General features: G+C 49.3%; 11 protein-coding genes and 4 long non-coding RNA genes across 91 annotated transcripts in view; 6 read left to right on the forward strand and 9 right to left on the reverse strand.

Moving 5' to 3' along the window:
- Window positions 1-663: 663 nt before the first annotated feature.
- On the reverse strand, window positions 664-20,870 carry SLC26A8 (solute carrier family 26 member 8). 21 transcript variants are annotated; one of them, XM_085527021.1, is made up of 21 exons: window positions 20,472-20,592; window positions 18,818-19,056; window positions 16,033-16,172; window positions 15,565-15,696; window positions 14,214-14,386; window positions 13,551-13,715; window positions 12,752-12,901; window positions 11,665-11,747; window positions 11,144-11,291; window positions 10,205-10,318; window positions 8,882-8,959; window positions 7,642-7,737; window positions 7,144-7,250; window positions 6,841-6,910; window positions 5,856-5,948; window positions 5,647-5,778; window positions 4,781-5,140; window positions 3,691-3,745; window positions 3,382-3,560; window positions 2,068-2,327; window positions 664-929 (listed from the first exon to the last, which is right to left on the reverse strand). In XM_085527021.1, the coding sequence occupies exons 2-20, from the start codon at window positions 18,985-18,987 to the stop codon at window positions 2,112-2,114; spliced, it is 2,661 nt and encodes an 886-aa protein (XP_085383147.1). In that variant the 5' UTR covers window positions 18,988-19,056; window positions 20,472-20,592; the 3' UTR covers window positions 664-929; window positions 2,068-2,111. The 21 variants fall into 21 exon arrangements, 19 of the variants coding, with proteins under 19 accessions (XP_085383147.1, XP_085383146.1, XP_085383145.1 ...); XR_014938710.1 differs by lacking the exon at window positions 664-929 and having other exon boundaries at window positions 1,960-2,327; window positions 6,803-6,910; XM_085527020.1 differs by lacking the exons at window positions 664-929; window positions 20,472-20,592 and adding an exon at window positions 20,781-20,870 and having other exon boundaries at window positions 1,960-2,327.
- A 169-nt stretch (window positions 20,871-21,039) lies between these two features.
- MAPK14 (mitogen-activated protein kinase 14) lies at window positions 21,040-44,896 on the forward strand. Of its 19 annotated transcripts, none has more exons than XM_085527062.1 (13): window positions 21,040-21,285; window positions 27,706-27,835; window positions 30,826-30,884; window positions 31,234-31,345; window positions 31,850-31,879; window positions 32,364-32,411; window positions 32,884-32,998; window positions 34,009-34,080; window positions 38,934-39,013; window positions 40,997-41,095; window positions 41,628-41,706; window positions 41,978-42,151; window positions 42,545-44,896. In XM_085527062.1, the coding sequence occupies exons 1-13, from the start codon at window positions 21,170-21,172 to the stop codon at window positions 42,610-42,612; spliced, it is 1,182 nt and encodes a 393-aa protein (XP_085383188.1). In that variant the 5' UTR covers window positions 21,040-21,169; the 3' UTR covers window positions 42,613-44,896. The 19 variants fall into 19 exon arrangements, 11 of the variants coding, with proteins under 11 accessions (XP_085383188.1, XP_015740278.2, XP_085383194.1 ...); XM_085527061.1 differs by lacking the exon at window positions 21,040-21,285 and adding an exon at window positions 22,090-22,240; XM_085527066.1 differs by lacking the exon at window positions 21,040-21,285 and adding an exon at window positions 27,127-27,170.
- A 1,923-nt stretch (window positions 44,897-46,819) lies between these two features.
- Window positions 46,820-57,745, forward strand: MAPK13 (mitogen-activated protein kinase 13). Of its 5 annotated transcripts, none has more exons than XR_014938725.1 (12): window positions 46,820-47,069; window positions 50,150-50,279; window positions 50,608-50,666; window positions 51,655-51,763; window positions 52,882-52,911; window positions 53,287-53,334; window positions 54,261-54,375; window positions 54,696-54,767; window positions 55,303-55,362; window positions 55,838-55,916; window positions 56,776-56,952; window positions 57,303-57,745. XR_014938725.1 is itself a non-coding variant. In XM_015884782.3 (12 exons), the coding sequence occupies exons 1-12, from the start codon at window positions 46,951-46,953 to the stop codon at window positions 57,380-57,382; spliced, it is 1,098 nt and encodes a 365-aa protein (XP_015740268.1). In that variant the 5' UTR covers window positions 46,820-46,950; the 3' UTR covers window positions 57,383-57,745. The 5 variants fall into 5 exon arrangements, 3 of the variants coding, with proteins under 3 accessions (XP_015740268.1, XP_032305192.1, XP_032305193.1); XR_014938726.1 differs by having other exon boundaries at window positions 56,779-56,952; XM_015884782.3 differs by having other exon boundaries at window positions 55,283-55,362.
- Window positions 57,746-64,869: 7,124 nt separating this feature from the next.
- LOC107324617 (uncharacterized) lies at window positions 64,870-66,937 on the reverse strand. Of its 5 annotated transcripts, none has more exons than XR_001559521.3 (3): window positions 66,831-66,937; window positions 65,581-65,652; window positions 64,870-65,156 (listed from the first exon to the last, which is right to left on the reverse strand). It is a non-coding gene; the product is annotated as an uncharacterized LOC107324617 (long non-coding RNA). The 5 variants fall into 5 exon arrangements; XR_014938727.1 differs by lacking the exon at window positions 66,831-66,937 and adding an exon at window positions 66,200-66,431; XR_014938730.1 differs by lacking the exon at window positions 66,831-66,937 and adding an exon at window positions 66,291-66,429.
- BRPF3 (bromodomain and PHD finger containing 3) lies at window positions 66,338-88,165 on the forward strand. Of its 20 annotated transcripts, none has more exons than XM_085527004.1 (15): window positions 66,461-66,650; window positions 68,993-69,584; window positions 70,522-71,927; window positions 72,942-73,098; window positions 74,424-74,555; window positions 75,616-75,744; window positions 76,117-76,429; window positions 77,397-77,663; window positions 77,818-78,318; window positions 79,619-79,693; window positions 80,326-80,419; window positions 81,493-81,590; window positions 82,822-82,919; window positions 84,397-84,551; window positions 85,855-88,165. In XM_085527004.1, exons 2-15 carry the CDS (start codon window positions 69,543-69,545, stop codon window positions 86,036-86,038), a joined length of 3,651 nt encoding a protein of 1,216 aa, XP_085383130.1. In that variant the 5' UTR covers window positions 66,461-66,650; window positions 68,993-69,542; the 3' UTR covers window positions 86,039-88,165. The 20 variants fall into 20 exon arrangements, 11 of the variants coding, with proteins under 11 accessions (XP_085383131.1, XP_015740232.2, XP_085383130.1 ...); XR_014938701.1 differs by lacking the exons at window positions 66,461-66,650; window positions 68,993-69,584 and adding exons at window positions 83,216-83,376; window positions 84,175-84,289; XM_085527005.1 differs by lacking the exon at window positions 68,993-69,584 and having other exon boundaries at window positions 66,338-66,461.
- Window positions 88,166-89,210: 1,045 nt separating this feature from the next.
- Window positions 89,211-105,387, reverse strand: TBC1D22B (TBC1 domain family member 22B). Of its 7 annotated transcripts, none has more exons than XR_014938714.1 (13): window positions 105,166-105,387; window positions 101,401-101,457; window positions 99,971-100,284; window positions 99,230-99,409; window positions 98,720-98,790; window positions 98,171-98,299; window positions 97,701-97,766; window positions 96,740-96,854; window positions 92,933-93,039; window positions 92,033-92,108; window positions 91,608-91,730; window positions 91,298-91,393; window positions 89,211-90,798 (listed from the first exon to the last, which is right to left on the reverse strand). XR_014938714.1 is itself a non-coding variant. In XM_015884791.3 (13 exons), exons 1-13 carry the CDS (start codon window positions 105,219-105,221, stop codon window positions 90,670-90,672), a joined length of 1,524 nt encoding a protein of 507 aa, XP_015740277.2. In that variant the 5' UTR covers window positions 105,222-105,387; the 3' UTR covers window positions 89,211-90,669. The 7 variants fall into 7 exon arrangements, 5 of the variants coding, with proteins under 5 accessions (XP_015740277.2, XP_085383163.1, XP_085383165.1 ...); XR_014938713.1 differs by having other exon boundaries at window positions 92,033-92,141; XM_015884791.3 differs by having other exon boundaries at window positions 91,608-91,735.
- A 4,423-nt stretch (window positions 105,388-109,810) lies between these two features.
- On the reverse strand, window positions 109,811-113,469 carry PIM1 (Pim-1 proto-oncogene, serine/threonine kinase). 2 transcript variants are annotated; one of them, XM_015884785.3, is made up of 6 exons: window positions 113,166-113,469; window positions 112,977-113,083; window positions 112,843-112,893; window positions 112,009-112,375; window positions 111,226-111,402; window positions 109,811-111,059 (listed from the first exon to the last, which is right to left on the reverse strand). In XM_015884785.3, the coding sequence occupies exons 1-6, from the start codon at window positions 113,245-113,247 to the stop codon at window positions 110,902-110,904; spliced, it is 942 nt and encodes a 313-aa protein (XP_015740271.1). In that variant the 5' UTR covers window positions 113,248-113,469; the 3' UTR covers window positions 109,811-110,901. The 2 variants fall into 2 exon arrangements, with proteins under 2 accessions (XP_015740271.1, XP_085383198.1); XM_085527072.1 differs by lacking the exons at window positions 112,843-112,893; window positions 112,977-113,083.
- An 8,701-nt stretch (window positions 113,470-122,170) lies between these two features.
- LOC107324619 (uncharacterized) lies at window positions 122,171-123,932 on the reverse strand. The gene is made up of 2 exons (XR_001559524.3): window positions 123,647-123,932; window positions 122,171-122,444 (listed from the first exon to the last, which is right to left on the reverse strand). It is a non-coding gene; the product is annotated as an uncharacterized LOC107324619 (long non-coding RNA).
- A 6,479-nt stretch (window positions 123,933-130,411) lies between these two features.
- LOC146754751 (uncharacterized) lies at window positions 130,412-131,644 on the forward strand. Its single transcript, XR_014938807.1, has 2 exons — window positions 130,412-130,560; window positions 131,277-131,644. It is a non-coding gene; the product is annotated as an uncharacterized LOC146754751 (long non-coding RNA).
- Window positions 131,645-132,874: 1,230 nt separating this feature from the next.
- Window positions 132,875-161,613, forward strand: CACNA1S (calcium voltage-gated channel subunit alpha1 S). Of its 2 annotated transcripts, XM_015884788.3 has the most exons (44): window positions 132,875-133,200; window positions 136,081-136,186; window positions 139,464-139,603; window positions 140,096-140,229; window positions 140,753-140,905; window positions 141,128-141,333; window positions 141,876-141,979; window positions 142,483-142,631; window positions 143,142-143,223; window positions 143,429-143,589; window positions 144,193-144,418; window positions 144,776-144,983; window positions 145,251-145,371; window positions 145,666-145,780; window positions 145,902-145,995; window positions 146,147-146,216; window positions 146,370-146,502; window positions 146,649-146,778; window positions 146,922-146,981; window positions 147,528-147,634; window positions 148,011-148,098; window positions 148,357-148,464; window positions 148,939-148,991; window positions 149,215-149,361; window positions 149,617-149,818; window positions 150,714-150,872; window positions 151,145-151,255; window positions 151,506-151,589; window positions 153,389-153,445; window positions 153,846-153,974; window positions 154,260-154,325; window positions 154,600-154,691; window positions 154,997-155,156; window positions 155,510-155,637; window positions 156,066-156,162; window positions 156,657-156,759; window positions 157,687-157,788; window positions 157,900-158,024; window positions 158,366-158,494; window positions 158,905-159,095; window positions 159,749-159,813; window positions 160,261-160,358; window positions 160,843-160,947; window positions 161,138-161,613. In XM_015884788.3, exons 1-44 carry the CDS (start codon window positions 133,040-133,042, stop codon window positions 161,396-161,398), a joined length of 5,520 nt encoding a protein of 1,839 aa, XP_015740274.2. In that variant the 5' UTR covers window positions 132,875-133,039; the 3' UTR covers window positions 161,399-161,613. The 2 variants fall into 2 exon arrangements, with proteins under 2 accessions (XP_015740274.2, XP_085383394.1); XM_085527268.1 differs by lacking the exon at window positions 153,389-153,445.
- Window positions 161,614-162,956: 1,343 nt separating this feature from the next.
- LOC107324594 (kinesin-like protein KIF21B) lies at window positions 162,957-193,967 on the forward strand. Of its 4 annotated transcripts, XR_014938815.1 has the most exons (36): window positions 162,959-163,223; window positions 172,115-172,337; window positions 172,593-172,775; window positions 172,934-173,083; window positions 173,281-173,415; window positions 173,773-173,940; window positions 174,392-174,507; window positions 174,981-175,176; window positions 175,716-175,905; window positions 176,015-176,078; window positions 176,484-176,708; window positions 176,990-177,071; window positions 177,516-177,636; window positions 177,883-178,074; window positions 178,634-178,833; window positions 179,028-179,135; window positions 179,425-179,493; window positions 179,644-179,873; window positions 180,210-180,357; window positions 180,431-180,625; window positions 181,042-181,143; window positions 181,257-181,422; window positions 181,692-181,752; window positions 182,051-182,108; window positions 182,203-182,408; window positions 182,912-182,986; window positions 183,139-183,252; window positions 183,903-183,941; window positions 185,572-185,708; window positions 185,996-186,176; window positions 186,611-186,775; window positions 187,283-187,400; window positions 188,086-188,256; window positions 188,629-188,828; window positions 189,211-189,472; window positions 189,994-193,967. XR_014938815.1 is itself a non-coding variant. In XM_085527272.1 (35 exons), exons 1-35 carry the CDS (start codon window positions 163,186-163,188, stop codon window positions 190,046-190,048), a joined length of 4,881 nt encoding a protein of 1,626 aa, XP_085383398.1. In that variant the 5' UTR covers window positions 162,959-163,185; the 3' UTR covers window positions 190,049-193,967. The 4 variants fall into 4 exon arrangements, 2 of the variants coding, with proteins under 2 accessions (XP_085383399.1, XP_085383398.1); XR_014938816.1 differs by lacking the exon at window positions 183,903-183,941; XM_085527272.1 differs by lacking the exon at window positions 189,211-189,472.
- A 17,070-nt stretch (window positions 193,968-211,037) lies between these two features.
- Window positions 211,038-212,404, reverse strand: LOC146754752 (zinc finger CCCH domain-containing protein 11A-like). Its single transcript, XM_085526871.1, has 4 exons — window positions 212,293-212,404; window positions 211,721-211,801; window positions 211,390-211,500; window positions 211,038-211,178 (listed from the first exon to the last, which is right to left on the reverse strand). The coding sequence occupies exons 1-4, from the start codon at window positions 212,393-212,395 to the stop codon at window positions 211,099-211,101; spliced, it is 375 nt and encodes a 124-aa protein (XP_085382997.1). The 5' UTR covers window positions 212,396-212,404; the 3' UTR covers window positions 211,038-211,098.
- Window positions 212,405-263,548: 51,144 nt separating this feature from the next.
- On the reverse strand, window positions 263,549-266,242 carry LOC146754753 (zinc finger CCCH domain-containing protein 11A-like). Its single transcript, XM_085527435.1, has 3 exons — window positions 266,234-266,242; window positions 263,948-264,223; window positions 263,549-263,776 (listed from the first exon to the last, which is right to left on the reverse strand). The coding sequence occupies exons 1-3, from the start codon at window positions 266,240-266,242 to the stop codon at window positions 263,594-263,596; spliced, it is 468 nt and encodes a 155-aa protein (XP_085383561.1). The 3' UTR covers window positions 263,549-263,593.
- A 1,383-nt stretch (window positions 266,243-267,625) lies between these two features.
- Window positions 267,626-268,313, reverse strand: LOC146754754 (uncharacterized). The gene is made up of 3 exons (XR_014938830.1): window positions 268,231-268,313; window positions 267,900-268,010; window positions 267,626-267,688 (listed from the first exon to the last, which is right to left on the reverse strand). It is a non-coding gene; the product is annotated as an uncharacterized LOC146754754 (long non-coding RNA).
- Window positions 268,314-276,436: 8,123 nt separating this feature from the next.
- The window catches only part of LOC146754755 (zinc finger CCCH domain-containing protein 11A-like), a 1,964-nt gene continuing 1,099 nt past the window's right edge, over window positions 276,437-277,301 (reverse strand). Inside the window, exons 3-5 of the mRNA XM_085526872.1 lie at window positions 277,237-277,301; window positions 276,906-277,016; window positions 276,437-276,694 (exon numbers count right to left, since the gene is read on the reverse strand). The exon at window positions 277,237-277,301 is cut by the window's right edge and continues 16 nt beyond it. Coding sequence (XP_085382998.1) covers window positions 276,615-276,694; window positions 276,906-277,016; window positions 277,237-277,301 — 256 coding nt within the window. The 3' untranslated portion in view covers window positions 276,437-276,614. The remainder of the gene's footprint in view (window positions 276,695-276,905; window positions 277,017-277,236) is intronic.

Genomic DNA, 277,301 nt, shown 5'->3' on the forward strand with positions numbered 1-277,301 from the left:
CACACTTTGCATGGTGATGTTCTGGGATCTGCAGCCTGTAATTCAGCACAGTGGGAAAGCTGCCTGGGATTCTGCAGCATGCCTTTCTAGGAAAACGTCATGGGTTTATACTAGTTCAGAAGGACATTAGAAAGTTGCCGTCTGCACAAAACAGCTGCATTTGTTGCAACTAGGTCAGGTGAAAACATCAAACTGCCTCCAAACACACTACTGCAGGCAGGCCTTTCAACTCTGACTTTAGAGGTACAGGTGGAGTCCTTGGCCATAAAGTACGTGCTCTGTCACTGCACAGCCTGTGTCCAGGGATTTGTGCTTGGTGAATCACAGCAGCATTGTGTATGCATGCAGGAGCTGAGGCACTGTACAGCTCTAGAGGAAAACGACCAGGTTTGTCTGAACTTCCTCCCAGTGAAGTATTTGTTTTGAAACAAGAATACTCATAATTTGAAAACTAACACACTGATGTCCGAGCTGTCCCCCAGTGTTCCACTCTGCAGTCTTGTGGTAGGAAGGAAAGACACTGAGCTCTGCTCAACAAGCTAACAAAAAATTCAAGTCTTTGGTTTGTAGTGGAACCTGTCCATGGTGTAAACAGGTACAAATGCCATTTCACCTTAAATCAAGGCTGCCATTGTAGAGTCAACAGAATCTGGAAATGAGGGCTATGCTTTTCATGGGTTTTGTATTACACTGTTTTGAACAGACTGAGAGGAGCTTGGCATGAAGCCACTGTCCAAAACAATGTAGGGAAGCATATGTGGTTTGAAAATTACTCAATACCATTTGAGCTTTCAGTTTTTCCTATCTTTCAGTCCAAATGGTACGAGGGCTCCAGCACTGTTTCCTCTGCAGTAACTTGGCACAGTTCACCAAAATCCGTTACCATTGTAGATCACACATGCAGAACAGCAGATTCCCTTGGGAAACTCCTTGGAAGCAGAAAGTTAAATTAGAAAGAAAAAAAAAAAAAAAAAGGATGAAAGGAACTCACTGGAACACATTGCAGATAGTCTAATATTAATATTCCCATTAGACATTGTATCATTGCTGAAGTTTAGCAGCCATGAGCAGCAGATTTCAGAGGAACCATCTTGCTTTTATTCCACACCAAGAAACCATATGATGCCCAGCAGCAAAAGTTAAAGCTGTTCATATAGGAAGGAATTTAGCCCAGAACATAGGATCTGTATATAAAAGATCCATCATTTACATCCCAGTTTTGCATTAAAATGGGGTCTGATTGGTATACAAACAAATGTTGTCCACTCATCTAAAATTAATTTTACCTGTGACTCTCTACAATGGGCACTCTGTGCCATGGAACAACTAAGGACATGGCAGAGTTCTGTGACATACATTGCTGGTATAGTTAAACATTGCTGCTGTTAGTACAACCCTAGCTCAGACTGATGCAGAAAATATGAGTAAGCTGAATTTTTATTCCCAAGTGTTACCGGTATCTTATTCTACAACTTTTTCTGTCTCTTCAGAACAAAATAAATACCTTCCTCCATTCTTTACCATTTCAGTAAGAGACTACAAAGAAAATGTAAATAACGTTTCTGTTTACTGGGATTTCATTCTGGTAAAATAAACAGACAAAATATTCATCTTCTGTTAGTGCTGACAATATCAACTTGAGCAATTTGTTGAACAGCAATAAGAAAATGCTTTTCTTTGAAGCTCACATCACTCTACATGCTCTGAAGACAATGAATCTGCCTGCATGTAATCTGGTCAGATACGGCAAATGAGTTTTACTTACTACCAATCAATGAGTACATAAAAGGTGCTCAGCTGCAGCATTTCAACTAACCTCTAAAGAATTTCAGAAAAGGAGCACAAATCATTTGCTAGAATTCACCAAAACTAGAATTAATTTGTGCATTGCTGAGAGTATCCTATTGACTTGAAAATAATTATCTAGATGCTCCTTTTTGATAAGGACCACAAAATTACTGTAGGCGTCAGTCAAGCTGTTTATTTTAAAAACAGAAATAAAAAAATAAAAAATAAAAAGAACATCAAATATGGATAAGAATGACCACAACTGTTGCTTAACTGTACCTTTCTTCCTTCTACCGAAATCCCAATTCCCCAATAGTTGTAACTCAGATGTTGCTGTTATACTTCCATTCCTTGTCCCATGCGGGGTCCTGGAAATTCAATTGAAGGGACAGGGTTTCAAACTGCAGGAGAGAGCTTGACTCTGCTGCATTCTGGGCTGAGCGTGAACTATCTGATATTGGCTCTTCATGCTGGAGTTTGCCATTAGGCTTCCTTGCAGAGAAAAAGCCTTTCTTCTTCTCCATAAGCAAATTTATTTCCTGAAATGTACACAAACATTACTGTAGGCCAGTCTGCTAAGCCAGTCGTTCCCATGCCAAGGCAATATCACATGAGCAGCCAGAGGGGCATGCTGGCATGGGAGCACAGGGCAGGTCAGATACTCAGCAGCCAAGGAAATGAGCTGGCAGGGCTGACATCACCCCACTGCTGCGGGTCCCTTCTGAACACGCAGCCCAGCCTGGTTTCAATGCACTCTCCTGGAGAACCACTGTCACCTCCAGCATGGAAGCAGCTCAGAGTCTGCTCTCCACATGCACGAAAGGGAAGGTGGTGAATATGAACTGTCACCTTCATTCTGTAAAGGCCTTTCAATAGGAGAGAGTAGGAAGGTCAATATCCTTGTGTTAGACTATTCTGTACAGTGCTAAGGTAAGAGAGGTAAACAAAGCAGAACAAAAGAAACCTATTTCCTACAGGTTTGGATAGTTTTTGGTTTTTTTTTTCCTTCATTCTGCTCTTGTTCAGCCCGGCAGCATGCAGAGGACAATTACCTAAGATTGGGCTCCTTCCCAAGGAGGGGCAAATAATGGAGTCTTCTATGCAAGAAGAGCTTTTCCTGGAACTTACAACTGCCTGCCCTGTTCAAACTCGGCAGAGACATCTAGTGAGCTTAAAAGTGATTGCAGAGATGATAGGTGCACAAGCTTCAATCTGTTGGGAAATCAAATCAGTGCTGTCCTTCACTTCTGCAGCCTGCCCCAAGGGGGCTGGTGCCGTAACCTCTAGAAATAAAAAGCTTGGAACTTCGGCTCTGCCCTGGCAGAGTCCCTGCCCTATGGGGAAATGGAAACTGTCTAAAATGCAACAGCAATTCCCTACTGCAAGACTTAAGGTGGATTCCTTTACAGTCTGCACGCAAAGTTGTCTTTCCCCAGGCAGGGACAACAGAACTCTGTCCACTGCAAACAGCCAAACAACTGGAAAATTCAGAAGAACATCTGCTTTGCCTTATTTCCTCAAGCACAAGACCTTTAATTTACTGACAGAATAATTTAACAACAGGAATGCTTACATGTAAGCTAAATACTCTACCGTCTCATCTTCAGCTTGTAGCTTTTCAGTATGCTCTTCTGCAGTAAGTTCTATCTCATCTGGCTTCTGATGCTTCGCCAAAGCAGCCAGCAGAGCATCGTGAAGAGTCAGAAAGAACATTTCTTTGGTGACACAGCTGTCGAAGAACTCGTTCTTCTCAAAGGTTGCTATCACAGAGGCTATAAAATATGGGAGAAAATAAACAAAGCAGCAAAGGTCATACCAAGCAGTACGGCTATAACATTTCACTGCAGTTTAAGACTTATCCCCAAAGATAAGTCAATATTAATAAGCAAATCCTATACTCACAGTGGCAGCCAGCTATAAGGACTGTAATGCCGACATTTAAAAACATATAGAAGATCTGTGGAAAGAATTTCATATCAGCATTAGAACAATTTCGCTTTATACAAGTGCACTAGAAGTTAAAAAATAAATGGGAAAAAAACTCCTTTGTGTGATTTATCTCCAAAGAAAGTCCTTATTCCAGAGTCTCAAACCAAGGTTCTTAGTTCAGAACAAAATAGCCAAACTATCAAAATCTTCATGAATGCTGAGAGTGTTGTCTCTTCACTTAACCAAAAGGTTCTGCTCATAGGTACAGGCTAACTCCAAACACTTCTATGTATAAATTCTTTTAAGCAGTAGAATTCATTATTTCAGAGAATCACAGAACTTCAGAATATGAAGCTGGAAGGAATCTGGAAAGACTTTTATTTCCTTTTCCAATGGGGAAGTTGTTTAATAGATGGTAAATAAATCATTAAGGAGATCAGCTCAGTCCACATAATTCCCAACAGGTTGTAGGTTAAACAGAAATGTTTGAAGATGAGCTACAGACTCAGTTGAGTAAGAATCCATCTGTACCTGTCTGAGAAGCACAGCTACATGAAATTTATTTTTGCTACATATATATCTCTATTGGTTAGGATCCCTGCTTGATGACTCAAAACCTCAAGACATACATCAAAGAAAAGGATATTTAAGCATTCAACAATACAAATAAAATAATTCTAAGAGAAGACAGGAGGCAATTCTAAAACTGACACTTGTAAAAAAAGAGGATTTTTTTTTAAGTGTCCAGCTAGAAGAAAAAATAAACAGCCAAAACTGAAAGAGCAAATAAAAACTTTTTATAAATATGGCTTTAGTTTACATTATTTTAGGACTGGAGATAATGAATGACAGGTTTTACCTTTTCCTTTGTGTTGATAACAAGGCTTTTGCTTTTGCAAAAGTGGCCTTATGGGAAGCTGTTAATTTCTGAAAACAGTGCACTTGTATGGGTCAACTGGAACATATCCAGACGGCCACATAGCAGGGCACCATGGGCTAACAAGAAACATATGACATGGGGTAAACTTCAGGTTTCACATTTACACACAGTTAGGTTGCTTACCTGTCGTAGCAAGTCTGAACCTTGCAAATCCACAAACTGGACCATGCTGAAGTCCAAAATAATGGTGTGAACTGGGCCTGGCAAAAGCACTGGCTGTTCTTCCCCATCTAACTGTGCTGAGGTATTACCTTCTGCAGAGCCTGGTGAAACACCAGCTTGTTGCCCTTCATCCTCATTCTTTTCAGGCTGAAGTTGTGTGGTAATGCCTGAAGATGCAGACTGTGCATTAGCTGCTCCCAGCAAGAGCATCCCACCGCTCTCACTGACTTTGTACTTTGACCAGCGCACCACGTTAACTGAAGATGACGTGGAAGTACTGTCTGCATGACATGACTTCACAAGTTTCTCCGTATATGGTATCTAATATGGAAAATGGAGAGGAGTACATCAGTGGTTAGAAGTAGTAGGCCAAGGGGATGGATTATTTTTTTTTTTCCGTAAATAAGCTCCGTACATTGCATGACATCTCTCACGGGAAAAACACATCAGAAGTAACAGTAAATACAGCAGAAAGCCACAAGCCTGCAAAGTAGTAAGTGACTTAGGCAAACTTTGGGTATGGTTAGCAGATTGCCTTGAGCTGCCAATTGATACCAGTGGCACCTCACTTCCACACTGGGGTTATGTTGAATATTTCTACTGGTTAATTCACCCAATACAGTTAGCTCCTATTGCTCTATAAAGCCTGCATGAAGAAAAACAATGTCTCTATTTGCTAACTTCAATCAGTACATATATATATATACATGTTATATATAAACATTTACAGCTTTATAAGTTCTAGCAAGTTAAGTACACTGTGCATAGTAACAGAAAAATAGGCACCTCAAACAGACAGATTAGATAAATATACTTTTAAAGCTGACCTGAGGTGGTGGTAAAGGTGGATCACAGACACAAGAACATTCAAAATCTTTGCTTTCCACTGAAGTGTCAGACACTGCTGAAATTAGGGCGTTCACTTCATTTGGACTTAGAGGCACTGTTTTCATGCCCATCTGAAAGACAAAAACAGTTTTAATACAGGGATAATGCTAGCTTTTAGAAACTTTATCTAGCTGAAAACTGAATTTACCTTGTGCAACAAGTAACTTTTGAAGTTACTCATATTTGCAAAAGAAATGGAAGAACAGCACTGAAAGATTTTGATGCCATCAATCTCCATTGCCTTCAAAACAAAAGTTGGATCTGTGAGAGCTGTACTTTGTAGGAGCAATTTTTCCTCACCTAACCCTCTATGCAATAGACTGCAAGGTGATATTGTAAGGACAAAGTAACATTGCTGCCCACACTGCATGCTGGTAGAAGCTCTGGCAGCATGGACCCAATAATGCACTAATCTAGAAAAGCAAATCAGTTCTTCCTATTTGAAAGAACTCCAACTGATCTATCACTGATGACAGTTGACTTATATTATACTTAATATAAATATTAATAATATTCTTAACATACTTAATATATTATACTTAATATAAAACCAGCCAAATCATATATATAGCTTTAAATTATATATAATGCTCTTTGCAGAATATATACATTTATATCACCCTTGTATTTCTAACGTTGTCCTCATTTGTCTTCTACCAATCCATCAGCATAGCATTGGGAGTGAACCCAGGTGGCAAAGACAAAGCTCCTTACTATTGTATTACCCAGTTTTGTATGGTTCTATCTTATCAACAGCGTGTCACAGAGGCCTGCACCCTACTTTATATCACATCACTGTAAGAATCAGCACGTCACCCTGGCAGAGGTACTAAACATTTGCTGTGTGGACATAACCAGACTGAGAAGAGCAGGTAAAACACCAAACAGCTCTGGAAATGTCAGCAATGTGGCTTCCACCACAGGGACAGAACTGAATGATACAGGGAGCTCCACGAGGCCCACACAGAGTGAATGGGGTATCTGAATCACTACACAGTACAGATATTTAAGCATTCTTCAGTTTGAAAGTTTTGAACCAACTGAACTGAGTCTGAATGGTCATTCGCAGGCACTAAAGGGAAGAAGCTTGATTACAGAGAGAGATGGAACATTTGTTTTTTGTTTCCTCTTACGGCTCTGCAGGCGGATAAACCTCTATAAATATTCGTGTTTGGAATCTGCCCCAGCTCCACCATCTTCATTCTGAAACAAGATGTTTATTCGATTTTCACATAAGGCAGAGGAAAAAGAACTTACATTCCCAAAAGCTTTATCTCCATTTCTAAACAAGTTACTGGTTTGGGATAATAACAGATTTCTGAAGGACCTGATCAAAGTGTTTACAAGTATGAAATTACTTTCACATTGTTGCATATACAGCTATCTCTAAAACATCAACTCTAATAAGAGTATTTTGCTGTAGGAGTTACAAGTACCTGTGTGACCTGATGCTGATTATGAAGAATGCAATTGCCAGGGCGATCAGTAAACCAACATCAAGACCAAGACGAAGCACTGCAGCAAAAGTTCCAATCCAAATAGCCTTTGATCAAGAGACAGAGAGAAAAAAAGACAGAAAATGACCTCCAACTCAGCCCCAGTATTTGCAAATTGAAGAGATTAAAAAAAAAATAAAAATAGAACTAGAAATGGTAACAGTTGGAAAGCTTATCTGGCAGCTTTCAGGCACCCAGTCCTAAAAACAGTCAAAACGAAAGATCACAGGAAAGAAGAGCAAGACCTCAAAACACATAACTCAGCTGCAGTTATTAACAAGATGGACTTCCCACTTTCCTTTGCCCTGCATTTGCAGACATAGTGGCTGTATAGTGGCTATACACACACCTCCACAACTCTGGCCTGCCCTAAAAGAACAAGGAAAGTATATCTCCCTTTAAAGCACATTCCAGTTACTGGTTTTTTATGCCACTTACTAAATGATACTTATCCTTCCTCCACAGGGTAGGAATGTCCAGAAATTTTTCAAGAAAAGGTAGCATGTTAAATACTACAACAGCAGCCAGCACACTCTGTGCAAATAAGACCAAAAAAAAAGCATGTTATTTATTGCATCTGAGATTTACTGCACCCACAACATGATAAGGAGCAGATATCCAAGACAAAGTGCTTAAAATTTAGATCATGTTTCTGTATTTTTTATAAGTAGGTATAACAGTTCGCAGACCTGCAAACCAACATATCTTATTTGATTTCACAATTCCTTCTGCCAATGCAACTGGACTTCCTCTTGAAATGCTACTGTGTGGTTTCCATTATGGAGCTCTTCAGTGAATCTCTGCCTCCTGCAGCACTACGAGAAATGACAACACTATCTACAGAACTGAGCTGCTGTATCAAAGAATGGTTTCAATCAGCACGGGCAGTTCATTGCCAGATTTGGGAAGCTGCTTGACACCATTTGTTGAAACAGCCTATCTTAGCAACAAAAAAGAAGACCGAAGGGAAGTAGATGGTTAAATTCTGTTTTGTCAGCTAGTTTTGGGAAAGTAATTAATTCTACTAACTTAAGAAGAAGCCGGGAAAATATCAGGAAGTAATGCTAGAAGTTCCCCGTGAAAATTTACAGGGGAAAAAAAAAGTCTAGATAAAATTTTAAGAGCGAAGTGAAATACTGAGTATTAAGAGGAACCTGCAGCAACACAATGCTTACAGTTTGGGAGTGCTTACGATATTAAAATAAACCTCAAAGACCAAGCTAGAATCAGAGATGCTAAACCTAAATTTCAATTTTGAATATTTTATTCACCCCCTCACACTAAAGATTTCGAAACATCCATCCCATAATTACTCACACAGATGCAAGACAGGAACTTACAAATGTGTCATATAGTTGTGTAAAACCTTAAAAATGGGAGACCAAAAGTGAAATACAACATTCAAATCACAGATCATGGCAGTAAAATGTCATTTAAGTTCTAGCCAAGGAATTTTAGTTTGTGCTGAACAGTCAGGGATGGGAGAGAGATGCAGTATTAATTTCCTAATACTTGAACATGCTGAAATTTAGGAGAGTTTCAAGTCATTGTTCTGGTTTAGACTATCCCTTTAAACAATGAAATGTAGAGAAAAATACAACCCCAGCTATTGGGGTAATCTTCATATTATATTTTAAAAGTAAGTAGCTGCTACCATAACAATTACATGTTCACTTACATTAGGTATCACCTGGAAAAAGCGTCCCAGTTTCAATGCAATCACCAGCATTATAGATGCTCCTATCAGTGCTGCTATCTGGACAGAGATACTTTATCTTAGAGAGGCCCTCCAGAACCAATTCCTTGTCTTTTCTAAGCAAACAGGTATATTCCTTGTAACATCATCTAATAGAAAAAGTAACTGGGAGACAAAGTCCACAAGTGTGTTGTAATGGGCAATTTGAATTCTAGAATGCTCTTGTCAAAAAACTTCTGTAGAGACAAATTTGGCCTAAATTGGATTCTTATGCACAATAACACAGCATTTTGATAATTTAATTTGAAAAAGAAGATGACACTCTCGCAAGTCAGACATAGGAATGCCTTCCAAAATCCAGAAACTCTTTAACTCCAATGTAATGTTAGAAAGCAGCATTCCTTTATTCCTCATGATTCATGCTGGGCAACTTGACAAACAAGGGCGCTCTCTCAGAGCTCAGGTTCTACATTTGAACAGTTAAGACATGCTCATGCAGTACACTGGTATAAATATTCGTTCTTTCCCAAGGACTTATTAAGATATGCTAATATCCCTTTGGGCATGCTCAGTTCTGCCATCTGCTTGATCACTGAGACCTTTGACTCACTGTCAGCTGCTTTTTCCGTTGCTTATTGGGCCACAGTAAGCCACTCTTAAAACAATCCATGTGGAATCAGAGGAAAATGTCCCTGCACCTCCTGGGTGCAAAAAATAAAAGTATTCTATTCTGTGCCCAGGGCAAAATTATTGAAGAAAACAAGTCTGTTCTTTAGAACAGTTGAACTGTCACTTATGGATTCCTCTTGATTGACTATTTTGATTCTTAAACTAATGTACTTATAGGTTATTTTGTTTAGCAATATAGATATCAGGCACAAATGTTCTATTAAATCTAATTACTTCTACAATGCAGTGAAGCATGTACAAATTCTCAAATAAGAAGCATTTTAAAACCTTCCTAAAAATAAATAATTTAGGAAAGAAAAAAAAAAAAAAGAAAAAAAAAAAAAAAGATTAAGGTCACAATGTCCAGTACTAAAAAGCGCAAAACAATTTTCAATTCTGAGCAAATTCCCTAAAATACAGTTTATAATTGTATGGACGCATCTTATTCTCTCTACAGAATTTTGGCTTCCTTAAATGCACATAATGACCTACAAATATGCTACAACTACAGCATATAACATAAACAGAGAGAGCACACAAAGCCACATTGTGGGGGAATATAACCTTACTTCTTACAAACGGCTTGGATGAAATGGCAGCCTATACTCAGTCTGGAGTAATTTTAGCCCAGCTCACCTGGGTTCTTCCACCCGTCTTCTCTTGAATGACAGTTCCAGAAACAGCACAGCTGACAGCAAAGCTTCTGAAAAATGCACTGCAAATATTGCAAAGCCCCACAGCTATTAGTTCCTGTATAAAAGAAACAGGAGGAAGTAGAGATAACCCAAAGTTAATGACTTACCTAAATAGAAATGGCTTAAAAAGAAGTACATCTGCTCACATTCTCAAAAGACACAGTTTTCACAGTTGAGGATCTCACTGACCCAAAAGCCAAGTTCACGTTTACAAAGTTTACAAAGTAAACAAAGCTTCCAAGCAAATGCACAGTAAGTCTCAGTACACATTATAGTAGAACTGGGACAAAAGCTCAATGGAAAAGACATCCTCTTCACACTTACCCTCAAAGGCTACGGGAAGTCAGGGCAACTTTCTGACTGGATTAATTCCTTTTTAATGAAGATTCAAAGCCATCACAAGCTAAACAGGGTACTGCAAACCAGTTGGTGCTTACTCAATCTAGTACACTGGAAACTTAACAGCTTTAGCTTAAAAGGCTCTCAGAGCAATCAGTCTAGGCTCAGACCTTATTCGCTGAGTTGACAGACACATATAGAGAAGAACTACAGCTACTCTGGCCATTTACAATTACAGCTATTATATCCTATTATATCAGTGTGCTTTTGTAAGTCTCACAGATTCAGAACAGCAGTGGCCCTCAGTAATCAGTAGCAGTAGTGTGTAGGAGGCAGCAGAAAGACCATCCCAACCCCTGGAGCTACACTAAGGCCTCTTGTCAGCATGGTTATGGGGCATATTTTGGCCTTCACAGTTGCTACAAAACAATCAGCTGACATCATTCATTTTATCCTTGCATTTCTATCTCGACAGGGTAACTAGTTGCATTACTAATGTGAATTCAGCTTGCCTAAGAAGTATGTGTAGCTTTGTTCTCACCTGACAGCTGGAAATGCTGTAGTTATGAAGCAAAGCATACTTCTCTCCAATAAAAACAAGAAGGAAACAGCTTACAACAGCAAGGGAGAAAGCATGCAAGATAATCTTGCTCATGTTTGATAAATCTGGCAACGCAGGAGGTAGATACCTACAAGGTCAGAGAACAGAAAAGTTTAAACTTGCTCTGGGCTCTGTGCAGTTGATACCACACCCAGGACCAACATCAGAGGCATCACCTGCCACCCCACAGGAGATGCCCTGAATGTGTAAGAGTTTGCTTCTACCTCACAAAAAATACAAATTCCTTCCTCTGTGTGCTAACGAAACCTGAACCTAATGAAGAAAACCACAGTAAAATTCTGCATGTGCTCTGAAATGAGAACTTGTAGCTCTCTTGAAATGTTATTCCTATAACTGTGCTTTCCCAGTAGAAATCAGCCTATGGCAGATTTAAAGAACAGACTGAAATATCTCTTTCACGTCTCAAAAGTGTAACCTCATTAACAGCATAGATAACTAACCTCTGAGGAATCATACTGACCACAGTACTACTAGATTCAGCATGAAGATGAGTACAATTAGCAGTAATGGTGGCTGTGATGATCTGGGAAAGAAAACAGGAATAGCACAGATTATACAGCATTTGCATCTGGAATTGCACACAATGAATCTAAGGACAGTTCTGATGCATGAGTATTTGAAGGACTTAAACACAGATTTTATTCAGTGTATAAACATTGCAGCATTCTGTATTTTTGAGGGTTTTTACAAGTATATTACACAGATAATTCCTAGCCCTTTGCTAATGTCTACAGTGTAGTAACACCTGATAAATTCTATGCAAAATGTGGATTTTTTTTTTCTTATTCCAATTTTCTTATTAGCTGTCTGTATTACTGTGCTCTGCCAAAGGTTTTGTCCCACAGGCCGCTGTTAGACAAGTGGCAAATGGCTTCAACTCCAGTGTCAGCAAGGTGGGACTCCAGCCTATTCCTTAGAAAAAGAAGCTATCATCTTTTAGACTCCTAGATTGGCTGCAGAAGTCAAAATTTACATTTCAATAGAAAAAAGTTTTGATTTAAAACAAACAAAAAAAAGTCAGAAAACCTGCTGCCAGAAAAGCAGCAGGAGAAAACAACAGCAACAAATATTACTGAATTTACAGCAAGACCTGCCTTTGAATGTAACAATACTGAATATCTCCTTCCAACAATTCCAGGCCAAAAATAAATATAATTGAATCAGAACTCCAAACATTCAAGTCCACAGTTCTACCACCATCTTAATAAAGATTGAAAAAAAAAAGTCAATCTGGAACGTGGTGGTTTCACCTCTACACACTGCTATTCATTCATGTAGCAGCTCACTGTGATTTGTGCCCATGGCTTTTTATAGGCAGAGATACCTTATTTTCACAGTAGCAGGGGAAAAACTTAGGAAGTCTGCTGGTGAAAGACACCTCAAAACACAGTGACAAAGGCCGCTTATAGTACTCAGAGACAGAACACCACCTCAGACAGGTAATTCCTGAACCTGTCAGGAATTTCTTGTTCACCTGAACCTGAATTTCTTAGTTCAATGATCACCAATAGCATTGAGAACACTTACCAAGAGAAGTTCCATGGGAAATGCAACAGGACTTCGTAGATACGTTATCCTGATAGTTTTACTGATATTTAGTATGCCCACGCTAAGCAAAAATAGCAGTATGCTGGTGGCATTAGACTTTGGGAGAGCCAGGAAAAAATAGAATATATTCTGAAAAGGAATTATCATAGAGAGGATCAAAGGCAGATACTGCAAGTATTTTTACATTCTTGACACCTGCTGCCCTGACGGTTGAACTTATCCTTTACTGTTATGGCAGTATCTTCAGTGGGAAGAAAGATGCTAAGAGCAAAGCAGTATTTTAAATGGTCTGTTGAGAAACACTGCCACAAGTAACTCAGATCTAGCACAATCACTCTTCTCTATAGCACCTTTCTCTCTAGTTGTCTATCTTTTCATAAGAAAACTAGGAAGACTTATTTTTAACTTATCTTTATGTAGGAGTCTGCTGCATATTTGTCAGATACATCAAAGATACCGTGTGCCCAACAGTTTACCCACAATGATCCATAGAGGAAAAATGTACCTCTTTCTCTAACCTTTGTGCCATGCTGAAAATGATAGAGCTACATAAAGTAATTAAAAATACTCCCTTTTCCTCTTGCATGTCACACAAAAATCTCTGCTCGTCATTCAAGGCACCAGAGAGGCAAAGTAAACCACAGCTGAGACTTGCAGAAATACCCCTTAGCAGCTGACATTGAAATTATGTTCAATTTTTGTTACTGTTCTTTTGTTTATCCCACGAGAAGTATGCATTTATTTTTATTTTATTTTAACTAATAATGAATTTACTCACACAGAAAATGTCTCGAGAGCCCTTATGGAAGTCAAGCACAACGTCAAAGATAAAAGTGAACTGTGATACAATGACAAGCAATGCTGCTGCAGAGAGGTAAGCATCAATGAGAGCCTTTGGCAAGTATGCTGTTACAGACTTCAGGCAGAAGCAGCCTAGCAGCAACTGTATGGAACAAATAAGAAGTGAGGTGTGATGTAATTGTCTATGCCTAACCTGCCTTTCTTGTTTCCATATTTGAAGAGCATGACTTTTCACTGCCACACTTGACGGATAGTTATTTGAACAAGCTATATTCATTATGCACAATTAAATAGGATGCTGCCAAACTAAAATAGGAGCACTTCACATCAAGTGTGTGCAGTTACGCAGGACTACCTAAGAGTCTACACATTGGAGAATTGGTTAGTATAAAAGACAAAAGTAATTTACTTTATGCACTGCTATATTCATCATGAACACATCAATCTAACCTACACCATGTTTTTCAGACATCATGGGAGGAAGAGGCAGACCTTCACATTCTATTTTGTACAACATATGTATTCAAATTTGCTGAGCTTAGAACTTGTAAGAAATGAGACTGCTTGCATGTTCTCACATTTGTACAAAGATACACATAAGGATACATAAGTAAGGATTTAACACAGATTCATCTTTTACCTGAATTATGCCAGTCATAAATGTTATTGATGCAGCGAGTGTCAAGGTCTCCATGTAACCTTTCAAAAGTGTAGGGTCTGAAAAATTGACCAGTGAACTGTTAAAGGAGGTTTGGTTGAGAGCAAGGGACGTGAGAATATTTTTCACCACCAGATTTAGGATGCTGAATGAGCCTGAAAGCAATAGAACAGAGTGGAAAGAATGTAAGCACATGAGGTGTTGCAACAAGGATTTATCTTAAAACTACACATCCGTCTCTATGCCCTACCATCAATCCTGCAGTATGAGACGATTTATTTTCATTTAGATATATAATCCATTTTTACTGTTTCTGAATAAGCATCAAAAGCTTCTAAAGTTCCATCTGAAAATTTCAGACTCCTACAATTTTACAAGCAGTCTTTGTTTGGTCAGAGGCTCAAAAGAGAAAAAAGATTTTAATGTAAAGCACAGAAATGAATGGGCTGCAGTGAACTGCCAGAAAGTCCATGAAATAAGGTTTATCTGAGAAAGAACTACCAAGTTATCTAAGAGGCCAGAGCTCCATAGATCCACTTGTATGAAGATGATAAGGGCCTTCTCACATAATAATCTAGTTTCTGAACAAATTAAGAACATAAAGCCATCAACAGCTCAGTCATGGCAAGGAATTGCATGATGCCTGGGGAAAACCAGAAGCTAAATCTTGATTCATGGTCACAGTCTGAGGGCAAGTAAGAAGCAGCTTGCTCTGGCCCCTTATGCAGAAGATGCTTCTGTGATGTGCCAGCTGCCCACTTTGCACTGCTGTCTGTGACAAAGGAGCTGTGGCAGCCCGTACCTTCAGGGGCAGAGGTGGAACAACAAATTTTGAATCTGGAAGTCTGGATTCTCCCCTAAATAACACTTGCACCTGAAATGCTTTTCGAAGCAGCACTGAACACAATCTCTAACTCCTGTAGAAACATTTAGCAATACAGAATAAACCTTGTTGGCACTCAGTCGAGTTAGAGAGATCTCTTAGTTTCTTGTAGCATTAGAATCGTTCTCCTTTCTTGTGTTCAACATACACCTTATATACTGCTCACTTCAAACAAGAAAACCGCATTCCTTTAACAGTTCTACTGATCAGTTAACTGGTCCTATCTTCTCCTAAACAAGTGATAAAGGAAGAAAGGCTTCTTAAAAGTAACAGAATTAACAATGCATATCAAAACAACCTCCTGTCTACCCTTGGATGCAAACAGACACTGCTTGCTCTTTGTCTCACACTCCAGTCTTCCAGGATTTCACAGTAACAGGGTCTATCAAAGAGTCTGATAAACTCTTTGGTGACTCACTCACAGTTACATCTTCCCCCACAAAACCTTACCAATTGAGATGTGATGTGAACTTCCAAATACAACATACAGCATTGAGCAGCAGAATGCAGAAAGGAAGCCATTGATTGCTGGCAGAGGTAACCCGGACAGCCAAATTCCTAACAGCCCTAGAAAGCAAAAAACTGACAGATTTTGCAAGGTGCATTTTAAAGATCGCTATTTTTTTTTGCAACGCAGGAGAACGCTGCTGTTAGTCTATATTTATATGCTTATATTACTTTATGAAACTTTATGAAAAAAGGCAGTGTCTTGTCCTCAAAAATACACCATATAACATTTGATTATAGAATATGTTTTCTTGCAAGTATGGAAATTAATAAGTTAATGATTTAAGGAACTTTAACTCACAAGTTCCCGCATAATCCAATGACACCTGAAGGAACAGGATAACACACACATTATGAAAAGGATGATGTACAAAAGGAAGCAGGAATGTTTTTTCTTTTCTCTCCTCCTACCTTGAGGAACCTGAACCAACCCAACATTTAGGCCTGCATGGAGGTCCTTCAAGATCCATTCTCTGAACTGATAGGAAAAAAGCCAATTCAGGACAGGGAACTTCTTGTATATGATCTTTTTGAAACTTTCCCAGGAGAACCTGAAAAGAATCAGATAAGATAAGAGCTATACGCAAAGTCTTCCATGACCACCACGTCTGCAGCCCTTTTGCATGACCTCATACTCTGCAGGAATAGAAGCCACACTGCTACTCTCAGATCTCTGCAAGCACCATATACTCTGAACCCACATTGCCTTCTGCAGATCCAGCTGGTGCATAACATGAGTCCCATACAGGCAGCCCTGTGCCTTTGCATTCCTTTCAGATGAATAGCAAATACTTTGTGTGCCATTCATATGATACCCCGTCAGCAGCAGAGCACAGAGCACTGAATGCATCAATTACTTGACCTCATTAACACACTGCAGAAAATCGGGAGACAGTATTTTGATACCTCCTATCCTAATCTAGAAGAAAAACATACAGGTGCTACATCTGGAGGGTAAAAAATAAAATAAAAACAAGCCTATTCCATCTCCAAAAAAGCAAAATGTTTCCTGTATTACACTTAACATGGAAGTGCAAGCAGGACCTGACCTACATGATTTTTCTGCCTATATGTCTTTGAATCAGTATTTCCAGCAGGTAAACTCTGAGCGGCCCTAAAGCCCTGTGCTCCCCTTTCCCTGTTTTAATGCCCTGACCATAGTGGTGATCTTCTTACAACCCAAACATACGCAGTGCAGCACCTGCCAGATTCTTCTGGCAACCCTAAACAGTGGCTGAGGAGCCCCGATTAGCATTACAGAGACCAGTCCCTTTCCATCATTTTATTGACAATCAAACCCCCCCAAAGGTCCATCCCATTGGCTGCTAGACAGGCAGGATCTGCTCCAGGGTGGTTTTGGAGGATGGGGGGATCCTGTCAGGGAATTTGACCTCAATTCAATGATGAGATCTCTGTGCTGCTCGGGGCTTTTAGGGTATGGGAGCCCCTCACCAGGGATGCGCTGTTTGACACTGGGTTTCAGAACGTGCCAGGATGACCAGTGGATACAAAATAGAGAACAGAGAAAATACATGAGATAGGGAAGTGGAAAAGAAATAGAGAAAGGAGTATGAGGAAACAAGAAAGACACAAGTCTAAAATGGGAATTAAGGGAGGGCATATTTTCTGATTAAGCAGCAAGTGTAGTGATAAAGATTCCAATAATATTAGCCATGACTTTAAAGCAGAATTCTCCCATTTTTAAAGCAGAATTCTCCCTTTGACCTCTGCATAAGACCTATTTTATTGCACAGGGAATCTGTGAGTGGCAGTCTTAATTCTAGATCACATATCATCATTATGCACAATTCAAGCCTTTCTGTTAAGTAATTTTGTTCCTCTGACTCCAATCTCCTTTTAGCACTAGAAAGAAAAATACCTACTGCACAGTCCAAAGGATCTCACAATTGCAGAAATTAATCAACAATGAGTCTTCAAGGTGAAATGAAAAACTATAAAGCACAGTAGTAACTCAAACTCTAGCTCCACTTGCCTTCCCTTATTACCAGGAAATTCCTTTACAACAGTGCCAGTAAAACAGGATCCATGATTTTAGGCTGCAGTCACACTCACTGCTGAGCTGGTGTAAGAACTAGTTAGACAAAAGAGGGAGGTCTGGCTCTCCTGAGTTGCTTTTCCTCCTGTGTCCTGTCCCATCTGGCAGCTGCAAGCTGTTAGATTAGTTCACCACGCCTTGGGAACCTCACCCATAGCTAGACTCGAGTCTCAAGGCATGTCACTGCCCCAAAATAACAGTTTGAGTTTCAGTATACATTCAGAATACATGCTGAAACAAAGCTTAGAGAAATGATGAATCAGAGATATTTTTTTTTTTACTTTCTTAAGAGGACTCTGTAGTGTAGACACAGCTATAACCACTGACAGCCCACTCCACATCCAAAGAGATTCTTTCAGAAAACCAAAAGCATTCATGGTCAAATAAAACTAAAAGGAAAGCTGATGAAAGGGCTTCCTAGTTTTGATTATATTTGCCTTGCTGAAAGAACACCAGGAATTCTCCTAAGTTGTCAACAAAGACTGCCTTCTACTGAGCCTGCAGGGCTCCTCTGGCAGAAGATACGCTTCTGTCCCAAGGATAATGCCCAAAAGAGAATTTTGGGAATTTTGGCAGATGGAAAAATCAGGCTGTGGAAACATTAACACTGTATAGGCAGTAACATTTGCATCACCCATTCTCTTCAAAGAATTCAGAAACATAGCTCCAAAATAATCCACAAGCAGTTCAGCCAATCTTAGTCATACCATTATGCAACTTTCCACGTCCCCAGCTGAGAAGGAACAGAAAACTGCTCTTGAAATTTGAGAAACAAAACTATCAAAAGGCAGAATTCAGAAAAAATGCAAGTGAAAGCTTGTGTCCGACAGCTGGGCTGAGGGAAGCACTGGAGGGGACTGCAAATATTAACAGCTTCTCCTTACAATGTATATATCCCTCACGCTATCATAGACCTGAAGTGAACACTCCTACAGATTGCTAAACTAGGGGGGAGTGGAGTGCTGTTCTTGCACACTTCACCATTTCTCCAATGGGCTGTTCTGCTTCAGTTATCAATCAACAAAATTCAGCATGTTAATTACAAGCTGCAGGAAGACATTAGCATCTTCCCACATTTGGGCTTGAAGAGCCTCCTCAGTTTTTTTTTTACACCTGTCAAACTCCTAGCACATAACTCACCTGCAACGTAGCTGTGTCTTCTTTTCAGGGATTTGTGGCTCTCCACCATTGGTAGAAAGTAGGTCTCTTTCCAAGAGTTCCTGTAAGTGCCCTTCAGTTTGCACTCTTCTTTGGACTCTGTAAACTGCTGGTTGCTTCCTGGTACTAGCTGTATCATTTTCCAGTTCCATATTTTCTTTTTGATGAGGATTATCAAATACTGGAGACAACAATTAAACCTCTCATTCTTGGCAGTGAGACTGGAAGAAATAGACAAGGTGTCTGAAATACCTATTAAAACCAAAACCAATAAAAAGCACATGACATCTGTCCATCCCAACATAACTCCTGTGAAGCCAACAGCTACAGCAAGGACAAGGCTCTGAAGACTAACATCCTTGGAAGATCTGCTGCTGTTAGGATCAAGCCAACTGGCTGCCAGAACACTGCATCCTTCTGAAATTTGCCTTGATTCTATCTTGTAGGAAAGATCGAAAGATCAGACTGGATCCCCTCCATCATGGGATCCCCAAAGCATGTCTGTGTTAAAGGAAGAAAATACAGCATCCCTCCATAAACCTATCACAGCTGAGAAACAGTTTGAACTCTCCTTGTTTCCAGTGCTGGAAGAAAAAAGGCTTAGATTGAATCGTACAGCTAAACTAGAGGCCATACAATGCCAGTTTGCAGTACAAAATTGCTATCTGACACCATTCAGGTTTTTAAATGCCCCAAACCTTTATTTCACATTCCTTAGCATTTTAACATCAGGAATATCTGAATTCAGTCACTACTGCTCAGATTAGGTAAGATGTAAGTTCCCAAAGTGAATATTGAGTAAGAAGTCCAGTGAAAGAGCAGATCTAATCCAAAGTTCTCATACTGACAGCTGAGGTAGAAAGAAAACTCAAATCCAGAGTTACCAACTGAAAGTACAGAGACAGCATAGGAAAAAGGCCATGCCATGCAGAAAGGCAGTTTTTAGCTATTGACAGAGGAAAAAAAAGGAAAATGAGAAGCATGAAAAGGCAGTAAGTGAGCAGAAAGTCATCAAAACGCAGTATAAGTAACAAAACCTGGAGGGAAATAAATAAATATGTTTCCTGAATGGTCGGGATCCCTTTGTACAAGTCTGGCGTTTCACATCACTGAGATACACCACTTCTAATAGAGGAGCCTGGCAGCCTCCAGGCACAGCCACCAGCACACACAGCCCAGTCATTCTAACAGCAGCAGGCAGCCCGCAGGCACGTTCGATTCCTAGTGAATTGTTTGTTCCTCTTTTTAAAAAGGAGATACACAAAGGCCTTCCAGAGTTTAAGAGAGACGTTTTGTTCATGAGCTCTGCACACCCAGTACAAGCTGCTGTTTGAGCAAAATCACCTTTTTTTCAAGTGAAGGTAACACAACAAACAAAGTTAAAAAGAAACTTGAGTTCCAGCTGTACCAGCTCAGCTCCCCAAACTCTGTGAGACCCCCAGAGGGAACGGGGCTTGGCCTTACTGAGGGCTGTGGCAGTTCAGCCCAGGCCTGCTGCCTTAGGTCATCGTTCTCATCAATGTGCATATTTTGCTTAAAGTACAGCGTCAAGGTGACAAGACAAAGCCTCGCGAAAACGGCACACGGACTGTGGCGCCGTGACATCTCCCTGCGTGAGCACAACCCCCTCACACACCGCACTCGTGGAACACTTGAACGCAGCGAGCCCGCCTCTCGCCTCGGCCCGTTCTCGCGAGAGCCCCTCCGCGCCGCTCCGCATTGCCTCCATATTGGGGCATCTCTGCCCACGGCGCCTCAACTCTCGCGAGAACGTCTGGACTGAACCCTAGGGCCGCAGTGGGGAGCGGGGAGGCGGAGCGGCCGGGTCGGCCCAGCCCGAGCTGCTCCGCTGGGGGCGGGACGGGGCCGGGGCCTCGTCTTTGCCGTCCTACCTGCGGCCGAGTGCCTCCCCCCGGCCTTCCCTATCGGCCGATCCCTCCCTCACCTGACAGGGCAACCCACCCCTCGCCGTGCGGAGGGAGAGAGAAAGGGAGAGCTGTGTGTGCGGGGAGGGGGAGGCGGCGGCTGAGAGGAGGGGACCGGGGAAGGAGCAACCGCCCCGCGCGAGGGCTGGGCCCGGGCAACGTGAGGCGGGGGGGGCGCGGGGCGGCGGCCAACGGTCGGTGTGAGGAGAGGGTGGTGTGAAGGGGCGGCGTGGGAGGAGCGAGGCGGGGAGAAGGGAGGAAGGAAGAAGGGAGGGGAGGAGGAAGGAAGGAAGGAAGGAGGGAGGGAAGGAGGGAGGGAGCTCTGCTGCCGCAGCTGGAGGTGCTGCCGCAGCCGCGGGCACCGCCGCCCCCTCCCGCCGGGCCGGGCGGGGTGGGCTCCGCAGCCGAGATGTCTCAGGAGCGGCCCAAGTTTTACCGCCAGGAGCTCAACAAGACGGTGTGGGAGGTGCCCGAGCGCTACCAAAACCTCTCCCCGGTCGGGTCCGGGGCCTACGGCTCCGTCTGGTGAGTGGCGGCTGGGGGTGACTCCGGGCCGGGTTCTTCCCCGGGCACCGCTCGGCCCCGGGCGCCGCTCCGCGCCGTTCTCCCTCCGCCGCAGCCGGCAGCCCCGAGCATTGCAGCATAGGGCAGGTGGCACCGGGACATTTTTGCAGGGGAAGATAATCGCGTCCCAGCCCCCGGCGTGATCTCATTTGGGCATATTTCGCGGTGCCTTCTCGCAGTTGGGAGGTGGGGGTGGAGAGGATGCGGGCTGGCAAGGCCCCGAGCTCCGCAGAGCTCTGCTGGCTCAGTTTCCTTCTCGACCCGGAGGATGGATTATGAGCCGGGGGCTGCAGGGAGCTGCTGCGTCCCCGACGCCTGGCAGGGGCTGCAAGAGCCATTTTAGCGGCTGTGTGCGGTGAGCGCGGCGTGCGCTGCCTGCAGGAGCAAAGCCTGGGGTCAGCGTGCGGGAATAAGGAGAGCTCGGAGCTGTGCTCGGTTTTTAATGCTTGCCTCGTTGCATCGCGTGCACCGCTTGGGATTTCTCTGCAAAAATGTATTGGATCGTGAAATGTAAATCAGTGGGGCTGATGACATCGCTTAATCGTAAAGATGAGGTTGTGTCTGGATTGACGTTCCGACTTGAGCAGTCGCTTAGAGGTTTATATAGCAGCATAGGCTGCTAAACGATGTTTTTTGCTCTGTCAGTGTGATCCGAGTTCTCATACGGGTGTGTAACAACTGTACATCTGTTCTGCTTCTGTCTCGGAGCAGGCGTGCCTATTTTTTTCGTTAACATAATGTACAAGTTTATACCATGACTGTCATTTATATTTTAAGGAGCAATGCATGCTGACCTCTATCAGAAAAAGGAGTTGCTTTGTGTGTGCTGCAGTTTTAAAGAAGTCAAGTTCTCTCCTGTTCTGCTGTCAGGAACCTCTGCTGAAATAACACGTTTCTTAAAACTGCCGTGTCCCAAGTATGTAAATGCTTGTATGTCATAGAAGACAGAGCCTAACCAGTTACAGTACCACGGGTAGCCAGTATATCTTCTGATTTAGTCAGTTTTTTAATAATTAAAGGGTTTAGTTCTGGTGAAAGAAAGGGCTCAGTGCCCCAGCTGATAAATGCCCCTTTAGCTGCTGTGGTTACATAACTCCCTCGGTGCAATAGGAAGTGGATTTACTCCATATCTGCTGTATTCAGGCCGGCCTTATGCAGTGCATGCAGCCCGTTCCTCTTCTGTTCTCCACCTACCCATGGTCTGTTGTGTACTTAATGCTTCCAATGTTTGTTTTCACAACCAATTACTGAAGACTTTGCATCATGAATTTCCTGTAATGCTGCCTCCGAACTTTCAAAGATTGTGCAACTGTGTTCGGCCTGGATGGATCAGCTCTGCTTTGGAAGCAATTTCAGATGTACGGCATGTGCATCTTAGCATAGCTTTTTTCAGGGTTTTCTTTGTGTCCTACCAAAAACATCTTTCTGAAGAAGTACTGCTCAGACAGACAAGTAATAGTGTGCATGTATAATTAACTTCGTAATGTAAAGCTCCAGACAGTGATGTGTGGCATTGAGGGCATTCCTAGCATGGCTTGTTCCACTCTTTTCCTTTAGAGAGATTCTTCCCTCTTCCTTCTCCTGCTCTGGGAAGATGTTCCTGTCTTTGTTTCAGACTTGGAGTTTGAAGTGCCCTCTGTTTTGGGACAGTGAACTGCAGGGCTTTAATCAGCCTTAAACAGAGTGTATAAATACACTCCTGTATGTCTACAGCACTGTTAGATTAGAACATAATGATACACTTTATTTAGGTGTCCAGATGAGAGATATAAAAAGGGGGACTTTCTAGAAAGTGGAGGAAAAATTAACAAAAGAATTAAGCCTGCAAATGAATCAATTAGACTGTGCAGTGTCTGCTGCAGTCTGCTTTAAATGTCCATCTCAACTTGGAGCACCGTGGTAGAAAGTCCTGACTGAAGTTTTTGCAGTCAGTGGATGGAGAATGTTGTTCTATGCAGGCAGCCAGAGCGTGTCCTTAGTGTTGGAGTAAGTGTTCTTGTGTCTTCTGGTGCACGGTGAGGATGTTCAAACAGCCAGCTCAGGTATTTTTCAGTTTTTTTGTTTTTTTTTTTTTAACTGAAAATATGTGGAAATTAAAGTAGGGCTTTGGTGCTAAAATGCCGAGAAATGTCTATATGGACTCTCAGATCATTCATCACTAAGCCATGTTAACAATTGCAGTGACATCTGTTGTGTGAAGTGATAATGCCTTCTTGCCGGAGTTTTGCGTATTCATCTAAGTCTTCTGCATTACAAGAATTCTGTCTAAATCAGTAACAAGGTCTGCACTAAAACATGCGGGTTACTGAAATGTCAGTCCTGCATACTGTGTGTGAGAGAGGGGTTGGTGCAGCATCTTGCAGTGGGAGCTGCTGGGCTGCCTGGGATGGGTGAGCAGTGAGTTGTGGTTCAGCAGGGGGTTGGCAGCTGCTGGTGTCTGCAGGCAGCATTAGTTCACCCTTTGTAAGCAAATGGGTGCTCTGATGCTTGTTGCAATTAGCTTATAAAATGTGAAGGCAAATTTGGTGTGCTCCAAGCAGTTTATTTTATTGATTTTTATTTTTATTTTATTTTATTTTTTAATTTGTTTCCCCAACAGTTATTTCTGTACAATAACGTTTTAGCTTTGCAGACTCTGCTGTTTCTTTTGGAGAGGAAACTGCTAAGTCTTACGTAATCTTGCATAAGGGTCCTTCAGCTTCTCCTGTTTGCAGGCTGTCAGGCTACAGAGTTGTTAGAAAACTGAGGGATCTGCTCCTCCCCTCCATAGTTGTACCAACACTGACTGAATGTCCTGGGTGTGATGAAGCTACTGAGGTGATTCCCCTGCTTAAAAGCTGACAGAAGAATGCAATGGGTTTCAGACATCTTAAACCATCAACCACGAGGCATTGAAATAAACCTAAATATCACCTTTTTGGCAGCAGTTCCTCTGTGTACCTTTTTTTGTCCAGTGTGTGACCTTAGGCTTAGTAATCAATTATTAAGATGTGCAATGCCTCTGTGCACAGGAGGGGTACCAGCTTCTCCAGCCAGGTGTGCAAAAAGAATTGCCGCATTGTGAGTGGGAGGGAGCAGCCACACAGGTGTCAGAACATGGGAAAGGAAGGAAGGTCAGCCAGCAGCGGGCATGCATAGAAAAGCAGGAAGCAAAGCTTGGAAGGGAAGGCTGCTGGAAACTTGGTGTGTTAAGAAATGAAATGAGGGTGAGCTTGTGTTTCCTACAGGGAGTTTTGTATTGCAAAATTTATGGAAGGAGAATCTAAAACAGCAGAGGGGGATTTATAACTTCATATCATATGAAGTTGAGGGTGAATTACAGAAATACATGTGCAGAGTCATCTCAGAAGTCTCTGGTTTTACTGATAAACTAACAGGTGTGAAGAACTGTGCTTTTCTGTCTGTAATGGGGATGCATGAATGAACTCCAAGGGTACCACTGAAATGGTTCTGTGAGCACATCTTTACACTGACACTAGCCGTGAGCAGCATGCTGCTTAACAAAATAACCTTCACGCTGAAATGATTATTCTGGTTATCGAACATCTTGGTACCTTGGATTCTTAAGTAATTTTGCGTGTACTTACAGTTCTCAGACTATTGCAAATGTTATATCTAAGGTATAAACTGAATCGCTGGTTCTCTAATTCTTATTCTGTCTCTTATTCTCTGGATTTGCTCAGGTTAACTCAGGGTTGCAGTTGTAGGTCATTTAGGGGCTGTTCATGTGCTGTGTAATGAGTTATAAAACATGGAAGCTGTGATTTTGGATTCATGTTGATCTTGTTTTAGAAGAGATTTGGATTTGTGGATCTTGCAGTTTTTTCCCAGTTGGTCTTTTGTAGCTGAAGTACAATGGGTGTAATGCAGCTGTTTTAAAAGCGTGGTACAGCTGTGATGAAAAGCAGCTTCGGGTGTTGTAAAGTGCTTTCCCAGCTGACAGCTGTTGCATAGCTCTGTGTTCTGTACTTGTTAAAACCATGCCTGGATCTGTAGGGAAGCGGGTTTTAGGCCTCAAATATGACCAAGCATAGAATTCTTTTGACTTGAAGAGTAACTCTAGATTGTGAATGTGCACCAATGTGATATTTTCTCTCCTGAGCTTGTGTACAGTGTCACTGTGCTGGCTGAATAGTTTTCAGCTCTGCTGGCTGCAGTTCTTCTTGCAGATTAGAAATCTTCTGCAGCAGACCAGTAACTTGTTATGATCCCCATAACAAGTCCTTATGTCCTTGGAAAATCAGATGAAACAAAATTTCCCTTGGTCTCTCAAGAGTTGGCATTACAACTGGTGGTTCTGAAATATTCTCTAAAAAGAATAAGGTGGAAATTGGGAGGGAAATTTGGCTGTAGAGGTGGTAGCTGTGGGGATGAGCAGGAGATCCCTTCTTTGCGAGATGAAAAAAGGATGGAGCACGTTGCCTTTTGCACCTGAGGCACTTGGCAGCTGGTTGAGATTCGTGACTAATTCACAACAGCCTGGACTGAATGAAGGTGGCTGACCTTACTTTTGTGCTGAACCCAGAAAACACCTTGAGTATTGTCATCCAGTTGGTGTGAATTAGATACAACTGCATATTGCAAAGCAGTGTATGTGGAACTTTATCTAAAAAAAACAGTGTTCTGTATTCTCAAGCTGTAGTATCTGAAGTACTCATTTGTACTGATTTGTGGAAACTTAATGTAGATCATTTGAAAGCAAGATTAGAAGATGAGCATGTAATTGTATTTTCCATATGTGCAGGCTGGGTGAGGTGATTACTAATGGGCATTCTTGTAGACGATATGGAGCAGCTCCAGTAATTCAGCTATGGCAATTTGGTGCTCCTGTGATCTTCCTTCTAGCTCCATCTTCATATCTCTTCCCAAAAATTCCTTGTGCGGTGTGTACAGGTATCTCTTACACAGAAGGAGATGCCCTTTTCTGTCCCACGTGGAGGTTTTCCCATTCCCTTGCAGGATTTTAGGGAGGGGTTGCTGTTGGTAGAAGCAAATTTGTGTTTCATTTTCTATCCTTAGTTCTTGTAATGAGAATACAACAAGTTCCTTGGAAACTGCAACTTTGAGATAAGTTGTATTTCTGCAAGTGAATTGATATTAATTTCTTTTCAGTTAGCTTTTTTTTTTTTTTTTTGTCTGTGCAATTGTGAGTTTGTTCTAGAACTGCTTTTGTGATTGGTTTTGGGCTTGCTAGCTGAACTGCTTTGCATTTTGTGCTTGTAGATTTCCTTTCCTTGTAAGCTTTCCTTGTCCCTCCCTGCTGATCAAAGGCGCTGTGCATTGGGAGCCTGCCCTGTGTCGGGCTGCAGGAGACTCAACAGATGTTGTTCTTCTCCAACTTTCTCACTTCTACCCTTTCCCCACGTTTGTGATCTTGGATCAACATAACCTCAATTTCACATCCTCTTTCTGCTCCTCCTTCCTTTTTGACAAACCAGAGCTAGTTTCAGATAACAGCATTGAAGACAAGAAGAGCAGTTTGATTGCCAGCTAAGTGCCTGCTTTTACTTAGGTCTCTAAATACGCAGCCCTGAGCTCTGGAAGGTTCTGTGCAGCAAATCAGGATTGTCAGCTTTCTTCTAGTGCTTAAAGCTTTCATTGTTTCACAAGTATTGGGCTTTACTTCTGAATTTTGTCAGACGTTGGAGTACAAAGCAATTACGTGGAGGCATAACAAGTTATCACATCATTGGCATTAGGTTTTATGTGTTATAAGGGTTACTATTTTAATGTTTCTGAAAAGTTTAGTAATGTGCAGTGAAGTTTCACTTGTGCATCTGTGTTTTTTTGTAGCAAGCACTCAGGATTGGGTGTGATATGCCTGTGAGGTTTGATTTCACCTTCAGGTGAGATGAACGCCCATCATCAGTGACTGTTCCTAGCAGCAGGCATGGATTTTTGTATGGGCTTAAAGCCATGAAAGATGGCATCTCGAGCACAGCAGATAATGTTGTAATGAAGTGTACTTTTGCAAATAGGTTTAAGAATACGAGTAGCATTTACAAGTATTCTTCCTCTCTCCAGAGTTTCATTGCCTTGTTTACATTTAAAATGGTAACTGTGTTCTAGGCAGAAGAATCATAATCATTTTTAACTTTTCTTTCTGCAAAATTACTTTTTGAAGATACTATTTTCTCCTAAGTAGGTGAACAACATTCATCTTAGAAACGCTATCAGTAAAACCCAGCATTTATATCTGTGTGTGGGAATTTGCAGCCAGGTTGCAGGCCAGGAAGCCTGGATGTTATTGGTGGTGGAGAGGGAGAAATGGAATCGGCTGTGTGACTCAGTGCCTGCGCAGCCTCTATTTGTAGTTGCTAAATGGATTTGAGGGTGTTTATAAGTGATTCATTTTGACTATTTGATTACTCTTTGTTGTAGTTCTGCCTTTGACACAAAAACTGGGTTGCGAGTGGCTGTAAAGAAGCTGTCCCGACCATTTCAGTCTATCATCCATGCCAAAAGGACCTACCGAGAACTACGGCTACTGAAGCACATGAAACATGAAAATGTAAGTAGAAGGAGATTATATGAGAAGCTGGGCTACCTGGTGTGATTGCATTCCAGGCTGATTGCACAGGTTTTTCAGATAGTAAGTACATAGCTTGCAGTAGACAGTGAATCGTGATGGAAGGCTTTCTTTCTTGCTTTGTGTCATCATGTCAGAAAGGGTTGGAGCAGTTGTTCACTAGATTCCTGTAGATGAACAGGAATAAAAAAGGGGAGGGGAAGATATCAGACATCTGTTCTTGTAAGCCATCCATTTCAACAACACAGACCATGAATGCTTATACTAAGCTATGCTATATGCTGTCTAATCATTTTTTTCTGTTTAACTTCCATTTGCTGTAGAAACCACTTGAGCAGTTCTTTGTGTTTGTGGCATTAACACACTGGCATATTTATATCGCATGCTGTTCAGAGAAAATATTGCCTGCAATTGAGCAAAAATTATCTTGCCTTCTTTAGAGCTGTCAGCATCAAGAGAAAAGGAAGGCTCTTAATTTTTGTACAAGTGAACTCCAATGTAGCAGAAGGGAAATACTGATTTAGAAGTGGACTGAGCAAGCCTAGTGTTTTTAACGCAACAAGCAAGCCCAATTTTGATGGGAGCTTCTCCCTGAATGGTCGGATCAGAACTTCTTTTGTGGCAGTGGTGGTTTTGTGCCGTGGCTTCTTACTGCCACAGCAAGCAGATGGTATTGCTTGAATCTTGTTTGTGTTGACAGTGTGGCTGATGTAATTGGACCTTTTAGTGCACGCACAGCCTGAACTCAGCAGTACTTCCTCAGTGCCTCTATGTGATGCTGTTATCTGAGTAACAGAGGCAGCCATCCATCGATCCTGCTTAATATCCATCCCCCTGAGGTTTTTTTTTTTCTCTACCTTTTCTCATACCAGAAATATATTCAAAGCTTTGCTCTGGAACTGTTTGGAGAATGTGTTTAGATGTATCTCTGCATCAGCACATTGATCCATTCTGTCTGAGCTAATTGGGTTAGATTTCTATGATTCTATGGTTCCACAGTGGGAATTAGCCTGGTGCTACAGCAGCTCTGTGTCTGGTGTTCGTTAATACTTTTGAATAGTGTTGTGAAGTGCATGTGTAGCTTTGAGAGTAGGAGATAAGATTATATTGTTAGAATTTTTTTGTATATAGAAGTGTTTACTGTCAGTTCATCATACTGCTGTCTGTGGGATTTTTATCTGGGTGTGGTTTAAAATCTTGCAGATGTGAAGATGCTCAGAGCCAGTTCAGGTAGGCTGGTTAGTTCAAGCGAGCTGTCTATTCAGATCTCAGTTTGGAAGTAAAATACCCTGCTTTACATGACGTAGAACACTTCAGCAAATGTGGTAGGTACAATGTTTCAAGGATCTTGAGCAGGGATGGTTTTCTGTTCTATATCTAGACTGATTGTGTTGATCTTGAACAAATAAATCGGCCTGTGGAGCAGTCAAGCATGGTTCTGTTATATGTTCAGGCTCCAGGAGGCCTCATTAGCTTACATAAGGCAGAGTACTGAGCAGGTGTGAGAGTCAACTTTAGTGTTGTATGAAGAAGTTAACAACCTAAAATTGAAGGGGAGTGCAGAAATTCAGGAACTGATTCTTGGTCTGGGGATGACCAGTATGGTTAGAACTGTCAGTGTTGTGCTACAGAGTAATTGCATTTGTGTGTGAAACTAGTCAGTGAGAAATATATGGATAGTTCAGTAGTGTGCTTTACACTGTAGCAAGATGGAAATGGTAAGGGAGGAAATGGAAATCTTGGTAACAAGGTCAGTTTTTGGTTTTTTTTTACTGCTAAACTGGGAGGATAATGTTGCATAATTTTTGTAAACGTTGGCATGGAGAAGTCCACAGAGCAAAGAAAGCATAGGAGTTATTTTGAAGCATGGATGTTAATGGTAAAAGGTTGATTTTGTCATCCTTAACAATTGCAATTGATGGTATTAATATGTGCTGAAAGGGAATGTTGGCATCCAACACTTTGTTTAATATGTATGTTTGAACCACTGCTGAAGTTACTGAAATGTGTGTGATGTGAATGAATCCAAGGCAGGTGAGATGCAAGCCTAAAATAGGAGGAAGGAGTCTGTATCTTTATTTCATAATCCTAAGTAATGCTGTGCTGTTAAGAGAAGGATAATAAGTTTTAAAAGCAAATCTCAGTGGAAATTCAAACAATTTTATGGACCAGATGGATTGTTTTCCAAATGAAATGTCCATGACCTATTCCTTATTGCCTACAGAGTGATGAGGTATAATTGTGCATTTCCATGAGGTAACACATACGTTCCCTTTTGCTCTCCACTGCTGGAACAGCTTAGCTGTGAAAATGAGGGGTAGAGTGGAGACTCTTAGGGCAGCAGATATAAATGGCAGTGTGAAGCTCTCAGCTCTTAGTGAAATTTGGCTCTGTGATGCAGCATGCTGTTTTTGAGACTCATTTCACTTCTTATTTTCCAGTGTAGACATTATTTGTTGCTTTCAGCAGAGATTATTGGTGGTTTCCTTCCTCTAGCTATTACTCAGTGCGAGTGAAAAAAAGTCTCCTGCTGCTGATCTAGTATATAGTCAACAGCACAACTAAGAACCTAGCAGGAAGCAAACTGATTTCTGCCTCGTGTTTGCTCATCCATTTATTTACTCACCAAACTTCAGCTGGGTTTTAAATAAGGTATTTTTAACCAGTGCTGACACTTGCCTTTTATTGCCTTGGCTTGCTGTGGCTCCTGCTTGATGTTGTAAGTAGATGGTTGGTGTAAAAGACAGCTGTATATTTTGACTATCTTTTTTTTTTTTTTTTTTTTTAACTTAGTATTTGAATGCTTGTTTCTGACCTTGTACAAATACTCATTCGCTTACATCCAAATGATTCATATAGTTGGAAATGAAACATCTGTTGGAAGGAGTAGTTTCTGTTCCACAAAGGACCTTACTGACTGTATCATTCAGATGATTAATGTTTTTCGTGACTTTTTCACTTTGTTTTTCCAGGTGATCGGCTTGCTGGATGTGTTCACCCCTGCCAAGTCTCTGGAAGAATTCAATGATGTGTAGGTAACTTCTCTGGAGATTGCAAGAAAAGTCTTTTGCATCTCCCTTCCTTTCCCAGGCTATTGTAGGAATTTTGCTGCCTTGATTTGTCATTATTTTGAATCAGCTGTGAAATTCAGCACAAATTACTGAGACGCCCCATGCTAATGGACTCTTCCAGCTTGTTTTATTGGCCAGTGCTGTGGGAATTAGCGCACTGATCTGCTACTTTATTTAATGAGCTATGATTTATATTTTATTCAGTAAAATGCTCAGGAGGCTGCTGTGCTACAGGAGCTTTGTAAGAAATTCTTATGCTAATCGTGTTGAAGGGATTGCTTCATAGCCTGTGTTTCCTTTTGTTGATAGGTACTTGGTGACACACCTCATGGGAGCAGATCTAAACAATATTGTGAAATGCCAGAAACTCACAGATGACCACGTGCAGTTCCTCATATACCAGATTCTTCGGGGGCTGAAGGTACCTGCTCCTGTGTTGCCTGAATGCTGATAGCTCCTCAGCAGGAATTGGAGCTTGTCGATGAATGTCACATCCTCACAGTTTCATACGAATACACAGAGGGGCTTCCTTAATGTTCCTAAGTATTGTAGGATAACCTGTTATTGTTTTTTTTCCTTTCATACCTCTTTGGCGTATCCATAAAGCTGTGTACAACTTCAGAAGATACATAGATATGTTCCTGTGGACAAAGTCTAGAAAGTCATGATGTGTGCTTTACTTTAATCTACCTCATCTCTGTCTTCAGTTTGGTTTTCTTACATTGTTCCACTCCTGGCAGTAGCGCTTGTGGGTTTTCCTAAGGGGAGACTGAAGGTGAAACACTGATGTACTTGCAAGCTCTATTGATGCTGTACTTGGTTCCTCCTGCAGACAAGGGTGGGATAGGACAGTGTTGTCTAGTGAGGAAATGAGAAGAAGGCTGTTTGAGCTGTTGTATGTCATATTTGTCATTTTGCTTTACAGTACATCCATTCAGCTGACATAATACACAGAGTAAGTATTTACCCTAAGATTACTTCCTATACTGGACAAAATGTCTTTAAAAAATGTAACATAGAATCTTACAGTGTAGCCTCTGTTGAATTAAGGAGAAATTGTCTGAGAATTATTTCTGTAGAACAGTAGAGGATAGTGATGGTTCTCCTGATCATTAATTTCTTCTCCTACCTCTGTTTGGCTTGTCTCTTTGTGGAATAAGTTCGCTGTTAATTATTACACCACTAACGCAAGTCCTGTAGGTACATAAACATGCATTTTTGCTTGTATTCTGCACCTCTGCAGACAGCACAGGATAGAGCTGGTTCTGGGATAAAATTATTTTTTTGAATATGGAGAATTGATGTTGAAAGCCACAAAGATAATTGATTTTTTTCTACCGGACTTTAAATTTTAATCTAATTCAGACTTTTACAACAGCATATATACAGCCATTAATGCTGATGCTGTTTAATTTTTATTTTTTTATTATTTTTTTTAGGATTTAAAACCTAGTAACTTAGCTGTAAATGAAGACTGTGAGCTAAAGGTAAGACAGTCATGGCATATGACTTGTTTGACTGTGATCCAAGTGAATGCTGTCTGAATCTTCCTTGAAATTAAGGGTGCAAAGTGATTTTTCATGGAAATACTTCAGTGAAACAAGCTAGTTGTGTCCTTCTCAGTCATAAAATGTTGTGAAGATGCTTATATAAAAGCATCTCTCTTCTGTGTGTTCATGTGTTTTGTTTGTTTTTGTTGTTAAATCAATCTGAGAATAAGCAGTTAATAGCTGTGGTTTGGACTTTTTGCTATTTTCAGAGACGAGATATCTGGGTGTGATGCTGATGGAGTGCTGTGCTGTTCTCGCCTTTTAACAAGTCATGAAATTTAGTTTTGTTGTGGTTGCGCCACCTGTCCTCCACTCAGTGCAAGACTTGGAAGCTGTAAGGAGCAAACAGCCGGACGTGGTACCACTGCAGTAATAGGCGGATGTCTTTTTTGTTGTTTTTATTATGTAGATCCTGGATTTTGGCTTGGCTCGACACACGGATGATGAAATGACTGGGTACGTGGCTACCCGGTGGTACAGGGCTCCTGAGATCATGCTGAACTGGATGCATTACAACCAGACAGGTGATCCATTTTACTAATAAAAGGCTTCTTGGTTCCTGAGTTCCTTGTGGGGAGGTTCAGGGAAGGTTCATGTTCTGTTCCATTTGATTGTGTAAATTGACAGTTACACTAATTACACTTCAGTGATTAAAAGAAGTAAGACGCAAATTAGTTTTAAAACCACAATCTCATATCTAAGGTATGAACTATTATGATAGTGTTTACAACGCTTCCTTAAACTTCAACCTTTGAAACTGCACTTGGAGCAATCTTGTCACTACTTACCCCTTTTCCTAGCACAACTACTTTTAAAGTAAGTGAATAGAATGTATCTAGGTGAGAAAGACGGTGCCTTACTAGAAAGCTGCTGGAAATGCATTTTAAAAATGTCTGTGATTATGGAGTACAGAAATGCTAAAGATGCATAGAAGTGTCCCTTTCTTCTTAGCCACTTCTTTTTCATCACGTCCTCCTCTGGTTTGAGTGGCTTCCCAGCAGCGCACCGTTATTCCCTGTGAATAAAAGAATGCTTTCAGATCAAGCACAGTAAGGGAAAGAAAGGGCAGATTTTTTCTAGTACATGAATGCTTACTAGTCAATACAAATAACATGCTGTTCTAATTTCAGACCTCACTGATTCTGTGTTTTGTCTTTTCCTCCTGTGTGTACATGGGCCTGTCTTGTCTGTAATGTAGGAGTTGGTGGTTGTTCAGGTGGCATTTATGTAAGACCAGATTCATTCCTTATAGCTATCTTTAACAGATTTCTTCCTTGATTATGTAGATGCCTCCATAGCTCTTTGGTGTCCAATGCACAATACATTCTGGAAGGAAAAGTTGTCTATCTTGTCAGCATTGGGAAAAGTCTTACTCAAAGTGGTTAATGAGCAGTGCCAGTTTCCTTGCAACCTCAGGTTGTTTCAACACCGTGAGATTACTGAAGTGTAACAGCGGTTGTAATTGTTGGATAGAGTGATTTTATTGAGACTTCATTTTTCTGCCTTACGATTTTATTTATTTTATTTTGTTCAGTTGATATTTGGTCAGTGGGATGCATTATGGCTGAACTGTTGACTGGAAGAACGTTGTTCCCTGGTACAGACCGTATCCTTTACAAGTGACATGATTTCCAAACTGGAATTTAGAGGTTTTCTCTTTGATGTGCTTCCCAAGGAAATGAGTTTTGTGTTGTTTGGTTGGGTGATGGTTATTTATTTATTTATTTTTCCTCTTTGTTTCTAACTAACGTATGGCTTCTTCTACTCACAGTATGATGGAGTTCTCAATTTTGCTGCATGTGGAGTCATTGCAGTGTGCAGGGAGGCAAATCTATTACTGTTTATTTCTGTTAGCATTACTAGAGTTGATCATTTCTGGGAGTGAATTTCTTTTAAATTTGAGTCCATCTCTTTTTGAGTTCATAGGAAAATAACTGCTTGGAGTTGTCTGTGCTGTTAATTCCTCTCATGTTTCATGTTTGTAGGAAATGGGAAGCCCCTCTTCTGTATCCTGTTGGTATGATATGAAAGCAGTGCATTTGCAGACTTCAGTGCCAGGGACCTCATCCCAAACTGCTCTGAAATGTTTAGGTTCTACTGCTGTGCTTGCATGTAAGCAGACTGTAGCTTTCTTTCATCACATGCTTGTACTGACATGAAAACACAAGAAAAAAATCTTTTCAAAATCATTTTCTATGGCATCAGGGGGAACTTGGTGGGACACTGGCACATCTCTGGGGGGTGGTCACTTCATTCCACTGGAGATCAGAACTGAGACTTGATGCCAGTTCTACATAGAACAAACCTACAGAGATAATTTACTTCTGCCATTATTTTTCATTGCATAAAAGGTGGGGTTTCTTTGTGAAAGGTAATACTATTGCCCACCCTTTATTGAACTCAATTCTTATAACCATGGATAGTTTATAAATATCAGAAATTATTAAATAGATTTGATTAAAAAAAAAAACAAACTGGTGTTGGAAGTGCTGGCCTTCTGTGTACCGTGTCACTTCTGAAAAACATCCAGGTTCCAGAACTTTATGGAAGAGGGAACAACTCTCATTCCAGCTTTAACAGTCCCATCTCCCTTTTCAGTATGTTCTGGCTTCATCGTTCTCTTCTTTTTATGCCCATCTTATAAACTTTTTTTTCTTTAATTTGTTGAACTCTCTGTGCTCCTCTGTTTATTTCTCTTTGGTGTCTTTTCCTGTTGTTGAGAGTAGAAGCAGAGCTAACATGGAAGGTGGTAAAGTAGCACAGAAAGAGTTGCCTTATTTCTACCAGCTGACTTAGCATGTCTAATTTGGTATAAGCAGATTTTTCTTTGAGAGGAAAAAGAATAAAAAATTGCTGTACCTGCTAAGACCTTTCAATACTGACGCCATTGCACCCCAGTGACAGTGGCATTTTACATTTAAAAAGGTCTTGATACTTGCAAATAAACCATTTCCTGGTAGGATTGGTAACATGTGAGAAATGCTTCACAGTGTATTCTTGATGAATTGAGAAAAATTCTCATGCTTGGCAGATAACTGTTCTGTTCTCGCGCTGGAATAGATAATAACACTCACAATGCAAGGTAACGGAAAATAAGTTCTGAATGACTTGCTTTGTCAGATTAGAATTGTTGGCTGATTTCTGTCTCCTTGAGGATGTGTGCGATTCTTTACATTGAATGCTGAACTTCTTTTGTAAATGGTAACATTTGTGATAAGAAAAAACAGGCTCAATCCTTTTCCACTGTTGGTGGAATTTTGTAGTATTGTAGTTCTTAGAAGTGGGGAACTATCATGCAAACTCAAGTCATGTGCATGCTGTTTGCTCCTGAGGTTAGAACATCAGGGGAGTCATGTTTGTGCATGTAACACTTAGAAGATCTGGAAAGGCAGCAAGGTATCAGCTTTCACTGCAGATCTGATGTCTAAAAGCAATTAGAGTGACCGAAAATGGATAATCTTGTTGCTTTTTGGTCTCACAGTAGTGATTTTTCTGAACTATATAGCTTCACATTTACAAAATGAAAGAGAAAACAGGCTGTCTTCAGCATGCTTAGGACAATCCTCTTCCTGTTTGAGTGTTTCTGTGTTTGAAATATTGGTTCCTCTCACCAAGGGTTGGGCAGAGGTGATGTGATGTTACTTACAGTCCATTGGGCATTTTTTGCACTGCCTAGCAAAGCACCCAGTGCTTGTAATGGGTTTGTTTTCTCCGGTAAGTACAAAGATGTATTCAGAAATGATCTTCAATGTGCACGTGATGGTTATGCCACTGCAAAATTATTACAATATTTCTAACTTAGCCTTGAATGTAAGCTGAGTCCTTCCTTTGTGGTCTGTGAATGGAAACATTTGTGTGAAAGATAAATTTCTAGTATTGGTAACATCTCAGCAAGGAGGTGAGGGTGGGGAGCAGGGCTGTGGGAAGACTGGAGGCAAAAAACTGAGATAATAAGAATCAGTCCCTTGGGATTTTAATGCCAGGCATAGCTGGAGGCTTCTTTTCTGGTGCTCTTGTATCTGTCTATGTTCTGAATTTATTGTTTTTTTTACAGCTCTTGCAATGTGAATGGTTCATACAGATAAGTAGGCAAGTGGACCTCGACAATTCAACTCGTGTTAAAATGATAACACACAAATAAAAAAAATGTTCTGTTCTGGCTTAGCCAACTTTATTTTTCTGTATATTTTCAGTTGGCTGTGTTCTAACTAACTCTGAAGAATGTAAATATATATACAGATCTGCTCAGTAGTGTGGGAACACCATTATAACCAGCTAGTCTGAAATGACACATTCCTCTGGTGCATCTTGGCTTTGCCTTGTGGTGGCAGCTGCACCAACTTTCGACCGTGGCTTTGCCTGGAAAAGCTCATAGTCTTATTCTGCCTGCTGCTGACAGAGGATGGAAGATGGTTTTCTAAGTTCCAGAGTCACTGAGACTTATCATTTGTGGGTGTACCACAGTGATGGCATTCAGGATTTGCATGCTCTATTTTTCTTCTCCATTCACATGCTTTTTTAATTTGTTTTTTATCTCCTAAGTTGGTTTTCTTGTCTGCAGTTGCTTATGCTTACTGGAATGCTGTAGGCCCTGTAGTTCAGCAGGTTATAGTGGCAGATGTTCAACTAGATGCAGTGGTTTGGTTTTGGCATGCCTGTGGCTGTGTGGATCACACATTCTGTGTTTTCTTGTCTGTCTGAGAAGACACCAATGTGTAATACACCATATCTTCCTATAGCATGCTGTCCTCTGGGAAGAGCCGACAGCAAAATGAGCAACAGTGCTGCTGTCATGCCTGATACATTAAACACCTTTTAAAGAACACAAATACTGAAGCCAAGTATGCAGTGTAACATCGGAGGTGCGTTGGCAGTCCTGTGCTTGCACAACTGTTTCTTGCACAAGAGTCAGTAAAAGCTAATGAGGCTGTTCTAAGTGGCAATAAGGAAAAGCCAATTTAAACAAGCTAATTTTAGTCTGCTCATTCTCCTGCATCAGTAGGTATATTGATTTAATTGTTAATAATGTGTTCAGCAGCTGAGTTAAATCCAGATAGATACATTGGATTTACTAATAGCTTTTTAGGGTTTGAGTAGGTGAGGGCTGGCCATGCTGCTGGGTAGCCGGGAAATTAGTTCAAGTGTTCTGACCAAGCACTTCTCCCAGGGCCTTTAACATTATGTGAACTTTTAGACAGAGATTGCTAAAACCTTTATCTCCTGATGTTGAAGTGTTGGTGATTTCCTTCATGTACAGTTTGCCATTATCGCAGGAACTTCAGTGTGTTTAAAAACACAACAACAAAACAAGCAAACAGAAACCTGCCCCAGCATTTCTAAGTAACAGTCTCTTGGCAGGGTGCTTTTATATAAGTAGAATTCCTTCACCATCAGGCAATTTTGGAAGCAAATGTAGAGCTCTTTCCATATGTGAATTAGATGTTTGAAGAAGGAGTGGCAACTGTATCTGAAAACATCAAGGAGGCTTTCATCCTGGGAACAGATATTGTCTCGTGGATAGATTGTTCCCATTGAAGAAGTATGATGAGTGTAATGTAATTTTGAGGGCAAACATTAAATGTTACGGTCTGGAATCGCAGGTAGCATTTGAAGGGCTGCATGGAGGTTTATTCAGAGAAAAGGGATTATCCTTTTAACGGCTTTTGAAAGATCTTATTTCCTTATTATCTGGAGTTTTAGACCTAGTTTTGTATGTTTTCTTATCAAGTATGTGTTTAGTATTCGGGATATGTGACAGCATTTTCTTGCCTTTATAAGAGAACAGCTCAGAATTGTGCACTGCCTCATGGAGGCTCTGTTCAGGGTCAGTCATTCTTTGCATCTTCAGTGCTATGAGTCAGGAGCCCGCTCCATAGAGGCTTTACACCTGAGCCCCCTCTGCCCGTTGGTGCTGCAGAGCCCTCACCCAGCCAAGGGGTCTGGGGGTGCTGCACCAGAGCTGTCGGTGATGGGCTGAGCCTGGTCTCTTACATAGCTTAGGAAGCAAGAAAGTGGCTGAAATGTCTTGGAAGGTGATCGCAAAAGGCCTTTGCTTTCTTAATGTTAGTGCCTACCCTCTTCAACCTTCTGCTTCACTTTGTTTGTCACTAACGCGGCCTAATCCTGCTAACTGCTGCTGTTGGTGGGGGGCTGCAAAGGCAACTGTGTGAGCTGAGCTGCCAGTGGGGCAGAACACTTTGATGTCTGCTTCACTGTGGGTAGGGGTGCCGTGACCAGCACAGTGCATGCAGTACATTCATTTGTAGTCAAATTGTTCAACCTGTTTGATGCGGACAGAGATGTTATAAGTGGGCACTTGTTTTTATTTTTTCTAGGAGGAATGATAAAATAAAACAGCTTTTCAGTTGAGGTCTTGGCAGACACCAACATTATGAAGCTGATGTTTTGCGCTTTTCATTTTGATTTGTCCCAGCATTTTCCTTTATGGTCCATCATTAGATATTGATCAGTTGAAGCTCATTTTGAGACTCGTTGGAACCCCAGGGCCTGAGCTTTTGAAGAAAATCTCCTCAGAGTCTGTGAGTTGACACTTTGATTGTAATATCTGCCCTTTCGGAAGTCCCAAGTTTCTGTGTTGCCCTCTCGTAGTCTGTCTGTAGTATGTGTTGGGATCTCTCTTCTGTTGTTTTCCTTTATTCTGGATGGCTTTGAGTTCATACGCTGCTTGTATCTGCTCTCTCTCCTCTTAACTCTGCCTGTGGTATAATTTCTTTATTCCTTCTTCTCTTTTTACTGCTTCATGACTTTTTTTTTCCCCCAGTTTGTGGGTTTATGCTCTGTGATCCGTAGTACAATCAGGTGCTGCTGGGGAAGTATTTCTCATGGCAAAGAACTTGAGGCTTCCCTCAGTTGTTATCTCTCCAGATTGCATACCAAGGATCTTTCTGGTGAGGGAGACGGAAAGAGGGCAGTGTGTTATCCTAAACGTGCACAGTCCCTTCTGTAGCACGATTAATGTCTGAAACATTGCTGCAACTGCCTTTGGTTTTGTACCACCAGATCTAAAGTGCCTTTTAGGCATTTCTGTGTGTGTGGGGTCCCTTTGTCAGGAGAATCACAAACTTCCTTGCTGAAGGGTGACCTCTGTGTTCAGCTGTACTGTTATTTCAGTCCTGGGTTGAGAACTGCTGCAAAGACAGAATTAAATCATGTTTAATGTTAAATGTTTCTGAAGGTGACGTGCATAAATGTTAGAGCAGAGACTGGTATAATGGTGCAGGTCAATCTGCAGTGGGCAGTGAGCTTGTTTCCAGGCAGCTGGCAGTGTACTTCAGCAAGTCACTCACTGCTGTGTCTGTGAAGTAGCGGGGGATGAGCAGGATGAGTAGAACAGTAAGATTATTCTGTGCTACGTCTTGTGTTCTCTCATGTAATGCTGACAGTAAACACTGGGTGTGAGGTCAGCCTGGATGTACATTTCTGTGCAAGTCTGAATTAGTTGGAAAATGTCTTGAATGTCCCATTAATTGAAAAAAGCACTGGGGTGTCTCTTAGAAGGGTAGAAATTATTAACCCAGGACTCTGGGGGCCTGCAAACTGGCCCTGAGGACTCTGATGGGGGGTATTGAGGTATTTTAAGTGCAGCAGATTAATCAGAGAGAGCAGCTTTAAAGGCTGACCAGGTTAAGCAGAAGATTAGCTTGTATATGTAAGATTGAAGTGACTTCTTTTAATGCTGTGTAATAAAAATTGCTCTTAGCTAGGTTCAAATAATGAGTTTACTTAATAAATCAATAAAGTACCATTTCAACTACTCTACTGTTTTTTCCACTCTATGGAGATAGAAAAACTATGAAGTATTTGAAGGCCTTTAATGTGTCACTGGAACAAATTCTTTGTTTCTCTGCTGCACTACTTTAGTATCCTCTTACTTTCTCCATCCTGATCACTGACATCAACTAACTCTCATCTTATGCAATGCTACTGTTTTGCTAATTTTGTATTTATTGCCTTCTGTCACATCTTCCACGTATCAAAGTGCATTCAAAGCTGTTAGGAGGTGTCAGTTGTAAGCTGCTTTCACTATGCACCACAAGGAACTTAAATACTTTCTCTGCAGGAAGAAAGAAAAAAAAAAAACAAACTGATAACCAGGTTAACCAGGTGTGTGGGATAAGATTTTTTAAATTTTTTTATTTTTGTTCATTTTTCCTGAGGCTTTTTGTAGCTGCAGCAGCCTAGGAAAGCTTTCTGAGGAATATATTCAGCCAGATGATATGTCTGCTGTGGTGGCTGGGAATTGTGAAAGCAACCTTGTAGTGCAGTGCTGCTTTGGCAGACAGAAATACTTCATTTCTGTACTGATAATGTTACCAACTGATCAGTAACTCTACATTGCCTTAAGTGTTCAGTTGTGCATTTGCTAAGCTTTCACAAGTATTTGGGGAAAAAAGAAGTACTAGACCCTGCCCGTTTAGCTTGTGCCTTGTGGTTTGCAGAAGAGATGCTTTGTATGCAGCTATTTTCTGTTTAAAATGGTTTTTGCACTGTTTTTAACAAAGCCCTTGACGAGGCACTTAGATATTAACCAGCTTCAGCAGATCATGCGTCTGACGGGAACGCCCCCTGCATATCTCATTAACAGGATGCCCAGCCATGAGGTGAGCCCTGAGCTGATGAGGGGGTGGTTTGCAGGGCAAGTCACCACACAGTGTTCTCTGCCTCTGAAAATGATAGGCTTGCATGCAGCATGGGGGGGCCATTAACTACCTGTTCTTCAGCAACATTCTTGTACTAAGTGAAGACTTGAGATTGGACAGTGCATAATCAACCACAGACTTCTGAGACTCAGGAGAACCTGGATGTGAGTTGGTTTTGCAATGTGTGAAATGCGTGGCTTACCAGCAGACACCAACTGCGCGCAGCCTCATCAGCACTCTGAGGCAGGCAGCTCTGCATCTCTTTGCTTCCCAGTCTTGCATGAACCTCAAGTAATGTCAGCTCTTGCTTCACTGTCCTGAGTGGCCTTTAGTTGGGAAGGGATAGCGCCGATGGGCTTAGTAAGAATCAGGATGAGTACAGAGGAGGCAAAGAAGGGAGACAGACCATAATAAGCAGTGCTTCAGGATGATTGAAATGTGCTGTTTTGGTGGCTGGGTGGTATTATACTTAACAGACTATTTATTTCTGCAGGCGAGAAACTACATTCAGTCTTTATCTTACATGCCGAAAATGAACTTTGAAAATGTGTTTATCGGTGCCAATCCATTAGGTAAGGCTTGACTCCTGAATGGGCCCTTCCCAAAGCTGAACTTAGCACTTTTCATGAAGCTGCAGCAGTTGTTCAGAGCAGAGATGCACACATCTTTCAAAGCTGACAAAGTATGTACGGACTGTAATGTGTGAGGGAAGAGGCTGTGTGTCATGGGGGGGCTCCAGAGAAATTAGTTTCCTCACATACCTTGTGGATTTTTTTATAAGCTTGCATTTCAGGACGTCACGCGGCTCGCTATGTAAAATTCTTTCTTTTGGTGATTTTTCAGCTGTGGACTTGCTAGAGAAGATGTTGGTGCTGGATACAGACAAACGAATCACTGCAGCAGAAGCATTGGCTCACGCCTACTTTGCTCAGTATCACGACCCAGATGATGAACCAGTGGCAGACCCCTACGACCAGTCTTTTGAAAGCAGAGAGCTTGAGATTGAGGAATGGAAAAGTGAGTTTGGGGAGCAGGAGAGAGCCAACCTGGTTCCTTTGTGATCCATTCCACGAGCTGCAGTTTGATTAAGCCGTGATAGTTAGGGGCACAAAGGAAACTGATAGAGTAATGCGGGCACTTGTTTTCTCACGTCCTGTACGGAGTGAATCTGACACCTGCTGTGTGTGCATGTAAGTAGCAGAGTCCTTGGTAACTCCTACTGTATGCATACAAGCACATAGGGTGCCATGGTTGCTTACAGGTTTTTCAGTTGTATTGACACATTAGTGCTCTGGAAGTATCTTGTTTTGCCTCTTAGCTTCTGAGATGGTTTATCCATTATGTAAGTTTAAGACTTTCAGCACAAGGGGTGTTTGTACTCTGTTAAGTTTCTGACACTTTTCCCACCAGGCCTGACTTACGATGAAGTAATCAGCTTTGTGCCACCGCCGCTTGACCAAGAGGAGATGGAGTCCTGAGAAACTGCGCTCTTCTCTTTGTCCTGCTTCACTGTGAGGGGAAGGCCTTTCCTAGGGACTCTCCAACTATCGTTCAAGTGCCTCGCCACAACAATATTCTCCTTGGTGGAAGGGATTTGTGTGTGTTGAATTGGGGAGGGTGGGGGGAGGGAGGAAAGCTGAGTCTATGTAAACATGCTGCATGCTCTCTTGTGTTCTGTGTACAGCCTGGGGCAAGCCTCTGAAGACCTGTTGTGACCGCTCTCATCCTTCCACAGGAAGCGTTCAACCAGTTTGTGCTGCTGGGGTGAGGAAGGGAAGGTGACATTCAAAGTTTGGACACAGTTGTTGCCATTTAGCAGTTGTTCTTCAACTAACTAACCTCAAAATAAGGGAAAGCTGGTTCATAGGCTTAGAGAGCCCTCTGTTTTCTTCGGGAGCGAAGGTAGGGTTGGGAGATGTCCTTGCTCCATGATGCTAGGTGGCTGATTTTACATCCAGATCTTCCTGGTACAGGAGAATGTACAGGCTTTCTGACAACTGTCTATTGGAACGTGAGAAGATTTTGTATGAAACTGTAAATATGTTTGTGCCTTAAATGAATGGAGAAGGAGTGGGAAGGAAGTCTGGAGTGGAGGTGTCTGGCCCTGCTGTTTTTCAGGGTGAAGGCTCCCAGACAGCCAGGCGTGAACTCTGTGTATTCAGGAAATAACTTTCCGAGGCAACAGCCTCTCCTTGGATTGGGTATTCTGTATTTTTTCCCTCTTCCCCTCCTCCAGTTGTGTGGTTTCTCAGCATTAGCTCCCAGGAGACGGAGGCTGGAAAAAATTCTTGCTAGCCACATTCGTTTATCTTGTTCCTTAAAAGGTGGGGTGTTCTTGCATGTCATAGCTGTATGCGCATGTAGAGCTGCTTGGTGTTCATTGTTACATTGTAGGGGTAGCACTGGGGCAGTTAAATCATCAGTGAACTGTTCACCCAGTACCTCAGCCAGTGCCACAAAGTCACAGCTTCCTTTCTCTTGTGCTGCAGCTCAGCGTGAAATACCTGACAGTGTGGAGACTGACAAGAAAAGGGTAAAACATGAAGCATAGGAATGCACCTTTCCCTTTGTTCTGGTCTTCTGGCTTCAGATGAGAGATTGGGATGGAGGGCATCTTGTGAGATCAAGCGTAAAAAATGTTCTTTGAAGAAACAACTGTGGCATCTTGTGCCAGAATTTAAGTTATTTCCTGAAATTGTTTTTTTTTTCCTAAAGATGTTGGAATCCAAAGCAAAGAAACAAGCATGCATAAAAACACGTTCTCCCTGTTGCTGTCTATGTAGGTATTTATATAATATAAAACCAACTAGAGGATTCTTTTTTTTACCTTCACAGATAAGAGCTTCTTGGCTGCTTGTTAGCAGGTTGATCTCGTTGTGAGGAAATGGGAGAGGGGAGTGTGTTAGGATACAAACACGACAGAAGTATTGATGTTTTACAGGACTCCATGTGAGTTTAATGCCCAGTTAAGTACTGGCAGGAGGGGCTCTTTCTGTGTTGCTCTGTGCTATTACTGTGCTATGGATCTCAGGATCCTGATTGTAGGCCTTGGGGAGGAGACATTTCTAGACATTTATCAGTTGCAGGTGTCCTGTGCATGCAACACAGCAGCTGTGTATGTGAGGAGAAGGGCTTTGCAGTGTTTTGCATTCTTGTTACTTACGGGATGGAGAGGAACTGTTTGTAGTATTTTTACCACGTGTCTGAAGAGGCAGCACAAAGGGATGGGACACAAGAAAAACGAAGCCATCAATTCTTGCTAGGCTACTTTCCAGTGATCTCTTCAGGTCAAACTGAAGGCTGGGGTGAGGTGAAGAGGGACTTCGTGCTCTGTGATAACGCTCAGTTCAGACCAACAAAATAGCGACAAAACCTCCCTGCTGGACAAGCAGTCCGAGTATTCAAACGGGAAAAAAAAAAAAATGTAGATAGACTCTGTAAACCTACAGCAGGATGATTTTTATCAGCCATTTTATGTGTAGATGCTACAAGTGTGATTCCATGCGGAAATACTGCTCAAGATTTTTATTAATATAGACATTGTGCGTCTGTGTGCGAGTGGGAAGCTTTCATTCACAGCCCTGCTTGAGGGAGCTCCTGCCTGCAGTGCGGTGCTGTTCAGCTGCCTGCAGCCTGAACAGGAGGATGCACTTCAAAGAACAGATCTGCTATTTTCTTTCTATCCGTGAGTTTTGTTGAAGTTGGTTATGCCGGATAAGATGTCACAATACCACTGGTTAAAAATAAAACCTATTTTTCAGATCTGCTGTGCTGATGGTTCTTCTGACCCCTTTGGCTAAAGGTGTGATTTTGATGTGAGATGAATTCCTCTCTCGTCGTACAGAATCCTGCGTGGTGGAGGGGTGGGCAGTGCGGCCCAACTGCAGGCCCATGCCCATTTGCCTCCCCCCCCCCCAGGTACAAACCTGGCCTGGAGTCTGCATGACTGCTGTACAGTGAAAGTACGTGTAGGCTGTGTATATAGTGTACACAATAAATGAGCGTTCTGCTCCTTGCCTTGACCTGGGACTTTTCCCTGGTAGCAGAGATTTGCAGCTGTCTGCTGCTTAGAAATGGGTGGGTTTCTGTCTCCAGCTGCCATCCAGTCGGTGGTAGGAGCAGGCGTTGTGACTTGCCATAATGGTGGTTTTCTGACTGCTGTTTGTCCAGCACTGTTCAGTCAGAAGGGCAATCAGGGGTAACTGAATAGAGCTGCGTTCATCACACCAACAGAAGCTGCAGTGCTGGCTGTGATGGAGCTGCAGCTTGTGCTGCTCCCCCTGCAGCACTGCACGGAGGTTGGTTTGAAGAGGCACACAGGGAAAGAGAAAGGTGTTTGCTGTGGTGCAAATGGAGAGAAAGAATCAAATGGTCAGAAAGAATCCTGGATGGGATTTGTCAGTTTTTCTGGGGAGAAGAATCCCAAACCTTCCACATTCCTGAGTTGTGTTTGGTTGCAGTTTATGTTAGTTAGCAAACGACACTAAAATCGGTGAGAAATTAGGGAAAAGTGACTTAGACTAATTCAAAGAAAACAGGAAATCTTAAATTAACTCCTCTTCCAATAGCTGTGCCCCAGCTACTCACAGCTCCTGGACAGGTGCTGGCAGCCACGTGCGTGCAGTTGAGCAACAATTCTCCGTGCTCACCAGGTGACAGATGAGTTACATTTGTTTCTGCTGCAGCACTTCTGGCTGTAACTCCTCTTGCTCACGGATGTATTTATAGAACCCAGCCCATTCTGCTTTGTTTCCTTACTATGCTGTTGCTAGAGCCAGGGTTGGTTTGTACGTGTGTGCATAAGTAAAACTGAAATGCTGCCAGCACGCAGACCCTGATGTGCTTTATAGAACTGCAGGCCCTACCACTGCTACCTGGAGAACACCTGTGCCAATTTTAAAGCATGGTGTGGTGGTTGCATGTAAGCAGGTAAAAGGAAACCTCCCTAAAACTGCAGTAGTGCATTTCTGTAAGTCCCACCTGTAGGGCAGAGGATGGAGCAAAGCTGAGTGTTGGCAGAGCGTGGCTCCTCAGGCAGAGCTTAGTCACTTCCTCCAGAGGGAGGGTAAACCCTCGGAGCTCCACTGAAGTCAAATCAGAGTGTGAGGTCTGTGCTCAGCAGGGTGGGCTGGGCGCTGCGCGGCAGGACTGACTGCTGCAGAAACGAGGCCGGACCCCTCAGACCCCAACACCTGCAGCTCCCAGGATGATCCCATCTCAGAGCAACTCCTGAGCATCTCGCTGCAGTCTCGTAGATGAAGGGAAGCTCAGACAGCCTTCTCTGCGCCGTGTGCTGGGAAACTGTGGAGGAAATTCTGGCTGCTCTCTTGCTCTTCGGTGAATGTAACACCCCAGTGTCTGTCCTGGAGCTCTCCTCTCCCAGCAGGTCCCTGCAGGGCTGACTCGGCACTGTGGCACGGTGACCAGGTGTGACCTCGGTTTCCTGATGCGCCCTTACTCACCCCATCGGCGATCTCACGAGACCCCCGTCAGCCCCATGTGGCACTTGTGGGGCGTCTCTTCTCGCAGTCCCACATGCAGCTGCAGGTGTGTCTGCGTTGTGGCGTCTATCGGAGCACCCAGAAATACCTGCACACAGCCAAGGCGTGTCTGGAAACCTGATGCCTCATCTCCGCCATGTGGAGGCGGAGGGAGGAGGGCTGTGAGACATGTCCCTTCTTGCTCACAACAGCTGAAAGCAGACAAGGCAGCTCACTGTAGCCCTTCTCAGCAGCGCAGGGCATCCCGGTTGCACCCCAGGGGCGCCGCCAGCCGCCGGGACTCTGGGTGGGTGGCAGTCCCGCAGCCACCGGGCGATGAACATCGCAAGGAGAAGAGGCTTCTACAGACAGGAGCTGAACAGAACCATCTGGGAGCTGCCCAGGAGGTACACGTCCCTGCACCCTGTGGGCTCTGGGGCCTACGGTTCTGTCTGGTGAGTGGGGCCTGGGGGAGCAGCGAGGGCTGGTGGTGAGAGGTGCCTCAGCACCCTCTGGTCTGATGAGGGTCTTTGTGTGTGCGATGAAGGTAGTTTGTATGTTGCTCGGTCACCCTGAAGGGCTGCTTGAAGAATGGCCCTGTGCCTCCTGCGGTCACCCCGACAGGCAGCAGGGAGAGTCGTGTCTGGCTCAGCCCTGAGGGTGTCCTGCAGGTGGGGATGTCCTCGGGTCAGAGCTTGGGGAATGGATGTGGTTGGCAGGAAGAGGGAAATGCCTGAATATCTGAGAGCTGAAGAGTTGGGCTCTGCTGAAACAAACACTGAGCTCTGGGCAGAGCTGTAGCAGCTGATGCTGTCTCGTGGGGGAATGGAGCTGGGTGGTACAGCCAGAGCACTGTGTCCAGCTCTGTGTTGTGAGACAGCAGCCATCTGGGACTTCCCGGGACTTCCCGGAACCAGGGAGCAGCAGAGCTGCTGTTAATCAGTTACTTGGACAAAGGTACCTACAGGGAAAGCGAGCAGAAGAGTCAGATCTCACTTTGTTTACACTGGTGGGTGTGAGGGTGCTGGTGACTCTTAGTGAGGGCAAATCCATTGCAGCCCATTGTCAGTACCCAAGCAGAACCTCACAGCATAACAGGGTGAAAAGAAAAGGGAAGAAGTGTGTCCTCTTTCCTGGATGTTGGGCAAAGCACCTCCTGCTGTCCCAGAGGAATCCCCAAACTCCCTGCCTTTACTGGGGCTCTGTCTGCACTGCAGGATGTGAATGGGGACCAGAGTTTTCCTTCCCCACTTCGCTGAGTGTATGCAGGGTGGGGTCCTGGGATGCTTCTGTGAGCCCCATAATGCTAAACTTGATGTTTTCATATCTACACAGAAAAAAGCAAGAAAAATCCCTCCAAAGTTTTCTCGACTAGCAAAACACCAGTACCCAAACCAGCCCATACTGTGGGAGTCTCAGCTGCTCAGGAAGGGATGGGTTAGAGCGGACTGAGGGGGACGGGGGCTTTGTTATGGGATGGATGGTGCTTGGCAAGGTGGGATTGTGCTGGTTCCTGTACACAGCACAGGAGGAATGCTGTGCAGTTGGGATTTGCTGTCCTCTGCTGGGAACCACTGGGAAGCTTTTCTATCACAGTGTTATTTGGAGCCAACAGCTTTTGCACATCTTTGAACAATCAAGAGGGGCTGAGAAACAAATTGCAGGAGGTCAGCACGGGCCTGTTTCTTTTCCCATTAATTCAGCAGTGACTTGGTAACTGGGGAAGTTTTCTGATGCCCCCAGCCCTGTCCTATGGGTGCGACGTGCCACAATTACCCATAGAACCTTCATGACCTCACCTCGAGGTTGGCCTTGGTGTCATCCTGAGCTTCAGCTGCTCCTTAATCTTTGCTGGGAAGAACACCGTGGGCTCGCCCAGCTGTGTCACATGAGTTACCTCTGGGCTGTGCATTATGGCAAAGGCAAAAGTGGCTCCATCTGTGCTGGGTGGAGTGAAACTCCAGCTCCTAAGTGGAGTGATGGGGTTGGACGTGTGTTCTGCAAGCCCCACGCTGGGAAGGCAGTAAGAGCCAGCGCTTGGAGGCTGGGAAATCTGCCCTGACTTCTGTGTTTGAGTGGTGCCGGATCCTTCCTCTTTGTTCCTTCACAGCTTGGAGAGCTGTGCTGCCCTTCTGCCAGCAGCAGCTAAAGAACGAATGGAACTGAGATAAACCTTTCCATTCCTCTTGAGATATCCTTCAGTGTCACTTCCAGAGCTGATGCAGCCTGGTGTGGCTGTCCCAGTGCTCCCTTTGCTTTTTCCAGCTTGAATATGTTACAGAATTGCAGCCGCACCAAAGCACTCAAAGGATGTCTGCTCTCATCACTCGTAGCTCAGAACAACCAGAACGAACCTTCGTGGCCATGAGGGGGAAGATCAATTGCCTGATGGCATCAGAGATGTCTCTGCTTGCTCAGTCAGAGCTGCTGGTGAGCTGGACCTCTGGCAGCCATATCACAGTGAATTGCTGGTAGCTGGAAATCAGAAAGCTATTAATGGGCTCCTGAGGTTTGCACCAAAGAATAACAACCCTTCCTTGGTGTTACACCAAAGGGGAAGCTGTGCTGAGTGGGATGTTCCCACCTGTCCTACTGCATCTCTGCCCTACATGCAGCAAAATACACCACTTGCCTGCCTTGTTACAGATGGGCATTTTCCTGATGACTGTTCATGAAATCTTGCCTCTGAGTGATGGTCCTGGGGGCTCTGGGAGCAATGCCTCTGCTCTGCAGCTTTGTGGTACAGCCCTTCCTAGACTTGGTGCCCAGAGGAAGAAGCAGCAGATGGAGCCTGGGTCTGCCTTGGTGAAAGGAGAGAATCCTTAAAGAGCCTCAGAGGGAGGGGGTGTCACAGGTTCATTCCACCCAACTGCAAACAGCTGCTGCGACCAGAGGGAATAGCACATCCCCAGCTGTGATGGTTGCACCGTGTTCTCATCAGCTCAGCCATACCTGCCTTTATGCAGAAGTATAAAGAAGACTGTGGGTGAATTAATTCCAGCAGCCTGTGTTGGTTTCAGTGTGACATCCCATCTTTGCTCTGGAATACAGCAAAGAATGCTGTCATACCTTCAACGACAACAACTTGCAAGCAGGTGGCAAAGAGGAAACTGCTTTGTTCCCTTTTCTCCATGTCTTAAAGAAGAAAACAGAATTTAAACTCATCTTGAAATTTAACCATTTGCGTAATGTTGCTCTGTTAGCTCCAGCTTGTTGCTGCAAGTGAAAGCAAGTGTTAAAGGGAGTAAAGACTGGCACTAGTGGTTTGCTGTCTGTCCTGTCTAGTCCTTATAGCCCTCCCGAGATCATGGGCAGTGCTCTGACAGCCCAAGCCTTATAGAGGAAAAATCTGTGTGTGAGCTCCACTGAGTTCCAATATCAATCCAGAAAGAGCAAGAGGCCTTTTCTTGCTGTTTGTTTGTTTGCTTTCAGGGGGAAGTCCAGCTCTTTTCTCAGAGCAATCTTGATCAGGCATTGCAGAGTTTCTTAAAATGCATTTGCAGTGTGGAAACTGGTTTGTATTTGTCTGTCACAGTTCTGCTATAGACAAGAAGACAGGAGAGAAAGTGGCCATCAAGAAGCTGTGCCGTCCATTCCAGTCAGAGATCTTTGCCAAGAGAGCATACAGAGAGCTCATGCTCTTGAAGCAAATGCAGCACGAGAACGTAAGTAGGCATTTCTCTCTGTTCCTGCTCCCTAAGTGCAAGCCAGGTATGGCAGCACCTTACCTTTGAGAGCTTTCAGTATCTGCCATGTGGAGCAGTTTCAGGGTCTGACTGCTGCCCAGCTGGTGCCGGGCTCAGGCAGATGCATAATGGGTATTTCTGTGTCTTAGTAAGGGGAAAAGAAGCTGTGCAACAACACAGCAAGGAGTCCTCACATTCCTCAGAGCTCTCAGCGCTCACAGATGTGCTGATGGAGAGCTGTTACCTGAGTCCCATGTGCAAAGCAAATGCTTTCTTGGTTTACATTTGGGCTTCTCTCATCTGTCAGGTCATTGGACTGCTCGATGTCTTCACCTCTTCCCCTTCCTACCATGGATTCCAAGACTTGTAAGTGTGGAGTTTGCGTTGCTTTGCCTAGGCTCGATTTCTGCACACCACGTGCCCAGACTTGGGAGCAGCACTATGGATAGTACTGAGTGCAGTTCAATGTGCTAATTGGTAAAGGGGCAGACTAAAGCCAGACATCCCCAAATAATGAGGACAATCAGAAGCACAGGGCAGTTCCTACGATGTGCCCTGTTCACAGCTGGGAGAATACAGGACAGACAGAGAAGCATAAGTACCTGGGGCGTTATGTCCCGTGGCGTGTTTTGTGCCGTGCGACCCGTGCTGAGGCATGGTGTAATCTAGAGGCTGTAGCTGGGATGGGCAGAAGCCCATGGGGTAATTAAACTGAGGAGTTCAGAGATCTCATTTTCTTTTCACTTTGATTCTGGCTGTTCGAGCACCTTTGTGGTGATGGTGAAGTCAGACAAGCTCTTGTTGCTTCCTCATCCCTTGCACCTGCCTTTTGGTTTGCAGCTGCTGGATGATACTTGGCATCCTGCACAAAAGCACCAAATGGTTCTGAGACGTTTCTGCTGCTAATTGTGGTCTCGTCAGGGAGGCTGAAGGAACCTGCAGGTTGCTTTCCAAGGCAGGGCCAAGGAATGTTATAAATTGGGGAGCCAGTGCTGCAGTTTTGCAAGACACTGTAAGGCTGCACAAGATACTTCTGCTGCCAGGTGGGTGAGGTCAGCTGGATTTGAAAATCATTATTTAAAATTGAACTAATTGAGGTTGTTAAGATTTGGAAGGTCCTCTTATTTGATTTAATGTATCTGATCTGAAGGGAGGAGGAGGAGCACTTTTCAGAGTAGGCAGAATCCCCATCATCGCTGCAGGCCGTGCCAGTTGGGAACAGCCACAGCCACCTGTCCCAGTTACAGCCATGGGAAAACAAACCACCCAAACAAGGACAGAAAATGAGAACAAGGCCAGCCTGGTTCCTTGTGCTTTTATTCCAGACTCAGGGCCTTGTCTTACTGCCTTTCAGCTACCTGGTGATGCCATACATGCGGACAGATTTACAAAAGATCATGGGACATGAATTCAGTGATGAAAAGATCCAGTACCTGGTCTACCAGATGCTGAAAGGGTTGAAGGTAGGTGGGGCTGGACAAACAGCACGGCTGGACTCAGTGACTCCTCTGCAGCTGATCTTGTTTTGTCATCTCTGGGCTGACCACAGCAACAACCCCTGTCTGGGGAAGATTTGGTTTTGTTTTTTTTTAATGGCACACCCTGAGAAACAGGGATTTGCTCTTGAAGGACTCTTGTTCCAGCACACATTAGTCCAAATGGCTGTCCTTTCATGTTAGTCAATCAGGCATTAAGCTTCCAAAAGTTGTAGAGCTTGGAGTGGTTTCTCTGGGATAGCAGCCTGTCTTGCTGACTTGCCAAAGCCCTGAACAAAACTCTGCAGGACCAGGAGTGAGTGGAGCTCCTGCTTCACTGCCGAGTGAAGAAGACAGAGGGAATGATATTCAGTACAATGAGCAAGAAATGTACTTTTCTGCTGCCTTTGGCAGAACAAAGCAATCACTCCAAACTCTGATATGCAGAGATAATGCCTTAATGTTGCCCTCTGTAACACCCTTCACCTGGAGTCAGAGCTGTGCTTTATGAGTGTTAAATTCACTCTAATAACACCTTTCCCTGCATCACTGCTGCCTCAATTTTAAATAAAGCAAGGGGAGAACAGTGCCATTGGTCTGACTGGTGCAACAAAAGCCACAGTCAGTGTTTGCAACAGTAATCTGATTTCCAGTTTTGGTTTAACGATGAGATCGTTGTTTCAGATGTTAAATGATGGGGGAAAAGGATGAATCAAAGTTTCCACATCATCCAGCTGTGACCACAGCTCTACCTGCAATCTGGAGGTCTCTGCTTTGGTAGTTTTAAGATACCAGTTACCTTCCTCCAGGGCGTTGTTGCCCTGTACCCCATTCTGCTCTATGCTGCTTCTTTAGAGCAGCGGTGTAACTGCAAAAGCTGTCAGAAAGGCAGCTGGAGACATCAGGTTGCTCTCGGGCGGCTTTTCCCCATCAGCCGCTGCTTCTCCTGTGGTTATGTGCTTTGCTGTGGGGTTGTACTCTGGGACACGCAGTGGATGCCAGCACTGTGTTCCCATCCAGTTCCTCTTTGGAACTCTCATTTCTCTGCTGTAGAAGAGAGTCTTATCTGCTAAGTGTCCACATTGTGGCTTCTCTTTTTATTGCAGTACATTCATTCTGCTGGAATCGTCCACAGGGTAAGTTCACATGCACCAATACTCTGATTTTGTCTGTTTAGGAGAAATGCAGCTTGGTCGTAAAATTTTGCTAATGGCCTCATCTGCTCTGAATTCTCTCTGGCTCTGCTGCTCTCCTGTACCCAGTGCTTATTCAGACTTGGCAGAAATGCTCTATATGCTGGCAAGCTGTGAAGCACTTTATGGTTTTTGAGTGAAAACGATTTAAGGGAAAAAAAAAGTCACTGCACTTTAAAGCTGTACAGTATTGCTGTGTGGGCACTGGGCTCAGCATGTTGCAGGGAAGCATCCCAGGTGAGCTGAGGCTTGACTCAGACTTGTGTTGACAAACTGCAAATCCAAACATTCCTTTTATTCTGGTCTCATCTGTTTTAGGACCTGAAGCCAGGGAACCTGGCTGTGAATGAAGACTGCCAGCTGAAGGTAGGCAAAACGCAGGTAGCAGGTCAGGGTGCTTGTGAGATGCTTGGCAAGCAGGAATGCTGGCATGCTGGTGTCATTGTGCTTCCCTTGACGTCCCACAGCTTGATTTGGGGAGCTGCATTACACAGCAGTTGCAGTCAGCAGGAAATATACAGCCGCTTATGCAACTTGCTGAATCAGGGCCCAAGCCTTGGAATGAACATCCTGTCACTGTCATTCTGGCTGCACTGAAGTTTGTCATGACTTCCTAAATTAATGTAATACTACTGAGCCATACTGGTGTTAGGTGTTATCTCTGAAGGATAAGTGGATACGGTCCCAGTTACCCTTTGGTTCTTGTTGGCTAGGCCCTGAGACACAATGGCTGTGATTCTAGACAAAGTTATTTTCAGTACTGTTCTGAGGAGATTGCTTACAGCTCGGTGGAGTGAGAGTCTCCCATGTGTTTTCTGTAATGTATGTTACTGGGAGTGGCTCTGTTGCCCATAAAGGTTGGGACAAGCCATGTTCATCTCCAGTACTGAGGGAGAGGTCGTCTCCTGTCAGCTGCAGGGTGTTGTTATAGGAAGTGGTGAGTCATGGTGGCTTGTGAGCATGCCTTGGCCTCCACCTTCTAGAAGTCCATTAAAAAAAATCTCATAGAGTTTAAACTTAAGTTTCAAGGGAAGTGACCTTCCAGGTAGCAGTGCACGAATCAGATCCTTTCCACAGGGTCTCCACAGGACAACTGGCCCTGCAGCTGGCTTGTGCCTTACAGTGGAATGAAGATAAACTTGTAGGTCTTCAAACCATCCTATGGGTGGCTTTGGTGCAGGCAGAACTTTGCTCCAATCTGCTTCATTTCCTCTTAGAAGCAGATTCTTGCTTGTAGGATTGATTTATTCTTTCCTGCCCTTCCTTCTCCCTCTTCCTTTGGTGAGTTGCAGATCTTGGACTTTGGCCTGGCAAGACACGCTGATGCTGAAATGACAGGCTATGTGGTCACGCGCTGGTATAGAGCTCCAGAAGTCATTCTGAACTGGATGCATTACAACCAGACAGGTGAGTTGCATTGCTTCAGCTATGTGACTGTCTGGTGACAAACCCAAAGATCTCTCTCATGCCTGGGTCAAATCTCACCTCATCTACCAGATGTTTTTGCTCTTTGTAATCAGTGTCCCCTGACATGGAGAAAGTCACAGCTGGTGCCTGTGGAAAGTGATGAAAGCAAAGATTTTAGCAGCCTAGAAAGAACTGGGGAGGGCAGAAAATGGGACTGAAATTGAAATGGGTGCCTGCTGCAGACTGAACAACAGCTCATGTAATCCTTTTCTTCTTAAAGGCCACTCTTCTTAAATTTTTCCTTCTTTCTTCCCTAACAGTGGATATCTGGTCTATTGGCTGCATCATGGCAGAAATGCTGACTGGGAAAACGCTGTTTAAAGGAAAAGATTGTATCCTTTCCAACGAAACCTTTTCCCTCAGAAGGGTAACAGTTCTAGGCATGTGTGAAAGAGCCTTAGGAATGAGGCTGCAGAGGGAAAACAGTGTCAGTCCAGTTTACTGGGAGATAATCACAGGGATCACTGTGGTCTTTTTGGTGAGGAAAACACAGAATATAGAAGGGGGCCAAGGCAGTCTTAGAAACGCACCTTCTCTGTTGACCACATACTCTCCATATCAGCCTAACTTTGTGTTCCCCTAGTTTTATACCCAAGCCCTTCCATACTCTGAAATCCATGGGAATATAATTAAGTAGAATTGTACAAGCAAAACTCACTGTTGATGAGCACTGCATCCTTGGAAGAGAGGATGCAAACAGTGTAATGAGCCTCAGCTTGTGTGGCTTTGCAGGTCTGTTATCATGACCTGCTCCGAGCTGCTGCTGCTCCTGGGGCGCATAGGTTGAGCTGCTGGGTGGAGCCCAGGGCTTGCTCCCAGGTGGATAATCTTTAACACAGCCTGCCAGACCTTGATCAGCTGACTCAGATCCTGAAAGTAACAGGGTATCCGGGAGACGACTTTGTGGAGAAGCTTGAGGACAAGGCGGTAAGGAAGCTCTGTGGCCACTCAGGTCCTGCTGCCAGAAGCATAGTGGGGAGAGATTAACTTGCAGTGAGATGAGCCTTGTGCTGCTGTTACAGCAGCCATGAGCAGAAGGGATGGCAGTCTTTCCCATCTTCAAAGAAGACATTTTTATCAGTGACGCCTCTGATGTATTTGACTTCAACGCTCATCACTGAGAACTGGTGCTGATCATAGGGGCTGCTGGGTGAGGAGTTGATGCCACAGCAAGCACCTCCTGCCTCTGTTCTGCAGCTCAGCTGTTCTTAAAGCATCAGCATTTCTGTATCCCAAGTGATAAAAATAGTTCCTCACAAGCTAGTCACTAAAACGTGACATCCGAGATAATCTGTTGTTCTCGTCTTGTCAATAATGAGACCCAAGAGCTCTATTTTTATGGCCCCCTCACACTTGCCCAGTTGCAGTAAGTGTGTGTGCTCTGCTTTCCTTTCTATTTCAGGCTAAAAGTTATATCAAGTCTCTTCCAAAAATGCCCAAGAAGGATCTGTCTGTGCTTTTCCCCAAAGCCAGTCCTCAGGGTAAGTAACCTTGAGCATTTCTCACAAGTTCTCACAACTAACAGTTGCATGCAGTGGTACAACACCTTCAGCTCCACTTGGTACAGGATTTGGGATGAATTTTGGCTGAGAGCTTGTTGATGTTATGATTCAGAGCACTCAACCTGTTTACCCAGCTCCACATCCAAAGTATCACAGGTTTTGATGGAGTATGAGAAAAGCCTCACAGTCCGCTCAAGTAAACTTTTTCCTGTGGGAAGAGTTCAGCTCAGATGGCAGCCATTTGTTGAACACCTGCACCTTTCAGTAGGTAACAGGCAGTTGAAATGCGCAATTTTCAGGGTAAAAACTGATCTCCAAGCGGCTCTTTCCCCAAGTAGGTTACAGATAAAATTCTTCTAAAAGAGGAGCATTAAGCTATTAAAACCAAGACTGAACCAGGATGATGGACCAGTCAGTATCTGAGTTTCCTGCCTTCCTGTTTACCAGGGATGTAAAGATTTCTATATAGATTACTTAAGCTTTGACTATTCTGAGTTGCAGGAGTCAGAGTGAAAGCAAATGACTGAAACTGCGAAACATCTTAACATAGTTAATAGTTTGCTGGTTACATTCCTGCAGACTATCCGTGCAGCAATGCCTATCTGAGGCCAATTTGTTACCTCTGCACAATGTACACCTACACTTCTCTTAGTAGAAGTTATTTGAGGGACAGATTTTGCAGATTTCCATGCTGCCTTGGCCAGACTGAGGAATTTTTTTTGCTTTGAGGTATGGAAATGTCTTAGTGGAAACACTGGCCCTATCATTTTCAGGGCTCACATACAGGATGGCCGTTCTGCACTGCACCCACTTAGCATGTTCTTGTCTCCTCCCACAGCAGTGGACTTGCTGGACAAGATGCTGCAGCTGGATGTGGAGAAGCGCCTTACGGCCACAGAAGCGTTAGCCCACCCATACTTCGATCAATTCCGAGATGTTGAGGAGGAGACAGAGGCACAACAGTCCTACGATGATTCTCTGGAACACGCAAAGCTTTCAATAGAAGAATGGAAAAGTAAGAAGTTTATTTTATTTGACGTTGTATAGCAGAGACTTTCCTGCCTCTTTCTGTTTCCAAGTAAGGCCAGCTCAGCTGAACCACTCAGTAACACCTTGATGATAGCATACATCTCCACATCTCCCTTTCCTTGCTCTTGCTGTCATGTACTCAGCAGAGATTCTTTTTGTCTCCATCTTTTCAGAATTCTTTTTTTTCCCCCATCTATACTTCGTCTCTTCTTCCCAGCATCTACCTGCTGTAATTCTCTCTGCACATGGTTAATGGTTGAAGTTTCGTTTGTGACCTCTGCAATAGAAGATGCATGCTAGAGATATTCATCATTTGTTTTTCTTCTGTCTTTTAAGAGCATATCTACAAGGAGATCTTATCCTTCAGTCCAATTGCACGGAAGGACTCCAAGAAGCGAAGTGGAATGTCACTGTAGTGACTGGTGCGGCTGTGACCAGGATTTATGTCTCATGCTGGATGACAGATGGGATTTGTTCCACACTGCCTCCTTTGTAGCCATCAATTGGCCTATGGGACTCCTCTGTGTGTGAACAAGATGTCAACATTGTGACTGTGGGCATTGGACTTTCTCCTGCTGATGGGGGAAGTACTCCTAAATAATTTTCAACTCTAAAGATAAATATTCTCTCACTGAAACTTTTGGAGAAATTCCTGGTATTTCTTCCCCTGTCTCCCTCCCCCCTCCCTCCATACTACCTATTTTTTGTTTCTTCTTTCTTTCTAAGCACATGTTTTTGGACTTGAATTATGTGTAAGGTAAATAAAATAGTAAAATTGTCTGGGGACTGATATAATAATATATAATGAAATGGTGAAATTTAGCATAACAAGTCTTCATCCATGTTCCCTTTCCCTGAGTTCTTGAAAAGCACCCAGCACAGCCAGGCTGCTGTGATGATGTCAGCTCCCAGGACATCACAGGAGTTGAGTTTTTCATACACACAGGCTATGATCAGGGCACTTTCTGCCCTGGCTTCTTGCTATGCAAAAAACTCCTTGCTAGGGTGCTGCCTCCTCTGGGCAGCTGCTCATTCCTCCTTTTTGGTCTGCTTTCATCCCTAGGTTTTGATAGGTGCTGGTTCTTCCTCATGGCTAACTGCAACTGCACCTCTGGGAGTTAAAGACCACATTCCTGCATTCATAAACTGGTTATCTTAGGGAGCTGGGTTACCAGTCAGCAGTTCTCCTGCCCTCACAGGGGCCTCTTCCTTTATTCTGAGCCTGGTTCACCCCAATTCCCTTCTCCAGGCTTATCACTTCCTGAGCACCTTCTCCCTGGAGTTGCCCTCCCTATGTAGGCTGCCTTTATCTCTCAGCAAATCTGGTGTTTTGGTACTCAGTCCAGTGACATGACCTGTTACATTCCCATTCCCTCTTCTCTGAGGGATCTGTTTTACCGTTGGTTCTCTGCTGCAGTCCTCTTACAGGGCTGTTTGTTCCTTAATACTTTGAAGTAAGGATCAAAAAGTTTATAGATTGGAGAGAAGGGGGAGGGAAGAAAAAAGAAAAAAAACAACAGGATATTGCATGAACAATTCAGCATCAGCAGAAAGAAGAACACGAAGACTCAATTCAGTGAAAATGGGAAATAAGAAATTCTGGTATCAGATCTGTTTCTTCAGTCATCAATCTTATAAACATCATCTGGGATGATCTTACTAAATTGAATACCTCACAGAAACCAGGCTACAAATCATCCTTGCAAATAAGAGATTCCCATTAGTGCACTTTCTTTGGTGAAGTTTTGTTTCATATTTGTATTTTCAGATCATAATTCACTTTAGTGAGTATTTCTTGGTGGCTGTAAGAAATTGCCACCTCTGAGATGCTCATCATATCTGTGTGTGACAAAGGTTGGGAACATGCAGTGCTCCTGGAGAAAGAACCCTAGAAGGGAAAGTTTCAGGTGCTGTTACAGATGATGAACTTCTGGAGTCTCACTGCAGTTGGAAGGGAAGCGGTTGAGGGCAAAAGGCTCGCAGCTCAGGGACCCTACGTGCACTGTCATGCAGACTCTCTAAGAAAAGCCAACCTTGTGTCACAACCTTGGGACCTGGTGACCTGAAGGAGAGCCTTACTGCACTGCATCCACAGCCAGCTGCGCCCAGCCTTGCCCTTGGATGCTGTTTTTTTAGTAAGTATAGAGCTTTGTGGGAGTTGAAGAAGAATAAAATACTCTCATTTTGCTGTTTATCTCTCAGGATTAAACATTTTCTCACATACAACTTGTCTGGATTTAATTGGTTTGTAGAGGTGTTCAGATAGCACTGTGATAAGAAGAGTGTGAGGCACAGACAGCGGAAGGTGGTTTTATGAGTCTAGCTGCTGTGTACCAGACTAACCAGCCCAGCACCTGCAACCTCCCTCCAGGGAATGTTTGTTCCACCTTCGCTTCTGTAATATGCTAAGTAGCTCATTCAAACATAAAAGTATGTTTTGATCCTTAAGGTAATTAGATGTACTGTAAGCATTACTAATGTAATCTGAAGCCTGGAACTTTTGGAGGTATCTGTTGGGATGTCCCAAGCCAGTACATAAGTAGATAGGTGTTTGCTGTAAATGTTATTACTACTGGAAGAGGAGAGAGATGAAAAACTATTACAAGAACAAAAACAACAAACTGCATTTGAAAGTGACTTCGGTCTTACTACTGCATATGCAGGTTCCTACCTTGGGGCCTTCATTTACCTCTCCTACAAGCACCTAAATATCCATGCTTTAGAAACCAAGTGGGATATCTCAGGGAAGCAAAATAAGTGGGTTTAGAGGAGCAAGGTGACTCCAGGTTAGTTTCAAAGACTGGTATTTTAGTCATTTAAATTCCTGGCTGGCTATGACAGCCCTCTTTCTAATACAACTCAATGACCTTGTGGACATTCTTTAGTCCTTTAGAAACACACCCTTTATTTGCTTGTATAACTGATTGGAAAGCTCTCTCTTGACTGCATGTATGTGAAGTGGTGATCCTTTGACATTTGTAAAATCAGAATACTGGATAGTGGGCTTTCAGAATTTTTCCCTTCCTTTTCTATATTCTTAACTGCTAAGCAGTTAATTGCACAGATTCCATCTGTCTTCGCTTAGGGCCATATCTGGAAGACAAATGTATGTCTACAGGTACCCAGCAGTGCTTTTTCTACGTATCATAGCTGCATCCTGCTGCTTTGCAACCAGAGTGAACTTCAGAAAATTCCAATGTTTTTCTCTTGTGGTCCTCTATAGGAGCTGGGCTTGATCCTTATAGGTCATTTCCAACTCAGAATGTTCTGTGATTCCTAAGTACAGTGGGTCATCAGGGCTACTTGTCCCCTTTCTGCAGTGCTACAGAGTAGATTTTTCTCTGTCAGGCCTTTATTCCTGCTCAAACTATGAGCGGATTTACCCATCCCCACAAGAATCTTCATAGATGTGTATCAAAACATCCTCCCAGCCTGTCACATACTCCCTTAAACACCGCTTTGGTTAATAGCCACAATCCTAGAAATGTTACTTGCTAACCCTAAACTGAGAGAAGTACTTATAAGAAGGCAGAATTTGTTTGTTTTTTTTTTTTCTACTGGATATATGCTTAGCAGATACAAACGTACAGCTGCTTACAAAGAGATTCTCTAGTAAGTCATCTGTCTGTAGCCATGCAGATGGATGATCCAGGTTAAGTATCTTTTTATGGTCTGAAAGACTGCACAGAAGCACAGACTTATGCAACCAGCCTCTTGTGTACAGGTTTTCCTGGCAGCTATCAAGGGCAAGGCTCTAGAGAAGTCTGGCAGCTGTAAAATGATGTACAAATCATGTGGTGGATGTAGATCTGTTTTGGACATACAGTTTTTCCCTGCAGTTGCAGGTACTATCATTAGAACTGTTTGGTCAGTGCTGCGTGGAGTGGTTCTCCTGCTGTCCAGCTCTCAAATCTCCTGCCAGTGTACCCCGCCTGCAGATGACAGCAAAGGCTACAGAAACCTCTAAACTACTGCACTCTCCAAATGCTTTCTTGTACGTTGGTGGTTATGCATAGCTCCACCCTGCAGATCCAGAGGTGTGATACATGCAGGCACATCTGAATTAGCTTTAAGTAAGTTGTTGAGCTTGGTATTATTAGAACAATCTGTAAAGCAGCAAGGAGCTCGTCGTGTTAGCCTGTTCGGTCTCCAGAAAGCTTTGCAGCCTGTGCTGACTCTGGCACACGTGCAGTGTGTACCCCACTGCTGATTGAAAGTCATAATAGTTTAGTACCAGGCAGTGAGCGTAACGACTTTGCACCACAGCACAAACATCCTCTTAGTCGGTGCTTTCTGCCCTGTGAGTCACACATGTTCAGGTTATTCCAAAGTACATCCCAAGGGAATGGTGCAAAGAGACAGCGTTGTCCACGCAGGAGCCCAGCACAGTCCCCAAGGCTACACAACCTATTTGCTGAGAAGGTACATGAGCTCTGTTATACAGTGTTCCTCAACTCTCCGCCCCTTCAGCAGCTGCTGAGTCATTCTGGCTTAGGATGGCCGGACTGTATGTTTTCAGCACCCTTCACTCTGATTTTCTTCTTTGCCTGTGAGTGATTTCTGGTTTTGTTGTACGGGCCTCGAGTTTGGGAAAACAGCAACAGTAACAGAATTTTCTGAGCTCTGGTCTTCACTGCCCATCAGGCAATGTGCCATTCCTATTCTCGGTTCACTTTGTTGCAGTTCACGCTGGGTGCTGCTCAGGAGAGCCCTACAACTATAGCTTTCTGGTATGACTGTGCTGACCTTATCTTTGGTAGCTGCACAGATGCTCTGCACTGATGCAGGTTCTTTTGGCTTGTATCTCTGTGGGCCATGTGACCGCCCCTGTGCCTCGCAGCACCCTGCGTTAAAGGAAAAGAGCACAGCACTGCTGTGACCTCCCTTCAATTCCCTTGAAATTCAATGCTTTTGCTACAGAGTGCTCAAGAAAGCTGGGCTGGACAGCATGCAGTGGGGCATCAGGCAGCAGGCATCTTAAAGAACCACAGTTTGATGTAAGAAACCATCCTCTCCTACTCCATATGATGCAAGCTGTGTATTCCCTGGATGTGGGAAGGGAGGAGTTGATGCTCCATCAAACAGCAGTTGAAATATTATCCCTTTGAACAAGATATCTGACTTGGCTTCCCTGTCCATCATGTAATCTCTAACAGAGGTCAGGGAGAGCTCTCTGCAGCTGCCATTAACATCTCAGAGCTGCATGTCTTTCTACTGAATATACTTCCAGAAAATATTTTATATTGATGTATGGGAACTGTTGATCATGGCCTCAATCTCTGATTGACTGCCTGAGGCAAGCACTGAGTTAGCCCTGGGAGCACAGGTGAAGGCAATTCCACCTTGCTGCTCCTCTCCTAGAGCCCATTTAAAGGTTGGCTGCCACTGGGGAAGGATCTCTTTAAATGGACATTGCTCCTTGGTGGAGTTTACTGCAAGCCTTCAAAATAGGTGAGCATTTTCCATTTATTCTATATAGATCACCTTTCCATCACAATAATCTCTCTTAACGAATCATCTGTTTAAACCTCTTTTTACCCACTGTCTGTACAACCGAGGACTACATTTCTGAGTGCTTTCTCTTTTGAGGGCTTACACTGAATACTCTGAAATAGTGTGAACAATCTCAACAGTTGCAAGTCTGCACACCAATGCTCTGGGAATCATTCATTCACCTGCTGACAATGTGCAGTGCTCCTTCAGCGTGCTGTTCTGCCACATGTCCCCTAAGGAACAAATAATTCAGGTACATTAGGCAGTGCAATGGGCTGCCCAGGGAGGTGGTGGAGTCACTGACCCTGGGGGTGTTCAAGGAACACTTGGATGCTGTGTTAAGGGACGTGGATTAGTGAGAGCTATCGGTGATGGGTGGACCAGGTGACCCTGCGGTTTTCCAACCCTGGTGATTCTATGATTCTGATTCATTTTGTTAGTTTATTTTCCTCCTTGTGTAATTCACGTTAACTTTAAAATACAAAATCCAGTGATAAAAATCACTCGATCATTTAGTGATCATCCAAAATCCCATAAATCAGGCCAGACAAATATGCTCGCTATCTGCAGTGAAGTACAGTCAAAATGATGCGTTATTTGTGCCCACCTCACATAATAAGCAGATGCCTATCTTGAAATACTTCTTAATAAAATCTTAGTCCTGCGTTTGTTTCTGAATGTAGGAGGTGCTGCCATTTAATTGTCATCCTTATTTGGAAAGTGAAGCTTTCATCACAGTCTTTCTGGTTTTTGGCAGCCAGTGAGATCTGTGAGTTACAGCTTCACAAGAGAGGCCCTATTTATTGGGTACTCACAGCGGAGAGTGGGTGAGGAGGAGGGGACGGAGCAATGACTTTTCTCAGGCACACGATATTCACCATGTTTTGGACATCACCTTGAAACTTTTCCGTGCAATGCTTCGAGAATGTCTACAGCTCCTTAGAAAGCCCCACACTGATTTGATCCCATAGGACAAAAACCTGTTTTTGTATTTAACCTTTTTGCACTCTAAATAATATTCTAAACAGGCTAATTTTCAGTCTGTTCAGCCTAAGTAACAAGGGAAAGTTCCTAATCCTCTGCAGTTTCCCATGTCATAGTGGAGTGTGGGCTTGTAACACGATCATGGCTTAGTTATTTGTTTTTTTGCTTTTAAACCCAACTAAGAGAAACAAAACATGAAAGACCAGAAAATTGCCAGGATCAATTCATTTTCACCCCACAAAGAAAGAACATTTACTTCACTAATTGCAGCTGTGTTCAACGTCATCAGCATCACTCTGCTGTGACAGCAGCAGTGCTTCCAAGCAATCATGGCATACGGGATGTTTTGTCTAATTTCTCTCATGCTGTCATTTTCTGACCACGTGAATTTATACAGCCTTTCATACAATGAAGTCAGTGGGCCTGATCAGGGCTATAAATACTCCCCACAAAACTAGGATCTCAGGAAATGCTCGCAATGCACACAGTGAATCCATCTGAACTGCACTGCAGCCAAGGCTAATCACTGAATCAGGCTTTTAACCTTCAGTGCACACAGGTCCTGTGAGCAATGACAACGGTTCCAGTAGCTCTGAAGAGCCACAGAACAGACAACCAAAACACAGATATCAAAGTGCTCATTTTGAGGCTTAATGAACCAACAAACAAAGAAAAGGTTATTTTTCAGTTCTCAATTACAAATGATAATTTTCTCCCTCTTTAAATATGTTTAAATTCTTGAATAAAGATGAAAATTATGATCCAATGTGCCTCGCTGTGTTTGAACTGTCTCAGCTGCTGTTTTCATTTGAAGTGCCATCTCTGGTTTTGAACTTGTACCACTTAAAAGCTGTGAGAGCCATGAAATTGAATTAAGTTGCGCCTCTGGGACTTCAGATAAGTCTAGAACGTTTTTTTTTCAAATAACACATTAGCTCCACAGCTCCATTTTGAAATTAAATGATGGATAACTTGTTTTAATGCTCTAACGCATGGTCCTCAGTCTTCCAAGATGTCTTTGCACACTTTGTGCTATGCAAGAGTCACCCTACTGAACTTAACAGGACTATTTACACAGTTGACATTAAACCTGTATGCAAATCTTTGCAAGACTGGAACCTATCACAATTGTAAGAAGCCAGTTTCAGCACAAATCTAAGTATAAAGAGCTTCAAAACTGAAGTCAAATAATTTGCACAAGCCTGTTGTACTAAAAGAATACTGAAATACTGGGGGGAAAATGTACACTAAAACCTTCTGATAAAATCCAAACCATGTTCTCACATGAAGAGGAGAAATTAGGCAAAGTGCAGTAATTGTCTTTCCTCAACAGCCAGCTCATTCACTGAAATGTCTACCATATAGATTTTTTCTTTATGGATAGAATTGTGCTTCTGCACAGATGTACTCTGGGGATGAAATGGGATTTTATGTAAAATGATGTGCTTTATTTATCTCTGATTCCACGCTGAAAAAAGTATATCTAATATCCTCAAGTTCTGATGTGTGAACAGTAGTTTCTTACAGTAGACACAGAAATGAGTACTGAGAGGTTTTGAAATGTAAAATCCATCATAACTGTACTGTTCTGCATTAAGTGAAATGCTTTCCCATGCTCTTTAAAGCTTCACATTCTGGTCCAATTTGAGTACTTCACAAAACATAGTTGACACTGACTGCTTGGCTGCTCTGGTATTCCACACTTAACATACACTGAAAGACAAAAGATCCTATAGTTGTAACTGAGGGAAGATTTTTTTGTACATTTTTATCTTTTAAAACAATTCTATATTCTATTTGTATTTCTATACATTCAGATGCCAATATTATGCAATATTCTGTATGATTGTGAGTGGGAGGTGCATATGCACAAGTACATACTATGCTCTGTAAGCATAGGAGGCTCTGGAGCTCCTCTCTCATCACTTATCTCAGTTGCGAGCACAACTCCTTCCTCATTCATTTCTCTCTGACCTCCCACCCTGTCACAACTCTGCATATCAGGAGGCCATCTGGACCCAAAGAACTACACTAGGAAATAAAAAGAACTACACCAGGAAACAACGCAGAATCTCATTAATCCTGTCATTTGTCTGACAGTGTTTTCTGGGTACAGAGCAGTGAGGATGAGGCTTACATGCTCTCTGGGAGAGCCGTGCTAAGTGGTGCCAGGTGATGCTGTCACGTGGCTTTCAAGTTCCCATGCTTCCTGCAAAAAGAAATACTGGGTGTAAGATGAAGCACTCTCATAAATTTAGGGCAAGTATCTAGCCAGTCCCAGGGGAAACGCAGGGGCCTAAGACAGATCCCTCAGAGCTGCACCTAAGCCCCCAAGCAAATCCCAAACCCGGGGACGGTCACAGAATCCTTTACTAGAGGGCCTACGAAACCCCCAACCCAATCCCACCCCACCGCAACCCACTGACCGCGTCTCTCAGCCCATTTCCGAGCTTCCGAACTCCTCCAGGGACGGTGACTCCCCCACCGCCCCGAGCAGCCTGTCCCGGTACCCGACCACTCTCCGACAAGAAACTCGCGTCCCATCATTCCCCCCCCTCCTCCTCCCACGGCCGCTCGGAGCCAGCAGCGGAGGTGGGAGGTGGACACCTCCCCCAGCTAGGAGCCCCCGGGGCCCTCCCGCTCCTCTCGGCCCGGGGGTGGGAAGGCACCGGGAGGGGCGGGCGGTCCGTGCCCGCGGGCTGTGGGGAGCGCAGCACGGCAGCACAGCAGCCCCCTCCCCCGCCGCCTTCCCTCACCGCTCGGCCGAGGCTGCACCGCCGCCACCGGCGCTGCCGCCTCCATTTTGTGCGTGTGTCCCTGTGCCCCCCCCCCTCCGCCACTCCTCACACAGCGCGGGAGCGGCGCTGGAAGGAGCGGGGCCCCGGGAAGGGGGAGTCGGGGGTGGTGGGGGGCGAAGCGGCGGCGGAGCGGCATGAGGAGGAGGCGGCGCTGAGAAGGCGGCGGCGGACGGAGCTGCCGGACCGACATCTTGTGCCCTCCCCTCCCGCCGCCGGCTGGGTGAGCCCCAGGGGGGAGGGGAGGGGGAAGCGGATTTAGAAAAAAAAAAAAAAAAAAAAAAAAAAAGGAAAAAAAAAATCACCCTCCCCCCCCACCACGAAAAAAAAAAAGCAAAAAAAAAAAAAAAAAAAAGCACAAAACGATAAGGAGGCGGCGGTGACGGCGGAGACCGCGCGTGGAGACGCTGAGGTAACGCGCTGCGCGGGCCGCGGCTCCCTGCCCTCAGGGGTCTCTGCTGCCTCACACAGCGCGGCGCTGCGCCGGGGTCGCGGGAAGGTGACCGTGCAGGCGGCGGGGAAGCCGCTGTGCCGCGGTTAGAGGAGCTTCCCGCTCGCTCGCCGCACGGGGGAGGCGGCCCGCGGCTCTCACCCAGTGGGGGGTGGCGGCGTTGAACGCGGAAACGGGAACCGGGCAGCACCGCATCCACCGGCCCCCCCACGGCCGCCATCTTGGCCGCCCCTCACCGCGGAGCTGACGGAGGCCCCGCCCGCCTTCTCCCACGCTATTGGCCGAACGCGCCCCGTTTTAGCCCCGCGGCGTTATGCGTTGCTATTGGTGGCGGGGCTGGGACGGACGTTGGCGGTAGCCAATAGCGTCCTGCCTTTGGTGTACGCGCTCTGTCGGTTTTTCCGGCCGCGTCCCTGACCCGGTGTCGGCTCCGTGTAGTGGCACCGCCACGGGCCCGTGTAAAACTGAGCTTCCCTTCCCCCTGTGAATCGCTGAGATGTTCATCCAGGAGGGACCTCGCTTTCTTTCTGACATCCACCTAGAATCATTAAGGCTGGAAAAGACTCTGAGATTCCCAAGTCCAACCCCAACCCATCCCCACCATGCCCCCTAAGCGCGTCCCTCAGTGCCACATCTCCACAGGCTGCAATGGAAGCTCCCCCAGCATGGCTGTGCTCAGCTGCAGCCCTGTAACCTGCAGGGGCTGGCAAAGTCCTGGAGCTGGAGAGAAGATCCTGGTCTGCCGGCATAGGAAGGAGAGAGAATTAGAAGGAGGCTGAGGTCTTCTGAGGTGTGACTGAGCCCTTCTGGTCAGCAGTGCAGCGTTGCATGAGTGTGGATCACAGCAGTGTTTTAGAAGACCCACTTGTGTTGGATTTTTCCTGTGTTGCGGTGATATTTGCTGTGTGGATCTCTCACATTTTTATTTTCTGTGAAGCTATCTGTAGTAAATTTAAGCCTTCTGGTGGGGCTTGTTTTTCTTAGTTCCCTTTTGCAGACCCCAGGCATTACTGGGCCACAGACAGTAAAGCTGCTGCTCAGAAGAGCTGAACCATTTCAGAGCAAACTCGTGGGATAGAATTAAATGTAGCTCCAGCAGCTTTGTGCATTACAGCCCCATTTTTTGTTCAGTTGTGCTCTTTAGGAACCTGTCCCTCTGTTCCTGGCATAAAACCCAGTGAAACTGGATTATAGGGTGTTTCTGGAAAGCCTTGAGCGCACTGGTGACAGCAAGATGACAACTCTTTTAACTTTCTGCTTTTATATCAACAACATTTGTCCATGGTAGGACAAAAGCAGCATAGGCCGAAGGAATATTTAACCCTGCTGAAGTCAAGGCAGTTTAGCATTTCAGCATGCACAGATGCTGTTCACACAGGGATAATGTTTTATATGTGGCTGGTGAAGTGTTGTCAAGTGTACTGAGAAGATGGTAACATTCCTAGATTACTTAGAAGTTGTTGTGTTGCAGGCAAGGTCACAGTGTTCCATCTTGGCATGGCTGAGTTTGTTTCATTTCTGCTTTCAAAGCTTTTCGGAGGTGGGTGATTGTATCTCTCCTATTATCCAGATGCCTTTTAGAAATGAGCTGGAATTCTTATCCCAGGCGCTGAGTGTTGGCTGGCAGCAATTTCAGTGCCGTTTTAGATGCTTCTATGTAGTGTTAAGTAATTGTGTGTTTTACAAATGGGTTGGTTTATAGCAGCCAGTTGCTGTGGTAAAAAGCCCACTTGGGGTAATTTCTCCAGACAGTAAACCGACTGTTTCTCAAAAGCTACTACAATAACATCCTGTTCTTGTTTGTCATGTCGGCAGGTAAAATAACCCTTCCTTGGAGTGCTTGCTTGGCTGAAATTTTCTCATCATTCAGCACTGCCAGCCATCAGCTAAAGTCTTGTTTTTCTTGAACACAATATTAATAATGGCTGTGGTCAGGTCATTCTGATTGCTTTATCCTCCACAATAATTATGTTCATTTAACATCTTGCATCCAGTGTCTTCTTCAGTTAAACCAGTCTGCCTTAGGTTGTACCTGAGCCATATGTCAGCAGGGTTTCCTTGGTTTTCCATTGGTTGACCAAGCTGACCAGGCAGACTCCTGGTTAACAGGGCAGTGCTTTCAGGAGAAGAGTGTTTTTCCAGAAATCTGTTACTCCGTTCTGGAATAACTTCATGAATTCTTGCAGGCACTGATCCACGAGGTGCTGCTTGCTTTGATTCACTTGAGGTTTTGTGAAGTTAAGTCCGTCATGGAGCAAAAAAATAACGTGACAGCTAAATTCAAATGCTTTGTTTGTCTGCAGGTCCTACAGAAAGGGGCTGAAAGTGCTGTACTCTAACTTAGGGTGAGATGCTGGTTCAGGCCCCTGCATAGCAACAGATAAGCTCCAGGCTGACTTATCTTCTTGGGGAGATTTTACATTTGCTTTTCTTTTTCTCGTCTCCCTCTTTCTTTGGCCTGTTTTGTTCCTCTGCCTGGGCTCTGCACTCTTATCCCTGACTGCCCTTCTCACTTGCATTACTCACTTGGCTTACTCTCCACTTTCCCTCTTTTGCCCTCAGATCTTTGGGATCCTGCTGCTGCCTTTCCATTCTTCTCCAGCTCCTCTTGCCAGCTCATCTCCACCCCTCCTTGTTGGGCACCTCCTTAATGGCTGGAGCTGACTCTCAAATGATTATCTTTGTTGCTGATTAGCAGTTTGTGAGGGCAGAGCTGTCTTGGGCTTTTAGTTAAGGCTCTGTTTGAGCACCATTGCATAGTTCACAGTACAGCTTGGTCTAGACAGTGTCCTGCTGCTTTCCTACTTGTACCCCTGTGGATCTTGCAAGCAGAACCAGCTCAGGGGCCTGTACATGGATCGTGGCTTCAGAAGAGCTGATGCTGAGACAGAACTTGTAAGTCCTTCTGGATCCATATTGCTCATTCCCATACTTGTTCCATTTTACTTCTTTGTAGATCCTACCCAAGAGAAGAAGGGTTGCGCAGCTAGCACCCATTGTTCAGTTCATCCTCTGGTTCTTCATAGACTTTTGTAATCCATTTTGCATGATGTGGAGGACATGGGTTAGCTCAGTGCATGTTCTGTCTGCAGGATGGTGTGAGAAACCAGCTTGCAGGAGAAAGGAAGGCAAAACTGGTAGATAGTTTTTCACCATGAAACTCTTTCACTATGTGGGTGAAGGAAGAAGTGTTGCAGTGGGATGGGAGATGTGGGTGAACTTCCTTCTGAACCTCAGAGCAGTGCTGGTATACATTCTCACATAGCGCTCAGCTAAAAAAAAAAAAACACACAAAATGGTGGGCAGGGGGAACTGCTTTTGTGGGGCAGGAAGAGTGCTTTCCTTTAGGCCTGGAAAACCAGACCTAATATTCAGCACATTATGTATACTGCTGGGAACTTGCAGGCAAAAGAACAGAGAGAACTCCTTGGCCTGTGTGAACTAAGTACTGAACGGTTCAAGCGGGTTTATTAGTAATGTCTGCGTTTCTGAGGATCTGGATGGTTTGTTGGTCTGAGTGCACAGCAGAGCATTTAGATGCCATTCTCTAAAACCCATTTCAGCTCTTCTCATCTGTTGGTATGGGAAACATTTCCTGGTTTGCAAGCAGAGAGATTTGGAGCGTGCTGTGCCTTGCTCAGATATGTACTACAGAAATGATTGATACATCCAGTACTTGCTTGTATTTAAGGTGAAGTAACCTCTGTGAGCCTGAAATTGCTGAGGCCCTTAGTTGAAATGTTTTTCTATTGTGATGCTGTGTGGGTTTTTCAATCTGTGCTGCTCCTGTTAGCTTGTCTCCTTTGCTCATGCTGGTCCCGGTTTGTTGCAGCGTCTCTGGTGCACCACAGCGATGAGGAAGCCTCGGAGGAGGTCACGGCAGAATCTGGAGGGCCGGCATTCTCCATCACCCTACAGCCTGAAGTGCTCACCCACTCGGGACATGCTGACGTACGCTCAGGCCCAGCGCATTGTGGAAGTAGACATAGATGGGCGGCTTCACCGCATTGGCATCTACGATCCCTTAAAAATCATCACAGAGGATGAACTGACTGCCCAGGACATCACAGAATGCAACAGCAATAAGGAAAACAGCGAGCAGCCCCTTTTCCCTTCAAAATCCAAGAAAGCACCTTCCAAAGGCAAGAAGAAGGAATCCTGCTCCAAACACACATCAGGAACATCTTTACACTTACCCCAGCCGAAGTTCCGTGTGGTGGACTCCCTGAAACAGCCAGAGGCCCCCCCTCTCCCTGCTGCCTACTACCGGTACATTGAGAAGCCTCCCGAGGACCTTGATGCAGAGGTGGAGTATGACATGGATGAGGAGGATCTGGCATGGCTGGAAATGGTGAATGAGAAGAGAAGGGATGATGGTTATGGGATTATTTCTGCTGAGACTTTTGAGCTGCTAGTGGACCGCTTGGAAAAGGAGTCGTACCTTGAGAGCCGAAACAACGGGACTCAGCAGTCTGTCATTGATGAGGATGCATTCTGCTGTGTCTGCATGGATGATGAGTGTCACAACAGCAACGTCATCTTGTTCTGTGATATCTGCAATTTGGCTGTGCACCAGGAGTGTTACGGTGTGCCCTATATTCCTGAGGGGCAGTGGCTTTGCCGCTGCTGCTTACAGTCCCCTTCTCGCCCTGTTGATTGTGTACTCTGCCCAAACAAAGGTGGAGCCTTCAAGCAGACCAGTGATGGCCGCTGGGCTCATGTGGTTTGTGCCATTTGGATTCCAGAGGTCTGCTTTGCAAACACTGTGTTCCTGGAGCCCATTGAAGGGATAAATAACATTCCCCCAGCTCGGTGGAAGCTCACATGCTATATCTGCAAGCAGAAGGGCATGGGAGCTGCTATCCAATGCCACAAAGTGAACTGTTATACTGCCTTCCATGTCACCTGTGCCCAGCGGGCTGGTCTCTTCATGAAGATTGAACCCATGAGGGAGACCAGCATCAATGGCACAACATTCACTGTGCGCAAGACTGCCTATTGCGAGAGCCATTCCCCACCTGGAACAGTGAAAAAAGGGCATTCAGCTGCTACCAGTGAGAGGCAGGAGGGCATTGTGAAGGAGGAGAGGGAGGAAGAAGGCAATTCTGGTCCTCCCCAAGCATCCCTAAAGAAGAACAAAGTGAAATTGAAGCAGAAGATCAAAAAGGAACCTAGTGAGGGGACTGATGGGCGTTCATCTATGCCCATGGTGGCAGTTGCACAAATTCCATCTTACAGGTGAGTGTTGGAGCTGGACAGCAGAAGATGAACAGGGTCTGTTCTATGGACTCGATCCCTTTCGTTGTTGAACTTGGAAGCACCCTCTTTAGCCCAGACCTAGCAGTAACTGTGTTCAGATTGTGCTCTGCAGGAACATTCCTCACCAACATTCTTCCATGTGCATGCCAGTTGTGCACTGGTTTCCCTGCTTTGCCAAGCAACAACCCCAAAATGTTATGTAGTACAGATCTTTCGTGGTACCTAACAGGCAAACATGCAGCTAGCATCCAAATTTACATAGATGGCTGTGAAGGTGTTTTTAAAATACATCAGGCATTACAGGTTGGCAGGTGAATGGGAGTCATCCTCCTGTTGATATATTTTTTTTCAATCCCCTCATTACATAGCATCTTTATTGTTCCTTTTACTGCAGAACATGTTAAACATGTAAATGTTTCAAGCAGCTTAGAATCTGGCTGTACATTTTTTTTCTCCAAGCTCTCCTTCAAACAGAATTAGGGAGTGCTGAGTTTCTATTTGGTGGCTGAGGAAGTGTGGTGATGTGTTGCCAGTATTTCAATAGGCAAACTTTGGAAAACTGCTGATAAGACCACATGTAATCTAATGAATGGTTTGAAAAGATTAAAATAGGTACTGTATTATTGTTGGGCTCCTGTCTGGGGCTTCAGCTTAAGAACATCACAGTGACCCCAGTCAGGTTCTTCTGGTGCTGAAAATAGTTTTGAAGTGAATGCTTGGAGCTGAATTGTTGATTGTATACCTTGCTCTGGCAACTGTAGTTAGAACCTCCAGCCTCATTGCTGCTAAAATAGGGTTATATTCTGAAAAGTAAGCACATACGTCTTCATGATTTAGAGGCCTCAGATCGTACGAGCAGGTGTGGTTCAGAGCACGCATCGATGTAGCACCACAAAGCTGCACACCATAAAACATAACTGGGAAGCCAGATAGAATCACCAGTGTTCTGATTGCTTTGTAGTTGTTTCCATGACACCTCTTTGCTTCCTCTAGGCTGAACAAAATCTGCAGTGGCATCTCTCTCCAGCGGAAGAACCAGTTCATGCAGAGGCTCCACAACTACTGGCTGCTGAAGCGGCAGGCAAGGAACGGAGTGCCACTGATCCGACGTCTGCACTCACATCTCCAGTCCCAGAGGAATGCAGAGCAGGTACAGCTCTGCCAGCCTGTCCCCTGGCTCTAGAGGATGGCATGCATCAGGAGATAGGAATGGGAAAGAGTTTTAACAGCACAGAACAGTAGCTCTTCTTGAGTCACTTTTGTTCTGTTGGCTTGCTAATACCTGAATAGCTGAGTTAGTATATCAGTGGGATGTCAGTGTCACCAGAACTGATGATGATGAGCCAGCAGGTAAAAGTTTTCTGCCTGAGTCAGGAGACTTGGGATTGCGCAGAGGCGTGATGGGCCCCTGGTGGCCTGTTCTACCAGATGAGTCAAAGAACCATGTTCCTCAGTAGTGATTAAAGATCCTCAAGAAAATGGGTGTTAGCCCCAGAGTCCTGGCCAAATTCCAGTTTGGATCATTCTGCCTGCAGCTTGAATTTCTGACCCTTCTATGGACGCTCATAAGCAAGTTTAGCCATAATCATCAGCTCTGGCCTTCTTTCCTTCCTCTTCTGAGCTGGCATCCAGTGTCACTTGATGCTGTAAAACAGCACTATATTCACTGTGTTTGGCATGAGTAGCTGGCAAAGTAAGGAAATATTAAGACTCTACCCCATGACACAGCCAGTTAGTTACAGTGCGTGTTGTGCACCTATGTTTTTACAGTAATTGGTGGAATTTATAGGGTGTTGGTTTGCATAAAGACTGCTCTGGATGAATAATTAAGAAAATATTTTCCACTCATCAATTTGAAGCTTGGGGAAGTTCGACATTTCCTTGGTGCATTAAGTTAAGTACTTACCATAAGGAAGTTCATAAAAACAAATGTTCTGTAAATATAAGCCATCTAGATCATGTGAAGTATTTTTCATCCTTCCCTTGGCAGTCATGCAAAAGTGTATACACTTCAGCTATATCCTCAAAACCATTTGAAAAGCTACAGATAGAGGAAGGGAAGGATAAACTACAATGTGAAACCAACAAACTTTTTTTTCTGCCATACTTTTGCCTGCCTTGCCTTTGTACTTTTTCAGGCTGCCTCTTCAATGTGTAGCAGTCAATAAAAAGAATTTTCAGCCTCTGCAATGAACTTTGATGTAAAGGCAGGGAGAGTGTAAATAAGTACGCAGTGTGTTCCTGGAGAGTTGCTGCTAGGCTCAGGCCTAACTTCTGAAATAGTGTAAAATCCAGAAGGGCTGTTGTGTGTTCTACAGCTAAACACTGTGAGCAGGAAGTGACATAATCTGAACGGCAAGACAAGTAGAGAAGAGAAAGACTCTGAGAGCAATGCATGGAGGACACCTAGAAAAGAAGAGAAAACAAAGAAAGCCAGTTGTGTCAATATCTCATCCCATTTGTTATGTGTTACAGAAGGAGCAGGATGAGAAGACCAATGCAGTGAAGGAAGAGCTGAAATACTGGCAGAAACTGCGGCATGACTTGGAGAGGGCCAGGCTGCTCATTGAGCTCATCCGTAAGAGGGAGAAACTCAAACGGGAGCAGGTAGGTAGCTTTTGCTGTCAGGTCGCTGCTTCAGTACCATGTAACCAGCACGTGCTGTGAAGCACAGCAGTTTTTCTTGAGCCTCTTTCTCTTTTCTGGGCTTCTGGATGTGCAGAGCAGCTGTCTGTCCCTCAGTCACGGGCTTGTGCTGCTCAGAATCAGTGCTGGGAAAGTGTATTTGCATAACTCGTGGTAAATTATATTGCTGACCTCTTGTCACCCCTTCTTGAGAAGAAGCAGTTTTTGTCTTATTGATGCTGCCTTGTTGCTGAGCATGTCAAATACAGTTTGCTTTGTGTACACAGACTTGCTTTCCTTTGCTATTGAAGTGGTTGATTTAATGACATAATGAGGGATTATAAGATCAAAGAAACTGAAATGTTAAAGAAGTAAATACTATTATCCTGTTCCAGTCTCCTTTGAGCAGAGTTTCAATGTAAGAGATCAAACCAGTGCTACAAATTGCTGCCTTGAAATCAAAACTGTATTAGAAAATACATGGAGTGTAAAAAATCTGTTGGGAAACTTGCTTACTCCTGACTGATGTTGTTGTTTGGCTCTGCCTTGATGTGTGAGAGCTTATGTCTTAAACTTTGTACTCACTGCTCTAATTATGGATATTGTTTGTGTAAATGCCTAAATAGTTTTAACTTTTTTATAATGTTACTAATTGGCACTATAGTACTTCAGGACAGGGAGTTGTTCAGGATAATTTACCAACACAAAAAGCTTCTTCCTGTCTTCGTTTTTAGTTGTATTATCTTCTGATTTTATAGGGTTTCCTCCTGTTCTGGCTCTGTGAGATTGAATAAAAGGGAGTTCCTCATACAAAAAGTTTAGAGTCTACTTTGCTGTCTGTTAATGTACATCTTGCACAGGGAGAGGAGAGGGCAAGCTGTTTGCCAGAAATTTTTCAGCAGTGAGTCTGCAGGTCAATGGTGTGATGACCTGAGGTTTGCACCACTGAGTGGAGCTGAGTTGATTCAGAAGAAACCAGAAGAAAACAGTTTGCTTGTCCCACCCTTGTTAACTGCTCTTATTGCTGATTTCCTGTTCCCAGGTGAAGGTTCAGCAGGCTGCCATGGAGCTACAGCTGATGCCATTCAATGTACTTCTGCGCACAGCACTGGACCTGCTGCAGGAGAAGGATGCTGCCCAGATCTTTGCAGAGCCTGTTAACTTGAATGAGGCAAGTCTTTTTCCTAGGGGTGTCTAATGGGTTGGAGATGAGGTATTGCTGGGCAGAAACTCATGTACTGTCATAATTCGGGAAGCACAAAGCACCTTATCTCAAGCTGCTGGTGGACTAAAGAATATTTCAGAGGACTCTCAGTGTGGGTATCTTTCCAGGCCAAAATAAGGTATTGTTTTCTGGAAACTTCAGCGCATCTCAGACAAGTAATGATTTGGAGAGACAATATGTGTCTGCCTTGACTGGATGACACAGAAAGTGTTGGCGCTGTCCCTTGCAGTTGGAAAGGGCATTCAGAGTGCTTGTGATGGGTGCGCTCTAGTTGGCTAGTAAATGGTTTTTGTAATTGTACAGGTTTTATATGTTTAGGTTCCAGATTACCTGGAATTCATTTCCAACCCAATGGATTTTTCCACCATGAGGCGGAAGCTGGAGTCCCACCTGTACCGAACATTGGATGAGTTTGAGGAAGACTTTAACCTTATAGTTACCAACTGCATGAGGTATAATGCTAAAGACACGATTTTCCACCGAGCAGCTGTCCGGCTCAGAGACCTCGGGGGAGCGATATTGCGCCATGTGCGGCGACAGGCTGAAAGCATCGGCTTTGACACTGATGTGGGGATTCACCTGCCCGAGTCACCCAAAACTGAAGACTTTTACCGCTTTTCTTGGGTGGATGGTGAGTATTTATTCACCTTTATGTTCAGGATAGATTGTAGCCATGTACCTTGTTCTGAGCATGTCATTTAGTTTGTGTTTCACATCCATCCGTTTACATAAGCATGTATCTAACTTCTTCATAGCCTCAGGATTTCAGGCAGGTGGAGCACTTGTAGCTAGGTGCAATTTAGCTCCAGCTCTTCTAATGCATGTTTGCCTCAGAAAAGTTTTGTATCTGCCTGAGATATTTGAGATCTGCTTTGGTTGTATTACAAACTTAGTATTTTGAAGAAGAGTTCAAAGGTGGGTCTAGTGTTTTTCACTCTTAGCAAAGACTGTATGTTTCATTGTAAATCAGAGCAATAATCATTATGTTCTTGTGGCAGTTTATTATAAACACAGTTCTGTGTTGTTCAGGGGCTGAGGTGAGACTGTTTTCCTTCTTCATATCTGCAATTCTCTCGGTTAAAATGTGGCAAATAATTGGGGAGAACACAATGGAAAAACTGACCTGATTTCACCCATATTCTAGGATTGCACAGGAGGTACAAAACATTTCACTGTAGGCAGCAAATTGACATGGAGTAGATCAACTAGATTAGATGGATTACTGTGGGCTGGAAGGGGATGACATTAGATTATGGTACTAGGACCCAAGCAGTCCTTGGGAAGACTTCCCATTCCCATTCATTTTTGCAAAGGACCTGGACTGCAAGCTGTCTTTTGTAGGTTGCAGACACTTCACTGTCTGGGACAGTAATGGGAGCTGGAAGACAGTGCAAGTTAAGTCAGTTGCTCATTACCCAATGGGAGAAAGTCTGAACTATAAAGTTAACAATTCCTAAATACCCAAACTTAAGCAATTGGTTCATAAACAGCATTGATGGTAATGAGGCACAGCTGTGGTGTGGAACTCCATGAGTGGAGTTCCATTCTCCAAAAAGCCATGCTCTTTCCCTTCACTGTTACAATTTCTTTTGATGCAGTGGATAACATCCTCCTGCCAGAGAACAGGGCTCACCTCTCCTTGGAGGCCCAGCTGAAGGAGTTGCTTGAGAAGCTGGACATTGTGAGCCCTATGCGGTCCAGTGGCGCCCGGACACGACGCATGCGGCTGCTGAGACGAGAGATCAACTCTGTTCGGCAGAGGTTGGCTCAGCAGCAGAGCAGGACCACAGCCAATGGGGAACCTGTTCTGTGGGAAGAGGGGCTGGATAAAACATCGAGAGAAGAGGACGAGGAAGGGGACAGAGGTAAGAGGTTGTAGCAGGGTACTGCCTCCAGTTCTTATAGTGCATGTCAGCTGCCAACACCTGCTGTTCGTACTGCAGGGACAGGAGAAATCTTGGTAGCTTTAGTAATAATTCTTTCTAAAATGTTCAGGTGGGTTCTCTATTCCTTTTGCAGATGACGCCAAGCTCCCACATCCTCCCACCCTGGAGCCCACAGGACCTGCACCCTCCTTCTCAGAGCTGGAATCATTGCAGGATCCTCCGAAGCTCAAACCCATCCATGACAGCAAGTCCTTGAACCACCTGCAGAAGAAAGCGATGTTGGACAGGGATTTCTTTGACAAGAAAGCACTGCAGCGGGAGAGCCAAGCTTTCCAGCACCTTCTCAGTGACAGCAGCCTGAATGAACTCACATTGCCACCTGCAGACACCCTCACGAGCCCTCCATTCAGTGGTGTGGGCCGACGGACGTCTGTTCTTTTTAAAAAAGCTAAAAATGGGGTGAAGCTGCAGAAGGGCCTTGACTGCTCCCTGGAGAACGGAGAGGACCACGAACAGAGCGAGCAGCTTTTGCCCTCCTGTGCCAATGGGAAGCGGCAAAACCGAAAGCGGCCACAGAGTAGAAATTACGGCGAGAGCGATGGAGAGAAGTCACCCAGGCAGGCAGGGCAGAGAGGTGATTCCATGGGATTTATCTTCCTTTTGTCCACTAGAAAACTGCAGATTTAGGGCTGAGAGAGTGGGAATACTGCATCTGCACTGATTATGTGAAACTCTGTGGAGGAGACACAGTTGCCATAACCAGAGGTGCCTGGGAAAAGCCTGCTCTTTTCCACAGATTCTTAACAAAGCGTTGACAAGACATGTTTGTAATGAATTGCACCTTTATTTTCCACTGTTTGTTCATGGATTTGTGGTAACTTAGCTCAGCTGTAGACACCTCTGGTTCAGATATTTTAATAGTGAGATGATACCCAGGGTGGGTCACAATTCATTCTTCTTTTTTGCCAGTTACAGAAGGGTTACTGTAAGAAAGTTTTCCACCTTAGGTAGGGCAAGTCACCGTGCCCAGCTGCCTATGAAGATGTTGAATGGCATGGCTGAAGGCTCTGGTGTGGCCAGTAAGGGATGAGAAATGCTGCACTCATGGAAAGCTTTGCATTGGTTAGGCTGCTTTTAGGAGTGAGTTTCTTGCTGCAGAATTGGTGCCTGTGGTTGAAAGTGTTCAATGGACCAGTACAGTAATGTGTTTGTAAACACTGCTTTTAAACTAGCTGTAACCCTCAGTTATATCAAGATGAAATTATTGGGAAGACTGAACATGTTCTTTTTCAAATTTGACCTGCAAGCATCTGAGATCAAATTTAGAAAAACATGAGGTAAAAGGAACATTTGAATGACAACAGTGTGATTGATTTTCAGTTCTGTGTTAACTGCTATTGTGGGACAGTTCCCACATGGAAGATTTGAATTCGCTAACACTTGAAATATCTTCTTTAAGTTATTTGGCTGACAGAAGGTTGCTAGTAAAGAGAGTGGGAGGAAAGCAATCGAGCACTGGAAATGACTCACCTGAACAGGTTAAGGAAAACGCAGAAGGCTTTTCCAAAGAGAAACTACTGGTTGAGGGACTGTAGTGGAAATGCTATGTCAGGGTTTGAAACAGTGGTGGAGCACCTGGTGGGAAGGCAGGGCCAACCCATGGGAGCTCAGGTGCATGCAGTGCAGCTGATTGACTGGAAGGAGTGGAGCCAGGATCCACCCCTTCTCAGACCCCATTTAAGGGTTGGCAGTGGAGGTGAGAGTATCTTGCTAGAAATCCCACCCTGTCTGAGGCCTTCGGAAGGTAGACAGATTTCCTTCTTCGTTTCTGCATCTGTGGCTGCTATGTTTGGGCTTGTCCTTATTTGCTGCAGCCTAGGTTTGTGCTGCCCTGCTATTACTGCTGTACTTTCCATCACATTATTGCATTACAGGGACTTGCTGTCATTGCCTGCCAGTGCAGAAAGCAAATACAAGTTACTCACAGTGGATAAAGCTCAGAAAGAGAGGTGAGATAAAAAGGGAATAATGTAGGCATGGCACAAGAAAATCACGAATAATTAGGCAGTGATGTTTTTCCTCTGATGAAGAAGCAGTGTTTTTTCCTGAATTGCAGCACTGCTTTTGTGATTCAGCTCCTCCCACTGTTTCAAACACAACTCATGTCTCCTAACTGAGGGAGTGTCTGGTGTGTCAACTCTGTTACTGCAGAAGCAGGTCATTGTGATCAGGATTGTCAGAACAAGGTATTTCCCAGTAGTGTGATCCCTTTGCTAAATAAGGCTTGAAAAATAATAGTAGCCTTGGCATACATTTCCCCTTTGAGTGGCTGTTGGGCATTTGATGAACCGATGGGCTACTTTGCTGTCCCCAAATGCTTCTCCAGCACTTGCTTCTTCAAAAACTGCCTAGTTTTCTACTGGGGAGTAGAAATACCTTTCATTAGTCACCTTTTGCTTCCAGCTGAGTCTGGAGACCTCTGTGTAGAACTTCCCACCCCCTTTTGAAGCACTCAGCATCCTTGTGGCAGATCCTGCCTTTCCGAAAGCAGATCATCAGGCAGCGATGCTTCCAGAGATTTGGTGGTATCTGTGTGGTGTTGGTGTTTCTTTGAGCTGGTTCCCATTTGTCTCCTTGGCAGGAGTGACCAATGGCTTCACGAAGCACACAGAGAACAGCTCAGACTCTGAGTACAGCTCCAGCCTGGGCAGTGGGCTGGTGTTTGAAACCTGCAGGTAAGACTCTTTGCTAAGCTTTCCCCCTCCTCTCTGAGTTAATTGGTCTGATTTTGTCATTTGACATCTTTGCTCAAAAGCTAGCTTTTCAGGCTCCATCTTGTCCTGTTATGCTGTAGTTCTCAAAACGGTGCTGCATCGGTGGGTACAAAAAGGAGAGACATGGATTCATGCATAGCTATAGTGTTATGGGAGCCCTTGAAGTCCTTTATGGAGTGAGGGTGAACTCCAAGCAGGACCAGGAGCCAGAAGCTCACTTTCAAACTGTGTCTTGGCCTCACGGATCCGCCGTATTTACCTTAGTTTCTATATACAGAAGTAAGAGAGGAAAATCTGAATTCACAGGGGAGTGTGGGGGCTTGTTAATCGGTGTTATGAAGTACTTTGAAGACAAAAAGTGCTATGCAAGTGCTTATTGCAGTAATTGCAAGCGATTCATATAGCAAAAATTACACTAGAGCTGCGCTACACCTGCAAAACAAGGAATTAAAAACAAGCTTACGTCTCATGGATAACTTGTACAATTATTCCATTTAGGAGCAGCTCTGATTACTACTTTTTCTCCACTCTTTTTGAGCATCAGGTGCACTCAGAGTGAGGTAGTTTTTAGGAAATTGTATAGAAGAATTGCAACAAGTGGTTAAAACATGATTGCTTAAGGTGGAGATCGTTTTCTGAAGTGTTTGTAGTAATGAAGTAGAAGCATGTTTGGGGTATGGACTGACAGAGTTCAGTTGCTGATAGATCAGCAACGTGTTGGAGTGTTACTCTGTCCTCTTTGAAGTCTGTGCACAGCTGAGTGAGCTCCAAACATCACTGTGTCAGCTGTGCAGCATGAGGCTTTTGTTGGATTCCTTCTTTGTGTTAACAGCAAGGCTTTTGTTGACCCCTTTCACTGCTGATATGATGCCCAGTGTGCTCGCACCAGGAGAGACATAGTGCTCAGGTATTCAGTGTTCTTTTCACATCAGGGATGCATTAGTGCAGTAAACTTCCGAATTATAAATGGAGCTGGGGAATCAGTTTATTTGGCTGTGTTTTTAAGTGTAATCTGTTTTTTCCTATTCTGGCAGTGGTTTGATGCCTCCTAAGCGAAGTCGAGGGAAGCCAGCTCTTTCTCGGGTGCCCTTCTTGGAAGGCATGAATGGAGACTCTGATTACAGCAGCTCAGGTAAGAATGGCTCACAGGAGCTCTGCTTTGGGGAGCACCTCTGTCATGTCCTGCAGCACAGTAGGGCTGCCACCGTACCTGAACCAGGGGAAGCAGGTCTCAGTGCATGTTGGAAACGAGGCCTGCAGGAGCTGCCCAGTTTGTGCAGTCAGGATGCTGACCTTTGTTGTGTTATCACCCTGCTTTTGACTAATTTGGCCTATTGTATAAGTATTTTCTTTTGCTTTCACTTGTGCTGGTTGCCTGTGCCCTGCATTCTCCTCAGATAGGTGCTTACTGTTACTCTAGAGTAATGTGCCTGGCACTGCCCTCTCTGGATTTACTGCTAGTTCTCTTCCATGACACTGCAATACAAACAGTAAATCATAAGAGATGTTGTTCTGGAAATGACTTCATAGCTGTTTCCTCTTGCATTGCTATAATTGCTTTCAAGGTCTTGGTAACAAAGTCATCATCTTTGTCAGACTGCTGTACAGCAGTATAACTAAGTCACACTCCAACACTACCCAAAGCTAATCTTCCAGCACTCATGTGACCAGATTCTCATCTTGGTTATGGTTTGTCATTGATAGTTATATTGCAGGTTTATGATGGTGCTGCTGAATCAGAGTTCAGCTTTGACTCCTCCCACAGGATCTAGGATAGAGTCCCTTCACTACTTGCAGTCTGTATGCTCTCCACCCTGCTTTGGAAATAAACTTGCAGAGAGGGGCCAATATTGGTAGAATTAATATCACACAGTTCTTTGTTTTTTATGTTATTAACAGACAAGTATGTTTGTCAGGTAATAATGGTGAAGCCCATCAGATCTGGCTTGGTAGTTTCACTCATGTTGTATTCAGCATTTTATAGAGTCAGTTTGACTTCTGGTTAAATCAGTGTATTGTCCGTTCCCCAGGATGTAAGTGCTGCTTACTGTAAGATTTGCAGTAAGGAAGATTGCTCCTTGACCACGAGCCAGCAGATGAGTTATTTGTGTCTTGAATGGATCTCCTGCAACATTGCTGACTTGAGTTTGAAATAATTGATAGCTAACAGACTTCTGTTCCTGCAAAGATCAAACAGTCCCGAAGGCAGTGACATCACAGCATTCTGGGTATTTGTATATTGTTGAAATAAGAGGAGCTCTCGAACAGTGGCCCAAAGCAATCTCAGATATAGTTTCATTGAGGACAGATTTAGCTTGGTGGGCTTTGGGCCTTCCTAAGCCATGTGTCCTTCTGTCTCCTAGGCAGAACTCTCCTGATGTCCTTTGAGAGTCAGGCTGAGCTGGAGCCCTTGGAGCTTGTGTGGGCCAAGTGCCGTGGTTATCCCTCCTACCCTGCCTTGGTAAGTACCTTCTGCTCTCTTGCAGGCTGTAGCAGCAGTGCAGGCAGCCCAGAGCACAGTGCTAGTGTGTAGCTAGACATAAAAGGAAAACCTCCCAAAATCATGCAGTATATGGTTGGTTTTTTTCCCAACTGGCTATATGACTTATAGATCCTCTTGCAATAACTGTATTTTTTTATTTGAATATGCACATGCTTTTTTACTTTGTTCTATTTCCTGAATACAATTTTTTTTGGTTTTTTGTTTGGTTTTTGTTTGTTTGTTTGTTTTTTTGTTTTTGTTTGTTTGTTTTTGAGTATTTAACTATTATTATGAAATCTGTAAACTTGGCTTCAGTGAGCGCATGGTTGTTTCCAAAGAGATCACGTATGGCTGTTGCTGGGAAGTGCCAGGAGCACCACAGGCTGTGCTTGTTATTGACAGAGAGATTGCTGAAGGAAGAATACAAGAACGTTAGGTAGTCTGACTAAGTCTTCTTGTTTCTGCTACTCTTAAATGTATCCCTGAAGATGTGGCTCTCTGCCACCTCAGCTCTATGTAATTTCTGTGTGGCTGCAGCCATTCCCTTAAGTAACTTTATGGTTGGAATCACTAGGTCAGGCAGCATTTGCAACTGCTGAGAAGATGTAAAAAGTCAATGTGGTTATCACAGATGTGTCCACATCCAAACAGCAGAGGTGTGAAACCAGGCATGGGCTGACACAGCATGTGTGGCCATGGCTGCATGCAGTTCTGACAGTAAGGGCAAGTTCTGCTAGAAAAGTGACCCTTGTCCGTGCTCTTAGTCTTAGGTAGGAGCCCAGGGGAGTGAACAGCTATAGATCTGCTTGCTGTACTAAACAGCCAAAGCATTTTCAGATCTTCATATGGCTATAAACAGTTAAATTGTGCTTTAGCATGGTGAGATTGCCCAAAAATGAGGCATCTTTATAGCAATAAATTCCTACAGGTGGCCGGTTCCAAAACTTAGCTGCTTTGTCAAGCCCTTAGGAGCAAAAGGAATATCTAGTGTTGTATGTTTGTTGTTTTGTTCTTATGTCATCTTATAGCACAAATGTTGGACATTGACATTTCTGCTTTCTATGGGGATAACTGATAATGCATGTTTATTGTGCGGGTTTGGAGAGAGAGAGAGAGAGAGGGAAATCCTTTGCTCAACACGATGTTGACTTTGTACTAAATTACCAATTATTATATATGTATCTATATCCACACAGAACCACGTACTTACATCCTTTCCCTTTTTGAAGTTCAGGTGCTTGGTTTTTGGACTGACTGCTTTCCCTTCCACAGGGGAAGCCTTGAAGATAGGATGGGTAAGCAAAACTGCTTGCTCTGCCTTAGCGTCTCTTTGTAAAGAGTTTTCCTAAGTAAGTTTTAATAACATAGCTTGGATAAACTGAAAGAGCAGGAAAAAGAATGCATTTTCTTCAGTACTTGAATTGTTTGTGCTGAGATGTCTTTCCTGTGTCACCAGATAATTGATCCCAAGATGCCACGTGAGGGGCTGCTCCACAATGGAGTCCCCATCCCAGTCCCACCCATGGATGTGCTGAAGCTGGGGGAGCAGAGGCAGACAGAGGCAGGCGAGAAGCTCTTCCTTGTCCTTTTCTTTGACAACAAGAGAACCTGGTGAGTGGATGCAGACAGGTTGGGGCTTCCGGTGAGTGCAATGGCAGAGAGGAATGTTTTAATTTAATCTTTTGGTATGAGGAAACACGCAGAAGTCATTGTTATGGTAATGCTACATGGAAATCAGAGAACCTAAATATGCAGCTGTCAAGTTTAAATGAGGAAAATGGCCTGCTTTCCCCCATTCCAAGAACAGGGCATCTGATTGCTCCATCTTGGTGGTGAACAGCACAATGTCCCTCACCTAGAGATCACATCACCACAGAAGTACTGAGGCACATGGAGAGCCCTGGGTTGTCAGTGTTGTCTGGCTGCAAAATGCATTGAACTGAGATATACAATAACTCCCAGGGGCTGGACTTTGTTCAGAAAGATGTAACGTTTCTGAATGTGCTACTTAACCTGGGCTAATGAGAGCACAACAGAGACTTGGTACAGACAAAGCACTTGTAACTTGAGACTTGCTTTGGGTCAGTGTGGACATGGGCTGTGTGCACTGCAAGCTGCCTGTTTCTGGGTGATACTCAGGCAGTTGTACTCACCCCAGCCATAGTGCTTACAGGGTTTTGGAATGAGGCAGAGCTCTCATGGTGATAAAAACTTACTTTCCATCATGGCATCATGGAATTCCCTGTACTTGCTGCTCTGTGGGATACAAAAAATTTCCCATTTTCCTCTGGAACTCTGAAAATTAAAAGGGTTGAGGAAGGAGAGTGGAAAGAAATTAGTGCTCATGCAGGAGAACATTGGTTACAGAATGTCAACGGTTTATGGGCTGGTTTGGCCCAGTTCTGTGACAAGTGGGGTGGAACAGCAGCAATGATCTGAGGAGAAACAAACTAATTTACTAAATATGGTATCGGAATGCAGGATAATTAGAGTTGGAGCTGATAAATCAGATATAATGATAGAGATCTGAAAGCTGCAGGCCTTACAGTAATACTGAAGTAGTGCAGGAATGTTATCAGCACAGCAAAGTCTTCTGGGGAATGTAGTTTCTTCACTTTGTTTGTGTGGAACTGGGGCATTAACACTTTTATTCCCAGTCCACTACGTCATGTGATGATGTGGAATACTGATGATCATAAAACCATGACACAAATGGTTCTCCCATGTCCAGTGCTGGCATGTAAGCATTCATAGCACAATTGTAGGGGGTTAATTTTAAAGGAGTAAATCAAATGAAACGTTCCTGAGGAGAATGGTGACCGGTGACTGATTGCTCCTGCGATCTGTGGGGGGTCCCCCACCCCTGCCCTGATGCCCCTGGTGACAGGGTTTTGTCCTCTCCTTTCTGCTGCAGGCAATGGCTTCCACGTGACAAGGTGTACCCTCTTGGTATAGATGACACCGTGGACAAGCTAAAGATGATGGAAGGACGAAAAAGCAGCATCCGCAAGTCTGTGCAGGTGGCATATGACAGAGCCCTGATTCACATGAGCCGAGTGCGGGGAGATCAGCCCTTTGTTCCATCCAGTTACCTGTGATGGACGGGGTAACCAGTCCTGCTTCTCCAGACATGGCTGTCTGTGTCAGCAGAGGGAGCCATCCCTGGCACTGAGTGGCCAAAGCGTGCTCTGTGTTCCCAGCAGCTGGCAACACTCCTTGAAGTTCCTTGCTATGTGCCAAAAAGCCTGTCCAGCTTCTTTCTGAATGTGTCTTGCTGAAGAGCTGGCAGGAGATGAAATGTATAGTCTGCAGGGCTGGGAGTAAGGTGTTAAGAAAAGCTGCTGGGTGACAGGAGCTGTGGTGAGCTGATGCAGCAGAGCTCAGTGCTTGGATGTCTGGACCTCATGCACTCTCTCTTGCTGCTGCCTCCCCTGTGCTGCCTGGGAGTTCGGGTGTCAGCCAGCCCCAAGTCATTCCCCAAACCCATCACATCTGTAAGCAAACCAGGATCCTGTACAGAAATCCCAGCTGGATTATCTTGTGCCAAACTTACCCTGACTGTTACTGGCATTTTTGTCTTTCTAAATGATATCAGTTGTCCCATCATGTCACACCAGTGGTAGCTGGGAGGCAGTGTCCTGATTTTCCTACCTACATACGCAGTGCTTTCAGGTTAGCTTTTTTGCATTGCGTTTAGATATGATTGAGGTTTTTTGCTAACTTTCCTCTCTGCTGCACACACACACACAGATGCACAGAGCTTTAAAGATGAAAAACAAATTACCTGTGGGGTTTTTTTTGGTGTGCATTTATGTCCTAGAGATGTATCAGGTAGTTTCACATTTGAATTCTGATTTGTGACTGTGCTCGTTGCAGTAGCAGTTCATACCATGGTTTAGTACAGCCTTGAGTCTAAGCAAAGGTAACTTCTTTTTCTGAAGAAACAAAGCTGATTTTTGGAGGTGTCTGATGTGCTGGAGCAGCTCTGCAGGCACTGAGGTTGATCAGGGTTGGAGGGAGGCGCATCGCTTGTGTTGCTGGATGCACATTTGGTGTCAGGCTCCTCTTCCTTTCTATTTTTCTGTCTTTCAAGTTCTCCTCTGGCTCGGTTTGGGTTGAAACCGAGCACTAAGTAGAGCACACGACCATTTTGCCTTTTTGCCTTCTCTCACACATGTGTGTCCCTTCCTGGTGTGTGGGTCTCCAGCATTGTCATCCATGAAGAAACAAACCAGCCTGGCTCTGCTGCAGCCCCTCTCGACTTCCTGGGTTTGCGTAGCAAAAACGGGCAGCCGATGTTTGGAAACAGATGACAAAACCCTTTTCTATTAGCCAAGGACTTCGAATCCCTCTGATCTCTTCTGTTGTGTGTTTCCTCTTTTTGCTTTCCCATCTTAAGAACCAAAGGTGCAGAGCAAGACTGTAGATTGAATACCACCATTTTGCTTTTTAACTCGCTCTTTTTTTATTATTTTCACTTTCATACTGAAGGGAACGTGGGGTCAAAATAATAATAATGAATAGTGGGGAGTAATCACTGCCATTTCTATGTGGTCTACTTTTTTAGAAATGCCACTTCTTATACATTGGGACGTGGAGCCACACTTTAAGGAAGATCCCTTTAACGTATAGGGATGTTGCATTGGGTTTTGTAAAAAAATTTTAAAAAAATTTTTTAAAAAGTAACAATAATAATAATTAATTATGCCTACGGAGTGTGGCGAGGGAAGGGCGTTGTGTATATAGTTGTACAATACTGCTCTAAATTATTTAGACCTCTTGTCACCATTCTTGAAGTCCTCAGTCGTGTTGCTGGGTCTTTTATATGCACACAGTGTGATGTATTTAAAGGAACATGCACCTCTCGGGGCAGTAGCTCAGCTGTTGACTTGTGAGCTGTGAACTTGTTTTGAGAATTTGGGATATTGTCATTATTTGGTTGGTTGGTTTTTAAATGACATTTTAGAATGGGAATTGGCTGATCTGCTGTTTGCTACAGGACCGAGACATGACTGTCACTGCTGTAAAGCACAGATTGTTCTATTTATTGTAGAAAGTGAGTTTATTTGCTTTCTAGAATTGTTTATATCAGATGGTATAAGAGAGGTAATAAGAAAATCTATGCTTGTAAAGAAAAACAAAGTGCTAATTTTACCTACTATAATCTGACTGTCTGAGATTATATTTTCTCTCTGAGAAATAAATGTTCTAAAGTATTAAAAAAAGGGAGTTCTAGTGTTGTGCTTCTTGGGTACGTGGTGATGGCAGCAAGTGCTGTGGGCGTGAAGGCTCTGCTCAGCACCTCCCTGCTGAGGGGGAGCTGGAGGCAGAGCTGGGCTCTTCCTGGTTCCTGCTCAGTCAGTGCAGTTCCCACCCATTCTTTTCTTCCTCCTTTAGCAGAGGGAGCTCAGCCTGCATCCTGCTGCTCAGATGACACGGATGGGGCTATGTAGCTGTGAAGAGGATCAAAGGGATGGAGCACTCAGAGGGTTGTGGTCTCACATGGTCTCCCATGTCTCCTATGGGTGAGTTTGTTCCCTCTGGCAGCCCTTGGCTTGGGGTGGCTGCGGTACCCCTTAGGGATGAGAGCTGGGAATGTGGGGCGTGAATCCCATCTCTGGGCACTGCTTGTGGGCCTGGGGGCTCCTGCAGCACCAGGATATGAACAGAGCTTCCAGCAGATGGAGATGGGAGCTGGGTGCTGTAGGGTGACTCTGAGCATTGCTCTGCCCTAAGGAGCATTTTTCTTCCTGTGGAGGTTCCTCCCTTTCTGTCCACAGGTGTGACCTGACCCGGCAGAATGGATGAAGGATTCTTTCTGTAGCCGGGAGTGTTTGTGGCGCACAGCTGCCTGGCTCAGGGAGAAGGCATTTGAATGCAATACAAGGTGAGTTAAAAATGTCTTTGTTAATGTTTTCCACCTGTTGCAAGATGATGGTGAGAATGAAGATCAGTGCTTTCCCATAGTGTGGGACAAAAGGCTTTGTGGATTGGGAAAACGAGGCACTGACCTGAAGGCCCTTGAGGTAATACGAGGAGCTGCTGTGCAGCCCCAACATGTGCCAGACCAGCCTGTCCTGCACTCAGCCCAGGCTTCTGTTAAGGTATTCTTCTTTTTGAATGAGTTACGTCAAACTGCTGCAGAGCAGGTCTGGCTCAGGGAAAGCAACAAAAGGTACAAAATGAAATGAAGTCTAAATGCCCAAAAAGTAAAAACAAAAATGAAAAACAACAACAACAAAAAAACCCAGCTCTGGCTTAGGAAAACGGTTTCTTGAAACACTGGAGTTTTATTGGCAACAAGGCTCTGCCTTTCACATGCTCAGCCCCTGCTGCCTCTTCCCACAGGGCACCTCCATGTTCAGCCCCAAGAAACCCAAGGGGGTTGCATCCACCCCCCCCACACCCAGCCCTCTGGAGGAGGGGGACAGATTGAAACCAGCCCAATAAAACATTCACAATTAGTTTCATTTAAGAAGGTGGTTTCTGGCCGTGCCGTCTCCTGGAGGAGACATTCACGTTGCAGGGAGCAGCAGGCACAGCCAGCCTATACTGGGGACCATTGGTGCCTGACATCCCACTGGTGGCACAGGCACCACAGTGCCCTGCAGCACAACCCTGGGCACCACCAGCCCCATACCCTGTATCTCCTCAACCTGCTCTCAGCTCCCCATCCCCTTCCAAGTCCTGAACTCCTCCTTGCACAGGAAGCCTTGAGACACACATTTCTGATGAACGCTTTCCTCACAAACTCAACACTCCAAACATGTCGGGGCAGAAATACCCATGGCTCTGACTTCCCCCCACCTCCAGAGGGGTCCAAAGCCCTACACTGCCGTACAGGCATGGAGAGGACAGGGATAACAAGGGACGCACGTTATAAATATAAAATCATATCTGCTACAAACAGAGGACGCATATTGTACATCTTTGACCCCATATACACAAGAACACAATATACACAGAATGTCTCAGAGGAGTGGGGGCTTCACAAGGAGCTTTCAGAGGTCCCCCTGCTGCCCTCACACTGTGCGGGGCTGCACCGATGGCACATCAGAGCATCTCATCACAGTGATGTGCATCATGCAGACCACATGGGTAGGTTGGGGCCCCCACTGTGACCACCACAGTCTCACACCTGGGGGAAGGCAAAGAGGAGGGAGAGGAGAGGGCAGGTGTGAGCAGCTCCCTCATGAACCCACAAGGCTTGAGGAATGAAGCTGGGCCCTGAGAAACTTCTCACCCTGCAGCCCCAGGGAAGATCTCCAGCCAGTCACTGATAAGGCATTTTTGTCTGGGAGCTGGATCAAACTGCAGCTGAAGAGAGAAGGGAGCAGATGGAGCAGCACACACATGTGAGGCGGTGAGTGCATGTGTACATGTGTGCAGCACTGGGCAAACATGTCACAGCAGAGCCAAGGCAACCAGCAGCTGGACAAGACCAAGGCAGGGCTGGGAGAGCTCAGTTATCTGTAAAGCTGACCCCTGCCCCTTTAAGCCTCTCTCCCTGGCTCAGGCCACCAGCACAGAGTGAAATACTGACGGTGGTTGGAGTGGCACATCCAGGCGTGTGGAGTGGCAGACAGGCACGCAGAAGAGTTAAGTCAATGTGAGCTTTGTACAGCAAAGAGCAGCTCCCAGCTGGAGCATCCAAGGACGTGGATGACAAAATGCCACAGTGATCAGATTGGGCCAGGAAGAGGAGGAGGAGGGAGTTGAGTCCTGGCACCTATCGGCGGTAATGATTGGGAGCATCTGCAAACATGTACTTAAGTCTGTAGGCTTCAGCAAGGAGGAGCCCAATTTCTTCATTGCCCCAGTGTATTGTTGGCAGGTTCTGTAGCAACATCAGAAGGCCCTGGAAGAGAAGATACTCACACTGGGGCAGCTGATGGCAAAACGCAGACCCAGAGGAAGCCCAGAGATAGAATGAACAGAGGCAGCAGCAATTAGGAGCTTTGGCTCATTGCACTGGCAGGTGTGAAAGGCTCAAGAGAGCATTAAAACGTGCTTGTATCCAGCTCTGAACAAGTGAAGCACCCTTAGAAGCCCTGAAACTTCTTGTGATTAAGGGTGCTGCCATCCAGTGTTACAGGCAGACAGCAAAAGGCAGCCACAAATGGGACTCACTGCGCCTAAAGCTCAAAGCCAGGAAAGAGCTGGTATTCATCCAGCTGTCCAGTCTCTGCACTGAGCACAAAGGCTATGGGATTACTTCTGAGCAAAACTCCTGAGACTGGATGATCTCGGGGCCAGTTTTGAGGTGACAGCTGAGCATATCCATTCCTGAGATTCCACCCAGGGCAATTCCCTCCCCTTTTGCCCAGAAGAATTAGCCCCACACACCAGGGACTTACTTGGAAGTCTTCCTCATCTAGGATCTCCTTCCGCCACTTGATCAAGAAGGCAGCACAGACATAGAGGTGGAAGTGCGAGAACCCCTCTGGCTCTGACTGTAGGCAACAAAACTCTGGGTCAGCTCCTATGGCTCTGCTGGAGCACAGCTCCCCCAAACACATGTCCAGGTGTCACCCTCAGCTGTCTATAAACACCCCAGAGGCCACATTTTGTTCCTCATCTCCCCAGCTGTGTGGTGCCTCATCTCCCTGTGTGGGGAATTGGCCCAACAGTGAGCAGCCAAGGAGGGATGGCAGCAATTCCACATACCTGGTAGGTGTCCCAGAGGCGGATTGTGCAGCGAAGAGGCAGCTCCCTCATCAGCAGATTGTTCATCCAACGAAAGGCAAACTGCAGATATTCAACTTCATACTTCCTAAAGTGATTATGTACCTGCTCTGAAACAGCACAATTCACTTACACACCTGGGGATCACAGCACCTCAGCTCCTGCACAAGGTACTGCCCAAATCATGCTGGCTTCCACATATTTCAAGGCTGAGGAGGTCTCACAAACAACACCACCACTCACCTCATCCTACTCTGCCAATGAAATCCCATCCCCAGGAGCTTTTTGGCCAACCATGCTCTGCCCCTGTGCACTGTAGGGGAGCATCTACCCCTTGCACTGAGGGTTCCTTCCCACTAGTGAAGAAAGTCTCCCACTGTTGTGACAGAAGTCCCCCCAACACCTACCATCAATCCTGCTCACAAGCTCCTCCAGAGCTTTGACTTTCTTCTGGATGCCTGGCTGTGCGAAGGTGTAGTTATCCTGAAGGGAAAGGCCATCAGTCAGAAGCAGCAGCTGCAACAATTGGAAATGACCAAAACCAGATCGCCAGCTCTGCACCAGCCAAGGAGATATAACTCCTGAGTGCCACGATCAGCTGCCTGATCGTCTGAAGTCCCCAATAGTTGGGAAGCTTATGAGGAGCGGCTGAGGGAGCTGGGATTGTGCAGCCTGGAGAAGAGGAGGCTCAGGGGAGACCTTATAGCTCTCTATAACTTCCTGAAAGGAGGTTGTAGTGAGCTGGGAATTGGCCTCTTCTCTCGTGTAATCGATGATAGAACTAGAGGGAATGGTCTTAAGCTGCGCCAGGGGAGATTCAGGCTGAACATTAGGAAATATTACTTCTCAGAAAGGGTAGTCAGGTATTGGAATGCACTGCCCAGGGAGGTGGAGTCACTGACCACGGGAGTGTTCAAGAAATGTCTGGATGTTGTGTTGATGAGTATGATTTAGCCGGGAAGTATTGGTAATGGTTGGACTAGATGATCTTCTAGGTCTTTTCCAACCTTGATAATTCTGTGATTCTGTGAAGCTGGGACAGTGCTGGCTGCACAGCTGCAGCTCGCTCCTTTTTCCCCTGGAATTTCATCCCCAGACCATGCCCAAAGCAGCAGAAATGTCCATGAATGCAGGGATGCACTGTCAGAGAACAAACACAGGCACAACTCCCATTTTAAATGCCAGGAGTGCTGCAAGTCTAGCCCAGTTACACACTAGTGCCAGGGGATACAGAGCTCTCCTCATGATACAGAGAGAAGACAATGGTGCTGCTACACCAGGCAGTGGGAGACATCTCTGCAGCTCACCTGTATCCCATCCAGCAGCTTGCTCATGCACCAGAAACTGTCAGCTTCGATGCTCCGTAAAACATCCTGTGACAAGTTTGTCACATCGAAGTTCTCCACATCCTCTTCTGCAAAACAGACAGGGAGGAGAATAAGGGGGAGTGGAGAGCACCAGGTGGTTCACAGGAACACCAAGAGGCTTTAAGGCTCCTTGCATGCAGCTGCGAGCACAGCTGAAATGAGTAGCTTTCCCAGTACAGAGCAGGACATCTGTGCATTGACCTGCTTCTCCAGGCCAGGTGAGTACCAGCACCCAAAATACTCAGCAACCATGATCTGAACCCAGCCCAGCCCCCCAGGGGACCAGGAAAGGGTCTCTGCTGCTGGTGTCATCTCCAGGGTTCAGAGCAGAGCATGCGTGAAGGCTCTGACATGGGTGACCTCTGCTGCTAGGGCATGTCCCTCTATGGGTGAGGGCAGCTCAGCCACCATCATGGGGACAACCAGGAGAGGCAAATCCAGCAGTACTACCAGAAACCAAGGAAGCAAAGGCTGCCCTGGGCCCAGAGCTGAACGAGGAGGCTGAGCTACCAACCCTGGTAGAGAGGATTTACCAGCTCAGGACTGAAGCACAACAGAGATAAGCAGTCACACCTTCCCCAACGTGACCACCTGACCTGACCACCTCAGGGCTCAGCTTTCAGCCCCCCACAGCATGCTGGATGAGAATGGGTGAGGCAGCAAGATATGAAACTCAAAAGACAGCTGCCAACTCTAAGGAAGAACAGGCTCTAAGGAAGATCTTCCCAAAGCCTCAGAAACCTTTATGGGAGAGCAAGACTCTCTGGCACAGCTGCAAGGACCCTAAAGTGCTCAAACATCTCCTTGGACAGTGGAAGTTTCCAAGTTAATTCCAGCACAGAGCCTGACAGCAGTGCCATTTATCAGAGGGACTGCTCAGCTTTGCAGAACCCCTCCTCCTACTGGACTAACAGGAGAGCTCCACCAAACAGAAGCAGCCCTGTGCATGAAAAAGCCTTGCGAGAGCAGCAGATTTGTGGAAGCTTGTTTTTGAAACTCAGTGCGTTGGGGTCTAAGCACAAGGGCTAACAACAGCTCTGTCCCCAAAGAGTGTTCACTAAATGCAAATTGGCTCAGTCCCCCAGGAGAAGACAAGGAGCCCCTTGAGGGTGGCATAATGACAACACTGACTGCATTTGGAGCAGAAATGCCCTCTCCTCCAGGCCAGCTGGAGGATGACCTTAACCTGGACACTGCACAGGGCAGTGTGTGTGGGCAGACAGAGGAAGGCAGGGGTTAGGGAACAGCTCTGGGTCAGGAGACACAGCTTCAGCCTTCCTGGCTCAGCCAACACAGCAGCTCCATCCATGTTGTCTTCTCCACACCGCTCACAGGAGGAGAGCATCAGCACTGCTGGCAGAGGCCTCTGTGGGAGCTGTCACCACTAAAGCGAATCAACAGATGCCAGGGCTGAACTGACCCATCTCCAAGCCCAGAGGCTCAGAAATATGAACAGACATCTTTGCTTGGGAAGGAGCTGAGATGGAAAGGCTGGGGTCAGGGCTGAAGCTGTGCCACTCTGTTGGCTCAGATGTGGTCAGCAGCACCATAAAAACCAATGCAAATAGATCCTGGCTGCAGGGGGATGGGACGGGATAGAGCAGTGAGTGCAGTGCTGCTCCCACCTCTGCCCCTCGCCTATGGTGGCGAGTGGTAGAAGTGCTGCTTGCAACACTGGAGGCCCGGGTTTGAATCCCCCCTGTGGCGCAAGTGGTAGAAGTGCAGCTCTGCAGCACAGAGGCTCGAATCCCAGGGGTTGGACTTGATGATCTCTAAGGTCCCTTCCAACCCGCATGAGACTGTGATACTGTGACTTCAGGAAGGGCACAGGCTTAAGCCTGTGGCCATCTGGCAATCTCATGCAGTAGAAAGCATAGCAAAGCTCTTTTCCAGCTGTAGGTCATCATCCAAAATTACCAGTTACTCTTCCGCTGGCTCCTCAACAGCCATCAAGTTTCCAGGTAATTAGAAAGGCAGGCTGTTTAATAGATATCCATCTCACTTCCTCGATCACTTCTCCCTAGCAGGAATATGGGCAAGGTTAAGGAGCAGGATGAGGCCAAGTGTGTCCATCTGGTACTGGTGGCTCAGCCACACAGCTGTCACCTCATGCAGAAGAGCTCCCTGCAGGGCTCCAGGCATGGCAAGTTCAGCACAAAAAGTGTGACAAAGAAAGGGAGTTGGTGATAAGCCTAGGTGACAGGGAACAGCCTGCTGCTTGCACTGGCACAGGGACAAGAGCAGCAACTCTGCCAGCAAAGAAAGACTGCTAGGAGATCCTGGGCATGCTGCAAGAAGCTTTGGGGGGGAAAAAAATAAACATAAAAAGTCTCTGGAGGGCACAGCTCAGCTCAAACATCTGTTCAGCATCATTAAGAGGCCCTGCAGAAACAAGCAAGATACTCGACATATGGCTCTGAAAGGGAGCTGGTGGCGCAGTGACAGCTGCTCAAGGTAGGCCGGGGAGACAGAGGGCAGAGCTCCTGTGAGTGACACTTCAGTGGGGTTTAGTTGGTCACTGAGATGTGAGTACATCACACTTCTACCTGAAGGTTGGCTTTGAATCCCAACCTCTGGAAACAGAAGGGGATGTGTGGTATTGCTTGGGTAAGTACAACTCTCAGTGACAGACAGAAGGCCACATTCAGAGGATTAAAGGGGCCTGAAACATGGCAAGAAGTCCCCATCAGACAGGTCCTAGCCATGCACAGAGAGTAGACACCTGATACCCAACGTGGTACATGACTGTAAGAAGTCATACGAAGTACCTACAGGCAGCTCCAATATCACACCAGCCCTTTTCTGGATCAGCTGACTCACTCTTTACTTCTCAGAACAGGGAGTTCACTCCAGGTAGCAGCAGAGCCCCACACTGTGCTTTCTCCTTCAGACTGTAAGGAGCAGTACTTTGGCTCAGAGATTAGTCCTGACCACATGGCTATGACAGTGCAAACTGAGGGGGCTTACCTCCTCACAATGACCTCAAAAGAAAAAAGACCACTACTAGCTCACAAAGCTTTAGGTAGCCAGTGTGACTTCAACAAGCTGTGGATCAGATCCTGAATCATTTATTGAAGAGGATTTCTCTATCATTGTCTTAGAAAATCCTTTTCCTTTCTCTTTACAGTGAAAAAATAATCCTTATGCTTAAATGGTCTTAAGGCATCCCAGTGTTCATGTCAGCCCCAAAACACAGCAAGAGCTGGAGAAAGAATGAAAATCCCATGGGTGAAAATGACCTGCTGTCCAGCTAAAAGCAAATGGCTGTCAAGAAAGCCAAAGCAGCTGGGAGAAGTCAATTTAATTCTGAAACTCTCAGCTTGACAGACACACCTGCACTAACAGCATAGGACAAGAATCATTACTTAAACTGTTTATTTTACATTCTCAACAGGATCTCTTTATACTTTAGTCTGTCCTCCTAGAGGAAGAACAAGCTCCAAATTCCATCTTGGAGAGCAAGATCCTCCCCACCACCTCAAGTTCAGGGCATCAAGGCTTTGCCCAAACTCCCCCAGCACCTGGAAGTTCCCACCCTCCCCCAATCTAAGTACATTCAAATGCAGATCTACCCTTATGCTTCAACTTCTGCAGAGCTCAGCAAGGTTATGAAACTGAAGCAAAGATGCACTAAGGGGTCAAGAAGCATCTCTAGCATAGCACAGGAGCTGAGGGAAAAATCCCTTCCAGCAAGGTGATGCCAGCACTCCACACCATTGCAGTCAAGAGGCAGAGAATATCACTTACCAACATATTCAGAGAGGAACACAACAAAGAATGGAGTGACCAGGTCATTGATTCCCTGTACATAGCCACTGGCTGGGTGTCGAATGGCCCATATAAACAGGATTCTTTCAAAGATCTAGGAAAGAATTGAAGGAAAGCAGGTACCTGCATTAGCCGTGCACAAAGGAAAGGCAGAAAAGCATTACTGCTAAGCTCGGGGAGCAAAGATCATGCACTGACAGGCTCTTTTCTGCAGCAATATGGTTAAGATAAGAAAATACCAGTCCTAAGAAACTCCTGCATGACCCACAGATCCCCACAAAGGCCAGCCCACTCTTCGCAGAATAAAATGACCCAGACTCCATATCAAAACTGCTGCTTGAAGAAATGCAGACACCAACTTTCCAAGAGCTGCACACCTTGTGGAACATTACGTGGACAGCTAAGGCTGTTACCTGTGCTCTTTATCCATCAGCTGTCAGCACAGCACTCCCAGCAAAACATCACAATCATTGTAGTACCCAACAGAGCAGCCTCCATAACCTACAGACACATTATTCCCAGGACATCATACACTGACATACCACACACACACACACAGACTGTTTCCAAAGACAACAGATGCTCACACCTCCTGGCCACCTCTCCAGCAGCCCGACGTGATTTTCTCACACACTGCTTTGCACAGAGGCGTATTTGTAGTGAAACACAACTGATGTCCTGCTCTGATTCAAATTCATTGAATCTGTTTCAGAACAAAAGCTTCAGGACTATCACCAATTCTTGCCAGAAAAAAATGCTGACCTCATATTCCCTGGTCTCTAAGACTGATGCATTTCAGAAAGTTGAGGACTAGACCAGGCAGTGTGAGCATGTATTTGCTGATCAGCTGGGCAAGATTTTGGGAGCTGTCATCCAGGATATTTGGTCTGCAGAGTTACCTCAGTCTAATGGCACTGTTGGTCTAACTCTGTCCCCTTACCTCCTGGACAAGTGGCTGCTGAAAGAGTGGGATGAGTGGGTTCGTCCTTGGAATGTCAATGTGGATCTGGAAGAGAGCGTGGGTCAGATACATCAGCCATGCTTTTAAGGGGCATGATAACATAACAGAAAAGAATCCATCCTGCAGTGCCCCTCAGGCAAGAGCTGCACTTGTTGATGAGCACTGTGAGTGCTACTGATTGCAGCTGCATAGAGGAAGTTTCCTACAGTTCTGCGTTCAGCCTCCTTTGCCCCGGGCTGGGCTAGTGACAAGAGATGGGCTGGGAAATCCAATTATTTGGTCAACTTAGGGAAGACTTAATCCAGTACTTGCAAGGAGACAGACAGAAGCACAGTGCTCCATCCCCAAGGAGAAGATGCCCAATAATTAACAGGTAGAAGTCCTGGTATGACCCCAACACCAAAGCATGCAGTGGCAAGAGGCCAAAGAGCCAGGCAGACAACAGGTACCTGTCGGTAAGTGTCCTGATGGTGCTCCTCATTCCGGGAATCGTAATACTGCTGGATGAAGCCAAAGTACTCCTCCCGTTTGCGCTGTAAGGTCAGCTTCCGACGCTCCATGTTTGCAGGGAGATAACCCTGCGGGAGGAAACCCCAGATCAGGGCAGCCCCAATTCCCTCACCACAAACCAACCCCTAAAATCCTGCCTGACAGCTGTGCACGTGGATGCAGCAGATATGGGGAACCTGAAGCAGAGTAGGAAAGGTTTTGGCTTTCCCACACCCCGGTGCCTTTTCTGATCTGGTACAATCCAACTTTACAGGATTCAATTTCTTGAAACCAAAAGCTCTAATCCATTGCCACGTTCCCAGCGCCTGTCTACGGTTTGTGCTCAGGACATGTAGCAATTACAATCCCTGACCAGAAAAATCCTACAGTTCATTGGTAGGCTGGGCACAGACACAACGTGAGCAAAACTGGATATGGATTTGCTCCCACCAAAGTGGGAGTGCCCCAGACTCCCCCCAGTCTCCTGCATCCCAGCTCCAGATACTCACTGAGAGGAGACGCCACGTCACAGGCCGGACCTCTCTGGGCACTCCAGGCCAGCTGCATTTCCTCAGCTCATCTGCAAACGGACAGTGGTGGCAATGGATTAGATCCTAGGCACGTCCAGGCACCACTACACCTAAAAGGAGAGGAAAGCCCAGTCTGCTCCTGCAGGCTCTGGAGACACTGAGCCTCCAGGAAGGCTCCACATTAGCAGATGTGGATCTGTGGCTGGAGGGTGGAGACACTTGGCTCAACACTGGGACAGGAGCACTGGCTGCCATGGTGCTGACCACTGGTCCCTCCTCAGCAGAGCTCAGTACTCATGTGAAGCCCAACAGCCCCCTGTGACCACAACCATCACCTGCGACCAAAACCAGGCAGCTGCTGGAAAGGGTTATCATCTGCCAATACACAACTCATTTTTTCCAGCCTCGAGTAGATAGTGAACCTTGTTTCAAAGAGGCAGCAGGCTTCCCTCTGCCTCCCCACTCACAGGCACCCATTATGCCACTTACCCAGGTCTGTGTTGTGGCTGGAAAGAAGCTGACGAAATTTCTCCAGGCGGGTTTTCTCCCTTACTGTCATGGGGGGAGCACCCGAAGCGTTCTGGTCAGATATCCGGGCAACAAGTGGAATGACGGGCCGAAGGGGGAGGGACTGCTGCTTCGGGAGAGGGGTTCGCACACAGGCCTCCTCTGCACAGAGAGACACTGCAGTGAGGCTGGGAAGAGGACAGCAGCTCTTCAACCCCACTGTGCTCCACTGACCACCAACATAGGCTTGGCACAGCAGGCATCATTTCTCTTGCCCAACCCCAGCATACAGAGCACTGCTGGCCCACTTGAACCAGCCAGTCCACAGAGATCTGTTGCTGCTTTTCCATCACTTCCCCCCATTTCTTTTCCTTTCCTTCCTTCTGCATCAAGATATCTGCCTGCCAGCAGGTCAGACTTCCCCTGTGACGTATGGGAGGATATGGGAAAGACAGAGGATGAGGCAGAAGGAAGCTGAGGGAACCACAGAAAAAACAACTTGCAGATCTGCCCTAATCAGCTTCAACCCAAAGAGTGAACAAGCTGACTGCAAGGTCCTCTGCAGGGTCCCATCCTGACCTTGATTATGAGCAGCACATGCTGACCAAGAATTTAAGAGACTTTCGAAACTCCTCAGAGCCCAGAAAACAGAATCCTCTAAGACAGACATGCCTGCATCCACAGTATTGCACTGCAGAAGCTGCTCCTGAAGACAGCTCTTACCAGACATCCTGGAGAGCTGGGCCTCACTGCTGGACTTGTTGACCTTGCAGTTGGTGGGCATGTCACTGAGAGCAGGCTGGGCCCTCTCAGGCTTCACTCGCAGCTTGCTGTGGTTCTCCAGGACCTGTGCTGCCGTGGCCTTGGCCACTTTAGAATTCAAAGTTTGCAAAGAGGAAGAAGAGGAAGTGAAGTCTTCATCTTCATCATCACCAATGTCCCAGGCATCACTGGTGTTGCGGGCAAACTCATGAAAGCTGGAGGCCTTCTTACTTTTCATAGGCAGCGCGTTGGCTTTGGAGCGGTCCTTGATGAAGCTGGAAGCCAGAGAGAAACAATGTCAGAGCAGCACTGTTAGATAACCCACCTTCTTTCCTTCCCTGCATCCTAGCTCCATAGAGGCAGTCTCTGGCTTTCCCCAGTTTCCTAGTTCCACCTCCCAAACCCCAGAGCACGCGTTAAGCTCCCCATGGCCACCCAAGCTGGTGTAATCTCAGGGCATGGAAAGTTGCAGTGCCAGCTAACGGCTGGAGAGGTGCCAGCCTCCTGGGTTCAGAAGGGCAAACAGAGACATACAGTTTCTTTAGCTCTGCTTCCCCCCAACCCACAGAAAACAGACAAATGAATCAAAGAGAAGTCCTGTGACCTGGGGAGAGGCATGCCAGAACCAGCCTATGCTCCTACACACTCCTGGCACAGCTGTAGTCACTCCCAGCAGACAGACCAACTGTTTCTTTTCTCAGGTGCAGGAGGAGCCTTTCCATTCACCCTTAAGCTGCAGGAGTCAAAGTCCACCAGCTGAAGCGTTACAGACAGGAACATTCACTGCTGCATGGCACGAGATAGGGATAAGGAGGCCGTGCAGATCAGCACTGCCTCTTCCTGCTGGGAAGGGTGCTGTGGTTTTGCTGCTGACCCTGCCTGTTGCCAGGCTGCTTTACTTTGCCCTTCCTTCAGCAGTTCCCTATCCAATAGGTGCAGACATCACTGCTAAAGAATGCATCTTCTCCTTTCACATGCCTGGTGCAGATCTCTGGCTACAAAGGCAGCAACAGATAAGCTTTCCTGTGAGCTTTCACAGAGCCCAGGACAGCACCATAGTCCTTCACAGCCCTTTTTGTACATGCCTGAATTGCAGCTGCACCAGTGAGCTCAGACTGCACAGAGCAGAGGGGATACAGACTGAGGCTGCACTGGTACCAGGACAGCAACCCCAAAAACGATCCGAGTTAGCTCAGGAAACATGAATGAAGCTGCTACATCATTTCCACATTCCCAGCAACATGAACCAGTCCAATCAGGAGGAGATGGAACATCACAGTGCTCGGGATGCTGCAGACCTGCCTAGACTGACCCAACAAAAAAAAAAAAAAAAGAAAAGAAAGCAAAGCAAAGCACATAGGCCATGCCTCCAGGAGACAAACTGAACTTACTTTTTGGTGAGGCGGGGATCCAGTGGAGGATGCTGTGCTCCATAGACAGGCTGAATGCTGCAGGGAGGGAAAAGGAAAGAGACAGTGCAAAATATCTCAGGGCACCCATGGATGGTCTGCTCAGCCTGGACTGGGGTAACACTTCTTGCACGCTGTTGGAAGCCAAATACAGACCAAAATCAACTTCAAGAAGCTTCTGCCTTCAAAGCCTTAGGTCCAAAGAGCCACAATTAGCTGAAGAAGCTAATTTTGCAGAAGCAAAGAGAAGCTTTGTTTAAACTCTTAGGCTCTTTCCAGCCTGAACTGGGATTTGCCTCCTCAAACAGGATACAGATCTGCTCTCTGCACATCTCAGCCACCAGCCACAAACACTGACATTCATTCCCTTTTCCATCCAAAAAGCTGGTCAGGTTTGAGGATTCACACCTTTGAGCCCTCCACAACAGGGCAGGACTCTATCCAGCGACACCAGGACTCCTCAGCACTGAGGATTTCATCCCCATGCTGGCACTCAGGCTTGCAGCCCACGTTACAGGGAAGCAGTCTCTGGTAAGGGGTTTGATGCAGGTCCAAATCCCAGCTTAACCAACCACTTCCTATGTGGTCTGGAATGAGTCATGGCTCAGCCCCTGCAGAGCTGGATGAGTGCTCCAGGGCACAGAGAGCCTGAGAGCTGTTGGCACTGCATGGGAAGCACTGCCTTGAAAAGGAGCTAATAGATGAGCACTCATCACTAGTTTCACGGGCTGTAGAAGTGAGACAGGGATCCTCAGTTATTACCTCAACTCGGGAAACTATTCACAGCCACGTCACCCCAAACGCCACACTTGGATCTCTGGACATAACCAGCCCTCTGTAGCCCCAGTACACAGCATAGCCCCACACCCCGTGGCAGATTCATAGCTGGCACACAAAGGACAGGCTTCCCTCAGGTCACCAGGGCTTTCCAGGAGCCTCAGATGGAGCCTGGATGTGGTGGGGGGGGATCACAGCCTGGTGCACCTGGAGAGCCAGCAAGAGACAAGCAGGTGCCGGTGCCAGGGAGGTGACAGCAATGCGTCCATCTGGAAGGGAAAGGCGTGGAGACCAAGGGCAGAGGCTGGGAACAGCTACAACACAGACAGAGGCCAAAGAGGGATGGGCTCCAGCTGCAAAGGGCAGCTGCTGGAAGTGCTGGAAAGGCTCACTGTGCTGGCACACCTCCAGTCGGGGCCAGGAAAGAGTCTGTCAAGTAATTAACACTGAGGAGTCAGGACAGCTATTAAACAGAGGCACCCTCATGGGTGGAAAGAGCAAAAAGATTACTGGGGTTAAAAAAAGCTATTTCCAAAAGACTCTTGGCAGCTCCCCACAGGAGAGGAGCCTGCAGAGCCTTTCCAAAGCTCAGCACAAAGCTCATACCACCTCCTAACAACAGTCACAGAACTGCTCTTCCCTGCGAGGGGACCAGAACTGCCCAGGAACATTCACGTGCCACCAACTAGTGAACAGTTTGATTTCCACACGAAGGGACAGAAACCACACATGGGTCCATGTGATGCTCATCAGCAAAAGGAACTGTCAGAATAGGGGATGTGGGAGCCAGAAGTGCATGAAGAAATCCCTTCCTGATGCTCTGAAGCAATTGGATGATGCTGTCGCTGCTAATGGCCAACACAACGACAGTGCCCCATCCCCCAGGCAGACCTGCTGTGAAGAGCACAGGCTTCCACAGATGAAGTGTCCCGGGCTGATCCACTGCACAGCACACCTGCTGGAGCTGCCACACAGGCAGCTGAAGGTGAAGGTCGAGCTGAGTACCACCATCCTGCATATGTTTGTATATAAAAATATACATGTGTCCATATAACAACCTGGAGAGGAAGCAGAGCAAAGGCTCCGGGACATGCAACAGGCGACCTGAGACATGCACACATCTCCACAGCTGCCAATGGCAACTCTGCACCATGGAGCCTGAGCAGACTCAGTGCCTGATGCAGCTCCTCCAGCTCAGCCCATCACTGACTCTCAGCACATCCCAAAGCGCCTCACAAAGCAGCGTCAGCAGATCCCACTGCTACAGCTCAGAAATCAGCAGCAGGGCAGCAAGTGGCAATCAGTAAATACTTTGTTTATTCACTCATCTGGCTCTCCCTAATGCATCACTTAGATGAACTGGCTGTCTCCAAGTTTAACTCTGACTTTCGCACACATGGGAAGCTCAGGGCAGGCATCACGTGTGAGCAAATACCACTGAGTCAGGAGTTGAGACCTGTGCTGACACTGAGCTCCCAGATTGACAGCACGAGCCCCCTGACCTCCTCTAGAGCTCGGTGGGACAAGGTATTTCCCACTACCTCCCTACTCAGTGCCTGATGCAATGTGTGCCCGAGCTCTGCTGTGGCACCTGTGTTACATCTCTTCTAGGCACTGCAGCAGGGAGAACACCTTCAGCACGTCAGGGCAACCGCAGAGCCTGAAAACGTTTTATTCCCAGCAGACTCTGCTTCTCCCTTTTTTAAAAGAGCATTTAAACAATGCACACACTGATGCCTCACTACTCAGCTCTCCATAGGGCAGGAAATAAACAATGCATCATGTAGGACAATGTGTCAGACCAACCTGCCAGCACACCGCAAATGAATGACGAGGTTGAGAACTCCCAGTGTAAAAGATGCAGGGCAGCTCTGGAGCCATGAAACACTATCTGCTAGTGAGCATCTTTGAAAAGGACTGGCACGAAGAGCGTAAGGAACTGGTAACAAGCCTCTTCCACACCACAGGACAGTGTATTTGCAAACTTGTCTGTTAGGAGGGGAGCACTCTGCCAACCCTTGATGTTGGAGTGCATTGTCTGTGCAGGACTGGCTGCCTCCCAGACCGGTTCACCTGGTTTGAGTTTTCCAAGCTGGCTCTCAATCATCAGCTGTGCAAGAGAGATGCTGGCAGCAGAGCCCAGCACAACATCCGGGGACAGGATCACAGGGACACAGAGCAACATGGGGACAGCACAGCACCGTCCTCCCATAGGAGAGAGAGAGGAGGGATGCACGATGCTCAGTACTTTCCCTTTAGTTGCCACAAACTCAGGCTGCCTCACCAGTCCAAAGGATATCACAGAACCATTAAGGTTGGAAAAGACCTCTGAGCTCACCAGAGCAACCATCAGCACCACATCCACTAAAAAACAAAGCGGAATCTGCTGAGTTGGGACCACTCACTGGTTCCCTCCACCTGCCACAGCAGAGCCCCACAGCTGCAATGCAGACTGAGCCAGGAGGGAGCTTTCCATAGGTAATCCCAAATCGAATCACCCCTGCAGCCAGCTAAGAGCCCTGCACCGGGAGGGGAAGGGCAAGATCCAGGTGAGACTGAGTGTAAACGAGGTGGCGCCAGGTGCCTCTAAAGGACGCCCCGCTCTGCTCCCGCAGCCGCTCAGGGACGCTTCCCCCCCACACACCCCCCCAATCCCACCCGGCCCCAGGCGGTGCTTCTTCACCTCCAGCAGGAAGGAGCAGCCACAGCCCAGGGACCCTCAGCGGGGCCGCATCCAGGAGGGGGGCAGCCCACAAAGGCCCCACGGGGGCCGAACCACCGAAGACTCGGAGCCCTTCGCCCACTGCACCCCACGGGGCTCCGGCCACGCTCGGGGCACACACGCGGCTCCCACAGCCGGGCCGGCCCCTCAGCGCGGACACGGCCCCACGGAGCCCCACGGCCCCAACTCCCCGTCACGAACCCCCAGCACCGGGGGGTCGCTACCCGCCCTGACCAGGCCCAGCTCACCTGCCCGGCAGCTTAGCGCTCCGCTTCCAAAACTGCCGCCCGCTCTCAGCCGCCATAGCGGAGAGAGGCAGGGCCGGGCCCGGCGGCCAGCAGGCAGCGGGCACACCGGGCCGGCCGGCTCCGCGGCTCAGCGGCGGAGCGCGGAGAAGGCGGCGCAGCCCCCCCACAGCCAGGCCGCCTCACCACTGCCCGCCCGCGGCCCCTGGAGGCGCCATCTTGGATGAGGGGGGGAAGAGCGTCGCCATTGGTCGCTATGCTCCAGGCCCGGCGGCTCAGCCAATAGAAAGTGCGAGAGCGTGTGACGTCACTGTGAAGGAGGTCCGGGGTGGGGCTGCGTGTGGAGGAAGAGACCATTCCGCCCCGGGGGGGGGGGAGAGGGGGAGCGCACCATTAGCGCTGGAGGGGAGGACGAGAAAAGCCACCCACCGCGAGGAGGGGGAGCGAGGGGGGTTACACGGCGGGAAGGGCTGTTCTGTTTAAAGCAAAGCACACGATTCTGTACCAAAAGCGGCTTGTTTCTGTGCAAAGTCACTTTCTGGGAGGGCAGGGCAGACAGCAGAGGGCGGCACAGCCCCGTAGCTCCGCTCCGCTCCTCGGTCACCGCTCGCTCCCCGGCAGCTGCTCCGGCGGTTTCGGTTCTGAGCGATACCGAAAGCTGAGAGCGGGGTCGGTTCCTTTTCCCATCCCGGGGCTGCAGCGGGGAAAGGAAACCTTGGGCTGGTACAAAATAAAGAGCGTGTGGAGACTGCGGAGCGAACGTGGGAGCTGCTGCGGTTCTGAGACGCGTGCACGGAGCGGGGCTGGTGGTCATGAGGACGCACGAGCTGGTGGTGGGAGGTTGGAAAGCTCAGCGTTCATACACTGAGAAATGGGAGTTGTCCGCTGGTGTCAATGGGAGGATGAGCGTGGCACAATGTCCCTGTGTCCTGGAGACTCCCCTGGTGCTGCACAGCCCTCCCGCTGCCCGCTGTCCCCTCCACCTACGCGGGGTGGGTTCGCTTTGATCACTCTTTCTCCCTCCTGCTTTTCAATGGCCATTCACAGCTCATCTTCACCTGACTCATTCATTCCCCGGCTTCATCAAAGACTGTTTGGATACACCCTGATGGAGAAAGCATCACCCCTCCACCCTGGCAGGGTGCTAATGGCCTCCATTCTGCTCCAGAAGGGATGGAGGATGAAAGGATGACAAGGACAAAATCACAAAATCACAGAATGACCCGGGTTGGAAGGGACCTCAAGGATCATGTAGTTCCAACCCCCTGCCTAGCAGGGCCACCAAACATATTTACTAGATCAGGTTGCCCAGGGCCCCGTCCGACCTGGCCTTGAACACCTCCAAGGACGGGGCATCCACAACCTCCCTGGGCAGCCTGTTCCAGGGCCTAACCACTCTCCTAGTGAAGAACTTCCCCCTAACATCCAACCTAAATCTTCCCTCCTTCAACTTGGATCCATTTCCCCTAGTCCTGCTATTGTGTGTGGCTGTGTTTTGCTGGCAACAGCAGCCAACCTGTGCAAAACACATCTAGATCTACCTGCGAAGGGAGGATTACATACATTCAAGCACACGCAGCAAGCAATAGGGTATGAGCAAGGGTCTGGGACAGGTTGCAAGCATGGGGCAGTTTCCATTGGGGTCAGCAGTGGTGTGCGCAGGCCCTTCCTGCACTCTTATGGGGGGAAAACCTGAAGAATTTCAGCGTGGGTTGACCTGAAATGACATTTTGCTGCTTCTGTTTTTCTCAGTGGGGTGAGATCTCTGTTCCCACAACCCGCTCTCCCTTCAGCCCCTGACGTGTTGCCTGTGTGTCATTTCAGGTTAACTGAACTGGCTGCTTGGGTTTGAAACGAGAGCTGTTTCATTTCTCGGGTCGCTTAACACCCTCCTAACTGTAACAAACACAGCGATTAAAAACATGAAAAATTACCCTGGAGGAAGGGGAAAAGCTTGGAAAAGAATGAAAAGCGCTCTGATTGCCCCTTCAGAAATGTTTTTCTTTAGCTGAAGTTGCTAAATTTGACTCAGCTTTACACACTGGAAAGGTTTTGCGGTGTGTGGTTTCTTTCTTTCTATTTTTTTTTCTTTACGGTGAATAAAGCATTTCTTCCTCACAAAACCCCCCGCCAACTCTCAGCCCAGTGATGCAGTTTCAGTGTGTCATGGAGGCAGCGTCAGCTCAGGCTCCGTGTTGGGAAGATTGCTGCAAAATGCCACAAGGCTTCAGGTGCCTGAAACCTGCACCTGGAGCCGCAGCATGGGGTTATTTCCAGAGCTCTGGGAAGGGACATCTCCCCCCACTTGGTTCATTTTCACCAGGGTTGAGATGAGTTCAGGGCTCTGCCCTCAGCTCCCATACCTGGGGGACATGGAGACATCGCCTGGTGGCCGGTCCCACCCAAGGAAGGGTGCACGTGCTGCTGGGACAGTTCTGCCTGTGGTCTCATCTTTCTTGTTGGCTGCAAGCTCTCAGCACCCATAAATAAACCTGGGAGCCTCTTGCTGCACACTTTCTCCTGGCTGACATTTCCCTTGCGGGAGTGATAGGGCAGGGAAAGGCTGAGCCCTGCTCTTAAGCTCCGCCACAAAATGTCTCCAGCAAGCCAGTGTGCCATGCCTCCGTTTCCCCACATGCCCCATGGAAATGATACTATTGCCACACAGGACTTTGGCAAAACACTGGCAGATCTGTGTCCACAGTGCTTCATTACCATGGAGCCGTGGGACCTGCTGCTCATTCCTCTTGTCCTAAGGCAGGGGTTTAAAATAGCTCCTGTGACTCACTGTACCCAGAAGGGCCCAAAGGTGCCACCACCTGTGTGTGCATTTCTAGCATGTCTGGCTGCTGCTCACCTTCCATTCTCAAAAAGTGATGTGATAAAGAGAGTTTGTTGCCTTTGCTGTGGCTGAGCACTATGGCTGGATGTGGGAAGGCAAAGGTGTGATGAGTGCTGACCCTCTGCAAGTCCACAGCTGTTCCTTCAGCCCTAGATCTTCTCAGTCCCTGGAGGTGTTCAAGATGTGTCACTGAGACATGGTCAGTGGGCTTGGTGTCCTGGGGTTGGACTTGGGGATCTTAGCGGTCTTTTCTGACCTTAATGATTCCACGACGTAAAAGCAGCAGGAACAGCTAAATGGGGAATAAAACACCCATCATCTCCAACCCAATCCTGCCGCTCTTGTCTGGGAGAAGGGAAACTTGCCTCTTGCAACTGGATGAGCTTTAAGGTCCCTCACGAACCAAGCCGTTCTGCGATACTGATTTTGGGTCTCCCATGCCATCCCCACACTCCCGGAGGTGCAGGACATGGACAGACCGGGTGGCTCTTGGCTACATGAAGGTGCCACCAGGAGGGAAGGCTGCAGCTCAGGGCACCGCAACGGTGGACTGGATCAGCAGCAGCAGACGGAAACCCCGCAGCTATCAGCACACGGAGCAGCGCCGGACCCGCTCAGCCCTTTTCTAAGAAACACCACAACAGTTGTGAGCATTTACGGGAAGGGTGGGCTGTGCTCAGCCCGGGCAGCCGTGATAGTGCAGGCGGAGGATGCGGCGGGGGGCTCCGTGCTGCTCTGCTTTCATGAAGAGCTGCTTCCCGGATGGTCCGGAGGAAAAGAGAGAGAGGAGGTTCAATGCAAACCGCATCTCTAAATAGGGCTGAACTTTGAAGGCATTCGGAGCAGCACTTCCTGCTCTGAGAAGCCTCCAGGAGATGAAAGATGCAGCTGAGCAGGGAAAAAATAAGCAAAACAAAGCGAGTTGATGCTTTGTGCAGAGGTGCAGCAGTGACACAACACGTGTCACTTCCCATCAAGCAGCTCTACTTGTTGAAAAGAGCACAGGGAATAGGATAGGAATGCTGCTTTTAAGCATAAAATGAATGGCGTAAGTCAAGGAATAATGGCCCAGTTGGGCTGAGTGGGGGGTCTTGCAAAGTAGTTTGCAGACCACTCAGTGCCCTTCCTTGGGGCAGGAGAGGCACAGTCCCGGTGATGGGCATTCTCCAAAAAGCAGCACAGTGCCAACAGCTCATTAGGAACAAAGCATCAACATTCTCATGACATCAAATGGAACAAAACAAAACCTGACCAACAGCCCCAAAGCCAAAGTGTTGCAGAGCTGGGAAGTGGGGTTTGACAGCTCAGAAAGCACATCATAAGCAAAGCATCAGCGCTGCTGACCGACTTCCCATAACGTTGCCATGGGCTTCCTCTGGGGCTGGAGGTGGGGACAGCACAGCAGTGGCTGCCTGCACCCTAAGCAACACCCACCGCGTGGACAGAGCAGGAGGAACAGGCTCAGCAGTGCCGAATGTACTTGGGCAAACAACATCCGGTGTTTCGCAAGCTGGCTTTGATGTCTGTTTACTCTCCATCCCCAGCACATGCTCTCCACAGAGGCCTGGAGCAGACAGGAGGGCACTGCACTGCTTTGATCTCTCCCAGACCTGCAGGGAACAGTCGGGCTGAAGACACCCCAGAGGGCTGCGCTGTGCTGCCTCACGGGGCTGCCCTGGGTTGGAGTCTTTGGGGCTGGGCTGCATTTTCATCTCCATTGGGATGCTGCAGCCCCATGGTGTGTCAGTACCCCACTTGCTCCCACTTCTCTCCATCCCACCCTGCAATAATAAAGAGATGCCTCCATTTCACGATTTTCTTTTTATTTAAAACCGCATTGTATAAAAAAAATAGGATTTCTGAATTCCCCTGTACAATATTAACTATTAACAAAAACCCGCCGGTGACACACACACAGTCTGCATGTACAGACAACAGCGCTCTGCAAGCTCAGCCTGAAGAGTGCATGGGCACACACAGCCCTCCCAGCCCCCAAAGCCCATCTGTGACGTGGGACAGACACATGGACACAGAGCGAAATCTGACTGGGCACTGGGGGTCAGCAGCTGCAGAAGCAAAGTGTGGGTCAGGGACCCAAGTGGGTTATAAATAAATAAATAAGTTATTACCCTCCTGGCTCAGGCTCCTCCTTGCAGGAAAAGAAAAAAAAAAAAAAAAAAAAAAAGAAAAAAGAAAACATGAAAAAATAAAAATAAAAAAAAATCCACAAAAATAAATTAAAAACTTGGAAGGGGAATAAAAAAGGGCAAAAAAGTTACCATTATTAACAACTGTACACCAAGCTTTGCTCCTGTATAATAACTCTGTACACACATTTACAGCTCTGTTGGGTTGCATTGTTTGTGCATTGGGAAGCAGAGGGCTCAAGGAAGGCATCACCGCAGGGCTCCAAGCTCCTCCTGACCTGCTTCCTTCTGGGAAGGGAAACGTATCTACACCCCGGCCAGGCATGGAAAAGCAGCAGTGTAGGAAAATTCAAGTATTTCCTCCAGCACAGCCCACGTCATGACTGAAGGCACTCGAAGATGGTGACAGCACACAGAGCACAGCACCTGCCCTGCCCTCCCCAGACAGCTTTACCCCCCCCACCCCCCACCGCCACCTCATTGAAGCTTTTCAGAGTTCCAGTCCTCTCACAGTCCCGAATTCAGCAGGCCAGGAAGACTCGTGGGAGTCCCCAGAGACAGAACCAAACCCCCAAAGTTTACTGAAAAGAAACCATCAAGTGAGATAGGACCACTGAGCCCACGTCCAGCTGGGATCCAACCTCTGGCTGAGTTTGGCTCCGGAGAACTGCACGGTGCCAAGCAATGATCTCAACTCAATGCCACAGTCCCAAGGCAACGGTCTGCTCCTTCTGGGACACACAGGAGGTGCTATTTGCCTGTCTCCTGAAGCAAGCTGTGCAGGTGGATCTCAGCTGCCTCCTGGGACAGGTGGACACTCTGCATCCAGGAGTGGTTGGAGATGTCCTCAAAAGACGGTCGGTCTGAGGGGCGCTGGGAAAGGCACCACCGGATGAGATGTTCACACTCTGGGGACGCAAAGCAGCAGTCAGCGTGAGCAGGGGGCACTCAGCACTGCACCCAAACCCCCCACCCACCACACATTGGTGGACTGCAGGGCACAGAGACACACCACCCCCTTCAGCTCCCCAGTGGATGATGTGAACCCCTCACTGCTCTCAATCCAGTGCCCACCTGGAGAGACCCTCTGCCTGAAGTACACCTGGCCACGCAGAATGTCCTCATCGTGCTCGAAGGGGATGTCCCCACACACCATGTCATACAGCAGCACACCCAGGGACCACACAGTGGCTGAGCGCCCATGGTACCGATGGTAGCGGATCCACTCTGGCGGGCTGTAGACTCGCGTGCCTGCAGGAGAACAGCGGCTTATGTCCCGTGGGGGCGGGTGAGGACGGCGGGGAGAGGGGGTCACCAGGCGTCACACCACCCCCAGCAGCACGTGACTCTTGTTTACAAACTTTGGGTTGTAAAATAAAGGCAGTGGGGCCGGAAGGTGGCAGCACGGGGTCGGGGAAGGCCGGGAGCCAAGCGTTACATGCAAAAAATAAAACTCCCGAGGGAGGAGTGGGGGGGGGGGGAAACAACCACACCTTGTGCCCACCCCTCTGCCAAAAGAGAAACGAAATCAATTTAAAAACAACTGTATAAAAATCAAACAAGGGGAACGGAGCCGTCCTTCTGGGCTGCACACCATGCTTTGCAACCTCTCCCCCCCACCACCACCACCATCCAACCCAACCCACCCCAGGAGCTGTTTGTTTTTGTCGGCTGCCCTCCCCCGGCCCCAGCCCGCAGCGTTGGTTGGGTGCTCACACCGGGAGCCGGCTCCCATTTCACAACACCCTGAGGTACCAAACACTCTGCGGGCAGCTGAATAATGCCACATCTCCACCCCCCTCACCCCCCCATTTTGCTGCATGCAGGGGGACGCCTCGGCGCACGGCAATGTCTCACCATCAAAATCGGTGTAGACAGTGTCCTTGAGGAGGGCACCGGAGCCGAAGTCGATGAGTTTGAGCTCTCCGGTGGCGAGGTCGATGAGGATGTTCTCGTCCTTGATGTCGCGGTGCAGCACGCCGCGGTCATGGCAGTGCTGCACGGCCTCCAGCACCTGGCGGAACAGCTCCCGCGCCAGCTCCTCCGCCAGGGCCCCCCGCTCCGTGATGAAGTCGAAGAGATCCTGCACCGGTTCTGGCCTCTCCAGCACCAGCACGAAGCTGTCCGGACGTTCAAACCAATCGAGGAGGCGGATGATGCCGCGGAAATCCGTGCCCACCTTCTTCAGCAGTAGGATCTCCATCGGCACGCGCGTGCCGCTGGGCTGCGGGGACACCGGTGCTGTCAGCGCCAGGTCCTTTGGTGCGTCCCCGAAAGCCGGGGATGCTCCCTGCCCCATCCCCCGGCTGGATAAATCCAATCAGCCCCAGCCCGAGCTGCTCCAGTGCCCCCAGATCAGCGATATTCCAGTGGCTTCCCCTCTGCATCCCAGAACCAGGGATGCTCTGGACCGCCCCACTCCTACTGTGCATCAAACCAAGGATGCTCCGGATTCCCCCCATCCCACACCCCAGTACAGGGATGGTCTGGATACTTCGCAGTACCTTAAGACAAGGAACGCTCCGACACCCCCCCCAAGCTCCAAAACCAGGGACGCTTCCCAACCCATCCCCCCCAGAACCAGAGATGCTCCATCCTCCCCCCGCACCCCTAACAGGGATACTCCGGCGTTTCGTCCCCCCATCCACACCGCTCTCTCCCCCCTCCCATCCCCCGTTCCCCGGTGCTCACCAGCTCGCCCCACTCGGAGATGCGGTCCCTCGCCACGTGCTTGATGGCCACCTGCGGGGCGATGCGCGGCGCTCAGCGGGGCTGAGCCGGGCCGAACCCCGCCGCCCGCCGCCCGCGGCTCACCCCGCACTTACCGGGGCGCTGTCGGAGAGGCGGATCCCCGAATAGACGGAGCCGAACCCCCCGCTGCCCAGCAGCGGGCCCACCTGGTACAGCTTCTCCAGCGGCTCCTTCTCCTTCCCTGCGGGAGGAGCGCGGCGTCAGCGCTTCCCCGACCCGAGCCCCAGCACCGCACCGCCCCGCACCGCCCCGCGGCTCCTCACCTGCGGGCAGTTTGGCGGCGTGCAGCTCCGCGCCGGGCCCAGAACGAAGATGGGCCAACGAGTTGATTTTGGAAAGCAGCATCCCCGCCGCCGTGCTCCGGCTGCAGCCCCGCCCGAACAAACCCGACCCAGGCGGCTCGGGCAGCCCAGCCCGGCTGGAGGCGGGCGGGGGACGGCGAGCCGAGAGGAGGAGGAGGAGGAGGAGGAGGACGAGGGAGGAGGAGGGAGAAGGGGCCGGGGGAAGGGGGGGGCGGCGCGGGGCGGGCACGGCGCGACTGCTCCCCGCGCTGCCGGACTCTCGTGTGGCGCGTCAGCCCCGCGCCGGCCGCGGGAGTAGCGAGAGGCGGGGGCGGGGCCGGGGACAGCCGGGGGGCGGGGCCTCCGCTGGGCGCGCCGATCTGACGCCCCGCCCATTCGGCCGCTCCTCAGCCAATAGGGCGCGGCCCGCGCGGCGGAGCGACGGCGGCGGGCAACGACGTGGCGGGAAGGAAAAGGCGCCAAAGGAGCCGGGCGGGGGGCGGCGTCATGGGCGGGGGGAGCGCGGGTGGCGGGAACGTGGGGAGCGGCGTGCAGGGATGGGGGGAGGGGCGGCGGTGCGGAGCACTGTGAGGTCACGCTCACACCGGGGGAGGGGGCTGAGAGAACGAAGGGACCGAGAGCGTCGTGACGGGAACGGGGCTCACGAGGAGCGGCGTGTTGTGCGGGGAGCGGCCGGACGCGGCTGTGAAGGTGACGCCGCCCGTACAGCGCGGGGGGGCAGCGGCTCCGCCCGGCCCTGTGCCCCCACCGGCAGCCATTCACACACCCCGTGTGATGCCCCGTGTGACGCCTCGGCCCCGTGCCGGGATGGGCGCTGACAGCGCCGGCGCTTCCCGGCCTTTATGCACAGACACCCCCCACAGCAGCCCCGGCTCTTCATTTCCCCACGTTACTGCAGCCCGGCCGTTCCTGCACCTTTCACTTCATCCGTTCCTACACAACCCCTGGCAAACCGACGCCTGAGCTATTCCCTTTTCTAATACAAGGTTCCCGCTGGAGGCTCTTTGATTAACAGCCTTTCTTTTATCCTTCTCTTTCTTCCTTCCTTTCCCCCCGCAGAAGTCACAGCCTGAAATGCTTCACCGAGTTCCAGAGATAAGATAAATAAACGCTGGATGGAGGTCTCTGATTACTCACGCTGTTACCACGCGGAGCAAAGAGCTGCGGCCGCTGCTCCAGACGGAGCCCATCTGCACTCGTCGGTCCCGAGGAGTTCCCAGCATCCCACACATATTTGTGGGCTGAATTGTCCAAATTGAATGGGTTTTTACTGGAAGTGCTGGTGAGCACCACGGCTCTTTCAGTGTTTCTTTTCAAAGGGAAACACTCCAGGATGTCGCCCACCCCGCCATGGTGCAGGAGATGCTCGCTGCCTTTTTGGGGCTTAGGGAGGATGCTGAACATCCCTCGAGGGCTGGGAGCACCTCAACCTGCTGGCCTTTTTGTATTGATAAAGTGTGTAGAAATGAGACACGGCAGCCTTCCTCCCTTTTGTTGTTTCTTCTTCTTGTTGTCATGTGGGGGTGATGCAAGCTCGGGGTGGAGCAGGGCTGCTTTTCTCCTGCCCTATTCCCCACCCGAAGCCTGGGCAGGTTCGGGATGGCCGGTTCTGCCAGTCCTCCTTGGGACCGCCTGACTCAGCACCCGGCCCCAAACTCATTGCTGGATTCCCGACGATGAAAGGTGCCACCCAGGCTGCCCTGGAAACGGAGGCCCTTTATTTACAAACAAGGCTCACCCTGGGAGCAGCAGGGCTTTCCTGGGGGCTGCCTTCCCTGACCTCCCTCGGGCCTCTTCCTCTCCCTGCCCAAACCACTCCTTAGCATCCAGGGCAGCAGCACGTCTTGCAACCTGGATGATTTGGGGCCAGCTCATCACTGAGTTCTCAGGGCCTGAGTCAGTGCAGCTCTTCCTGCGGGTGCGGAGGGCTGGCAGCCCTGTCCCAGAGGTGAAGGGGAGGTATTTCCCACATGCAGCAGGGAGATGGGCGGCACGCTGCCCTATTTCCTAACCGTATCCACTCTGTCCTCAGAATAACCCACCCAGTTGTATCCCAAAACACCCTAACCCGTGCTGGGAGCTGCCTGTTACTCCAGGGCCTGACCTATATACTCACCTTTCCCTCACGCCAGCCTGGCCAATGCAATTGGGATGTGTCAGGCATTCAGGCTAACGTGAACCAAAGCTCATCCTGCAGGAATCACCTCTTTCCCCTGCCCACTTCCGCTTAATGAAAGCTGCCAGGAATGAGGGCACAGCAGAGCAGCCCGCATCCTCTTGCGCGCTTTGTGGATGTGTGGGTCATACACCCATAGAATGGTTGGGTTGGAAGGACCTCACAGCCCTCAGCCTTAACCCTGCCATGGGCTGAGTGCCTCCCCCCCCTCCGGATTAAGCTGCCCCATCCATGGCTTTGGGCACCTCCAGGGATGGCCCTTTGCAAGTAGACTCAGTGGCCCAGGATGGCTCCTGCTCCTGGGTCAAACCCTGCAAATTGAGACAGCCAATGCTTTTGTGGGGGGTCGTGCAGGGCTAACAAGGAGGAAAACCCAAAGGGGTGAAGCAGAACCGGGGGTGTATGTAGTGCTGGGGGCAGCCTGCAGGAGAGCAGCTCCCAGCAGATATCAAAAGATCAGCCCTCCATGCTGCAAACAATCCTGGCAGCTTTTGGGCTCTTCAGTGGCATTCCAGTCTAACCAGGGCTGTCTTGCATGATAATCAGGCTTAATTACCGCTTTATCGCTTGATTGCTGTGCTGGGCCCTTGGAGCTGCAGTCTTGCTTTCTCAGTTTACTTTTTGTTTCCTCCTCTGCCTCCCACCCTTCCCCGCTGGCACAATTAGCAAATAGGTGATGATGCTGAGGGCCAGGGCGATACCGGGGTGAGACAGAGGGGAATGTGATGGGCTGCGAAGGGAGCAAACAGACCTTGTGCAGCCCTTGGAGGAGACACCCCCAATTTGCTTTCACCCACGTGAGGTCACCCCAAGAGCAGCAAAAGTGTGCCCTGCTGTCACTCAGTGCTGCTGGAGATGCGGTTTGCACAACACACCATGTGCTGTGCTGCAGGATGTGGCCACACATGGGGCACGTGGGACTGTGGCTTTTTGGGACCAGTGTGGTCCACGGGATTCCAACACTGGATGAACACAAAAGGACCATAGAATGGTTGGGTCGGACCCTTCTCTCCATCCTGAGGGTCCCCAGGCCTGGCTGGGACACACACATCTCATCGTGGGGCTGGCTTCACCCCAGCAGCACCACTCCTGCGTTTGTGATGCTTCCCAGTGCCAGGCACATCAACCCTACAGTGAATGGGGCGAAGGAGTGGAACTGGGAATGGGTTCTTTCCGTATCGTCTGTTTTTTGACTTGGTTCTTTTTGTTGGCTTCCAGCGCGGGCTTTTTTGGGCGCGGAGGTGCGCGTGGAGCCGGCAGCATGGCTAATCTGCTCCATGAATGGAGCCACACGGGGGGTGGGGGGGGAGGACCGGGAGGTTGAGAGAGCTGCATAGTTGGGATTCCTTCATCTGGGTGGGCTCCTTCTCCCCAGACTCTCAGGATGTGGGAAATGGAAGATGAAAGGCACTGCATTTCCAGCCTCTCGGGTTACAATGTCTAAAGGGGTGGCTGGGGAGGGGGACCGGGGGGGATACTATAGGGAAACCTGGGTTGGGAAATGGCCCCGGCGAGGTTGGGGCCGAGCCGCTCGTGTTTCACATCACGTCAGGGCTGAGGAATTTCCTCTGCTCTGGGGGTGCCTCGAAGAGAAAGGGGGAGGCTTTAAGGTTAGCGGGGAGGAATAATAGCCAAGAGGCGACGGATTAGAAGTGTTACCCAGGGATCGCTGTTTACAAGCAAAACCCTCTTGCAGAGCGGAGGGGAAAGGGGGGCTCGTGGGAGCACGGGCCCACACGCTGCCATGGTGCTGAGGCCGCGTGTCCCCTCTGGTGGGGAAGGTCCCTGTATGGGGTGGGGTGTAGGGTCTGAGCTGTATGGGGCACAGCAGCAGCTCCACAGCTCCTGGTGTCATCCCACAGCACCCTGAGCCATGCCTTTGTTATTATTTTGGTGGTGCAAGTTGAAGGTGGAAGAGATGGGAAGGAGGTGCGTTTCTCCTGGACTTTTCCCCTTTAGCCTCTGCCTCTGGTCCTGACAGCCAGGCCAGGGCTCTGCGGGACCCTGGGCTGTGCCTGAGAGTCAGGATCCATCCCAGCAACCAGCACCACAGGCTGGCATCCCATGGGAGAAAGGACACAAACCACAGCCCCAGCCAAGGCTAGCGTGTCCTTGCAGCTCTGCTCCCTTCTGCAGAGCTCTTGCACAAGCGGAGTGCCTTTTGAAAGACGAAAGTGATGTGTTTGCCCATCTGCCACTTCCCCACTGCCCTTCCCAGGTACATTCCTGGCATTGCTCTGTCTGGGAGTGCGGGGAGGGGGTCTGACCCTCTGAGCATGGGAAAAATGCTGCTGGGTGTGCAGGGCAGCAGCACACAGAGCAGGGTGATGGGGTCAGCCAGGAGATCCCTTTCATCTTTGCGTGGGTTTTGGCGGCCACGCATCCGAGCAGCGCGGGAGCGAGAGGGTTTTGTCTGCGGCTGCAGCCAGCGGGGCCATGCTGCCACGTGGTGAGGATGGAGCAGCGCTGGGAAGGACACCCCATGGGTGATGGATGGGCAGCTGGACTTCGTCTCTTTGCACTGCTCTGGGAGCTGGAAATCCCAATGGAAACTCATCACTGTGGCCATGAGGTTGGCAGCAGAGGTTGGGAGCAGCCCTGGCACGAGGGCTGGGCCCGGCACAACCCCAGGGTGTCCATGTCTGCCCTGTGCTGCCGCCCGCCCTTGTTGGCCAAAGGAGGAGACCCAGCACAGCTCTGCCCCGCACAGAGCCGGATCCTGCCTGGCTTCCAGGAATCGGCTGTGGGTGACAGCTGGTGCCTGGGCCAATGTCTGCTTCTCCGAGTGTACCCAGGGATGGATGTTCCCATTTCCTAATGTGCTCCACCCAGCTCTTGGTGCGCCTGTTTCCTAATGCAGCCAAGATGTGATGCACCCACTTCCTAATGCATCTATGTCCTGGTGTGCACTCATTTCCTAACACACCCTGCTCCCTGTGCACCTGCTTCTACCTGATGCCCCCAAGTCCTGCTACATCCACTTCCAAATGCACTCAGCTCCTGGTGCACCCATTTCCTAAAGCACCCACTTCCACATGCACCCGGCTCCTCCTGCAGCACCAGGGGATTCCCCTTGCCTGGCCCTGGCTCTGCCACACGGCAAAGGATTCTCCTGCAGGCACAAAGCAGATGGTGAAACACTGTCTAACGAGATCAGAGATTAATCTGTGCTTTGCTTCCAAATCACATAATCATGCAATTATTCTCGGTATCGGGGTGGAGCAAACCCTGCTGTCTGCTCGCTCCCGGGGCACCGCAGCAGTGCTGGGTGCAGGCAGGCAGCTCCCCTGGTGCAGAGCAGGAGCACACCCAGCGACTCCCAGTTTCCACCAGTATGAGGCAACAAGGGTGGATGTGGAGCACGGCTCGGTGCTGCCGCACACCCCACATGCAGCCCAGGCTGCTACCTCCCCAGCAGCATTGTTGCTTTTTAGAGAGGAAATAGGACAATCTTGCATTTTGGGCAGCGTGTGCTGCTGGCGGCCCCAAATTCCTGCACAGCGGCAGCAGCATGGCCCCATTATCAGCAGCCAAGGGCTGTTTGCTGGAAAAAGGCTGCAGCTGGGGCCGGGTGACCCCACACTTCCTTCCTTTCCTGGAAGCCGAGCGTGACGCCGGCACGCCGATTACGGGCTGCTTTCACAACACAGGGCCTCGCTCATCCTGCAGCTCGTGGCACCTTCTCCGTGCCTCAGTTTCCCTTTTTTATCCATCTTATTGCCAGAGGAAAGCTGTCGTGGAACCTTTATGAGGTGTGGGGCAGCACGTGGTGCCTGCTGCTTGCAGGGTGGTGGGAATGGAGCATCCCCAGGCCAGCACCAGGAGCCTTATCGGGGCTGAGCCAGGAGGAAGTTTGCAGGGTGGATTCCAGCAGGCAGGTAAACAGCAGCCAGATGGGGCCCAGATCTCACCCGCCAAGCTGGGTTTGCACAGCCTGGCCGATTATTTGCTCTAGGGACGGCTTTTCCCTCTATTGAACGTCAGCAGTGGTGCCGGGACGTCACTGGGGCTGTCCCACGGGCTCCTCCATCACCTCCTTGGCCCTGTGCCTGCATCCGGAGTGCAGGCAGCAGTGTGGCACTGTGGGTGCTTTGCAGCATTGCAGCCCTGCACGCCTCTGCTCAGAGTGCTGCACCCGCCACAGACACTGCTCAGAGGGATAAGCCATGTCACAGCCAAAAGGATTTGGGATGCCTGGGGTCAGGGATGCACAGAGGGCAGGATGCAGGGTCCTGGCCCCATAGACCTCTTGGCTCTGCCATTTCACCAGCCAGCAGCTGACACCAGGAGTTCCCTGGCACGTGTAAGGCTGCATCCATTTCCTAACACATCCATTCACCCATTTCCTAAAGGACCTATTTCCTACTGCTCCCAGCTCCCAACATACTCCATTCACTGATGGGACATGGAGGGGACTGATAGGTTGGGGGGAGCCCAGCAGCTGCTCAGGACATTTGTTGGCTGTGTCAGAAGGAAAAGACGTCAAGTTGCCCACTTTAATTGAAAGCCACTGCTGTGGGTTTGGCTTAATCCGCCCTCCTCCTCCTCCCTCATTAGATAACGTCTCGCTGAAACCACTTTGCAAACTCACAGCATTCCTGTGTGCTGAGCCCGCTGCAGCGCACAGAACTTACCCGCTTGTGACATGAGTGGGAATGAGATAGAGGGGAGGGATGCAGGGGAGAAATGGCCTCATGGGGCTGGCGGTTGGGGGTTGGAGGTCTTATAGGGAATGAAAAGCAGAGATTTTTTCAAGCAAAAAGGGAAGATTGGGAGGGGGTGAATTTGAAGGCCTCAAATTGGAAAGTGAAGAGGAAATGTTCAAGGTGAGGGCAGTTCTGAGCAGGATTTGTGCCCAAAAACAAGCACAGGGCAGAAGCAGTGGTGCCCTGACCCTCACAGAGCATCGCCCAGCACTGGGACAGGGTGGTGTTGTGGGGGGTCCTTCCTCTTTGTTGTTCTGCAGAAGTGGCCAAAGAGGAACCCATCAGGCTCTGGGGAGGAGGTGCATTTCCCACTAACTGCCTGCATTGCCCTCCCCATTCAAGGACACCCCAGAGCTGCCAGCTGTGGGGAATGCATCCCTGCTATGCTGCACGCTGTGCTCCCAGCCAAGCACAGCACTCCAGAGCGTGGGTTTGTTTGGGTTGAGGGGTCACAATGCTTTCAGGAAAGGAAGTGCAGAGAAGCATACACCTGGCTGTGACCGGCCATCCCTGTGGCATCTGACAGAGGTGACACGAGGCTGGAGGCCACCCAGGGCTGCCCCATGGCTCTCCTGCATGGCCACCTCCATTTGGAGGCATGGAAGGCGCAGGGATGCTCCTGGTGCTCTCGGTTTTATCAGCTCAATGCAGCTTTGTGCCTGGCCTTGGGGAGAAAGGTTTTTTCCCAGCAGAGCCTTATCAAGGTGCCAAGCCCTGGATGGTGCTTTCTTTCATCTCAGTGTTAAATGAAAGATGGAAAAACAACGTTTGGGTGAACAATCGAAATTCCTGGAAAGTTATCTGAGTGCTGCAGCTGCTCCTGGGGCTGGGATTGTGCAGGGTGGGCATGGGGTGGACACAGGGCAGGAACACCACGAGAGGGGGAACCCGTCTGTGGGAAACCCCAGAGCATCCCTCCCTGGGGAGCAAAGGGAGCACAATTTCACAGGGACGGCCCAGGTGTGGGGCTGGGGGAAATGTGCAGCTGCTGGGTGAGAAGGGAGGGGATGATGGTCACTGCAAGATCGCCTCCCAGTGCTTGTCCCTCCTGCTGGGGGTCTCCGAGGTGCCACCTCCACCACCCCACCCCTCTTCTCCCATCCATCCACTGCAGGAGGAGCGGAGACCCGATGCTCTTGTGACACCTAATGGCAGCGACCGACCATCGCCACCTACAGCACCCGCTGCCATGAGCAGCTGTGGGCTGTTATCAGCGAGCCAAAATCAGAGAGATTTGGGAAAAGGGATCTGCCCCAGGGAAGGGGAGCTCGGGAGTGGGACGGTCCCCTGTTCTGTAGGGAAACGCTGTGGTCACGCTGCTGTCCCCAGGACCTCTGGCCAACCAGCTACAGGCACAACGAGTAGCACTGCTTGCAGATATGGAGGGGAAAGTCCCAGACTGCCCCAAACCCTGTGCCAAATGGGGAAAGCTTTTTAATTAGAGGGGGCTGATCCCACTTTGCAGCCCTGGAGCCGCTGCCCTCAGCCTACTGTCAGTCACCACCCTGCAGTCATCTGACTGCAGTACTCCAGTCTCATCCTGGCCCCACTGAGGTGTGGGAGGATCAGAGCTCCCCTTCCCACCGAGAGCAATCCCAGATGATGCTGCCAGCTGGATGCTTTTCATTGCTGGGTCCATTCAGCCCAGCGTTTATCTCAGCTCCCTACTCCAGCCCCTCTGCAGCAGAGCTCCTGTGCCACCCCTGTGCCACCCTTGTGCCAAATGTGGGGTCAACCTGGAAGCATGGAAGGATCAGTTTGGGGAAATTTCACTACCAGCACACATTGCTTCCTCTCCTGGAAAGAGACATAATGGGGTCACAGCACGGACATGGTGTGGATGCGATGTGGGCAGCACTGAATGGGGAAACTGAGGCATGGGGTAGGTGGAGGAGAAATGTGAGTACTGAAGGAGGTTGAGAAAATGCAGTTGCTCACTGCCAACTGGCTGTTTCCCTTCCTGGAGAAGCTCTTTGCAGGGTGGTGGGCAGAGGGGGGCACCGCCTTTAAGTGTATCTGATGGATAACTCCTCATAACCTAAATGCATTTTCAAGCTGGGATAATTGATGGATGTTTAACAGGATGCGCTTCCGACAGTCAGCAGGAGAAATGGACTCCCATTACTCTGCAGACATTTCTTTTTGCCATTGAACTCCTTTGTTCCGATTGATCCTTGCCTTTCCCACCATTCACTGCTCATTAATAATCCCCAAAGCAGCTGCTTCCCCCACGACCCATGATGCTGATGGCTCTCGTGGGGTTTCTGGGTGGATTTCATCCTGGTTTGGAGATCTCAGCTTCATAAAATAATGATTTTCCCCCCCAGAACATGGGGCAAAGTGGATTCTCTTCCAAACCTAAAAAGAACAGAGGGGGGAAGGCATGATGTGGCAATGTCCCTTCTGGTCAGTGCAATGCATCCTGCTTCTCCTGGGGGAATTTTGGGGTGAGACGTGGAGGTGGTGGGGCTGAGCCCCAAGGGAGAGGTCAGCACCGGGGTATCAGTGTGGTGCAGGCACAGAGCTGTTATCTGCAGCTGCTGCAGCTGCTGCAGCTCAGGATGGGCTTATCGGGATGGGGCCATCAGTGCTGGCCTCACGTCCCCACCCTGTGGGACTCAGCACTGAGCCATTCCTATAGCTGGGTGCTCTGACATGGGAATATACGCACAAGGACACTGAGCTGCCACTGCTCTGCTGTTAGGGAACACGGGGTCATTCCCTATGGCTCAGAGCCTCTTTCAGTGTTTGCTCCTAAATGTGTCCCAGTCACCAATGGGGACTGAGAACCTTTGTGTATCAGGGCCTGCTTTGCATCCCCGTGGGCTGTGCAGCACCACCATTCACTCCGTTTCCATTTCCCTTTGAACCATTTGAGCCCAACACAACCCCATGCACACAGCAGGGAGGGCAAACCCATGGAGCTGCTTCCCTGCCCATTTCCCCCCATGTCAGCTGCCCATTCCCCCCGGCGTCCCCCAGAGCCCCCACTCTGCCTGTCAGGTTTATCCCCCCCACATCCATCACTCTGCTGCGGTCCCAGTGTTGGTGCATTTTCCCTATTCCAAATCAAACCTGGCTGAATCTACTCTTTTTCTGCCGCAGCGGTGGATGGGGCACAGCCTTCAGCTGCAGGTTGGGGGGGGGGGGGGGGGAGCGTGGAGCTCTCAGTGCTGCCTCATGTGAGCATCTCTCATCCCTGCACGAACACACTCACATTGGGGTGTAATCATCGCGTGACTCAGCTTATCGGACGCTGGCAGCTCCGTGCCCGTGTGCCCCCATTCCTCCTCAACCCCATGGGCAGGGGGAGCAGCTCCCAGGTGGGCTGTGGGGGTATAAGGACCCACGCATCCCCCACTCAGCACCTGGGGATGGTGATGCATGAAGGAGGTGGGAGCATTCCAGGCAAAGGATGCGGCGGTCCAGCATCCCCCAGAGCATCCTAAAGAGGGGAGCAGGGGAGGGATGGGCGGCTGCGATCCTTCAATCTGGAGCAGCCCCGACCTGCTGACAAAGGCAGAGTTATTTTTAAAAAGCAGCCACTCAGCAAAACGCACCTTCACCGTGTCCTGCAGCCGCTGCCCGCCGAGGGGATCAATCCACGCCGGGAAAATGAGGATGGGAGTGCGGTCGCTGCCCCGCACGCTGTCACCCCCCTCGCCCTCCCCCACCCACCCCGGTGGCTTTTTGGAGCTGCCAAAGCCTCGTGGTAGTCACCGCAACTGCTCTCCTTCACTATTTATAGCCCGGGGTGCAGGGGGGGGCATAGCACGCAGCCCCCGGAGCATCACCCGCTCCCTCCGCAGCACCGCATCCTGCTCAGCCTCGTGGCCCTTTTTGTTTAATTTCTCAGATGATTTCCCTCCCCCACCCCCCCACCGCATTTCCAGGGCAACCGCCGGACCCACGTGGAATGTGCCGGGTGAGAAGGAGGCAGCCCCGCGCCTTGCTCCCATTGCCTTCTGGTGGTCAGTGCTGCCCGGCTGTACGGGCAGCGGAGCTCTGCCCGCAGCTGTATGTTCCCACTTTGGAGCTCCCCAGGTCTGAGCCCCAAAGCTCTCAGGATTATTTCCTATCTGGGGAGTTTTTTGCTGCAATGGGGCACAACCTGTCACTCCCCAGGGTCCAGTGCTCTGCCTGGGAGCCCTCCTTCCCCTTTATTGCCTCGATGTGAATTAATACCCATTTCCTGAAGCTTTTATGGTTTCCTCCCAAATGGCTTTTACATCAGGGGGGTATTGAGTTACAGCAGAAAGCAAAGAGCCACGGCTCTATGTGATCCCAAACCCACTGCACCCAGGGTTGGGTGGTGCATGTTACACCATCGGGACAGTGGGGAGCATCCAGGACCCTCCCAAACCCCCACAGTGGGTTACCTGAATGCATTGTTACTGGGGTGTAGCCAAGGGATTCGGGGGGGGGGGGGGGGGTTCCCTGGTTTTGGGGTGATTTCAGGGCTTTGCTCTCTGCTTTGCTTTGTGCCATGGGACCGGGCGCACGCACACCTCTCAGGCTGGTTACTGTAGAAACGAAATTAGCACAGGGAGGGAATGCAATCCCAGAGCTAATTAAGGTAATTACAGCTTCACACTAGCTGCTCACGAGGTCCAAGGACCTTCTGTAACTTGTGGAGGGGATCAGCCGCTGCTGGGGGGAGTCTTTAAACCCCACATTCTGCTGTGGTGCCACCCCTGGGCTCCCGTGGACCACACGGAGTCAGTGCTAACGCTGTGGACAGGATGTGCCACATGGCACCAAGTGATACTGCATGGTCAGTGCCCCAGGTGTGTCTCCTCCAGGTGTGCTGGACCCATCACAGTAAGAACACAGGGCTCTTACAGCAGCAGTGGTACCAATTGATGCACACATTGGTACCACTTCAGGATATCCATCTGGCACAAGCACTGGCAGCACATGGATGAGAACCAGGGAAGGGATGCTCTGACCTGGGGGAGGGCAGGGGGCTGCATTCCCCAGAGTGAGGCTGCAGGGAGGCAGTGGGATCTGGGGGTGTCGGGGATGCTCGGGGGGAGGATGTGTGGCTGGAAAGTGACAGAGATCAGCCCCAAGGTGGGACCCAGTTGGTGGGAACAAGGCAGCAATGGGGTGGCTGTGGGGTTCTACAGTGGACACACATCCCAGAGGAGGATAGGAGCATCCCCACGTCCCCCCACAGCATCTCGTCACCCATGGAAATACCATTACCTAGCGGCCGCCTGCCCACAGAACATGATTTGGAGCCTATTCCCGGCACCGTCCTAGGGCGGCAGCCAGGGGATCGCTGCCAAACATATTTGCTGCGGCCAACAGGGCCCTGTGGTGGGGCGGCGTGGGGCTGGGGGTGGGGGGAGGTGGGCAGGAGCACCCGTGTCAGCAGGCGGTGATTCACCGCTTACCAGAATGCCGATATTTATCACCCGGCTCCGCCACGAGGCGAGAAGAGACACTAAAATAACCGACCAAATAAATGAATAAATAATAATAATAAATCTAACGCTACGGCTTGGGTGGCAGCATCCCCTCTGCAGATCCGAATGGGTTTCCTCATCTCCTCCTCCCCGCCCCGGTTCTCTCTGCGGCGGGTGGATTCTGATGGAGGAAAATAAAGGCAGCCGCTCCCCCCCCCCATCGTGCTTGTCCCCGATTGCCCCGCGCTCGGCAGCTCCAATGGGACGCGCCGGTAACGGAGCGGGGAGGGATGGGGGGAGCAATCCATAGGGAAGCAGCCGAGGACTTCTCTGCGACCCCTTCCGCCCCGTCTCCCGCCCCATAGCTGCTTGTCCCCCGGCTTCGCGGTGGCTTTTGATGATGTGGGGATGGATGCAGACGCATGAATGCGGTGCGGAGGGACAAATGCAGTGTAGAGGGACAGACGCGGTGCGGAGGGCTGGGTGTGATACAGAGGGACGGGGCTGGCTGTGGTGCAAAGGGACGGACCCATCACAGGGGCTGGACCCGTTGCAGGGGCTGGAGCTGCTGCAAGGGGACGGCTCTGTTCAGGGCTGCAGCTGAGGCGGGCGGCACACGGTGGTGGCTTTGTCCCCCTGCCGCCCCCACCCCTTCCTCACTGCCCCATCTCTATTTCCCAACCCGGGAGCAGCGGCTCCGTCCTCATCTCCCCATCCGCCTCTCTAACGGGGCTGGTAGCGCCCACCCTTCCCGCAGCGGCCGGGGGGACGCGGGGACAGCACGACCCCACCCCCATGGGCTTCTGATAATCTCCCCCCCTTCCCGCCAGCAGCGATACGCAGCGATATTTGCGACCGCCTGCGGGGAATCACGGCGGTCACCCCTCTCCCACCGCCCACCCTTTGGGGGCAGGAAACCCCCTTCATGCATTCCCCACTCCCCCCGCCGCCTTCAGCATCCATCCACGGGCGGGGGACCCTCAGAATGGCACCTTCGGGGGGTGCAGCCCCGCAGCCGGGCGGGGGCTCTGCGGGGGCTGCGGCTGCTCCAGACGGGGAAGCGGCACTGTCTGCATCGCTAATGGACTGCTTCGGCGGCTCCTCCCGCTCGGGGTTGGGGGGGGGAGGCAGCACCGCTGCGGGGGCTGCGGGAAACCCGAGCGAGGGCGGCCCTGCCCGGTGCGGCCCCGCGTGTGCGTGCAGCTCCCCCCCCCCCATACCCCCACCTTGCACGTGGTGGTGCAGGGAGGGGTGTGTGCGTGAGGGGATGGGGATGGAGGTGGTGCCGAGATCTGTGCTGCAGATGCAGATGGGGGAGAATCACTCACGGGGATGAATTTAGCTGTAGGGGAAGGGCCCCCGTTTTGGCCACCATGGATGGGTTACAGGGGGAGATAGCCCTGCTGGGAGGGAGGGGGGAGACTCCTCTGCTACCCCACACCCCGCGCGCAGTGCTGCTCCGCAGCATTACTCAGCACAGCCCCACACGTCCCAGCTCCTCAAGCCCACACCGCAGACCACTCCCACCCCAGCGCGGGGCCGTGGTGCTGAGCAAAGCCCCCCATGGTCCGGGCAGCCTCCCAGTTTCCTCTGGCTGTCCCCTCTGTGATTCCAACTGGCAGGACGGCACCTATGAATATACAGAAGGGGTTCATTTCCATGGTGGTTTATTCTGCAGCCGCCCGGCAGAGGCTCCGTGTCCGGGGACATGGCACGGCTGTGCCTCAGTTTCCCCATCTGCACATCGTGGCGTTTTGGGAACAGCTTTCCCCGCGTTTCTGAAGATCTATTCCTGGAAAGCTCTGGGTGTCGTTATCAGGGCTATTTATAGTGTGGTAAATGGGTTATTAATGTGATTCTTTGCAGCATGGTGATGGGGAATTGCCCCTGGCAGGGGTGACAGCAGCTGTGCCCAGGAATGGCCCCAATCCACCCCATCCCATGGGAACCCACCCCAAAACCCCAGTGAGGCCCTGCTGGGGTTGGGGGTTCATGGCGCCAGCTCTTGTTTCGATCATGATGATGAGCTGAGTCACAGCTGGGGTGCTGCTAATTAAATGTATTTCTTAATTAACAAGATCACAGAGAAGGGCCTGCCAGTCTGGCTTGGCTTTCCATCACGGCTGACAGAGGCAGCTGAGGCCATGCCTGGGGTGTGATGAGAGTCACAGTGCTCAGCACTGTCCCTGGACCCTCAGAAACCGTCACCATGAGGACAAGGAGGGGCAGCACGTGGCCATAGAATACAGTGAGAGTGCTGGGGTTCAGCACAGGACTCCCTCCCCTCCCCCCCCCCCCCCTCATACAGTGCTCTGACCCCTGCTGTACTTTGATCCCACATGGAGCTCAGCTCCAATTGCACTGGGGGGGTCTCCCCGTGGGAAACGTGGGTCTGAGCAGTGCTGCAGGGCTGTTCCCTTCCTTTGGCACTCTGCATTCTGCTCATGTCCTGTGTGAGAGCAGCAGCACTGAGTCACGTTCCAGTGACTCACGGCTGCCCCAACCTCCCCAGTAGCAGCACATTGCAGAGATTCCTGGATGGAGGCAGGAAATAAAATTAAATAATAACAACCAACCCCCCCCCCCCCCCCCAACACACGCACAAACAGTGAATTCCTGTGCCGATGGGAAACACCTCCTGCATCTCCTGCATCTTTGCCAGACGCCGCAGTGTACGACCTGGTTCCATTGCACGAGACGCCCTTTGCTGGAGGCCGTGGAAAGGAAGTGGAAACTGCACCCACCCAAAGCTCCCCTGAGCCTGGGGAGAGCCTGCAGCATGCAGTGCAGTGCCAAAGGGATGCAGTGCAGTGCAGTGCAGAGGGGGTGCAGTGTGGTGTGAAGGGGGTGCAGCAGGGTGGGTTCTGGGGAACCCTCAGCTTTGCATTGTTCCCTGGGGGGGGAATTTGTGGGGTGCAATTACTAGAGGCTCCAGTCTTCTTGGCCATGCTCTGGAAAGGGCTTTAAGGGAATTCTCACAGAGCAGCACCAAGCACAGCGTTGCAGATTTGTAGGGCAGGTGTGGAGCAGCAGCTCAGCTTCATACAGTGTGGATTCCCCACCTCTGCTCCAGCAGGGATGCACCTGTGAGCCCAGCAGCTACAGAGCAAGCCCCTATGGAGCCTGGCTTTTATATACCCCAACCAGCACAGATGCTGCCCTCATGATACAGTCTGCTAAAGACCCCACATAGCAAAAATAAAATCCCAAACAAAACAAAAAACAATCAAACAACAACAACAAAAAAACCCAACCCATTTTGTACAGCATCTGCAATTGCCAAGCAAGAGAATATCCCCAGCAGAGGAGCAACTATAGAGAGGGAGTGCCTACGGAGAGGGGAAACCCTATGGAGCCTGTCCCTTTAGAGCCCCCACCCCACAGAGCAGGTTCCTGGCAATGTCTGTGCGATGCATTGGGACAGCATCGGGCAGGTGACAGAAGCCACACACCTTCCTGCACCCCCGTGGGCTGTGGGACCCAGCTGTGATACAGGGTTGGGGTATGGAATTTGGGGTCAGGGTCCCTGTTTGAGGCTCAGGGCAAGCGCAGGGTGATGCAGCCCCTGCAGGGATGCTGCTACCCACAACGATCCCCTCTCTGCTATGGTTTTGGGTTTTCTCAGTGCTGGGCTGCCCAGCCCCCCATGCAGCAGCCGGGTGCGGGTTTCACAATGTATTTTGGTCAGTGCTTACAAGAAAAGGCTGCAGCGAGGGCTGTGGCTGGGGATTCCAGTAAATGGCCCCTGGCCTTCCTCATTCTCAAGAATAGGAAACGGAGCGACTTCTGCTCAGGGTTTTGCTGTGCTGCTCCTGAGAGGGGCCGAGAGGAGCAGACAGAAAGTGCCATAATCCACAGCGCTTTGCCAAGGAAGGGTCGTGCCCGGAGTGCAAAGCTCTCTTTCATCTGGGAAAACACACTGCTGGGTCCCACGGAGCCCGTACGGGGATGCTCACAGCCCATAGCGCCTGGGGGATGCTCAGCGCTCCTATAGGGAGCGGGGTGGGCAGGAGTGGCAAAAATAGCGCCGTGTGCCCTCTGCCCCAGCAGCTCAGTAAACAGGAAATCTATTCTTAGCCCCATTCATCAGCCGTGTGCCGGTGGCGGCTCCCGCTCCGGGCTTGTTTTGTTCCTTGCCGGCACGCGGTGACTCCGGGGCGGAAGGCGGCCGCGCCACGATCCGGCCCCGAGGGCTTCCCCTGTCACCGCCCCCCCGGGCCGCCACGACCCCCCGGCAGCGCGGCTTATAGGGGCGGGATGGGGGGGTGAGGAGATGGGGCAGCGCTGCGCTGTGTCCCATTGGGGCTGAGCTGGATGATATTAAAGGTCTTTTCCTTCATTGATGATTCGTCGATCCTATGAGTGGGCATGAGGGAAATGGGGCTGGCGGTTGGGTCGGGTGGTCCTAGAAGTCATTTCCATCCTATGAGCAGGCGCGGCAGGGACGGGCTGTGGTTGGATTGATGACCTCAACGGCCTTTTCCAACCTGAACTGTGTTCAACCAGAACCAGGTTCAGCTCTGGTTCTGTGGTGGCTCTGATGCTGGCACTGGGTGGCACGGCGGGGCTCCAAGCTCCTCTCACTGCTCCTCCATGGCACCAATGGCTCTGGGGGAGGCGAAGCCATCACGGTGGTCCCATGCTCGGGATGGGCTGAGCTCGGGACTGGCACTTATTGGACCCAAGTCCCAGCGTGGCTGCTGCGGGCTCTGCTGCCCCCGGGCGGCCGCTGTCAGCACTGCGGGGCCGCCGCCGCCTGCGGGAGTCACCCCCCCACTCCGCAATGGTTCCGCCCTCACTCCCCCTCCCCTCACATAATGGCCCCGCCTGCTCCCCCCGCCTCTACCACGAATGGTCTCGCCCACCCCACCGCGTGGCGTCGCCCGACGTGATGACGCATGACGCACGACGCACGGGGCGGTGTCGGCGCGGCGCTGTCATGGCGGCCGGGGGATGGAGCGGGTCCTGTTGGGGGGAGGTGTCTGTGCTGAGCCCGAGGGCTGAAGTTACCTCCTAAGATGGGGCTGTGAGGGCGGGCGGGGTCTGCGCTGCCTCACCTCACTGTAAGAAGGGCGTAAAGTTATGGGGGGGCGTCCGAAGGAGGGCTGTGGAGAAAGGGAAAGGAATGGAGGCAGGAGCGTGAGGGGCGGCCGGGGGCCGTGGGTTGGTTGTTTGGCAGAGCGGCAGCGTCCATCTCTGTGCTCTGCTGGAGCTGGGGGGGGCTCGGGGGCAGTTGGCTCAGCCCCGAACTGCCGTAGGGTCCGGGTGGTGCCGGGGGTCCCTGTGGGTCCGTTCCAGCTCGGGCCGTTCTTCGGCTCGTTAGGGCGGAGGTCCCGTGCTGCTGCTGTCCGTTATTGCGGCCCACCCGCTGCTGTTTGGCCGCTGGGTGGGCCCTGAGTCCTTGCTGCTCTGCAAGAGGTGGTAGCAGAAGTGAAGCTCTGTCTTCCACAAAGGGATAGTGGAAGGACAAGGACGAAATGAGATGAGGGACCATCCCGGTGCTCCCGGAGCAGAGCTGGCTCTACGGTGGGTTAAGTGAGTGCTGCAAAGTGAAGGCGAGGAAGCTTTGGGCAGTGCTATGCAGCGGGTGGATCAGCTCGCTGTGGTGCAGGGTGTTGGCTGGGGCACAGCTCTATTAGACCATCACATCTCAGTAGGATGGGAGTATGGTTAGTGTGACTGTTGACTGCTCCAGCAAAACCAGAAGAGCAGCACGTCCTTGTGCCTTGATTTCCCCACATCTCTGCACTGCTGCAATTCCTGTGTCTTTCATTCACAGCAAACCAGAGCAGGTTTTGGACTCAGTGTGGAACCTGAGGTTGGGGTCTAATCCCTGCCTGCATCAGCTCAGTGTGCTCAGCCTCAGAGACCCCAGAGCTGCAGGACGACGAGGGCTGAACTGAGCAGTGAACACCAAACAAAGCTGAAATCCTACAGAAGGTGGAGTGTAACGGTGTGGGCCATGGGTGTGTACAGACTGCAACAGCTGGTTGTGAGATTCTGTAATACAGAAGGGCATGGAGGCATTATTTCCCTTTTGTTACGGGTTGCCACAAACCACCACTGATAAATACAATTTAATAAATATGATAAATATTTATTTTTATTACAATTTAATAAATATAATAAATACAATTTTTAAAAGCAGATGTATCTGGATAACAACCTGTTATAGATATTACCAAGAAGTGTGTGTGTACATATATGTAGTAAATCTGGAGGAAATAGCACTGAGAACATAAGAAATTAGAAGTAGTAGGAAGGAAATGAGATGCACTGAAAGTCAGTAATACATCACCAAATGCAGGTGGCTACTGTACAGCTTCTCAATGCTGTAACTGCTGGACTTATGACTGAGTATACTTAGCATTACTACACTTAGGACAGTTGCATATAATAATGAAATTATTGTGTACCAAACGAATCTTAGAAGGCTGTGAGTGGATCAAACCAACCTCACGAGAGCCTAATTAGGTAAACCTGTTTCAGAAGAGGCCAACCCTCAAAAGTGGACCAGACAGTGATGGACTAAATCTCACGTTGGAGTTGATTTGCATCACAAAGTTTGGAGTCAGCCAAGGCTCCCCGGGGAAAATTATATTTAATTAGGAAATGTAGGGAAGGAAACTTCATGTGATGCAGAAAATTCTGAGGGAGAACCTCCACTTTGGCTAGGAAATGAGACGTTTTTGTATTGCAGAGACTGAAGATACTGCCTCTTAGAGCAGCCAGTAGTTACTGCTGATTTCTCTCACCTGAGCTGATTGATAGATTACAATGTTTCCTATTCCCAGACCAAGATTCATTTTCCTGAGGCTTGTTTTCTCCTTCCAGGTGATGTTTGCTGTTAAAGTTCTTCAGTTTTGCTTTTATTGATGGTATCATCAGGATGTCTCTGACTGTCAGGTTCCCAGCTGCCAAACGAGGCCAAGCCGTGCCTTCCAGGGATGCTCCCATGCTGGCAAGAATCATGCTCTGTCAGTGTTCTAGCAGGTGTTTGCTGTCAGCATTTTCCCCCTTAGGGCCAGCTCACCTTTGTGGCTACACCCATTGAGGGGCCTCAAGAATATTTCTTTGGGAAAGTGCCCCGCATCCCTGTTGTCCTTTTCACCACAGAAATGTGATTTATCAGACAGGACTGCATGTGTTCTCCTGGCTTTCCTTACAGCCTGGAGCACGGGGGAAAGAGGTGACAAGGGACAAAAAGCACTTTTCCTTTGGAGAAGATGAGCGTGGTGCCAGGCAGCCCTCCCCACCCCCAGCCCTCTCAGCGGCATGCTAAGCACTCGCCCGCCTCGCAATGCGCCGGGTAAGGAAGCGACAGCTGCTGGGGTCCTTTTGCTGCCTCAGGAGCTGCGACAGCACCCAGGAGCCAGGGATCTAAATTTAAGTCTGTGCTTTGTGTGCTGTGCGTACCAACGCAGCCTCCAGCCCCCAGAGCCCGGCTCCTCAAGCAGGGGGATCTGGAGGAGCTCTGGCTGGCTGGGGCTGGGGGCTTGGCCGAGGGGTGAGAGAGAGAGAAACAGCGTGAGGAGAACCACCATGGAGCCTGTGTCTCAGCAGGATGATGTGAAGAAGAGGCAACAGAAGGAGAAGTCCAAGAAGCCAGTGCCACCAGTAGCCCCTCGGCCACCCAGGGCTCTGTTCTGCTTAACCCTACAGAACCCACTGCGGAAGGCATGCATCAGCATCGTGGAGTGGAAGTATCCTTTGGGAAGGGGTGCTGGGGAGCAGGACCCTCAGTCTGCAGGAGGAGAGCTCACAGCACACTGCTGCGGTGGCCATGCTTGGGCTTTGTGCTTGGCTGTCCCACTGAGCCGATGAGGGAGCAGGAAGAGCAATTGGGGACACCTGGAGGATGTGTTAGAGGCAATGGTTGTGTCAGCTGGGCTCGGATGAGCTTATATGGGAAGATGGGGCTGTGAAGTCATGGGGGATCTTTGGTGGGGTGTTGTAGAAACAACCTGGGTGGCAAGGGACTGTGGGGTGTGAATGTGTTTTGTGTCTGTAAGGAGCTGTGCTGGGATGGGAGAGGTGTGATGGGGATGGGACCAGGCAGAGCAGGAGAGCCATGGCTGGGAACTGCAGTGAGAGGGGCTCGGGATTGGGCAGTGAGACCACGGTGAGCTGCTTGGGATATCTCTTTGTGTGCATCACCTCTTGTCTTGTCCTGCATCTACTCCCTGCCATGCTGGGGGGGCTGGCAGTGTCTCCCAACTCCTTGCCAATGCTATCGTCCCCTTTTCCTGTCCCTCCCTGGTACTGTATCACAGGTGAAGGCTTTTTGGAGTGTCATTTTTCAAAAGGATGTGATCTTCCAGTGCCCCTGAGTTAATTCAGGGATGGGCTTCTGGGGTTTGCTTGTTGACTGGCCATCTCTTTACTGGGATGTTTTGGTATGGAAGAGAAGCACAGCTTCTATTCAGCCCTTCTGCCACCCTAGGCTGAGAGTAATGATACTGCCTGCTCTCCAGCTGCCTGGAAAGGATCCTGTCCCATGTCAGCTCCTCAGCTTTGTGGCTCTGACAGCAAACACTGCAGAGCAGAGATGAGCCCCAGGAGAAGGAATGCATGCAGCGATACCAAACCCATGCACTAGGTATCCCCACAGAATACAGTCGCAGCTAATCCCCACTTGGCAGCTTGCCTGGTCTGACGTCCCTAACTGTCCCATGAGGGCTTGTACATCCTGACCCTGAAATGAGGGCAGTCAGGTGCATGGGGGTATAAAAACAGCCGGGCACAAGAGCAATGTCACTGAAATCCATTGCCCAGGATTCTGTGTCCTACCCAGGTCGGAAGCACCTCCCTGGTGGGACACCACCTCTCCCTCCATGCTGCTCTCCTGATGCACTGATGTGGGAGAGGCTCTCTATGCTCTGCCTGCTCTGGCATGTGCTGACCCAGGATGAGGAATGTGTTTGAGCATGCTGGAAGACGTAGGGCCTATTTCCAACTCTTCCCCTGCAGCTCGGCTGTATGCACAAGTGTTTTCCATACCCATTGCCCATTTGAGACAAACACCGCCCTGAGAAGGATGTGCTGGTGAGGCATCTCTGAAGCAGTAAAGGAGAATTCCCCAATCTGGACTCTGCTCCCTCAGTGGTCAGAAAGTTCCTTTCCAGCATGGGAACAAGAGATCCAAGTCCACTTCCAGCACTGCGCTGGTTAATGTGGCAGGACCTGAGCTGTGATTCCTGCTCTGCTTACCCAGCTCTCACCAAACAGTCACATATCTCCCACATCCTTGCACCTGCACAAAGGCTGTGATGAATGGCAGCAGGGTGGGCTGCTCCTTTCACCCCTTCAAGCAGGTAGCTGTGTGTTGCTCACCCTATGGTGCTGAATCAGACAGTGGCATGGCTGCTTCAGACCCATTCTGCATAATTATCTGGGAATGGGGATAATTAGTTGATTAACTGTAGTGCAGGGAAATGCTAGTATGACTTCAGGGCTGCTGTGCTGGGATGCTGGATTTCAAGGTCTGAGCTGCAGGTGCTCACAGGAGGCTCTGCCCAAGGTGGGATGAGAACTAGGAAGCACTCAGCAGTGAACTGGGGCCAAAACGTTCATTGTGTTTTGTGCCACGCTGTACCCAGACCTGTCAGCAAAAGGCCACCAGGTGCACAGAGAAGACTCCTTTGCTTTTAGGCATGTGCACAGCTGCACGGTGTGGTGTCTGGAGCACAAACCTGTGTGGCCTGGATGCAATCAGCAATGGACAGCAAAAGAGCATGGCTGGCTACTGTTCTTCCAGGGTGGCACGGGACAGTGGGCTTGAGCTGTGCTGGGAGGAGGAGAGGCTGTGGTCCATGGGGTGGGAACCTTGTCATGGCCAATGTCCTGTGGGAGTGTGAGCCCTTTTGGGACTGCTGGAATGTGACAGCTGTAGCCTGACCTTGAGGTTTCAATGGCCCAGCAGAGCAGTGACAGCAGCAGGAGTGACCAAGTGGCTGTCCCTGGGCCTTGGAGGTAAACAACAAACCATCCTTTTTGTTCAGAGGTGCCCCAGGGCCCAGATGACTCAATTCTTTCTGGGGATGGAGGGAGACTCTGGCACTCAGCAGAACAGCCATGAGTGCACTGCCTGCATGGGCTGTGGGACGTTGAGGTGTGAGCTGTGTGTCTGCTGGTTGAGCTGCCAGCCTGGGGTGACACAGTGTACCTTAGGTCTGCAGTTCTGCAGCCTCTTCCTTCTGGCGGCTGGGCACCACAACAGGAGCCAGGGCCACCAGGCTCTGGAGTGCAATGCTCTTGTGATCTCTGTGTTATGGGAGAGGATCTTGAGCCTTCAGGGTGGCTCCTGAATGATGTGAAGGGGGAATTCCCAGGTTTCCAGTCCCCTTCCTGGTCCTCCTCAGCTGCAGCCTCTCACTCTGTGCTTTGTCCCCTTACATCCTGTGTGGGTGCTGCCCCTCTCCAGGTCCTGTTTCTCACCCTGTCTCAATTCCTTCCTCTCTCCAGGGACCCCAGGAATGGGCAGAAGGAGGCTGTTTCCCTATGCTTCCCCCACATACACCCTGACAGGCTATATGCAGGGACTGCTTTCCCATCTCTCTCTCTGCTCCTTAACACTGTTTCAGACCTTTTGAGATCATCATCCTCCTGACCATCTTTGCCAACTGCGTCGCCCTTGCCATCTACCTGCCCATGCCTGAGGATGACACCAACGTGGCCAACTCCAGCCTGGTGAGATTCAGCCCTCCTGCCACCCTCCCCTCTGCAAAGCTGCCGTCAGCCTTCACTGCTCCATGGAGCTCATCCTCAGTGTGTCTGGGTGCCAAGTGTTGGCATCTGTAGGGCTGCTGCCCTGTGGGGTGGCCTCATGTGTCAGTGCAGTGAGAGAGGCCACAAATCAGAGACACCACTGCACCACTGCAGAATGGGTCTGGAGAGGTGCTGGAAATGGGTGTAGGATGAGACCAAAAGCAGCAGAGTGGTGTGAGAAGTACAAGGGAAGGAAGGATAGATCTCCTCCTTTTTTTTTTTTTTTTTTTTTTTTTTTTTTTTTTCCTTCTTTTAATCTCAATCTTTCCAAAAAGAAACTTCCTGTTTCAGGAAGGCTGAAATGTTTTGTTTTAGCATCTTTGGGACCGAATTGCCTGGCCATTCATTTCTAAACTGAATTTTAATTCTGGGACATTTTTTTTTTAAAGAGGAAAAAATAAACCACCCAAAACCTCTGTGAAGGAGAGATCAAACCTTCCCAATCCATTATTCCATTGTTTCCAGTCCCTCCATCTTGCCTGGAATAAGATGTTTTGGTGTGATCCAAATCAATAGCTTTCATTAGGTTTAGTTCGCCGCGTCCCCCTCTTAGATCCCGACTGTAGTTCAATCCATATTGATTTCTATGGTGAATCTGAGTTTGGGCACTGAATCAAAGCATCCAAATATGTTGTTTATACCAAAATGTTCTGTTTGCTAATTTCAGGACTCCGCAGTGATGGGGTGGGTGTTGTGTGCAGGTTAGTGCTGGCAACCTGTGGCTTAAAAACACCTCTCTGTATTCTCTTTTTCCCTTCCAGAAAAATCTTAAAGCAGTCCAGAAGTTTGAGATATGGAATAGAAAGAAAGGATTTCATTTGAGCAGGTTACTTCCCTGGCCATGGGGATGTGACAGGGCTTGAAAGGCGCAAAGAGGTTATAGAGGCAAAGAGGTCTGTGCCAAGAGATGGAGATGGAAGTGATAGGGAAGAAGCAGGAGGTGGGGGTGGCAGCGGTGGGTGGGATTTGGCTGAGATCAGGATGCAGGTGAGGGCAGAGCTGTGGGACAGGAGCACGTGGCAGGGTCCTCACTGAGCTAATTGCATGAAGAAATTTCATCTGTTTTACACATTATTTCTTTAATCCTATGCCTGATTTTATTTTTCTCAGCCCGTTGCCATACCAACAGCCTGGCATATCGGCAGTCCCAGGCTTTCACTCTTTCAGCCCCACTCTGCACATTTCTTTGTCTTCACGTTCTGGTGCCTTTGGATGAGCAATCCCTGCTGTGAGCAGAGCCAGATGCCCATTGTTGCGGGTGATGCTGTGCTCTGCGTGAGGCTGCAGACAGTGCAGCAAAGCCTTGTTGGAGGCTTTCCTTCCAGCAATAGTGAGAAGCTGCAATGACTGAGGGATGCAGGGAAAGTGGTGGCTCCCTTTGGAGGGTCCTGCGTGGCCTCAGGGGCTGGGAGTTGATGTTACTCTGCAGGCTGGAGCTGTGTCATGTTGCATTGCATTGGTGTGGTGCACAGTGTTATTCCTGCTGCTGGGTCTCATTCAGAGCCTGCAGGTCAGGTTACTCCATGTCCCCCAACATTGTTGAAGCATGTGTCTGTGCAGCAGCCCAGCAGGCTATAACGATCCACAGCTTTTTATAGTACATTTTAAAGGCTGGGCTCGTTGTGGATCTAACCTCAGGGCAGTGCCAGCACAGGTATCAACCCTGCCAGGATAAAACGTCCCCTGGCTGCTTTCTGCTGCTATCCAGAGGCTGCAATAAGTCTGTCCTGGTTCAAGACATTGCTTTGTGGCCTCATGTGTCTCCTGCTCAGCATGTCCTGCAGCTACACCTATGTGAGGAGTCCCAGAGGTGACACCTGCATGAGTGAGAGGCTCTTCCACCTCAGCCTAGTGACACACTGACAGACAGGGCCTGCTTTTCCTCTGCTGACATTAGTGTGTGTCTACAGATTACAGCCAGACAAGGAAGGGGGGACCAGACCCACAGCTGTAGGACAGGTTATGGGGAATCTCTCCAACCAGCACTGATGGAACTGCATAGCACCTAATTACCATGCTGTCATCATGTGCTTTCCTAGTTCCAGAGGGGTTGTACCAGCAGGACAGGTCAGGATGATCCAGCTCTGCATATGTGATTGGGTCTACAAAGCACAACACAGTGCTGGTGCTGTACGGATGCTTGCAGTCTCCAAGGATGGAGGTAACTCAGGTTGCAGGGGCTGCCTGCTGGCTCTCCTGTGGCCCAGGAATTCACTTTTGGATGTTTGGATGCTGATTCTGGGACCAGCCTGGGCCTTGACAGCTGCTGATCTGAAATGTGTGTGGTAACTGTGTCTGTTTATCTGGGATTGCAAGGATGGGCTATGGGGGATCTGTCATTGATGAATGGGGAAGGCAAGCATTGAGTTGCCTTAGCTGAATCCTTGAAGGTGCAGCCCTGATAACACTTGTAAGTGTTGAGGTCTCTGCTCTCACCACTGCTTCCCACAGACCTAGCAAGGTCTGGTGCTGTATGATGGCAGACAGACAGGGACACTTGGCATGCCCACTGCTTGCGGACATGGTAATTGAGCAAGCACCACGTCTGTCTGAACCTTGGCCTTGGTTGCTGGTAAATGGGCAGCGTTTTCTATTTGGCAGGGCAGATGGACCTGGGAGGACACATAGCCGTGGTGTGCAGCTTCCCTCTGCCCTCTGGGTGCCATTCCCCACAGAGCTCAGGCTGCTCCATGGGGTGCACAGTGAGGAGAGGGGTTGTGGAAAACCAGAAATATAAATATCTCTGTTCATTCGACTGCTTCAGAGGCATTTTAATCCTGGCCTGGAAAGAGCCATCAGCATGGCTGGCAGTGACAGGCAGAGCCAGGTGGGCACACAGCTCTTGGCCATGCTCCCATGGAGGCCAAGCTATTCCGAGCCCATTTCTGTTCAGGGTGCCAGGGCACAGCTCTGCATGGTGAAGCCCCAGGGCCGGTTTCCTTCCAGCAGCTCAATCTGCCATACTGGTGTCTGGTGTTGAGCAGGGGGCTTTGAGGCCTGGGAGGCACCACGGCACAGCCATCTCATCATGATGGCTGTGGGATGGCTGCAGGACAGGTCCAGCATGGCCTCAGTGAGAGGCTGTGGGAGGAAGGCCGTGGGGCAGTGGTGTACAGTGATGCTGTAGCCATGTGTGGTGTGAGGCTGAGGGTGGTGGTACTGCTCTAACAGAGCGCCTTCTGCTGCTTGCAATCCCCAGGAGAAGTTTGAATATGCCTTCCTGATCTTCTTTGCCATCGAGGCCATGCTGAAGATAATAGCTTACGGGTTTCTGTTCCATACGGACGCTTATCTCCGAAATGGCTGGAACGTGCTCGACTTCTCCATCGTGTCCCTGGGGTAATGAAGGGGGGAAGCTGCTGGCACTCCAGTTGCCTTGTCCATAGCCTGTCACTGGTTGTTCTGATGACTGCAGTGGGTCAAGTTAGATCCCACCTTGCTTCATCCTCCTTTCAGACAGATATAGAGAGCTGTATAGCTTTCCTGAGCCTCAAGTTGAGGTGTCAACTCGTGGCCTTCTCCCAAGGCCCCATTTTTCTTGCCCTGGAACCCTCTGTAAATCCTGTTTCTTCTTGCCTGTCTTCCCAGTGCCTGTCAGATTTCCTTGCCCTGGGCAGCAGGAGGGCACAGTGTCTTCCAGTATTTGGCACAGGAAATGGGCCCACTGGGGATAGGATGGGAGGGCCCCTGGGTGCTCAGCAGAGCTGGTTGCACCCCAGCACGTGGTTGTTCCAGCAGATTCCTGGTCTTGATCCTTATGTGCTTCTCTTCCTCCCCATCCTTCCTTTTCCTCCCCTTTTCCTTCCCTGCTCTGTGCCCTGGCTCTTTCAGGCTTGTCACCATGACCCTGGAGCAGATCAATGCAAAGGAGGGAGGGTCTTTAGGAGGGAAAGGTGGCTTTGATGTGAAGGCCCTGCGAGCGTTTCGTGTGCTGAGACCTCTGCGCCTGGTGTCCGGAGTGCCAAGTGAGTGCTGGGCCCTTGTTAACAGGAGGGACTGTGGGGTGGGTTGGCCATAGTGCAGATTCCATTTGCTGCTGGTCCATGCCCAGCCCCAGTATGGATGTGGAGGAGCTGCAGAACCTCACATCTCCCTGCTGCTTGAAATTGTGAGTGCTGGGATCTGCAGGTCAGCATGCACATAGCTCCCTCCATGGCTTGGTGTCAGCACCTTTGGGTGGTTGATGCCTTCAGGGTCTCACTCTAGTTTCTTTTGTCGGAGGTCTCATCTTCCTGTAGCTTATGTAGATACAGTCATGAAGAGAGCAACAAAACAGATGGAGGGGCATGAAATAGCCTCCCTAACTTCCTGGAGAATGGCTCTACTGGAGTGTTCCAGGTGCCTGGATGGTGGGTAGAGAAAGGAGCTGCAGAGATTTCAGTCCATGTTGGGACTTAGCTTGATGTTGGGCATTTCAGAGGGGAACGCAGAGTGCACCCAAAGCTGTTTGGGATGTGGATGAGACCCTTTCCCTTCTCCCTGGTGCAGGTCTGCAGGTTGTCCTGAACTCCATTATCAAAGCCATGGTACCTCTGCTCCACATCGCACTGCTTGTCCTCTTCATGATCATCATCTATGCTATTGTGGGGCAAGAGCTCTTCAAGGGGAAGATGCACAAGACCTGCTACTACCTTGGGACAGGTGGGGCTGTGGCAGGGGTGTGAGAAGTCAGAGATACCTCTGTGTGGCTGTGGGGACCACAGAGCCTCTGCCTGAGAGTGTGTTATGGCAGGGTGGGAAGGCATGTGGTACAAGACATGGATGGAGTGAGGAAGTGGTGAAAGCTTCTGCAGAAGATTTGGGGGTGCTGGGACCTGCTCATCTTGCCCAACCTGCCACTTATGGTGTGGTTTTTCCCCACAGATGTGATTGCCACGGTGGGGTCAGAGAAGCCAGCCCCCTGCACAACCTCTGGCCATGGGCGTCACTGCTCCATCAATGGCACTGAGTGCCGAGGTGGCTGGCCGGGACCCAACAACGGCATCACTCACTTTGATAACTTCGGCTTTGCCATGCTGACTGTCTACCAGTGCATCACCATGGAGGGCTGGACTGAAGTGCTCTACTGGGTGAGCTCCAGTGGTCCGGGCTTGGTGCCCAGCTTGGTTCTGGTGACTGCTGGTTCTGCCTGGCGGGATGCAGGAGGACAATTTGGTAGGGTTAGGTCAGTCCCCCACTGAAAGATGCCCTTCCCAAGCAATCTTCATACTGTGGTGCACATCCCATCACACACTGCCCATGTCCACATGTGTCACTGTCCAAGAATCCTTTGCTCTCCATATAGGCAGCAGAGTGCTCTAGCTCCCATCTTTGGGAAGGGTTGTAGACCACACAATGTTTTTCCAACAACAACGACAACAAAAGCTTTTCCAATCTTTGGTAGACTGTCTTGCTGAGGCTTAGGCACAAGGCTGATGTTTAAATCTGCTTCCAAATACCTAGGTCTGGCTTTTCCTCCACTAAGGTAAGGAGCTAGGCTCTCAGGTGAACTTGCATCCCACCCAAACACTCTCTTCAGAGGAACAAAGCTCCTACAGGCTGCTGGGGGCTCCCAGGAAAGACAGTTGGAAGAGTGTGTTGAGGATACATCATCTGCATCTCTTCTTGCCAGGTTAACGATGCCATTGGGAATGAATGGCCCTGGATCTACTTTGTCAGCCTTATTTTGCTTGGTTCCTTCTTTGTTCTCAACCTGGTGCTGGGGGTGCTCAGTGGGTAAGTGCCCCGGTCCCTTCTCTTTGCCAGCAGATCAGTGAGCAGAGTGTGGACACTGCCTGTATAGGAAGAAAGCCTGGATATCTTTCTGTTCCTTGCCTTCTTTCAGTCAACCTTTTTCCTTGCATGCTTGGAAACACTGAAGCTCCAGTTACCTTTTGTAGCAGCTTCTGTGACCATCTGTGATTTTAGCTCAGTGCAGAAATCCTTTCCCTGTAGTACAAACACTCATCAGCAGTTGCAGCATTGCAGCACATAGCCTTAGCTGGCCTGTCCAGCTGCAGCAAGGAGCTGCCTAACAGCAGCTGGTGATAGGGAGGAAGCCAACAGGGAGTTGGTGATATCCCATGATCTTGGATCATGGAATGAGGCCAAGAGAGACAACAGTCAGTAGAGCAGTCTCTGATGGTAGGGAAGTTCAAGCTTGTATCCAGTCTGGCATAGTAGGGCTGTGGCATTTGGCCTCTGCACAGCTCCTCTCTCTGCTGCTTGCCTTGTACCAGGGAGTTCACCAAAGAGCGTGAGAAGGCCAAGTCACGAGGCACATTTCAGAAGCTGCGGGAGAAGCAGCAGCTGGAGGAGGATCTGAAGGGCTACATGGACTGGATCACCCACGCCGAGGTGATGGACAGTGACCACGCCAGAGGAGAAGGTACCAGCAGTCTGTGAGGGCTGGGTTCCTGGGTGAGCACTGGAAAAGTTGCAGACTTGTTTTGTCTAAAAACTCAGGAAACAAAATGCTTTTGCAGAAGCTCTGCCTCAGCCATTGTCTTTAGCAGACTGCAGGGTTACCAGCTCTCCCACTGACAGGTGCATGAGTTTCCCAGGAGGGTTTGGGGAAAGACCACACACATCTTCCACACCTGCAGCCAGTGTTCTCCTCCTGTTCTGCATTTGCTCACATCCCAACTGGGCCCAGTTTTCTTTGTGCTGGTGGTGCTGCTCTTGCAGCAGGGAGGGTTTACCTGGGGCCTGCGGGGTGTGCTGCATCTGACAGTTCAAACCTTCTGCTCAGCCTGTCTCTGCTGTCTCCCTGGGACAGTGTTTCTCCGTGTCACTTCTGGTGGGGACACTTTTCCAGGTGTGCTCTTGGGAGAGATCCCCTCCCACATGTTCTTCCCAAGGGCACCAAGGACAGCCTGGGGTTTTGTTCCCTCCATAGGTATGATGCCGCTGGATGAAGGAGGGTCAGAGACAGAGAGCTTGTATGAAATTGAGGGCATGAACAAATGGATTCTCTACTTGTGAGTATGCACAGGCTGAACCTGTGCAAACCACAGGCTGGGTTTGGCTGCCAGCTCTGGATGGGCCAGGCTTTTTGTTTGGTGGGGAAAGCCAGGGGCCGTGTGCTCAGAAAGAGCAGAGTTCCAGGAGAAGGGAGCAGAGGTGGCTTTGCTCTGTGTTCTGCTGGCACTGATGGCCCTGTGGACCCTGTGGCCTTCTCTCCAGCCGGCAGTGGAGGCGTTGGAACCGAATGTTTCGTAGGAAGTGCAGGGATGTGGTGAAATCCAAGTTCTTCTACTGGCTGGTCATCCTGCTGGTGGCACTGAATACCCTCTCCATCGCCTCTGAGCACCATTTCCAGCCCGAATGGCTAACGATTGTACAAGGTAAGGCCCAGGGAGAGGGGGGTGTCTAGAACACCTCGCTACCACATAGACATGCATGGATTCTTACTGTGCATGCACAGCCACTGACATAGCACAGTGACTGTCATACACATGTAGACATGCCCACACACACAGGTATGTGTGCACCATCCACATGTACCAACTACACATTGCATAGACATGCTGCGTGCACATACGTGCCTGGTGTGTGTTCTTTGGCACAGTGAACAGGCATGGTGTATACGTTTACACGTGTACATGCGTAGTTCACATAAACACACATCACATACACTCACATGGTACAGACACGCACGTGTCTGTATGTTATCTCACCACACATGCTCACAGACATGGAGTGTAGCACACGCACACAACTCAGCCATGCATACGCACACAACAAATGCAGACATGCTGTGGTCTCAAACATGACTGCATGTGTCACCCTTCTCACCCTTCTTTCCTGGGTCCTCCCTGGAAAGTTGCTGTTGCTGCAGTTGTGGCAGGGCAGGATGTGGCAGTACTGTCCTCCTTCCCATCTCAGCTGTGCCATGTTGAGACGAAGAGGTCCAAGCCCTGATGGCTTGAATCTGCCCCCCCCCCCAGACAATGCCAACCGGGTGCTGCTTGCACTCTTTGTGGCTGAAATGCTACTGAAGATGTATGCGCTGGGTCTGCGCCAGTACTTCATGTCCCTCTTCAACCGCTTCGACTGTTTTGTTGTGTGTATGGGGGTCCTGGAGACCATCCTGGTGGAGCTCAGCACTTTGTCACCCCTGGGAATCTCCGTGTTGCGCTGCATCCGGCTGCTCCGCATCTTCAAGATCACCAGGTTGGTATGGGAGCTGGGGAGCAGAGCTGGCTGCCCCCCCAGGTGTCAGTGGCTCCTGGGATGGTGAACGAGGCCATGCTAGTGATCTCTTTGTCCACAAGATGTGATGTGAGAGTGGGGAGGAAGTCAGAGCAGAGCTTAGTGGAAGTCTCATGGGGTCCTGTGGGAGTTCTGGGTGCTCAGCTTATATAAATAGAGGTTCTGGGGCCCAGGACCAGTGGCTTCAGGCTGTCTTGCCTCTCACACTATTCCTGGAGCTCCATTTCCACCTCCTGGGGCCTGGCTGGAGTAGTCCCAGCACTCAGAGCCCATTCACTGGGTTGATCCATTCCACCTCTTGTACACTCCTCTCCCCAGGTACTGGACATCGCTGAGTAACCTGGTGGCCTCTCTGCTCAACTCGGTGCGCTCCATTGCCTCTTTGCTCCTCCTCCTCTTCCTCTTCATCATTGTCTTTGCCCTACTGGGCATGCAGCTCTTTGGGGGCATGTATGACTTTGAGGACATGGAGGTGCGACGCAGCACGTTTGACAACTTCCCCCAGGCTCTCATCAGTGTCTTCCAGGTATGGGGCTGCAGCAAGCAGGGCAAGGGGGATGTAAGATGGGGTGCCTGGATTTTCCCTGGGCTGTGGGACTCCTTGGGATTGGAAGAGGTATGGGTTCATGGGAGGTGGTCCGGCTTCGAGACTGGAACAGGAAGAGAGGAATAGGGTCATGAACAGTAGGTTCAGTGATAGCGCAGAGTTTGAGATCTGGGAGTGACACTGGAGCAGGACTGAGCTTGGGTTTCTGTCCTGCTTCTCCTCACATTGCCTCTGCTTTTCTCTCAGATCCTGACTGGAGAGGACTGGAATTCAATAATGTACAATGGAATAATGGCTTATGGGGGCCCATCCTTCCCTGGCATGCTGGTCTGCATCTACTTCATCATCCTCTTTGTCTGTGGGAACTGTATCCTCCAAATTTTAAAGCTGTGTCCAGGCTCCCTCTGCCCACCCCCATAGACTGCTCCATATGCATAAACCTGAGCAGACTGCTCTGTTTGTGCAAGGACTGAGTTGAGGGATGGTGCCATCAGCCCAGAGCTCAGCACTTGAATACACAGGGTCAGGGATCACCAGCCAGAGTGGTAGGACAAGGGTTCATCTCCAGGAAGGTTTCTCACAGCAAACCAGAGACTACAGGCAGCCCTGTCCATATCCTCCAAACATAGCCAAGTTCATGTCCTTAGTGCTCACCCTCCAGATATCCTCCTCAATGTCTTCCTGGCCATTGCAGTTGATAATCTGGCTGAGGCTGAGAGCCTGACCTCAGCTCAGAAGGCCAAAGCTGAGGAACGCAAGAGGAGGAAGATGTCCAGGTGAGTGCTGCAGCACAGGGTAGTGCTCTGCCCAGCCAGGTGCTCTGGGCAACAAGACAGAATGGTATCACCTGAGCCCCTCCCTGAGTTCTGTCCTTGTTTCCTTCTGCCCTCCACTCAGAGGTTACCCAGAGAAGTCTGAAGATGAAAAGCAGATGTTGGCAAGGAAGCTTGAGCAGAAAGCGAAAGGAGAAGGGATTCCCACAACAGCCAAGGTCAGTGCTGGTGGTGGGTTGGGCCCTGGGGGGTTCTTGGTGAAGTAGCAGGTGCTTCCTGCCATCAGCCAGGGCTGGCAAAGGCTTGAAGCTCATCTGAGTATGGCACACTTAACTGCATGCCTACCTCTCGGTCTCTCCTTTCTTTCAGTTAAAAGTGGATGAATTTGAATCCAATGTCAATGAGATCAAAGATCCCTACCCATCTGCAGACTTCCCAGGTCAGTTTTGTCCCCCAAAATACTGGAGACATTGCAGAGGGAGGGTGCTGCAGCCTGGCTGTGTAGTGAAGGTTGTGACATTGGCACACTGAGGTCACATTGCCTCTCTTGCTCTCTGTGTGACTCTTTTCCTTCCTTGTGACAACCCTGCAGGTGATGATGAGGAGGATGAGCCTGAAATCCCTTTGAGTCCTCGGCCACGTCCTCTGGCAGAACTACAGCTGAAAGAGAAGGCTGTGCCTATGCCTGAGGCCAGCTCCTTCTTCATCTTCAGCCCAACGAATAAGTAAGCACTGAACCTTCTCCTGGCACAGATGTCCCTTATGCCTGGGGCCTTTATGTTCTCAAGGCTTAGCCAGAATCCTGTTGCTGGCTACCATGGCCCCCATCTGATGTCCCTCTTGCAATGTCTTACGTTGTCTTTGGCCTCAGGTTTCGGATGCTGTGCCACAGAATAGTGAATGCCACTTGGTTTACCAACTTTATCCTGCTCTTCATCTTGCTCAGCAGCATCTCCCTGGCAGCTGAGGATCCCATCCGAGCTGAGTCGTTCCGCAACCAGGTGCCTGTGTGGCTCTGCAGGGCTGCGCTCCTCCATGCACAGAGCGGAGGGCAAACCACAATGCCATCAGTGCAGTAATTCTGGAATTACTGCATTTCTTATGTCACCCAAATCTCATCTAATTCTGGTGCTTCTGTCCCCAGATTCTTGGGTACTTTGACATCGGTTTCACCTCTGTCTTCACTGTTGAAATCGTCTTGAAGGTAATTCTCTCTGCTTCTGTGGTCCCAGCACATGGTTCTAGATGTGCTCTGGCCATGGGCACAAGCGCCAGGTCCCACCAGGGGAGGCTGATAGCTGAGCCTGAAGTTTACAAAGCTCATAATATCTTGGCAATGCGTGACCTGCCCCAGGGGCCTCATGCAGTGAGGTCAGGCAGCTGTGTCAGCTGTGCTGCGATGCTGGGACAGATGGGCTGCAGTGACAGCATTTTTGTTAAGAAAAAAAAAAAGAGAAAGTGTAAGCAATGACAGTCTGTGAAGTAAAACAGCAATTCAAGCAGCTGCTGCATATTGTTCTCCCTGTAAGACATGTACTCTTCTCCAATTTGCTGAATGACTGGAAGAATTCTGCTTCCAGCCAGTGCAATGCAGAGGATTCCAGCTGCCTGCCTGGCTTCAGAGCCTAAGTGTGAGCAGCACAGGGCCCATGGAGTTGCAAGAAGCTCCCTGCACCCTGTCTGCCTGGGACTTTAGAGGGACTGCCCTGAGCCCTGCCTGGCTGCTCTGCTAACCCCTTCTGCTCTCCAGATGACAGCATATGGTGCTTTCCTGCACAAAGGCTCCTTCTGCAGGAACTCGTTCAACATCCTCGACTTGCTGGTGGTCGCTGTGTCCCTCATCTCCATGGGATTCGAGTAAGCACCTCCATGCTTTGTGGAGTGGTCACTGATTACTTAGCCTGGTGTGGGGCAGCTGGTTCTGTTGGGTAGAAAAGAAGCTGCTAACCCTGGGCTGCATCTTAGCACCTAGAAATTGTCTGTAGCTTTGAGGAAATTAGGCATGGGTGAGTGGGAGGCTGGAAAGCAAATTCCTTGAGTGACGATGGAAAAGTTCTGTGTGGGAATTCAGTTTGGGGCCGCTTTGTCCAAGCGGAGGTGTCCCTAACCCTGGTGTGGGATGATGGTTTTAGTGACGTCTCTGCCATCCCTCAGCACTGGAGCTTTGGTTGGGCTGTGCTAGGATGCCAGCACAGAGGAAATTGCCCCATCTCAGCCCTGCCTTCCTCCTCAGGTCCAGCACCATTTCAGTGGTGAAGATCCTCAGGGTGCTGAGGGTGCTGAGGCCTCTGCGAGCCATTAACCGGGCAAAGGGGCTGAAGGTAAGAAGGTGGCTGGGGTCCTCAGCCCATGGGAGGTCGTGTGGCAGGCTTCACACCCTGCAGGATTTGCAGGGCTGCGAGCACAGTTCCCACTCCTCACCTATGGAAAGAGCCTGTCCCATCCCACTGTCCTTGGCAGATTCCTGCTTACACCTGTCTGTTTTTGCTGGGGCTGTCCCTGCTGTCGGTGGACAGGGAGCACATGGCAGGTCCTTGCTCAAAGTGCACTCACAAGTCCTCTGTCTTCAATCTCTGCAGCATGTAGTCCAGTGTGTGTTCGTGGCCATCAAGACCATTGGTAACATTGTGGTTGTCACAACGTTGCTGCAGTTCATGTTTGCCTGCATTGGGGTGCAGCTCTTCAAGGTAAGAGATGTCCTGGATGGGCAGAAGATGGGCAGCTTTGTTCTAAAAACAATTAGCCTGAATTCCTAACTGATGTGGGAGTAGCTTCCAGGACTCCCTGCAGGCTGAGCTGGCCTATCATCATGTGTTAACTTCTAGTTCATTTATTTTAGTTGCATCTTTCTTTATTTTCCACATAGTTTGCTTCCAGGCAGGAGGAGCTGGTTATGTCTCAGCTCAGGGCTCTGGAAGAAACATTCCCATTACATCGCTAGACAGCATTTGTCTGTCTTGACCTAGGATTGACCAAAAGGTCTGCCATGGCCCACGGGCACCCTGTGAGCTCCAGGTTGGGTTGTGCTGGCAGCACACAAGCATGCTAGACTGAGGCAGAGGCCAGAGCTGGCATGGTGGCTGGGAAGGGACTGATGGATCTGTGCAAAAGTTGAAGCTCACAGTAAAATCACAGCTTTTTCTGATCTCTGTCAAATGCAGGGCAAGTTTTACAGCTGCACAGATCCCTCCAAGCTAACAGAGAAGGAGTGCAGGTAAGAACTCCCTGCAGCACAGCCCAGCAGGGCAGCAACAGAGCGTACGGTGACATTTTTGTACCCGCATGGGGATCTTGCAGACAAAATAAGGGGCTGGGGGTCCTGTGCTGCTGCCACCCATCCTGGGGTAAAAGTAGCACAAGGCCACATCACCTCCCAGGGGTAAGCAGTGGGTGATCAGGGGCTGTGCTGGATGAGTACTGTGTCTCTTCTGCTGTAGGGGACATTTCATCAACTATGTGGATGGGGACCCAACGCAGATCGAGCTGAAGGAACGGGTCTGGTTCCACAACGCCTTTCACTTCAACAATGTCTTCTCAGCCATGATGTCACTTTTCACCGTCTCCACCTTTGAGGGCTGGCCAGAGTGAGTTTGGTGTGTGCAGGGCCCAAGGTCCAGGTCTGTGCTGTGAGCTGAGAAGCCTTTACCAGGGAAAGAAGAGATGCCCAGGCTGAGGAGCAGGGCTAGCCATCCTGGTAGGGGCTGTAGAGCCAATGGGATAATCTCCTGTTCCGCCCCTGTTGGATTTAGGATGTCCCCAGAGTTTTCCATATCCTTCAAGAAGACAGATGGTCTTCCTCCCCTTAACCATCAAACATTGTCTTGTTTTCCCTCCTGTAGGCTGCTGTACAGGGCCATTGACACTAATGATGAGAATAAAGGCCCTATCTACAATTACCGGGTGGAGATCGCAATGTTCTTCATCATCTACATCATCCTCATTGCCTTCTTCATGATGAACATCTTTGTGGGCTTTGTCATTGTCACCTTCCAGGAGCAGGGGGAGAGCGAGTACAAGAACTGCGAGCTGGACAAGAACCAGGTACTGGAGCTGCTAGGATGGGGTGAGCTGGAGCAGCCCTAGCTCTAATTGAGCTGCATAAGCTCTGAGTGCTGGCACTGCTGCCCCAGGATGAACTAAACCTTCCCCAGCTCTCATCACACTGCTGGGGCAGGTGCAGCTGCACTCCTGGCTGGCACAAAGAAAGCCTGTACCAGGTATCAGCTTTCCAAGGGAAGGGGAAGCTTGACCATAATCAAGGATGGGATTTGTAGTGCAGGTGGTGTGCCCACACTGAGCTGGAGCAGGGGGCTGTGCCCTGTTCTGGGCTCCCCAGTGCTAGTTACGTGGGCATGGGGTGAGTCCAGCAAAGGAACGCTGACATGCTGAATTGTCAGGAACATTTGTCATACAAGGAGAGGCTGAGAGCTGAAACTATTTGGTGTTGAGAAGGGAAGGCTTGTAGGAGTTCTACCTATGGGCACAAATACCTGATGGGAAGGGTGCAGAGAAGACAGAGTCAGACTCATCTCAGTGGTACCCAATGATAGGACAAGAGGTGATAGACCCAGACTGAAGAAAACAAGAAATTCCATTTAAACATAAGAAAATACTTACGGTGAAGGTCGTCAAGCACTGGAACATGCTGCCCAGAGGTCTCCATCTTTGGAGGTGTTCAGAACTCTGTGGGCCTGGGCAACCTCAGGGCTTGGGAATCAACATGGCCATCCGTGGAGGCAAGCGGTGGCTTTGGAAACTTGTCCCCAGTGAGTGCCAGCTGGCTGCCTCTGCAGAGGACACAGCAGATAACAGCCATTGCTGTCACTGCCCCATGTCACAGGGCTACAGGCTGGCATCTATGGGGTCATGTGCTGTTACCAGCAGTGCTGGCTCTATGCCTGTGCCCTGTGTGGTCACACTGCCTTGCTTTCCCCAGCGCCAGTGTGTGCAGTACGCACTGAAGGCTCGCCCGCTGCGGCGGTACATCCCCAAGAACCCCTATCAATACCAAATCTGGTACGTGGTCACCTCCTCCTACTTTGAGTACCTCATGTTCTTCCTGATCATGCTGAACACCATCTGCCTGGGCATGCAGGTAAGGGACAGAGTACAGGGCTCAGCAGGTGGGGGGGTGTCCATGGTTTCTAGAAACCTTTCCTGGGGTCTTTCTTACATGGCTGTGCTTCTGGCGTGGGACAAAGTGGGGCAGGTTGGATGAGGGGAGCTGCTGGGAGTGGATTTTCATTTTTGCTGACCCCTCCTGAGCCATGGGTCTGGGAGAGGATGAGCCTCATGCAGCCCACCCCTCTGGGTTCACAGGGGAGGCTGGGACTGCTGTGGGCTAATGGGGTTCTCCTGCCTTCTCAGCATTACAACCAGTCTGCAGAAATGAACCATGTCTCAGACATCCTCAATGTGGCTTTCACTGTCCTCTTCACCCTGGAGATGATCCTTAAGCTCATGGCCTTTAAAGCTAAGGTGAGAGCAGGGCACAGCCTTTCATGGGGCATTGCATTTGGCAGTGAGGTTATCCTCCTCATACTGGATGATGCTGTTTTGGGTGCTCACTTTCCTGGTGTTCCTTGCTGCCAGTGGACCGCTGGGCTCTGCCAGCCCCATGCTTGGGGCAGCACCACAGCCTGGCTGGTAAGGTGTGGGGTCTGCTAAGCCCCTCTTGTTAGACTCTCGTTTCCATGGGTTACAGCATAGGTCTGCTCTTTCCTGGCAGGGCTACTTCGGGGATCCCTGGAATGTCTTCGACTTCCTCATAGTGATCGGCAGCATCATTGATGTCATCCTCAGCGAGATTGATGTAAGTGTCAGGCTGCTCAGGCAGAGCGTGTCCCAGGGAGGATCCATGTCTGTATCTGCAGCACCCGCCCCAGGGTGAGCTGGTGATGCCCCAGCTTTGTGGGACACAGGCATCCTCTCTTCTCCCTCTGCCATGCTCTGAGGAAGGACAAGCCACGATCAGCCTGTGGCATGGGTGTTTCATGGACACAGGGGACTGTACCCAGCCAACCAACATGTCATGCTGTGCTCTCCCTTCCTGTAGGCTCTGGGTTCCCATGGCAACCTGGTCCCAGCTGGGCCATGAGCAGCACGATTCGTGCCAACCCCAGCTCCACTTGCTCTGCTTGTCTTCCATGTATGCACCTCTGGACAGGGAATCTCCCATGTGTCCATCCTCAGCTCAGTGCACATGGGAAGAAGTGTCCCCCTCAGCTCTCTGTACTCACAGCACACTGCTGGCCCGCACCGTAGGTGGATCAGACATGTCAAATTTCAATGCCTTTGCTTTGTGTGTGTCCATGTACACAGCAATCAATGCATACATGTGCACACATACACAGCCAGTGTATATGTATACCCTATACGCCATTGCAGAAGCTCTATACCACATGCACTGAGTGACAGTGTGAGGGCAGGCAGTGGCTAATTGCTGAATGCTTTACAGGGAGCATTTTCAGAGCAGTGTTGGTAAGCCAACGTGCCACTGCCTGTCACAGCACAGGGACTTCCACACCCCATGTGGAAGGAGGGAGGTCATGCACTGCACTTGGCACATCCCATGGTAACTGTGGGAGCAGCTGTAGGGTCTGGTGCCCACCTCTCAGTGCTGAGCCAGTCCCAAGTGCCCCAAGGCTCTGGTTTGCAACGTCTGTCCTCTCTTCCTCTCCTCCCATTCTGCTTCTTTTCTCCTCCTTCACGTCTCTGTCTGTCAGGGATAAGAATGTGCTATCAAGAGCCCTCTGCTCCCCCCAAAACCCAAGTCCTCACCACTGTTCCATCACCAGGTTCCCACAGACCCCAAGGGATTTTCATAGGATCATAGAAAGGCTTAGGATAGAAGGGACTTCAAAGATCATCTAGTTGCGACCTCCCTGCTTTGGGCAGTGTTGCCAACTGCTGGGTCAGGCACTAGATCAGGTTGCCCAGAGCCCCACCACCCAACCTGGCCTTCATCACCTCCAGGGATGGGGCACCCTCTGGTCTCAGAAAGGGGAAAATGGAGATGGGAGACCCTCTGGCAGTGCTGCCCCATGGAGCACATGGGGCTGGCAGTGTCTGAGCCCATCAGAGCTGGCTCCCCAGCAAACCAGTGCTGTGTGCTGGGTTTCCAAAGAGGCAGAGCAGGAGCAGCACAGCTTGCAGGGCAGGGAGCAGTGGATTAGCTTTGATCTGTCAGCTGGTATCCAGATCCCACCTGCCACTGCCCTGTGCCCGGTCTGAGGGGTAACTGCTGGCAGGCAGTAAATCCTCCTGTCCTGAGCTCTTCCCCTGATTTCCTGGCCTTTGTGCCTCCGTCCCAGGCGTACACGTCAGTGGGTGAGGTGCAATGGGGCATGGAGGTGGTAAGTCCCTCGTGGTCAGTGTGTTCCCGTGGCCATCTGTCTATTGCCTCAGCCTCACAAAAGACACAGTGCCTTGTCTGATGAGCCCTAGTGTTGGCTTCCTGCCCGTCCTTCCCCTGTGCTCCTCTCTCAGTCTCCTCCTCCTGTCTCCAGTTTCTGTCTTACTCTTTCTTCTGTGTCTGCACCACCATCATCTGCGGTCATCCCTCTGTCTCTCATTCCTGCTTCCCTTCTGACTCTCTTGTTCTCTTGACAGACTGTTCTTGCATCCAGTGGTGGATTGTACTGCCTTGGCGGAGGCTGTGATAACATTGTAAATATCAGCTGCATGTGCTTGCAGTGGTTCCCCTCCCCCTTTACTGCCCTACCCTTGCCATCCTGCCTCTGGCCTGCGTGTGCATGTGTCCTGCATGTCATGAAGACATACCAAGCCCTGCTGCTTTCCCCTGGTGTGCAGATCTCCCCTCTGGATGCCCAAGTACCAAGCTTCAGAAAATGGGGAGAGGTTGTCTGGCAGGGTCCCACGTGCAGCACTGGAGGCTGGTGCATCCCTGTACCCCCAGTTGCTCCCAGGGGATCTTCTTGGTTCCAGGGTGCTGGGCACTGGAAGAGGCTGCTCAGAGAAGCTGTGATCACCCCATCCCTGAAGGATTGGGGGCTTCTACCTGCCCAGGTCTGTTCCTCTTTTGTCTGTTGTTCTCCTCTGCCTGCAGGACCCAGATGACAACTCCCGTGTCTCCATCACTTTCTTCCGCTTGTTCCGGGTGATGCGGCTGGTGAAGCTGCTGAGCCGGGGAGAAGGTGTCAGGACCCTCCTGTGGACCTTCATCAAATCCTTCCAGGTCTGTGAGGAGCAGCGCTCCCTTCCATAGACAAGCACCCACCCTAGGCTGGCAGAGAGCTCCTCACCTCAGGCTGCAGAGAGCTGGGCATCCCATGCATGAGAATTGGAGAGTGGGGCTGGTGGGAGGATGGCCATGGGGCTTCAGGGGGGAAGAAAGCTGTCTCTTCTCCATGTGCAAGCCTAAGTGCTGATCCCCTGAGCAGCTCCAGAGCCAGCCCGTTGTCCCCCGGTCACCTTGGTGCTGTGCTGTTGTCTCTCACATGTTGTGGTCCTTTTGTCACAGGCTCTGCCCTATGTTGCCCTGCTGATTGTGATGCTGTTCTTCATCTATGCTGTGATTGGGATGCAGGTGAGAGGGGCGCAGGGAATTCCTCTTGAATAGAGATGGCCCTCAGCCTGGTAGCGTCTGGGAGATGGGATGGAGAGGGACTGACTCCTCTGCCAGCCACTCCCAGGGACTGCACATGGTGGGACTTTTTTCCCCTGGTCTACAAGGATGTCCCCAACCCCAAAAGCCTCAGCACCCAAAGCCAAGTGGAACGGGAGCTTAAGGACAGAGAGGCTTTAGGTGGCAGGGGGTGCCCATGGAAGGGTGCTGGAGACATGACAGGTGTGATTTACAGATGTTTGGGAAGATTGCCATGGTGGATGGAACCCAGATCAACCGAAACAACAACTTCCAAACCTTCCCACAAGCAGTGCTGCTGCTCTTCAGGTTAGTGCTGGCAGCTGCAGAGGGGTGCTGGGCTGCAGGTTGGTGTGGGAGCCCTATGGCTTGGAGTAAGGGACACCAGCAGTTATTTAGGACCAGCTCTTGCTTTGCCTGGTGTGGCTGAGCTGCAGACCAGGAGCCCTGTGGGGTTTCTGCTCTGAATGGTTTCTTCCAAGACTTGATTTTAATCAGTGAATTTTCAGAAAAATCACAGGGAAACGAAAAAGCAGAGCAGGGCTTCCCCTGACTCCAAGCACTTCACTTTGGAGAATGCAATAACAGATCCCAGCAGCATCCCCTTTCCCCAGGTGTGCCACAGGGGAGGCCTGGCAGGAGATCCTGCTGGACTGCAGCTACGGGAAGCGGTGCGACCCTGAGTCCGACTACGCGGAGGGCGAGGAGTACACATGTGGCACGGGCTTTGCCTACTTCTATTTCATCAGCTTCTACATGCTCTGTGCCTTTCTGGTATGGCAGCTGCTGCAGTCTGAACTCCCTTTGACACACCAGTCCTGGCTCAGGGCAGCCTCCCAGCTGCTGAGCATCTCATGGGGCTGACCCCACAGCACCTTCCTCCCAGAGGCACCAATCTGTCTCCCTGGCCTGGTGCTGCACCCCATGAGGCCCCAGATCCCCTGAGTTCCATCACACAGCTCCATGTGCTGCTGTCCAGATGGGCACTGAGTATCTGTGTTGTCTGTCATGAGGGTGGAGGGGGGAGAGTTGCCCTGAATTGCTGCAGCCTTTCACATAATGTCCTTGGATGGGAGGTTCAGCTCTGTGTGGGGTCACCAGAAGCATCTTGATTCCTTTGTCCTCAGATCATTAATCTCTTTGTGGCTGTCATCATGGACAACTTTGACTACCTCACACGCGACTGGTCCATCCTGGGGCCCCACCACCTGGATGAGTTCAAGCGGATCTGGGCTGAGTACGACCCTGAAGCCAAGTGAGTAACCACGTGGCATGGCAGGTGGAGAGCAGTACCAGGATCTGGGGGCTGCCCTCTGCTGCAACCTAAGGCAGAGTGAGCTCTATTGCTGTCTGGCATTAGGTCCCACTGTAGAAGTGTGTGTGGACTTGCCAGCTTGTCCCAGAGCTGATATAAGACATCAGGAGTTTTGGGGACACCAGACCTTCAGTCCTATCCTCATTCAGTCCAGATGATGCTACCGACTCTTTCCGTGCCACTGCTCACCTTTATCTACCATTTGTTACCTTGTGGAGCAGTCATTTCCTCCAGGAGTGCAGAGAAGGGATTTGCCCACCACTGGAGTACAGGGCAGGCCACAAAGATGATCCCATGCAGCCCTTGCTCAAAACCGTGTCCCTGCTTTCATGCCACAGTTCTGCTGATGCAGCTTGTCTCCTCTGCAGGGGCAGGATTAAGCACTTGGATGTGGTGACCCTGCTGAGACGTATCCAGCCTCCCCTGGGCTTTGGGAAGTTCTGCCCTCACCGTGTAGCTTGTAAGGTAGGAGCTAAGGAGACGTGAGGGTGTGTAGGCAAAAGGTGTCTTCCCAGGCTGCATCCTCACCTGGCAGGATGAGGAGGAGAATTCAGCTGGCTTTCCAATGTCATCATTCACTCTCGTACTCTGACCTCTGGCATTTATTGGAGAGGAGCTGTCAGGGAAACGAATGATGTGGCAACCCAGATGGAAATGATGCATTTCAGGGATCTGGGAATCAGGACCTGCCTGAGCTTATCTCCACCCCCAGGGAATGGCACCGGGGTGCTGCTCCCCCACAACCCTCATTACGGGCAGCATTCCAAGCTGTGCTGGGGTGCTCCCTATCTGTGCATCCTCATTTCCACCAGGGGAGCTGAGGACTCCAGCTCTACAGTCTTGAGTGCACTGCTCCTGGCTTAGCTCTGCACAAAGCCAGGGGCTGTGGTGAGGCACAGGGAGGGCAGCTTGTACTTCTGTGGGGAGCTTACATCTTACAGTTGCTTGTTGTTTTGCAGCGCCTGGTGTGCATGAACATGCCCCTGAACAGCGATGGCACTGTTACCTTCAATGCAACCCTCTTTGCCCTGGTGAGGACAGCCCTCAAGATCAAGACAGAAGGTACGAAGGCTGGTGTCTGCTTCTCCACCATGGGGAGCCCTTGTGCTGCAGAATGCATGTTATGCACACCTGCTCTGTCCGAGGACCTCAGGGCACCTTGGTGACGAGGCAAGACCCTCTGTTGCAGCCCTCAGCTTTATATCACTGTTGGACCAGAGACCATGGATACATGCATGGGGATCAGGCCAAGCCTGGAGGTTGTTAGTTGCAGGACTATGTGTTGAAACCATGATGAGCAAACCAATGCCACCCCAGCTGTGTAACTTCACTATGCAGCTCAGGAGCAGTTCTGATCCAGTTCCAATCCCTGCCTCAGTGCTCAGCTGCTAGACTCCTTCTCACACTGCTGAGTGTGGTCTGATCCCCTGCACCTGCCATAGCACTGGTTGTTCCAGTTCTGCATCTCCCCAGGTGTACATAAACTTCAGACTGGAGTGGAAAAGGATGGCTCCTCTTTGAATTTAGCTGTGTTGGGGAGGAGTTGCTTTCTTCCTTGCCAGCAGCATGGTTTGCAAAGCTCTGCTTTGGTAAGAAGCCACACCAACTTGTTTCCATGCCTGTGGGCTAGGCAGCAGCACATGAGAAGCCAGCACAGCAGGAGGTGGAGCTGAGCAGTGGGGCCAGCTGAAGCCAGATTCACCCAGCAGCAGGGCATGGTGCCTTCCCTTCAGCTGGGGTGGGGGACACAGCATCCAGCACAATGCAAGGAGTGTTGGGAGGATCACAGGAGATCTGAGAGCATGGATGAGTGCAGACTTTTTTTGCTAAAATCAAAGCCTAATTCTTATAAAGCTCATTTCTGCTGGGTGGGGAGGCTGCAGAGGAGGTGTGACACCCTGCAGGAGCCTGGCCAGGTTTCCACACACTTTGTTCATGTCCACATTCCCCTGGGAATAAACCTCTTTGTCCTGCTCCCTTTTTCTACAGGTAACTTTGAACAGGCCAATGAAGAGCTCAGAACCATTATAAAAAAAATCTGGAAGCGAACCAGCATGAAGCTTTTGGACCAGGTCATCCCACCTATTGGAGGTACATCATGTAGTGGTACTTCCCCATGGGGTCGACCTCCCCTGGCCCAGGGGGCTCAGCTGCTGAGCATCATGGTGGGCAAACTCATCAGGTTGGTTCCCTCCCCTCCAGATGATGAGGTGACGGTGGGCAAATTCTATGCTACTTTCCTCATCCAAGAGCATTTCAGGAAGTTCATGAAGCGCCAGGAGGAGTACTATGGGTACCGTCCCAAGAAGAACCCTGTAGAGATCCAGGTTGGTAGGTAGTGTGGTTGGTGGAGGGGTGATGCTGTCTGAGGACAGGAGGCACAATGGGGCATCCAGAAGACAGAGGAAGGGGGCTGACAGGGCTGAAATGGACATGGGGACCTCTGTCCCACAGGTTTTGGAAATGAGGTGGCCCCAAGTGAGTCAGTGCTGAGTTGGTCCATGTGGAGCCAAGCAGCCACAGGGACCCTGGGAGGGTCAGTTGGTAGGGCAGCATGGTTTGCCAAGGCCTGGAAACTGAAATCCAAAACATTTCCCTTTCTAAAACCCAAAGTGAGAGGGGCTGTAGTGCCAGCTCACATCTAGCCGTGCCTTCCTGTCCCCACCAGGCTGGGCTGAGGAGCATTGAAGAAGAAGCCGCTCCTGAAATTCATCGAGCCATCTCTGGGGACCTGACTGCTGAGGAAGAGCTGGAGAGGGCAATGGTGGAAGCTGCCATGGAGGAGGGGATATACAGGGTGAGTACACCCAGGTGGGGGCTGTCCTACCCATCCCCACTGCCATGTACTGGGGCTCAGCATGGGCGCAGCAGGTACAGAATAGTCCTCAGAGATGAGCCTGACCATAAACAGAAAGTGTGTAAAAGTGCTTTTCCCTGAGCATCAGGACATCCTGTGCAGCCTGGGCTTTGATCTCATGGGAAGGATTCCTACTGTGTCCAAAGGTGCTGCCAGCTCTTGCAGCACACACCCCAGTGCTGCTCCGTGACATTAATTAAACCCCCTCTGGGTTTCCCCACCTGAGCAATGTGGCTTAGAACACCACAAGCCATGAGGCTGCCATTCCCATGGGAACCCAAGCACATTTCCTTCACGGGAATGGCCCCAGAGCCCTGCATCCCCTCCTGATGCCTTCCCGTTGCTTGCAGAGGACGGGCGGTTTGTTTGGCCAGGTGGACAGCTTCCTGGAGCCCAGCAGCCCCCTGCAGCCCCACGTGGCCAGCCAGAGACCCCTGCAGTTCACAGAGGTGGGCAGTGAAGACCTCGATTCCCCCGTCTTCCTCGACGACTTCCCCCAGGAAGGCAACACCAATGTCAACAATGCCAACTGGCCGCAGGGGTAAGGGCTGGTGAGCACCTCATGGGCTGTGGGGGGGAATCGGTCTGGGTGCCAATGCAGAAATGACCCTGCAGACACAGAAGTTTTGTGGAGAATTTTGGCTGTTGGGGTGTGAGGCATCGCCAGAGATGTGCCCAGGACGGGATATACAGGGTGAGCGCACTCTGGATGTTAGGGCTACAGCAGTTATGGTTCTCAGAGATGGCTATGAAAACCAGGAATATGTCAGTGTTTCTTTCTTCTCCCTGAGCATTGGGACATCCTGCGTGGCCTGTTTTCTGCCTCAGTTTCCCCCTCTATAAGAGGACCCTAATTTTTAGTGTATAGGGTTAATGTGTGGCTCCATGCATTGTGTGCCCTAAACACCTTTCTCATCCTTCTCATCATTCCTTCATCTCGGGGCCATTAGGATGAAAGTAGACACAAGGAATGCAGGGATGATCTTTTTCCTTCCCCACCAATGTCTGAGAGCCAAGGGCCACCAATGCCTAACACAAGTACAAGGGTTACCAGTGTAAGAGAGCATCCTTATCCTGATTCTTGGGGTCTGCACGTTATTCATGCATCCCAGAGTGGAGAAGATGGAGAGGGCTGCATCCTGGGTTCAGAGTGGTGGTCTCTGCTCAGCTGACCCCTCTGCCTGCCCCTGCCAGGTTGGAGTATGAGAATGAGGTGTTGAGGAGAGCAGTGCCAGCAGCACCCAGGCCTTCAGCACGGGGTGAGTGTCAGCATCATTCCTGTTTTGGGGCATGTCAGCCGGTCCGGGGTGGTGGAAAGGGCTGGTGACAGCAGGCAGGAGGAGGACGTGCAGCACCTAACAGCCTGGAGGGCTGAGCTCAGTGGGACCTGTCTGGGGAGCTCCAAGGGACCTCCTCCTCCCCACCTTCCCCCACTGCATAGTGGTGGAGCATGGTGCAGTGCCTTGGGAACCAAGTACCCCATGCAGTGAGGCCACAAGGCTATGTTCATTTCCAAGAATAAAGGATCATGGACTGTTTCTCCTTCCTGACTTGGAGTGAGGAGCAAATGTGGGGCAGAGGCGGGTGCTGGGATTTCCATTGGCCCCATCCCCTAGATACAGTCCCCTTGGTCTTGATCCCCTATGGGTGGCTGTGGTGGCCTTGCTTGTGTGCCCATCTGATATTCCCACTTTTCCCTCTCCTAGAGCCTGACCTCCCCATCCCTTTGAAGAGGCTGCGGCGAAGGCGAGGAGCTGCCTCTGAGCATCACCCAGCATGGGGACCATGCTTCCATCCCCAGCAGGTAAAGGGGGCAGTGTGTGTCCAAGGGAAGCAAAGTGGGGTCATAGGCTGAACCCCCTGTGAAGGAGCATCTCCTTGCTGTGAGCCCAGCTTTGCTGGAGTCTCCTTTCCTCATCATCTGGGGAAAGGAGCCCCCACCTCGGTGCTGATCTGTGCTGGGGCAGCTCAGAGCAGCATCCCTCATCCTCTGGAGACAGGTCAGAAAAAGGAGGGTCTCAGAGTTTATCCCACACTAATCTGCTGCCCCTGGCTGTCCATTCCCTGTCACCTGGGTGCCTGGGGTGCTTGGCTCCTGCCTCAGCGCCCAGGCAGGGGGGTAAGGGTTGGTTCACTACTGGTCCCATTGCTGGTTTTGCCCTGGACCCAGGAAATTCAGAAGGATTGGAATCCTTGTGCAGCCTGGGTTGAAGCTGAAAAAATTAACACAGAGATGTTCCATGATCATCACCAAGCTTGAGCTGCAGCTCCTTGCTCCTTTCATCCAGGACAGCACAGTGACAGCAGCAGCATCCAGCTCAGAACACCGGTGGCGTGAAAGCATTGGCACAAACACATCTTCCACCCCTGCCATCACCTTCCTCATTCAAGAGGTAACATGCAGGCTGGCAAAGGGAAAGGCAGAGCAGCCAGGAGGCAAAAGGGGGTGGTGGGATTCTATAGTGGGAAAATGAGGGGAAGAACTTAGGTAGGAGGGTGGGCAGCAGGGCAAAGGCAGTGGGTGTGAGCCCTTCTGCTACAGACTGATTCCACGTGGGGCTGTGACCCTTTCCTTTGCTGCAGGCTCTGATCTCCGGGGGTCTCACAGCTCTGGCCCACGACCCATCCTTCGTTGCAGTGACCAGGGATGAGATGGCAGCCAGCAGCCAGCTGGAGGTGTGTGATGTGGAGAAAGCAGCAGTGGAGCTGCTAAAGGGAAGAGAAGCACTGTGGGACACAGAAACCAGCTCTGCCCCCTGGGACGCCTTGCCTGCATCAGCAGTCAGCATCCCAGGGCTCAGTGTGGCCACATCCCATCATACCAGCTCTGCTGCACACCTATGAGCTGCCTGCCATGCAGCCCCATGGGTACAACTCCTTTGAGGGGTGAGGGGGGTTGCAGAGCAGTGCTGCACCTCTCCCCATCTTTGCCTGTGGGGCTGCTGGTCTTTGCCTGGCCAAAGGAGGCTTTTTGGACTGGGTCTGCAGGATGCTGGTGACAGGAGGGGGTGATGCTGTGCCAGGAGCTGGACAGACATTAAAGTGTCCCTGCTGCGTGACTCCGTTGGTTCCCCTCGTCTCCTTCCTCTGCTCTCCTGGCTGCAGGCTGCTGCCTGCCTGAGCTAGCAGAGGCTCAGACCAGCTGAGGGAGGGGGCTTCAATAAGAGCTGTCAGTGATTAGGAACGTGGCATGGTGGGGATGGGCCAGTGGTTGGACTTGGTGATCTTAATGCGCTTTTGCAACCTTAATGATTCTGTGATTCACGTGGCAGCCCTAGTCTTTCCCCACTCTCATGTGCTCCTACCTCAGTCAGTCATTTTGTGGGTGCCAAGGTCTGGCTACACACGGGCATCCCAGCAGCTGCACCTTGTGTCATGTCCCTGCCAGACCCCGTTCCTCCTGCTTGCAGCCCAGCCTGACCGGGGGAGCATTGTTTGGAGCAGATCTGCCTGGGGCTGGGGACTTTGCCACTTGAGACAGAGGGGTCACTGCTCTGTGGGAAGGGGTCTGCTTGAGGGCTCATTGTCACAGACTTCAGTGCAAGGAATGTGTTTGCCAAGCACTGGGGCAGCTCTGTCCCCCTGGGTCAGATTCTGGCACGATTCTTGCTTCAGAGGGCCTCCAGCCCATCCAAACCAAACACTACTGGGCTCTTCCTTGCCTAATATCTATCAGAACGCAGCAAACTGATAGGTCCCAGGAGGGATATTGAATCAACAGGGCATGTCTGCTCTCCAGCAGGGCATTTTGTTAAGTTAAAAGGGAGATTGCTGTTGCTGAGCTCCATCTGCAGCAAGAGCTGTGCTTGCAGAGGGGACACGGGCAGCAGAGACCTCATAGGGACAACCCCTGACACCCCCCGAGTGCTGTGGGGCTGCGGAGTGGTCCGGCATTGCTCTGCTCAGAGGATATCGAGGATGTACTGCTTTTCCTACAAGGTGAACAAGGCTGGTTTTGTGGGCGAGGTGCAGAACTCCGCGTGTCCCGTTTTTAGGCAGGGGACTTCATGCAGCCCGGGAAAACCGGACATCCCGGTCCAGCCCCGCACTCCTCCATACAGACCTACACGGCCCTATAAAGCCCCGCACAGCCCGATACGGCCCTGCACAGCTCTGCAAACCCCGCTACAGCCCCGCACACCCGGATACGGCTCTGAACACCCCGATGCAGCCCGGCACAGCCCGGAGCGGTGCCGCTGACCCGGCAGAGGGCAGCAGGGACCGACAGCCGTCCGTGTGCGCGTGTTCATGCGAGCATCCGTCCGCATGGGGCCGCGCACCCCACAACACCTCTGCTCTCGGCCTCCTCGTGGCCGCGCTGCCGGGGGGCGGATCCCATCTGGTCCCGCCCCCATCCCGACCACTCCCCGCCCCTCCCGGCCCGGCCCCGCTCTCTGCGGCCGAGGCGCGGCGCAGCCCCCGCTGCGGGTGCGACCCCGGCGGCAGCGCCCGACCCGCCCCGCGGCACCTGGGGCCGCCCCCTCCCCTTCCTCCTCCTCCTCCTCCTCCTCCTCCTCCTCCTCCTCCTCCTCCTCCTCCTCCTCCTGTTCTACCTCCACCTCTCCCCCTCCTCCTCCTGCAGACGCGGATGCTCTCGGGCGGCGGTGGCCGAGGTGCGGGGCGGTGGGGGCATGGCGGCCCCGGACAGCTGCGTGAAGGTAGCGGTGAGGTGAGTGCGGGGTTCGGGGGTCCTGGGGCGGGTGCGGCCTCTGGGGGGTTGGAAGGGGGTCTGTGCAGCACCGGAGGCTCCGTGTCCGTTCCCTCTGTGCCGGCATCCCCGAGCCGTGCTCGCTGTTCCCCGTCCCGCTTCGTACTGCCGTGGGACTGCTCCGGCCCTGCGAGACCCCATAGGCTCCATCAGTGAAGCCCGCAGTGCGGGAAGACCCCCGGGCCGTCTCCATGCAGCGCAGTCATGGCCGGGTTAGGCTTCCTACCCTCGGTGGTGTCAAAGGCTCTTTGAGGAGGGGTCCCCCCGCAATGTGTGTGTGTGGGGGGGGCCGACGACTCTGCACCATCTCCGTGTCCTTTGTGCTGCCTCTGAGCTGGGAACAATGCGCCTTACGGCTCCTGCACCTAAATAAAGGAGCTGCCGACAGCACCTAATTCGTGGGCTGCCCGAGGGGGTTCCGGGGCTGAGGCCCTGAGCGGGTCTGCAGGCGGTGGGCACATCCCGAACCTCCTACACGCCCACACGACAATGGATGGAAGAGGGATGAAAGTGGGGGGCTCTTTGTTAGCACTGTACCGGGCTGGGTGTTGTATTCTGAGCGCTGCCCCTGGGGTTCTGCAGTTCGGTGCTGTTCTCTTTGCTTTTCTCTATTGGAAAAAAAAAAAAAAGGAAAGAAAGGAGGAAGGAGCCCCTGCGTCCCCCACCAAAGGGCTCGTGAACCTATCAAGTGAGGAAGGCAGGGACAGATCCGGAGCTGCCATCCTCATGGCTTAGACTGGACATGTGTGTTCCTCCCACTTACGCTATGGTTGCCCAGGCTCAGCACGCACCTTCCAAGCCAGCCCTGGGTGGGCTGAGCCCTGTGCAGGGCAAGGGGGTGGTTGGACCCTTCCTCATCCAGCTGCTCCTGCATTGCTTTCCATCGTGAGGCTGTGGGATGGGGCAGCTCTGGGGGGGGGGGGCAGATGGTGCTGTGTTACAGCTATGGGTGTGGACGCTGTGTCTGGCACCATGGGGTGCTGATGACATGCTGCAGTGAGGCTGCATTGATGGAGGATACACTGAGGTGCTGCCCTGGGTAGAGCAAGAGCACAAAAGATGCTTTGGGTGGCAGCGTCAGTGATGAAGGGGAAATGGTGGGTGTGTGGCTGCGCATGCCGGGTGTTTGTGCACCCAAACGCCTCCCTGCACTGCTGCTCTGACAGTGGCATAGTGGTTTTCTGCACCCCTCCATTTAAGGGGCTGAGAATGGAGTCAGGCTGCAGTCTTGCAGGTTGGGCAGCAGTGGGGAGGTGACAGCATCCTTGTCATGTGGGTGTTCCCATGGTGCCTGCATGGAGGCAGGACGGGGTGTCCATGCAGGGTGCTAACCCAGGGTCTGCGAGATGCTGGCGGCTGTGGGTAGAGATTTCCTGATGGCCATCCTGTGCTTTTCTTAGGATGGAGCCTCATAACAAAGGCCCGGGGCTGTGTCCCTTTCTCAAGGAGATGGAGCAGTGCTGTCGGGGTGGTGGCTGTGGGGCTGCTTTGGTTCCTGTTTTCACCTCATGCCTTTAGCCCCCATATGCTATGGGGTCAGGGCTGTCCTGTGTACGAGGGGTTCACAAGCAGGAGTTGGAAACACACTGCCTTCCCCCTGCGGTATTGTGATGGGAATGGGGTGTCCGTGATGAGGGCTGGGGTGGGAAAGGAAGGGTCCATCCCTCTCCCATCCTCTCCTTGGTGAAGTGATCCCTGCTTGGTGCAGCGCTGGGATGATGTAGTAGCAGAGGTGAAGACAAAGGAGGGCTGGGAGTGAGGATGCTGCGAGACAAAGCAGGCAGCAGGCAGGTCGGAGGCTGTCGAGAAACAGCCTTTCGCCCCACTGCTTTTGTGTCAAAGCAGCCCCTGGGGGCTGGCATTGGGTCCCCTCCCCAGCACAGCCAGGATTCTCTTTGTGTGGCACCTTGCTGGGGAGCAGCCAGGCTGCAGGAGCCCTCAGACCCCCACCCGCCGTGCAATCCGTGCAGTCCCAGCTCCTGGAATGGGGCAGTGAGGAGGAAGAGGATTAATACCTTTGGGTGTGGCAGAAACAGGGACAAAAATCTCCCTTTTGTTCCTTCTTCCTAACGTGAAGATAGAGCCGTGCTGTTTATTCAGGTCTCTGTATTGCTGCTATTGGTGGGAGCGAGGTGGGCTCACCAGTGTGGGGAAAGGGGATGCTGGATACTGGGATTTTGGAGGAAGGTGCTGTGTGCTGCTGTGTTTAAATGGGTGATGTGCATGGTCCCACTGCTGTCAGGGGGTGCTGCAGCCACCTGAACCCAATTCTGTTGTCCCTGGGGTTAGGTGGTGGAGCTGCCCCATCCCTGATGATCTGTGGTTCTCACAGCTGTCCTGCCCTGGCACAAGGAAGTAGGGGTGAGATGCTGCAGCATTTCTTGCTGTCAACCTCTATGCACAGCTTAAATCTCCTCTGTTTCCCTCCAAGATCCCCAGCTGGCTCTGGAGACCTGCAGAGCTGGATGCTGGGGGGGGGGGGGGGGTTATTTAGGGCACAGGGGGGTGTGTTCATGCTTCCTGTGCACCAGCAGTGAAATGGCTGGTGGCTGCTGCTGCGCTGCCGTCAGCAGGGAGGGACGCAGGCCCAGTGGCTGCTGCTGGCCTTGCGGCAAGCTGGTGGCTGCAGGCAGGGCTGCTTTTCCTTTGCCATCAGCATGAAGCCTGACACGTTGCTTTGTGGGCACCTGGGAGCTGCCTGGCTTGGGAGGGAATGAGGGGCTGAGCCAGGTGCTGTGAGCCACATTCGGGTGCTGGGCAGGGAGCCCAGTGCTCCTTGTGCTCCGGGTGCTCACTTGGAGTCTCAGGGAGGCACAGCATCTGCTTCCTTCTGCAGGTGACCTTCACAGTGACTGCTGCAGCTGCTGCTCCATCCCGGAGCACACTGGTTACCTGGGTACCCCTCTGCTGGGCACATGGGCTTGCAAGCAGCTCCGGTGGCTGTAGAGAGCTGTGTTCTGGGGCTGAGGAGCAGGGCCCTGCTCCTGTGTGTGTGTGGCTTTGTTGTGTTGAGGGCTGATGGTGTGTGTTAACCTGGAGAGTGTTCAGCCCCATGGCGGGGGGGAGGCTGAGGAGTGGGGTGGCTGCAGAAATGCTCCCCGAGACCCCCAAATGCTGAGTCAACTGGGGGAGCGCAGCACACGAGAGTGCCCAGGCAGCAGCAGCGACTCAGGAAGCAGAGCTTGTGAAATTGGGGAAGGAAGTTGAGTCGGGTTTCAAGTTTATTTAAACCCTGCAACCTCCAGTGCTCTGCCGCTCTCATAAGCACTCCTGCTGAGATGCTCCATGCCCCTGAGCAGCAGCATGAGTTCTGGCTGCCTCCTGCCCTGGGAACTGATCCCGTCTCCTTGGGAGCAATGATTTGGGGACAGATTCCTGCAGCCGTTGCAGCGTGCCTGGGAGGGCCTCAGCTTGGTGGGAGCAGGGTTGTAAAGCATCCTGCCTGCATCCTGCTGCTGTGTGGCTGGGGCTTCTCTGCTTGCTGGGTTGGTTCCTGCAAGCATGAAGCCTTTGGGACCAGCTGTGTTTCAGGATGGTTTTGGATGTGGGAGGTGGGGAGGTGTCATCAGCCTGAGCTGTGGGTGCTGCCTGAGGGTGATGGCACAGGGAGGGGGATGGTGTAACCCAGTGCTCACTGTCATTGTGGTGCTTTGTCATTCCTGGGAGACCATCTATGGAAAGTCACCCTGGGGTTGAAGGTGGATGTTCTTTCAGTTTCCCTTCCAACCCAAGTTATACTGTGAAATGACTGCCTGGGGGTGACTCATAGGGCACAGTCCTCTTGCGATGCCGTGATACCTGCAGGTCTGAGGGGTGTTGGATCAGTTTTGTTCAGCTCTCACAGGGGCTGTATATAGGGTGAGCTAATGAAGTGGGCATTTGGGCAGAGAAGGAGGTGAGATAAAGCTGGGGATGTGCCCGGCTCCCAAGGTTACAGTGCCATGGGATTTCCTTTCTGTAGGCACTGGGGTGCTCCCCACTGAATGGCACTGACCCATGGCTGCACCCCAAGACCTGTAAGGGAAGCAGCATCACAAGCACAGGGACCACAAATCACCTTCCCCATCCTCAGCGTAGGGCTCAGTCCTGGGAAATGCAGACCCCAGGTGTGTGGGTGAGAGGGTTTTTTTCTGCACCTGGCTTCTATCAGGCGCACACTTGCTGGCTTTTACAGCGGAAATGTTAGAAAGGAGATGGAAATATTGCTGGTGCAGGGGGGGAGTGCAGCTCCACTGTGCAGTTCAGTGCAGAGACGGCTCTGCCTGCAGCATTGCCCCGGGTAGGGCGGCTTCAAGAAGCTTTCAGTGCTCGTGAGTGGGGATTTAAATCCTTAGTGCCCCGAAGTATCAGGAACGTGGAGCTCCCAAAGCCAGGGGGCAGGACCGGCTGTGGCATTCCTGCACCAGGAGCGAAGCTGGGGGCGGGTGTGAGCAAATTGCAGGAGACAGAGCTCCAAATGAGAGCAAATCACAGGAGCCGAAGCTCGAATCCAAGCTGTCAGCACAGGGAAGGTGATACTCCCACCAAGCCCGTGCTAATTGAGGAGCCAGCCTTGTCTTTTGTGCCCTTCCCACTGCCCCGAGTCCCAGGGGTCTGTTTCCTTCCCATTGCTGTCAAAATAGTCCCTCCTATGGGGTTAAACAGCTGGCAGGTTTGGGATGTGCTGGATTGCATGGGGAACTGCTGCCAGGCTCTGCCAGCTGCATCCCTTTGTGAGTGACTGTGCAGAGTTCTGTTTGCAGACATCCCTGTGGCATTACTCCCCCCAGGTCCATGGTGGGACTGATGGCATTGCCAGCTGCTGCTCATCAGCTTGTGGGGGCAGAGGAGGAGTGCAGGGACTTTGCAAACTCAGCCTGCTTCTGGTGCACTCCAGGTGATGCTCTGGGTAAAGCTGAATCCCCTGCTTCCCCCAGGCCCTGCCAGCCCTTTCCTGTGGCCCTGGGTTAGGGTTCTCCTGTGCAGGGTTCCTGTACAGGCTGTGTGTCCCCTATTCCATTGCAGGTCCTGGTGCCAAGCAGATGGTGCAGCTCGGGGCTGGTGCTCTCCTGCCAGAGCTAATGAACAGCACACGGTGATTGAAGGGTTTCCCTAAGCCTGAGGATTAGGGGGCCCAGGGTCTTCTGGGGTTCACAGCAGCGGGGATTGCCCCATAAAGCTGGTCACAGCCAGCACCCCGTGTTTGTGGCAAGCAGAGGGTCTATGTTGGGGTCACTTGTGGGATGGATATAGTGTGGTGGAAGGTTCCCCTACTGAGCCATGTCTAGTAGGTCTCCATACACACCTTGGCTCTGCAGAGGTTCTCTCATTTCCCCAGCAGGGCTGTGGGGACCTGGCAGTCAGCCCTGCTGTGTCCTCGGTGCCAGCCACACACTGGTATGAAGGGAGGCTGAGCCCTTCCCCGTGCTGTGCTCGCTCCTGCTAGGAAATGCCTTGCCTATATCTCTTAATCTGAGTGTTTTCTGACCAGACCTGGCAATCCCAGGGGAGCCTTATTCAATTTTCTCTGATTGCTGAGCTGCTTCCCTGCTGCGGTAATTAAATGCTTAACTTTGTCTTGATTTGGGTCCAGAGCAACTGGCAGTGCCAACAGCAGCCTCTGGGCAGCAAGGATTCTCCCAGGACTCAGTCAGGAGTGGGGCTGGGCTTTGTCTTCCTTAGGACCCCATGGGACTAGGCTGTATTTGAGCTGATTCTGGCAAGTATGGACAGCACGGTGCTTTGTGTGCTGGTGTGGAGATATGGGAAAACCTGGGGTTCTTTGCCCTGATGCTGTTGCTGGTGGTGTGGAGTGTTGTGCTTCTTGCTGTGGAGAAGTGGGATGTGGGAGTGTGCTGCCATACCCTGCAGAAGGGAGTTCTGAAGCCCTTTGGGTTTGCTGTTGCCATGAACAGGGAAAAGGGAATCTGAGGCAGCAGGGGGCACGAGGGCGTGATTGCAGGCATCCACTTCACTTGAATCGGTCCTTCCTTTGTACTGGGGGCTGTGTGGGGTGTCCCAGTGAGTGCAGCCCCTTTTCCTGGCCAAGCAATGGGTGAAGGAAGCCCTGCCATGGGGATGTGGGCTGTACCCCTCCCACAGCCCATTCTTTTGTCTGCAAGGACAGAGATGCTGGGTTCTCCCTGTGGGCTCTGCTTCTTCCCCCAGACAAGAGGGACCCCAAGGGCCGCCCGTGGGATCCGCTTCCCCATGGTGCCCATCAGGCACTTGGCTCCCCAGCCTGGCCCCAACAACCCTGTCTTTGTGTGTGCCCCCATACTCCCTGCCCCTGAGGGTGAAGCCTCACTCTGCTGCTTCCTCCCAGATGCTCGGTCGCCCTGGCAGCTGAGCCATGGAGACGAGCGCTTTCACAGCTTGCCAGCATGGCAGGAAAGGGGAGGAGAGAGATGCTGTACTCTGCCGGGCCTTTGTGTCCCCTGCTCGGCTGTGGGCCCTGCCTGGCACAGAGGAGGCTGCTGCTGCAGGGTTTGTGCCCCGATGCCAAAGCAGGCAGGGTCTGCTGGGCTGTCTGTTTCCCCCTCGGTCCTTTGCCACCAGCCCAAGTGCAGGGAGAGCCAGCAAGATATGTGAGGGGTGGTCGAAGAGCCTTGATTTAGTCCAGAGAAGAGGAGGCTGATGTGATATGAACACCTGCCTGATCAGGTTCTGCATTGCCCAGTGCCTGGTGTGGCAGTACTCCTTCTGGGATAGGAGAGGATAGAACTGTAGAATCATTTGAATTGGAAGGGACCTTTGGATGCCATCTGGTCCAACTCCTTGTACTGAATAGGGACATCCAGAGGTCAGTCAGGTGCTCAGAGCCCCGTCCCCATGACCTTGGGTGTCTCCAGGAGTGGGGCAGAGATGGGAATGGATGAGACCCCCCCCCAGTGGCAAAGAGCTGGGACTGTGAGCAGGAAGAACAGCATCACTGGCCCAGAGATTCCCTCTGTGCTGGCTCTTGGTGGTGGCCATGTTAATCTCCTCATGCTGGCTGGTAGGGCTGCCAGTGACAGTCACTGCTTCCCCAGAACATCCCATTGCAGGGTTGTGTCTGCTGGAAGCTGCTGGTGCTCCCTGGGCTCATCTCTGCCCCCCGGCTCCCTCTGCTGCGTGATGCAGGGGAGCTGATATTTGCACTGTCTGTGGCAGCTCCTAACCTGTACCCAAGTGGCCCTAAGTTGCATCGGGGGACTCTCAGGTTGGATATTAGGAACAATTTCTTCTTGGAATGAGTGGTCAGCATTGGCACAGGCTGCCAAGGGAGTTGATGGAGTCAGTGTGGCACTGAGGGATGTGGTTGTGGGCATGGTGGGGTGGGTTGGGGTTGGACCCACTGATCTCAGAGGTCTGCTCCAACCTCAGTGATTCTATGGTTCTATGAAATGACACTTGGGCTAAGTGCTGGGGCCTAGGACCTGCCTGTGGGCACCTGTGTCTCCAGCCACCCTTGGGGATGCAGGGTGGCACAAGTTGGTGCTGGCACCTGGGTGTCCATTCATACCCTTGCAGGTTCCATAGCTGTGGTCTCCAGAAGTCCTATGGGAAGTCCATGTGCAGTCACACACAGTGCTGCTACCCAGCCTCTCTCTCAAAGTCACATGCACATATTAAACCATTTTCTGGAGAGGGAAGGGGGGGTGGGGGAAGAAACAACAAAAGCCTTTTGCTGAAATCTCTGCTCTCATTTTTCTTAAGAGGAAAGATTTTCCAGCAATACAGGGCTGGCAGGCTGTTGTTCTGTCTGTTTCCCAGTGATGCTGTGTGTGACTGGGGAGGGGCAGTGCTTCACCTTGGTCAGAAAGTAATTAAAACTGGGGTTCATTTTCCTGCAGGAGGGTGGGACCCTGGGAAGGCAACAGGAGAGAGCCGGGCTGAGCACATCAGAAGCTGCTTTCTGTTGTGGCTGCAGTGCTAAATATACCCTCCGACACGGATAGCTGTTCCCACACATCTGCTGCTCTGCTCCCCAGTGGGTGGTGGTCCCCCCAGCTCTCACTGCTTGAGATGTGGGAGCCTCGACCTGCAGGGCCTCCGCTGCGGTCACTGCCAGCAGTTAGGCTTTGGAAGAATTAATAGCTGTGTTTATGAAGCATCCAGGGAGGGGAGATGTGCAGTCATTAAGCTCTAATGAGAGCTGTTTGCCAGGGCGTTTGGCTTTGCGTTCCCTTTCTCCGCAGCTCCCCAGGGCACTCAGCTGCTTCCTGCAGCCAACACATCCCCAAAACCTGGAGCTGTGCAGCCCTGATGCGTGCTGCTGTCTGATGTGCAGCAGATCCGTGTCTGCCTGGCTCTGTCAGCACCTTCGGTGCTCCAAAGCCCTCGGGGTGGTGTGCAGAGTGTTGGTCACGGTGCTGCTGGAGCCCTGCGCAGCTTCTCCTGTCCTGGCTCTGTCTGCAGAGCCCACAGCCTGGGGCAGCCATTGGGCTGGATTGTGCTTTGATTCAGACAGTTGTTTTGGTGTTGGGACTGTCTGGTTGCATTTTGTATTTCAGGCTTCTGTGAATGCAGTTTGATCTTGCTGTCTCCTGCACGAGTGCACCCATGCTGTGTCTGGCTGCTGTGCATCTCTTCTGCCTACCATGCCCTGGCAGTCCGGGTTGCTTCTGTGCATTGATTGGTGCCTATGTGCAGCCCAGAGCCCACTGCCTGGCAGGGGACACTGCAGCAAATGAGTTGTTGTGGGTGTGGGTTGGTGCAAGGGAAGCTTCAAGTGCAGTCTGTGGGTTGTCAGCCCATGCTGCTCTGTGTGCTCTTTGCTTCATGCCATGAGCAGTGGTACTGCTGGACCTCAGCCTCCAGCACCCACGGTCCCAACACAGAGCATGTGGGCCAGGCAGTGGGGTGATCTCAGTGTGTTCCTCCTCCTGCAGGATCCGTCCCCAGCTGTCCAAAGAGAAAATCGAGGGATGTCACATCTGCACCTCCGTGACCCCTGGTGAGCCACAAGTGCTGCTGGGGAAGGACAAAGCCTTCACCTATGACTTTGTCTTTGACTTGGACACGTGGCAGGAGCAGATCTACACAACATGCGTGGGCAAGCTCATTGAAGGCTGCTTCGAGGGCTACAATGCCACTGTGCTGGCTTATGGTCAGGTACCTGCCTTGCTCTGCCTTGGGCTCTGGGGTCTCCTGAGTCAGCATCGTGGAAGTTAGGAGCAGGCAGGGACTTAAAGTTGCTGGGTGTGGAGGGGATGAAGCTGTCTCAGGGTTGGGTGGGAGCTGGAGCAGGGTGAGAAGGGGTGGTGGGGCTGGGGCATGAAAGTGGGAGGTGGTGTGGTGGGGTGCAGGGGGGTTCAGCAGAGGTGCTTGGGGTGGTACAGGCAGGACCCAGCTGGTGCCTCTTTGCAGACTGGTGCAGGAAAGACATACACCATGGGCACTGGCTTTGACATGAACATCTCTGAGGATGAGCAGGGCATCATCCCGCGGGCCATCGGACACCTCTTCAGCGGCATCGAGGAGCGCAAGCGGGCGGCACAGAGTCAGGGGGTGGCAGCGCCTGAGTTCAAAGTCAGCGCCCAATTCCTGGAGGTGAGTGATGGTGAGCCAGGGGTGATGACATGGCCTGCGTTTAGTGCACAGCTCTCTTCCTAGCAAGGATGGCAGGAAGGCATCCTCTGGCACATTTTGAAGCGCCAGGCTCTAGCAGCCTCGTCTTTGTTACTCACGTGCATTTTTGCCCCATTCAGCTCTACAACGAAGAGATCCTGGACCTGTTTGACAGCGCCCGTGACCCAGATGCACGTCACCGCAAATCCAACATCAAAATCCATGAGGATGCCAGTGGGAGCATCTACACCACGGGGGTCACATCGCGGCTCATCAGCTCCCAGGATGAGGTGGGTACAGCATCGGTGAGTGCAGAAGAGGGATTGAAGCCAGGGATGCACTATATGGGCATCAAGACAAGGGTGAGTTCATCTGGGATGTAACAGGACAGCCCCAGCATGGAGAGGTCAGGACTGCCAAGAGATGCTGTCCTAACTCTTTAAAAGGGTGCTTGAAGGTTTTCTTTCTCTGCTGTGTGTTGTTGCAGCTCATCCAGTGCCTGAAACAGGGGGCTCTTTCCCGCACCACTGCCAGCACCCAGATGAATGTGCAGAGCTCTCGGTCTCATGCCATCTTCACCATTCATCTGTGCCAGATGAGAGTGTGTGCCCGCCCAGAGCTGGTGAGACTGAGGGGCTCTGCCCCCCCTCCTGCTTTCTAGCTGGGCTCTTCCTGGCTCTGTGTGGGTTCCCTGGGAAAGGAGAATGGTCTGAAGCCTCCCAAAGAAGCAGGGTTTTGTCTTGTTTCTCTGTAGTCATAGTCAATATTAGCATTTATTTTTATATATTTGCCGGAGATATTTTTAGGTATTTGCCAGAGCAGCTCTGTCCCAGGGATGGGGTGGCTCGCAGCAAGCTGCTGTCGAGCTCACCTGATTGCTGGGGGGGTCCAAGTTGAGGGTGAATGCTCAGGCTTGTATGGCTGAGGGGGCTCCTGTGGGGTGTGTGGTAGTGACCCCTCTGTGTGTGCCTGGCTGCAGGTGAATGGGGAGGTGACTGGCCTGCCAGATGGAACCCAGCCCACCACTGAGTATGAGACCCTCACAGCCAAGTTTCACTTTGTGGACCTGGCTGGCTCGGAGAGGCTGAAGAGAACAGGCGCTACTGGCGAGAGAGCGAAGGAAGGCATCTCCATCAACTGTGGACTGGTACAACCCTGGGTGTGGGATGGGCAGCAGGGAGAGGGCAGGGGCTGCCTGGGGTACCTTTGGCTTCTGCTTGCAGCTGCTCCATGCTGCTGGAGTTGCTGTGGGTCGTGCTGCTTGGAACTGTAGGGAAGATTATCTGTGATCCATGGCTTTACTGCTGAGAGCAGGACTATGGGGTACAGCACAAGCACAAGTGTGCTAGGCTCCAGAAAACTGAGGGCTGCTAATTTGAGCTTAAAAACTACCCTGAAGTTCGGTGTTGTTCTTCACTGCTCTGGTGCTGGGAAGGAGGGCAAATGCTGAAAGTGGCCAGGAAAGCCCCATGCCTTCCCATCTTGCACCACGTACATGTGTCACAGCGTGCACTCTTAGCCTGAAATTCTGGCTGTGTGGCAGTTGTGTTCTCAGCAGGGGCTGAAGTTGGTTGAGGGCTTTTCCTTTGTGTTGGCAGCTGGCGCTGGGGAATGTCATCAGTGCCCTTGGAGACCAGAGCAAGAAAGCTGTGCATGTGCCCTACCGTGACTCCAAGCTCACCCGCCTGCTGCAGGATTCCCTCGGTGGCAACAGGTCTGGGGACCCGCCAGCATAGGGCTGTAATGGGCAAATGGGCTTGGGGGCTTTGGGGTGTGTAGGAGCTATTTTGGATGACTTGTGGGTTTCCTGCTTTGGGGTGGGTGCCTCCTGACAGGCAACATGGCATTGCGAATGTGAATGCCTTGGTTGCTCGTGAGTCCCAGCTGCAATTAGGCAGCTTTGGTAGAATTAGCTGGTGTTAAATGCTTTGGAGCACTTGCAGATCTGTGATGCAATGGGTGCTGTTGCCCAGCATGACAGCCAGAGTTCTCTGCCTGCTGTGAGGGCACTTTTCTGTAGAGCCCATTCCTGATGATGCTCTGTCACTAGGAGGGATTGAACCCAGTTTATGCCTCAGTTATAAACCGTAGAAGGGCTGGGATGGATGTCAAGGCACAGGGCTTGAGCTGAAGTCTGTGTGCTGAGTGGGGAAACCACCCCTTCACCCTGCCCTTCACCCTCCCAAGCCAAACCATCATGATCGCCTGCGTGAGTCCGTCTGACCGTGACTTCATGGAGACCCTGAACACTCTCAAGTATGCCAACCGGGCTCGCAACATCAAGAACAAGGTGGTGGTGAACCAAGACAAGACAAGTCAGCAGATCAGTGCCCTGAGGGCTGAGATCGCCCGTCTGCAGATGGAGCTGATGGAGTACAAGGCAGTGAGTGCCCAAGAGAGTCCATGCAGATGGAATGGAGCTGGGAGGAGGAACCCTTCTAGTGTTTGGATTGGGGCAGTTTTAGCAAGCAGGACCTTCCTGCCCATGGTTCTCCCTCCCACAGATAATGTGGTAATTTATGGCCATTTCCCATGTGTCCTGTGGCCTGGCCAGTTGAGCTTCACTCTGGATGAGTGTTTTGATAACATTAGAATGGTGTGAGTGAAGCTAAGTCACTGTGAGGATGGCAGTTTTCCATTGCTGATGATAGCTGATGAGCTGCTACCTTCCCAGTGCTCCTCTGAGGCAGAAGACTGGACTGGTGGGTCAAGCTTAGGAGGTTCAGACAGGGGCTCAGAGATGCTAGAGCAGAGAGAAGCCTTGAAGCATCTCTGGCCCTCTGCCTGTTGAGTTCAGGCTTTCCTAGTCCTTAGATTTTTCATTCCCCTGTTTTGGAGACTGGGGTTGCCCTCAGGGAGGCAGTGGTGGGGCTCCTTGTGGAGCACATCCCATGCTCAGAAACTGCCTGTGTGTCCCCACAGGGCAAGAGGGTCATTGGGGAGGATGGTTCAGAGGGCTACAGCGACCTGTTCCGTGAGAACGCCATGCTGCAGAAGGAGAACAGCGCCCTGCGCATGCGGGTGAAAGCCATGCAGGAGGCCATCGACTCCATCAACAACAGGGTCACCCAGCTGATGAGCCAGGAGGCCAACCTGATGCTGGCCAAGGCAGGTGAGGCTGGGCACACACACGTTGGCCTGACCCACCCAGTGTGGTAGGGACGGGTGCTATAACACTGTTGGTGTCTTACCTTGAGCCCCCTAAGCCTCTGCTTCTCCAGGTGATAGTAACGAGGCCATCGGTGCTCTCATCCAGAACTACATCCGAGAGATTGAGGAGCTGAGGTGAGCCAGGAATGAAGTTTGTTGGGTCATTTGGGCTGGTTGGTACCAATGCAGGGTGCAAGCCCAGATGTTGATCCTGGCTCTGCGACTCCACCATTCTGTTTGTAAACTCCAGAGAGGCAGCAGCTAAGACCACTGGGCCTATGGTAGTCCCAGTCTTAGTGCTGAGCAGTGCTTTGGCCAGTATCATGGCTGCTGATGGATGGGGAGATTCTGATGGGAGTCCCTGCTGTCCTGCAGGGGCTGCTAACCCACAAATCTGGGTCCATCTCTGCCTTTTATAACCCTGGGATACCGACTCTGCAGCATCCTGGCCCTCCAATTCGAGGTGTCTGAGCATGGTTTGTGTTTGACGTGTTACTGGCATGTCTCCTCATTGACCTACATCTCATCTCTGCTTCCCAGGACAAAGCTCCTGGAGAGTGAATCCATGAATGAGTCCCTGCGTCGCAGCCTCTCGCGCCTCTCTGCCCGTCCCCCCTACTCCATGGGCTCATCCCCAGCTCCTGGCCTGGCTGGGCTGGGCAGTCCTGCTGCCCCTGCAGAAACTGAGGCCTCTGATGTCCTGCGACGTGCCAAGCAGGATCTGGAGCGGCTGAAAAAGAAAGAGAGGAGGCAGCGGAGGAAAAGGTAAAGGCTGTGTGATGCTGGGAATGGGGCTACCCCACATCAGCCCTATCTGTTCTCATGGGGATGGATATCTCATTTTTAACCTTATCCTTGCTAAAACCGTAGCACCCAGACAAAATCTAGGCACGTGTGTTCCTTTCCTGGCACTGCCTTGGTTGTCTCTTCACCCACCAAGTATCTGGAGGGTACTTTCCCTATAGAATACAAGAGCAGGAGGTTGGCGGGTCCCTGCGGGGCTTGTTCTGACATTGACTCACCTGTGCCCCACTGCTCTCCCCCAGCCCAGAGAAGGAAGCATTTAAGAAGCGGCCAAAGCTGCAGCAGGACAATGGGGAGGAGACAGATGAGAACGAAGCAGAAGAGGTGAGAGGGGCTTCGTGCTCTTATAGATGGGATGCTCAGTTATGGAGGACTGACATCACCCTGAGAAGGAGGGTGATCAAGTTCTGGCCTGGTCCTGCAAGGAGGGGCTGTGGACGTACAGACACTGCCAGGTGTCAGCCCTGCTATGCAGTGAGGAGCCCATGTCTCTCTGGGGCCTGGTTTCACCAGAGTTAGGTGAAGGAGGGCCAGGGGACACAGTGCTGGTAGGGAATGCATGTAGCACAGAGCTGTCCTTTGCTGTGATGTGCAGTATGGGTCCAGAAATGATGCTTCAGCCCATGGGTATCCCATGTAGGAGGCTGAGTCACACTGTAGGGGCTGCAGTTGGGTACTGTGGGGTGAGCTGAGGTTTTGAGCAGGGTAGAGACCACAGAGAGAAGGGCAAAGCCATGCTGTAAGTTGGAATACGGCACTTTCTGTTAGGAGGAGGAAGAGGAACAGGATGAGAGTGGCTGTGAGGAAGAGGATGGACGTGAAGATGAAGATGAGGACTCGGGGAGTGAAGAAAGCCTGGTGGACTCGGACTCAGATGCGGAGGAGAAGGGTAAAGTGCAGAGTCCAGAGCATGGGGGGTGCATTTGCTGGATTGGGCTCCAGTCCTGGGAAGGGAGAGTTCCCTGAGACTTTGGCTTGTGTCCTCTCTGGGGGCCTGGCAGAGCCAGAGTCAATGCAGGGAGCCTCCAAGTTCTCATCTCTCCCCCCACTCGCTCCTTGCACTGTGATTCTGTGGAGCCATAAGAGCAATGCTGTCCCCATCCTTCCTGGTCTGACTGTCCTCTCTGGCCTCCAGCCGTGAATTTCCAGGCTGACCTTGCAGATCTGACCTGCGAGATAGAGATCAAGCAGAAGCTGATCGATGAGCTGGAGAACAGCCAGCGGCGTCTGCAAACACTGAAGCACCAGTATGAGGAGAAGCTTATCCTGCTGCAAAACAAGATCCGGGACACACAGCTGGAGCGGGACCGGGTCCTGCAGAACCTCAGTGAGAGCCACCTCATCCACAGGGTCCCATCCCAGCAGCACTGGGTCCCTATTCTCCTCCTGCCCACCTGGCTAAGGGCTGACACATCCATCCCCTACATGCAGCCTTAGACTTTGTCATCCACACTGCTCTGCTTGAGCAGCTGGGATCCCAAGGCTGTGCTCTTATTACTGTGGGAGAAGGAGCCGGAGAGCTCTTGATCCTGCTGGTGCTGGGGAGGTTGGTGAGGTAAAGCCTTTATTGAACACTGCTTGGTAGGGTGTAGGGATTTCCTGGGTGAGTTGTGCTATGAGCATAGAAAGACCCCAAAGACCCACAGTATAGCAGATCCCCAGTCCCAGCATCAGCCAAGCAGGATGCACTTGGATGTAGATCCAGGTCCACATCTCCTTTCAGCCCAGCAGTTGGTGTAACCCACTGCCCCTGTTTTGTGCTAAGTCCTGATTTTTCATCCCACTGGGTGCCCCAGACAGACCTCAGCCTGTGCAGCATGACAGTGGGCTCTGGCAAAACAGGCAGGGCACTGTGACCCTTACAAGCCCTCTCCATACTCCTGCAGGCACCATGGAGTGCTACACAGAGGAAAAAGCCAACAAGATCAAAGCAGACTATGAGAAACGGCTGAAGGAGATGAACAGGGACTTGCAGAAGCTGCAGGCTGCCCAGAAGGAGCACGCTCGCCTGCTGAAGAACCAGTCCCGTTATGAGCGGGAGCTGAGGAAGCTGCAGGCAGAGGTGGCTGAGATGAAGAAAGCAAAGGTACTCAGGGTGGGAAGAGCATCTCTTGGGAGCTGTGAGGCTGAGACTGGTTTGGACAAGCCCGGCTTCCTGCTCTGCTGAAGGAAAAAGCTGCTTTTTCTGCTCCTGCTGGTGAATGCAGGATGGCTGTCCTGACTGCTGGGAACACCAGATGCCCACGCAGACATCACAGACATCACACCTCCCCTCTGCAGGTCGCGCTGATGAAGCAGATGCGGGAGGAGCAGCAGCGGAGACGACTGGCAGAGACAAAGAGGAATAGGGAGATAGCACAGCTCAAAAAGGAGCAGCGCCGGCAGGAGGTGAGAAGGCAGCCTGCCCGTGTGCTGCAGGGTCACCTGGTGCCAGGGACAGCCCTGAATCTCATGGTGTGGTTGTTGGAGATGTGTGAGCTCCCCACTGTGTTCAGGGGAAGGGTATAACTAAAACCAGCCTTGAGGCTGAAAACTTCTGCACTGTTAAAATCACAAGTGATGCTCATGCCAAAGCAGCTGCTCTAGTCTTTGGTGGTGGAAGCTTCTGCCATTGCTAGGGTGTCTGGGCAGCTTTTCTTTCCTCAGCAGGACCCCATAGTCTGTCTCTCCTATGCAGTTTCAGATCCGGGCTCTGGAGTCTCAGAAGCGGCAGCAGGAAATTGTGCTGCGGAGGAAAACCCAGGAGGTGAGAGGAGACCACCTTCATGCAGCCCTCAGCCCCGAGGGGGCTCCCAAACAGTGGCTCAATGACACCGAATCTGGGAGCTGAGGTTGGTGATGGGTTTATCTGGGGACAGCTGTCTGATGGTAGCACCTTGGGCTGTCTTCTGGGCAGGTCTCAGCTCTGCGCCGTCTCGCCAAGCCCATGTCAGACCGAGCTGCAGGCAGGATGAGCCAGAAGCCAGCCATGCTGGACTCTGGTGCAGAGGTCTCAGCCAGCACCACCTCCTCTGAGCCAGAGTCCGGCGCTCGCTCTGTCTCCAGCATCGTGCGCCAGTGGAACAGGAAAATCAACAACTTCCTGGGAGACCCTTCACCTTCTGTCAATGGGGCTCGGCCAGTCAGGTCAGGGCAGTGGTGGCACTGCGGGGCTGGGTCAGTGAGCAGCAGGGTATCCTAGGGCTCGTGGGTGTCCCTTTTGTCTGATGGCAAAGGCAGGAGGCCAGCTCTCCATTGTGTGTTTGGCTGGAGGTAAAGTGCCAACGCAGGGGACAGGCTGTGCTTGGAGTGTGCTCTGTAAGGTGCAAGCTGTTAGAGCAGGGAGGGGTGATGGCAGAGGTGGGTAATCCAAAAGCGAGACAGACTCCTCTGATGCAACCAGCACTTGGGCATCCTTCTGGGAGACAGCACAGCTTCCCAAACACGGTGCTGCCATGTGCCTCTGTTCCCTTTGGGCTGCAGGAAGAAGTTCCCCAAGAAGGGGTCGAGTCAGACCTTCAGTAAAGCTGCCCGCCTCAAGTGGCAGTCGCTGGAACGGCGCATCTTTGACATCGTGATGCAGAGGATGACCATCATCAACCTGGAGGCTGACATGGAGAGACTCATCAAGGTGAGGGTGGTGGATATGGGGTGGGGGGTGGCCATGCCAGCACAGTGCCAATCCTTCTCCCTTTTCCCCTCAGAAACGAGAGGAGCTGGCACTGCTTCAGGAGGCCCTGCTGGGCAAGAGGGCGAAACTGCAGGCAGAGGGCCCTAAGGAACAGAAGGGGCTGCAGGAGCTGAACGAGGAGATTGAGGTGCTGGGGGCCAATATCGACTACATCAATGACAGCATCTCCGACTGCCAGGCTACCATCATGCAGATTGAGGAGACCAAGGTGGGCAGGGAGAGAGGGAGGGAGATAGGAACATCCCTGAGAGGGAGCTCAGACATCACAGTGCTTCCTGAGTGTGGGAGAAGCCACTCGCTCCTCACTTCACTGGTCTCCATGCAAGTGGAGAAAAAAGCTGTGAAAAAAGCTGTGCCTCTCAACACAAACCCCCCAGGTTTTGGTGCCCAGTTCTGACACCAGACACAATGTGCAGGTGCTGGGCTCCTTGCCCCCTCTATCGTCAGGAGGCTTTGCGCACTCTGCAGTCAGGCTGTGCCCCTGGGACAGTGGCTGTGCTGCCAGCAGTGCCAGTGGGGCAGAAGTGGAGCAGCTTCAGCCCTGAGCATCTGTGCAGGCTGTGGTGCCCACTCCCTGCTCCATTGCTGTGCCCCCTGGCCTCATCCAGGTCCTCTCCTTTCCAGGAGGAGCTGGACTCCACAGACACCTCAGTGGTGATCAGCTCCTGCTCCCTGGCTGAAGCCCGGCTGCTGCTGGACAACTTCCTGAAGGCATCCATTGACAAGGTACTGCTTCTGTTTGGAGCACTGTCTGCACGTGGGGTTCCTCCCAGCTGTGGGATGTGCGGTGAGGATCCCATTGTGCCTGTCTGAGGATGGTCTGACCTTCCATCTGCCAGGGCCTGCAGGTCGCACAGAAGGAGGCCCAGATCCGCCTCCTGGAGGGTCGCCTGAAGCAGACAGATGTGACTGGCTCCTCGCAGAACCACCTCATCCTGGATGCCCTGCGGGAGAAGGCTGAATCACACCCTGAGCTCCAGGCACTGATCCACAATGTCCAGCAAGGTGGGACAGAGCCCAAACCAACCTCCCATACACTGGGTATGGCCTCTACCTCTTCCCCCTGGCATAGAGCTGGACTTTCTGTGCTGGGTGCTCAGAAAGCACCAGGAGATGCCACCATTGGCATCAGTGTGCCCTTGGTCTGCATGGACGGTGCAGAAGACCTGCCACCCCACAGCTGCCCAGGCTGTGCCCTTAGCTCCAGTGCTGTGTGCTTTGGTTGGGACTTGGTTCCCTTCATGCTGCTGATGTGCCTTCTCCCTTGTGCGCAGAGAACGGCTACACAAGCACAGATGAGGAGGTCTCTGAATTCAGCTTGGCCTCGGATGGCAGGTGAGCAGCCAGCCCTGCAGGCTGTGCATGAGTGTAGTGGTCAGAGATGGGGTGTGGTACCGCCTATGGGATTTGGCAGGAAGATATTGAAGGAAAAAAAAGATCATCTGCAATTTCTTGTGGTGCCTTGCCCTTTGGGGAGGGCAGAACAGACAACTCAGACACCAAAAGACTTGATCAGCCTTTGGAGAAGGGGTGCTGGGGAGCAGGGAGTGACCTAGGGATTCTGAGGGACTGGTAGCAGCCTGTGAAAGGAGGTCGGTGCTGAAGATCCAGCTCTGTCACTTTCTCCCTGCAGCATCTCCCAGTCTTTCAGCATGAAGGGCTCAGCGAGCCAGGATGATTTCAAGTTCAAGGTGAGTTGGCCATTGTGTAGCTCTGTTACAGAGTATTGAAGAAGGGGTGGAGGGATGTGTTGGGTCCATACCTGAACCCTGTGTCTTGCTCTAGGGAGAGCCCAAGCTCTCGGGGCAGATGAAGGCAGTGTCAGCTGAATGTCTAGGACCCACGCTGGACATCTCCACCAAGAACATCACCAAGTCCTTGGCATCCCTTATGGAGATCAAAGAGGATGGGATCAGCTTCTCAATCCGAGACCCCTATTACAAGGAGAAGGTGTCACGCACCGTCAGCCTGCCCACACGAGGAAGCACTTTGTGAGCAGAGGGTGATAGTTCTCTGGGCACCGGGAGGTTGGCTGGAAGGCATGGACCACTGGGTGGGAAACTGTGCCCTGGATGTGGGGGGTCAAAGCAATGAGGATGAGCCAAATTCTGCCATCCATCCTGGTCAGTCTGCAGCAGATAGCAGTGGTCTTCTCCAGCGGGCTTTTGGAGGACATTGGGTCTTATGTTGGCATCCTGTGTGGGTGGAGAGGAGAGTGGTCCAGGAGGAGGGAAAGAAGGGGTGGTATGAGGGGCCCTATCTCACTGCCCTTGCTTATCAGCCTTCATGGAGGCTTCTTGGGTTGCCAAAGGTTGTTGCACTCAGAGAGTGACTCGAGGCATCCTCTGATCTCATGACTGTGACACGAGGCAACCCAACTTCTCCATTTGGGAGGGAGGAATGAAGGGACGTGGAGGTTCAGCACTGAGGCCTCTGGATGGAGGAGGGCAGGCATCTACTATGCTCTTTTGCTTTTTTTTTTTTTTTTTTTAAGTCCCAGACAATCTCGTGTCTCAGACACATCGCCTCTCACAAGGAGGAAATCCTATGACCGTGGGCAACCTGCAAGGTGAGGGGCTTTGGCAGGCTGGCAGAGGTGCCTGCTGATCAGCTCTTGCTGCTTCAGCTATGCCCTGGGGTGTCAGCCTGAGCAAGAGGAGTTTGGCAGCTGCCAGGTGAGCAGTTCCCAAGTCACATGTTCTCTGATCCTTCCTGGCTCAGGCCTCCAGATGTTGGCTTCACTCCTCCCTCATCCCCTCCCACGCGCCCACGCAACGACCGCAATGTCTTCTCTCGTCTCACGAGCAACCAGAGCCAGGGTTCTGCCTTGGACAAGTAAGTTGAGGTGGGGTGGGAGAGTCTGAGTGAGGGGCACCTGTGCAGTAACAGCAAAACCTTATCAAGTCCCACAGTGGGGTATTGGAGTGCAGCACCTGGATTGTCTCAAGCCACCCTCCTGGCACTGTATTTCCTTAGTGCTCCTCTGCAAGAGCAGCTCAATGCTGTGCAGAGGTCCTGCTGGACTCCTGCCTTGTCCTATCTGGTGCGTGTCCCTCTGAGCTGGCTGCTTGCAGGAGCTCACGGTCCTGGGCTTTGGCTAAGCTGTGCAGTGCCAGGCTGTGACCACTGGAAAATTCCGTGCAGCAGGATGGAGTGAGGCAGGGTGGGGGTCTGCAGGAAGCTGACGGAGTGGCACCGACCCACAGATGCAGCTCCAGCAGGTTGGGCAGCTGTCCTCACCTGGGAGCACTGCCTGCAGCGTGGACGTGTCCTGATGGAGATCTGCTGTGTGATCCTCACGTCCCCTCCTGCTCATCTGCCCTTTCCTCTGGTTCTCTGTGTGTGCTTCTCTTCTTCCCTCTCTCTTCTTTCTCCATGTCCTCCTCTGGCTTGGATGCAATAACAATCCTCCACCTCTGACTCTTCTGCTGCCTCTTCTAGTCTGGGTATTCTCTCCCATAATCCTGCTAATTTTCTGCCCCTAGGTCTGATGACAGCGATTCCTCTGTCTCGGAGGTGCTGAGGTATAGACAACTTTCTATTATTATCCCTTCCTCTTCTTTTCTGTCTCATGATTTGCTCTCCCTCGTCCCTGCATGCTCCACCTGTGCCTTGCTGCTCTGCCCATCTCCCAGCTTGTGTGTGCTGTCCCCTCCTGGCACGCCACCCACAGTGCCTGGCAATGTCCCCCTGGTTGTGAGTTTCAACCGTTCCTGCTCTGCTCAGCCTTTGAAAGTGTGGCACTGGGTTTGCCTGTGGACATGGGTTGGTTTGCAGAGGCAGCATGCTCTGTGCCATCTCTTGTCAGCATGTCCTGTCGCATCCCTGGCTCTCCAGCAGGACTGTAATGCTGGGGTGAGCAACACTGGGCACTGTCAGTTTGTTTTTCTTGCAAGCATCTTCCAGGGAAATACGTGCAGGCGTTCCCCACTCTTGGCTGTATCTCTGCAGTGCTGGGTCCTGTGTGAGCAGAGCTCTTTGCCCCAGAAGCCAAGTCACTGCTGTGCAGAGCTCAGCCTCGGGGTGAATGTGCTCCTGAGTTTGTCCCAGTGCAAGGACAACCTTCTCATTGCCCTTTAGGAGCACCTCTGGTGCTGATGGGTGCTCTGCTCTCAGCAACCACTGGATACACGGCTCCAGACACGTGTGTGCTTTGTCACCTTGAGCTGTTTGCTCTGATCGCATCTCACCCTGGGGAGCCGGGATTTCCCTTTGGTCTCGGTGTCACTTCGAGACCAGTAGCAACACTAGGGGTCAGAGGAGAGCTGCTGAATGTGTGAGCAAAGCTGCTAATTGAGAAGGAGATCGCACGCGTGTGACTTCTAAACCCGAATTAATGAGCTTACCTTCACCCTCCTGACTAATGCAGACCTCATGCAGCCCTGGGCCTGCCCTTCTCCAGCCTCCTGCCTTGTTTTGCCTACTCATAGGAAAAGATTTAGCATAGCTCAGAGCCCCAGGCAGCGCTTGGAATGCCAGCAGGAAAGAGCTGCTGGTGTCCACATAGCTCAGGACTGCAGCAGTGGGGCTGCTGGACCTCAGTGTTCTGAACACTCTGATGTGGAAGTGATTGGCAGATGCTGTGGCCGGAGGGATGAGGTGCCTGCAGGGCGTCCCTTGGAAGAAGGTTTGGTGAGGATGGATCCTCTGAGCCAGCATCGGGGACAGGGTGCTGGGTGCAAATGCCAGTGCTTCCCCCTGTCATCCTTTTGGTTTTAAAAGGAGTACAGCTCCGTTTCCAAACGTTGCCAACCACAGGCTGGCTGGCATCTTGAAGGAACTGCCATGAAATAGGTCTAGTGAAACGTTCCTGGCAGAGCTTCAGGATGGAGAAAGTGCAGTTTGTCCTCAACTGAGCTGGGGTCCAATGAGCTGAGTTTCTTGGCTCAGAGCAGAGGCCGTGAGCATCATGTCTCACAGTCTGTGTCACCTGGGCAGAGCCGTTAGGCAGGGGCTGCTAGTGGGGAGATGCCAAGGTTTTCCATGAAGATGATTGCTCAGATATGCCTGAGTTCAGATGGAGGGGCCCATTGCCCTACCAGGAAGTGGAAGATGCTTGGGGGTGAGGCAGCTCGTGCTTTCCCATGCCTGTAGGACCTTACAGTGCTGTGCCTTTCCACATACCTACCCCACCTTCTTTCTTTCCCACGCAAGGGGCATCATTAATCCAGTGGGTGGCACCAAGAATGCCCGGACAGCCCCACTGCAGTGTGTCTCTGTGGCAGAAGGACACACCAAGCCTGTGCTCTGCCTGGATGCCACCGATGAACTGCTTTTCACTGGCTCCAAAGGTATATGTTGGACAGAACAGGTGTGGGGGATGCTGGCTTTTTATGTGCTATTCTCATAAATCTCCCCAGGCCGGCGTGGGGAATTGGGGTGCATGGCAGGGATGGCTCCTTCTGGGCTGCTCCCCTGTCCCTGCCTTCTGATGTCCAGGTGCTGGAGCAGGTTGGCTCCATTGCCCTGGAGAGGAGCTGTGGGTGGTGGGAGGCAGCGCTTGGGAAGGAGTCGGTGCCTCCACGCCATGGAGGAACTCCCCAGCCCAACTCTCTCAGTCACGTTCTTCTTCCTACAGACCGGAGCTGTAAGATGTGGAACTTGGTGACGGGTCAGGAAATTGCTTCCCTCAAGGGTCACCCAAATAATGTCGTTTCCATCAAGTACTGCAGTCACACGGGGTTGGTGTTCACCGTGTCCACGTCGTACATCAAAGTGTGGGACATCCGGGACTCAGCGCGCTGCATCCGCACCCTGACGTATGTAGTGGGAAGAGTGGCTGTGGGGGACTGTGGGCAGCTCTGGCTTTACAGAAGATGGTGTGAGGAACTCCTGGGGTCCTACAGGCTGGAAACAGAGCCCAGCTGTTTTAGGATCAGTGCCTAGAGCTGTAGGAAACAGGGAGGCTTAGGGAGATCTTGGAGTGGAAGAGATGAAGAGCAGCCCCAAGTAGGAACTTGGGCAGGATAGTCCATGTCATGCACACACCTGGCATCCTTGGCTCAAACCCAAGCAAAGCACTGCTCTGGAAGGTGGAGGTTTTGCTGGTCCCATGGTGGTCGGACAGTTGCAGGACCATTCCCAGTGTGGGACCTGCTGAGAGCCAACAGCTTCTTTGGGTTCCTTGGTGGGGCCTCGCAGGCTCTGAGCTGGTCTCTGATCATCCTTTCTCCTCCCATCCTCCCTCCTCTAGGTCTTCTGGCCAGGTGATCTCTGGGGATGCATGTGCTGGGACAACCACCCGCACTGTGACCAGTGTGCAGGGGGAGCACCAGATCAACCAGATTGCTCTCAACCCCACTGGTACCACCCTCTATGCTGCCACTGGGAACTCCGTCCGCATCTGGGAGCTGAGCAGGTGAGGGGCAGCACAGAGGCAGGCAGGACAACTGACTGATTCTGTGTGGACGGTGTCCATCTGAAAAGACTCCCCTTAGGAAAGGGAAAACCTTTGTAGCTGTGGAAGCTGCTTCAAATGAGGGCTTACAGAACCCTTGCGTATGCCTTTTCAAGTCCCTGTTTTGGACCTGATGGGTGATGGGAAGCAATGGGACTACTTGAGGTGTGGGTTCCATCTGTGAGAAGAGGGAAGAAATGGGAGATGAGCAGCAGCTTCCCCAGGCTGTGCCACTGACCCTGAGCCCTCACGGCAGCCTGGGCTCTGCAGATGGCTGTCGGTGTGCCCCAGAGCTGTCTTCATCCCTCAGCATCACTGTGAAGCAGGGTACCCCTGATGGCGATGCCCCTTTTTGGGGACCTTTCTATGTCAGGAGTGCTTGAGGGCAGTGGGCTTTGTGCTGGGGGAGGGCCCTGGAGGAGCTGTGCTGCTGGGAAGGGGCTGACTGACCCTTGTCACTGGTTGTAGGCTGCAGCCCGTTGGGAAGCTGAGTGGCCACATTGGGCCCGTGATGTGTCTCACAGTAAGCCAGACAGCAAGCAACCATGACCTGGTGGTGACGGGCTCCAAAGATCACTATGTCAAGGTACTGTCCTGTGGCTGCTGGGCAGAGCACCCCTCTGAGACCTCTTCTCTTCCCCTTGCCCACATTTCTGGTTTTCCCTGTTCTGCATGTGGCTTTTTGTGCATCTTCTCACTCCAAACCTTGCCTTTAATTTCATTAGTCATACAAATGCAACTTTGGAGATGGGGGGCAGAGGGGGAAGAGGGTTGCATTTCTCACTCCTTGGGCTCTGTGTCTGATGCTTGCATGTTACGTCTGACTCAGCTGAGCAGTAAGTAGGACGTAGGGACATAGGGACAAGTATTGCACAGGGCAGCAGAGAATTATCATCCTTGAGCAATGGTGGCAGGAGAGTTGTCCTTTATCATAGGAAGTCATTAGGCATTTGTAGGATTAGCTGATAGTTCCATTGCGAAGTATAGATGTAAGGAGTAGGTGCCTGAGATATTCACCTGGGATGCAGGAGAACAGTTTTCAGCTGTGGCACAAAGTGCCTCTGTGCCCATGGAGAGGTATGTGTGCATCACTGCAACCAGCCACCAAAGCAGTGTTGTTTGAACACAACTCTGTTTGCAGCAGATCTGCTTTGTGTGTGCTGAGTGCTCCGAGCCTCAGGGATGGAGGGTGGTGGCCATGCTCTTTGTGAAGGGCTGACATCTGTTTCCAGAGCCATCCGAGATCTCCCAGCTGCTTTTTTTCCCCCCAGGTGTTTGAGATTGCTGAGGGTGTGGTGGGCAATGTTGGCCCCACTCACAACTTTGAGCCCCCTCACTACGATGGCATTGAGTGCCTGGCCATCCAAGGAGACATCCTCTTCAGCGGCTCCAGGGACAACGGCATTAAAAAGTGGGATCTGGAGCAGCAGGAACTTCTCCAGGTCAGGAGGGCAGCATACGGAGTAACGTGGGGCAGAGCAGGATTGCTGCTGTGGGTCTGGAGGAAGGCTGAGGGACCTGGTCTAGGTCCTGCTATCCTGGGAGGGAAGCCTGGGGATCTGGCAGTGTGTGTGCCAAGTGGCTCTGTGTGCCTATGGGTGTGTACTGAAGGGCACCCAGAACTGCCACTTCCCCTTGGGACATAGGGTTGGAGCATCAGTTGCTGTGTTACTCTCTGAAATTAGGATTCACGCCCCGAGTCTTGAGTCCAGCTTGGTGATTTGGATTGACTCTGGGGCAGCGGTGATGATCTGCAGCCCTGCAGCTGAGTGCATGAGACTGATTGTGATCTCTTCTCTGCCATGTACCTACAGCAAATCCCAAATGCACACAAAGATTGGGTCTGTGCCCTGTCCTTCATCCCTGGCCGCCCTATGGTGCTGAGTGCCTGCCGAGGAGGCGTGATCAAAGTCTGGAACGTGGATAACTTCAGCCCGGTTGGGGAGATCAAGGGGCACGACAGCCCCATCAACGCCATCTGCACCAACTCCAAGCACATCTTCACTGCCTCCAGGTGAGCCTCAGGCTTGGTGCTCCCCAGATCCTGCGGGAGGTGGGAGAGCCCTGGGTTGACCTGTCATCCCTGGGCCTGGGTGGGTTTGCACTGAGTGGGGCCGGGAGCCTGGAGGGCAAAGAGGGCAGGGGGGATCTTGCAGCTTTCTGGTCCCTCAGTGCCTTCATCTCACCTTGCTGTCTTAGTCTGTCCCCTGCCCGCTTTCTGGGATATTCCCCATGCTGGGTCCCCTCTTCCCTGGGGCTGGGCATCCCCTGCTGTTCTTGGGGAGCAATTTGGCAGCAAGACTCTGATATCCTCTTTTCCACCGTGTCCTTTTTCTCCCTTCCTTTTTCTGTCTCTCTCTGTCTCTCCTCCTTCCCACCTCCTATCTGTGCCACAGTGACTGCCGGGTAAAGTTATGGAATTACGTGCCTGGGCTCACCCCTTGCCTTCCACGACGCGTCCTTGCCATAAAGGGCCGTGCTACTAGTCTGCCTTGACCCTCCTGCTCTTTCTGACTCTCTCTCGCACATGCACTCTTCTGTCTTTTCTTTCCTTTTCTCTCTTTCCATGTCTTCCTCCTTCTGTCTTTCTTGCTGTTGCTTGCTTTAGCTCTTCTCTCTCTGTCTTTCTTTCTCTCTGTTCTGAGCTGCTTCTTAACGGTATGAAACTTTTGCGTTTTTCCCCACTTGGTAAATCCTTCCTGGAGGTGCCATTCCCCTTTGTCCCAGTCATAGCCCCATGTAGTTTGGTTTTGTTTCTTTTTCTTTTGTTAACCTCTTGCCCAATGCCCACATCTGTGGCAGCCATGTTCTGCCCTCACCCTTGCACAGATGGTGGGGGGGAGTCAGCAGCCCCCTGCCAACCAACCAACCCATGCCCTGGGGAGACCAAATTCTCTGTGCCACCCCCACTTTGAGCTATAGACAGAGCCCATGCAGGGGGTGTGGGAGTCCTGTGGGTCACTGCTTGCCTTTGTCCCCAGTTGCTGCTAGTGGGGTGAGCTGGAGGCTGAGCCCCATTGGGCCTGCCTGCTCCCCCAGACAGATACATAGCATCCTCCTACCAAGACAGAGCCTGGGAGCCTCATGGGCTGCATGCTGCCATGGGCTGGGGGTGGACGATGCCTGTCTGAGGCATGCAAAGCTCCTGGCTCATGCCATCGCTCTCTTTTGTTTCTCAGCGACCTGACAGTGAAGCTCTGGAGCGGGAGGAGGTTACCCACCAGCTCCAACTAGGAACTGCAGAACAACTAGAAGAGGTGGCAGGAGGGTGAAGGCTGGGGAACATCTCCTTTGCTACCAAGACCCCATCATCTATAGGAACTCAGCCCGGGCATGGGCATTTTTGTGTCTGACCTGACAGGGTGGGTGAGATTCATCTTGTCCCATCTGTGAACACGGACTGGTCCCGTGAAGAGGCAGCTCAATGAAGCACCATCGGCTCCACTTTACCTCCTGCTGCAGTTTCTCAGTGGTTTTCCAGTGACCAGGAAAGACTTGATCTCTCTTCTCACCCACCCTGCTGTGCTGCCTGCCATGTCTGTGGGGGGTTGGAGTCCACGTGAACTCCCTGGCTCATCCCTTTTCAGAGACACCCATCTGCCTCTGTGGCTTCATGCAGCCTCTGTCTGGATGTGCTGTGTTTTTGTCCCTGCTGGCTCCAGGGCTGGTTCCTGCAGGAGTCTTTCTCTGTTCCACACTCTCAAGGCTATCTGAAGTCTTCTGGCTGGGACCAGAGGACAGGTTGTTCTTTTTTCCTTTGGAGACATTACTTGTAGGATGTTCTCTGTGCTGCGGTGGATGTGCAGAAGGACCTTCAGTGAGTTCCATCCTCCCCTAACCTCAGCATACCTGGCTGCAGCAGCTGGAGCTGCACATCTGACCTGGCTCACCCTGAGCTTCCCTGCAGAGATCTCTGAATCCCAACTGCAAAGTCTGCTGACCCTCTGCTCTTCCCTGGGTACCCACTTTGCTCTGCAGTGGGGTGGGGAAGGGCTGCAGATGGGTGAGGATGGAGATGGTTGTGCCAGGAGCGGAGTGCGGATGGGTTGGACCCTGATCCTGCACGACTGCCCCCACGGCTGCACGCCTGAATGACAATCCTAGAGAGAACGATGGTGCATGGCTGGAGCCCTTCAGAAGGCTGAAGGCTCAGCCCAGGAGTGTCAATGAGGACGCAGCCTCTCCAGCTGCCCTGCTCACGTTTCTCTGCTCAGGGGGCCAACGAGGCCCTGGTCTCACACTGGAGCTTTCTTCTACCTCTCCTGTGGTCCCTTGGAGCATCCTCTGCTCCATCTTGCCCTGCCCCATGCTGGGCTCATGGGGGAATGTCTGCGTTGACCCCTGGGAGTGGTATTCTCTCCTCATGCTCTCTCACTTCACTTTTGTCACTGAAGAAACGACGTTTGAACTCGGACTTAAGGATTTCTCTGCATGATCCCATTGGTGCTGAACTAGGATCTCAGAGGAGCTCCAGGATGTGCCCCATAAAGCACAGACCAATTTCCTTCTGCTTTCTGCAGCCCTGTTTGTTTTGTGTCACCAGCCCTCATTCAAAGCACTGCAGGGTGGGAATTTCTTCACACCTTGATACAGGAGCATCTCTATTGACTTGATGGAGTCTTTTATAATTCTGGAGATGGGGGGAGGGGGGGGCATAGAAAATGCAGTTTCCATGGTGTAGTGGAGGGCATGATGGCATGCGCAGGGTTACCCTGCCTTGGACAGGATGGTGGCTGCTCCTGGGTCACAGCTGAGCCCTGTGCTGTGGGGCTGGGCAGGATGGATCACAGGCCCCATGGTTGCCCTGTGACTCACAGCACTGGGAGGTGGAGGCAGCGCTGCCCTCTCAGCCTGTTCTTTTCCATTGGGATGTGTGTGTGTTCGTGTGGCTGTAGCTGGGTGTACCATAGGTACTGGTGTCTCAGTACCTGTGTGGGTTGGTATCTCCTATGTGGAAGAGTGTGGGGGGTGTTGATTTGGGGGGATGGGGGGTGGTGTGTTGATTTGGTGTAGCTACCTCACGGTGCAAGCTGGGTGCTGTTGTCATTGATATCATTTTGGGGGTGGGCTGGGGAGCTCAAGGGTTTCTTGTTTGTATTCCTTTGGCCATTGATTGCTGTTGTTCTTGTTTTGACACTTGAGTTTGTCCCAAAGACACACAGCCTCACTGCACCTTGCTGTGTTTCTGAGCCCCTTTCTGTTTCCCAGTGCTGAGCTTTTCCTCCCGCTGCTGGAGGATGTTTGTAGCAGAGCTCTGTGCTTTTGCTCTTAGGCATTGGGTTGATGTGCAGCATGGAGGTGGTGGTTCCTTTGAAGCACAGAAAGGTCCCTCTGTAGGGCTGAGCTCAGCCTGTGTTCCTGCCTCTGCACTCCCAGATATTTGCTGTGGGTGCATAGAAGCTCTTCTTGTCTGGCAGTGCCATGCAGGGCATGTTGTTGGAATGGGCTGGTCCTAGTCCCTGTGTTCCAGAGCCTGCTGGGATATGGCAGCAGCAGCAGCTGGTGCTGTAACAGCCTCTGCCTGAGGTCGAGGCAATCTGAGATAAACTGAATCTCGTAATGCTGTTAAGAGTTGTTGTCCCCAAAATGCAGTTCAATCTAGATCCTGTCCCAGGCACTGAACATGACGAGGACAGCCCCAGGAAGCTGGCACAGAGCTCTGCCCTGCTCCCCATCACAGGGGGCTGTGGGGGGGGCAGCTCTGAGCCATGCTGTCAGGTTGGGGGGGCAGGTCCCCCGAATGCTAAAGCACAAAGTCCCAGCTCAGCTGCAGTCCAGTGAGCGTGGCTTCTTGGCCTCTACTTCTTCAGATCCTTCCCTTGCTGCCCTGCCTGTGGGCAGGCAGCAGGAGGCCCTGGGGCTGCACTTGCCTGTTTTGCCATCTGTTCCATGCCCCAGAGCACAGTGCCTGCAGGCCCCGTGCTGGGGCTGAGGGCTTTGGCCACAGAGGGTGAAGGTTCAGGGCTGGGCTGCAGATGGGCTCCGTCCTTTCGCACTGTGCTGGGTGCTCCTTTAGGGCTCAGGACTTGCACTTCTTTCTTGTGGTCTCTGAGCCTCTCTGCACCTAATTTTGCTTCTCCCTCGGTGCCTTTGGTTGTGCCAAGCATGGAGATAATAACTGCTGTCCAGGGAGGGAGCTCCTTCCTTTGCTGAGAGCTGGGGGACTTCTTCTTCCTGGCTTCTGCCTCTTGCTCCTGGATCTCCTCCTCCCAGCACACAGGAGCCAGCTTCATGCTCTGCTAAGGGCACTGCACTGCCTGGAGCTGAGCTTTGCACACAAGGGCTGGAGTTGACCCAGAAGTCCAATTGTTTGGGCCCCCAAACCAACCACTGTGAGCCCCCCCAGGGAGCTGCAGCTCTCCCGGCACAAAAGACAAGGCTGTAGGGCTGTCCCCAGCCTGGCCAGCTGCGAGAAGCACAAGGATGCGTTGTTCCTCCCCAGCGCCTCCAAAAGCACAGCTGCTTTGGGCTCCCTGCCTGGGCAGTCTGCTCCCAGGGGTGCCCTCCCATCCCACACTGGATGGGCTCCAGGTACGATCCCACAGAGCACCTGTCACTTGTCCCCTTGCCTTGCAGTGTGCTCACCCCTGCTTTGCTCCATCCTGCAGGCAGCATCACCCTCCCCAGGGCTCCCACCAGCTGCCCCTCTCTCCCCGTGCTGCTCCCACCCCAACTGTGAGGGATCCCAGCACAGTCCCACTCCCCCCCCAGGCCTTTCCAGCAAAGCGTTGCCCTTCACCTTCCTGCCACCCCGGGCCTTTGTCCCCATTCCCAGTGGAGCAGCTCTGCCCCTTTAGCTGCTCACTGCTCCGCATCCCACCACCACCCTGCACTCTGCTCCCTGCTCTGCAGTGCTGCACTGCCTGCTCCATCAGCCCATCCTGCACAGCAGCAGGTGCCTTTTCTTGCTCAGAGCTGTTGTACAGAGCCCAACTCCTGTTGGTGAAGGCTTTTTTTCTCTGCTGGGTGGTGCAGCCCAGCACTGTGCTCTGGGTTTGTCAAGGTGTGTACAAATATTTGATACCTCGATGTGTTCCTGTAAATAGTGTAACTTATTTCGCTCTCATGATGTACGTTGGTTTGAATTGTTTCCCGATGGATGTGTTTGTTCCTCACCTCTTTGTCTTCACAAATAAAGCGTTACTGAAAGGAAGAGACAAAGCAGTGCTGACTGTTATGGGGAAGAACAGAGCTGGGAGCCGCCCGTCCTGATGTGCATCCTGTCCTTCTGTGCCGTGGGTGCTGTGAGGAAGTGAGCACATGGGAACAGGGTCCTCAGGGACTGCAGGGATGTCCCCGTGGCTCTGGGATGTACCTGAGCCAGCTCAGGGAGCAAAGTGCATTTTGGGGCACTCCACCCTACAAAAAGGTCCTTGAAAGCTTCGCAAGGAGGCGACAAAGCTGGTAAGGGCTACGAAGTACATCCTGTATGAGAGGCTGAGGACCCCCGGCTCGTCCGAGCTGCAGGAGATGGGGCTGAGAATCCGTCCCGTTGCTCGTTGTGGCTTCCTAAGCAGGGGAATGGCACAGAGCTGCCCGTATCTGATGAAGGAAGCGGGGAAGGGCTGGGAAACGCGTCTTTGCCGTGGGGGTGGTCCAACGCTGTCACGGGCCCTTCTGGGGGGTGGTGGATGCCCCGAGCCCGTCACTGACCGAGCCCTGAAGCGCTCAGGACCCGCTCGGTCCCTTCCGGCTCCTCCATCCAATTTAATTGCCCCCGCATTTGTCCCATCCTGGGGGCGGCCCGGCTGCTGGAACCCCCGGCAGCGCTGCGGGGACAGCCGCCAGGTGGCAGCGCGGGCTGCGGTGCGGGGACGGCGGGCGGTGGGCGGTGTTGGCACCGGAGCCGTTTGCGGGATGTTGTGAGGTTCCTCCCTCCCTCCCAACTCCTTTCTGCCCCCCCCCCGCCCCCGAGCCGCGCTGACCGCGCTGCAGCGCCCGCAGAGATGATGATGCTGGCACCGCGTTGTGCCCCACTCCGGGGTGATGGCGTCAGTGGGTCATACCTCGCACACTGGTTTGAAGGGAGCAGCAGGGAGAACCCGCTGGGGTCCCCCCTCATCCCAGCACCACACGTGCCAAGGGCAGCACCAGGCAGGTGGGTGCCAGGCTGGAGGCTTGGGCACATCCCAGGGCACAGATCCCCACTGCTAGCACAGGGCTAAACCCAGCAGGAGCACATCCAGCCTGGGTCCCAAGTATGCTTGCCTGAGACTTACACGAGGTAATTCCCCACATGCATCCCTCGGTCCTGCCCTGTATGTGTGCCAGTGCACACGTACTTGTGAAACAACAAGTGGGCTGGCACAGCTCCACTGCCCATCCCAGCCACCCCCGTGGGCAAAAAAAGTGACCCATGACAACATGAATCATAGAATCACAAGGTTGGAAAGGACCTGTAAGATCATCTAGTCCACCGTCCTCCCTTTACCATACCTACACGAAACCCCTTACCCATGTCTCCTAGCTCCCTATCCATGCACTTCTTGAACATTGCCAGAGATGGCGACTCCACCACCTCCCTGGGCAGCCATTCCAGTGCCTGACCACTCTCTGAGAGAAAAAGTTCCTTCGTATGTCCAGCCTAAACCTCTTCTGATACAACTTGCAGCAATTTCCTCGGGTCCTGTTTGTTGTCTGGCAGAAGAGGCCAAGCTCCTCCTCATCACAACCTCCCCTCAGGAGGTTGTAAAGTGCAATGAGGTCTCCCCTGAGCCTCCTCTTCTCCAGGCTGAACAATCCCAGCTCCATCAGCCGCTCCTCATAAGACTTGTGCTCCAGACCCCTCACCAGTTTTGTTGCCCTTCTCTGAACACATTCCAGGGCCTCAATGTCTTTCTTGCAGTGAGGAGCCCAAAACTGAACACAGTACTCAGATGTGGCCTCAGCGGAGCTAACTACAGAGGGATGATCACCTCTCTGCTCCTGCTGGCCACAATGTTTCACATACAGGCCAGGATGATGTTGGCCTTGGCCACCTGGGCACACTGTCGGCTCATGTTCAGCTGAGCATCGACCAACACCCCCAGGTCCCTTTCCTCTTCACAGTCCTCCAGCCACTCCGCCCCAAGCCTACAGCACTGCATGGGGTTATTGTGGCCGAAGTGCAGGACCCGGTGAAGAGTGAGCAAGTCACCGGCACTTGGCCTTGTTGAACTTCATCCCATTCACCTCAGCCCAGCGATTCAGCCTATCCAGATCCCTTTGGATGGCCTCCCTACCTTCAGGCAGATCAACACCACCTCCCAACTTGGTGTCATCTGCAAACTTACTTAGCTTGCACTCAATTCCCTCATCTAGGTCATCAATGAAGATGTTAAACAAGACGGGCCCTGGAACCGACCCCTGGGGGACACCACTTGTAACGGGTTGCCAGCAGGACTTAACTCCGTTAACCACTACCCTCTGGGCACAACCCTCCAGCCAGTTCGTTACCCAAAGGAGGGTATACCTGTGTAGGCCACGGGCAGCCATTTTCCTCAGGAGGATACTGTGAGAAACCGTGTCAAAGGCCTTGCTGAAGTCTAGGTTGACTACATCAACTGCCTTCCCCTCATCTTTAACTGTCTCCACCTGAATCACTGGGGGTGTATTCTGCGTTCCATCCCAGACTTTCAGATTGGGGCATGAAGTGCCCTGAGGACAACTGCTTTGCCCATTAAAGGCAGATGTAAAGAAGGCATTGAGGACCTCAGCCTTCCCCTTATCCTCTGTGGTCACATTCCCCGCTGCACCAAGGAGCAGACTCTTTCCTTGGTTCTCCTCTTACCACTGATATATTTGTAAAAGGATTTCTTATTCTCTTTTACTGTAGTGGCCAATCTAAATCTGAGCTGGTCTTTTGCCGTCCTTACTTCCTCCGTGCATTCCTTAGCAACCTCCTTGTAGTCTCCCCAAGTAGCCTGTTCCTGCTTCCAGAGGACATAGACTCTCTTTTTCTTCCAGAGTCTCAACAATAAATCCTGGTTCATCCACACTGGCTTTCTTCCCCTGCAGCTCACCTTGCGGCATTCAGGGACAGCCTGTTCTTGTGCCTTTAAGATTTCTATCTTGAGGAGGATCAAGGCTTCTTGGACCCCTTTACACTGAAGGCGGGATTACCAAGGGACACCTGCAACTAGTGCCCTGAATAGGTCAAAGTCTGCCCTCTGGAAGTTCAACAGAGCAGTTTTACTGGTCACCCTTCTGACAATTCCAAGAACTGAGAATTCTAGAATTTTGAGGTCACTCTGCCCAAGACAGTCCCCTGCCTTCACATCACCCACCAGTCCTTCCCTGTTAGTGAAGAGCAGGACTAGCAGGGCACTACCCCCAGTAGGCTCTCGTACCAGCTGTGTGAGGAAATTATCTTCCACACACTCCAGAAACCTCTTGGACTCTTCATCCAGTTTAGGCAGACTATAGCAGACCCCCACCAAGATGTCACCCCGGCAGGCCTTTCCCCTGATCCTTACTCACAGGCACTCAACTTTATCATTCCTAACCCCAAGCTCTTCAACTTCAAAACAGTCTTTAACATAAAGGGCCACACCACCACCCTTCCTTCCTCGTCTATCCCTTCTGAAGAGCTTGTAACCATCCATCACAGCACTCCAGTCATGGGAGCTGTCCCACCACATTTCAGTAATAGCAACCTGGTCATAGTTCTCCTGACACACAGTTGCATTCAGCTCCTCCTGCTTGTTGCCCATACTGCGTGCGTTTGTGTACATGCACTTCAGCAGTGTCTCCTGTCTCACCCCCAGCTCAGGCTCTGTTCCCCTGGGCTCATTTGCCTTCCAGAAATCATCAGCACAGCATCAAGCTCTGCCAGCAAACAGCACTGGAAGTCCAGAAAAAGGGAAAGGGGGGAATAACGCAGCTGCGGCGTGCAGCTCCCGCTTCTCACACTGCTGCTGCATCACTGCTGATAACTGGAAGGCAGGGAGCACCCCCCATCCTTGGTGGCACATTTGGTCCAAAGTACCAGAATAATTCTGCTCCCTCCCACCCCATATTGTCATTAAGTTGCCTGAAAGGATTCAAGTCAAAAACAAAAGCATACACCAACAAAACTCAAGAGCTGGCAGAACTCCAGGCTAGACATGGGGACTCCCCAAGAAATGGGAGCACTGAAGAAGCTTCCAGCTGCACCCAACGCTGGGCATGGCCAAGTGAGGAGGAAGGAAGGAGCTTGAGGTTGAAGCCTTCAAAGCGTCACTGAATCAGGAGATCAATTGCCAGGCACTGCAGCACACAGATGGACGTCCTTCTGGGCTGTCACAGAATTGCTTTGTCCTCTTGCTGCTGAAAGGAGCTAACCTAGATCAGGGAATGGATGCACAGGGCCTCAACTCTGACCAGCAGGAAAACTCAGGACAATGGAATGCAGTCTGCCAATCTTTTACCAGTTCAGCTGTGCTTTATGACTCATTATTGTGAAGCCTCCTTTAGTAAAGTATCACCCTGGGGTATCCAACCAAAAAGAAAAGGTTTTTATTAAATTAAAGGTTTTTTTTTGTTGTTGTTGTTTTTTTGTGTGTTTTTTTGTTTTTTTGTTTGTTTGTTTGTGGGTTTTTTTGTTTTTGTTTTTTTTTAACATACTATAATAACTACTACGCAGTTCAACAGTCAGTCATCTCAGAAAGTTCACGAAGGAGATCATCCTCATCCTTCTCCAGGTCCAAGTCAATTTCTGCTTCCATTTCCCCTCCTGAGATTTCCGAGATGAACTTTTCAGTGTCATCTTCTACAGCCTTGGTGAGCAGGCTGACCTCCGGCAGGGCTGGAGCAGCAGTCTGGGAAGAAGGAAGACAAAGTCAATGATTGCTCAGGAGATCCTTCCTCTGCAGTGCTTCTCCTTCAGCACTACTGATCCTGAACCCAACACGGGGGCTAAGGGGCTCCTGAAGGATGTTAACAACCACGTGAAGGCTGCAGAGCACCTCATGTCTTTTTAACAATGCAGCATTAATGGACAAATTCCTTCACACTACAGAGGAATCACAGGGCTGCAGAGCATTGTGCAGACACTGTCATTCATCCAGCATCCTGCACACAGTGACTACTTTGAAAGGAAACCTGCAGAACATTTCAGTTCTCCACACTTTCTGCAGGAGTTGTATCTCAGTATCAGCCTGACGAGGACAGCACTGACACTTCTTCCCCTCCTTACCAAAGCTGCTTTTTTAGCTGGAGGCTCCTCTTCTTCAGTGCTTGTTTAAATCAGCACAGTGCTAGAGCTGTTACATACCACATTCTATTTGAGCAACAGAAAGTCATTCCTGTTCCCCTACACAACATCCACCCATAGTCTGATTTCATTGAACACGAAGCCATCGTGACCTTTTTGTATCCAGTGCTCCCACGTTAACCTCACAAGCAGTTGTACCTGGTGCCAGCAGGGTTACTGCCTCACTGCCAGATACAATCAGATCAATTCTGAGTTTGAGGAGTGCAAAGCTGTCTGGGAAAGCCATTGAAAGTATCAGGATTGTGAAACATGGCTGCAGCTCTTCACCAAGGCAGGAAGGTAGGAATGCACTCATGATGGTGGCACATGGTGAGCAGTGAGACACAAGAACATGTGAAGAAATTGTGTCACTGTGTCCATCTACAGAAGGGACTCACCTCTGAGGGTGCAGAGACAGCTTTGGGAGCAGCCCTGCTCCATTCCACAGTCTTTGCCTCTTCTCTTGCAGGTGCTTTAAAACAAGGAAAAAGAAAATCACTTGGTCAACAGCAAGCATAGAAAGAAACCTGAGTGCCAGTGTTTCCTCCATGTGCTTATTTCCTCACATTCAATAACAAAGAACACGAGAGAGGCGACATCTCGCAGTCCATACAGTATCCAAGCTCTTCCCTCCTTCACATGCTGTCTCTTCACGAAGCCTCTCTCACCTGCCCAATGAATAACTCACCCCCCTGACCTTTCTGACAGAGGTTGACCCCCATGTTAAGGACTCAATCCATGCTTTACAAACACATTTACATATTAAAACAAGCAACACGCCAAAGATGAAGATAACCTTGGCGTCAACACACAGAACATGCCACACCAAAAACATGGCAGAAAGAAAGTACAGGAGAAACTGAATTACAAAACCTCACAGCGAATGAATTCTCCAGAATGAAGCAGGCAGACACCACGGATTCAATGGAAAAACACATGGATGGACATCCTGGCACTTCCTGCCTTTGCATTTGGTAAGAAACAGCCCAGGCCATTCTCAGCAAACTCCATTTGCTTGACAGGGGAAGCACTTCAGCAGAGCAGACAGTGAAACACCTCGTTACCTGCTGGCTTTGCGATCTGCTGCATCCGCAGGGCTTTCTCCTGCTTGATTTCTTCCAAGCTTTTAATATGCATTCCTTCCAATCGCTTGATTTTACACGGTGGCTCTTCCAGTTTCACGTTACCAGGCTCAGGTGGAGGGAAAATTCTCTTGTTCTTGCGCTTATCCTTAGATCTCTTCTCAGTAAGAACCTCTTCTACTTTTTGCTTCTCTTCTTCCAGTCGTCTCTTCTTCCAGATCTCCCCTGCTGGCTTGGCACCCTTCTCTGTCATCATCAAGAAAGGAGAAGCATAAGGATTACAAGAAATTCCAACGAGAGCTCAAGTTTCCAGATTTGTCATAATATTACAGAATATACGTGTTCCCAACAACAACGCTCCTGAGAAAGAATAAGCAGAAAGCCTAGAGAGTCTGTGCAGCAAAGACCGATGACCATTTACCTCTCCTTGGTGCTCTGTCAACCTCGATCTTCTTCCCCAGCCTTTCTACGAGGCTGCGCTTCAGCGGAAGGCCACTGACATCAGCTACAGAGAGAAAACAACAACATTCCTAAGAGAATTCCTTTGTTTTACAAGTCAACCACAAACTTTGGTTTCTCCAAGTGTATGTTCTCAAATTCACCTTTCAGCTGCTACACTTGTGTGCCACTTGGAGTCATCACAGACCCACGACACACTTTCCTCCCTCCTGCTTCAGCAGTGCCCTCCCATTTACGTGGAGGCAGCCAAACAGCAGCTCACAAGCAGCCCTTACCTACAGAGGATTTCCGTTTTCCAGGTTTATCAGCAGTATTCAGTTGAATCACAGGCACCTCCCCTAAAACAAAGAAAAACAAAGTGCTTATTTGACAGAAACCAACAGAATTACTGTCTTGTGAGCCCATTTCCCACCCAAAACAAATACAACCAAAAGACACCACTTTGACAGCCCTGACACAAAATAATATTGCAACTGTAATGCACTCAGGGTAAGTCCCAATTGTAATTTATCCATTCCACTTAGGAGCCACCAAATGGAAGCAAAGGTACTCATCATTACCCTGCTTTGCAGGCAGCATCACAGTGCTGACCAGTGTCCGCACATTCTCCTTCTTAGGCACACGAACAATCTGAGATTTGAGCCGATGAGCAGGAGCTCCTGAAGGTCCTTCTGATCCAAGTGTTTTTATTCCAGCATTCAAACTGTCATCTGGGAACACAGAGCAGGAAATGAGACTGAGGGACAGAGGCACACGCTGAGGACCACAGCTCTGCAAACTGCCTCCTGCTCAGAAGCATGCAGAACAAACCCTGTCAGCTCTCGCCACAGCCAAGAGCACCATGGACCTGATGTCTGTCTGCTGCCCTCCTTTCATCCTTCTGGATATTAAAAGTAGGCTTTATCCCTTACTTTATCCCATCCATATGACATTAGATTCCTCTATCAGCAAATGTGGCTTTCACCACTGGTTGAAAAGATGCACATACAGGCACTTAAACTCCATGCTGTGGCCTCGTCTTGCTCTAATGATGTAAACAAAGGAGTTTACCTTCCTAATCTGAAAGGCACATGAAGTTACAAGGTAGGAACAAGATCATGGAAATAGCCGAGTCCATTCAGCAACCCTATGTTCTGTTGTGTTTGTACAATAAATTGCTTTGGAGTTAATTGGCAAGTGCTTCTGATTAATCCTGGAATACCTTGTTTTGTATCAGCATCAGATTTTGTAGTGGAAATTATCTGCAATCCTTGATGGTTTTCTTCAGCTGGTTGCTGGACAGGTGTTTTTGTTTCTTCTCCCTCCTTAGAAAGCTGGTCTGTACAAGGAAAGAAAAAATCAGTCTCTTCAGTTATGCGGTAGGAATTCAATCAGATTATCCACTGCACAAAGATGGCAGGCAAGGCTGAAAACCCACACAGATAAATGCTGAGTCTCCACTTGCCCATCCAAATGGCTTCTCTGTTAACAAAGAAATCCCCCCCTACACAACATTCATCTCCCTGACACCCAGTAAAAGCTTAAATGCAGGAGAACAACCTGCAAGGCAAAGGCCACAGGAGCAGAGAGAAGCTGAGCATGCAAGATAAAACTGAGGTATCAGAAGCGCACAAAGTTCAGCTGTGCACCTATCTATCAGCTCACAAGTGAACGTTACCTGGCGTTCTTTATGACACTATACCCACCTGTGAGTAATAGAGTTAATCTTTCGTACCTAAAAAAGACAAACTCACTTTGGCTTGGTGGAAAGAAAACCCCATTGAGGTAACGTCCCTTGGTGTGATGGAAGGCACAGTTGGATTTCTGGCAGCCTCCTGGCTGGTTCTCCCAGTAGCAGGAAATCATGCTGCGTTTTTTCTGAAGACAGAAAGGAAGAAGAGCTGATGGTAACGTGGACCTAAGATCTGCAAAGGGAGACTGAGCTCCAGATGGTGCCAGTGAGCAGACTGCCACAAAGCAGCACTCAAACACCACTCTGAAGAGTGCGCAGGCTGGGAGCACCAGGCTCACTGAGCTTTCCTAGCATTCTGTGGGTGAGAACACCAGTTTAGAAGGGGTTAAACTAACACACCTTGCAGAATGCTTGTCTGATTGATGTGGTTCTTTAGTATCTGTTGATAGAACACTGTTGGTATCAACTACAAGAATATTCTGCTATGATATACCAATGCCATTGAGCTCTCTTCCCTCTGCTTCCTCCCCTATTCTTAACCGTAGGAACCATCATCATTTCAAAGCAAATGAACCTAATCTGCAAAAGCACATTCAGCCCACCTAAAGAAATGAGAAGTGGGTTTGGTGATAAACTCTGAGGAGCCAACACTCACACTGATCTCCATGTGCCTGAACCTGCAGACATTCCTGAAGCAGCGGCCCTCCTTCCACAGCGTGCAGATGGTTTCATTGCCCAAAGCGGCTTCACAGTGCCTGAAGGGACAGTTGTCTCCCTGTAACCCAATGGAAACCAAGAGAGGAAAATGAAATAGTACAGCCTGAGAACTGGCCATGCTTTGAGCTCATTTTTAGCGAGTTGCTCTATTGTACAATGCAATTAGTTATGAAGTTTGCTGAAGACCAGTAATACTTCTACTTATTCTACCCATTCCTCTTAACTTCAGAACTGAAAGAAAGAAAAAATGAAGGAAAAAACCCAAGCAGACCTTTTTACAAGTGGAATAGAAGTAGAAATAGCAATCATTTCCTTTAATCGACATGCTGGACGAGCTCACAGAAGCAGTTCTGGTCTCGGGGATCTCTGTGCAGCTCTTCCTGTGCTTCTCAAAGAGCTGGCTCATGCTTCCTTGGACTGAAAGTCTTCTACTGTCTTGATCAGTGAAATCTTCTTTTGAAAAGGAACCCTAAGCAAAACACCAAAAAACAGAAAAGAATGAGGAATGCCCACCCGTCTTCCCAGCTTTGTTCTCTTCATTCAATCAGTCTCTCAGGAGCAGTTGTTTCAAAACATTGCCCTCCTCAACACTGGTCAAACTCTAGTAACATCACCCTGACTCAGCACGGAGTCCCTGGGCTGCACGGCTGCAAGCCCTCCAATGGAGCCCCTCCTTCAACACCACGAGTGACAGCAGTGAGTAACCCCAACACATTTGTCTGACCGCTGCAGGTCTTCATGCTCAACCACCTGGACAACCTCAGCAAATACAGTGATCTTCAAAGCTTTGCAGTTCACTTCTCCTGTAGGCCGAACCAACACTGAATCCGTGAATTAATTAATTATAACAGGTTAGGAAGAATTTTCCTCCTCACTTTGCCTATGTCAAATTCTGTAAGTTGGAATTTCTGGTCTTCAAGGATTCTTCACCTTTGAAGAATCCACAAAAACCATCCTCCGTCTTTATTACCTGTACAGCAAAAGCATGACAGTGCGTATCAATACACAAATCCATACACATGTGCCTGTATACTGTAACTCAGCACTGCATGGAGCTGCAGCACGTTCTGCTCAGCCACAACAAGGGTTTGGGTTGGTTCATTTTTTTTTTTTCTTTTCTGGTGTAAAAAGCAAATATTTTGGTATTTTAGATTTGTTTTGTTGCTTTTTTTTTAAGGTACCAAATGCAGTAAAACCTGCACCCAGGCCAGACAGAAGATCAAATTCAAGTGATTCAGAACTCTTTCATTAAAGTGCTGCACATTTCTGAGCTAAGCATTTCCAATAGTCAATAAAGGTTGGAACCTTTTACTCACACAGACACTAGTGAATTTTCGAGGAATTTTTTTTTTTTTTTTTTTTTTCCCCGGGAATTTCCCCAAATCTAAACTAAAGAGAGGAGAAGTCGGGTTCTCAAGTTAGTTGCTGGATTGACTGCATGACAAAGGGAACAAAAACAGCACTTAAGGACAAAGTTTCCTACCCTCCTCCAGTACTGATAGAAATGCTGCCTTTTACCTTTAGTACCTTCACATCAGATTCCTCTCTGGCAGATTCCTATGCTTCTAACAACCTCGGTGCTGCCCAGCACAGACGCCGGGCACCAACTGTCACTGGACTCTGCACCGTGGAACACGCACACAGCTCAGCACTTCTGTTTCCTCACAATTGGAAGGGTTCTGGAATCGGGAGCATGAAGCGGACTAGAAATACCTCACATCCCTCTGCTCCTTACGAGCCCTTCCATTTTAAAACAAGATAATCCCAGACACATCTGTTAGCACAGCAGCCCAAATGCTAACCAGAACACACAGTGTGTAACGCTGAAAGTACCAGTTTAATGCCGCGCCGCAAACCCTATATAGTGGTACAGGTGACCACCCCTATCAGATACCCATGACCTCCATGACTCCAGCCCTGGTGCACGCAGGCACCACCTGCCCAATACCCAACATCTCCCCCCTCTTTATTATCTGCAGCCCCTGTAAAGGTTCCCCCACGTACTCCCTGTTACCCCAAAGGTGATTTGCACATTTAAGGCTATTCCGCAAATGAATCAATCATTAAACATATGCGAAAAACAATGAAACTGTCATAATAACATACCAAAGAGATGCAGCTGCAGTGACTACAAACCTGAAAGCACACAACAGCAATTTGCCTAACAATTGTGAAATGCTGTATGGCAACACTTAGTCAACTTGTAGAGAACAGTGCATTCAAGTTCAAGATAACAGCACAGTACACAATGGAGTTACAACTTCTCCAAGTTCAATGTAACACTATTGTACAGAATCTTCATGGCAATCCAGTTCTGTCCAGTGTGCATTATAATGTCACACTCCATAACCAAATAAGAAGACAAAAACATATTGGCTGTGCAGAATCGTTCTGAATGTCCACCACTGGGGGACTATCCAGGAACAAGGTCTCCCCCGCTCACGAACTATCAGTCCGGTATGAAGGCTGGATTCCCAGTTCGGACCTTCAGGCACATTGGGAGCAACGCAGTCTCATGTGCCGTTACCAGCAGCCGCTGCCCAGTGCTGACGTCAAATCACTGGCTGCACTGGAGACATTAACCAATGTCAACAACTCCGTTGACCAAAACTGGTGCTGAGATGTTCAGATCCTCATGGTGCACAGGATGGCTTGTCATTTGGTGCCGGCTTAACCCAACGTGCCGGCAGCCAGCAGGGCCCACTTGGGGTCCCGACACAGACGTGTTTCCTGCCCTTGACAAGGAGTGGCATAGGGTCTGGGAGCCATGGCCCTGCGTCAGGTTTGATCAGGACCTGACCTATTGGTGTCCATTCGGTCAGCTGATGGTCTCCCATCCGATTCTCTCACGCAGGAGGAGAGCGTGTGGGCACAGCTCAGGCCCCTCCAGCCCTCTCCTCTCTTTAAGTGCACAAAGACGCCCCTTCAAGGTCTGATGTGCACACTCCATAATAGCCTGGCAGGTGCCGCTGCCGGGAATGCTGAAGATATGCTTAATGCCCCAAGCTGTGCACCAGCGTCCAAAACATGCATTTCTATATGCTGGGTCATTGTCAGTCTTTAACTCATGAGGTGCACCCATGACAGCGATGGCCATGCACAACGCTTTTATGTAATGCATGGCGGTCTGTCCAGATTGTGCCACAGCCCAGAGAAAACCACTGCATGTGTCAGTTGTGACATGCAAGTGACGGAAACACCCAAACTCTGGGAAGTCTGTGACATCCAGCAGCCAAACCTCATTTGGTCTCAAACCTCTGGGGTTCACCCCTGCAGGAAACAGGTTAGCCATAACTCCCGCTCCTCCTTGGCCGATTCAGTTAACTTTCTAAGAGCACCAAGGGTGGGTAGCAGCTTCTGCGCCTCTTCGTCCCCTGCACAAGCTTACAGAGCTCCATGCTGGCTTTCTCTAATGCTGACCGACTCACACAGTGAGAAGCTTCATCAGCCAGACCTCTTTGCATTATCCACTTAATAAGCAGGGAGGCTTATTAAGTCCAGAAAAAGGGAAAGGGGGGAATAACGCAGCTGCGGCGTGCAGCTCCCGCTTCTCACACTGCTGCTGCATCACTGCTGATAACTGGAAGGCAGGGAGCACCCCCGATCCTTAGTGGCACATTTGGTCCAAAACACCAGAATAATTCTGCTCCCTCCCACCCCCACACTGTCATTAAGTTGCCTTAAAGGATTCAAGTCAAAAACAAAAGCATACACCAACAAAACTCAAGAGCTGGCAGAACTCCAAGCTAGACATAGGGACTGCCCAAAAAATGGGAGCACCGAAGAAGCTTCCAGCTGCACCCAACGCTGAGCATGGCCAAGGGAGGAGGAAGGAAGGAGCTTGAGGTTGAAGCCTTCAGAGCGTCACTGGATCAGGAGATCAATTGCCAGGCACTGCAGCACACAGATGGACGTCCTTCTGGGCTGTCACAGAACTGCTTTGTCTTCTTGCTGCTGAAAGGAGCCAACCAGGAGCAGGGAATGGATGCACAGGACCTCAACTCTGACCAGCAGGAAAACTCAGGACAATGGAATGTAGTCTGCCAATCTTTTACCAGTTCAGCTGTGCTTTAAGACTCATTGTTAAGCCTTTTAAAATATTTATTTTTTTATATATATATATACTATAAGACTACTCAGATATACTATCAATCATCTCAGAAAGTTCAAGATGGAGTTCATCCACGTCCTTCTCCAGCTCCAAGTCATATTGCCCTTCCATTTCCTCTAAGAATTCGGAGATGAACTTTTCGAGGTCATCTTCTTCTACAGCCTTGGTGAGCAGGCTGACCTCCGGCAGGGCTGGACCAGCAGTCTGGAAAGAAGGAAGACAAAGTCAGTGATTGCTCAGGAGATCCTTCCTCTGCAGCACTTCTCCTTCAGCACTGCTGAGCCTTAACCCAACATGGGGCCAAGGGGCTCCTGAAGGACGTTAACAGTAAGCCTGACCAGGACAGCACTGACGCTTCCTCCCCTCCTTACCAAAGCTGCTATTTTAGCTTTTTTAGCTGGAGGCTCCTCTTCATCAGTGCTACTCAGAGGATTCACAGGTGCCACAGCAGAAGGAGAGATCTCAGCAGCCTTCCGCTTCCTTGCTCTCTTTATGGGGCTGCTGGCTTTGCCATCCCAAGGCTTCTCACACACGTTGCACTTGGCTTCCAGTTCCCCTGCTAAGATTTCTGAGATGAACTTTTCAAAGTCATCTTCTTCTACAGGCTCGGTGAGCAGGCTGACCTCAGGCAGGGCTGGAGCAGCAGTCTGGGAAGAAGGAAGACAAAGTCAGTGATTGCTCAGGAGATCCTTCCTCTGCAGCACTTCTCCTTCAGCACTGCTGAGCCTAAACCCAACATGGGGGCCAAGGGGCTCCTGAAGGACCTTAACAGTAAGCCTGACCAGGGCAGCACTCATGCTTCCTCCCCTCCTTACCAAAGCTGCTATTTTAGCTTTTTTAGCTGGAGGCTCCTCTTCTTCAGTGCTTCTCTGAGGATTCACAGCTGCCACAGCAGAAGGAGAGATCTCAGCAGCCTTCCTCTTCCTTGCTCGCTTTATAGGGCTGCTGGCTTTGCCATCCCGAGGCTTCTCACACACGTTGCCCTTGGCTACAGGAAGAAGAGAGAGCTGGTACAATTGTGCCTTGAGAGGAGTCCAGGTTGTCCTGTCATTCCCACAGCTCTTCTCCACAGTTAAATACATCTGGCCAGCAAAATTACATTGCTCTTTCCACAAATCTCAGCAATATCTTCCACAGTAAGTGCTTCATACCAACAGTCTGACCAAAGGAACAAAGAAACTGCACAGCTACACCATATTATAACCCAGACAAGGGAAACAGCCATACAGCAGGAGAAAGCAATACATGGTCCCTCTAGAGAAAGGAAAAAGCAGGAGCTACAGACAAGAGTGTGCAACCAGACGCTGTGCAAGCCACAACAGACCCACAAAATACATCCAGGGGTTTATCACACAGGTAAGTCTGCAGCTCAGTGCCACTGTCTGTCCCTCGTTCTCAAGCTGAAGTCTGGCTGGAAGGAACACAAGTGAACTAAGAAAATAAGCATTTCCCTTTCTAGCACTAAGCAAAGGCATGCACCCACCATGAGCACTCAGGTCCCTTTACTTCCGAGGACCACCTCACACTCAACACTCATTCATAGTTCTCTGCTCCTGAGGTTGGGCTGATGGTTTCCCTGGCAATGCTGTTGCCCACCGTGCTGAGATTTCACTTAGGCCTTTGCAAGCTGATAAGCTGACCATGAAGGGTGGATTCAGGACTGCTAAGCTCTGCACTTTTACCTTTGACTGTTTCTTTAGCAGCAGCCGGCACAGCAGCCACTTCCTTCTTCAGCTTCTTTGGTTGTCTCAGCTGCAGCTTCTCCTTTATTGTCCCCTCAAGGCTCTTTGCTTGAGCTCTAGAATTTGGTGTATTCTGATCCCAGGGCTAAAAAGAAATAAAGTAAGTGCAAAATCAGAACAAACACCAGGGAGAGTGTATGAAGGAAATCAGATTGGAGATATTGCAAAAACGGCTGCACCTGGAACAGAACATTCCTGTCACTTGGGTCACTGACCCTTTCATAAATGCCTGCATATAACAAGATCCACGCTTTGCTGTGAAAACACTGTTTCAAACGTGTGCAATTAACAAAGCAAGCTCGTTTAAATCAGCACAGTACTGGAGTTGTTACCTACCACATTCTATCTGAGCAACAGAAAGTCATTCCTGTTCCCCTACACAACATCCACCCACAGTCTGATTTCATTGAACACGAAGCCGTCGTGGCCTTTTTGTATCCAGTGCCCCCCACGTTAACCTCACATGTTGTACCTGGTGCCAGCAGGGTTACTGCCTCACTGCCAGATACAATCAGATCAATTCTGAGTTTGAGGAGTGCAAAGCTGACTGGGAAAGCCATTGAAAGTATCAGGATTGTGAAACATGGCTGCAGCTCTTCACCAAAGGCAGGAAGGTAGGAATGCACTCATGATGGTGGCACATGGTGAGCAGTGAGACATGAGAACATGTGAAGAAATTGTGTCAATGTGTCCATCTACAGAAGGGACTCACCTCTGAGGGTGCAGAGACAGCTTTGGGAGCAGCCCTGCTCCATTCCACAGTCTTTTTCTCTTCTCTTCCAGCTGCTTTAAAACAAGGAAAAAGAAAATCACTTGGTCAACAGCAAGCATAGAAAGAAACCTGAGTGCCAGTGTTTCCTCCATGTGCTTATTTCCTCACATTCAATAACAAAGCACAGACAGAGGCGACATCACGCAGTCCATACAGTATCCAAGCTGTTCCCTCCTTCACATGCTGTCTCATCACAAAGCCTTTCACCTCCCCAATGAATAACTCACCCCCCTGACCTTTCTGACAGAGGTTGGCCCCCATGTTGAGGAGTCAATCCATGCTTTTCAAATACATTTACATATCGAACTAAGCAACACACACCAAAGATGAAGGCAACCTTGGCATCAACACACAGAACATGCCACACCAAAAACATGGCAGAAAAAAAAAATGTACAAGAGAAACTGAATTACAAAACCTCACAGCGAATGAATTTTCCAGAATGAAGCAGGCAGACACCACGGATTCAATAGAAAAACACATGGATGGACATCCTGGCACTTCCTGCCTTTGGATGTTGTAAGAAACAGCCCAGGCAATTCTAAGCAAACTCCATTTGCTTGACAGGGGAAGCACTTCGGCAGAGAAGACAGTGAAGCACCTCGTTACCTGCTGGCTTTGCGACCTGCTGCATCCGCAGGGCTTTCTCCTGCTTGATTTCTTCCAAGGTTTTAATATGAATTTCTTCCAATCTCTTGATTTTACGCCGTGGCTCTTCCAGTTTCACGTTACCCGGCCCAGGTGGAAGGAAAATTCTCTTGTTCTTGCATTTACCCTCAGCTCTCTTCTCAGTAAGAAGCTCTTCTACTTTTTGCTTCTCTCCCTCCAGTCCTTTGTGTTTCCTTTCAGCCAGGGCTTCCGAGTAGGTTTTGATGTGAACTGCAGGGGAAGGCCTCACCCCGGAGCTGGGATCCTCCACCTTACAGCACCCTTCTGCCTGGGGGGCAGCTGGGGTTTCTCCTCGCTGATTCGCTCTTTCAAGACGGATCTCTTCCAGAGTCTTGACATGGATCTCCCCTGCTGGCTTGGCACCGTTCTCTGCCATCATCAAGAAAGGAGAAGCGTAATGATTAAATGAGAGTCCAGCGAGAGGTTAAGTTTCCAGATTTGTCATAATATTACAGAATATATGTGTTCCCAACAACAACGCTCCTGAGAAAGAACAAGCAGAAAGCCTAGAGAATCTGTGCAGCAAACACCAATGACCATTTACCTCTCCTTGGTGCTCTGTCAATCTTGATCTTCTTCCCCAGCCTTTCTGCGAGGCTGCGTTTCAGCGGAAGGCCACTGACATCAGCTACAGAGAGAAAACAACAACATTCCTAAGATAATTCCTTTGGAGAAAGATTTTTACAAGTCAACCACAAACTTTGGTTTCTCCAAGTGTATGTTCTCAAATTCACCTTCCAGCTGCTACACTTGTGTGCCACTTGGAGTCATCACAGACCCACGACACACTTTCCTCCCTCCTGCTTCAGCAGTGCTCTCCCATTTACGTGGAGGCAGCCAAACAGCAGCTCACAAGCAGCCCTTACCTACAGAGGATTCCTGTTTTCCAGGATTATCAGCAATATTCAATCGAATCACAGGCACCTCCCCTAAAACAAAGAAAAACAAAGTGCTTATTTGATAGAAACCAACAGAATTACTGTCTTGTGAGCCCATTTCCCACCCAAAACAAAGACACCACTTTGACAGCCCTGACAGAAAATAATATTGCAACTGTAATGCACTCAGGGTAAGTCCCGAATGTACTTTATCCATTCCACTTAGGAGCCACCAAATGGAAACAAAGGTACTCATCATTACCCTGCTTTGCAGACAGCGTCACAGTTCTGACCAGTGTCCGCACATTCTCCTTCTTCGGCACAGGAACAGTTTGAGATTGGAGCAGATGAGCAGGAGCTCCTGAAGGCCCTTCTGATCCAAGTGAACAAACAGACAGTGTTTACAACAAGAAAAAGAAAAGCCACTGCCAACAACATAAACAAACCTGACAGAACCGTCACAAAGACCAAAGCGCATTTGTTACTCACTACTGTCCAATGTGCAACAACCACTGCACAGCTCTATTCCCCAACACAGTGCCAGCTATCTGAGTATTATCAGAAGGATAACAAAGTAGGGCGTATGAACTCACCACTTTGTTGTTCGGTTTTATCCTTTTGTTTCTTCAGTCTGATTTCTTCAAGTGTTTTTATTCCAAAATTCAGACTGTCATCTGGGAACACAGAGCAGTGAATGAGACTGAAGGACAGAGGCACACGCTGAGGACCACAGCTCTGCAAACTGCCTCCTGCTCAGAAGCATGCAGAACAAACCCTGTCAGCTCTCCCCACAGCTAAGAGCACCATGGACCTGGTGTCTGTCTGCTGCCCTCCTTTCATCTTTCTGGATATTAAAAGTAGGCTTTATCCCTTACTTTATCCCATCCACATGACATTAGATTCCTCTATCAGCAAATGTGGCTTTCACCACTGGTTGAAAAGATGCACATACAGGCACTTAAACTCCATGCTGTGGCCTCGTCGTGCTCTAATGCTCTAAACAAAGGAGTTTACCTTCCTAATCTGAAAGGCACATGAAGTTACGAGGTAGGAACAAGATCATGGAAATAGCCGAGTCCATTCAGCAACCCTATGTTCTGTTGTGTTTGTACAATAAATTGCTTTGGAGTTAATTGGCAAGTGCTTCTGATTAATCCTGGAATACCTTGTTTTGTATCAGCATTAGATTTCCTAATGGAAATGATCCGCGATCCATGATGGTTCTCTTTAGCTGGTTGCTGGACAGGTGTTTTTATTTCTTCTCCCATCTTAGAAAGCTGGTCTGTACAAGGAAAGAAAAAATCAGTCTCTTCAGTTACGCGGTAGGAATTCAATCAGATTTCTCACATTTATGTAGCTCATACAATGACACTTCAGCCCACAGTTAATATTCTTAAGTACAAACTGAAGTGACTACAGATGGGTTCTTTATTTAAACAGCTACACTTACCTGGTAAACCCATAGAAGCAGCCTATGTGAATAGATTAACTACTAGAGAACCAGGAAATCAACCACACTCACCATCACCTTTGTCATCATGTGCAGAATTGATGACAACGGGAGGATGTGTCGGGCTTTGGACATTCTCTGAGTTGTCCACTTCCATCACTTCCAATGACTGTGGAAAGGGATTGGAGTGCACAGAAAGCTTGCTCTGCTGCACTGTTATCTGAGCTGCCCTCGGATTGTCACCTGCAGACTCTGGTGGACTCAGCAGAGTAGCTACAGGAAGAAAAGGATCAATTTAAAACTTTGATCCTAACCTTACAACCACTGCACAAAGATGGCAGGCAAGGCTGAAAACCCACACAGATAAATGCTGAGTCTCCAGTTGCCCATCCAACTGGCTACTGGGTGAACAAAGAAATCCCCCCCTACACAACATTCACCCAGTAAAAGCTTAAATTCAGGAAAACAACCTGCAAGGCAAAGGCCACAGGAGTAAAAAGAAGCTGTGCATGCAAGAAAAAACTGAAATATCAGAAGCACATAAAGTTAAGCTGTGCTCCTATCTATCATCTTCCCAGCTTTCTTCTCTTCATTCAATCAGTCTCTCAGGAGCAGTTGTTTCAAAACATTGCCCTCCTCAACACTGGTCAAACTCTAGTAACATCACCCTGACTCAGCACGGAGTCCCTGGGCTGCACGGCTGCAAGCCCTCCAATGGAGCCCCTCCTTCAACACCACGAGTGACAGCAGTGAGTAACCCCAACACATTTGTCTGACCGCTGCAGGTCTTCAAGCTCACCCACCTGGACAACCTCAGCAAAGACAGCGATCTTCCAAGCCTTGCAGTTCACTTCTCCTGTAGGCTGAACCAACACTGAATCCGTCAATTGAGAATAACGGGGTAGGAAGAATTTTCCTCCTCACTTTGCCAATGTCAAATTCTGTAAGTTGGAATTTCTGGTCTTCAAGGTTTCTTCACCTATGAAGAAAACACTAAAACCTTCCCCTGTCTTTGTTACCTGTACAGCAAAAGCATGCCAGTGCGTATCAATACACAAATCCACACACATGTGCCTGAATACTGTAACTCAGCACTGCATGGAGCTGCAGCACGTTCTGCTCAGCCACAACAAGGGTTTGGGTTTTTTTTTTTAATTTTCTGATGTAGAAATCAAATATTTTGGTATTTTAGGTTTGTTTTGTTGGTTTTTTCTTTTTAAAGGTATCAAATGCAGTAAAACCTACAACCAGGACAGACAGAAGATCAAATTCAAGTGATTTGGAACTCTTTCATTAAAGTGCTGCACTTTTCTGTGCTAAGCATTTCCTACAGTCAGTAAGGAAAGGCTGGAACCTTTTACTCATACAAACACTAGTGAATTTTCCAAAAAATATTTTTCTTTTTCAGGAAATTTTCCCAAATCTAAACTAAAGAGAGGAGAAGTCGGGTTCTCAAGTTAGTTGCTGGACTGACTGCATGACAAAGGGAACAAAAACAGCAGTTAAGGACAAAGTTTCCTTCCCTCCTATAATACTGATAGAAATGCTGCCTTTTTACCTTTAGTACCTTCACAACAGATTCCTCTCTGGCAGATTCCTACGATCCTAAAGACCTCAATGCTGCTCAGCACAGACACCGGGCACCAACTGCCACTGGACTCTGCACCGTGGAACACGCACACAGCTCAGCACTTCTGTTCTCACAATTGGAAGGGTTCTAGAATCTAGAACCGCCCCATCAGATACTTGTGACCTCCCTGACTCCAGCCCTGGTGCACGCAGGCACCACCTGCCCAATACCCAACATCTCCCCCCTCTTTATCATCTGCAGCCCCTGTAAAGGTTCCCCCGCGTACTCCCTGTTACTCCAAAGGTGATTCGCACATTTAAGGCTATTCCGCAAATGAATCAAACATTAAACATATGCGAAAAACAATTAAGCTGTCATAATAACATACCAAAGTGATGCAGCTGTAGTGCCTACAATCCTGAAAGCACACAACAGCAATCTGCCTAACAATTGTGAAATGCTGTATGGCAACACTTAGTCAACTTGTAGAGAACAGTGCACTCAAGTTCAAGATAACAGCACAGTACACAATGGAGTTACAACTTTTCCAAGTTCAGTGTAACACTATTGTACAGAATCTTCGTGGCAATCCAGTTCTGTCCAGTGTGCATTATAATGTCACACTCCATAACCAAATAACAAGACAAAAACATATTGGTTGTGCAGAATCGTTCTGAATGGGGATTATCCAGGAACAAGGACTCCCCGCTCACGAACTATCAGTCCGGCATGAAGGCTGGATTCCCAGTTCGGACCTTCAGGCACATTGGGAGCAACGCAGTCTCATGTGCCGTTACCAGCAGCCGCTGCCCAGTGCTGACGTCAAATCACTGGCTGCACTGGAGACATTAACCAAGGAGTTGTTGACCAGAACCGGTGCTGAGATGTTCGGATCCTCACGGTGCACAGGATGGCTCGTCATTTGGTGCCGGCTTAACCCAGCGTGCCGGCAGCCAGCAGGGCCCACTTGGGGTCCCGACACAGACGTGTCTCCTGCCCATGACGAGGAGTGGCATAGGGTCTGGGAGCCATGGCCCTGCGTCAGGTCTGATCAGGACCTGACCTACTGGTGTATATTCGGTCAGCTGATGGTCTCCCATCCGATTCTCTCATGCAGGAGGAGAGCGTGTGGGCACAGCTCAGGCCCCTCCAGCCCTCCCCTCTCTTTAAGCGCACAAAGACGCCCCTTCAAGGTCTGATGTGCACACTCCATAATAGCCTGGCAGGTGCCGCTGCCGGGAATGCTGAAGATATGCTTAATGCCCCAAGCTGTGCACCAGTGTCCAAAACATGCACTTCTATATGCTGGGTCATTGTCAGTCTTTAACTCATGAGGTGCACCCATGACAGCGATGGCCATGCACAACGCTTTTATGTAATGCATGGCGGTCTGTCCAGATTGTGCCACAGCCCAGAGAAAACCACTGCATGTGTCAGTTGTGACATGCAAGTGACGGAAACACCCAAACTCTGGGAAGTCTGTGACATCCAGCTGCCAAACCTCATTTGGTCTCAAACCTCTGGGGTTCACCCCTGCAGGAAACAGGTTAGCCATAACTCCCGCTCCTCCTTGGCCGATTCAGTTAACTTTCTAAGAGCACCAAGGGCGGGTAGCAGCTTCTGCGCCTCTTCGTCCCCTGCACAAGCTCACAGAGCTCCATGCTGGCTTTCTCTAATGCTGACCGACTGACACAGTGAGAAGCTTCATCAGCCAGACCTCTTTGCATTATCCACTTAATAAGCAGGGAGGCTTATTAAGTCCAGAAAAAGGGAAAGGGGGGAATAACGCAGCTGCGGCGTGCAGCTCCCGCTTCTCACACTGCTGCTGCATCACTGCTGATAACTGGAAGGCAGGGAGCACCCCCATCCTTAGTGGCACATTTGGTCCAAAACACCAGAATAATTCTGCTCCCTCCCACCCCCACACTGTCATTAAGTTGCCTTAAAGGATTCAAGTCAAAAACCAAAGCATACACCAACAAAACTCAAGAGCTGGCAGAACTCCAAGCTAGACATAGGGACTACCCAAGAAATGTGAGCCCCAAAGAAGCTTCCAGCTGCACCCAACGCTGAGCATGGCCAAGGGAGGAGGAAGGAAGGAGCTTGAGGTTGAAGCCTTCAGAGCGTCACTGGATCAGGAGATCAATTGCCAGGCACTGCAGCACACAGATGGACGTCCTTCTGGGCTGTCACAGAACTGCTTTGTCCTCTTGCTGCTGAAAGGAGCCAACCAAGATCAGGGAATGGATGCACAGGACCTCAACTCTGACCAGCAGGAAAACTCAGGACAATGGAATGTAGTCTGCCAATCTTTTACCAGTTCAGCTGTGCTTTATGACTCATTGTGAAGCCTTTTAAAATATTTATTTATATATATATACTATAAGACTACTCAGATATACTATCAATCATCTCAGAAAGTTCAAGATGGAGTTCATCCACGTCCTTCTCCAGCTCCAAGTCATATTGTCCTTCCATTTCCTCTAAGAATTCCAAGATGAATTTTTCGAGGTCATCTTCTTCTACAGCCTTGGTGAGCAGGCTGACCTCCGGCAGGGCTGGAGCAGCAGTCTGGAAAGAAGGAAGACAAAGTCAATGATTGCTCAGGAGATCCTTCCTCTGCAGCGCTTCTCCTTCAGCACTGCTGAGCCTTAACCCAACATGGGGGCCAAGGGGCTCCTGAAGGACGTTAACAGTAAGCCTGACCAGGGCAGCACTCATGCTTCCTCCCCTCCTTACCAAAGCTGCTATTTTAGCTTTTTTAGCTGGAGGCTCCTCTTCATCAGTGCTACTCAGAGGATTCACAGGTGCCACAGCAGAAGGAGAGATCTCAGCAGCCTTCCGCTTCCTTGCTCTCTTTATGGGGCTGCTGGCTTTGCCATCCCAAGGCTTCTCACACACGTTGCACTTGGCTTCCAGTTCCCCTGCTAAGATTTCTGAGATGAACTTTTCAAAGTCATCTTCTTCTACAGCCTTGGTGAGCAGGCTGACCTCCGGCAGGGCTGGAGCAGCAGTCTGGGAAGAAGGAAGACAAAGTCAGTGATTGCTCAGGAGATCCTTCCTCTGCAGCGCTTCTCCTTCAGCACTGCTGAGCCTTAACCCAACATGGGGGCCAAGGGGCTCCTGAAGGACCTTAACAGTAAGCCTGACCAGGGCAGCACTCATGCTTCCTCCCCTCCTTACCAAAGCTGCTATTTTAGCTTTTTTAGCTGGAGGCTCCTCTTCTTCAGTGCTTCTCTGAGGATTCACAGCTGCCACAGCAGAGGGAGAGATCTCAGCAGCCTTCCTCTTCCTTGCTCGCTTCGTGGGGCTGCTGGCTTTGCCATCCCAAGGCTTCTCACACACGTTGCCCTTGGCTACAGGAAGAAGAGAGAGCTGGTACAATTGTGCCTTGAGAGGAGTCCAGGTTGTCCTGTCATTCCCACAGCTCTTCTCCACAGTTAAATACATCTGGCCAGCAAAATTACAGTGCTCTTTCCACAAATCTCAGCAATATCTTCCACAGTAAGTGCTGCATACCAACAGTCCGACCAAAGGAACAAAGAAACTGCACAGCTACACCATATTATAACCCAGACAAGGGAAACAGCCATACAGCAGGAGAAAGCAATACATGGTCCCTCTAGAGAAAGGAAAAAGCAGGAGCTACAGACAAGAGTGTGCAACCAGACGCTGTGCAAGCCACAACAGACCCACAAAATACATCCAGGGGTTTATCACACAGGTAAGTCTGCAGCTCAGTGCCACTGTCTGTCCCTCGTTCTCAAGCTGAAGTCTGGCTGGAAGGAACACAAGTGAACTAAGAAAATAAGCATTTCCCTTTCTAGCACTAAGCAAAGGCATGCACCCACCATGAGCACTCAGGTCCCTTTACTTCCGAGGACCACCTCACACTCAACACTCATTCATAGTTCTCTGCTTGTGAGGTTGGGCTGATGGTTTCCCTGGCACTGCTGTTGCCCACCGTGCTGAGATTTCACTTAGGCCTTTGCAAGCTGATAAGCTGACCATGAAGGGTGGATTCAGGACTGCTAAGCTCTGCACTTTTACCTTTGACTGTTTCTTCAGCAGCAGCCGGCACAGCAGCCACTTCCTTCTTCAGCTTCTTTGGTTGTCTCAGCTGCAGCTTCTCCTTTATTGCCCCCTCAAGGCTCTTTGCTTGAGCTCTAGAATCTGGTGTACTCTGATCCCAGGGCTAAAAAGAAATAAAGTAAGTGCAAAATCAGAACAAACACCAGGGGGAGTGTATGAAGGAAATCAGATTGGAGATATTGCAAAAACGGCTGCACCTGGAACAGTACATTCCTGTCACTTGGGTCACTGACCCTTTCATAAATGCCTGCATATAACAAGATCCACGCTTTGCTGTGAAAACACTGTTTCAAACGTGTGCAATTAACAAAGCAAGCTCGTTTAAATCAGCGCAGTACTGGAGTTGTTACCTACCACATTCTATCTGAGCAACAGAAAGTCATTCCTGTTCCCCTACACAACATCCACCCACAGTCTGATTTCATTGAACACGAAGCCGACGTGGCCTTTTTGTATCCAGTGCCCCCCACGTTAACCTCACAAGTTGTACCTGGTGCCAGCAGGGTTACTGCCTCACTGCCAGATACAATCAGATCAATTCTGAGTTTGAGGAGTGCAAAGCTGTCTGGGAAAGCCATTGAAAGTATCAGGATTGTGAAACATGGCTGCAGCTCTTCACCAAAGGCAGGAAGGTAGGAATGCACTCATGATGGTGGCACATGGTGAGCAGTGAGACATGAGAACATGTGAAGAAATTGTGTCACTGTGTCCATCTTCAGAAGGGACTCACCTCTGAGGGTGCAGAGACAGCTTTGGGAGCAGCCCTGTTCCATTCCACAGTCTTTTTCTCTTCTCTTCCAGGTGCTTTGAAACAAAGAAAAAGAAAATCACTTGGTCAACAGCAAGCATAGAAAGAAACCTGAGTGCCAGTGTTTCCTCCATGTGCTTATTTCCTCACATTCAATAACAAAGCACAGACAGAGGCGGCATCACGCAGTCCATACAGTATCCAAGCTCTTCCCTCCTTCACATGCTGTCTCATCACAAAGCCTTTCACCTCCCCAATGAATAACTCACCCCCCTGACCTTTCTGACAGAGGTTGGCCCCCATGCTGAGGAATCAATCCATGCTTTTCAAATACATTTACATATCAAACTAAGCAACACACGCCAAAGATGAAGGCAACCTTGGCATCAACACACAGAACATGCCACACCAAAAACATGGCAGAAAAAAAAAAGTACAAGAGAAACTGAACTACAAAACCTCACAGCGAATGAATTTTCCAGAATGAAGCAGGCAGACACCACGGATTCAATGGAAAAACACATGGATGGACATCCTGGCGCTTCCTGCCTTTGGATGTTGTAAGAAACAGCCCAGGCAATTCTAAGCAAACTCCATTTGCTTGACAGGGGAAGCACTTCGGCAGAGAAGACAGTGAAGCACCTCGTTACCTGCTGGCTTTGCGACCTGCTGCATCCGCAGGGCTTTCTCCTGCTTGATTTCTTCCAAAGTTTTAATATGAATTTCTTCCAATGTCTTGATTTTACGCCGTGCCTCTTCCAGTTTCACGTTACCCGGCCCAGGTGGAGGGAAAATTCTCTTGCTCTTGCATTTACCCTCAGCTCTCTTCTCAGTAAGAAGCTCTTCTACTTTTTGCTTCTCTCCCTCCAGTCCTTTGTGTTTCCTTTCAGCCAGGGCTTCCGAGTAGGTTTTGATGTGAACTGCAGGGGAAGGCCTCACCCCGGAGCTGGGATCCTCCACCTTACAGCACCCTTCTGCCTGGGGGGCAGCTGGGGTTTCTCCTCGCTGATTCGCTCTTTCAAGACGGATCTCTTCCAGAGTCTTGACATGGATCTCCCCTGCTGGCTTGGCACCGTTCTCTGCCATCATCAAGAAAGGAGAAGCGTAATGATTAAATGAGAGTCCAACGAGAGGTTAAGTTTCCAGATTTGTCATAATATTACAGTATATACGTGTTCCCAACAACAACTCTCCTGAGAAAGAACAAGCAGAAAGCCTAGAGAATCTGTGCAGCAAACACCAATGACCATTTACCTCTCCTTGGTGCTCTGTCAATCTTGATCTTCTTCCCCAGCCTTTCTGCAAGGCTGCGTTTCAGCGGAAGGCCACTGACATCAGCTACAGAGAGAAAACAACAACATTCCTAAGATAATTCCTTTGGAGAAAGATTTTTACAACAGTCAACCACAAACTTTGGTTTCTCCAAGTGTATGTTCTCAAATTCACCTTTCAGCTGCTACACTTGTGTGCCACTTGGAGTCATCACAGACCCACGACACACTTTCCTCCCTCCTGCTTCAGCAGTGCTCTCCCATTTACGTGGAGGCAGCCAAACAGCAGCTCACAAGCAGCCCTTACCTACAGAGGATTCCTGTTTTCCAGGTTTATCAGCAATATTCAGTCGAATCACAGGCACCTCCTCTAAAACAAAGAAAAACAAAGTGCTTATTTGACAGAAACCAACAGAATTACTGACCTGTGAGCTCATTTCCCACCCAAAACAAAGACACCACTTTGACAGCCCTGACAGAAAATAATATTGCAACTGTAATGCACTCAGGGTATGTCCCAATTGTAATTTATCCATTCCACTTAGGAGCCACCAAATGGAAACAAAGGTACTCATCATTACCCTGCTTTGCAGACAGCGTCACAGTTCTGACCAGTGTCCGCACATTCTCCTTCTTCGGCACAGGAACAGTTTGAGATTGGAGCAGATGAGCAGGAGCTCCTGAAGGCCCTTCTGATCCAAGTGAACAAACAGACAGTGTTTACAACAAGAAAAAGAAAAGCCACTGCCAACAACAAAAACAAACCTGACAGAACCGTCACAAAGACCAAAGCGCATTTGTTACTCACTACTGTCCAATGTGCAACAACCACTGCACAGCTCTATTCCCCAACACAGTGCCAGCTATCTGAGTATTATCAGAAGGATAACAAAGTAGGGCATATGAACTCACCACTTTGTTGTTTGGTTTTATCCTTTTGTTTCTTCAGTCTGATTTCTTCAAGTGTTTTTATTCCAAAATTCAGACTGTCATCTGGGAACACAGAGCAGTGAATGAGACTGAAGGACAGAGGCACACGCTGAGGACCACAGCTCTGCAAACTGCCTCCTGCTCAGAAGCATGCAGAACAAACCCTGTCGGCTCTCCCCATAGATAAGAGCAGCATGGACCTGATGTCTGTCTGCTGCCCTCCTTTCATCCTTCTGGATATTAAAAGTAGGCTTTATCCCTTACTTTATCCCATCCACATGACATTAGATTCCTCTATCAGCAAATGTGGCTTTCACCACTGGTTGAAAAGATGCACATACAGGCACTTAAACTCCATGCTGTGGCCTTGTCGTGCTCTAATGATGTAAACAAAGGAGTTTACCTTCCTAATCTGAAAGGCACATGAAGTTACGAGGTAGGAACAAGATCATGGAAATAGCCGAGTCCATTCAGCAACCCTATGTTCTGTTGTGTTTGTACAATGAATTGCTTTGGAGTTAATTGGCAAGTGCTTCTGATTAATCCTGGAATACCTTGTTTGGTATCAGCATTAGATTTCCTGATGGAAATGATCCGCGATCCATGATGGTTTTCTTTAGCTGGTTGCTGGACAGGTGTTTTTATTTCTTCTCCCGTCTTAGAAAGCTGGTCTGTACAAGGAAAGAAAAAATCAGTCTCTTCAGTTACGCGGTAGGAATTCAATCAGAATTCCCACATTTATGTAGCTCATACAATGACACTTCAGCCCACAGTTAATATTCTTAAGTACAAACTGAAGTGACTACAGATGGGTTCTTTATTTAAACAGCTACACTTACCTGGTAAACCCATAGAAGCAGCCTATGTGAATAGAGTAACTACTAGAGAACCAGGAAATCAACCACACTCACCATCACCTTTGTCATCATGTGCAGAATTGATGACAACGGGAGGATGTGTCGGGCTTGGGACATTCTCTGAGATTTCCACTTCCATCACTTCCAATGACTGTGGAAAGGGATCGGACTGCACGGAAAGCTTGCTCTGCTGCACTGTTATCTGAGCTGCCCTCGGATTGTCACCTGCAGACTCTGGTGGACTCAGCAGAGTAGCTACAGGAAGAAAAGGATCAATTTAAAACTTTGATCCTAACCTTACAACCACTGCACAAAGATGGCAGGCAAGGCTGAAAACCCACACAGATAAATGCTGAGTCTCCAGTTGCCCATCCAACTGGCTACTGGGCGAACAAAGAAATCCCCCCCTACACAACATTCACCCAGTAAAAGCTTAAATTCAGGAAAACAACCTGCAAGGCAAAGGCCACAGGAGTAAAAAGAAGCTGTGCATGCAAGAAAAAACTGAAATATCAGAAGCACATAAAGTTAAGCTGTGCTCCTATCTATCATCTTCCCAGCTTTCTTCTCTTCATTCAATCAGTCTCTCAGGAGCAGTTGTTTCAAAACATTGCCCTCCTCAACACTGGTCTAACTCTAGTAACATCACCCTGACTCAGCACGGAGTCCCTGGGCTGCACGGCTGCAAGCCCTCCAATGGAGCCCCTCCTTCAACACCACGAGTGACAGCAGTGAGTAACCCCAACACATTTGTCTGACCGCTGCAGGTCTTCAAGCTCACCCACCTGGACAACCTCAGCAAAGACAGCGATCTTCCAAGCCTTGCAGTTCACTTCTCCTGTAGGCTGAACCAACACTGAATCCGTCAATTGAGAATAACGGGGTAGGAAGAATTTTCCTCCTCACTTTGCCAATGTCAAATTCTGTAAGTTGGAATTTCTGGTCTTCAAGGTTTCTTCACCTATGAAGAAAACACTAAAACCTTCCCCTGTCTTTGTTACCTGTACAGCAAAAGTATGTTAGTGCGTATCGATACACAAATCCACACACATGTGCCTGAATACTGTAACTCAGCACTGCATGGAGCTGCAGCACGTTCTGCTCAGCCGCAACAAGGGTTTGGGTTGGTTTTTTTTTTTCTTTTCTGATGTAAAAATCAAATATTTTGGTATTTTAGGTTTGTTTTGTTGGTTTTTTCTTTTTAAAGGTATCAAATGCAGTAAAACCTACAACCAGGACAGACAGAAGATCAAATTCAAGTGATTTGGAACTCTTTCATTAAAGTGCTGCACTTTTCTGTGCTAAGCATTTCCTACAGTCAGTAAGGAAAGGCTGGAACCTTTTACTCATACAAACACTAGTGAATTTTCCAAAAAATATTTTTCTTTTTCAGGGAATTTTCCCAAATCTAAACTAAAGAGAGGAGAAGTCGGGTTCTCAAGTTAGTTGCTGGACTGACTGCATGACAAAGGGAACAAAAACAGCACTTAAGGACAAAGTTTCCTTCCCTCCTCCAATACTGATAGAAATGCTGCCTTTTTACCTTTAGTACCTTCACAACAGATTCCTCTCTGGCAGATTCCTACGATCCTAAAGACCTCAATGCTGCTCAGCACAGACACCGGGCACCAACTGCCACTGGACTCTGCACCGTGGAACATGCACACAGCTCAGCACTTCTGTTCTCACAATTGGAAGGGTTCTAGAATCTAGAACCGCCCCATCAGATACTTGTGACCTCCCTGACTCCAGCCCTGGTGCACGCAGGCACCACCTGCCCAATACCCAACATCTCCCCCCTCTTTATCATCTGCAGCCCCTGTAAAGGTTCCCCCGCGTACTCCATGTTACTCCAAAGGTGATTCGCACATTTAAGGCTATTCCGCAAATGAATCAAACATTAAACATATGCGAAAAACAATTAAGCTGTCATAATAACATACCAAAGTGATGCAGCTGTAGTGCCTACAATCCTGAAAGCACACAACAGCAATCTGCCTAACAATTGTGAAATGCTGTATGGCAACACTTAGTCAACTTGTAGAGAACAGTGCACTCAAGTTCAAGATAACAGCACAGTACACAATGGAGTTACAACTTTTCCAAGTTCAGTGTAACACTATTGTACAGAATCTTCGTGGCATTCCAGTTCTGTCCAGTGTGCATTATAATGTCACACTCCATAACCAAATAACAAGACAAAAACATATTGGTTGTGCAGAATCGTTCTGAATGGGGATTATCCAGGAACAAGGACTCCCCCGCTCACGAACTATCAGTCCGGCATGAAGGCTGGATTCCCAGTTCGGACCTTCAGGCACATTGGGAGCAACGCAGTCTCATGTGCCGTTACCAGCAGCCGCTGCCCAGTGCTGACGTCAAATCACTGGCTGCACTGGAGACATTAACCAAGGAGTTGTTGACCAGAACCGGTGCTGAGATGTTCGGATCCTCACGGTGCACAGGATGGCTCGTCATTTGGTGCCGGCTTAACCCAGCGTGCCGGCAGCCAGCAGGGCCCACTTGGGGTCCCGACACAGACGTGTCTCCTGCCCATGACGAGGAGTGGCATAGGGTCTGGGAGCCATGGCCCTGCGTCAGGTCTGATCAGGAACTGACCTATTGGTGTCCATTCGGTCAGCTGATGGTCTCCCATCCGATTCTCTCACGCAGGAGGAGAGCGTGTGGGCACAGCTCAGGCCCCTCCAGCCCTCCCCTCTCTTTAAGTGCACAAAGACGCCCCTTCAAGGTCTGATGTGCACACTCCATAATAGCCTGGCAGGTGCCGCTGCCGGGAATGCTGAAGATATGCTTAATGCCCCAAGCTGTGCACCAGCGTCCAAAACATGCATTTCTATATGCTGGGTCATTGTCAGTCTTTAACTCATGAGGTGCACCCATGACAGCGATGGCCATGCACAATGCTTTTATGTAATGCATGGAGGTCTGTCCAGATTGTGCCACAGCCCAGAGAAAACCACTGCATGTGTCAGTTGTGACATGCAAGTGACGAAAACACCCAAACTCTGGGAAGTCTGTGACATTCATCTGCCAAACCTCATTTGGTCTCAAACCTTTGGGGTTCACCCCTGCAGGAAACTGGTTAGCCATAACTCCCGCTCCTCCTTGGCCGATTCAGTTAACTTTCTAAGAGCACCAAGGGTGGGTAGCAGCTTCTGCGGCTCTTCATCCCCTGCACAAGCTCACAGAGCTCCTTGCTGGCTTTCTCTAATGCTGACCAACTCACACAGTGAGAAGCTTCATCAGCCAGACCTCTCTGCATTATCCACTTAATAAGCAGGGAGGCTTATTAAGTCCAGAAAAAGGGAAAGGGGGGAATAACGCAGCTGTGGCGTGCAGCTCCGGCTTCTCACACTGCTGCTGCATCACTGCTGATAACTGGAAGGCAGGGAGCACCCCCCATCCTTGGAGGCACATTTGGTCCAAAACACCAGAATAATTCTGCTCCCTCCCACCCCCACATTGTCATTAAGTTGCCTTAAAGGATTCAAGTCAAAAACCAAAGCATACACCAACAAAACTCAAGAGCTGGCAGAACTCCAAGCTAGACATAGGGGCTACCCAAGAAATGGGAGCACTGAAGAAGCTTCCAGCTGCACCCAACGCTGAGCATGGCCAAGGGAGGAGGAAGGAAGGAGCTTGAGGTTGAAGCCTTCAGAGCGTCACTGGATCAGGAGATCAATTGCCAGGCACTGCAGCACACAGATGGACGTCCTTCTGGGCTGTCACAGAACTGCTTTGTCCTCTTGCTGCTGAAAGGAGCCAACCAGGATCAGGGAATGGATGCACAGGACCTCAACTCTGACCAGCAGGAAAACTCAGGACAATGGAATGCAGTCTGCCAATCTTTTACCAGTTCAGCTGTGCTTTAAGACTCATTGTGAAGCCTTTTAAAATATATATTTATATATATATATACTATAAGACTACTCAGATATACTATCAATCATCTCAGAAAGCTCAAGATGGAGTTCATCCACGTCCTTCTCCAGCTCCAAGTCATATTGTCCTTCCATTTCCTCTAAGAATTCCGAGATGAACTTTTCGAGGTCATCTTCTTCTACAGCCTTGGTGAGCAGGCTGACCTCCAGCAGGGCTGGAGCAGCAGTCTGGAAAGAAGGAAGACAAAGTCAATGATTGCTCAGGAGTTCCTTCCTCTGCAGCAGTGCTGAAGGAGAAGTGCTGAGCCTTAACCCAACATGGGGCCAAGGGGCTCCTGAAGGACGTTAACAGTAAGCCTGACCAGGACAGCACTGACGCTTCCTCCCCTCCTTACCAAAGCTGCTATTTTAGCCTTTTTAGCTGGAGGCTCCTCTTCTTCAGTGCTTCTCTGAGGATTCACAGGTGCCACAGCAGAAGGAGAGATCTCAGCAGCCTTCCGCTTCCTTGCTCTCTTTATGGGGCTGCTGGCTTTGCCATCCCAAGGCTTCTCACACACGTTGCACTTGGCTTCCAGTTCCCCTGCTAAGATTTCTGAGATGAAATTTTCAAAGTCATCTTCTTCTACAGCCTTGGTGAGCAGGCTGACCTCCGGCAGGGCTGGAGCAGCAGTCTGGGAAGAAGGAAGACAAAGACAATGATTGCTCAGGAGATCCTTCCTCTGCAGCACTTCTCCTTCAGCACTGCTGAGCCTTAACCCAACATGGGGGCCAAGGGGCTCCTGAAGGACGTTAACAGTAAGCCTGACCAGGACACCACTGACACTTCCTCCCCTCCTTACCAAAGCTGCTATTTTAGCTTTTTTAGCTGGAGGCTCCTCTTCTTCAGTGCTTCTCTGTGGATTCACAGCTGCCACAGCAGAGGGAGAGATCTCAGCAGCCTTCCTCTTCCTTGCTCTCTTTATGGGGCTGCTGGCTTTGCCATCCCAAGGCTTCTCACACACGTTGCCCTTGGCTACAGGAAGAAGAGAGAGCTGGTACAATTGTGCCTTGAGAGGAGTCCAGGTTGTCCTGTCATTCCCACAGCTCTTCTCCACAGTTAAATACATCCGGCCAGCAAAATTACATTGCTCTTTCCACAAATCTCAGCAATATCTTCCACAGTAAGTGCTGCATACCAACAGTCCGACCAAAGGAACAAAGAAACTGCACAGCTACACCATATTATAACCCAGACAAGGGAAACAGCCATACAGCAGGAGAAAGCAATACATGGTCCCTCTAGAGAAAGGAAAAAGCAGGAGCTACAGACAAGAGTGTGCAACCAGACGCTGTGCAAGCCACAACAGACCCACAAAATACATCCAGGGGTTTATCACACAGGTAAGTCTGCAGCTCAGTGCCACTGTCTGTCCCTCGTTCTCAAGCTGAAGTCTGGCTGGAAGGAACACAAGTGAACTAAGAAAATAAGCATTTCCCTTTCTAGCACTAAGCAAAGGCACGCGCCCACCATGAGCACTCAGGTCCCTTTACTTCCGAGGACCACCTCACACTCAACACTCATTCATAGTTCTCTGCTCCTGAGGTTGGGCTGATGGTTTCCCTGGCAATGCTGTTGCCCACCGTGCTGAGATTTCACTTAGGCCTTTGCAAGCTGATAAGCTGACCATGAAGGGTGGATTCAGGACTGCTAAGCTCTGCACTTTTACCTTTGACTGTTTCTTTAGCTGCAGCCTGCACAGCAGCCACTTCCTTCTTCAGCTTCTTTGGTTGTCTCAGCTGCAGCTTCTCCTTTATTGCCACCTCAAGGCTCTTTGCTTGAGCTCTAGAATCTGGTGTACTCTGATCCCAGGGCTAAAAAGAAATAAAGTAAGTGCAAAATCAGAACAAACACCAGGGGGAGTGTATGAAGGAAATCAGATTGGAGATATTGCAAAAACGGCTGCACATGGAACAGAACATTCCTGTCACTTGGGTCACTGACCCTTGCATAAATGCCTGCATATAACAAGATCCACGCTTTGCTTTGAAAACACTGTTTCAAACGTGTGCAATTAACAAAGCAAGCTCGTTTAAATCAGCACAGTACTGGAGTTGTTACCTACCACATTCTATCTGAGCAACAGAAAGTCATTCCTGTTCCCCTACACAACATCCACCCACAGTCTGATTTCCCTGAACATGAAGCCGTCGTGGCCTTTTTGTATCCAGTGCCCCCCACGTTAACCTCACAAGTTGTACCTGGTGCCAGCAGGGTTACTGCCTCACTGCCAGATACAATCAGATCAATTCTGAGTTTGAGGAGTGCAAAGCTGACTGGGAAAGCCATTGAAAGTATCAGGATTGTGAAACATGGCTGCAGCTCTTCACCAAAGGCAGGAAGGTAGGAATGCACTCATGATGGTGGCACACGGTGAGCAGTGAGACATGAGAACATGTGAAGAAATTGTGTCAATGTGTCCATCTTCAGAAGGGACTCACCTCTGAGGGTGCAGAGACAGCTTTGGGAGCAGCCCTGCTCCATCCCACAGTCTTTTTCTCTTCTCTTCCAGCTGCTTTAAAACAAGGAAAAAGAAAATCACTTGGTCAACAGCAAGCATAGAAAGAAACCTGAGTGCCAGTGTTTCCTCCATGTGCTTATTTCCTCACATTCAATAACAAAGCACAGACAGAGGCGACATCACGCAGTCCATACAGTATCCAAGCTCTTCCCTCCTTCACATGCTGTCTCATCACAAAGCCTTTCACCTCCCCAATGAATAACTCACCCCCCTGACCTTTCTGACAGAGGTTGGCCCCCATGTTGAGGACTCAATCCATGCTTTTCAAATACATTTACATATCGAACTAAGCAACACTCGCCAAAGATGAAGGCAACCTTGGCATCAACACACAGAACACGCCACACCAAAAACATGGCAGAAAAAAAAATGTACAAGAGAAACTGAATTAATAAACCTCACAGCGAATGAATTTTCCAGAATGAAGCAGGCAGACACCACGGATTCAATGGAAAAACACATGGATGGACATCCTGGCGTTTCCTGCCTTTGCATGTTGTAAGAAACAGCCCAGGCAATTCTAAGCAAACTCCATTTGCTTGACAGGGGAAGCACTTCGGCAGAGAAGACAGTGAAGCACCTCGTTACCTGCTGGCTTTGCGACCTGCTGCATCCGCAGGGCTTTCTCCTGCTTGATTTCTTCCAAGGTTTTTATATGAATTTCTTCCAATCTCTTGATTTTACGCCGTGGCTCTTCCAGTTTCACGTTACCCGGCCCAGGTGGAAGGAAAATTCTCTTGTTCTTGCATTTACCCTCAGCTCTCTTCTCAGTAAGAAGCTCTTCTACTTTTTGCTTCTCTTCCTCCAGTCCTTTGTGTTTCCTTTCAGCCAGGGCTTCCGAGTAGGTTTTGATGTGAACTGCAGGGGAAGGCCTCACCCCGGAGCTGGGATCCTCCACATTACAGCACCCTTCTGCCTGGGGGGCAGCTGGGGTTTCTTTTCGCTGATTCGCTCTTTCAAGACGGATCTCTTCCAGAGTCTTGACATGGATCTCCCCTGCTGGCTTGGCACCGTTCTCTGCCATCATCAAGAAAGGAGAAGCATAATGATTAAATGAGAGTCCAACGAGAGCTTAAGTTTCCAGATTTGTCATAATATTACAGAATATGAGTGTTCCCAACAACAACGCTCCTGAGAAAGAATAAGCAGAAAGCCTAGAGAATCTGTGCAGCAAACACCAATGACCATTTACCTCTCCTTGGTGCTCTGTCAATCTTGATCTTCTTCCCCAGCCTTTCTGCGAGGCTGCGTTTCAGCGGAAGGCCACTGACATCAGCTACAGAGAGAAAACAACAACATTCCTAAGATAATTCCTTTGGAGAAAGATTTTTACAAGTCAACCACAAACTTTGGTTTCTCCAAGTGTATGTTCTCAAATTCACCTTCCAGCTGCTACACTTGTGTGCCACTTGGAGTCATCACAGACCCACGACACACTTTCCTCCCTCCTGCTTCAGCAGTGCCCTCCCATTTACGTGGAGGCAGCCAAACAGCAGCTCACAAGCAGCCCTTACCTACAGAGGATTCCTGTTTTCCAAGTTTATCTGCAATATTCAGTCGAATCACAGGCATCTCCCCTAATACAAAGAAAAACAAAGTGCTTATTTGACAGAAACCAACAGAATCACTGACCTGTGAGCTCATTTCCCACCCAAAACAAAGACACCACTTTGACAGCCCTGACAGAAAATAATATTGCAACTGTAATGCACTCAGGGTAAGTCCCAATTGTAATTTATCCATTCCACTTAGGAGCCACCAAATGGATACAAAGGTACTCATCATTACCCTGCTTTGCAGACAGCGTCACAGTTCTGACCAGTGTCCGCACATTTTCCTTCTTCGGCACAGGAACAGTCTGAGATTGGAGCTGATGAGCAGGAGCTCCTGAAGGCCCTTCTGATCCAAGTGAACAAACAGACAGTGTTTACAACAGGAAAAAGAAAAGCCACTGCCAACAACAAAAACAAACCTGACAGAACCGTCACAAAGACCAAAGCGCATTTGTTACTCACTACTGTCCAATGTGCAACAACCACTGCACGGCTCTATTCCCCAACACAGTGCCAGCTATCTGAGTATTATCAGAAGGATAACAAAGTAGGGCATATGAACTCACCACTTTGTTGTTCCGTTTTATCCTTTTGTTTCTTCAGTCTGATTTCTTCAAGTGTTTTTATTCCAAAATTCAGACTGTCATCTGGGAACACAGAGCAGTGAATGAGACTGAGGGACAGAGTCACACGCTGAGGACCACAGCTCTGCAAACTGCCTCCTGCTCAGAAGCATGCAGAACAAACCCTGTCAGCTCTCCCCACAGCTAAGAGCACCATGGACCTGATGTCTGTCTGCTGCCCTCCTTTCATCCTTCTGGATATTAAAAGTAGGCTTTATCCCTTACTTTATCCCATCCACATGACATTAGATTCCTCTATCAGCAAATGTGGCTTTCACCACTGGTTGAAAAGATGCACATACAGGCACTTAAACTCCATGCTGTGGCCTCGTCGTGCTCTAATGCTCTAAACAAAGGAGTTTACCTTCCTAATCTGAAAGGCACATGAAGTTACAAGGTAGGAACAAGATCATGGAAATAGCCGAATCCATTCAGCAACCCTATGTTCTGTTGTGTTTGTACAATAAATTGCTTTGGAGTTAATTGGCAAGTGCTTCTGATTAATCCTGGAATACCTTGTTTTGTATCAGCATTAGATTTCCTGATGGAAATGATCCGCGATCCATGATGGTTTTCTTTAGCTGGTTGCTGGACAGGTGTTTTTATTCCTTCTCACTCCTTAGAAAGCTGGTCTGTACAAGGAAAGAAAAAATCAGTCTCTTCAGTTACGTGGTAGGAATTCAATCAGATTTCTCACATTTATGTAGCTCATACAATGACACTTCAGCCCACAGTTAATATTCTTACGTACAAATGGAAGTGACTACAGATGGGTTCTTTATTTAAACAGCTACACTTACCTGGTAAACCCATAGAAGCAGCCTATGTGAATAGAGTAACTACTAGAGAACCAGGAAATCAACCACACTCACCATCACCTTTGTCACCATGTGCAGAATTGATGACAACGGGAGGATGTGTCGGGCTTGGGACAGTCTCTGACTTTTCCACTTCCATCACTTCCAATGACTGTGGAAAGGGATCGGAGTGCACGGAAAGCTTGCTCTGCTGCACTGTTATCTGAGCTGCCCTCGGATCGTCACCTGCAGACTCTGGTGGACTCAGCAGAGTAGCTACAGGAAGAAAAGGATCAATTTAAAACTTTGATCCTAACCTTACAACCACTGCACAAAGATGGCAGGCAAGGCTGAAAACCCACACAGATAAATGCTGAGTCTCCAGTTGCCCATCCAACTGGCTACTGGGTGAACAAAGAAATCCCCCCCTACACAACATTCACCCAGTAAAAGCTTAAATTCAGGAAAACAACCTGCAAGGCAAAGGCCACAGGAGCAAAAAGAAGCTGAGCATGCAAGAAAAAACTGAAATATCAGAAGCACATAAAGTTGAGCTGTGCTCCTATCTATCATCTTCCCAGCTTTGTTCTCTTCATTCAATCAGTCTCTCAGGAGCAGTTGTTTCAAAACATTGCCCTCCTCAACACTGGTCAAACTCTAGTAACATCACCCTGACTCAGCACGGAGTCCCTGGGCTGCACGGCTGCAAGCCCTCCAATGGAGCCCCTCCTTCAACACCACGAGTGACAGCAGTGAGTAACCCCAACACATTTGTCTGACCGCTGCAGGTCTTCAAGCTCACCCACCTGGACAACCTCAGCAAAGACAGCGATCTTCCAAGCCTTGCAGTTCACTTCTCCTGTAGGCTGAACCAACACTGAATCCGTCAATTGAGAATAACGGGGTAGGAAGAATTTTCCTCCTCACTTTGCCAATGTCAAATTCTGTAAGTTGGAATTTCTGGTCTTCAAGGTTTCTTCACCTATGAAGAAAACACTAAAACCTTCCCCTGTCTTTGTTACCTGTACAGCAAAAGCATGCCAGTGCGTATCAATACACAAATCCACACACATGTGCCTGAATACTGTAACTCAGCACTGCATGGAGCTGCAGCACGTTCTGCTCAGCCGCAACAAGGGTTTGGGTTGGTTTTTTTTTTCTTTTCTGATGTAAAAATCAAATATTTTGGTATTTTAGGTTTGTTTTGTTGGTTTTTTCTTTTTAAAGGTATCAAATGCAGTAAAACCTACAACCAGGACAGACAGAAGATCAAATTCAAGTGATTTGGAACTCTTTCATTAAAGTGCTGCACTTTTCTCTGCTAAGCATTTCCTACAGTCAGTAAGGAAAGGCTGGAACCTTTTACTCACACAAACACTAGTGAATTTTCCAAAAAATAATTTTTTTTTTCAGGGAATTTTCCCAAATCTAAACTAATGAGAGGAGAAGTCGGGTTCTCAAGTTAGTTGCTGGACTGACTGCATGACAAAGGGAACAAAAACAGCAGTTAAGGACAAAGTTTCCTTCCCTCCTATAATACTGATAGAAATGCTGCCTTTTTACCTTTAGTACCTTCACAACAGATTCCTCTCTGGCAGATTCCTACGATCCTAAAGACCTCAATGCTGCTCAGCACAGACACCGGGCACCAACTGCCACTGGACTCTGCACCGTGGAACACGCACACAGCTCAGCACTTCTGTTCTCACAATTGGAAGGGTTCTAGAATCTAGAACCGTCCCATCAGATACTTGTGACCTCCCTGACTCCAGCCCTGGTGCACGCAGGCACCACCTGCCCAATACCCAACATCTCCCCCCTCTTTATCATCTGCAGCCCCTGTAAAGGTTCCCCCGCGTACTCCCTGTTACTCCAAAGGTGATTCGCACATTTAAGGCTATTCCGCAAATGAATCAAACATTAAACATATGCGAAAAACAATTAAGCTGTCATAATAACATACCAAAGTGATGCAGCTGTAGTGCCTACAATCCTGAAAGCACACAACAGCAATCTGCCTAACAATTGTGAAATGCTGTATGGCAACACTTAGTCAACTTGTAGAGAACAGTGCATTCAAGTTCAAGATAACAGCACAGTACACAATGGAGTTACAACTTTTCCAAGTTCAGTGTAACACTATTGTACAGAATCTTCGTGGCATTCCAGTTCTGTCCAGTGTGCATTATAATGTCACACTCCATATCCTAATAACAAGACAAAAACATATTGGTTGTGCAGAATCATTCTGAATGGGGATTATCCAGGAACAAGGACTCACCCGCTCACGAACTATCAGTCCGGCATGAAGGCTGGATTCCCAGTTCGGACCTTCAGGCACATTGGGAGCAACGCAGTCTCATGTGCCGTTACCAGCAGCCGCTGCCCAGTGCTGACATCAAATCACTGGCTGCACTGGAGACATTAACCAAGGAGTTGTTGACCAGAACCGGTGCTGAGATGTTCGGATCCTCACGGTGCACAGGATGGCTCGTCATTTGGTGCCGGCTTAACCCAACGTGCCGGCAGCCAGCGGGGCCCACTTGGGGTCCCGACACAGGCGTATCCCCTGCCCACGACGAGGATTAGGGTCTGGGAGCCATGGCCCTGCGTCAGGTCTGATCAGGACCTGACCTATTGGTGTCCATTCGGTCAGCTGATTGTCTCCCAGCCGATTCTTTCACGCAGGAGGAGAGCGTGTGAGCACAGCTCAGGCCCCTCCAGCCCTCCCCTCTCTTTAAGTGCACGAAGACGCCCCTTCAAGGTCTGATGTGCACACTCCATAATAGCCTGGCAGGTGCTGCTGCCGGGAATGCTGAAGATATGCTTAATGCCCCAAGCTGTGCACCAGCGTCCAAAACATGCATTTCTATATGCTGGGTCATTGTCAGTCTTTAACTCATGAGGTGCACCCATGACAGCGATGGCCATGCACAACGCTTTTATGTAATGCATGGCGGTCTGTCCAGATTGTGCCACAGCCCAGAGAAAACCACTGCATGTGTCAGTTGTGACATGCAAGTGACGGAAACACCCAAACTCTGGGAAGTCTGTGACATTCATCTGCCAAACCTCATTTGGTCTCAAACCTCTGGGGTTCACCCCTGCAGGAAACAGGTTAGCCATAACTCCTGCTCCTCCTTGGCCGATTAAGTTAACTTTCTAAAAGCACGAAGGGTGGGTAGGAGTTTCTGCGCCTCTTCGTCCCCTGCACAAGCTCACAGAGCTCCTTGCTGGCTTTCTCTAATGCTGACCAACTCACACAGTGAGAAGCTTCATCAGCCAGACCTCTTTGCATTATCCACTTAATAAGCAGGGAGGCTTATTAAGTCCAGAAAAAGGGAAAGGGGGGAATAACGCAGCTGCGGCGTGCAGCTCCCGCTTCTCACACTGCTGCTGCATCACTGCTGATAACTGGAAGGCAGGGAGCACCCCCATCCTTAGTGGCACATTTGGTCCAAAACACCAGAATAATTCTGCTCCCTCCCACCCCCACACTGTCATTAAGTTGCCTTAAAGGATTCAAGTCAAAAACCAAAGCATACACCAACAAAACTCAAGAGCTGGCAGAACTCCAAGCTAGACATAGGGACTACCCAAGAAATGTGAGCCCCAAAGAAGCTTCCAGCTGCACCCCACGCTGAGCATGGCCAAGGGAGGAGGAAGGAAGGAGCTTGAGGTTGAAGCCTTCAGAGCGTCACTGGATCAGGAGATCAAATGCCAGGCACTGCAGCACACAGATGGACGTCCTTCTGGGCTGTCACAGAACTGCTTTGTCCTCTTGCTGCTGAAAGGAGCCAACCAGGATCAGGGAATGGATGCACAGGACCTCAACTCTGACCAGCAGGAAAACTCAGGACAATGGAATGTAGTCTGCCAATCTTTTACCAGTTCAGCTGTGCTTTATGACTCATTGTGAAGCCTTTTAAAATATTTATTTATATATATATATAGTATAAGACTACTCAGATATACTATCAATCATCTCAGAAAGTTCAAGATGGAGTTCATCCACGTCCTTCTCCAGCTCCAAGTCATATTGTCCTTCCATTTCCTCTAAGAATTCCGAGATGAACTTTTCGAGGTCATCTTCTTCTACAGCCTTGGTGAGCAGGCTGACCTCCGGCAGGGCTGGAGCAGCAGTCTGGAAAGAAGGAAGACAAAGTCAATGATTGCTCAGGAGATCCTTCCTCTGCAGCGCTTCTCCTTCAGCACTGCTAAGCCTTAAACCAACATGGGGGCCAAGGGGCTCCTGAAGGACATTAACAGTAAGCCTGACCAGGACAGCACTGACGCTTCCTCCCCTCCTTACCAAAGCTGCTATTTTAGCTTTTTTAGCTGGAGGCTCCTCTTCTTCAGTGCTTCTCTGAGGATTCACAGCTGCCACAGCAGAGGGAGAGATCTCAGCAGCCTTCCTCTTCCTTGCTCGCTTCGTGGGGCTGCTGGCTTTGCCATCCGAGGGCTTCTCACACACATTGCCCTTGGCTACAGGAAGAAGAGAGAGCTGGTACAATTGTGCCTTGAGAGGAGTCCAGGTTGTCCTGTCATTCCCACAGCTCTTCTCCACAGTTAAATACATCCGGCCAGTAAAATTACATTGCTCTTTCCACAAATCTCAGCAATATCTTCCACAGTAAGTGCTGCATACCAACAGTCCGACCAAAGGAACAAAGAAACTGCACAGCTACACCATATTATAACCCAGACAAGGGAAACAGCCATACAGCAGGAGAAAGCAATACATGGTCCCTCTAGAGAAAGGAAAAAGCAGGAGCTACAGACAAGAGTGTGCAACCAGATGCTGTGCAAGCCACAACAGACCCATAAAATACATCCAGGGGTTTATCACACAGGTAAGTCTGCAGCTCAGTGCCACTGTCTGTCCCTCGTTCTCAAGCTGAAGTCTGGCTGGAAGGAACACAAGTGAACTAAGAAAATAAGCATTTCCCTTTCTAGCACTAAGCAAAGGCATGCACCCACCATGAGCACTCAGGTCCCTTTACTTCCGAGGACCACCTCACACTCAACACTCATTCATAGTTCTCTGCTTGTGAGGTTGGGCTGATGGTTTCCCTGGCAATGCTGTTGCCCACCGTGCTGAGATTTCACTTAGGCCTTTGCAAGCTGATAAGCTGACCATGAAGGGTGGATTCAGGACTGCTAAGCTCTGCACTTTTACCTTTGACTGTTTCTTCAGCAGCAGCCGGCACAGCAGCCACTTCCTTCTTCAGCTTCTTTGGTTGTCTCAGCTGCAGCTTCTCCTTTATTGCCCCCTCAAGGCTCTTTGCTTGAGCTCTAGAATCTGGTGTACTCTGATCCCAGGGCTAAAAAGAAATAAAGTAAGTGCAAAATCAGAACAAACACCAGGGGGAGTGTATGAAGGAAATCAGATTGGAGAATTGCAAAAACGGCTGCACCTGGAACAGAACATTCCTGTCACTTGGGTCACTGACCCTTTCATAAATGCCTGCATATAACAAGATCCACGCTTTGCTGTGAAAACACTGTTTCAAATGTGTGCAATTAACAAAGCAAGCTCGTTTAAATCAGCGCAGTACTGGAGTTGTTACCTACCACATTCTATCTGAGCAACAGAAAGTCCCCTGTTCCCCTACACAACATCCACCCACAGTCTGATTTCATTGAACACGAAGCCGTCGTGGCCTTTTTGTATCCAGTGCCCCCCACGTTAACCTCACAAGTTGTACCTGGTGCCAGCAGGGTTACTGCCTCACTGCCAGATACAATCAGATCAATTCTGAGTTTGAGGAGTGGAAAGCTGACTGGGAAAGCCATTGAAAGTATCAGGATTGTGAAACATGGCTGCAGCTCTTCACCAAAGGCAGGAAGGTAGGAATGCACTCATGATGGTGGCACACGGTGAGCAGTGAGACATGAGAACATGTGAAGAAATTGTGTCACTGTGTCCATCTTCAGAAGGGACTCACCTCTGAGGGTGCAGAGACAGCTTTGGGAGCAGCCCTGCTCCATTCCACAGTCTTTTTCTCTTCTCTTCCAGGTGCTTTGAAACAAAGAAAAAGAAAATCACTTGGTCAACAGCAAGCATAGAAAGAAACCTGAGTGCCAGTGTTTCCTCCATGTGCTTATTTCCTCACATTCAATAACAAAGCACAGACAGAGGCGGCATCACGCAGTCCATACAGTATCCAAGCTGTTCCCTCCTTCACATGCTGTCTCATCACAAAGCCTTTCACCTCCCCAACGAATAACTCACCCCCCTGACCTTTCTGACAGAGCTTGGCCCCCATGTTGAGGACTCAATCCATGCTTTTCAAATACATTTACATATCAAACTAAGCAACACACGCCAAAGATGAAGGCAACCTTGGCATCAACACACAGAACATGCCACACCAAAAATATGGCAGAAAAAAAAATGTACAAGAGAAACTGAACTACAAAACCTCACAGCGAATGAATTTTCCAGAATGAAGCAGGCAGACACCACGGATTCAATGGAAAAACACATGGATGGACATCCTGGCGCTTCCTGCCTTTGGATGTTGTAAGAAACAGCCCAGGCAATTCTAAGCAAACTCCATTTGCTTGACAGGGGAAGCACTTCGGCAGAGTAGACAGTGAAGCACCTCCTTACCTGCTGGCTTTGCGACCTGCTGCATCCGCAGGGCTTTCTCCTGCTTGATTTCTTCCAAGGTTTTAATATGAATTTCTTCCAATCTCTTGATTTTACGCCGTGGCTCTTCCAGTTTCACGTTTCCCGGCCCAGGTGGAGGGAAAATTCTCTTGTTCTTGCATTTACCCTCAGCTCTCTTCTCAGTAAGAAGCTCTTCTACTTTTTGCTTCTCTCCCTCCAGTCCTTTGTGTTTCCTTTCAGCCAGGGCTTCCGAGTAGGTTTTCATGTGAACTGCAGGGGAAGGCCTCACCCCGGAGCTGGGATCCTCCACATTACAGCACCCTTCTGCCTGGGGGGCAGCTGGGGTTTCTCCTCGCTGATTTGCTCTTTCAAGACGGATCTCTTCCAGAGTCTTGACATGGATCTCCCCTGCTGGCTTGGCATCGTTCTCTGCCATCATCAAGAAAGGAGAAGCGTAATGATTAAATGAGAGTCCAACGAGAGGTTAAGTTTCCAGATTTGTCATAATATTACAGAATATACGTGTTCCCAACAACAACTCTCCTGAGAAAGAACAAGCAGAAAGCCTAGAGAATCTGTGCAGCAAACACCAATGACCATTTACCTCTCCTTGGTGCTCTGTCAATCTTGATCTTCTTCCCCAGCCTTTCAGCAAGGCTGCGTTTCAGCGGATGGCCACTGACATCAGCTACAGAGAGAAAACAACAACATTCCTAAGATAATTCCTTTGGAGAAAGATTTTTACAACAGTCAACCACAAACTTTGGTTTCTCCAAGTGTATGTTCTCAAATTCACCTTCCAGCTGCTACACTTGTGTGCCACTTGGAGTCATCACAGACCCACGACACACTTTCCTCCCTCTTGCTTCAGCAGTGCCCTCCCATTTACGTGGAGGCAGCCAAACAGCAGCTCACAAGCAGCCCTTACCTACAGAGGATTCCTGTTTTCCAGGTTTATCAGCAATATTCAGTTTAATCACAGGCTCCTCCCCTAAAATAAAGAAAAACAAAGTGCTTATTTGACAGAAACCAACAGAATTACTGACCTGTGAGCTCATTTCCCACCCAAAACAAAGACACCACTTTGACAGCCCTGACAGAAAATAATATTGCAACTGTAATGCACTCAGGGTAAGTCCCAATTGTAATTTATCCATTTCACTTAGGAGCCACCAAATGGAAACAAAGGTACTCATCATTACCCTGCTTTGCAGACAGCGTCACAGTTCTGACCAGTGTCCGCACATTCTCCTTCTTCGGCACAGGAACAGTTTGAGATTGGAGCTGATGAGCAGGAGCTCCTGAAGGCCCTTCTGATCCAAGTGAACAAACAGACAGTGTTTACAACAGGAAAAAGAAAAGCCACTGCCAACAACAAAAACAAACCTGACAGAACCGTCACAAAGACCAAAGCGCATTTGTTACTCACTACTGTCCAATGTGCAACAACCACTGCACGGCTCTATTCCCCAACACAGTGCCAGCTATCTGAGTATTATCAGAAGGATAACAAAGTAGGGCATATGAACTCACCATTTTGTTGTTTGCTTTTATCCTTTTGTTTCTTCAGTCTGATTTCTTCAAGTGTTTTTATTCCAAAATTCAGACTGTCATCTGGGAACACAGAGCAGTGAATGAGACTGAAGGACAGAGGCACACGCTGAGGACCACAGCTCTGCAAACTGCCTCCTGCTCAGAAGCATGCAGAACAAACCCTGTCAGCTCTCCCCACAGCTAAGAGCACCATGGACCTGATGTCTGTCTGCTGCCCTCCTTTCATCCTTCTGGATATTAAAAGTAGGCTTTAACCCTTACTTTATCCCATCCACATGACATTAGATTCCTCTATCAGCAAATGTGGCTTTCACCACTGGTTGAAAAGATGCACATACAGGCACTTAAACTCCATGCTGTGGCCTCGTCGTGCTCTAATGCTCTAAACAAAGGAGTTTACCTTCCTAATCTGAAAGGCACATGAAGTTACGAGGTAGGAACAAGATCATGGAAATAGCCGAGTCCATTCAGCAACCCTATGTTCTGTTGTGTTTGTACAATAAATTGCTTTGGAGTTAATTGGCAAGTGCTTCTGATTAATCCTGGAATACCTTGTTTTGTATCAGCATTAGATTTCCTAATGGAAATGATCCGCGATCCATGATGGTTTTCTTTAGCTGGTTGCTGGACAGGTGTTTTTATTCCTTCTCCCTCCTTAGAAAGCTGGTCTGTACAAGGAAAGAAAAAATCAGTCTCTTCAGTTACGTGGTAGGAATTCAATCAGATTTCTCACATTTATGTAGCTCATACAATGACACTTCAGCCCACAGTTAATATTCTTACGTACAAATGGAAGTGACTACAGATGGGTTCTTTATTTAAACAGCTACACTTACCTGGTAAACCCATAGAAGCAGCCTATGTGAATAGAGTAACTACTAGAGAACCAGGAAATCAACCACACTCACCATCACCTTTGTCACCATGTGCAGAATTGATGACAACAGAAGGATGTGTCGGGCTTGGGACAGTCTCTGACTTTTCCACTTCCATCACTTCCAATGACTGTGGAAAGGGATCGGAGTGCACGGAAAGCTTGCTCTGCTGCACTGTTATCTGAGCTGCCCTCGGATCGTCACCTGCAGACTCTGGTGGACTCAGCAGAGTAGCTACAGGAAGAAAAGGATCAATTTAAAACTTTGATCCTAACCTTACAACCACTGCACAAAGATGGCAGGCAAGGCTGAAAACCCACACAGATAAATGCTGAGTCTCCAGTTGCCCATCCAACTGGCTACTGGGCGAACAAAGAAATCCCCCCCTACACAACATTCACCCAGTAAAAGCTTAAATGCAGGAAAACAACCTGCAAGGCAAAGGCCACAGGAGCAAAAAGAAGCTGAGCACGCAAGAAAAAACTGAAATATCAGAAGCACACAAAGTTGAGCTGTGCTCCTATCTATCATCTTCCCAGCTTTGTTCTCTTCATTCAATCAGTCTCTCAGGAGCAGTTGTTTCAAAACATTTTCCTCCTCAACACTGGTCAAACTCTAGTAACATCACCCTGACTCAGCACGGAGTCCCTGGGCTGCACGGCTGCAAGCCCTCCAATGGAGCCCCTCCTTCAACACCACGAGTGACAGCAGTGAGTAACCCCAACACATTTGTCTGACCGCTGCAGGTCTTCAAGCTCACCCACCTGGACAACCTCAGCAAAGACAGCGATCTTCCAAGCCTTGCAGTTCACTTCTCCTGTAGGCTGAACCAACACTGAATCCGTCAATTAAGAATAACGGGGTAGGAAGAATTTTCCTCCTCACTTTGCCAATGTCAAATTCTGTAAGTTGGAATTTCTGGTCTTCAAGGTTTCTTCACCTATGAAGAAAACACTAAAACCTTCCCCTGTCTTTGTTACCTGTACAGCAAAAGCATGCCAGTGCGTATCAATACACAAATCCACACACATGTGCCTGAATACTGTAACTCAGCACTGCATGGAGCTGCAGCACGTTCTGCTCAGCCGCAACAAGGGTTTGGGTTTTTTTTTTTTAATTTTCTGATGTAGAAATCAAATATTTTGGTATTTTAGGTTTGTTTTGTTGGTTTTTTCTTTTTTAAGGTATCAAATGCAGTAAAACCTACAACCAGGACAGACAGAAGATCAAATTCAAGTGATTTGGAACACTTTCATTAAAGTGCCGCACTTTTCTGTGCTAAGCATTTCCTACAGTCAGTAAGGAAAGGCTGGAACCTTTTACTCACACAAACACTAGTGAATTTTCCAAAAAATATTTTTCTTTTTCAGGGAATTTTCCCAAATCTAAACTAAAGAGAGGAGAAGTCGGGTTCTCAAGTTAGTTGCTGGACTGACTGCATGACAAAGGGAACAAAAACAGCAGTTAAGGACAAAGTTTCCTTCCCTCCTCCAATACTGATAGAAATGCTGCCTTTTTACCTTTAGTACCTTCACAACAGATTCCTCTCTGGCAGATTCCTACGATCCTAAAGACCTCAATGCTGCTCAGCACAGACACCGGGCACCAACTGCCACTGGACTCTGCACCGTGGAACACGCACACAGCTCAGCACTTCTGTTCTCACAATTGGAAGGGTTCTAGAATCTAGAACTGCCCCATCAGATACTTGTGACCTCCCTGACTCCAGCCCTGGTGCACGCAGGCACCACCTGCCCAATACCCAACATCTCCCCCCTCTTTATCATCTCCAGCCCCTGTAAAGGTTCCCCCACGTACTCCCTGGTACTCCAAAGGTGATTCACACATTTAAGGCTATTCCGCAAATGAATCAAACATTAAACATATGCGAAAAACAATTAAGCTGTCATAATAACATACCAAAGTGATGCAGCTGTAGTGCCTACAATCCTGAAAGCACACAACAGCAATCTGCCTAACAATTGTGAAATGCTGTATGGCAACACTTAGTCAACTTGTAGAGAACAGTGCACTCAAGTTCAAGATAACAGCACAGTACACAATGGAGTTACAACTTCTCCAAGTTCAATGTAACACTATTGTACAGAATCTTCGTGGCAATCCAGTTCTGTCCAGTGTGCATTATAATGTCACACCCCATAACCAAATAACAAGACAAAAACATATTGGTTGTGAAAATCGTTCTGAATGGGGATTATCCAGGAACAAGGTCTCCCCCGCTCACGAACTATCAGTCCGGCATGAAGGCTGGATTCCCAGTTCGGACCTTCAGGCACATTGGGAGCAACGCAGTCTCATGTGCCGTTACCAGCAGCCGCTGCCGAGTGCTGACGTCAAATCACTGGCTGCACTGGAGACATTAACCAAGGAGTTGTTGACCAAAACCGGTGCTGAGATGTTCAGATCCTCACGGTGCACAGGATGGCTCGTCATTTGGTGCCGGCATAACCCAACGTGCCGGCAGCCAGCAGGGCCCACTTGGGGTCCTGACACAGGCGTATCCCCTGCCCACGACGAGGAGTAGTGTCTGGGAGCCATGGCCCTGCGTCAGGTCTGATCAGGACCTGACCTATTGGTGTCCATTCGGTCAGCTGATGGTCTCCCATCCGATTCTCTCACGCAGGAGGAGAGCGTGTGGGCACAGCTCAGGCCCCTCCAGCCCTCCCCCCTCTTTAAGCACACGAAGACGCCCCTTCAAGGTCTGATGTGCACACTCCATAATAGCCTGGCAGGTGCTGCTGCCGGGAATGCTGAAGATATGCTTAATGCCCCAAGCTGTGCACCAGCGTCCAAAACATGCATTTCTATATGCTGGGTCATTGTCAGTCTTTAACTCATGAGGTGCACCCATGACAGCGATGGCCATGCACAATGCTTTTATGTAATGCATGGCGGTCTGTCCAGATTGTGCCACAGCCCAGAGAAAACCACTGCATGTGTCAGTTGTGACATGCAAGTGACGGAAACACCCAAACTCTGGGAAGTCTGTGACATCCAGCTGCCAAACCTCATTTGGTCTCAAACCTCTGGGGTTCACCCCTGCAGGAAACAGGTTAGCCATAACTCCCGCTCCTCCTTGGCCGATTCAGTTAACTTTCTAAGAGCACCAAGGGCGGGTAGCAGCTTCTGCGCCTCTTCGTCCCCTGCACAAGCTCACAGAGCTCCATGCTGGCTTTCTCTAATGCTGACCGACTGACACAGTGAGAAGCTTCATCAGCCAGACCTCTCTGCATTATCCACTTAATAAGCAGGGAGGCTTATTAAGTCCAGAAAAAGGGAAAGGGGGGAATAACGCAGCTGCGGCGTGCAGCTCCCGCTTCTCACACTGCTGCTGCATCACTGCTGATAACTGGAAGGCAGGGAGAACCGCCCATCCTTGGAGGCACATTTGGTCCAAAACACCAGAATAATTCTGCTCCCTCCCACCCCCACATTGTCATTAAGTTGCCTTAAAGGATTCAAGTCAAAAACCAAAGCATACACCAACAAAACTCAAGAGCTGGCAGAACTCCAAGCTAGACATAGGGGCTACCCAAGAAATGGGAGCACTGAAGAAGCTTCCAGCTGCACCCAACGCTGAGCATGGCCAAGGGAGGAGGAAGGAAGGAGCTTGAGGTTGAAGCCTTCAGAGCGTCACTGGATCAGGAGATCAATTGCCAGGCACTGCAGCACACAGATGGACGTCCTTCTGGGCTGTCACAGAACTGCTTTGTCCTCTTGCTGCTGAAAGGAGCCAACCAGGATCAGGGAATGGATGCACAGGACCTCAACTCTGACCAGCAGGAAAACTCAGGACAATGGAATGCAGTCTGCCAATCTTTTACCAGTTCAGCTGTGCTTTAAGACTCATTGTGAAGCCTTTTAAAATATTTATTTATATATATATATATACTATAAGACTACTCAGATATACTATCAATCATCTCAGAAAGCTCAAGATGGAGTTCATCCACGTCCTTCTCCAGCTCCAAGTCATATTGTCCTTCCATTTCCTCTAAGAATTCCGAGATGAACTTTTCGAGGTCATCTTCTTCTACAGCCTTGGTGAGCAGGCTGACCTCCGGCAGGGCTGGAGCAGCAGTCTGGAAAGAAGGAAGACAAAGTCAATGATTGCTCAGGAGATCCTTCCTCTGCAGCAGTGCTGAAGGAGAAGTGCTGAGCCTTAACCCAACATGGGGGCCAAGGGGCTCCTGAAGGACGTTAACAGTAAGCCTGACCAGGACAGCACTGACGCTTCCTCCCCTCCTTACCAAAGCTGCTATTTTAGCTTTTTTAGCTGGAGGCTCCTCTTCTTCAGTGCTTCTCTGAGGATTCACAGCTGCCACAGCAGAAGGAGAGATCTCAGCAGCCTTCCGCTTCCTTGCTCTCTTTATGGGGCTGCTGGCTTTGCCATCCCAAGGCTTCTCACACACGTTGCACTTGGCTTCCAGTTCCCCTGCTAAGATTTCTGAGATGAACTTTTCAAAGTCATCTTCTTCTACAGCCTTGGTGAGCAGGCTGACCTCAGGCAGGGCTGGAGCAGCAGTCTAAGAAGAAGGAAGACAAAGTCAATGATTGCTCAGGAGATCCTTCTTCTGCAGCGCTTCTCCTTCAGCACTGCTGAGCCTTAACCCAACACGGGGGCCAAGGGGCTCCTGAAGGACGTTAACAACCACGTGAAGGCTTCAGAGCACCTCAGGTCTTTTTAACAATGCAGCAATAATGGACAAATTCCTTCACACCACAAAGGAATCACAGGGCTGCAGAGCATTGTGCACACACTGTCATTCATCCAGCATCCTGCAAACAGTGACTACTTTGAAAGGAAACCTGCAGAACATTTCAGTTCTCCACACTTTCTGCAGCAGTTGTATCTCAGTATCAGCCTGACCAGGACACCACTGACACTTCCTCCCCTCCTTACCAAAGCTGCTATTTTAGCCTTTTTAGCTGGAGGCTCCTCTTCTTCAGTGCTTCTCTGAGGATTCACAGCTGCCACAGCAGAAGGAGAGATCTGAGCAGCCTTCCTCTTCCGTGCTCGCTTCGTGGGGCTGCTGGCCTTGCCATCCGAGGGCTTCTCACACACGTTGCCCTTGGCTACAGGAAGAAGAGAGAGCTGGTACAATTGTGCCTTGAGAGGAGTCCAGGTTGTCCTGTCATTCCCACAGCTCTTCTCCACAGTTAAATACATCCGGCCAGCAAAATTACAGTGCTCTTTCCACAAATCTCAGCAATATCTTCCACAGTAAGTGCTGCAAACCAACAGTCCGACCAAAGGAACAAAGAAACTGCACAGCTACACCATATTATAACCCAGACAAGGGAAACAGCCATACAGCAGGAGAAAGCAATACATGGTCCCTCTAGAGAAAGGAAAAAGCAGGAGCTACAGACAAGAGTGTGCAACCAGACGCTGTGCAAGCCACAACAGACCCACAAAATACATCCAGGGGTTTATCACACAGGTAAGTCTGCAGCTCAGTGCCACTGTCTGTCCCTCGTTCTCAAGCTGAAGTCTGGCTGGAAGGAACACAAGTGAACTAAGAAAATAAGCATTTCCCTTTCTAGCACTAAGCAAAGGCATGCACCCACCATGAGCACTCAGGTCCCTTTACTTCCGAGGACCACCTCACACTCAACACTCATTCATAGTTCTCTGCTTGTGAGGTTGGGCTGATGGTTTCCCTGGCAATGCTGTTGCCCACCGTGCTGAGATTTCACTTAGGCCTTTGCAAGCTGATAAGCTGACCATGAAGGGTGGATTCAGGACTGCTAAGCTCTGCACTTTTACCTTTGACTGTTTCTTCAGCAGCAGCCGGCACAGCAGCCACTTCCTTCTTCAGCTTCTTTGGTTGTCTCAGCTGCAGCTTCTCCTTTATTGCCCCCTCAAGGCTCTTTGCTTGAGCTCTAGAATTTGGTGTACTCTGATCCCAGGGCTAAAAAGAAATAAAGTAAGTGCAAAATCAGAACAAACACCAGGGAGAGTGTATGAAGGAAATCAGATTGGAGATATTGCAAAAACGGCTGCACCTGGAACAGTACATTCCTGTCACTTGGGTCACTGACCCTTTCATAAATGCCTCCCTATAACAAGATCCATGCTTTGCTGTGAAAACACTGTTTCAAACGTGTGCAATTAACAAATCAAGCTCGTTTAAATCAGCGCAGTACTGGAGTTGTTACCTACCACATTCTATCTGAGCAACAGAAAGTCATTCCTGTTCCCCTACACAACATCCACCCACAGTCTGATTTCCCTGAACACGAAGCCGTCGTGGCCTTTTTGTATCCAGTGCCCCCCACGTTAACCTCACAAGTTGTACCTGGTGCCAGCAGGGTTACTGCCTCACTGCCAGATACAATCAGATCAATTCTGAGTTTGAGGAGTGCAAAGCTGTCTGGGAAAGCCATTGAAAGTATCAGGATTGTGAAACATGGCTGCAGCTCTTCACCAAAGTCAGAAAGGTAGGAATGCACTCATGATGGTGGCACATGGTGAGCAGTGAGACATGAGAACATGTGAAGAAATTGTGTCAATGTGTCCATCTTCAGAAGGGACTCACCTCTGCGGGTGCAGAGACAGCTTTGGGAGCAGCCCTGCTCCATTCCACAGTCTTTGCCTCTTCTCTTCCAGGTGCTTTGAAACAAAGAAAAAGAAAATCACTTGGTCAACAGCAAGCATAGAAAGAAACCTGAGTGCCAGTGTTTCCTCCATGTGCTTATTTCCTCACATTCAATAACAAAGCACAGACAGAGGCGGCATCACGCAGTCCATACAGTATCCAAGCTCTTCCCTCCTTCATGGTGTGATGCTGTCTCATCACAAAGCCTTTCACCTCCCCAACGAATAACTCACCCCCCTGACCTTTCTGACAGAGCTTGGCCCCCATGTTGAGGAGTCATTCCATGCTTTTCAAATACATTTACATATCAAACTAAGCAACACACGCCAAAGATGAAGGCAACCTTGGCATCAACACACAGAACATGCCACACCAAAAATATGGCAGAAAAAAAAATGTACAAGAGAAACTGAATTACAAAACCTCACAGCGAATGAATTTTCCAGAATGAAGCAGGCAGACACCACGGATTCAATGGAAAAACACATGGATGGACATCCTGGCACTTCCCGCCTTTGCATGTTGTAAGAAACAGCCCAGGCAATTCCAAGCAAACTCCATTTGCTTGACAGGGGAAGCACTTCGGCAGAGAAGACAGTGAAGCACCTCGTTACCTGCTGGCTTTGCGATCTGCTGCATCCGCAGGGCTTTCTCCTGCTTGATTTCTTCCAAGGTTTTAATATAAATTTCTTCCAATCTCTTGATTTTACGCCGTGGCTCTTCCAGTTTCACGTTACCCGGCCCAGGTGGAAGGAAAATTCTCTTGTTCTTGCATTTACCCTCAGCTCTCTTCTCAGTAAGAAGCTCTTCTACTTTTTGCTTCTCTCCCTCCAGTCCTTTGTGTTTCCTTTCAGCCAGGGCTTCCGAGTAGGTTTTGATGTGAACTGCAGGGGAAGGCCTCACCCCGGAGCTGGGATCCTCCACCTTACAGCACCCTTCTGCCTGGGGGGCAGCTGGGGTTTCTCCTCGCTGATTCGCTCTTTCAAGACGGATCTCTTCCAGAGTCTTGACATGGATCTCCCCTGCTGGCTTGGCACCGTTCTCTGCCATCATCAAGAAAGGAGAAGCGTAATGATTAAATGAGAGTCCAACGAGAGGTTAAGTTTCCAGATTTGTCATAATATTACAGAATATGAGTGTTCCCAACAACAACGCTCCTGAGAAAGAACAAGCAGAAAGCCTAGAGAATCTGTGCAGCAAACACCAATGACCATTTACCTCTCCTTGGTGCTCTGTCAATCTTGATCTTCTTCCCCAGCCTTTCTGCAAGGCTGCGTTTCAGCGGAAGGCCACTGACATCAGCTACAGAGAGAAAACAACAACATTCCTAAGATAATTCCTTTGGAGAAAGATTTTTACAAGTCAACCACAAACTTTGGTTTCTCCAAGTGTATGTTCTCAAATTCACCTTCCAGCTGCTACACTTGTGTGCCACTTGGAGTCATCACAGACCCACGACACACTTTCCTCCCTCCTGCTTCAGCAGTGCTCTCCCATTTACGTGGAGGCAGCCAAACAGCAGCTCACAAGCAGCCCTTACCTACAGAGGATTCCTGTTTTCCAGGATTATCAGCAATATTCAATCGAATCACAGGCACCTCCCCTAAAACAAAGAAAAACAAAGTGCTTATTTGATAGAAACCAACAGAATTACTGTCTTGTGAGCCCATTTCCCACCCAAAACAAAGACACCACTTTGACAGCCCTGACAGAAAATAATATTGCAACTGTAATGCACTCAGGGTAAGTCCCGATTGTACTTTATCCATTCCACTTAGGAGCCACCAAATGGAAACAAAGGTACTCATCATTACCCTGCTTTGCAGACAGCGTCACAGTTCTGACCAGTGTCCGCACATTCTCCTTCTTCGGCACAGGAACAGTTTGAGATTGGAGCTGATGAGCAGGAGCTCCTGAAGGCCCTTCTGATCCAAGTGAACAAACAGACAGTGTTTACAACAGGAAAAAGAAAAGCCACTGCCAACAACAAAAACAAACCTGACAGAACCGTCACAAAGACCAAAGCGCATTTGTTACTCACTACTGTCCAATGTGCAACAACCACTGCACAGCTCTATTCCCCAACACAGTGCCAGCTATCTGAGTATTATCAGAAGGATAACAAAGTAGGGCATATGAACTCACCACTTTGTTGTTCCGTTTTATCCTTTTGTTTCTTCAGTCTGATTTCTTCAAGTGTTTTTATTCCAAAATTCAGACTGTCATCTGGGAACACAGAGCAGTGAATGAGACTGAAGGACAGAGGCACACGCTGAGGACCACAGCTCTGCAAACTGCCTCCTGCTCAGAAGCATGCAGAACAAACCCTGTCAGCTCTCCCCACAGCTAAGAGCACCATGGACCTGGTGTCTGTCTGCTGCCCTCCTTTCATCCTTCTGGATATTAAAAGTAGGCTTTAGCCCTTACTTTATCCCATCCACATGACATTAGATTCCTCTATCAGCAAATGTGGCTTTCACCACTGGTTGAAAAGATGCACATACAGGCACTTAAACTCCATGCTGTGGCCTCGTCGTGCTCTAATGCTCTAAACAAAGGAGTTTACCTTCCTAATCTGAAAGGCACATGAATTTACGAGGTAGGAACATGATCATGGAAATAGCCGAGTCCATTCAGTAACCCTATGTTCTGTTGTGTTTGTACAATAAATTGCTTTGGAGTTAATTGGCAAGTGCTTCTGATTAATCCTGGAATACCTTGTTTTGTATCAGCATTAGATTTCCTGATGGAAATGATTCGCGATCCATGATGGTTTTCTTTAGCTGGTTGCTGGACAGGTGTTTTTATTCCTCCTCCCTCCTTAGAAAGCTGGTCTGTACAAGGAAAGAAAAAATCAGTCTCTTCAGTTACGCGGTAGGAATTCAATCAGATTTCTCACATTTATGTAGCTCATACAATGACACTTCAGCCCACAGTTAATATTCTTAAGTACAAATGGAAGTGACTACAGATGGGTTCTTTATTTAAACAGCTACACTTACCTGGTAAACCCATAGAAGCAGCCTATGTGAATAGATTAACTACTAGAGAACCAGGAAATCAACCACACTCACCATCACCTTTGTCATCATGTGCAGAATTGATGACAACAGGAGGATGTGTCGGGCTTGGGACATTCTCTGAGTTGTCCACTTCCATCACTTCCAATGACTGTGGAAAGGGATTGGAGTGCACAGAAAGCTTGCTCTGCTGCACTGTTATCTCAGCTGTCCTCGGATCGTTACCTGCAGACTCTGGTGGACTCAGCAGAGTAGCTACAGGAAGAAAAGGATCAATTTAAAACTTTGATCCTAACCTTACAACCACTGCACAAAGATGGCAGGCAAGGCTGAAAACCCACACAGATAAATGCTGAGTCTCCAGTTGCCCATCCAACTGGCTACTGGGTGAACAAAGAAATCCCCCCCTACACAACATTCACCCAGTAAAAGCTTAAATTCAGGAAAACAACCTGCAAGGCAAAGGCCACAGGAGCAAAAAGAAGCTGTGCATGCAAGAAAAAACTGAAATATCAGAAGCACATAAAGTTAAGCTGTGCTCCTATCTATCATCTTCCCAGCTTTGTTCTCTTCATTCAATCAGTCTTTCTAGAGCAGTTGTTTCAAAACATTGCCCTCCTCAACACTGGTCAAACTCTAGTAACATCACCCTGACTCAGCACAGAGCCCCTGGGCTGCACGGCTGCAAGCCCTCCAATGGAGCCCCTCCTTCAACACCACGAGTGACAGCAGTGAGTAACCCCAACACATTTGTCTGACCGCTGCAGGTCTTCAAGCTCACCCACCTGGACAACCTCAGCAAAGACAGCGATCTTCCAAGCCTTGCAGTTCACTTCTCCTGTAGGCTGAACCAAAACTGAATCCGTCAATTGAGAATAACGGGGTAGGAAGAATTTTCCTCCTCACTTTGCCAATGTCAAATTCTGTAAGTTGGAATTTCTGGTCTTCAAGGTTTCTTCACCTATGAAGAAAACACTAAAACCTTCCCCTGTCTTTGTTACCTGTACAGCAAAAGCATGCCAGTGCGTATCAATACACAAATCCACACACATGTGCCTGAATACTGTAACTCAGCACTGCATGGAGCTGCAGCACGTTCTGCTCAGCCACAACAACGGTTTGGGTTGGTTTTTTTTTTCTTTTCTGATGTAAAAATCAAATATTTTGGTATTTTAGGTTTGTTTTGTTGGTTTTTTCTTTTTTAAGGTATCAAATGCAGTAAAACCTACAACCAGGACAGACAGAAGATCAAATTCAAGTGATTTGGAACTCTTTCATTAAAGTGCTGCACTTTTCTGTGCTAAGCATTTCCTACAGTCAGTAAGGAAAGGCTGGAACCTTTTACTCACAAAAACACTAGTGAATTTTCCAAAAAATATTTTTCTTTTTCAGGGAATTTTCCCAAATCTAAACTAAAGAGAGGAGAAGTCGGGTTCTCAAGTTAGTTGCTGGACTGACTGCATGACAAAGGGAACAAAAACAGCAGTTAAGGACAAAGTTTCCTTCCCTCCTCCAATACTGATAGAAATGCTGCCTTTTTACCTTTAGTACCTTCACAACAGATTCCTCTCTGGCAGATTCCTACGATCCTAAAGACCTCAATGCTGCTCAGCACAGACACCGGGCACCAACTGCCACTGGACTCTGCACCGTGGAACACGCACACAGCTCAGCACTTCTATTCTCACAATTGGAAGGGTTCTAGAATCTAGAACCGCCCCATCAGATACTTGTGACCTCCCTGACTCCAGCCCTGGTGCACACAGGCACCACCTGCCCAATACCCAACATCTCCCCCCTCTTTATCATCTGCAGCCCCTGTAAAGGTTCCCCCGCATACTCCCTGTTACTCCAAAGGTGATTCGCACATTTAAGGCTATTCCGCAAATGAATCAAACATTAAACATATGCGAAAAACAATTAAGCTGTCATAATAACATACCAAAGTGATGCAGCTGTAGTGCCTACAATCCTGAAAGCACACAACAGCAATCTGCCTAACAATTGTGAAATGCTGTATGGCAACACTTAGTCAACTTGTAGAGAACAGTGCACTCAAGTTCAAGATAACAGCACAGTACACAATGGAGTTACAACTTTTCCAAGTTCAGTGTAACACTATTGTACAGAAACTTCGTGGCATTCCAGTTCTGTCCAGTGTGCATTATAATGTCACACTCCATAACCAAATAACAAGACAAAAACATATTGGTTGTGCAGAATCGTTCTGAATGGGGATTATCCAGGAACAAGGACTCCCCCGCTCACGAACTATCAGTCCGGCATGAAGGCTGGATTCCCAGTTCGGACCTTCAGGCACATTGGGAGCAACGCAGTCTCATGTGCCGTTACCAGCAGCCGCTGCCCAGTGCTGACGTCAAATCACTGGCTGCACTGGAGACATTAACCAAGGAGTTGTTGACCAGAACCGGTGCTGAGATGTTCGGATCCTCACGGTGCACAGGATGGCTCGTCATTTGGTGCCGGCTTAACCCAACGTGCCGGCAGCCAGCAGGGCCCACTTGGGGTCCTGACACAGACGTGTCTCCTGCCCACGGCGAGGAGTGGCATAGGGTCTGGGAGCCATGGCCCGGCGTCAGGTCTGATCAGGACCTGACCTATTGGTGTCCATTCGGTCAGCTGATGGTCTCCCATCCGATTCTCTCACGCAGGAGGAGAGCGTGTGGGCACAGCTCAGGCCCCTCCAGCCCTCCCCTCTCTTTAAGTGCACAAAGACGCCCCTTCAAGGTCTGATGTGCACACTCCATAATAGCCTGGCAGGTGCCGCTGCCGGGAATGCTGAAGATATGCTTAATGCCCCAAGCTGTGCACCAGCGTCCAAAACATGCATTTCTATATGCTGGGTCATTGTCAGTCTTTAACTCATGAGGTGCACCCATGACAGCGATGGCCATGCACAATGCTTTTATGTAATGCATGGCGGTCTGTCCAGATTGTGCCACAGCCCAGAGAAAACCACTGCATGTGTCAGTTGTGACATGCAAGTGACGGAAACACCCAAACTCTGGGAAGTCTGTGACATCCAGCAGCCAAACCTCATTTGGTCTCAAACCTCTGGGGTTCGCCCCTGCAGGAAACAGGTTAGCCATAACTCTCGCTCCTCCTTGGCCGATTCAGTTAACTTTCTAAGAGCACCAAGGGCGGGTAGCAGCTTCTGCGCCTCTTCGTCCCCTGCAAAAGCTCACAGAGCTCCATGCTGGCTTTCTCTAATGCTGACCGACTGACACAGTGAGAAGCTTCATCAGCCAGACCTCTCTGCATTATCCACTTAATAAGCAAGGAGGCTTATTAAGTCCAGAAAAAGGGAAAGGGGGGAATAACGCAGCTGCGGCGTGCAGCTCCCGCTTCTCACACTGCTGCTGCATCAATGCTGATAACTGGAAGGCAGGGAGCACCCCCATCCTTAGTGGCACATTTGGTCCAAAACACCAGAATAATTCTGCTCCCTCCCACCCCCACACTGTCATTAAGTTGCCTTAAAGGATTCAAGTCAAAAACAAAAGCATACACCAACAAAACTCAAGAGCTGGCAGAACTCCAAGCTAGACATAGGGACTACCCAAGAAATGTGAGCCCCAAAGAAGCTTCCAGCTGCACCCAACGCTGAGCCTGGCCAAGGGAGGAGGAAGGAAGGAGCTTGAGGTTGAAGCCTTCAGAGCGTCACTGGATCAGGAGATCAATTGCCAGGCACTGCAGCACACAGATGGACGTCCTTCTGGGCTGTCACAGAACTGCTTTGTCCTCTTGCTGCTGAAAGGAGCCAACCAGGATCAGGGAATGGATGCACAGGACCTCAACTCTGACCAGCAGGAAAACTCAGGACAATGGAATGTAGTCTGCCAATCTTTTACCAGTTCAGCTGTGCTTTAAGACTCATTGTGAAGCCTTTTAAAATATTTATTTTTTTATATATATATATAGTATAAGACTACTCAGATATACTATCAATCATCTCAGAAAGTTCAAGATGGAGTTCATCCACGTCCTTCTCCAGCTCCAAGTCATATTGTCCTTCCATTTCCTCTAAGAATTCTGAGATGAATTTTTCGAGGTCATCTTCTTCTACAGCCTTGGTGAGCAGGCTGACCTCCGGCAGGGCTGGAGCAGCAGTCTGGAAAGAAGGAAGACAAAGTCAATGATTGCTCAGGAGATCCTTCCTCTGCAGCGCTTCTCCTTCAGCACTGCTGAGCCTTAACCCAACATGGGGTCCAAGGGGCTCCTGAACATTAACATTAACAGTAAGCCTGACCAGGACACCACTGACGCTTCCTCCCCTCCTTACCAAAGCTGCTATTTTAGCTTTTTTAGCTGGAGGCTCCTCTTCATCAGTGCTACTCAGAGGATTCACAGGTGCCACAGCAGAAGGAGAGATCTCAGCAGCCTTCCGCTTCCTTGCTCTCTTTATGGGGCTGCTGGCTTTGCCATCCCAAGGCTTCTCACACACGTTGCACTTGGCTTCCAGTTCCCCTGCTAAGATTTCTGAGATGAACTTTTCAAAGTCATCTTCCTCTACAGCCTTGGTGAGCAGGCTGACCTCAGGCAGGGCTGGAGCAGCAGTCTAAGAAGAAGGAAGACAAAGTCAATGATTGCTCAGGAGATCCTTCCTCTGCAGCGCTTCTCCTTCAGCACTGCTGAGCCTTAACCCAACATGGGGGCCAAGGGGCTCCTGAAGGACCTTAACAGTAAGCCTGACCAGGGCAGCACTCATGCTTCCTCCCCTCCTTACCAAAGCTGCTATTTTTGCCTTTTTAGCTGGAGGCTCCTCTTCTTCAGTGCTTCTCTGAGGATTCACAGCTGCCACAGCAGAGGGAGAGATCTCAGCAGCCTTCCTCTTCCTTGCTCGCTTCGTGGGGCTGCTGGCTTTGCCATCCCAAGGCTTCTCACACACGTTGCCCTTGGCTACAGGAAGAAGAGAGAGCTGGTACAATTGTGCCTTGAGAGGAGTCCAGGTTGTCCTGTCATTCCCACAGCTCTTCTCCACAGTTAAATACATCTGGCCAGCAAAATTACAGTGCTCTTTCCACAAATCTCAGCAATATCTTCCACAGTAAGTGCTGCATACCAACAGTCCGACCAAAGGAACAAAGAAACTGCACAGCTACACCATATTATAACCCAGACAAGGGAAACAGCCATACAGCAGGAGAAAGCAATACATGGTCCCTCTAGAGAAAGGAAAAAGCAGGAGCTACAGACAAGAGTGTGCAACCAGATGCTGTGCAAGCCACAACAGACCCACAAAATACATCCAGGGGTTTATCACACAGGTAAGTCTGCAGCTCAGTGCCACTGTCTGTCCCTCGTTCTCAAGCTGAAGTCTGGCTGGAAGGAACACAAGTGAACTAAGAAAATAAGCATTTCCCTTTCTAGCACTAAGCAAAGGCATGCACCCACCATCAGCACTCAGGTCCCTTTACTTCCGAGGACCACCTCACACTCAACACTCATTCATAGTTCTCTGCTCCTGAGGTTGGGCTGATGGTTTCCCTGGCAATGCTGTTGCCCACCGTGCTGAGATTTCACTTAGGCCTTTGCAAGCTGATAAGCTGACCATGAAGGGTGGATTCAGGACTGCTAAGCTCTGCACTTTTACCTTTGACTGTTTCTTCAGCAGCAGCCGGCACAGCAGCCACTTCCTTCTTCAGCTTCTTTGGTTGTCTCAGCTGCAGCTTCTCCTTTATTGCCCCCTCAAGGCTCTTTGCTTGAGCTCTAGAATCTGGTGTACTCTGATCCCAGGGCTAAAAAGAAATAAAGTAAGTGCAAAATCAGAACAAACACCAGGGGGAGTGTATGAAGGAAATCAGATTGGAGATATTGCAAAAACGGCTGCACCTGGAACAGTACATTCCTGTCACTTGGGTCACTGACCCTTTCATAAATGCCTGCATATAACAAGATCCACGCTTTGCTGTGAAAACACTGTTTCAAATGTGTGCAATTAACAAAGCAAGCTCGTTTAAATCAGCGCAGTACTGGAGTTGTTACCTACCACATTCTATCTGAGCAACAGAAAGTCATTCCTGTTCCCCTACACAACATCCACCCACAGTCTGATTTCCCTGAACACGAAGCCGTCGTGGCCTTTTTGTATCCAGTGCCCCCCACGTTAACCTCACAAGTTGTACCTGGTGCCAGCAGGGTTACTGCCTCACTGCCAGATACAATCAGATCAATTCTGAGTTTGAGGAGTGCAAAGCTGACTGGGAAAGCCATTGAAAGTATCAGGATTGTGAAACATGGCTGCAGCTCTTCACCAAAGGCAGGAAGGTAGGAATGCACTCATGATGGTGGCACATGGTGAGCAGTGAGACATGAGAACATGTGAAGAAATTGAGTCAATGTGTCCATCTACAGAAGGGACTCACCTCTGCGGGTGCAGAGACAGCTTTGGGAGCAGCCCTGCTCCATCCCACAGTCTTTTTCTCTTCTCTTCCAGGTGCTTTGAAACAAAGAAAAAGAAAATCACTTGGTCAACGGCAAGCATAGAAAGAAACCTGAGTGCCAGTGTTTCCTCCATGTGCTTATTTCCTCACATTCAATAACAAAGCACAGACAGAGGCGGCATCACGCAGTCCATACAGTATCCAAGCTCTTCCCTCCTTCACATGCTGTCTCATCACAAAGCCTTTCACCTCCCCAATGAATAACTCACCCCCCTGACCTTTCTGACAGAGCTTGGCCCCCATGTTAAGGAGTCAATCCATGCTTTTCAAATACATTTACATATCAAACTAAGCAACACACGCCAAAGATGAAGGCAACCTTGGCATCAACACACAGAACATGCCACACCAAAAATATGGCAGAAAAAAAAATGTACAAGAGAAACTGAACTACAAAACCTCACAGCGAATGAATTTTCCAGAATGAAGCAGGCAGACACCACGGATTCAATGGAAAAACACATGGATGGACATCCTGGCGCTTCCTGCCTTTGGATGTTGTAAGAAACAGCCCAGGCAATTCTAAGCAAACTCCATTTGCTTGACAGGGGAAGCACTTCGGCAGAGTAGACAGTGAAGCACCTCCTTACCTGCTGGCTTTGCGACCTGCTGCATCCGCAGGGCTTTCTCCTGCTTGATTTCTTCCAAGGTTTTAATATGAATTTCTTCCAATGTCTTGATTTTACGCCGTGGCTCTTCCAGTTTCACGTTACCCGGCCCAGGTGGAGGGAAAATTCTCTTGTTCTTGCATTTACCCTCAGCTCTCTTCTCAGTAAGAAGCTCTTCTACTTTTTGCTTCTCTCCCTCCAGTCCTTTGTGTTTCCTTTCAGCCAGGGCTTCCGAGTAGGTTTTAACGTGAACTGCAGGGGAAGGCCTTACCCCGGAGCTGGGATCCTCCACCTTACAGCACCCTTCTGCCTGGGGGGCAGCTGGGGTTTCTTTTCGCTGATTCGCTCTTTCAAGACGGATCTCTTCCAGAGTCTTGACATGGATCTCCCCTGCTGGCTTGGCACCGTTCTCTGCCATCATCAAGAAAGGAGAAGCGTAATGATTAAATGAGAGTCCAGCGAGAGCTTAAGTTTCCAGATTTGTCATAATATTACAGTATATACGTGTTCCCAACAACAACTCTCCTGAGAAAGAACAAGCAGAAAGCCTAGAGAATCTGTGCAGCAAACACCAATGACCATTTACCTCTCCTTGGTGCTCTGTCAATCTTGATCTTCTTCCCCAGCCTTTCTGCAAGGCTGCGTTTCAGCGGAAGGCCACTGACATCAGCTACAGAGAGAAAACAACAACATTCCTAAGATAATTCCTTTGGAGAAAGATTTTTACAACAGTCAACCACAAACTTTGGTTTCTCCAAGTGTATGTTCTCAAATTCACCTTCCAGCTGCTACACTTGTGTGCCACTTGGAGTCATCACAGACCCACGACACACTTTCCTCCCTCCTGCTTCAGCAGTGCTCTCCCATTTACGTGGAGGCAGCCAAACAGCAGCTCACAAGCAGCCCTTACCTACAGAGGATTCCTGTTTTCCAGGTTTATCAGCAATATTCAGTCGAATCACAGGCACCTCCCCTAAAACAAAGAAAAACAAAGCGCTTATTTGATAGAAACCAACAGAATTACTGTCTTGTGAGCCCATTTCCCACCCAAAACAAAGACACCACTTTGACAGCCCTGACAGAAAATAATATTGCAACTGTAATGCACTCAGGGTAAGTCCCAATTGTAATTTATCCATTTCACTTAGGAGCCACCAAATGGAAACAAAGGTACTCATCATTACCCTGCTTTGCAGACAGCGTCACAGTTCTGACCAGTGTCCGCACATTCTCCTTCTTCGGCACAGGAACAGTTTGAGATTGGAGCAGATGAGCAGGAGCTCCTGAAGGCCCTTCTGATCCAAGTGAACAAACAGACAGTGTTTACAACAAGAAAAAGAAAAGCCACTGCCAACAACAAAAACAAACCTGACAGAACCGTCACAAAGACCAAAGCGCATTTGTTACTCACTACTGTCCAATGTGCAACAACCACTGCACGGCTCTATTCCCCAACACAGTGCCAGCTATCTGAGTATTATCAGAAGGATAACAAAGTAGGGCATATGAACTCACCATTTTGTTGTTTGCTTTTATCCTTTTGTTTCTTCAGTCTGATTTCTTCAAGTGTTTTTATTCCAAAATTCAGACTGTCATCTGGGAACACAGAGCAGTGAATGAGACTGAAGGACAGAGGCACACGCTGAGGACCACAGCTCTGCAAACTGCCTCCTGCTCAGAAGCATGCAGAACAAACCCTGTCAGCTCTCCCCACAGCTAAGAGCACCATGGACCTGATGTCTGTCTGCTGCCCTCCTTTCATCCTTCTGGATATTAAAAGTAGGCTTTAGCCCTTACTTTATCCCATCCACATGACATTAGATTCCTCTATCAGCAAATGTGGCTTTCACCACTGGTTGAAAAGATGCACATACAGGCACTTAAACTCCGTGCTGTGGCCTTGTCGTGCTCTAATGCTCTAAACAAAGGAGTTTACCTTCCTAATCTGAAAGGCACATGAAGTTACGAGGTAGGAACAAGATCATGGAAATAGCCGAATCCATTCAGTAACCCTATGTTCTGTTGTGTTTGTACAATAAATTGCTTTGGAGTTAATTGGCAAGTGCTTCTGATTAATCCTGGAATACCTTGTTTTCTATCAGCATTAGATTTCCTGATGGAAATGATCCGCGATCCATGATGGTTTTCTTTAGCTGGTTGCTGGACAGGTGTTTTTATTCCTTCTCCCGTCTTAGAAAGCTGGTCTGTACAAGGAAAGAAAAAATCAGTCTCTTCAGTTACGGTAGGAATTCAATCAGAATTCCCACATTTATGTAGCTCATACAATGACACTTCAGCCCACAGTTAATATTCTTAAGTACAAATGGAAGTGACTACAGATGGGTTCTTTATTTAAACAGCTACACTTACCTGGTAAACCCATAGAAGCAGCCTATGTGAATAGATTAACTACTAGAGAACCAGGAAATCAACCACACTCACCATCACCTTTGTCATCATGTGCAGAATTGATGACAACGGGAGGATGTGTCGGGCTTGGGACATTCTCTGAGCTTTCCACTTCCATCACTTCCAATGACTGTGGAAAGGGATCGGACTGCACGGAAAGCTTGCTCTGCTGCACTGTTATCTGAGCTGCCCTCGGATCGTCACCTGCAGACTCTGGTGGACTCAGCAGAGTAGCTACAGGAAGAAAAGGATCAATTTAAAACTTTGATCCTAACCTTACAACCACTGCACAAAGATGGCAGGCAAGGCTGAAAACCCACACAGATAAATGCTGAGTCTCCAGTTGCCCATCCAACTGGCTACTGGGTGAACAAAGAAATCCCCCCCTACACAACATTCACCCAGTAAAAGCTTAAATGCAGGAAAACAACCTGCAAGGCAAAGGCCACAGGAGCAAAAAGAAGCTGAGCATGCAAGAAAAAACTGAAATATCAGAAGCACATAAAGTTGAGCTGTGCTCCTATCTATCATCTTCCCAGCTTTCTTCTCTTCATTCAATCAGTCTCTCAGGAGCAGTTATTTCAAAACATTGCCCTCCTCAACACTGGTCAAACTCTAGTAACATCACCCTGACTCAGCACGGAGTCCCTGGGCTGCACGGCTGCAAGCCCTCCAATGGAGCCCCTCCTTCAACACCACGAGTGACAGCAGTGAGTAACCCCAACACATTTGTCTGACCGCTGCAGGTCTTCAAGCTCACCCACCTGGACAACCTCAGCAAAGACAGCGATCTTCCAAGCCTTGCAGTTCACTTCTCCTGTAGGCTGAACCAACACTGAATCCGTCAATTGAGAATAACGGGGTAGGAAGAATTTTCCTCCTCACTTTGCCAGTGTCAAATTCTGTAAGTTGGAATTTCTGGTCTTCAAGGTTTCTTCACCTATGAAGAAAACACTAAAACCTTCCCCTGTCTTTGTTACTTGTACAGCAAAAGCATGCCAGTGCGTATCGATATACAAATCCACATACATTTGCCTGTACACTGTAACTCAGCACTGCATGGAGCTGCAGCACGTTCTGCTCAGCCACAACAAGGGTTTGGGTCGGTTTATTTTCTTTTCTGATGTAAAAATCAAATATTTTGGCATTTTAGGTTTGTTTTGTTGGTTTTTTCTTTTTAAAGGTATCAAATGCAGTAAAACCTACAACCAGGACAGACAGAAGATCAAATTCAAGTGATTCGGAACTCTATCATTAAAGTGCTGCACTTTTCTGTGCTAAGCATTTCCTACAGTCAGTAAGGAAAGGCTGGAACCTTTTACTCATACAAACACTAGTGAATTTTCCAAAAAATATTTTTCTTTTTCAGGAAATTTTCCCAAATCTAAACTAAAGAGAGGAGAAGTCGGGTTCTCAAGTTAGTTGCTGGACTGACTGCATGACAAAGGGAACAAAAACAGCAGTTAAGGACAAAGTTTCCTTCCCTCCTATAATACTGATAGAAATGCTGCCTTTTTACCTTTAGTACCTTCACAACAGATTCCTCTCTGGCAGATTCCTACGATCCTAAAGACCTCAATGCTGCTCAGCACAGACACCGGGCACCAACTGCCACTGGACTCTGCACCGTGGAACATGCACACAGCTCAGCACTTCTGTTCTCACAATTGGAAGGGTTCTAGAATCTAGAACCGCCCCATCAGATACTTGTGACCTCCCTGACTCCAGCCCTGGTGCACGCAGGCACCACCTGCCCAATACCCAACATCTCCCCCCTCTTTATCATCTGCAGCCCCTGTAAAGGTTCCCCCGCGTACTCCCTGTTACTCCAAAGGTGATTCGCACATTTAAGGCTATTCCGCAAATGAATCAAACATTAAACATATGCGAAAAACAATTAAGCTGTCATAATAACATACCAAAGTGATGCAGCTGTAGTGCCTACAATCCTGAAAGCACACAACAGCAATCTGCCTAACAATTGTGAAATGCTGTATGGCAACACTTAGTCAACTTGTAGAGAACAGTGCACTCAAGTTCAAGATAACAGCACAGTACACAGTGGAGTTACAACTTTTCCAAGTTCAATGTAACACTATTGTACAGAATCTTCATGGCAATCCAGTTCTGTCCAGTGTGCATTATAATGTCACACCCCATAACAAAATAACAAGACAAAAACATATTGGCTGTGCAGAATCGTTCTGAATGTCAACCACTGGGGGATTATCCAGGAACAAGGTCTCCCCCGCTCACGAACTATCAGTCCGGCATGAAGGCTGGATTCCCAGTTCGGACCTTCAGGCACATTGGGAGCAACGCAGTCTCATGTGCCGTTACCAGCAGCCGCTGCCCAGTGCTGACGTCAAATCACTGGCTGCACTGGAGACATTAACCAAGGAGTTGTTGACCAGAACCGGTGCTGAGATGTTCGGATCCTCACGGTGCACAGGATGGCTCGTCGTTTGGTGCCGGCTTAACCCAACGTGCCGGCAGCCAGCAGGGCCCACTTGGGGTCCCGACACAGGCGTATCCCCTGCCCATGACGAGGAGTGGCATAGGGTCTGGGAGCCATGGCCCTGCGTCAGGTCTGATCAGGACCTGACCTATTGGTGTCCATTCGGTCAGCTGATGGTCTCCCATCCGATTCTCTCACGCAGGAGGAGAGCGTGTGGGCACAGCTCAGGCCCCTCCAGCCCTCCCCTCTCTTTAAGAGCACGAAGACGCCCCTTCAAGGTTTCAAGGTGTGATGTGCACACTCCATAATAGCCTGGCAGGTGCTGCTGCCGGGAATGCTGAAGATATGCTTAATGCCCCAAGCTGTGCACCAGCGTCCAAAACATGCACTTCTATATACTGGGCCATTGTCAGTCTTTAACTCATGAGGTGCACCCATGACAGCGATGGCCATGCACAACGCTTTTATGTAATGCATGGCGGTCTGTCCAGATTGTGCCACAGCCCAGAGAAAACCACTGCATGTGTCAGTTGTGACATGCAAGTGATGGAAACACCCAAACTCTGGGAAGTCTGTGACATCCAGCTGCCAAACCTCATTTGGTCTCAAACCTCTGGGGTTCACCCCTGCAGGAAACAGGTTAGCCATAACTCCTGCTCCTCCTTGGCCGATTAAGTTAACTTTCTAAGAGCACCAAGGGTGGGTAGCAGCCTCTGCGCCTCTTCGTCCCCTGCACAAGCTCACAGAGCTCCATGCTGGCTTTCTCTAATGCTGACCGACTGACACAGTGAGAAGCTTCATCAGCCAGACCTCTCTGCATTATCCACTTAATAAACAGGGAGGCTTATTAAGTCCAGAAAAAGGGAAAGGGGGGAATAACGCAGCTGTGGCATGCAGCTCCTGCTTCTCACACTGCTGCTGCATCACTGCTGATAACTGGAAGGCAGGGAGCACCCCTGATCCTTAGTGGCACATTTGGTCCAAAACACCAGAATAATTCTGCTCCCTCCCACCCCCACGTTGTCATTAAGTTGCCTTAAAGGATTCAAGTCAAAAACAAAAGCATACAACAACAAAACCCAAGAGCTGGCAGAACTCCAAGCAAGACATAGGGACTGCCCAAAAAATGGGAGCACCGAAGAAGCTTCCAGCTGCACCCAACGCTGAGCATGGCCAAGGGAGGAGGAAGGAAGGAGCTTGAGGTTGAAGCCTTCGGAGCGTCACTAAATCAGGAGATCAATTGCCAGGCACTGCAGCACACAGATGGACGTCCTTCTGGGCTGTCACAGAACTGCTTTGTCCTCTTGCTGCTGAAAGGAGCCAACCAGGAGCAGGGAATGGTTGCACAGGACCTCAACTCTGACCAGCAGGAAAACTCAGGAGAATGGAATGTAGTCTGCCAATCTTTTACCAGTTCAGCTGTGCTTTATGACTCATTGTGAAGCCTTTTAAAATATTTATTTTTTTATATATATATATACTATAAGACTACTCAGATATACTATCAATCATCTCAGAAAGTTCAAGATGGAGTTCATCCACGTCCTTCTCCAGCTCCAAGTCATATTGTCCTTCCATTTCCTCTAAGAATTCCGAGATGAATTTTTCGAGGTCATCTTCTTCTACAGCCTTGGTGAGCAGGCTGACCTCCGGCAGGGCTGGAGCAGCAGTCTGGAAAGAAGGAAGACAAAGTCAATGATTGCTCAGGAGATCCTTCCTCTGCAGCGCTTCTCCTTCAGCACTGCTGAGCCTTAACCCAACATGGGGGCCAAGGGGCTCCTGAACATTAACATTAACAGTAAGCCTGACCAGGACACCACTGACGCTTCCTCCCCTCCTTACCAAAGCTGCTATTTTAGCTTTTTTAGCTGGAGGCTCCTCTTCATCAGTGCTACTCAGAGGATTCACAGGTGCCACAGCAGAAGGAGAGATCTCAGCAGCCTTCCGCTTCCTTGCTCTCTTTATGGGGCTGCTGGCTTTGCCATCCCAAGGCTTCTCACACACGTTGCACTTGGCTTCCAGTTCCCCTGCTAAGATTTCTGAGATGAACTTTTCAAAGTCATCTTCTTCTACAGCCTTGGTGAGCAGGCTGACCTCAGGCAGGGCTGGACAAGCAGTCTAAGAAGAAGGAAGACAAAGTCAATGATTGCTCAGGAGATCCTTCCTCTGCAGCGCTTCTCCTTCAGCACTGCTGAGCCTTAACCCAACATGGGGGCCAAGGGGCTCCTGAAGAACCTTAACAGTAAGCCTGACCAGGGCAGCACTCATGCTTCCTCCCCTCCTTACCAAAGCTGCTATTTTAGCTTTTTTAGCTGGAGGCTCCTCTTCTTCAGTGCTTCTCTGAGGATTCACAGCTGCCACAGCAGAGGGAGAGATCTCAGCAGCCTTCCTCTTCCTTGCTCGCTTCGTGGGGCTGCTGGCTTTGCCATCCCAAGGCTTCTCACACACGTTGCCCTTGGCTACAGGAAGAAGAGAGAGCTGGTACAATTGTGCCTTGAGAGGAGTCCAGGTTGTCCTGTCATTCCCACAGCTCTTCTCCACAGTTAAATACATCTGGCCAGCAAAATTACAGTGCTCTTTCCACAAATCTCAGCAATATCTTCCACAGTAAGTGCTGCATACCAACAGTCCGACCAAAGGAACAAAGAAACTGCACAGCTACACCATATTATAACCCAGACAAGGGAAACAGCCATACAGCAGGAGAAAGCAATACATGGTCCCTCTAGAGAAAGGAAAAAGCAGGAGCTACAGACAAGAGTGTGCAACCAGATGCTGTGCAAGCCACAACAGACCCACAAAATACATCCAGGGGTTTATCACACAGGTAAGTCTGCAGCTCAGTGCCACTGTCTGTCCCTCGTTCTCAAGCTGAAGTCTGGCTGGAAGGAACACAAGTGAACTAAGAAAATAAGCATTTCCCTTTCTAGCACTAAGCAAAGGCATGCACCCACCATCAGCACTCAGGTCCCTTTACTTCCGAGGACCACCTCACACTCAACACTCATTCATAGTTCTCTGCTCCTGAGGTTGGGCTGATGGTTTCCCTGGCAATGCTGTTGCCCACCGTGCTGAGATTTCACTTAGGCCTTTGCAAGCTGATAAGCTGACCATGAAGGGTGGATTCAGGACTGCTAAGCTCTGCACTTTTACCTTTGACTGTTTCTTCAGCAGCAGCCGGCACAGCAGCCACTTCCTTCTTCAGCTTCTTTGGTTGTCTCAGCTGCAGCTTCTCCTTTATTGCCCCCTCAAGGCTCTTTGCTTGAGCTCTAGAATCTGGTGTACTCTGATCCCAGGGCTAAAAAGAAATAAAGTAAGTGCAAAATCAGAACAAACACCAGGGGGAGTGTATGAAGGAAATCAGATTGGAGATATTGCAAAAACGGCTGCACCTGGAACAGTACATTCCTGTCACTTGGGTCACTGACCCTTTCATAAATGCCTGCATATAACAAGATCCACGCTTTGCTGTGAAAACACTGTTTCAAATGTGTGCAATTAACAAAGCAAGCTCGTTTAAATCAGCGCAGTACTGGAGTTGTTACCTACCACATTCTATCTGAGCAACAGAAAGTCATTCCTGTTCCCCTACACAACATCCACCCACAGTCTGATTTCATTGAACACGAAGCCGTCGTGGCCTTTTTGTATCCAGTGCCCCCCACGTTAACCTCACAAGTTGTACCTGGTGCCAGCAGGGTTACTGCCTCACTGCCAGATACAATCAGATCAATTCTGAGTTTGAGGAGTGCAAAGCTGACTGGAAAAGCCATTGAAAGTATCAGGATTGTGAAACATGGCTGCAGCTCTTCACCAAAGGCAGGAAGGTAGGAATGCACTCATGATGGTGGCACATGGTGAGCAGTGAGACATGAGAACATGTGAAGAAATTGTGTCAATGTGTCCATCTTCAGAAGGGACTCACCTCTGAGGGTGCAGAGACAGCTTTGGGAGCAGCCCTGTTCCATTCCACAGTCTTTTTCTCTTCTCTTCCAGGTGCTTTGAAACAAAGAAAAAGAAAATCACTTGGTCAACGGCAAGCATAGAAAGAAACCTGAGTGCCAGTGTTTCCTCCATGTGCTTATTTCCTCACATTCAATAACAAAGCACAGACAGAGGCGACATCACGCAGTCCATACAGTATCCAAGCTCTTCCCTCCTTCACATGCTGTCTCATCACAAAGCCTTTCACCTCCCCAATGAATAACTCACCCCCCTGACCTTTCTGACAGAGGTTGGCCCCCATGTTGAGGAGTCAATCCATGCTTTTCAAATACATTTACATATCAAACTAAGCAACACACGCCAAAGATGAAGGCAACCTTGGCATCAACACACAGAACATGCCACACCAAAAACATGGCAGAAAAAAAAAATGTACAAGAGAAACTGAACTACAAAACCTCACAGCGAATGAATTTTCCAGAATGAAGCAGGCAGACACCACGGATTCAATGGAAAAACACATGGATGGACATCCTGGCACTTCCTGCCTTTGGATGTTGTAAGAAACAGCCCAGGCGATTCTAAGCAAACTCCATTTGCTTGACAGGGGAAGCACTTCGGCAGAGCAGACAGTGAAGCACCTCGTTACCTGCTGGCTTTGCGACCTGCTGCATCCGCAGGGCTTTCTCCTGCTTGATTTCTTCCAAGGTTTTAATATGAATTTCTTCCAATGTCTTGATTTTACGCCGTGGCTCTTCCAGTTTCACGTTACCCGGCCCAGGTGGAGGGAAAATTCTCTTGTTCTTGCATTTACCCTCAGCTCTCTTCTCAGTAAGAAGCTCTTCTACTTTTTGCTTCTCTCCCTCCAGTCCTTTGTGTTTCCTTTCAGCCAGGGCTTCCGAGTAGGTTTTGATGTGAACTGCAGGGGAAGGCCTCACCCCGGAGCTGGGATCCTCCACCTTACAGCACCCTTCTGCCTGGGGGGCAGCTGGGGTTTCTCCTCGCTGATTCGCTCTTTCAAGACGGATCTCTTCCAGAGTCTTGACATGGATCTCCCCTGCTGGCTTGGCACCGTTCTCTGCCATCATCAAGAAAGGAGAAGCGTAATGATTAAATGAGAGTCCAACGAGAGCTTAAGTTTCCAGATTTGTCATAATATTACAGAATATATGTGTTCCCAACAACAACGCTCCTGAGAAAGAACAAGCAGAAAGCCTAGAGAATCTGTGCAGCAAACACCAATGACCATTTACCTCTCCTTGGTGCTCTGTCAATCTTGATCTTCTTCCCCAGCCTTTCTGCGAGGCTGCGTTTCAGCGGAAGGCCACTGACATCAGCTACAGAGAAAACAACAACATTCCTAAGATAATTCCTTTGGAGAAAGATTTTTACAACAGTCAACCACAAACTTTGGTTTCTCCAAGTGTATGTTCTCAAATTCACCTTCCAGCTGCTACACTTGTGTGCCACTTGGAGTCATCACAGACCCACGACACACTTTCCTCCCTCCTGCTTCAGCAGGGCTCTCCCATTTACGTGGAGGCAGCCAAACAGCAGCTCACAAGCAGCCCTTACCTACAGAGGATTCCTGTTTTCCAGGATTATCAGCAATATTCAATCGAATCACAGGCACCTCCCCTAAAACAAAGAAAAACAAAGTGCTTATTTGATAGAAACCAACAGAATTACTGTCTTGTGAGCCCATTTCCCACCCAAAACAAAGACACCACTTTGACAGCCCTGACAGAAAATAATATTGCAACTGTAATGCACTCAGGGTAAGTCCCGATTGTACTTTATCCATTCCACTTAGGAGCCACCAAATGGAAACAAAGGTACTCATCATTACCCTGCTTTGCAGACAGCGTCACAGTTCTGACCAGTGTCCGCACATTCTCCTTCTTCGGCACAGGAACAGTTTGAGATTGGAGCAGATGAGCAGGAGCTCCTGAAGGCCCTTCTGATCCAAGTGAACAAACAGACAGTGTTTACAACAAGAAAAAGAAAAGCCACTGCCAACAACATAAACAAACCTGACAGAACCGTCACAAAGACCAAAGCGCATTTGTTACTCACTACTGTCCAATGTGCAACAACCACTGCACAGCTCTATTCCCCAACACAGTGCCAGCTATCTGAGTATTATCAGAAGGATAACAAAGTAGGGCATATGAACTCACCACTTTGTTGTTCGGTTTTATCCTTTTGTTTCTTCAGTCTGATTTCTTCAAGTGTTTTTATTCCAAAATTCAGACTGTCATCTGGGAACACAGAGCAGTGAATGAGACTGAAGGACAGAGGCACACGCTGAGGACCACAGCTCTGCAAACTGCCTCCTGCTCAGAAGCATGCAGAACAAACCCTGTCAGCTCTCCCCACAGCTAAGAGCACCATGGACCTGATGTCTGTCTGCTGCCCTCCTTTCATCCTTCTGGATATTAAAAGTAGGCTTTAGCCCTTACTTTATCCCATCCACATGACATTAGATTCCTCTATCAGCAAATGTGGCTTTCACCACTGGTTGAAAAGATGCACATACAGGCACTTAAACTCCATGCTGTGGCCTCGTCGTGCTCTAATGCTCTAAACAAAGGAGTTTACCTTCCTAATCTGAAAGGCACATGAAGTTACGAGGTAGGAACAAGATCATGGAAATAGCCGAGTCCATTCAGCAACCCTATGTTCTGTTGTGTTTGTACAATAAATTGCTTTGGAGTTAATTGGCAAGTGCTTCTGATTAATCCTGGAATACCTTGTTTGGTATCAGCATTAGATTTCCTAATGGAAATGATCCGCGATCCATGATGGTTCTCTTTAGCTGGTTGCTGGACAGGTGTTTTTATTTCTTCTCCCGTCTTAGAAAGCTGGTCTGTACAAGGAAAGAAAAAATCAGTCTCTTCAGTTACGCGGTAGGAATTCAATCAGATTTCTCACATTTATGTAGCTCATACAATGACACTTCAGCCCACAGTTAATATTCTTAAGTACAAATGGAAGTGACTACAGATGGGTTCTTTATTTAAACAGCTACACTTACCTGGTAAACCCATAGAAGCAGCCTATGTGAATAGATTAACTACTAGAGAACCAGGAAATCAACCACACTCACCATCACCTTTGTCATCATGTGCAGAATTGATGACAACGGGAGGATGTGTCGGGCTTGGGACATTCTCTGAGTTGTCCACTTCCATCACTTCCAATGACTGTGGAAAGGGATCGGAGTGCACGGAAAGCTTGCTCTGCTGCACTGTTATCTGAGCTGCCCTCGGATTGTCACCTGCAGACTCTGGTGGACTCAGCAGAGTAGCTACAGGAAGAAAAGGATCAATTTAAAACTTTGATCCTAACCTTACAACCACTGCACAAAGATGGCAGGCAAGGCTGAAAACCCACACAGATAAATGCTGAGTCTCCAGTTGCCCATCCAACTGGCTACTGGGTGAACAAAGAAATCCCCCCCTACACAACATTCACCCAGTAAAAGCTTAAATTCAGGAAAACAACCTGCAAGGCAAAGGCCACAGGAGTAAAAAGAAGCTGTGCATGCAAGAAAAAACTGAAATATCAGAAGCACATAAAGTTGAGCTGTGCTCCTATCTATCATCTTCCCAGTTTTCTTCTGTTCATTCAATCAGTCTCTCAGGAGCAGTTGTTTCAAAACAATGCCCTCCTCAACACTGGTCAAACTCTAGTAACATCACCCTGACTCAGCATGGAGCCCCTGGGCTGCACGGCTGCAAGCCCTCCAATGGAGCCCCTCCTTCAACACCACGAGTGACAGCAGTGAGTAACCCCAACACATCTGTCTGACCGCTGCAGGTCTTCAAGCTCACCCACCTGGACAACCTCAGCAAAGACAGCGATCTTCCAAGCCTTGCAGTTCACTTCTCCTGTAGGCTGAACCAACACTGAATCCGTCAATTGAGAATAACGGGGTAGGAAGAATTTTCCTCCTCACTTTGCCAATGTCAAATTCTGTAAGTTGGAATTTCTGGTCTTCAAGGTTTCTTCACCTATGAAGAAAACACTAAAACCTTCCCCTGTCTTTGTTACCTGTACAGCAAAAGCATGCCAGTGCGTATCAATACACAAATCCACACACATGTGCCTGAATACTGTAACTCAGCACTGCATGGAGCTGCAGCACGTTCTGCTCAGCCACAACAAGGGTTTGGGTTGGTTTTTTTTTCTTTTCTGATGTAAAAATCAAATATTTTGGTATTTTAGGTTTGTTTTGTTGGTTTTTTCTTTTTAAAGGTATCAAATGCAGTAAAACCTACAACCAGGACAGACAGAAGATCAAATTCAAGTGATTTGGAACTCTTTCATTAAAGTGCTGCACTTTTCTGTGCTAAGCATTTCCTACAGTCAGTAAGGAAAGGCTGGAACCTTTTACTCATACAAACACTGGTGAATTTTCCAAAAAATATTTTTCTTTTTCAGGAAATTTTCCCAAATCTAAACTAAAGAGAGGAGAAGTCGGGTTCTCAAGTTAGTTGCTGGACTGACTGCATGACAAAGGGAACAAAAACAGCAGTTAAGGACAAAGTTTCCTTCCCTCCTATAATACTGATAGAAATGCTGCCTTTTTACCTTTAGTACCTTCACAACAGATTCCTCTCTGGCAGATTCCTACGATCCTAAAGACCTCAATGCTGCTCAGCACAGACACCGGGCACCAACTGCCACTGGACTCTGCACCGTGGAACACGCACACAGCTCAGCACTTCTGTTCTCACAATTGGAAGGGTTCTAGAATCTAGAACCGCCCCATCAGATACTTGTGACCTCCCTGACTCCAGCCCTGGTGCACGCAGGCACCACCTGCCCAATACCCAACATCTCCCCCCTCTTTATCATCTGCAGCCCCTGTAAAGGTTCCTCCGCGTACTCCCTGTTACTCCAAAGGTGATTCGCACATTTAAGGCTATTCCGCAAATGAATCAAACATTAAACATATGCGAAAAACAATTAAGCTGTCATAATAACATACCAAAGTGATGCAGCTGTAGTGCCTACAATCCTGAAAGCACACAACAGCAATCTGCCTAACAATTGTGAAATGCTGTATGGCAACACTTAGTCAACTTGTAGAGAACAGTGCACTCAAGTTCAAGATAACAGCACAGTACACAATGGAGTTACAACTTTTCCAAGTTCAATGTAACACTATTGTACAGAATCTTCGTGGCATTCCAGTTCTGTCCAGTGTGCATTATAATGTCACACTCCATAACCAAATAACAAGACAAAAACATATTGGTTGTGCAGAATCGTTCTGAATGGGGATTATCCAGGAACAAGGACTCCCCCGCTCACGAACTATCAGTCCGGCATGAAGGCTGGATTCCCAGTTCGGACCTTCAGGCACATTGGGAGCAACGCAGTCTCATGTGCCGTTACCAGCAGCCGCTGCCCAGTGCTGACGTCAAATCACTGGCTGCACTGGAGACATTAACCAAGGAGTTGTTGACCAGAACCAGTGCTGAGATGTTCGGATCCTCACGGTGCACAGGATGGCTCGTCATTTGGTGCCGGCTTAACCCAACGTGCCGGCAGCCAGCAGGGCCCACTTGGGGCCCCGACACAGACTTGTCTCCTGCCCATGACGAGGAGTGGCATAGGGTCTGGGAGCCATGGCCCTGCGTCAGGTCTGATCAGGACCTGACCTATTGGTGTCCATTCGGTCAGCTGATGGTCTCCCATCCGATTCTCTCACGCAGGAGGAGAGCGTGTGGGCACAGCTCAGGCCCCTCCAGCCCTCCCCTCTCTTTAAGTGCACAAAGACGCCCCTTCAAGGTCTGATGTGCACACTCCATAATAGCCTGGCAGGTGCCGCTGCCGGGAATGCTGAAGATATGCTTAATGCCCCAAGCTGTGCACCAGCGTCCAAAACATGCATTTCTATATGCTGGGTCATTGTCAGTCTTTAACTCATGAGGTGCACCCATGACAGCGATGGCCATGCACAACGCTTTTATGTAATGCATGGCGGTCTGTCCAGATTGTGCCACAGCCCAGAGAAAACCACTGCATGTGTCAGTTGTGACATGCAAGTGACGGAAACACCCAAACTCTGGGAAGTCTGTGACATCCAGCTGCCAAACCTCATTTGGTCTCAAACCTCTGGGGTTCACCCCTGCAGGAAACAGGTTAGCCATAACTCCCGCTCCTCCTTGGCCGATTCAGTTAACTTTCTAAGAGCACCAAGGTCGGGTAGCAGCTTCTGCGCCTCTTCGTCCCCTGCAAAAGCTCACAGAGCTCCATGCTGGCTTTCTCTAATGCTGACCGACTGACACAGTGAGAAGCTTCATCAGCCAGACCTCTCTGCATTATCCACTTAATAAGCAGGGAGGCTTATTAAGTCCAGAAAAAGGGAAAGGGGGGAATAACGCAGCTGCGGCGTGCAGCTCCCGCTTCTCACACTGCTGCTGCATCACTGCTGATAACTGGAAGGCAGGGAGCACCCCCCATCCTTAGTGGCACATTTGGTCCAAAACACCAGAATAATTCTGCTCCCTCCCACCCCCACACTGTCATTAAGTTGCCTTAAAGGATTCAAGTCAAAAACAAAAGCATACACCAACAAAACTCAAGAGCTGGCAGAACTCCAAGCTAGACATAGGGACTACCCAAGAAATGTGAGCCCCAAAGAAGCTTCCAGCTGCACCCAACGCTGAGCATGGCCAAGGGAGGAGGAAGGAAGGAGCTTGAGGTTGAAGCCTTCAGAGCGTCACTGGATCAGGAGATCAATTGCCAGGCACTGCAGCACACAGATGGACGTCCTTCTGGGCTGTCACAGAACTGCTTTGTCCTCTTGCTGCTGAAAGGAGCCAACCAGGATCAGGGAATGGATGCACAGGACCTCAACTCTGACCAGCAGGAAAACTCAGGACAATGGAATGTAGTCTGCCAATCTTTTACCAGTTCAGCTGTGCTTTAAGACTCATTGTGAAGCCTTTTAAAATATTTATTTATATATATATAGTATAAGACTACTCAGATATACTATCAATCATCTCAGAAAGTTCAAGATGGAGTTCATCCACGTCCTTCTCCAGCTCCAAGTCATATTGTCCTTCCATTTCCTCTAAGAATTCCGAGATGAATTTTTCGAGGTCATCTTCTTCTACAGCCTTGGCGAGCAGGCTGACCTCCGGCAGGGCTGGAGCAGCAGTCTGGAAAGAAGGAAGACAAAGTCAATGATTGCTCAGGAGATCCTTCCTCTGCAGCGCTTCTCCTTCAGCACTGCTGAGCCTTAACCCAACACGGGGGCCAAGGGGCTCCTGAAGGACCTTAACAGTAAGCCTGACCAGGGCAGCACTCATGCTTCCTCCCCTCCTTACCAAAGCTGCTATTTTAGCTTTTTTAGCTGGAGGCTCCTCTTCTTCAGTGCTTCTCTGAGGATTCACAGCTGCCACAGCAGAGGGAGAGATCTCAGCAGCCTTCCTCTTCCTTGCTCGCTTTATGGGGCTGCTGGCTTTGCCATCCTGAGGCTTCTCACACACGTTGCCCTTGGCTACAGGAAGAAGAGAGAGCTGGTACAATTGTGCCTTGAGAGGAGTCCAGGTTGTCCTGTCATTCCCACAGCTCTTCTCCACAGTTAAATACATCTGGCCAGCAAAATTACAGTGCTCTTTCCACAAATCTCAGCAATATCTTCCACAGTAAGTGCTGCATACCAACAGTCCGACCAAAGGAACAAAGAAACTGCACAGCTACACCATATTATAACCCAGACAAGGGAAACAGCCATACAGCAGGAGAAAGCAATACATGGTCCCTCTAGAGAAAGGAAAAAGCAGGAGCTACAGACAAGAGTGTGCAACCAGATGCTGTGCAAGCCACAACAGACCCACAAAATACATCCAGGGGTTTATCACACAGGTAAGTCTGCAGCTCAGTGCCACTGTCTGTCCCTCGTTCTCAAGCTGAAGTCTGGCTGGAAGGAACACAAGTGAACTAAGAAAATAAGCATTTCCCTTTCTAGCACTAAGCAAACGCACGCACCCACCATGAGCACTCAGGTCCCTTTACTTCCGAGGACCACCTCACACTCAACACTCATTCATAGTTCTCTGCTCCTGAGGTTGGGCTGATGGTTTCCCTGGCAATGCTGTTGCCCACCGTGCTGAGATTTCACTTAGGCCTTTGCAAGCTGATAAGCTGACCATGAAGGGTGGATTCAGGACTGCTAAGCTCTGCACTTTTACCTTTGACTGTTTCTTCAGCAGCAGCCGGCACAGCAGCCACTTCCTTCTTCAGCTTCTTTGGTTGTCTCAGCTGCAGCTTCTCCTTTATTGCCCCCTCAAGGCTCTTTGCTTGAGCTCTAGAATCTGGTGTATTCTGATCCCAGGGCTAAAAAGAAATAAAGTAAGTGCAAAATCAGAACAAACACCAGGGGGAGTGTATGAAGGAAATCAGATTGGAGATATTGCAAAAACGGCTGCACCTGGAACAGTACATTCCTGTCACTTGGGTCACTGACCCTTTCATAAATGCCTGCATATAACAAGATCCATGCTTTGCTGTGAAAACACTGTTTCAAATGTGTGCAATTAACAAAGCAAGCTCGTTTAAATCAGCGCAGTACTGGAGTTGTTACCTACCACATTCTATCTGAGCAACAGAAAGTCATTCCTGTTCCCCTACACAACATCCACCCACAGTCTGATTTCCCTGAGCACGAAGCCGTCGTGGCCTTTTTGTATCCAGTGCCCCCCACGTTAACCTCACATGTTGTACCTGGTGCCAGCAGGGTTACTGCCTCACTGCCAGATACAATCAGATCAATTCTGAGTTTGAGGAGTGCAAAGCTGACTGGGAAAGCCATTGAAAGTATCAGGATTGTGAAACATGGCTGCAGCTCTTCACCAAAGGCAGGAAGGTAGGAATGCACTCATGATGGTGGCACATGGTGAGCAGTGAGACATGAGAACATGTGAAGAAATTGTGTCAATGTGTCCATCTACAGAAGGGACTCACCTCTGAGGGTGCAGAGACAGCTTTGGGAGCAGCCCTGCTCCATCCCACAGTCTTTTTCTCTTCTCTTCCAGGTGCTTTGAAACAAAGAAAAAGAAAATCACTTGGTCAACGGCAAGCATAGAAAGAAACCTGAGTGCCAGTGTTTCCTCCATGTGCTTATTTCCTCACATTCAATAACAAAGCACAGACAGAGGCGACATCACGCAGTCCATACAGTATCCAAGCTCTTCCCTCCTTCACATGCTGTCTCATCACAAAGCCTTTCACCTCCCCAATGAATAACTCACCCCCCTGACCTTTCTGACAGAGGTTGGCCCCCATGTTGAGGAGTCAATCCATGCTTTTCAAATACATTTACATATCAAACTAAGCAACACACGCCAAAGATGAAGGCAACCTTGGCATCAACACATAGAACATGCCACACCAAAAATGTGGCAGAAAAAGAATGTACAAGAGAAACTGAACTACAAAACCTCACAGCGAATGAATTTTCCAGAATGAAGCAGGCAGACACCACGGATTCAATGGAAAAACACATGGATGGACATCCTGGCGCTTCCTGCCTTTGCATGTTGTAAGAAACAGCCCAGGCAATTCTAAGCAAACTCCATTTGCTTGACAGGGGAAGCACTTCGGCAGAGTAGACAGTGAAGCACCTCCTTACCTGCTGGCTTTGCGACCTGCTGCATCCGCAGGGCTTTCTCCTGCTTGATTTCTTCCAAGCTTTTAATATGAATTTTTTCCAATCTCTTGATTTTCCGCCGTGGCTCTTCCAGTTTCACGTTACCCAGCCCAGGTGGAAGGAAAATTCTCTTGTTCTTGCATTTACCCTCAGCTCTCTTCTCAGTAAGAAGCTCTTCTACTTTTTGCTTCTCTCCCTCCAGTCCTTTGTGTTTCCTTTCAGCCAGGGCTTCCGAGTAGGTTTTAATGTGAACTGCAGGGGAAGGCCTCACCCCGGAGCTGGGATCCTCCACCTTACAGCACCCTTCTGCCTGGGGGGCAGCTGGGGTTTCTCCTCGCTGATTCGCTCTTTCAAGACGGATCTCTTCCAGAGTCTTGACATGGATCTCCCCTGCTGGCTTGGCACCGTTCTCTGCCATCATCAAGAAAGGAGAAGCGTAATGATTAAATGAGAGTCCAACGAGAGGTTAAGTTTCCAGATTTGTCATAATATTACAGTATATACGTGTTCCCAACAACAACTCTCCTGAGAAAGAACAAGCAGAAAGCCTAGAGAATCTGTGCAGCAAACACCAATGACCATTTACCTCTCCTTGGTGCTCTGTCAATCTTGATCTTCTTCCCCAGCCTTTCTGCAAGGCTGCGTTTCAGCGGAAGGCCACTGACATCAGCTACAGAGAGAAAACAACAACATTCCTAAGATAATTCCTTTGGAGAAAGATTTTTACAAGTCAACCACAAACTTTGGTTTCTCCAAGTGTATGTTCTCAAATTCACCTTCCAGCTGCTACACTTGTGTGCCACTTGGAGTCATCACAGACCCACGACACACTTTCCTCCCTCCTGCTTCAGCAATGCCCTCCCATTTACGTGGAGGCAGCCAAACAGCAGCTCACAAGCAGCCCTTACCTACAGAGGATTCCTGTTTTCCAGGTTTATCAGCAATATTCAGTCGAATCACAGGCACCTCCCCTAAAACAAAGAAAAACAAAGTGCTTATTTGACAGAAACCAACAGAATTACTGACCTGTGAGCTCATTTCCCATTCAAAATAAAGACACCACTTTGACAGCCCTGACAGAAAGTAATATTGCAACTGTAATGCACTCAGGGTAAGTCCCAATTGTAATTTATCCATTCCACTTAGGAGCCACCAAATGGAAACAAAGGTACTCATCATTACCCTGCTTTGCAGACAGCGTCACAGTTCTGACCAGTGTCCGCACATTCTCCTTCTTCGGCACAGGAACAGTTTGAGATTGGAGCAGATGAGCAGGAGCTCCTGAAGGCCCTTCTGATCCAAGTGAACAAACAGACAGTGTTTACAACAAGAAAAAGAAAAGCCACTGCCAACAACAAAAACAAACCTGACAGAACCATCACAAAGACCAAAGCGCATTTGTTACTCACTACTGTCCAATGTGCAACAACCACTGCACAGCTCTATTCCCCAACACAGTGCCAGCTATCTGAGTATTATCAGAAGGATAACAAAGTAGGGCATATGAACTCACCACTTTGTTGTTCGGTTTTATCCTTTTGTTTCTTCAGTCTGATTTCTTCAAGTGTTTTTATTCCA

Source organism: Coturnix japonica, chromosome 38 (genome assembly GCF_054131305.1).
Source record: "Coturnix japonica strain WE chromosome 38, WE-NBRP24, whole genome shotgun sequence".
Lineage (NCBI taxonomy): Eukaryota > Metazoa > Chordata > Aves > Galliformes > Phasianidae > Coturnix > Coturnix japonica.

Excerpts from the sequence above, each read along its gene's own strand:
- SLC26A8 (XM_085527034.1), bottom strand. The coding sequence starts at position 20,574 with ATGCCCCAATATGGAGGCAATGCGGAGCGGCGCGGAGGGGCTCTCGCG. Across the intron at positions 8,960-10,204 it reads AGACGGGTGGAAGAACCCAG|ATAGCAGCACTGATAGGAGC; the intron begins GTGAGCTGGGCT and ends ATCTCTGTCCAG. Across the intron at positions 6,911-7,143 it reads ATCAGCATCAGGTCACACAG|AATGAAGATGGTGGAGCTGG; the intron begins GTACTTGTAACT and ends ATCTTGTTTCAG.
- MAPK14 (XM_085527061.1), top strand. The coding sequence starts at position 22,107 with ATGCATGCTGACCTCTATCAGAAAAAGGAGTTGCTTTGTGTGTGCTGC. Across the intron at positions 41,096-41,627 it reads ACAGGATGCCCAGCCATGAG|GCGAGAAACTACATTCAGTC; the intron begins GTGAGCCCTGAG and ends TTATTTCTGCAG. Across the intron at positions 42,152-42,544 it reads TGAGATTGAGGAATGGAAAA|GCCTGACTTACGATGAAGTA; the intron begins GTGAGTTTGGGG and ends TTTTCCCACCAG.
- MAPK13 (XM_015884782.3), top strand. The coding sequence starts at position 46,951 with ATGAACATCGCAAGGAGAAGAGGCTTCTACAGACAGGAGCTGAACAGA. Across the intron at positions 50,667-51,654 it reads TACCATGGATTCCAAGACTT|CTACCTGGTGATGCCATACA; the intron begins GTAAGTGTGGAG and ends ACTGCCTTTCAG. Across the intron at positions 55,917-56,775 it reads CCCCAAAGCCAGTCCTCAGG|CAGTGGACTTGCTGGACAAG; the intron begins GTAAGTAACCTT and ends CTCCTCCCACAG.
- BRPF3 (XM_085527004.1), top strand. The coding sequence starts at position 69,543 with ATGGATCGTGGCTTCAGAAGAGCTGATGCTGAGACAGAACTT. Across the intron at positions 71,928-72,941 it reads GCACAAATTCCATCTTACAG|GCTGAACAAAATCTGCAGTG; the intron begins GTGAGTGTTGGA and ends TGCTTCCTCTAG. Across the intron at positions 82,920-84,396 it reads ATCCCTCCTACCCTGCCTTG|ATAATTGATCCCAAGATGCC; the intron begins GTAAGTACCTTC and ends CTGTGTCACCAG.
- TBC1D22B (XM_085527037.1), bottom strand. The coding sequence starts at position 105,221 with ATGGCGGCTGAGAGCGGGCGGCAGTTTTGGAAGCGGAGCGCTAAGCTG. Across the intron at positions 98,300-98,719 it reads TGACGTGGCGTCTCCTCTCA|GGTTATCTCCCTGCAAACAT; the intron begins GTGAGTATCTGG and ends TTCCTCCCGCAG. Across the intron at positions 96,855-97,700 it reads AGCAGCCACTTGTCCAGGAG|ATCTTTGAAAGAATCCTGTT; the intron begins GTAAGGGGACAG and ends ATTCTTTCCTAG.
- PIM1 (XM_015884785.3), bottom strand. The coding sequence starts at position 113,247 with ATGCTGCTTTCCAAAATCAACTCGTTGGCCCATCTTCGTTCTGGGCCC. Across the intron at positions 113,084-113,165 it reads CGCCGCCAAACTGCCCGCAG|GGAAGGAGAAGGAGCCGCTG; the intron begins GTGAGGAGCCGC and ends CTCCTCCCGCAG. Across the intron at positions 112,376-112,842 it reads TCTCCGAGTGGGGCGAGCTG|CCCAGCGGCACGCGCGTGCC; the intron begins GTGAGCACCGGG and ends GTGTCCCCGCAG.
- CACNA1S (XM_015884788.3), top strand. The coding sequence starts at position 133,040 with ATGGAGCCTGTGTCTCAGCAGGATGATGTGAAGAAGAGGCAACAGAAG. Across the intron at positions 141,334-141,875 it reads GGACTGAAGTGCTCTACTGG|GTTAACGATGCCATTGGGAA; the intron begins GTGAGCTCCAGT and ends TCTTCTTGCCAG. Across the intron at positions 157,789-157,899 it reads GGTCATCCCACCTATTGGAG|ATGATGAGGTGACGGTGGGC; the intron begins GTACATCATGTA and ends CCTCCCCTCCAG.
- LOC107324594 (XM_085527272.1), top strand. The coding sequence starts at position 163,186 with ATGGCGGCCCCGGACAGCTGCGTGAAGGTAGCGGTGAG. Across the intron at positions 179,494-179,643 it reads TGCGGAGGAAAACCCAGGAG|GTCTCAGCTCTGCGCCGTCT; the intron begins GTGAGAGGAGAC and ends TCTTCTGGGCAG. Across the intron at positions 179,874-180,209 it reads AATGGGGCTCGGCCAGTCAG|GAAGAAGTTCCCCAAGAAGG; the intron begins GTCAGGGCAGTG and ends TTTGGGCTGCAG.
- LOC146754752 (XM_085526871.1), bottom strand. The coding sequence starts at position 212,395 with ATGGGAGAAGAAATAAAAACACCTGTCCAGCAACCAGCTAAAGAGAAC. Across the intron at positions 211,802-212,292 it reads TAATGCTGATACAAAACAAG|ATGACAGTCTGAATTTTGGA; the intron begins GTATTCCAGGAT and ends CTGTGTTCCCAG. Across the intron at positions 211,179-211,389 it reads GACGCTGTCTGCAAAGCAGG|GGGAGGTGCCTGTGATTCGA; the intron begins GTAATGATGAGT and ends TCTTTGTTTTAG.
- LOC146754753 (XM_085527435.1), bottom strand. Across the intron at positions 263,777-263,947 it reads AAGCTAAAATAGCAGCTTTG|ACTGCTGCTCCAGCCCTGCC; the intron begins GTAAGGAGGGGA and ends CCTTCTTTCCAG.